Raw genomic sequence first — 219073 nt, forward strand, 5'->3', positions numbered from 1 at the left:
TGGTGCCACTTTGGGTTGTGATTCCCAAGAGGGCAGTGGCTTTATGTATTAGTGTGACTTATGGTGTCAAGGGTCTCAAGGGATCAGCTTAGCTGAAAAATTAGGGCTTTGGATGAGGCACCCCACCCCTGCTAAAAGGGGTTATCTGAATGAGGCAAATGGAACAAACTTAACCAAGCCAATCTGGTTAAGAGCTTACAGGTCTGCAAACCGAGGAGGTGGATGAGCTGATGTCACAGGACCCTTCCATCTCTGACCTCCTCAGAGGCTAGGGCATTAACCCTGGGGGAGGGGGGCTGCCCTGCCAAACCTGAGCTGGAGCCGGAGGAGGGAGGCGGGGTGAGTGGGAGGGGCAGAGAGAGCCTGGGGCGTCCGCAGTGACCTACATCTGCTCCCGGCACTGTCTGTCCACCAGCAGTCCATTCAGAGCCTTTAGCAGTGTGCAGCAGCTGGAAACAGGGAGGAGGGAGCAGACAGGAGGCTGGAGGTCGGCGGTGCGCCCAGGTAAGTGGGTACCTGGATGCCCACCCATGGCAGAGCAGGGCAGAGATGGGGATGCTGGAATGCTCTCTAACTTTTCTACTCAGGAAGGGGCAGGCAGTGGGCATGGGATCAGCCTGGGGCACGTTTGCTGGCTGGCTGATTCCACCCTGGGGTGCCTGGACAATCCCTTCTAGAGGACTCCAGGATATTTGGAAGAGAGAATCTCAGTGAGTCCTGTCTGAGCAGTTTCGTCCTGGCTCTGATTTTCCAGGCACTGTTTGGCTTAGAGTGTGAAATGATGATCAGGTTAAAAATCTGACTAGCTGTCTAGAATAAGGACTTCAGGTCTGGGGCTTGTTACATCTTGATTAATAACATGGTCAAAGCAGTTGAGACAAACCCCATTTGACTCTTCCTGCCTCAATTCTACCAGTTTGGAAGGTAGAGGCAGCAGCTACCTAGAGACGCAAGGTGACGGCAGGTAGGGGCAGGGGCGAGCAGTGTTGAGGGCTATTGTTCCGGGACAGACCAGGAGACACTGCCCTGGGCTCCAGGGCTGAGAGTCATGATGGGCTGGGCATGACACGGCTGCTCTTTGGTGCCGAGAAAAATTGGGATTTCTTCTCAAAAGGGCAAAGAGAATTCATGGGAAGAGAATTCATTTCCTTCCCCCTCCCCTCTGATTGAGACCATATCCCTCTAGTCTCCAACCAAGCAGATCTCTTGCCCGTTTATCACTAACCTTGTCCCAAATCTGGCTTTCTGGAGAGAATGGGGGTGCAGAAGGCAAGGTGGCCGAATCTCGGACCTGTAAGTTCCTGTAGGGGTTCTGATTCTCTCTCCCTTCTCAGCTGGGACCTGAAGGCAGGAGGCCAGAGGGAGAGAAGCGGTTAGCATTACACTTCATGTGTGACAAACAGCGGAGTAAGGGACTGAGAGCTGGTGGTGAGAGTGATGGGGGCGGGGGGTGATGAAAATGAAGATGACAACGAAGGTGTCCCTGTTGAACGCTGACTACTCCAGGGTGGGGGTCGTAGACAGGTGCCAGGGCATGGGACTGGGGAACGGGTGGGACACAGGCCCCTGCAGCTCCCGCCACACATGATCGGCTGCGTCCTTCTCCATTGGCGGCTGCTCTCCATCATCCCTCGCCCTCCCTCATGACTCCCTGCTGCGCAGCGGCTGTGGCCCTGTGACCGCTCCAGAACGCAGTTGGCGCGCCATGGCATTCCAGCGCGCTGGGGGGCAGCCGCTGGGCTGTAGAGGGGACACCTTGAGGCCAGAAGTGGACAGTTGTGAAATGGAAGTGTCAGTTGGAGGGAAGAATTTGCTCTGTCATGTGTGATTCTATCCTGAACACAAGGCTCTTTGGGAAGGGAACGGCATCTTCAAAATGGAACCCCTTGGCCACGGGCCAAGTGCACAAGGGGTGGAACTGTTGGAGAATTCTTTCAAGACATCCCCCCCCTCCCCCACTGCCCTTCAATTCATGGCTCTCATCAAGGCTCTCATCCCAGCCCAGGACCAAGCCCCCTCTCTCTCCTGGGTGGCACTCCCCATCAGCCATAATGGAAGGGGGCAATTTTGAAGAAATCAGGGGGAGATAGTGGTAATGGTGGTTGCGAAAGGCTGGAGAACATTTTGGTCACCTGACACTATAACTCACTGGCTTCAGAGGGGGGCCAGATGGATTTATGAGGATCCTGTCAGCCTGGGTCAAAAAGAGCTGAAGAACAGACAACTAAGGGATTCCCCCCTGCAGATCTGGTCATCAGTAGGATTCCAGATTGGTTGAGGGTGGGAGGCAGAAGGCTGCTGGGTCTTGCTAGAAAATCTCAGAGTTAGGGGAGGAGCCAGGAGTCCCAGAGAATATCCCTGGAAAACTGACATTCCAAAATCAAGAGGGGGCCGTCCACTAAATAGCTAAAGGAATCCCAAACGCCAGGAATTTGTTTTCCCTGAGCTTCGGGCAGGTTATGTCTCACCCTCTGAGTGGCCATCAGGCCTGGGGACGCACTCAAAGGCCAAGCCACCAGCTCAGGCTGTTACAAGCTCACCAGTTACAGGCTCAGCCCTGTGGTCTCCATTACCTGGGAAAGGTACAACCAAGCACCAACCTGCCCTCTCCCTGTCTCTGGGCAGGGAATTGCAGGACACAAATCGGTGTCATTAGGTGGGGTTAGAGAAGCTCTCAGGGACAACAACTCTACCCAGCTCCCATGCCAGAGAGCGACTGATGCCCCGATGGTGTGGGAGAGATGGGGTAAGACCAGCCTGCACCTCTCATAAACAATTCTGTCTTCTGTTCTCAGGAGATCAGCTGCCACCCTCGGTAACCAAAGAGGCACCCAAACTATGGCAGGTGAGAGAAAAGCTGACCTCCCCTCCCCTGCCCTGCCCCTCATCTGGGCTTCTCACTGGGTGGAGAGGAGGGAAGGATAGGGCTCAGAGGTCTTTGGGACTTCACCTGTCTCTTGGCTCTTTTTAGTCTCGGCTTTGGGTTTTAACTTGTTTTCCTGAATAAAGCCCCCCATGGGGAACCCCTTCGCATTCTCCCTTCTCCAACTTTACCCCCGTGATGCTCCCAGGGTCTTCCCTGGGTGCTCCCTGCCCGCTTCCCGGGGGCTCCATTCACACTGCTAGAGGACTGTCAGATTCCACTAGAAAATTCAAACGCCCTGCTCACAGGCAGGAGCTCTGGGAGATAGTCCTGCCCCCTGGTAGGATAGTGAGGAGGGGTTCATGGTCCTTGGTGCCTGGGTCGGTGCTCCATTGTGTCGAAGGGCCACCCACAAGGAAGAGTAGGAAGGGCTCATCTCCCTTTCCCCCACCTTTCCCAGGGAAGCCCCTCAAGAAATCCCGCCTTCATGGGGTGAACATCCGGCAGCTGGTGGAGGAGATCCCCGAAGGCTTCAGCACCCCAGACTTCCAGCAGAAGCCCGTCCCCATGGCGCTGCAGGAAGGTGAGACCTAGGAGGGGAGCTGCTGAGGGTGTCTGCAGTGGAGGGGGCTTGGGCGCTGTCCTTCCCAACCTGCCTCCCAGCCCCCAAGTCTAGCACCAGGCCACGCCGTGTTTCCTTATACTTGTGCGGTGCCTGCCTGCCTGGGTCCCCCGAAGGGCAAGGGACCTGAGGAGCCGAATGAAGAAAGGGAGTGAAGACATATTACGGTATGCTGAAACAAGAAATATTTGGGAATAAGATTGGGGGATGCTAACCGTGGAGCAGGAACGGTGGTGGTGTTTCTTAGCGCCCTCCCCTCTCCCTGCCTCCGAGCAGCTACTGTAGACACTATAAAAAGGAGTTAAGGGGCTCCTGGGTGGTTCAGTTGGTTAGCGCCCGGCTCTTGACTTCAGCTCAGGTTGTGATATGGTGGTGAAATCAAGCCCCACGTTGGGCTCTGAGCCAAGCACAGAGCCTGCTTGGGATTCTCTCTCTCCCTCTCTCCTGCCCGTCTCCCGCTTGCACTCTCTCTCTTAATAAAATAAAATAAAATAAAATAAAATAAAATAAAATAAAATAAGTTAATTTGAGCCGTGTGAGAAAAGTGCCCAGGAAAGTGATGGCAGCAAAGGCTTTAGGGGGAAGGGATGAGAATTGGTGTTCTTCTCCCAACACAGCTTCCTGCAATACCTTGAGTTTACAACATTCCGGTATAAGAAAAAGAATGGCACTTTATTTTTCTAAATCTGACTTTAAGTCACCACTCAACAAAGTCATGAGAAATTGTCTTTCATCACTGGGGAGGGCCCTTGGATCTTCACTCCTCACTGATCTCTACTGAGATGTTCCTGGCAGGAGCCCAAGGCATTCCTTGAGGGTACGCAGCGCCCAGCCTTCCAGGCCAAACATGGAGCTCGGGCGCTTTTCTGAGGCTGGAACCCTGTGTCTCGGGACCATCCCACCTCAAGAGTGGACATGGAACCTACAAAAGACTCATCCCCTTCCCAGTCTTGGGAGAATCCTTCAGACTCCTTTCCTTACCCACTTGCAAAGAAATACCCCCTTCCACCCCAAGCCTGCTTGCTTCCCCTTCCACATGGACAGTCTAGCCACACTCTGTGATACAGAAGCCAAGCAGGCATTGTCTGGAAATTCCTGCTCTCCGCCTGGCATCATAAGAGCCTTGGAGTCAAGGGCACCAAGGCCTGACACCCTTTTTGGATTGGGCAGTTGAAATGCCTAAAGCAATGAAAGTAACATAAATGAAAATCTCAATAAAGTACACTGTCACCCCTCCCCTAACCTGCCAATCTTTTGACCACTTTTCCTGCCCCAGGGAAAAATGCCATCTTTCGGGCCGTGGTCTGTGGGGAGCCCAGACCCAAAGTGCATTGGCAGTGCACCAAAGGTAACCTCAGTAACTCCAGCAAGTACGAGATCTCCTCTGCCCCTGGCAGCAAGGAGCACGTGCTACAGGTAAGATCTGAGTTCTCCCCCTGACCCAGGTCTACTCATTTCTTCCTGTCCCCTCGAAGGTCTCCCTGGTGGCCTCCAATCCCCAGAGGAGTAGGAGATGGTCCCAGTTGGGGATGAGTCCAATCAGCTCCATCCTGTGGCTCCAGGTCGCCTGAGCCAGATGTGGATCTGGCTGCCTTGCGGGTACCTCTGCTGATAACCTGGCAGGTGGCGGAGGCTGGAGCTTAAGAATTCCAGCTCTGGAGTGTGACAGCCTGGCTTCCGATCCCAGGCCCACCACCTTGGCCTTGGAAAGTTACTTACTTCTCTGTTTCTGTACCTCTGTTTCCTCTCCTGTAACATGGGGGTGATAACGGTACTTACTTTACGGTGTTGTTATGAATACAAAAGGTTGATGTAAAGTGTCTATTCAGTCCTGGCCTCCAGGGAGCGCTCTGTCAATGCCGGCCAATATGGGTAATAATTACAGCTACCAGTCATGGAACACCTACTATGCACTGGGCCTTGGGCTACACATTTGACATAGATTATATAACTCAATCCTGACCATTCACTACTTTTTGAGATGTTATCCTCACCTTCTAAGAAACAAAGGTTCAAAGGGGTGAAGTAATATACCCAAGGTGCCGTAGCCCATAACATATGACAGAGATGATATTCAGTCCCAGATCCATCCGATCCGAAAAAAACCACGCGAGCTTTTTCTGCTATGCCACGTTGCCTCTGATGGCAGAGAGCTGGTACATCTGCTCTCTGTCATGATCCAGCTCTTTGTTTTGGGGTCTGACTTTCTTGATGAAGGCTGGGTGCTCCGCAAGGAAAGGGCTGTGTCTTGTTCACCTTTATACACCTATAGCCATGTCCAGTAAGTGGAGGAAAGGGAGGTGCTAGCCCTGTTCCCCTGGCCTTGGGCTCTCTGCAGATCAACAAGCTGACGGGTGAGGACACAGACGTGTACCGGTGCACAGCAGTGAACATGTACGGAGAAGCCACATGCTCCACTAGGCTCATGGTCATCGAAGGTGGGCCCGTCCCCCTCCCCCTCTTCCTGTCTCGTCAGTGCTTGGATGTTGGCCCTGCTTTTCCCCTCAGAGACCTCAGAGGCTGTGCAGCTGGTGGGGTAAAAGGAGAGAGGGACACCAAGGCTGCTGCCCCATCTGGTGCCAGAGCCCTTGGCTTTACCCACTTCCGCGCTAACTCTGCATCTGGTTTAAAAGGCACACACTCAGCAGATGCCCCACGGCAGAGGCTCTGGATGATATTCTCTTAAACCCTTGGAATGAGGGCAGGAGCTGGAGGTTGGTGTCTGGTCCTGAACCTTCTGCTCACTCCTTCAATGGGCTTCATTTTCTTCTCTGGGCCTCAGTTCTCCACTGTACAAAGGATCCTTTGTACAGGCTTATGTCAGAGGTGACAGTCAGATATGTGGGGTCGGTTTGTTTGCTTTGGCTTGCACAGTGTTTCCAAATTTTAAGTTACTTGTCCACGGGTAATAACGGGAAGGTACATGTCTCTTGAGAAAGCAGATATAGTCTTTCAATTGGCTATACTGTATACAAGTAACAGAAAACCCTACTACGAATAGCCCAAGAAATAGACACTTGAGCATGTCACATGATAAGAAGTCCTGAGGTCAGAGTCCAGGGATCAAACCACAGCTCAGGGCTGTCACGGGACAGCCGGACTCTTCCTGTCTCACTGCTCTGCTACCCGAAGAGGCTGGTTTATCTCCTCAGAGTCATAAGACAACTGCTGCAGACCCACGCTGAATCCACAGACAGATGCACCGGGTACATCTGGCCCTCTTATCAAGAAAGCCAAAGCATTCTCAGAAAGTCCTTGGGGACTTCTGTTTATATCTCATTGGCCAGAAGCGTGTCACTCACACGGCCACTCCTAGTTGCAAGGGAAGCCAGTATTTAGCTTTTCCGGCCTCCTTCCTACTAGTGGGAGTGGATAGGTGATGAGGACGAGGATTGGGAATGGCTGCAGGGTCAGCCAAACGGCAGTGTCTGACTTCTTTGGCAACATTGGCTTATACTCCGAAACGGCAGCTCCCAGGTGCCGGAAGAGCCCCTCCACAGACAGTTCAGTGTGCCGTCACCCACGGTCACCTCACTCACTTCTGCCACCTCCCTGTCCCTGCAGCCATGTCAGTGGGCCTCCCCTGCATGCGATGATAATCAGGTGAGTTCCACCTCCATCATGCTAAGGCTCTGGGGTACCAAAGCTTATGACAGACAGACCATCTGCCCTATTGAGCCCTCTTGCTGAGCCCTTGCTGTGACTTGGAGGTCAGTGGAGAGGGCAGGGCCCTGGCACTCAGCTGGCTCTCAGGAAGACCACCAATGTGTCTTGTTTCTCTCCCCATCTGTCCACATTAACTCCCTCCTCTCCTCCTGATGGTCCAGTTGGCTTTCGGAAGAATCGGAAGAGGCACAAGGAACCCCAGGAGGGTAGGTGGAAGGGTGGCCAGAAATCTCCTTGGGATTGGGGGAATGGGCTACTCCTTGTCTGGTGCTCCCTACCTGGCCAAACCCTTACCTTATGGAGCATAACCAGTCCCCAGGAGAGCCTGTTCAAAAGCTTGGCTGTCAGCCATGGACCACAGGTCCTCAGACTGCCCACCCCACCCTACCCCCATTGCTACGGAATAGCCCCGTGTTAGCCCCTGGGCATCCCATCCTGGGCTTGGGGCCTCATTCCTGCTCCTTTTCTAGACCTCAGGAAGGAGTTGATGGACTACCGAAATCTCCTGAAAAAGAGGTGGGTCTGGGCCCGTCCAGGGGCAGGGGTGAAGGCTCCCTGCTACTTCCATGAGCAAGCCAGGCTCAGCTCTCCACTCCACCGGCTAGGAAGCTAGACTGCAGGTGGCCAATGGGAGGAGGTGGAGGACTGACCTGGGAGCTCCGCCGCCTTTAAGCTCTATGTCCTTAATCATCTCTCCTGTCTGGGTCCTGCTTTACTCCTTTGTAAAATGGGATGCTCCGCTAGAACAATGATATTTTTAAAAAAGTGTTAAAGTAACAGAATAATCTGCACTCTCCCCCTTTCCCCCGCCCTGCGCATCTTTCTCAGAAATACACAAAAAAAGTTGTTAGGAGTGGTGTTTCTCCTGCGAGCAAGTTTGCACTGTGGGGAGAAGGCGGACGCACCCATCTCTGGGTCCATTGTGTCCTGACAGTGGTCAGTCCCAGAGCCCAGCTTCCCTGTCCCTTTCTTCCAGGGCAGAGAGGGCAGCTCCCCACGGGCCCCTCGCGGGGGGGGGGGGGGGGGCGGCCCGGGAGACCAGCTCCTGGGGCTCCCCCAGGGCTCCTCTGGCCTCTGACCCGCCCACCCTGCTCCCCAGGGCCCCGCCTCCCACCAAGAAAAAGCCGGACCTGGAGCAGGTGTGGCAGCTGCTGATGACGGCCGACCGCAAGGACTACGAGCGGATCTGCCTGAAGTACGGCATCGTGGACTACCGCGGCATGCTGCGCAAGCTGCGGGAGATGCGCAAGGAACACGAGGACAAGATGGCCCAGGTACCCTCTCCTGGGCCGCAGCCCGGTGCCTCGCGGGCGCCCCCTCCTGGAGCTGGGCTTGGTGGAGGACCCGCCCTCGTCCGCACCGTCCCCGCCCAACCCCGGTGTCGGGCCAAGGACCCAGGCCTCAAAGTCCACGACTTGGCTTTAAAATCTGGCTCTGATACTTACTAAAATCTGGGGCTTCGGGAAAGTTAGGGCCTCCGTGTCTTGGTTTCCTTATTTGTAAAATGGGTGTTCTAGACATACCTGCCTCTTAGGCTTAGTGAGAGGATGAACGAGGGAAGGTCCTTAAGGCACCCAGCCCGGTGCTGCAAGGGCTCCCCGTCAGCTGTCAGCCTCCCCAGACCTTGGATACCTGTCTTATTTCTAAAAGCTTCCAGTGGAGGGAATTCCACAGTGTCCTATAAACTGTAGGAACTTCTGCCCTGGATTTAACCTAACTATAGCATCAGTCTGATTTTGTCTTCTGGAAATGCAAAACAACTAGTTTCCATCATCCTGAAAATAGTATTTTATCATTTTTGAAGGTGGTTCATCAAACATCCTGGGACTCAGTTTCTGTCCTCCAAGCTTTCTCACTGACCTTATCACAGGGCTTTGCACACAGTGGGAGCTCAACTAAATTTTTATTGGACGGAATAACAGATGAACAGAAAACCCCCCCCGGGTTCTCAGAGCACTTGGACACCTGGGGTCCTTTCTCGCTTTCCTTGCTGACCTGATGCCCTTGGAAAATTTCTTCCCACCTGTAAAATGGGCAAATGCATGCTCCAGTGGGGCCCTGGGGGGCTGGGGTCTGCGGGTTTGGAGTGCCCTGATTAGAGAGCTCAGACAGCTCCCCCGGCGGGTTTGTCTTCCCTAGTATGTCAACACCATCTCCAACCTGAGACACATCAAGGTCAGCAAGGAGGGGGTCGCAACGTTTGACCTGGAGCTGGACCTCAAGTATTCTGGGAGCAAGATTTACCTGTATAAGGTGAGGCCGAAGGAGCCATTGAAGGGGGAGGGATCTGGCAGGGATGCTGCAGGTCCTGGGCGGGGAGGAAATAGGGGCCCACGGGTTCTCCTCTGGGAGCAATTCAGGTCCACAGGTGGTGAGTCCTGCATCGTATGGAATTCCTGGTTCGGGTGAGGTCAAACTTCGGTGTGGACAGTTCGCAGAGTGCTCTTACCTCTCGTTACGCAGCCAGGTTCTCCAGCCAGGGCACGGGGACAGGCGGAGGCGGGGGTTAAAACAGGATTCTGAGAAGTCCCCCATCCAATTCTGCACCCCCATCCATCTAGCTCTCTCTCCAGAGATCTGACACATCCTTGCATGGGCTCCAATAGTAACCGCCTGTCAACAAAGTGGGAACTGGGGCAGAGGTGTGTGTTGGGGGAGGAAACAGAGCACAGCAATTCTAGTTCTATGGTCAGACTCATCCTGGCTCCCCCACTTACTGGCTGTGGGACCCCGGGCAAGATGCTTACCGTCCCTGTGCCTCGGGGTCCTCACATGTAAAGTGAGGGTCATGTAGGACCTATCTCATGGCACGATTAAAAGCTGAATGAGATTATATATGATTTACCCCTTCTCTTAGCTCTCTTCTCCTCCTGCCCCCTCCCCCCTCCCCAACGGCTTGCCTCGGTGTCCCTGCTCCAACTGGTCCTGCTGCCTGTCACGTCCACGGTGGTCTTCCCGGCAGCTGGGCTTCCCCTGGCCACCTTGTGTGACACTGCTGTGCCCCCCCAACCCCATCCTGCCTTCCTGAATCTGTACCCTCCTCTGTCTTTTCTTTTTTTCCCTAGTTCTATCTCTTTCTAATATACGTTATATTGCCTGCTTATGATATTGGTTGTTTGTCTGTGTCCCTCGTAGAATTTTAGCTCCCTGGGGGCAGGAATCTTTGTTGTATTCACTGATGCGCCCCAAGTACCTAAAACAGTGCCTGGCACACAGTAGACAACCGAAGATGAGCTATTATTAGTATCTGGCACATAGCAAATCTATCCAGGCTTTAGCTAAAGTGGGCGTGGGTATAGAGTACTAGGTTTTGTAGAGCCCTGAGGGTATCTGATAGAACTCTCTCGCGCCCCTCTGGGAATGAGTGTGCTGCATCCCCCCCCCCCCCCCCCCCCCCCCCCCGGGCTCCTGGTGGTGCCTCCCTGCCCCCTGCTAACCCCCTCAGGCTGCTTGGTAGTTGCTCTACTCAATCTCAGCTGAGATCTCCCACTCTCAGGTGCCTCTTGGGTAACACTTACAGATTATTTACTCCATGGTGAGAGTCAAGGACACTCCTAGGACATTTATTCCCCTTCACCTTGCATTCCCTGTTCTCAAGGCCTCTGAGCCCTGCTCTCCACCCCCTGCCCCTGTCCCCCTCCCATCCCCCGTGTGGTTCCAACAATATGTTGTCTGGTGCCTGGGCCAGTGGGAGAAAGCTGTCAGAGTGGGGTTGGGGCAGGAGGTCCTGGGGACCCGCTGAGGCCCTGAACCTTCCTCTTCCTTTCTCTGCCTCAGGATGGTGAGATGATCCCCTACGGCTTCGACAACCATTTCAAGCACTGTCTGCGGCAGCTGGGGAAACGCTACCACTTCCAGATCCGGGACCTGCATCCTGAGGATGCTGGCATTTACCAGGTCAAGGTGGAGGATGTGGAAGTCTTCTCCACGGAACTGGATGCTGGCGGTGGGTGCTCTTCCCCTCAGAAGTTCGAATGGGGGAGATCCGTAAGGAGGGGGGCTCATGCCATGGTTGGGGGGAAGAGAAATGTGATGTGCCCCCTACCCCTGCCTTGCAAAGACTGTTCAGAAGAGGAAGATACACCCAGATGTTAAATTGAAGTGATCTCTGCTTTCCAAAAGTCTTGGTCCAAGGTCTATGTTCTCTTGGTGCTGAGTTCCAGCCACAGACATACAACATCCATGCCATACCCCTGCTCACAGACCTTCTGCAGCAACCAATTATTTCCAGATTAGGTCCAAATTAATACCACTCCTCCTCATCACTCCTTTCTGATGCAGACTCTCACTTCCCAGACCCCCCCAGCAAGAAGCTCTACCCAAGTTAGGCACACTTGTGCCCCGTACAGACCTCTTCCTTCCCTGCCTCTAGTGCCCACACCTCACCTGGGAACTGTCCCTTCCTCCCTCATCAAACTCTGCCCCATCCCACACGTAGCTGTGTATGCAATCTCCACCACCACCACCACCCCCCGCCCCCCTCCACCGAAGCACTTGACAGCTCCAGAGGCTTCCTGGGAGGAGGAGAGACTGGAGAAGAAAGCTTTGGGCAGATAGAGTGTAAAGAACATGGTTCTAAATCAAGGTTGAGAAAAAAGAGGTCATGAGATCTCTGGTATGCCTGGGCATACGTCTGGTATAGGGGAGAGGCACAGGGGCTTTGGAATCAGCCAGACCTGGGTGTGAATTCTGACCGGGTTGCCTCTTGGTTGGGTAAAACTGGGGCAAATCGTTGAACTTCTGAAGCCTCTGTTTCCTTTCCTATAAAAAGGAAATAATAATACCTACCTTGGAAGTGGTCACAAGAATTCATAAGATAACATATATAAAGCACCGGCAGTCAGCATATAGGTTTTCTTCATGTACCCATCTTACCCCGAGATACAATTTCTGGATTTAGGATTATAGAATTCCAGAGCTGAAAACAGTCTTACTATTCATAACCTAATTATAATCCCTCATTTTATGGGGGGGGGGACTGTCACTTGGGGTAAGGAGGTGACCTGCCCAAGATGACACAGGGGGTTTGTGGCTGAGCTGGTCTGAACCTGGGCTTCTGACCAAGCAGCCCCACCGTGTCAGGTCACACTGCGTCATGTTGCCAAGCTGACACCCCCATTCCTACCTCCCGGACAGCCATCCCCGCCAAAGTGGTGGTCCCGCTGGCCGAGGCCCACTGTGAAGAGCAGGGTGATGCCGTCTTCGAGTGTGTTCTCTCCAATCCCTGCCCCAATGCCACCTGGAATTTCCGGCACCGGCCACTCCAACTCAGCAACAAATATGAAGTGTCTGTGTCTCCTGATGGGCTGACCCACCGTCTGGTGGTAAGGGGGGCCCATTTCTCAGACATGGGCCTCTACTCGCTAGGCACTGGGTTCCACAGCTCTAGCGCCTGGCTGGTGGTTGAAGGTGAGTGGTTCACACCTCTGTCTTTCCCTGCCTCTACCAAGGCAAGCCTCAGGGCTGAGGAGGGCATGGAGAAGGTCAGGAGTAGGGTCTCCCTTTGGTCAGTCATTTGCTTTTGAGGATTCCTTCCCTGTCAGAGAATGAGGAAGGCTCCCGAGATCTATTCCTGAGCTGTTGTGATGTAGGCCCTTCACTGCCAGCCGGGTCGACCTCAGCTGTATCTCCTCCACGAGGCCTCTGGAATTACTCTGGGGGTGCAGATCCAAGATGGCCTGAGGGTCCTGGCCAGCGCGTGGCCCAAGTTCAGTATGGGTGAGAAGTCCCTGGGTTAGGCCAAAGAACACCCTTAAATCCCCCTAGGGATGTGGGCCCAAGGTGATCTCAGGAAACTAAACTGGGCATTTGTAAGGCAGATGGTAAGGCAGATAGATCTTTTAAAAACCATGCGACTGCTCGTGGCAGTTTGATAAGGAGATGAGTTTGGGGTCATGTGTTTTCTCCAAATATCCTCATGAAGCACGTGGCAGCAGCGGGATGGTCTGTGGCTTGAGGGCTAGGGGAGGTGGTGATAGGATTCATCTATCAGTGAGCTGGCACACCCTGGCTTCTGAGATGGTCAGGTGTTTCTCTACTAGGGAACCTGTAGTTGACTCCTGAGTCAAAGCAGTTGGGGTCAGACAGGTGCCTTGGCCTGATGTAACGGGTCTTTTCTTTTGTCTCTCTGTGGGGCCATTGACCTCTCACCAAAGCTGGGAAGGATAAAGGCCTTATGACCACAAGTGATGACCACCAGCTGAAAGCACAAGGAGCCCAGACTTCAGAAGCAGAAGATTCCAGGAGCGTCGGTGGCAAGGGAGGGAAACCCAGAGAACAGGGCCCCCTGGAGGGCTCCCTTAATGGGGCCAGGCCTGCTTCTGAGCTACAGCTCACAGCTGGCTCGGAGACAGGTGGCCTTGGTGGGCATGGCTATTCCTTGATGGAGGGTGATGGGGCAGCTGGCTCAGCCTGGGGCCCTGGACGGGCAAGAAAGGGCTTTCTGGAAGCAGAGGGATACACAGTCACTCCCCCTGGGGAAAATCAGCTGCACAGGGAGGGAGGCTGGGACAGAAGCCTTCCAGGGAGCCCCTATCCACAGGGAGAAGGCCTGGAATCAGGTTTGGGCCTCATGGAAGGTCAACAGCAAGATCACGGCAGGGACAGTGATGGGCACAGATGTGGTAGGACAGCAGGAGGCTGGGAGGCTGAGTCCAGGCACTCTCAGGTTGGAGGCCTGGGAAGCGGTGGGGAAGGAAAGGAATACAGAGAAGATCATCAGAGTCCCCTGGACAGGCATAGCCAGGAACAACTCTGCAGTGCTCATCTGGGACCTGGGAGAGGAAAGACAGCTCTGAGGGGATCCCAGTCTGGTCCCGTGGGCTCTTGGTCAGAAGAGGAAATGATGGAGATTTTGCAGGAGGGAAGCCTGGGTGAGGTGGAGGGAGGGGGTGATCGGAGCAGGGAAAGGCAGAAAGGAGCAACAAGGGCAGTGTGGGGTAGTGGGACTGACCTGGGGGAAGCCAGAGACAGTCATAGGGCAGGTGGTCCTGGGGCCCAGGAGTACTCTGGAGAGAGAGCTTCTAGCTCCAAGGCAGGCATAGGCCCTGAGTCCTGGGGCTCTCAGGGAGGTAGAGATGCTCATAATGGGGAAGCAAGGGGTTTCTGGGGGCCAGAGGAATCTCTAGGAAAGAACTTCCAGGAATCATCAATATCTGGTAGCAGAAAATTCCTCCTGGGACGAGAGGGGCCTGAGGACAAAACTGAGGGTTCACTACAGGCAGATGATCGTGGCCCAGGGAAGTCTGTGGGTGGGGGAAAGGGCTACAAAACTAGCCCTGGGGGCCCAGGAGGTCCTGGGGGCTGGGAAAAGGGCCTACAGGGACTCCGGGGAAGGGAGGGCCAGGAGACAGCAGGGGGCTTGGGTGAGGCAGGGCATGACTCCGGAAGCCTCCAGTATTCACAAAGCTGGACAGCAGGGCAGTGGGGAGCAGAGGGTAGTGGCGGAATAGAGTCTGAGAGCACAGGTCCTTGGGATGACACAGGGTCCAGCCTCAGCAAAACTGGGGCTCACCATGGGCCTGGAATGTTGGGGTCTAGTGTAGGGGATGGTGGTGTGGGTGGTGCCCAAGGGGCTGGACTGATGAGATCTGGTCAGGGGGTGGATACCAGAAGCCACAGGCTAATTGGGTCTCCAAGCCTGGGTGCTCAGGGGTCTGGGAGGACACTAGGAGACCCTGATGGGTTAAGAGGTCCAGGGACAACAGGTTCTGAACCAGACTTCTGGAATGGGTCAGGGGCCTCCAGAGGACAAAGACCCAGAGGTGAGACAGGCTATGAGGATGGCTTAGGAGGTGCAAGGAGAATAGGATCTAGGTATGGTGGTGGCTTAGGGTATGCCAGGGAACTAGGTCTTGAAAATGCGGCTGGTTATAGTGATGGCTCAGCGACGTCAGGAGGAATGGGATCTGGTCATGGCACTGGTTGTAGAGTTGCCTCTGGGACACCCGGGGGAACAGAGTCTGAGGAAGGGGGTGGTTATAGGCATGGCTCAGGGGTACCTGGGGAAATGTGGTCTGGAAACAAAGATGGTTCTGGTCCTGCAATAAGGGGGTCTGGGAAACTTGTTAGTCTCAAGAGTGGCTCAGGTAGCCCTGAAAGAGGGCCCATGGATGAAGCCAGGATACATCCAGAGGCCAGGGATGCATCCAGAGGCCAAGGGGATACTGGCCCTGGGGGAAGGCATCATTCTCATGGTGGCCTAGGGAGTCCTGGGACAGTGGGGTCTGTAGGTAGAGGTGGCCACGGGGCCTCTACAACAGTGGAGACTGTTGGGGAGGGACATGCGGAAGCAGAACCAGGGGTCTCTGGAAGAATAAGACCCTGGGGTCAGACTGGAGACTATGGGGACTTCAGAGCCTCGGGGTCTCTGGGGGCCTTTGGAGAAGGAGGCCATGAAGATGGCTCTGGGGGAGCAGGAGCCATGGAGCCAGGGTATCTGAAGGCAGGAGGCAAAGTGAATGATGGGGATAGGACCAGGGACCTTGGTGCTAGGGCCTCTGGAGCTGGAGCTGGTCATTGGGATGATACCAGGTTCCCTGAGGCACTAGCTCCTCATGCTGGGGCCAGTTCCAAGAGCCAGGGGGATTATGGCTCTGGTGATGTGCCGGGTTATGGGGGTGGATCAGGAATTCGAGAGCCTCAGCAAATTGGAAGGAGAACAGCTTATGGAGAAAGGTCAGGGGGTCTTGGGCCTGGGGGGATCGGGCCAGGGGGTGAGGCAGGTTATAAGGATAGTATTGGGCCCTCTGGGGGAATAGGGCTTGTAGATGAGGTGGGCTATAGGAAAGATCTGGGAGCTCTTGAGGGAATGGGTTCAGTGGGTAAGGCAGATCATAAGGATGGTTTGGAGGGTTCTGGGAGAATTGGGTCAGGGGGTGAGATAGGTTATAGGGATGGTCTGGGGGGTTCTGGGAAAATGGGGTCAGGGGGTGAGGCAGGTTATGGGGATGGCTTAGGGGGTTCTGGGAGAATGGGGTCAGGGGGTGAGATAGGTTATAGGGATGGTCTGGGGGGTTCTGGGAAATTGGGGTCAGGGGGTGAGGCAGGTTATGGGGATGGCTTAGGGGGTTCTGGGAGAATGGGGTCAGGGGGTGAGATAGGTTATAGGGATGGTCTGGGGGGTTCTGGGAAAATGGGGTCAGGGGGTGAGGCAGGTTATGGGGATGGCTTAGGGGGTTCTGGGAGAATGGGGTCAGGGGGTGAGATAGGTTATAGGGATGGTCTGGGGGGTTCTGGGAAAATGGGGTCAGGGGGTGAGGCAGGTTATGGGGAAGGCTTCAGGGATCCTGGGAGAATGAGGATGGGGGGTGAGGCAGGTTATAAGGATGGTTTGGGGAGTTCTGGGAGAATGGGGTCACAGGGTGATACAGGTTATGGGGATGGCTTGGAGGGTTCTGGGAGAATGGGAATAGGGGGTGGGGAAGGTTATAAGGATGGTTTGGGGGGTTCTGGGAGAATTGGGTCAGAGGGTGAAATAGGTTATAGGGATGGTCTGGGGGGTTCTGGAAGAATGGGGTCAGAGGGTGAGGCAGGTTATGGGGATGACTTGGGGGGTTCTGGGGGAGTGGGGTCAAGGGGTAAGGCAGGCTATGGGAATGGCTTGGAGGGTTCTGGGAGAATGGGGTCAGGGGGTAAGGCAGGCTATGGGGATGGCTTGGAGGGTTCTGGGAGAATGGGAATGGGGGGTGGGGAAGGTTATAAGGATGGTTTGGGAGGTTCTGGGAGAATTGGGTCAGAGGGTGAAATAGGTTATAGGGATGGTCTGGGGGGTTCTGGAAGAATGGGGTCAGAGGGTGAGGCAGGTTATGGGGATGACTTGGGGGGTTCTGGGAGAATGAGGATGGGGGGTGGGGCAGGTTATAAGGGTGGCTTGGAGGGTTCTGGGAGAATCGGGTCAGGTTATGATGATGGTTTGGAGGATTCTGGGGGAATGGGGTCAAGAGGTAAGGCAGGCTATGGTGATGGCTTGGAGGGTTCTGGGAGAATGGGGTCAGGGGGTAAGGCAGGCTATGGGGATGGCTTGGGGGGTTCTGGGAGAATGGGGTCAGGGGGTAAGGCAGGCTATGGGGATGGCTTGGAGGGTTCTGGGAGAATGGGGTCAGGGGGTAAGGCCGGCTATGGGGATGGCTTGGAGGGTTCTGGGAGAATGGGGTCAGGGGGTAAGGCAGGCTATGGGGATGGCTTGGAGGGTTCTGGGAGAATGGGGTCAGGGGGTAAGGCAGGCTATGGGGATGGCTTGGAGGGTTCTGGGAGAATGGGGTCAGGGGGTAAGGCAGGCTATGGGGATGGCTTGGGGGGTTCTGGGAGAATGGGGTCAGGGGGTAAGGCAGGCTATGGGGATGGCTTGGGGGGTTCTGGGAGAATGGGGTCAGGGGGTAAGGCAGGCTATGGGGATGGCTTGGGGGGTTCTGGTAGAATGGGGTCAGGGGGTAAGGCAGGCTATGGGGATGGCTTGGAGGATTCTGGGAGAATGGGGTCAGGGGGTAAGGCAGGCTATGGGGATGGCTTGGAGGGTTCTGGTAGAATGGGGTCAGTGGGTAAGGCAGGCTATGGTGATGGCTTGGAAGGTTCTGGGAGAATGGAGTCAGGGGGTAAGGCAGGCTTAGGGGATGGCTTGGAGGGTTCTGGGAGAATGGGGTCAGGGGGTAAGGCCGGCTATGGGGATGGCTTGGAGGGTTCTGGGAGAATGGGGTCAGGGGGTAAGGCAGGCTTAGGGGATGGCTTGGAGGGTTCTGGGAGAATGGGGTCAGGGGGTAAGGCAGGCTATGGGGATGGCTTGGAGGGTTCTGGGAGAATGGGGTCAGGGGGTAAGGCAGGCTTAGGGGATGGCTTGGAGGGTTCTGGGAGAATGGGGTCAGGGGGTAAGGCAGGCTATGGGGATGGCTTGGAGGGTTCTGGGAGAATGGGGTCAGGGGGTAAGGCAGGCTATGGGGATGGCTTGGAGGGTTCTGGGAGAATGGGGTCAGGGGGTAAGGCAGGCTTAGGGGATGGCTTGGAGGGTTCTGGGAGAATGGGGTCAGGGGGTAAGGCCGGCTATGGTGATGGCTTGGAGGGTTCTGGGAGAATGGGTTCAGGGGGTAAGGCAGGCTATGGGGATGGCTTGGGAAATTCTGAAAGAATTCGGTCAAAGGGTGAAGCAGGTCATGGGGACGGCTTGGGGAGTTCTGGGAGAATGGAGTCAGGGGGTAAGGCAGGCTATGAGGATGGCTTGGGGGGTTCTGGGAGAATGGGGTCAGGAGATGAGCCCGGTTATAAGGATGGTTTGGGGGTTTCTGGGAGAATCAAATCAGGGGGTGAGGCAGATTATAGGGATGGTCTGGGGGGTTCTGGGAGAATCGGGTTAGGGGATGAGGCAGGTTATAAGGATGGTTTGGGAAGTTCTGGCAGAATCTGGTCAGGGGGTGAAGCAGGCTATAGGGGTGATTTGGGGGGTACTGAGGGACTGGGGTCAGGAAATGAGGCAGATTATAGGGGAGGCTCAGGGGTATCTGAAAAAATGGGGTCAGAAGGTGAGGTGGGATACAGAGATGGTTCAGGGAGTTTCAGAGTAACAGGCACACAGGCTGGAGTGGGGGATGAGGGTGTACCCAGAGACCAAGAAGCCATAGGGCAAGGGTCAAGATACTGGACAGCGTCAGAAGGGGCTGATGGTGGCACAAACTCCAAAGATGGCTCAGAGAGGGGCAGAGGAATGAGGCTTTTGAAAGGGGCACATCCAGGACTGGGCTCTAGGACGACGGGGATGCCAGCAACTACAGATGGTGCAGCATGCAGGGACGACCCTTCGGGCGCAGGGGTGTTGGGGATTCAAGGAGGGTCACAGAGTCTTTCAGATGGGCAGGACTCCAGGAAGGGTCTCGGGGGCTCTGGAACCTCAGGGGTCCCTGAGGCGCCGGGGGCTGTCGGCTCTATGGGAAAATCAGGTGTCAGAGAGTGGCAAGATGCTGCTGGAATCCCAGGGTCTCCTGGGGGCAGAGAGCCTCCCAGTAGGGAGGGTGGGTCTGCAGATCAAGCAGGGGGTATGGGGGCTTCTGGGTTTCCTGATGGTCAGGGCGCAATGGAGGGTGAGACCTGGGCAGATGTGGCTGCTCTGGAATGTGGACATGAGCAGGACTTCTGGAAAGCAGGCTCAGGAACATCAGACAGGGGTAGAGCAGCTGGCCTTGGGGGATTTGCACCTCGGGGAGGTGGGGACTCACAGGTGGAAGGCAGAAGGATGGGAGCTGCATGGAGGGGTTCAGTGGGTACAGGCCAGGTTCTGGACAGCAACCGGATGCCTGGGGAAAGGAATAAGTCAGCATCAGGTTCTGCTGATGGACAAGGTGTAAGCCACACTGGGGCCCTAGACAGGGAAGACCAGGGATTTGGCCAAGGTAGCACAGGTGCTGGGAATCAGTCCCCAGGTTCCAGAGCTTCCAGATCTCTGCAGGAGAAAGATCCCACTTTCAGTGGGACCCATGATGGCTCCAGGAGCAGGAAGGGTGCTCCGGGCCAAGAAGGAGCTGGTGGGCATCAAGGCCCATGGTTCCTGGATAGCAAAGGGTCAGGTCCTGGAAGGGGCAGGTCTATTGGCCCAGGGGACTCAGGTGTCCTGGAGGAAGAGAATTCCACTTATCGGGAGAATGGCTTCACCCAAAAACCTGGGGATTTAGGGCCTCAGGGAGCCTGGAATAGCCTAGATGGGCCCTTTGGCAAAAAAGACTCTGTAGACAGATCAGGGGGCATCCAGGGCATGGGCTTTCAGCTAGACAAAGGACATAGAGGAGAAAGAGGGTCCCTGGAGGCTGAGAATGACAAGGCCCAGGGTCCAGGTGCCCAAAAGGAATATGAGGGATGGGGAGCAGAAGAGTGTGGTGGGTCAGACAGAAGGCCTGGCCAGCTCAGAAGCAGGTCTCTGAGACAGTCAGGGGTGCAGGCTGGGACAGCAAAGAGAAGGGGAGCAGAGGAGGGCAGAGGCTTGGGGCAGCCACTGGGAGGAGACAGCAGAGGGAGCGGAGGGGTGACTCTGCACGAAGACTGGAGCCAAGAGCCCCCAAGTCATCTTGGCAGCAGGAGAGGTGGCAAGGACAGCAGGTCAGACATCTATGGCCAGGGGAGGGATGCCACCCTGAGTACCAGATCCAGATCCAAGCGTGGCACTGACGCTTTCTCCAAGGAGGCCCAAGGTAAGTATTTCTCAGGGGAATGGCTCCAGTGGGGTAGAGCCAAGGGCAACTGGAATGACTGGGTCGGTCTCAATTCTGTCTCCAGCCCCAGGAGTTTGTCCCTGCTGGCGCCCCTCCCCCCATTTTTAGGGATCTCTTCCCATCTAGGAAGCAGCCTCTTCTTCCTTGTGCAGGTGGGATCCAGGCTGCATGGGGCCCAGAGGTCTCTGGGTCTCTGTCTTAACATCCTATGTCCAAAGAACTAGAGCTGTTGAAATGCTCTGTGTGAGCCACTCAGACCTCAGACTTCCCACCCATGTGACTCAAGGGGCCCCTCATCTACTTTGCATCCCAGGTCTCCCATACAAGCCTAGGTCCTGCTGAGAAGAAATGGAAGGTTTGGCTTTGCTGAGCCCAGCTGGCAGGATGTGGTGGCCTCCCAGGGCACAGTGTAGGCCATGGTCTGGGAGGCTGGGCCTTAGGGGGAATCCTTGGGTGGCTAGCCCCCCCAGACTCCCTCTGTGTATCTCCAGGCCCCATGAGCTACTTCTCCAAGAGCCTGGCTGACCTGGAAGTACAGCAGGGAGAGGCCGCTGTCCTCTCCTGTACCCTCACCCGTGACCTGGGCCCCGGTGCCTGGTTTAAAGATGGAGTCAAGGTAGTGCCTGCCCCCGTGCTTTTCCAGCCAGTTTGTGGGAGGGGCCTCTGCTTACCCCGGGGGGTGCCTGGAGGAGCTGGGCAGGGGTGGGGATGACAGGCTCTTCTGTGGCCCTTGTTTCCAGCTCGGCGCCCAGGATGGAGTAACTTTTGAGCAAGATGGTCTCGTGCACAGGCTCCTCATTGCCCATGTGCAGGGGCCCCAGGCTGGGAGGTACACCTTTGTAGCCGGCAACCAGCGGAGCGAGGCCACCCTGAGTGTCCATGGTGAGGCTCTGCCCTGCCCTGCTCAGCAGCCCCTTTGCACCAGGTGGTATGCTCCCCCTTTAGACACCTGACTGTGTGCTTGTCTGCAGCCAGTGACGAATCTCATCCTCAGTCTGAGAAGGTGATTTTAAAAAGCCGACCCACACTCTCCCTACCCTCTGTCAGGAAGAGAGGTCTAATCCTAGTCCCTCCTGCAGCAGATGAAGCCCATTCATCCCCTTGTTAGTCCTCTTGGGGAGCGGTCTTTACTCTCGGTCACATTTCCTTCTCCGGGTCCTTGTGTCCCCACCCCCCAGGTGCGCGGTGCCCAGGCTGCCGTTTGACGCCCTTGCCCCGTTGTGTCTCTAGATCGCCCCGTCATCGCTCCAGATGTGACAGAGAAACTGAGAGAGCCCCTGGTGGTCAAGGCTGGGAAGCCGGTGACAGTGAAGATCCCCTTCCAGAGCCACCTCCCAGTTCAGGCTGCCTGGAAGAAGGACGGAGCTGAGCTGGTGGGCAGCGGCGGCAGCCGGGGGGTCCAGGTGGCCCTGGGGGACGGCTTCACTCGGCTGTGCCTCCCTAGCGCTGGCAGGAAGGACCGTGGCCAGTACAGCGTGACGCTGAGGAGCGAGGGAGGCTCCGTCCAGGCCGAGCTCACCCTGCAAGTTATAGGTGCCAGCCCCAGCCTTCTCCCCAGCCAAGGCCTGAGGGTCCCGGGCTTCTGGAACCTCCCTGCCAGGAGGAGCAGGCCCAGAGTGCGGTCCCCGGGCTCAGATCCTCATTTGCATGCTGTTTAAGATCCAGACCTTCTCCACCTTGTCCTTTCTCCCCCTCTCAGACTGGTCAGGAAGAAGCAGTTTAGATGAATACAGGGCTGGGCTCCCTCTGGTTGTGCTTCTCCGGGAGAATGCGCCCGGCCCCGGGAGCTAACGCACCCGGCCTTGAGTGGTGGCAGCAAGTTAGCGCGGAGCAGGGGCAGCCACGGTGGCACGTTCCACGTCACCCCTGTGGGTCTGTGTGTGTGTGTTGGGGGTGGAGACCGGGGACACCTCCAGGTAATGCCCAAGGCCCTCTGGACATTCTACCCCACTGCAGGCTTATCCGCTGATGAGGGGGGCAGTCTAGCGCCACTCCCCTCCAGCTCCTTTGACCCCCCCCTTCTCTTCCTGCTCCTCTCGGTGGGACCCCAGACAAGCCCCAGCCCCCACAAGGTCCCCTGGAGGCACAGGACTGCCAGGGGGCTGGTGTCTGCCTCCACTGGCGGCCTCCCCAGGACGACGGGGGCCGGGCCTTGGAGCACTACGTGGTGGAGAGGCGGCAGGCTGGCAGAAGCACTTGGCTGAAGGTGGGCGAGCCCCCCGCAGGCACCACCACCTTCACCGATACCCACGTGGAGCAGGGCAAGAAATACACCTTCCGAGTGCGGGCTGTGACCTCTGAGGGGCCCGGGGAGGCCCTGGAGTCCACAGAGGTGCTGGTGGCTCCCGAGGGTAAGAGGGCTCTAACACTCCCGGGCTCTCCGCTGTGCCCAGAGAGTAGGCGGGGCCGCCCCAGACACTGAGGGACACCGGGGGTCTTGGGGCCCTTCTAGAGCACTGTGGAGACTCCTTACGTCAGCTTCCTTGGGGATCTGGCGGGTGATCAGGAAGCAAGATTTATGGGGTCTTCTCGCGGCCCTGGCTCTCTGGGAGTAGGGGTGGACAAGCAGAGCCCGTGTTCTCAGGAGTGTGGGTGGGGCAAGCACCATTCCCCAGCAGATGCCCTCCATCTGGAGGGAACTTGAAGCTGAGGGGCCTCAGGGCAGCCTCTAGGCTCCCAGGCCACAGCCAGAACAGTGTCCTAGGGCAGGCTGGCTCAGCCCCCTGACGCTCCCTAGGAAAGAGCAGAGTGTGGCCCCCAGGACCTCACTGTGAGCTGGCACTGTGATCAGCCGCTGGGCTGATCTGCACCTTCTCTGCCCCCAGCTCTCCCCGGGCCCCCTTCCACCCCAGCCATCCAGTCGGCCTCCAGCCAGGGCATCACACTGACGTGGACGGCACCTCGGGGCCCCGGCAGTGCCCACATCCTGGGCTACCTGATCGAGAAGCGCAAGAAGGGGAGTAACACCTGGACAGCAGTAAATGCGCAGCCCGTGCCTGGTGAGTGGGCCAGAATGGGCGCTCTGAGTTATCCTGGCCCAAAGCTTCCCTACGTGACCTCCGGGCTCCAGGGTCCTGTGGCACCATCGCGCCCGATCCCGTTAGTACAGTGGGTCTCACTTGGGGTGGTCTCGCCCCCTGCGGGCATTTGGCAATTGTCTGGCAATTTGGGGTTGTCATAACTGAAGTGTGGGAAGGTGGGGGGTAGAGGCCAGAGACGCCGCTAAACATCCTACGATACACAGGGCCGCACCCCTCTCCCCATCCCCACGCCCCCAAAGAACTATTTGGCTACAAATGCCAATAGTGCCAAGGTTAGGAAACCCTGGAGAGGGTTCCAGAAGTCTCAGGATGGGAGCCAGAGATGGAGCTGCTAGCACTAACCCCTTTCCTTCGGGCCTGGACCTCAGGCAATGCGCTTTTCTCTAGATCTTACCTTCCTCATCCATAAGATGGGGAGAAGTGTCCCCTATCCCATTAACTTCCCTACGGTTAGAAACTGCTTTCTGAGATCGGAAAGAACTCAGAAAAGTCCAAGCCAAGTTTGCAGGAGAAAGACCAGGTTCGAGGCAGGTTGTCAGGAGACCAGGTTTCTAGCCAGGGCTGTGCCACTTAGGAGCAGAGGCCTCTCAGGGCCCCAGTTCCCTCATCTCTGGAAAAAGGGTTTGGAACTAAGAGCATTCTTCCAACTTCCCTATTTAGTCATTCTTATTTATAAATATATATATTTATAACAACTCTTATAACTCTGTAAAGCAGAGAGAACCAGAGAGATTAAGGCACTTGTCCAAGACCACCAGCAGGTTAGTGACAGAACCAGACAAGGATTAGGGCCTCTGACATCTTGAGCAGTGTTGTTTTCACCTTGGAGAGAACCGAGTCACCGGTAGCTGGCTGCCTGGAGAGGAGGAAGGTGTTAGTACCCTAGGTTTGGTCTTTTCCAGAGCTTGGTGGCACCATCTGTGTCCCCATCACCTGGTCCTGTCACGGTGGGACTAATGTGGGGTTGGCTTCTCACAGGCAGGAAGTGGACTGTGGTGGACATGCGGCAGGGCTGTCAATATCAGTTCCGGGTCACGGCTGTGGCTCCCTCTGGCCCCGGAGAGCCTGGACCCCCATCAGATGCTGTCTTTGCTCGGGACCCCATGAGTAAGTAGGGCACCAACCCAGGTTGGGGGTGGTGGTGGTGTGAGGCGCAGAGGACAGCTCTGAAGCCTGCGGGACAGGCCTGGGGCCGTAGGTCAGGGCCAGTCCTGAAGGAAACGGTCAGGAAGGCTGGAAGACAAAGGTCGGAAGGCCTCTGGGGTGAGGCATATTTTAGGGGCCTGGGGGAGACATAAGGCCCCAAGTTGAGATCAGACAGGCCCAGGGGCCAGGCAGTGGGGATTAGAAGAAGCCCTTCCTAAAATCACTTTGCTCCCTCTTCAGGTTCTGAGCAGGTCAGCTCTCAAGGACTCATTCCAGTCCTATAACTGTCCGCCCACCCCAGTGAAGGGTCGTCATCTCTGTGGGGCAGGGGGGAGGTCACAGTGGAACCTCACCATTGACTCTCCAAACAGCAGATATTTGCCCTTCAAGGTGGCTAACACTGTGCCCGCAACTAGGTAAATAAATCCTGGTCTCTGCCCTTGAGAAACATTCAGCCTCGAACAGCATTTCCCTGTCTGTGATTTCAGACCTCCATGCACAGAGAGATGTCAGAGCATCATGATGTTGAGAACAACACAGACAGCCAAAAAGTTCTGTGATCAAAGATGTTCATAACAACAACCACCACCACCACCACCACAACCACAGATATTTATAACATCTAGCCTCTGATATTTCCAAGTCCTACAGGAAAGGGTCCTGTTCTAGTTTGAGCCAGATTTCCAAAATTTGAGGAGAGAATACCTTTTCCACAAAACACCTATCCAAAACCTCACCCCAAGACATACAAGTTGGAAGACGCTCCTTTGTATACCTCTTATGAGCCTCTTATCCCCTTATGAGTCTGCTAATGACAAGCCATGGAGGGAGCGGCACATTTCTGGCACCTCCTGGGTTGGCCAGGTGGTCCACACCTTGAGAGTACTTTTGTATCCCCACAGGGCACACACGGTAGGTGTCAGGTCTGTTGAAATGAATCCAGCAGGAACAGAACTTTGTACAAGTTGAATGGACCCAGTGGCATCTAAGTTTTAGTCCTAGAAAGGGCAGAGTGTGGAGTGGAGGGGATGAGAGGGGGAAGATTTTATCCCTTGCAAGTGGACCAACCCCGTCCTAGTTTATCAATCTCTCTCCCTCTCTCATCGCTACTAGGGAATGGAGACAGCAAGCAGCGTAAGCAGCGCCCCACATTAGCCACCCCAGTCCCTACCTGTCCTAGACCCTTGCTACGAAGCATGGTCCATGGACCAGCAGCATTACCTGGGGACTTGCTAGGAATGCAGAATCTCAGCCCTCACCCAGGCTGCCGAATTAGGATCTGTAGTTTTAACCAAATCCCCAGGCAGTTTGTAAACAAATTCAAGTTTGAGAAGCACTGCCCTAGCCCAGATTTGGAAACACGTGGACAGCTCTTAAAAATCCTGCTGCCTGGGCTGCACCCCAGACTAATGAAATGCACGTTTCTGGGGGTGGGATCTAGGCATCAGTGTTTATAAGGCTCCCCCTACATGATTCCAGTGGGCAACCAGGTCTGAGAGAGACTGCTGTGCAATTCACAGAGCCCTTTCTTTACACACATCACAACCCCTGTGGGTGCATAGGGCCTGTTATTTTCCTTCCCATTTAACAGGTGAAAAGTAAGCATGGACTGAGTGCCCAAAAGGTGGTCTTGACTAACTTAGAGGTCAGAACCAAAAGATAGAATTCTAGCCTTCAGGGATCTTGGAGCCCAAGAGGCCATCAACGAAAATACCCCATTCCAGGAAATACAGAAGGGCAGTTAGGGGAAGTGGGTTGGCAGGTGGCTGAATGAGTGGACTGAGGTGGGGAAAGCTTTCTGGAGCAGGTGACCTGGGATCTGTGGTGCGTAGCTGAGGCAGAGTATAGGACAGAGTAAGAGTGTGGTTCCAGGTACCTGCTCTAGGGAAGTCTAGGGGCAGAATCCTTAAGTGAAAGAGATACCCAGCCTCCCGCATGAAAACTAATGAATATCCACACTGAGTGGCCTCCCTCAAGAGAGGGTGATGCCGTTCCTGACATTCCCGTGGTACCTGGCCAGGACCCCCAGGACCCGTGAGGGACCTCCAAGTCACAGATACGTCGAACACCAGCATCACCTTGAGCTGGGCCCAGCCGGATGCTCAGGATGGGGATGAAGCCCAGGGATATGTGGTGGAGCTGCGTGGCTCAGACAGTCTGCAATGGAGCCCATGCCATACGGGCACCGTGCCGGTCACCACCTTCACAGTCAAAGGGCTTCGGCCCCAAGAGGGCTACTTCATGAGGGTGACAGCAGTTAACAACGGGGGCCACGGCCAGCCCACTGCCCTGGATGCATTAGTGCAAGCCATGCCTGTTACCGGTGAGTGCCACCTCCTTGCTCTTCCTGTGCCCCCTTCCTGAGAGGGCCTCTGAGCAGCGTCCGTGCACTTGCTCAGCCAGGATCCCCTTCCCCAGTTTCATGAAGGGCCATTTATCAAGCACCTATTATGAGCCCGGCACTGGACCAGGCAGGCCCGTCCAGAAATGTTTTCTCATTACGAGTCATAAAAATCCTCCAGGGTTCGCATTTTTGCCCCCAATTTACAGATAGGGAACCTGAGGTCAGAGGCCCTTGGCCCTGGGTCATAACACTGGTAGGTGGCATGGCCAGGATTTAAACCAGGTGACTGACTCCAAAGTCCAGGCTCTCTCCAGGATTCTTTGCTGCTTCCCAAGCATGACCTAAGAAGGTGCTACATAAGTGCTACTCAAGTGGTACTAAGCACCCACAGTTCGTGCTCAGAGTAGAAGACACACAGCTCCCTGTTACCCAAATGTGGATCTTTTCCTTTGGATTTAACCCCTGGAAACAGCTGACTCGTCTTTGACCCAAGCTGACCTGGGCCATCCCAGCAGGCCCTACTTGTCATAGTAACCATAAGGAAGACAAGTACAATGAATAGCACGTGTACCCAGAGTCCAGAATCCTGGGACCTTGTCCTGGTTCCGCCTCCGGCTTGGTGTGGTCCCAAGCCTGTCACTTCCTAGCTCAGATCAGTGTTCATCTATCTCCTCTGCAAAATAAGAGTTGGATTACCTTTTCACTGTCCCCCTCTGTTCCGGCCTAACCCTCACCCTCTCCCCGATGGCTTCCCTTTCTCAGCTCCCCACCACCTCCTGCGGCTCCCCCCCAGCCCCCGGGATCCTCCTCCCAGCTCCCTATCCATTTCCTCCAGAGCCTCCCCTGCCACCATAGATCTCTGCACCAATTAGTCAGGCCCAGACTTCCCCCTCCAGCTCCGCCTTGTTGGAGACCTGGAGCTGGGGCCCAAGTGTGGAGGGAGGTGACGAGCCATATTGTGTGTTCCAGTCTGTCCCAAGTTCCTCATGGATTCCAGCACAGAGGACCTGCTGATGGTCAGAGCTGGGGACACCATTCGTGTGCCTGTTTCCTTTGAAGTGAGTATATCTAATGGGGAGTGGGGAAGAAGGGAGCCCAGAGCAGCCAAGAGAGCCGGATTCAGCCCTGTGGTTTTCTTCCCCACCGCCCTCCTTTTTGGTCCCCAGCCAGTGGTCAGGGCTTGTGCTGGAAATCAGGCCAGAAGTGAGGAAGGAAGAGGGTCCTCCCTGAAGGCACAGCCCCTCACCTGGCCACTGGGTGGCCACTCTGCTCTCGTCTACAAGTCCCTCTAGTGGTAGCTTCTGTCACTGCACCTCTAAGCTATGGTGCCCACTTTCCTCCACCTCTCCTTACTCAGCCTGGGAATTCAGGGGCCTGCAGGATGGATAATCCCTTTTGACCTTAGAATGAGTATTGTACAAGCACATGACCTGCATTTGACTCGGGATGATCCCCAACCAACACCACCTGTCTCTGTATGTGTAATGTAGCAGTAATGTGTGGTGGCTGGAAGCCCAGATTGCCTGGGGTCAGGTTCTAGCATCATTACTCACTAGCCGTTTGACTTTGGACAAATATCTTAACCTCTCTGTGTTCCAAATTCCTCATCTGTCAAATGGGGATAATAGTAACTTATCTCAAAGGATTTTTCTGAGGATTCAAGGAATTAATACATGGAAAGCATGTGCAGTACCTGGCATATAGCAAGTGCCCAGTGTGTGTTATCCATCAGTAATTACGATGATGATGATGATTACTATTAAGATCATCATTGTCGGGGCGCCTGGGTGGCTCAGTCGGTTAAGCATCCAATATTGACTCAGGTCATGATCAACTCTTGGTTCATGCGTTCTAGCCCCGCATTGGGCTCCACACTGTTCGTGTGGAGCCTACTTGGGATTCTCTCTCTCTCTCTCTCTCTCTCTCTCTCTCTCTCTCTCTCTCTCTTTCTCTGTGTCTCCCCTGGCCCCTCCCCCCTTCTCTCTCCCTCTCCCACTTGCACTCTCTCTCTCTCTCTCTAATTAAATTTTAAAAGCCTTTAGAAAGAATCATCATTGTCACCAACATCATCTGTGTGGGAACTCATAGGCGGCAGAGCCAGACTCAAACCCAGACATAACTCTAAAATTACATGTCCTTGGGGCACCTGGGTGGCTCAGTCGGTTAAGCGTCCGACTTCGGCTCAGGTCATGATCTCACGGTTTGTGAGCTCGAGCCCCACGTCAGGCTCTGTGCTGACAGCTCAGAGCCTGGAGCCTGCTTCGGATTCTGTGTCTCCCTCTCTCTCTGCCCCTCCCCTGCTCATGCTCTGTCTCTCTCTGTCTCAAAAATAAATAAAACGTTTAAAAAAATTTAAATTACATGTCCTTAACAATGAGACCATAATAAGGACAACGGTGGTGACAAAAATACCTAACACACACTGAGTGTTTAACACTGAGTGTTCCTTGGCCCTCTTCTCTATGCTTTCCACGTGTTACTAACTTCTCCAGTCCTCAGAACAATCCCACGAGGTTCATTACTGTTGGAATGCCCATTTGACTCTGATGCCCAGTGAGTACAGTACCAGAGGATCTCGCGGGGAGCTGGGGGCTTGCCTTACTCTCCCTGTCCTGCTTCCTCACTATCCCACCGCCCCCTACCATACCTTCCTGTATCACTCCCTCTCGACCAGCCCCTCCCTAAAGAGGCACTTCCCACCTCTGTGATTCTGCCCAGACATTTCCCCTCCGAGAATGCTCTTCTCCCCTTAGGCCCAGCTTAAATACCATCACCCCCACAAAACCTCCCCTGCTTACTTTTCTTTCTTCTCATTTCCCAGGCTGCCCCCATGCCTGAGGTGACCTGGCTGAAGGATGGCTTGCCCTTGCCTAAAAGAAATGTGACCTTCACCAAGGATGGCCTCACCCAGCTCCTGATTCCTGTGGCCAGCCTCTCAGACAGTGGCCTCTACACTGTGGTGCTGAGGAGCTTGGAGGGCAAGGAAGCTACCTACAGCTTCCCCCTCAGGGTGGCAGGTGAGGCAGGCCTAGGCAGGGTCAGCCGACACTGGTTTGCCACTCCCCAAGGCATGGAGCTCTCCATCTGGCCTAGTTACGGGTCTCAGCTCGTCTACCATGCCAGGGAATCCAAGGTGACCACACCACCAGCCATTCCTAAGAGCTTGAAGAAAGGAGAAAAGGCAGAAGGAGAGTCTGGAGTGGGGTGCGGGGTGCGGGTCCGTTGTCCTGCCCCAGGAACTTAGGGACAGTCAAGCCACAGCCCTTCACTGGACTTGTTATTCTTCATTTGGGGTCAGTGAGCAAAGACAGTCATCATCATTACCTCAACTGAATGAGCCTTGGAAGGATTGTCTGTGGTCCTTGTACACGATAAATGTTGCCCTCCCCACTGGGACTCCCACATAGCCCCCACCCACCCTGGAGAAGTTTCTAGAACACAGAAGTGACCTACAGCTAATGATGGGGGCTCTGCAACTTGGTCTTGTGGAAGCCCCTCCACTGTCCTGTGTCATTTGACTTATAAACCAGAGTGAATTCAAATAATTCTTGTTGGAAAGGTTTTCTACTCTCTAGGGATAGCTGCAGACCCCCAGCTGAGCTCTCTCTCTGGCTCTAGCTGCCTGCATGGCAAGACTGCACTCCCAGGACCTCGGAAGACTTGGAGGGCCATGCAGAAGCCCTGGGGACCCCTGCTCGGTAGCCCCGGAACTCAGCCCCCTTTGCTTTCTTGAGCAGCATGCCCGAAGTCTCCCGGGCCCATCCGCCTGCAGGAGAACGTGCCTGGGACAGTGACGGCTGAGTGGGAACCTTCTCCAGATGAGGCCGGGGATGTCCCCCTGCACTACGAGGTGCTGACACGCTCCTCGGCGCACGGGCCCTGGCGCCAGGTGGCCGACCACGTGCACACCAACCACTTCACCCTCCTGGGTGTGCTCCCCGGCCACGAGTACCACTTCCGGGTGGTGGCCAAGAACGAGCTGGGGGCCAGCCAGCCCTCAGACACCAGTCAGCCCTGGTGCATCCCCCGGCATCGAGGTGAGCTCTCAGGGATGCGGGCTGCCACTGGGGGGCAACCCAGGCAGTGGTGGCTGAGCCGGCTCAGTGTATCTCTGGCCACCCTGCCCTCATCCCCGCCTCCCTGCCTCCCCCACTCCCCGCCTCACCACCTCCAAACCTCGCTCAGCCTACGGGCCTCTGTGTCCTTGACTCAGAGTGGGTCCAGAGAGAACAGAGGGCTGTGGGTGTCCACGTGTCCAGGAAGCCTTTGGGCGGGGTCACAAATCAGCTGCAGGCAATACAGCAAAGAGAGGTTAATGTTTCTCTGAAAACCAAGTATGTTTTAGAGTTAACGAAATGTGGGCCTTCAAAGTAGTTACTAGAAAAAGCAGATTATGAAATCGAATGCATGATTCCATATTTCTAAAACACACACACAAAAAAAAATGTCTGGCAGATTCCACACCAAAATGTTAGCCCTGGTCGTTGATAGGCAGTGAAATTATGCATGGTTTTTATTCTTTCCCTTTTTGACTTTCTATACGTTCTAGTTTGTCCACAGTGAATGTGTATTAGCTTGTAGTTGAAAAAAAAAAAAAACCCAAAAGGTATTTTAAGAAAAAGATAAAAGAGTGAGTCAAGCCGTGGGGGCCAAATTTGCAGGTAAGATGTGGCAGAAGGACCGAGGAAATGCCTACATTCCATGTGACTCACGCCTCAGCCAGCCCTTCCTTGCTTGCTGACCTTTCTCTCTCTCTCTCTCTCTCTCTCTCTCTCTCTCTCTCTCGCCCTGGTTTCTGCCACAGACAGGTTCACGGTGAAGGCTCCCAGCTACCGGGAGCCTGACCTGAGCCAGAAGCCCCGGTTCCTGGTGGGCCTGCGGACCCACCTGCTGCCTGAGGGCTGTGAGTGCTGCATGAGCTGTGCCGTGCAGGGCTGGCCCCGGCCCAGCGTCACCTGGTTCAAGGACGACCAGAGCCTGGCAGGAAACCCGGAAGTATATAGCACTGATGTGCTGGGCGTGTGCTCCCTCATCATCCCCAGTGTCTCCTCCAAGGACAGCGGCCAGTACAAGGCAGTGGCTGAGAACACGCTGGGCCAGGCTGTCAGCACCGCCACCCTCATTGTCACAGGTAAACGTCCCGCCCTGGCAGAAGGCCAAGCTGGCAAGGGGGAAGGGAAAGAGAGTCAGAGCAGGGAGCCCACCCTGTCGCCTCAAGAGTGATTGGGCTGCAGGTCAGGATACCAGGTTCTTCCAACCGCCTTGGCTCTCCAGGATCTCTGTTACCTAAGCTGACCATCTCTTGCCATCCAGGGCCTCGATTTGCCCATCTGCAAAATGAGGTATTGACTTAGATCCTTGACAACCAACTCTTGGCTTAGGGGACTATGTGCCACCCACCCAAGCTTCCCAGTATGGCCTTGCAACACATCTCAAGCTGAGAGCTAAAAAGGCTTCTTCTGCCTTCCGTGTTGCACCTTCATAAATTTGCCCAGATACAGACGTTAAGTCCAAAAATCCCCACTGATTTCCTTATCAGTAGTCTCCTTTTCAGCAAAGCAAATACTGTATGTTAATAAGAAACCATTTTTTCCTTAATAGTACTTAAACATCTTCTATTTTGAAGAAGGGGGAGAAAAGTAACTCCTACACATTTTTCACTCTTCAGAATCAACCTTTGGGCAAAAATGGCCCTTTCAGCCCCAAACCAGCGTGTCTTTTGTTTCTGTGGCATTTATGCCAAGGCCCCCGGGAAGCGCCCCAGCGTGTGCACACACCTAGTCCTGAAAAGACTGTTTTCAAAAAGGCGTTTGGAGATGGTTGCCAGGGAGGGAGTTTGCCCAAGCTCGGAGAGCACGCGGTGTCTCTGCATTTGAACCCATGGCCCCTGACGGCAGAGCCCCTGGGCCTGACCCTGTTCTGTGTGACCTTCACCATGTAAGAGGGGTGGGAGGGGAAGTGGCAGCTGCTCCTTCGGGACCAGCCAGAATATTCTGGTGTGCTTTGTCTTGCAGAATCTAGCTCCTAGCCCCACCTCTCCCTGGGATGGCCCTGTCTGGCCCCACAGCCATCGGATGGTGACAGATTCCTGAAACTTCCCTCTTGACGCCCACACTGGCCCAGAGAGCCAGTCCTAAAGGATGGAGCACACTGGTAGTGCCCAGAGCCTGGGGATGTTCCACCAGAAGGGCATGGAGTCCTTGGGGAAGAAAGAGAAGAAGCGGGGGCATCCAGCCTCTCAACCCCAAGCCAAGTGCCTGAACAGATGACAGGGAACCTCCTCCACCCTCATTACGTGGGCTTCTTTCTTTTCTACTTTGTGGGAATCCAGAAAGAACCTGTCTGCAACATGGAGGCCAAGTCCTTGTTTTCCCGAGCTGGGTTCCTAGAGGGAGAGCAGGAAGAGCTGGGCCTGCTGTGGAACCAGAGGGAAGAATGAGGAGGTCAGAGGACCTGGGTGAGGGCCAGGGCGTCCAGGGCATGTGTGGAGGGAGTGCCTTCTGTGCCTTTCATCATTAAAACATTAAGCTAATACAAGCCTATCATTTGCAAGTTAACTTGGGGTTGGTGTGGTGGAGGAAAGGTTCCCAATACAGAGCCTTCATTCCAGGCTCCAGCTGGGAGGACGGGTGGGTTCTGGCTCAAGGGAAAAATTGGGTGAGGACTGGCCTCCTTCTGCAGCCCAGGCCTGTGAGCAGTGGCTTCCCAGGGCAGGAAAGCAGAGAAGACTTGTTGGGTCTGCATAGTAGAGAGACCTCCCACGCTCCTCTGTTTGGCAAAACTCCTGTGAGCGGCAGAGCAAGGGCTTTCCTGGGTGTTATAGTGTAGGGGTCACGGAGCCAGTGTTACCCAGGACTGCCCTTTGCCTGTCCCTCTCCAGCACCAGAAAGAGTCTGGGCTGAGGAAAATCCTACTCCAGGTTGTGACCTGTGGGCCCGGTGAGAAGGTGCTGAGAGAGACCGTCAAGTACATGGGGATTTGGCTCTCATCCAGGGCTGTGTGGGCCCCTCCTCGCCTTCTCCACAGTCCCTGTGTCACAGACAGGCTGGGACGCCTCCCTTTCCAGGGAAGGACCTCTATGTGACCTCCCACCAGAAGGTGCCCCTCCATCCCTAAGGCGTGGCCTCTGTGCCTCCTGGGCTTCCATGAAATACTCCAGGGTTCCCAGGGACGAGAAGGAAGGAGGGGGCCCCAGGAAGGCTGAGCCCCACTCTGTCCCAGGGTGCCAGCTCTGAGGCCCGGCCAGTGGCCTGACATAGTCTGCTCTTCGCTCCCTCTGCCCGGATCCAGGCTTCCGTCTTCCTGGCCTCCCCTCACACCCAACTGCAGTCAGATGCAGGAAGGAAGGCGCACAAGCCCCACGGAGGGATGAAGGAGGGCGGATGTCAAAAACTCCTTTCCGAGATGTGGGAATATGTGACCCGGGGAAAGCTTTCTGGATTCGAGAAATAATTGTCCACCCCAAATAGCCCAATAGCGTCCCCCAGAGGCAGGGGGACGGACTAGATGACTTTGCATAAGCCGTGGTTCACTCCTGCCCCCACCAGGGAAACCCACAAGAGCCGTTTTCCTTGGGTTTTCTCTTGCCGTCTTTGCCTTGCTACCACGGCAGGCCAACCTGGGGCCACGGGCAAAGAAACAAGTTCTTGGAAACTACGAGGCAGTGGCTGAACACTTCAGCCTGTATGAACTGTTCGCCTGAGTGCTTTTTAGGCTGCAGTGTGGGGAGGGCAGGGCTTCAGCTCAGACCGCAGTGTCAGCAATAGGGAGAAGAGGGGGGTTCCCACAGAGGGGATGACCCAGTGCCCGCGGCCTGCCTGGCTCTGAACAAAGGCCCACATAGCAAGGATGGAAGAAGAGCCCTTTCCGCATTCCTAAGGGTGGAGCTGGGGCCTGACCTTCCAAGGAGATACAAAAACAAAAGACCACCAACTTGTGATAGCTTCTCAAGATACATTCATCCATTTGACGGCCAGAGCAGGTGCTGTGCAGGGAGGTACAAAGGTGACTCAGACATGGGACCCTCCCTCAAGACACCTACCTTCTGGAAGGGAGAGAAGACTAACAAAGGCACCAAGAAAGTCCTGAGGAGCTCAGAGGAGGGGAGAGCTGCAGGCTGAGAGCATCAAGAAGGGCTTCCTAAAGGAGGTGGAAACCTTCTCGGCAGATAAGCAGGAAGTGGGCTTGCAGAGATGAGAACGTGATTAGCGCAGGCTTGGAGGTGGGAAAGCACAGGCTGGGTTCGAGGACTGCAGGCGGTTCAGTGTGAACAACTCAGCCCAGGACCGTGGAAAGCAGGGGTCTGTTTTGACAGTGGGGACACCAGTGCTCACGTCCGGGGCAAGTGACGTCACGTGTGCCTGGGAGGGAGTTGCACACTTCTATGACCAGGACAGAACGTGAAGGAGAAGGGAAAGATCATGGACATTTTCATTCATTTCCGCGCAAAGCCCCCAAGCCCTTGCCAGTCAAGTACATTCCATGTGAGCATGAATGTTAGGGTTTGAAGACTAGTTCTGCCTCCTAACTAGTTATGTGGCCTCAGCAGTTCCTTATCCTGTCTTTGCCCGCTTCCTCACTTGTAAATGAAGAACAATAATTCCTAACCCAAGGCCCCAAGGATTTTCTCCTGTTTTCTTCTCCAAGTTTTAGGGTTTTAATTCTCACTTTTAGATCTATCCCTTTTGAGTTAAGTTTTCTATGTGGTGTGAGGTAATAGCCAAAGCTTGCTTTCTTTCTTTTTTCATTATCCAGTTGGCCTAGAACCATTTTTAAAAAGAGATTATCCTTTCCCAATCCTATTGAATTACCCGGAACCTTCACTGAAAATCAATTGACCATGTATGTGTAGGTCTGTTTTTGGAATCTGTCTTACCTACTTCTTTTCTGTTTTCTGGGAAAGTTTATATAGAATTAATACAGTATCTTCTTTAAGTTTTTGGCAGAACTTACCAATAAAGCCACCGGACCTAGAGTTTTCTCTATGGGAAGGATTTAACCACAAATTTAATTTCTTTAATAGGCGTATAGGGCTATCCAGGCTATCAGTGTCATCTTGAATGTTTGGTAATTTATGACTTTCAAAGAACTTATCCGTTTCATCCAGATTATTGAATTTATCAGCATAAAGTTGTTTGTAATATTCACTTATTGTCCTTTCACTGCCTGTAAGATCTCTAGTGATATCTTCTCTTTCATTCTTCTTTTTTTAATTTTTAATGTTTTATTTATTTTTGAGAGACAGAGCATGAGTGGGGGAGGAGCAGAGAGAGACAGAGACACAGAATCCGAAGCAGGCTCCAGGCTCTGAGCTGTCAGCACAGAGCCTAATGTGAGGCTCGAACCCACGAACTGTGAGATCAGGACCTGAGCTGAAGTCAGACTCTCAACTGACTGAGCCACAGAGGCGCCCCCTCTTTCATTCTTAATATTGATAATTTGTGTCTTCTCCTTTTTGTTCCTAATCAGTTTGGCTGTAGGTTTATTCATTTTATTGATCCTTACAAAGAGCCAGTTTTTGGTTTCATTGATTTTCTGTTATTTTTCTGTTTTCAATTTCATTGATTTCTGCTCTTATCTTTGTTATTTCCTTTCTTTGGCTCACTTTGGATTTAACGTGCTCTTTTCTTTGAAATGCTATTTGAGCTATGTGGTTTATAAAACCACAAGTTTTGATATGCGTATTCATTTTCTTTCAGTTCAAGATATTTTCTAATTTACCTTATGACTTTTTTATTTATCTGTGGATTATTTACAAGTGTGTTGTTTGATTTTGAAATAGGTGAGATTTTCGACCTATCCCTTCTTGATTTCTATCTTAATTTCATTGCAATTAGATAGTACACTTTTATGATTCTACCTATTTATTTATTTATTTATTGTTTACTTCATTCTTTTTTTGAGAGAGAGAGAGAGTGTGTGCTCAGGGAAAGACCAGAGGGAGAGGGAGAGAGAGATACTCTTGAGCAGCCTCTATGCCCAGGGCAGAGACTGCCACGGGGCTCGATCCCATGACAGTGAGATTATGACCTGAGAAGAAATCAAGAAGTCGGATACTTAACCAACTGAGCCACCCAGGTACCCTGTCATTCAACCTTTTCAAAACCTAATGGGGGACACCTGAGTGGCTCAGTTGGTTAACTATCCAACTTCGGCTCAGGTCGTGGTCTCACGGTTCACGAACTTGAGCTCCACATAGGGCTCTCTGCTGTCAGCACAGAGCCTGCTTCAGATCCTCTGTCCCCTTTTCTCTCTGCCCCTCCCCTGCTCATGCTCTCTCTCAAAAATAAATAAACATTTTTAAAAAACCTAATGAAAATTGTTTCATGGCCCAAAGTATGGCCCATCCTGTTAAATATTCTCTGTGCACTTGAAAGGAGATGCATTCTGCCTTTGTTTCAGGGAGTGTTATGCAAATATCGATTAGGTGAAGTTGGTTGATGGTGTTATAAATCTGCCATATTCTTGTTGATTTTCTTGCCATTTTCTCTCTCAGTTCCTGAGAAAGGAGTGTTGACATAGCCAACAAAATTCTGGACTTGTCTAGGGTATCATATGTATCTTTAATTTATCACAGTTTACATTCAAAGAATATGCCTCTTCAAATACAGAGTAAAAACCTCACCATAGCCTGCTTACTCTCTTCTCCTCTTTCCATCTTCTGGGCTGTTTTTGTCATGGCTTTTTACGTCTACACAAGTTACAAACCCCAAATACATTATTTTTTTTTCAGTGAATTTTTATTTTTTAATTATTTTTTATATAATTTATTGTCAAATTGGCTTCCGTGCAACACCCAGTGCTCATCCCAACAAGTGCCCTCCTCCACGCCCATCACCCACTTTCCCCTCTCCCCCACCCCCCAATCAACCTTTGGTTTTTTCTCTGTATTTAAGAGTCTCTTATGGTTTGCCTCCCTCCCTCTCTGTCTGTAACTATTTTTCCCCCTTCCCTTCCCCCATGGTCTTCTGTTAAGTTTCTCAAGATCCACATATGAGTGAAAACATATGATATCTGCCTTTCTCTGACTGACTTATTTCACTTAGCATAATACCCTCCAGTTCCATCCATGTTGCTGCAAATGGCATGATTTCATTCTTTCTCATTGCCAAGTAGTGTTCCACTGAATATATAAACCACATCTTTGTCCATTCGTCAGTTGATGGACATTTAGGCTCTTTCCACAATTTGGCTATTGTTGAGAGTGCTGCTATAAACATTGGGGTACAAGTGCCCCTATGCATCAGCACTCCTGTATCCCTTGGGTCAATTCCTAGCAGTGCTATTGCTGGGTCATAGGGTAGGTCTACTTTTAATTTTTTGAGGAAGCTCCACACTGCTTTCCAGAGCAGCTGCACCAGTTTGCATTCCCACCAAATACATTATTATTTCTGCTTTAAAAACTCAATTGTCAGGGCACCTGGGTGGCTCAGTCAGTTAAGCACCCAAGTCGTGATTTTGGCTCAGGTCATCATCTCACTGTTCATGAGATCGAGACCCCCATTGGGCTCTGTGCTGACAGTGCGGAACCTGGTTGGGATTCTCTCTTCCTCTCTCTCTCTCTGCCTCTCCCCCCTCACAATAAATAAATAAACTTAAAAAAAAAAACCTTAATTGTCTTTTAAAGATATTTTTAATGAGGAAAAACAATCTATATTTACTATTTTCAGTGTTCTTCACTCCTTTGTGTAGTTCAGGTTTCCAGGTGGTATCATTTTGCTTCTGCCGAAAGAACTTGTTTGAACGTGTCTTGTATTGCAGGTCTCTTGCCAATGTAGTTTTTCAGCTACCAGTCATCCAAAAAAGTCCTTATTTATCCTTTATTTTTTCCAGAGCCTACCAAAGAGGCTTTTATTCAATATATTAGCATATAAATGTTCACAGAAAAGCTGAATTATACTGTGATCCATATGCCCATCACCTGGATTCTACAATTAGCGTTGCTGTATCTGCTGCTTCACGTACCTAACCATCTGTGCGTCTCTCTATTCATCCATTAATCCATCCTATTATTCTTTTACACATCTCAAAGCGAGTTTCAAACATGAGTACACTTCACATCTGAGCATCTCAGCAGAGCAAAAGATTTTTTTAGTTATAGTATTTGGCCACGAGGGGGCTGCCAAGTGCCATCAAAAGCATGAGAAGGTAACTAAATCTACAGTCCCAAAGGGTCCTGTTCCGGGGAATGTCTAGAGAAGTTTCACAAGGTGTAGATGGCATCATTTAGAAGGAGACTCCAGGGACGCCTGGGTGGCTCATTTGGTTAAGCATCTGACTCTTGATTTCCGCTCAGGCCATGATTTCACAGTTGATGGCATCGAGCCCTGCACCGAGCCCTTGCATCAAGCCCCGCGTTGAACCACACATCGGGCTATGTGCCGACAGTATGGACCTTGCTTGGGATTCTTTTTCTCCCTCTCTCTCTTCCTCTCTCTCTGCCCCTTCCCTGCTCATGCTCTCTCTCTCTTTCTCAAAACAAAGTTTAAAAAAAGAAAAGGGGAGACTCCATCTGCAATCTAGCAAGAAGGTTGGAACACCTGTTATCTTTACCCTCAGAACTGCCCTCCTCTTTTTTTAGTTATTTTAGCTATAAAAGAGAAAATACAGGGACACCTGGGTGGCTCAGTTGATTAAGCTTCCAACTCGTAGTCTCAGCTCAGGTCATGATCTCACAGTCTGTGAGTTCAAGCCCCACCCTGGGGATCCACACTGACATTAAGGGGGCTACTTGGGATTGTCTCTCTCTACTCTCTCTGCCCCTGCCCTGCGCGCACTCTCTCTCTCTCTCTCTCACACACACACACACACATACACACTCTCTCTCTCTCTCAAAATAAATAAAATTTAAAAAATTTTGTAAAAAGACAAAATACGTCACTGACCACTCTTTCTTTCAAATGATTTGTGCTATTTAGGATAGCAATTCTTTAGATCAGAATCTCAGAAAACTTGATGAAGTCAGGGTGTTATATTCAGGGAAATGAGCCGATAAAATGAATTAAATGTTAATTTGTTGATTATAACTCTCCATGAGAGCAGGAACTTAGTTTATTACTTATCCCCAGGATGTAGATAGAATTCAGGCACGTACTAAGGCTCAATAAGTACTTACTGAAGTAATGAGTAAATTCAAGTGCTTAATTCCAAATACAATATTCATACATTTAATGTTATTACTTATCAAAATTAAAACAATAATTCTAGTTTTGAATGTAATAAGACTCAAAATGACGATGTAATATAACAGCTCCCATTACATTTCAAAAAGGAAAAAAAATCTAAAATGTAACTATTTTACTTCAGAAATCTTGAAGATTCCACTGACTTTTTTTGTTGTTTCTTGTGTGTGCGTGTGTGTGTGTGTGTGTGTGTGTGTCAAAAATAAACCTTAATAAAAAATAAGAGTATAGGTTTCACCACAGAGCTGGGGTGCATCTAGAAATGACCCTGTTTTCCACACATGCCATAGGAGATTCAGCTTAAGCCAACATTGCATTATCCCAGTCCTTAGTTTTGGAAAAAAAAATTGGGGGGGGTATAGAATCCTAAGTCATTCTTTGTTTTCATTTCCATACTCCAAAGATGTCACTCCATTATCTTTTGACTTTCAGCTGTGTTGAGAAGTCTGCCATCATTCTTATATTTGTTCCTGCGCAGGTATGTGTCTGTTTCCTCTCCAACTAGAATATTGACTCCGTGCAAGTGGGACTGGCCCTTATTCATTCTTGGACCCTCCTCTTCTTGCTTAGTCCCGGGTATATAGTGAGCTCAAATATCTATTGATTATTCCTATTGATGATTGATATCTATTGATTATTCTTCAACATGTTAATGTCTCTTCCAATTTCTCAATAGACCCACATACAAAGACTCAACCACACACGTATCTTCTCCTCTCCTGACTCAACTGATAAAAATGAAAGAAGAGGGACAATGAGGCAAACGTACAAATATGGAAGTAAAGGCTTGATTTAAATGCAACCTCCAGTCATACTGGACTGAGGCCATGTACCTAATTCCATGGGGATGGGGAGAAAGACTTTATTTGAACAAATAAAAACTGGAATACTTAGCATTATTTACAAAGATAATTCTGAACTGGTATGCACCTAAACATAGAGCCCCCAGATGTATTTTGAATATAGTGTCAAAACTTCTAAAGCAGAAATTGATAGAACTACAAGAAAAAATAACTAATCATCATGCTATCGTACCACGCTTCTGTCAGCAGTTACTGTATCAAACAGACAAAAAAGGAATAAGGATATAGAAGATGTGAACAACTCTATTAATGAGCTTGTTATAATGGATACACATAGACCATTGTGACCAACAAATGGAGAATAGCATTCTTTTAAAGCACGCATAAAACGTTTATGAAAATTGCTACGTACTAGGTCATGAAGCTAGCTTGAACAAACTTTAAATGATTGGTATCATGTAGACCACATCGACCACAATGCAGTTAAGTTGGAAATCAATAATGAAAGACAGATAGAAAGGAATCTCACACAATTGGAAATTTAAAAATACACTTTAAACAATTAATGATTCAAACAACAACCACAAAGAGCACAATGGAAAAGAAAAAAATATTTAGAAATAAATAATAAAAATTAATAAAACTATGTGTAAAACCTTATAGACTTCAGTGAAAATCAAATGTAGAAGGAAATTTATAGCTTGTATGCTAACTCTAAGAAAGAAAAAAGGCTCAAAATCAATGAGAGAAGGATTCATATCAGAGACAGTCATCCAGCCTCCCACCATGGATATGATCACGTGTGCCCATATCAATGGGCCAATGGCGGATGCCCAGACATAATGTGAATAGCTCCCAGGTCTAACCCTTAAAACTTCCTTTGCAAGCATCCACTTTCTAGATGCAAAGAATCCTTTGTGGGACTCCCTAGCTCTACAATATGGTGAAGCCAACCGATGAAAGGAACTTAACCTCCTAAACGACTTCAGATAGAGCAAGTTCATCCATGCCTCTCCACTTAACTGTATCATATTAGGCTACCGAGGTTTGGAGTTTGTTATGGCAGCCCATCCTCCCTAATACAGCAAATAACTTTTTAAAACTGAAAAAAAGAAAAAAACACAGAATGGTACTTTAAAACTTAGAGGAAAATAATGAAGTGCACAAATTAATGAAATAAAACACTTCATAGAGGGGATAATTAAATTCAAAGATTATCTTTTTGCAATGGTTAATAAAATTGACAAACTTTTGTTATGATTAATCATGGGGAAAGGAAATGGCAAAAATAAACACTAAGAGTGAAAATGGATGCACTACAGGTTCAGCAGAAAAAAGGAATACTATTTAAAACTATATGCTAATACATTTGAAAATTTTAATGAAATGTGTGAATTTGTAGAAAAAGTCCATTCACCAAAACAGACTCAAAGAAGAGATGGAAAACCTAAATAGTCCTATATCATTGAAGAAATTCATTTGGTAGCTAAGCATTTTTCCCACAAAGAAAACATAGCCCAGTAGTCTGAGTGGGTGAAATGTTCTTCCAAGTGTTTGAAGAACATTTACAATTTTTAAACACTTCTCCAGAGAATAGAAAAAGACAGGGTACTCTCCAGCTTAGTAAATGAGATTAGCCTAACCCTGGTGCCAGACCCACAAGGAGAGCGCAAAGGAGGAACACGATTGGCCAATCTAACTCATTAACCTAGATGCAAAATCCTTCACAAATATTCACAAACTGAATCCAGTAAGGAGGAAAAATGTTTACATCCCATGAACAAGATAGATTTCTACCAGAGTTGCAGTGTTGGATTCATATTAGAAAAACGATTAACGTAATTCACCACATTGATGAAATAAAAGGGAAGCCATGCAAGCATTTCAACAGATGTACAAGAAACGTTCAGTGAAATTCCACATCTAATGACAGGTACTAGAGAGTGTTACAAACACGGACTCTGGAGCCAGGCTGCCTACTTTGGAATGCTGACTATATCATTAAGGAGCTTTGTGACCTTCGGCAAGTTATTTAATCTCTCCGAGCTTCCATTTCCTTGTTATCTATAAAGATAATAATAGTACTTTCCTCATAGGTTTGTTGTGAGGATTAAAATAATTTATATATGTAAAGCAGTTAGAACAATCCTTGCACGTGGTAATACACGTTTGCTACTGTTATGTTAGTGATTTTTAAAAACTCTTAGCAAACTGGGAAGAGAAGTAAACATCCATAATGTCCATAAAGGGCACCTACAAAAGCCTGCAGCAAATATCATAATTGCGGCTGAAATGTTGAAAGCATTCTCTTTAAAGCTGAAGAAAGACATAATGCCTACTGTCATTGTTTACACTTAACATTACACTGGGACTCCTAGCCAGTGCAAAACACACACACACACACACACAAATAAATATACAAGAATTGGAGAGGAAGAACCAAAGCTGGCATTTACTTATAGACAATAGGAATGCCTACATACAAAATGCAAAATGATCTACAAATTATACAGACCAAGAAGAGAATTTAACAAGAACTCTGGATAAAAGAAATAATATACAAAAATAATTTGTATTTTCATAAAACAGCTACACACAATTAGAAAATGTACCTTTAAAAAGATATCATTTTAGAATAGGAAATATGAAATACCCGGGAATAGATCCAAGAGAAGATGTGCAAAACACAGATGGAGAAATTATAAAACTTTATCGAAAAAATGTTAAAGGCATAGGTAGATGGACATACTACATTTCTGGATAAGAAGATAATATTACCCAGATGTCAGTTTTTCCCAGATTCATCGATAGATTCAACGCATTTTCAATAAAAAAATCCCAGCAGGGTTTTTTATACAAATTAATAAAGCAACTCTAAAATTTATGTGGATGAACAGAATAAAAAAAAAGTCAAAACATTCCTGAAGAAGAATAAAAAAAGAAAGAAAGACACTTGCCCTGTCAGTTATCAAGATTTATTACCTCTACAGACATTAAAACAGCGTGTTTTTTGTGTTATCAATAGACTTCTAGAAATAACAGAACAAGCAGACACATGCCTATTTGGAAACTTGATTTATGACACAGCGGACATTATAAATCAACAGGAAAGAGTCAACTCTTTAATACATTATTCCAGGACAATTGGTTATCCAAGTGAAATTAAATTGCTACTTTCTCCTACACATAAAAACGAATTCTGGGTGGTCAAACTATAAATGTTAGAAGATACGGTAGGAAAACGTCTATATTACTTTGAGGTAGGGAAGGGTTTCTTAAACAAGATGCCAAAAACAAAGCCGTAAAGGAAAAGAGTAAAAATTTTGACTACATTAAAATTAGAGCCGTGTTTTCACCCAAAGACAACAAAGTGTGTGAAAGAATAAGCCACAGAGCTGGAGAAAGATTTGCTGCACAAATATCTGTCAGAGAATTATTGCCTGTAATTAGTGTCAGTGTCTTGAAATCGATGAGAAAAAGACAAACATCTCAAGGGAAAAATGAGCAAAAGAAACTACTAGACCCTTCAAAAAAGAGGTGGCATGAATACTGGCTCATAAATACACAGGGAAAATGTTCAATTTCGTTTGTAACCCTAAACTCTTGGCCCTAATTTATGACATTTAAACACACAATTAAAGGGGCACCTGGGTGGCTCGGTCAGTTAAGCGTCCGACTTTGGCTCAGGTCATGATCTCACTGTTTGTGAGTTTGAGCCCCAAGTCGGGCTCTGTGCTGACAGCTCAGAGCCTGGAGCCTGCTTCGGATTCTGTGTCTCCCTCGCTCTCTGCCCCTTCACTGCTCATGCTCTGTCTCTGTCTCGCTCCCTTTCTCTCTTTCTCTCTCTCTCAAGAGTAAATAAACATTAAAAAAATTTTTTTAAGTTAAAAAATAAAAAAAAAACACAACACACAATTAAACACATAGTAACATCAAACACACAACTGTGTAACCCTTCACCTCCATCAGACTGGCAAAAGTCAGCGGTCTGTTCAGGTGTTGGTAAGACTGTGAAACATGGGGACTCTCACCCCCTGCTGGGAAGGCTGTAAATTAGGGAAAATCTGCCATTACCCGATCAAGTTGACCTTGGCAACTTGTGTTGGTGAGGGCTCTCCGGAGAAACAGAACCAGAGATTTATCATGAGGGATCATGGAGGCTGATACACCCCACAGTCTGCTGTCTGCAAGCTGGAGGCCCCGGAAAGCTGGTACTGAAGTTCTAGTCCAAAACTGAGGGCCCAAGAACTGAGGACTGGAGGAGACAGTGGTACAAGTCCTGGGCTGAGTCTGCAGGAGCATCAGTATCCACAAGCAGACGACGGACGGATGTCAAACTTTACGCTGAGTGCAAATCTGCCCGTCTCTGCCTCTCTGTTCTATTCAGGCTTTCAATGGATTATGTGGTACCCACCTGCATTGGTGAGGACCGCCTTCTGTACTCGGTCTACAGAGTCAAATGCTGATCACTTCTGGAAACCTCCCCACAGACACACCCAGAAACCGCGTTTTACCAGCTAGCTGAGCATCCCTTATCCCAGCCAAGCTGGCACATAAAATTAACCATTATAGGAGTTACACCTTTTGACCCAGCAATCCCACTCCTACATATATAGCATAGACGAGAAACTTTTATATACATGCCCCATGTAGAAGAACATTCATGGCAGGACTGTGGCTCCTACGATAGCCACACACTGGAAACAATCCAATATCCATCTGGAATCGGCAGAAAAAGAAAATGAAATGTAATAAAGCTTAGAAAAGAAATGAATAACTGCTGTGTTGGGTTATAGAGCCACAGCCTGAGGTTCCTGGAGCTAAGAGCTTACCAAGCTTTGGAGAGCACAGGCCAAGCTGGGGCTGAAGTTCCCAGAAGCCACAGGGCTGGCTGAGCAGGTACCGGCCAATGTCCCTCCAGAGAGACGGGGGAGGAGGCTGGGGGGGAGGAGAGGGCCGTGGGTCAGGTGGCCTGGCTCTCTCAGGCTCTGTAGCCGCAGCTGGACAGGAGCCGGTGGGAACTGGAGAAGGTGAAGGAGAGTGTGACAGAGCTAAGTGGCACCCCAGGGTCCAGCAGCTGGTAAGAGCAGGGTGGGCCAGACAAACTGCGCTGAGAGTCGGAAGGCTACCACTGCCTCCTTGGGGACTTTGGGGACCTCACTGAACCACCTTGGGTCTTAGACTTTCCTCAAAGGGGCTGATACTGCGGTCCTGCCTGCTTCCCACGGCCATGAGGAAGGACGCACTTTGAGCAGCACTGATAATGCCCAGTGATGTTCTGACTAGTTCCCCAGTGGGTGTCCTTCATCGCCCTGCCGATGACAGCTGATGGCTGCAGGCCCCTGGTGGCAGTACTATTGGGGCAGAGAAGACCGCGTGGTCTGGCTCACCTCTTCCCTTGTGGGTTTTTCCTCTAGATCCAAAGCCTCAGGGTTTCCCAAGCATTAGTCTCATTAAGTTATCAATTCCCTCATCCAATTGTTACCGACCGCTTATTATGTACCAGGCCCCAGCTGGATGCTAAGAGAACAAAACATGGTCTGTTCCCTACAGGGGCCCCTAGCCTAGGAATGCACTCGCCAGTGACCAGGCAGTTGCATTACTGTGGGGTTAGGGTGAGCTTACAGGTGAGCACGGGTGCCATGGGAGTGCCTAGCTGGGCACCTAACCTGGCTTAGGGAAATCGAGGAAGATTTCCTGGAGAGAGTGGTACCCGATCAGAGTCCCAAAGGACAAATTAGCAATGACCGAGTCATAAGGAGGAGTTTCCAGAGACAGGGGTGCCAGTGAACAGTGGGCACATTTGGGAGCAAAAGAAGTTAAGTTTGGGTCTTTACAGTGGAATCTTCAAGACTGGATCTCAGCTGTCAGCTGAGAGGGACAGTGGTGCCACTTCCTGAGAAGCCACACAACACGTTGAGTGGTGCATCCCAGTGGTGAGGCTGGCAGGGAGTCGGGTAAGGGATCGGAGTTGGAGATGTGCATTTGAGAGGTGTCTGTCCCTTTGGTTAGGAGGACGTGGGAGGGGATGCGGCAGCTCCGGGGTAGGGTGCCAGGGTGGACCCTGAGGTAGACCGAGGGCTCAGAAGTAGCCAAGGAGGTAGGAGGGAAGCCAGTAGATCTTAAGGAGAGAGGATCTGTGAGACTAGATGCTCTGGGAGGTCAAGTAGGGTCAAGCCTGAGAAGGCTCCTGGGGGCGTGGCTGGGTTCCAGAGAACAGGCCCTTCCAGGGCCGGCGTCTCCTTGTGGGGCCTGGGGGCTATAGATGGGCTGGGGGGGGGGGGCAGGGGGTTCTGGACTTTCCTCACAGAGCCCCTGTGGGGTGAGGGGCCCAGCAAGCACTGTCTGGTGAGCAGAAGGTGAGCAGGAAGGCATGAGGACAGCCGCCCCAAACCCACGGCAAGGTTTGGCCAAGAGCTTGTTGGTCACAGTGTTAAAGATGTTGGCAAGGATGACCTTGAGTAGGGGCATGGCCTGGACAGCAACTTGTGCTGGGGTGGCTTCATGGAGGAGGTGATATTTTAGCTGGAGCTCAATGGATGAGTGAGAGGTCAGAGGAGGAAGAACATGACTCAGCATCCTTGGGGCACTGGGGATATATCTGGGATGGCTTCATGGAGGAGGTGACATCTCAGCTGGAGCTCAATGGATGTGTGGAGGTCAGAGGAGGAAGAATGTGGACCAGGGCATGGAAGAGGATGACCCAGCTTCCTTGGAGCACTGGGGATGAATCTTGGGTGGCAGCAGGAGGAAGAGGCCTTGAGGGCCACCCTAAGGGATCGGCCATACGTCCTTTGGTCAGTTTGTCTTTTGGGTAGCCAGCCAAATGTTTTCACCCGAAGCGACCTGGTTCCTGTTCTGGCTTGGCCACTTGCTCTGTCGGAATCAGTAGAACAGCTCAGGATGCCCCCTCCTGGTGCACCCTTGGGAGGACGAATGAGATGACATAAGCAAAAGGGCCAGGAGGTTCAGACCAAGTCACGGTGGCCACGGGCAGTTGGCACTGTCTAGGGGACGGTCCTCCCCTGCCACTCTCCCCAAGCCGCACCCTAAGGGGGAACGTCAGCCTCTTAGAAGAGATACTTGGAGAGGAAGCAGAGAGAAGCCCCTCCCGGGCCCTCTCAGATCACACCAGGGGACCACACCTGCCCGGTGGGAAGGGGGTAGGACCCTTTGGGAGTGAGTCTGGCAGCCCCAGGCAGGATGAGGCAAGCGGTTCTGGAACAGGCACAGTGGAGCCCAGATGACCAACCCGAGGTCCCCAGTTTTCAGACTGACATCCAGCCAGAGGGGAGAGGCCCACTCACCGCCCACCCCCCGGCCTCCAGGCCCCTGTGGCAGCAGCTGTGGTCTGAGAAGCCAGCGGCCTGAGGATCACCAGCCCCAACAGGGCCAGGGCGACAGGGCGTGCAGACCTCTCTGCTCACTGTGGCTTCCTGGCCTGGGGAGGGGGCACTGCTTGGATGCCCAGGGGAGGGCGGCGGAAGCCAGGCCGGGAAAGAAGGCCTGAGAAGCACAGAGAAGGGTACAGCAGCCAGCATCTGACCTCCCGCCGCTTCATCTCCGCAAACCTCATGTTCCCCAGCTGCCAAATGCGGGTAATAATACCTGTGTTTTAGGGTCGTTAGAATGAAATGAGGAAATGTGTGCGGAAGGGCTCAGTTGATGTTAGAATACATCACAATGAATATTCATCGTGGCAATAATAAGAGGCTTCATTGCCGGGTTGCTGGGAATCTAAATCGCCCCGAGAGCAGGGAAAGGGGCTCTGCTCCTGTCTCCTCCTCCAGGAGCCCTCCGATTGCTCCTCTGGCCTCCCTGCCCCAACCATGCTGGGAAGGGGGTCAGGGACCCTCCCACTTCCCGGGAGATCCCTCTTGCAGCACCCAAGACCACAGACAGTGGAAGAGCCCTGGGCCAGGACACCTGGCCACTGACCAAGCTCTGAAAGACTTTGAGCAAGTCCCGTCCCCTATCTGTGCCCCCAGGGTTCCTTCCTGTTCTGTCTGCATTTCTGATAGTCTCGGGCCGGCCGGGGCCTGCTGGGGCTGCGCCTCCCTCCCTCCCACATTTCCGAGTACATCTCTCCAGGTGTGCGCTCTCCTGCCCGGGGAGGAGAACGTGCCTTAGGTGGCCAGGGGTGTGACAGCATTCCAGGCACCTTCCCCAGGATACCTGTGACAGGGACTCCTGGGAGCCAGCAGGTCAGGCTGGAGTCAGGACTCGAGGACACCCAACATCAGCCTCTCTTCAAGCCCTGTGTGAGGAGGGGAGGCATAGTCCCTGTCCTTAGGTGGACAGGAGGGGCTGGGGACAGGAAATGGGTAGAAGCAAATAGCCAGCCAGGTGCTGCGTTACTGAGTAAACATGAGTAGGGGGCAGTAGTCATGTCAGGCCATGTACAGACATTCTGAAGGTTTTCAAGAGTCTGCCGCATGCCTGCAAATACAGTTATGATCAGGCTCCCGCTCCCTAAGGCTTACTGGAGGTCCCACAGCCAAACAGTTCCATATTCCATGTGAGGTGCTGGGCGCTATGGGGCCACACGGCTCAGGGACCCGTGCTGGCCTGAGTGAGGACGGGAGGGCAGAATGTTCTAGGCAAAGATGTGAGGGAGAGCATTCTGGCGGGGAGAGGAGCCTGCGCATTCTTGAAGGCCAGGGAAAGTGCCTTCCGATCACCAGATAAAAGCCCACAGTGGCCGGAGCCCATGGTCTGTGGGAGTGAAAGAGGGGCTCTGAGGAGCACATTATGAGGGGAAGTTGAGGATTTTAAGAGACTTGCCACAAGTGCTTCGCAGAAGGGGGAGAGTGGGGGCCAGGAAGAAGGTTCAGTGATACTGAACACTCGACTTATGGTCTTTGAGGCCTGCTTCAAACACCACACGTCAGAACACAGAACCTTATTCAACACCTTTGGGTATCCGGTGACCTGTGAAAGCCAGGGGCACTGCAGCCCCCCCAGCCCAGCCCAGCCCCGGATGGGCAGCCCGGATTCCCCCAGCCCCTGGAGGATTGTCTGATCTGACTCCCTCAGGGGATGTATAAGACCCAGAGAGGGAAAGTGCCTCGCCCAGAGTAACACAGCAAGTTAGTGGCAGGGCTGGGATTAAGATCAAACTCCTGGTTGAGTGTTCTTTCTACACTCTCCCCCAGGGCTTGAGCTTGTCCTGGGACTGAGACTGCGGATTTCACAGGCTGTCTGCAAAGCAGAGAGGCTCTGGCTGTCCTGGCAGGGGTTTCAGTTCCAGCCCCATCACTTACTTGTTGTGTGGTCTCGGGCCGGTCATTTCATATTTCATACCCTTGAGCCCAGGTCCTCGTATGTACAATGGAGATCATCCCAGAACCTCCTCCAGCACGCCATTGTGAGAATCCAGTGTTACTCCATATTCCGTGCTGTTTTTCCTTTTTAAAAAATATTTATTTATTTGGGGAAGGGGAAGGTCAGAGAGAGAGAGGGAGAGAGAGAGAATCCCAAGCAGGCTGCACGTTGCCAGAGCAGAGCTCCATGCAGGGCTCTAACTCACATGAGATCATGACCTGAGCCACAATCAGAGTCGGACACTTCAGGACTGAGCCACCCAGATGACCCTCCCGCACCCTGGGTGCTGTTATTTCTAAATCTCTCACACCTCGGGTGCAGGCCCAGCTCTCCAACACCGAGTAGCTGGAGCAGACGGAAGGCAGCCAGAGCAGTGGGGTCCAGCAGCGGAAGGGTCTGGAGCTCTGGGAGACCACAGGTTGTGGGGAGGGGACCAGAGAGGTCTCAGCCATTTCCTCAGAGTCCTGGGTTTCACATGGCCTGCCATCCCAGATTTGACCACCAGGTGACACCACAGGCTTTGCAGCAGTACTGGAGAGGTAGCAGGTGGGGCCAAGAGAAAGGGCCCTTTGAGAAATCTGGAGACAGCCTTGAGGCAAGGGAGCAGGGGAGGAGGATGGAAGGGGAGCTGGAGCAGGGGTGGGGTAGTGGGCACCAGCAGGTTCTCCCTCCCCCTCTGTTCTCTCCCAGGTCCCTCTAGAACATGCTGGACCCGAGACCCCTGTAGAGAGCCTGGGTGAGAGATGTCTCCTTCCCCAGCCCCCTCCCCTAGCCACCCTCCATGGTCCTCAAACTGGCCAGACCTTCAGCTTGAGCAGACCCTCAGCCTGGGGTCTTCTAGGGGTCAGGGATAGGGCCCTGGGTGTCACTGAGAAGAGCTTCCGAGTTCAGGGCAGGAGGCAGGACCCTTGGAGGTCAGGATGTCCTGGAGGGCCTATAGGTGAGAAGAGGCTGCCCGGATCCTGGGTAGGGACCCAGCCTGCCACCATTCTCCCTCTCCCGCTGCTACCTGGGCCTGCTTGGCCTTCTTACCATTCCCCAGGTGCACTTCTCTTTAGCACTTTCCCTCCTGGATCCTGGGTAGGATTCTAGACTGCCTCCCCCCTCCCCCTGCAGGGCCCCGGAGAAGACAGGCTAGGCCCACATAGCAGACCCTCGTCTCTTCTTCCTGCATCCAAAGCTGGGGTCTACCTGAGGGTCAAAGACCGGTCCCGGGGGCAAGGCCAGAGTAGAGCTCTGCGGCCCAGGCTCAGATGGCCCAGATGGGACCGCAGAGTGTCCCGCCAAAGACAGGGCATGGCCACGGCCAAGAAAGGGTGGATGGGGCTGGTGGCAGAGGAAAGTGACGCCGGGCCTAACCAGGGGCTCACACCCAGAGCTGACACTTGATGCCTGGCAACATGTGCTCCCTGGACGATGGAGGGGGGCCCTTTCCCTCCACCCTTGCCCACTTCGGCTGGGAGGTGCCTGGCGGCCCAGGAGGGAGGCACCTCAAGGGTGCGGCCTTTGCTGCTGACAGCTCTGTTGCACTCCGAGGACTTGGTGTCCTGGGTGAGGTGCCTAGGATGTGGGGCATAGTCTGGGCACAGGCCCAGGGAGGGTGGGGTCCCCAAGGGTAAAGTGACAGGTGCTCATCCTCAGCCCTTTGCTGCAGTCGATGCTGTAGGAACAGCCTGGCTGGCCTGGCATTTAGCTGGGGCGCGGGGCGGGGGGTCTTCCCAGTGCAAAGTGAGCTTCCCGCCCACCTTGGGCGACGCTGCAGGCTCCAACCTCCCCCAGACCCCACAACCAGTTGGAAGCCCCGCCAGCCTGTCCATCACCCTTCACAGTTCTCTCTGGAGCTCTCCTCCCTGCATGGACCACCCCTTACCCCCCACCCCCTACCCCAGGAAACCCGGCCCTGTCCCTCTGTCTCCCTCACCTCCTCTCCCCAACCCCATGAACAGTGCCCACACCCAGAGGCCCATTCTCCAGGCTCGGGGGCTCATGGGCCCGCTCTCAGCTCATGGCTGGACCACGGAAGAGTTGCATCAGAGTCTGTTAAGGCAGGGGCCACCCCACCTCTAGCTGTGCCTCGCTCTGAGAGCCGACTGGGATCCTGGCCGAGAAGCTGTTCTCACATCCACAGGACAGTGGGCTCAGGGAGCCTCCAGCTGGCCCTCCATGCCCACCACCACTCTGCTGTCCTATCCCATCCCCACTGGCGACAGGACAGCCCATTCTGGGTCCAAAAGCTGGACTAAATGAGTGTGCTCAGCTTAGAAGCAGCACGCCCCGAGCAGAGGAGGCTTTGGCGGAACTGGATGAAGACCGGGCCGCCGCAGGTAAGGTGGCGGGGGCTACACTAACATGGCCCCTGGAGGCCCCGGCGAGCCCCTCCCTCTGCCTCTTAGCTTGCTGGGGAGAGGAAAGGCCCCCGGTTCTGCTGAGCTCACCGTTTTCAAACTCCTTCCTGAGAGGTGTTTTGTTTTTTAATGATCAGGGAGTTGGCCCGCACTGGCTCATCCTGGCAGCACCACAGGCACTGCCAAGCTCTCTAAGGAGCCCCTGGAGCTGGGGGCTGCCTGGGGCCCCTCCGTTCCTTCTCCGATGGGACCAAGCTGGTCTCCCTCCTTGAACTGGGGCCGCCGGCCTTGCTACATTACCAGATGGCAGGTGCTGGTCAGGCCACATAATGGCAGTTACAAGAGGTCAGAGAAGAGGGCAAGGGAGGGGCTTGGCCTGGGGAAGAGGTGGGGGGACTCCCACCTGCTGCAGGTGAGAGAGGCGTGACTTTGTTGTTTCCTGGGGGCTGCAGCTAGTAGACACCCCCTCCCCCCAGACCTGGCCTCGCCCAGGGAGCTGTCACTCAGGAGCCCGCCCTCCTACTCCAGAGCCAGGAAGGGCTACCCCTGCCCCGCTAGGAGGCCAGGCCCGGGTGTAGGCTCTGGAACGCCTGCTAACGTGCACTGGGTACATGAAAAGCTCACTGGGGGCCTTCCCCCGCCCCCAGGTCTGGGGAAGCTCGCCAGGGTGGGGGCTGGCCCAGGAGCCCTGGGGAAAGCCGGCTGCTCCCCTGGCAGCAGCACCTGCCCGCCCCCCCCCACCCCCACCCCTACCCGCCGCCTGCGTCAGGGGAGGTGTCCGCGCTTGCACCCGGCTTCCCAAGCGATGAGACATGGCTCCCAGCCTGCCTCCCCAAGCTGCTGGCAGCTAGCACCCTGTGGTCTGGGGAGGCCGCGGATCCCCGGAGTGCTCCCACAGCCCCTCTCCCTGGGCTGTAGACCTGGGACCTTGGCCCTCTGGGGGAGGGAGACCAGCCATGGACTATAGGGAAATGGAGCTGGATCCCCCTTTTATAGCTCCCACTAATTCCCCCAACCAAGCCTTGAGGGTTGGGCCGAGGACCGGAAAGGCACCACGAGTGAGTTAGGCTGGACCAGGCTGGGGTGTAGGCCTTGGTGTGGCCTCCGAACTAGAGTGGGGCCCGAGCAGAGCAGATTCTGGGAAAAATGTGCACACAGAGATGGGTGTGTCTGGCCTTGCCTTCTGGACAGAGACTCCTTCTCATCACTCCCAGGGCCTTTGCTCCAACAGGGAACCACACCCATCTTCCCATGCTGTCCTGTCTCAGAATCCCTAAATAAAGGAGGCATGTACCCGTCTGCTAGCCCCCATTCGTTACTTCCCTCCCTCTGAGTCTGTCTCTTTCCAAGCCTTTTTTTAGCCATGGAGATAATGTTTGATACAGTCAAATGCACGGGCCTCGAGTGTACATTTTGATGAGTTTTGACAAATGTATACATTCCGGATATAGCATATCTCCAGCCCCCCTGAGAGTTTCTCACTGAACAGTAGCCTGTGGGCAGAGCCTGTGTCGTGACCATCTTTCCTGTACCTGGCACCAGCTACTGGTTAGTACGTGGAAAGCTTTTTCTACACTGACTCCTCTCCCCTGGACACCGGGACCACTCACACTCTCTCCTTAGAAACGGAGGTCTCTGGGTCTCCTGGTTGTGTCCAGACCAGCTTGAGACAGCCCCACTGAGCTCACAGGGTCTAGGCTCAATCCACATACCGTGGTGTCTTTGCTCCCTGCCTCTGAGCTCTGTCCATAGCTCGAGGGGCCCCTCACTCCTGGTGTGGTGCCTGCCTGGGCTCACAGCAGATAGAAGCAGATAGAAGCAGATAGAAGTGGGGCTACTCAGAATTGGGCTTAAGGGGTTCAGAACCCCAGTCACCAAGAAAAGCCCTCTCTCCTTCCCACAGGAGCTCCAGGTGGCCCCAGTGAGATCCTTGGGTTCCCACCACACTTCGAAGTCCCTGGTGATAGGGCCTGCTCCAGACAGAGACACATGGACCCCGGGTCACCCTGAGAGACCCCCTTATTGTGAAGGGGGAGGTGATGGCAGCCGGGCTCTCGCTTGCAGAGTAAGCCACTGGCAGAAAAGAAGGGGAGGACGTGACCAACTATTGATGAAGCACTTACTGTGTGCCATAAGTCTTCATATCCATGACCTCATTTCTTTCTCATGACCTTCCCACAAAGGGGGTGTTATTACTCTGTTTTATAGATGAGAAGTGTGCTCAGAAAGTACAGAGGAATCTGCCTGGGATTACACAACCGGTTCCCTTCAGGAATGGCAAGTCATGATGAGGAGTCCAGCAGGGTGGAAGGATCCTGGTCCCGATGGTCATCTCCGTTGTGCTGGGAGATTGACATCACCTGACAGTCACTCAGCAAACATGCCAGGCATGTAGCAGAGACCCTGTCATCACAGGGATGGGAGACTTCTTTGCTCAGGGACTACTGTCACCAGGAAGTTTGACTCTTGTGTTTTCCCGTCCTGAGGGCAGCAGAAGGTGAGAATGTAGCTTCTTTCAGGTCTTCTGTGACCAGGCAGACCAGTTGCTGAGGGTGACTGATGGTGGCCATGGAGGCCAGTAGGGCCTCGAGTGCTGGACTGAGGACAGCGAGTGGCAGGCAGGAAGCACGGGGCTGGATTCCTGAGCCCAGCTGCTCACTGGGCAAGAAAGGCCAGGAGGAGAGGGCTCTTCAGCTCTTTCCAGACAAGCGTGAAGCCTCATGAGCACCAAGCAAGTCTGCTCTTCTCTGAAGAGGAAGCTCTGTTGGGGCAGGGGCTGCTCCAGCCCACCCCCCACCCTCCCTGAGGCCTATCATTGGGCTGCCCCATCGCCTGTGTTAAGTGAAATCATGGGGAGAAAGTTTGGGGCTGGATCCTGTTGTTCCAAGTCCCCTCAGGGACAGAGATCCAAAAGGACTTTTTCTCTGCCCCTTCTTCTCCCTTCCCTTCCCTCTCCCAGGTAGGGGACCTGCTGAGAGCTGAGTTGGCAGAATTGGGACCCACGGTTGGGCCGGAAGCCTCACCATTTATTTAGCCTAGAGTTGCCCCTGGGAGTGGGGAAGTATGGCCAGGGGGGCCGGGGGTGGGGAGGAATGTGACAGAATGGCTGATGGGTCAGGCAAGGGAATCACACCAGCCAGGGGCTTCCTACATAGAACCTGGCAGAGGTCAGTAGAAGGAACTCATGGTTGTTGAGCAAATGAATGGATGAATGAATGCATCATTTGTTGTTTCTTTTGTCCCCCCCCCCACCCCAGTCTCCTGGCTGTAATGTGTCTCTAGCTTGAAAATCTGTGCTGTCCAATACTATACCTGGCTGTACAGTGCAGATCCAACACTTCATATGAGAAAAAGGAAGGTAAAATATCTTAATAATTTTCAATATTGATCATATGCTGAAATACTATTTTGGATATATCGTGTCACGTGAGAAAATATTATTGAAATTGTTTTCACCTGTCTCCTTTTACTTTTTTAAATGCAATCCCTAGGAGAACTTAAATCACATCCGTGGCTTGCATTGCATTTGTGGGACAGCCATGATCTCGATGTGTCTCCTGGTGGTTCCCTGCCCCGTCTGGAATCCTAGGGCTCTGTGCAGCATCCAGCCCAGCTCTCCCCTGGTGACTGCTCACCTCCGGGCCTGGGAGGGAGGTCCAACGGTCAGAGGCCTAGTCGTTAGCTGTACTGGACTGGCAGCCAACCAGGGCTGGTGAAGAAACAGCCCAGGGAAGATGTCTGATGGCCCGAGGCCACCAGCTAGAATGCAGATCTGAGTAAGAATCAGGAGTGGCAAGGAAATCAGCAAGCACGACATGAAGAAAAGGGGCCAGCCGAAGGATAATGCATCTACCGTGCATCGGGCACATTAGTTGTGCCATTCCATTTAATCCTCATGACAGTTTTATGGGGGAAATAATACAATCTCCATGTTATGTCTGAGGAAATTGAGGCTCTGAGAAGTTAATGAACACAGCCTAGGTCACACGGTTAGTATGTGGCAGAGCCTTGATTCCAATAAAATTTATTGGACTTCAAAGCCTGTGCTCTCAACCTCTAGCTTGTCCCGTGAGGTGGTTTTAGAGTCCTGGAGGTGGGAGTGGGGTTTGGGAATTTCATCCACGGGGAGGGAAGGGATGGGCTTCAAAGGTCAAAGTAATGATGGGGGTGGGACAAATGTTCTCAGAGGAGCTTAGAACCAGCCCCTGCCATTTATTGGGAAAAGGCAGAACGGGCTGGCCCAAGTTTGCCAACGGTGAGTGGTGGAGCTGGACTTAGAGGCCAGGACTCCTAGGCCATGACTCCTTTGAGATCCAGGCGATGACCCGTTTCAACTGTCCTGCTAAAGCCCGGATACCGCAAGACGGCTGGCTCAAAACAGAGCCCTTGGGTTTCGGGTCCCAAGGCCCTGGGCTCTGGGGAAGATGAGGAAGCCCAAGACCATTTTATTGCCACTTGCTATGTAATTAATGACTTAACGACCTTTTGGGAGGCAAAAGCCACCATTTATGGCCTCTAAGAGCATGACCCCAGTTGAAAGCTGAGTCTCCATGCCCTGCAGGTTCGGGTGGGTGTAGTCACCATCCTGACCTTTGCCTGCATTGTGACTTCAGTCTTCCTGGCCCCCTCCTTTCCTGGGCCTGAGGAAGACCTCGGCCTAATACATCCACTGCTTCTGGGAGTTGGTCTCAGTGCTCAGGGCCCTGTTTGTGGTGACGCGGGACAACACCCGTCGTCGTCATTCCCTTCCCTGACCAGACTCATGGCCATTATGCTTTGCGGGCACTTCTTGTGTTCACACATACAGTCACAAGGTCCTTCCTCGGAGCCTTTGTATGGGATCTTCCTCGCTCTGCCTGGGACACACTGTCCCCCAGAGTTTTGCTCCACTCCTCCCCCAGGGAGGCCAGGTCCAAGCACTGCCGGCTGGCTTCGTGGCTGCGCTTGAATTCCCAGTCTACCCTGTGCTTTGTGCTCTATCTGCCATGCTCTCTCCTCGCTTGCTCTGTCTGGCCTCGGTTTCCTCTTCAAACACTGGAAATGATCCTATCTACTCCATAGACACATAATGGTTAAGTAAGATAATCCATGATGTGCCTGGAAAAACAGATGTTCTCCAAACCTGCCTTTCTTCAAGGTCCAGCTCAAAGCCCACCTCCTCCAAGAACTCCTGTCTCCTGTCCATCCTGTGAGCAGGGAGGTAGACCCAGCTCTTGGAAGGAGCCAACGCGGGCATCCCACTGCAGCCTGCAGGACCTACCCCAACTGCTTGAGGACTGATTTTTGGCTACAGTCATTTTCTGCTTTCCCTCAAAGTTCCTAAGTAATGCTTTTGATGGTTTCTGCCAAAATGGCACACGCTCGTTATGAAAATTCAAACAGCACAGACATCTGCAAAGAAGAAAGTGATAACTCACCCCGGATCCCACCACCCAGATTTAACCCACATAAACAGTTGCTGAACATCAGTCCTGACAGATCTGTGAGCATAGATACAAACAGAATGGTAGGTAGATGATAGATGGGCAGAAATAATTGTCTACGAATGAAGTCGTATATTACATGCTTTTAAAATATAGAAATGCTGGGGCGCCTGGGTGGCGCAGTCGGTTAAGCGTCCGACTTCAGCCAGGTCACGATCTCGCGGTCCGTGAGTTCGAGCCCCACGTCAGGCTCTGGGCTGATGGCTCGGAGCCTGGAGCCTGTTTCCAATTCTGTGTCTCCCTCTCTCTGCCCCTCCCCCGTTCATGCTCTGTCTCTCTCTGTCCCAAAAATAAAATTAAAAAAAAAAAAAACGTTAAAATATAGAAATGTTAAGTTTATTTGTACTTACATATAACAGGAAATAAAACGAAAAATAAAACTGAAGTCATTTGTACTTTGGATGAATGTTTCTTAACCACAAGGGACATTTGTACCTATAAACTCCCTCTGTATATAAGAAAATGAATTCTTTTTCAAGACCATTTGAAAAGGTTGCAGTCATTGATTTTTTTTAAGTTATGCTTCATTAGAGACAGTATGACTGATTCTGCTATGAAAGACGAGATGATAAACTCCCTGCACTTCATCCCTCCACGTCTCCCACATCCTGATTTTTGTTGCTTACACAATTTTCGTTTTGTCAGGATTATATTCTGCAACTCTATATTTAACTGGATATAATCCTCACCACCCGTCTTTTCTTCGGCTTCCCTGCTTTTGAGTTCTTTAGCTGAAATCTTTCATGATTTTCTGCTGCTTTATTGTCAGATTTTCAAGACAGGCTCTCCCATCTGAAGATCTCTGTTGTCTTTAGACTCACTTGGTATAGTGTCTGTGGGTCAGGCTTTCTGTCCCTCCAGATTTTGTGACCATTACTTTCTGATCTTCTGGCTTTTCCCTCTTGTAATCACTTGGGTTTTTTTTCTGCCTGAATACCTGAATAATTCTTTATGCTTTGAAGTTCAGGAACTTAAATAGGATGTGTCCGGTGTTGACCATTGTTTTCTGGTATGCTATGTGCCCTTTCTCTCGGAAAACTCAGTCCTTTCTTTATTTAAAGGAAAACTTTTCTGTAAATAGACCTAAATATTTTTCTCTTTCTTTTGTATAGTTCTCTCCTTCTGGGATATTAATTATTCTTACTTTAGCTGATCTTCATTTAGTTATTATTTTGTCTCCCAAACCTATTAGCTTCTCTCGAATCATTTTGATCTCTGCCTTTTCCTTTGCATTGATTACCACAGGCTCAAGCCTTTCCTTGGTGCCATTCTATTTTTAGCCTTCTGTGTTGTTGTTTCTAAATCATTCGTTTGACTAGTAATTGTATTCAGGTCTCAAGTTGTTTTCCTAACCCTACAACCTCTTCTTCTCCTTCAGTCTTCTTATTATCTCGTCTTTGAATGTTGGGTTAACGTGCTCCCGGAACATGAAACACCAGACAGGACCTTGTTTCTGTTTTTAGTTTCGATTTTCTTCCAGACTGGATTCTTCACCTATCTTTCTCATGCTGCGTTCCTTCCTTCCCATCTCCCTGCCCCCAAAGTAGATTTTCATAGTTGCTGTGCTATTTCTTTTACATATTGCTTATGCTAACATGAGCAGTTCTGTCCACACCCTCTATTAGCTTTGATATAAAACAGATGAATCACATTAGTCTTGTATTGCTCCCTGGGTTGCCTCATGCATGTAAATCTTGCCCTCATGCCTGCGGCGTCCCAGAGACAAGGACCGTGTTTCAGTCATTCCTCTCTGTTCCCGGCTACACTGCTGGACACAGGCACACACAACTGGATGTCTGAGCTCTGACTAGAATGATAAGAGGTTGGGGCCGTAGTAAGTTCTCAAGTCCTAGATGAGTTTTTGATAATGACAGATGATTCTCCACTGCAGTTCTGAAAGTTTACTGGGGACAAAACTAGAGAAAATGTGTTTCAATTATAAGAAAAATTGAAGTTACTTAGAAAATATTAACTGTCTAAATGCCGAGAGTTTGCCCACCATGAACTAATTTTATAGCAGCAGAAATCTTGGGTTCAGTGTGGGGAAAGGTTTTGCCTACCCCATCTTTTTTAGGCACAGAGTTTTCTTTGCGAAGTTCCTCCACCCAGATCCACCCTGCCGGGAAAAGCTTTCTTGAATAATTCCAACAAAAGCCACCACTTATTAAACACCTACTCTGTGCCAGGCACTTTACACTTATCTTTACACTTAATCCTCTCAAAACCATCCTGCAAGTTAGTGTGCATTAGTTTCCTTTTATAGGTGAGAAAATAGAAGTTCAGAGAAGTTAGGTTACTAGTCCAAGGACACAGCCTGGTGAACTTCTGAGATATGAACACAAAACCACCCCATCCAGCCCCAGAGTCTATGCTCTTCCCCTGCCTCCCACATTGGCTTTCAAGAAGTGTGAGTAGCGGGGAGTTTGGGTGGCTCAGTTGGTTGAGTGTCCAACTCTTAATTTCTTCTCAGGTCATGATCCCAGGGTTATGGGATTGAGCCCTGCATCAGGCTTCACACTGGTCATGGAAACTGCTTGGGATCTCTCTTGTTTCCCCTCTGCCCCTCTCCCCCACTTGCTCTCTCTCTCACTCAAATAAAAATAAAGAAGTATGAGTAGGTTTAGAAGAGATGAGAGAAATATGATGGGACTTGGAAGATGGAAATCAAACAGGTGGTCCAGGGAATGGGGACAAAAAGGATGTGACAGAGTCAGAGTGGGAGAAGGGTCTGGGTAGAGACCCAAGGGAACTGAAAGCAGGGACTTGAATGGATGTTTGCGCACCCATGCTCAAAGCAGCTTTATCCACAATCCACAATCTGAAAGGGGGAAGCAACTCATGCGTCCATCCACAGATGCATGGATAAACAAAAGGTAGTACACACATACAACACAATAGTGTTCAGCCTTAGTAAGGAAGGAAATTCCAACACCTGCTACAACATGCATGAAACTGGAAGACATTACACTCAGTGAAACAAGCCAGTCACAAAAGGACAAATATCGTATGATTCCACTTACGGGACCTGGAATAGTCAAATTAGTAGAGGCAGAAGGTAGAAAGATGCTTGCCAGGAATGAGGGGAGCGGGGAAGAAGGAGTTATTGTTTAATAGGGACAGAGTTTCTGCTTAGGATGCCGAAACTATTCGGAGATGGATGATGACGGTTGTCCAACAATGTGATGCACTTATTGCCATTAATCTGTGCATTCAAAAATGGTTCGAGTGGTAAATTTTATGTCTATTTAAAATTTTTTTAATGTTTATTCATTTTTGAGAGAAACAGAGAGACAGAGTGAGAATGGGGGGGGGGGGGGGACAGAGAGAGAGGGAAACACAGAATCTGAAGCAGGCTCCAGGCTCCCAGCTCTCAGCACAGAGCCCGACGCGGGGCTCGAACTCACGAACGGTGAGATCGTGACCTGACCCGAAGTCGGTCACATAACCGACCGAGCCACCTGGGTGCCCCATGTTATGTCTATTTTATTGCAGTTTTTTAAATGCACGCAAAATAGGAACTGGACCTGGAGTACTCTTTAAAATTCAGATTCCTAGGCTTCACTCCAGACGTGGGTGGGTTCCTAAAATGTGCCTTTTAAAAGAAGCACTTCCAGATGATTCTTACACTCTCTAGCTTAAGAACCATTGGCTGAATAGGATCAGAATAAAGAGACTTGATTAATGACAAGAAGCTGGGCTGGAGGAGTCTGTGGAATGACCAGAGTCTTCCCCAAAACAGGGGGCTTACTTGTCCAGAAGCCTTAGGAAACCCGCACCATTTCCCTCTTTCTGCCGGTGCAGGACCGTCTCCTCGGAAGCCTGCTGTCTCCGTTAGAAGCCCGTCTTCCCTGAGAAAGACCTGGTCCAGCAGCCTCATGAGCAGAAGCTTCAAGACAAGGTTGGGGAGGGGCGCCTGGGTGGCGCAGTCGGTTAAGCGTCCGACTTCAGCTCAGGTCACGATCTCACGGTCCGTGAGTTCGAGCCCCGCGTCGGGCTCTGGGCTGATGGCTCGGAGCCTGGAGCCTGCTTCCGATTCTGTGTCTCCCTCTCTCTCTGCCCCTCCCCCGTTCATGCTCTGTCTCTCTCTGTCCCAAATATAAAAAAATAAATAAATAAAAAAATAAAAATAAAATAAAAAAAAAAAAAGAATAGAAAAGTATCAATCTATTTAAAAAAAAAAAAAAAAAAAAGACAAAGTTGGGGAGAACTAACCCTCATTTGCTGTGACCTGACACCACCGGCAGAGCTGTTCCCTTAAAATGGAAGGTTCTGGACGAGAGGGGCCTAACAGGTCATCTGGTTCTTCTTCCCATCATCGTTAGATACCGTCTTGTATCCTGATCCCCCAAGTCTGGGTCCCAGGATGATTCGTTATTCACAGAGGTTTACCCCCAGGGAAGTGTCTGTAGGAAGCATCTGGGAGAAGGGTGGACATTGGCTGTGAGCCAGAGAGTGTGGCATCACCTGGTAAATGGGGGCCCTGTCGTCATTGTTTTTATTCTCCATGGATCAGGCCCCTCCCCTGCTCAAAGCAGTCCATTACTAGTAGTCATGGATCCCAACAAGGGGATGTTGCAAAGCCAACTGGGGGCCCAGGATCAGGGGCTAGGAGTGCACTGAGACTCTCACTTCTTCCGTCTTCTCTCTTCTGTGTGTCTCTCTATGCACTGGGCTTCTCTGCCTGCTGGTCAACATGGTGGACACATGGGTCCCCACCACTATTGCAGATGGGTCATGTAACCTCAGCTCCACGGTCAGCGTTACTATGTTTGGAGCAGTGGAGGTGACGCTGCACCTGTCAGTCACAGCCCGGACAGAGCCCGCATCACACCTTGTAAACAGGGGCCCTGGGAGCCCCCTGCTCCTGCTCCATCCATGTGAACCAGAGAAGGGAACTGGTCTCAAAAAAAAGGGCCAGAACTCCCATGGTTCCAGTACTGTTCCGTGGTTCCTGGGCACCTTTGCATGGCACGTGTAACCTTTCCCAGCTCTGCCCCAGCCCCCAATCTCCCCAAACTGTTCCCACATCCCTGTCTTTGCACGTGCTCTTTCTGCCTAGAAAACTCAGAGTAAGGAAGAAGCAGTGCTGGGTCCCAAACCAGTCCTCCTGGCTCCCAGTCTCAGCTCATTCCTCTATCCCTGGTGGCTGTGAGTTTCGTGGGTAATGTGGTCGCTGGGTTTCACATATCTCCTGATGTAATCCAGATTTTTTTTTCTTCCTTTCCCTGTGGTTCTTCTGTGATTAAGCAAATCCAGAAGGCTTATTGCCCAGGGAAGAATATAGAAAAGGGCATGATGTAAAGAAGCTTCTACCCAACAGGAGGAAACAGGAGAAAACCCTTCTGGGGCCTGGGAAAAGGAGCAGAAAGGGCAGGGTGACTTGGGAGTCCTGTCCTCCACACAATGGCTCCCTACAGGGGAGGGAAGAAGTGCAAGATAGGGCTGTGAACCCAGAGAGGTTTGGTGGGGATCCCCGTGCAGGAGTCTTGCTCTCAGCTTCTTAGTATATAGGCCTAGAAATTTGCAAGCCCATCAGGAAAGCCACTGTCCCCATAGGGCCACATCGGAAAAGGGATAGGGCAACAAATTATGCATGATCCAGGGAAGTGTCTAGAGAGATGGTCCTGTGCCCTTAGCCCCTAGCTCCCTACCACCTGTATGAGGCACGCGGGGCATCTAGAAGGTCCTGCAAAAGGGGGGTGAGAGTGCTGACTGGGTCACCAAGGAGTCACCGTTGGGGCAGGCCAAGCAACCAGAAAGCAGCAGGGTGATGCACCAGGCTCCGATGGAGTTTTCGTCATGACCAGGACTCAGGCCATCTTCCGGGGCAGTGGGAGCCATGTACGATGAGAACTGGCCAGCAAGGGAGAAGGCCACGCTCCTTGGGAGAAACCCCAGGGCTTGCCCTCAGACAGGGCAGAAGGATCTGCAAACCATAAACAGAGGGCATTGTGCAGACCCTCAGTCTCCAATATCACAAAGGTGCCTTTGGGGGTGCCCTTGAAATGGGCAGGAACAGCCCCGACCAGGAGTTTGGATTTTGAACGAATCACTCACCCAAATGACTCTGAATGAATGCAAAAGAGTTTGCTGTAAATGAGCACCCCTGTTACTTTAAAAGGGTAGTTCTGTTTGTTTTCTGCTATTGATTGCCCACCATTATCAGAATCAGAAAGGAGGTCTGTGCGTTCCATAGGATCAGGTATAAAACAATAAGGTAATTTACTTTTTTCCTTTCTCGCGCATTTAAGTATATTATGTGAACATTACACGTTTGCAAACCTGCACCTTCATACCTAAAAACTAAGAAATATCCTACTCAGCGTTGGAGACCCCCCCAGGCCCGGAGCCTGGTGCAGAGTGCGTCTGGCTTCATACAGAACGGGGCTGGGCATCAGGGGTCCGTTGGGGATCTCCAGGGGCCTGGGCTCTGGCCTGCAGCGGGCTGCTGTTCTGTGGCCAGTTGGGGTGAGTAATGCCTCTCCCATTGTCAGACCGATGATGACAGTATAATCAGCACAAACAGCAATTAGGGTAATTGTTCTGTTTAGACGTAACCCAACTTCACTGCCTGGGTCGGGAGAGAGTCTCTGAGGCTCTCTCTGAGGGCCGCGTGCTGCTGCTTCTGGCTTGTCACAGTGCCCACGCTACAAGGTGCTCGTGCTAGGGGAGAGGGTGGGATGCTGAGGTGGGTGAGGAGGGGAAAAGTCACTGCTGGGGGAAGTCCCACTATCTAGGCCTGGCGGGCAGGTGGCGGAGGGGGGGGCGGGGGGGGCGCTCTGAGCCGCTCCCAGCATCCAGCTGTGCCTCCTGCTGCCTGCTTACACCCACAAACCTCATCGCCATGGAGACTGACCTCCGCTCCCGCCAAACCCAAGCACCTTCAGGCAGCAGGCAGTTTCCCAAGGGAAATGAAGCTCAGATCCCCCTGATCTGAGCCAACTGGCCTCCCTCCCACCCAAACCCCCAAACTCCAGGCCTCACTCAGATTCCCCAGCAGCTCCAAGTGGAGACACGTGCACCGTCAGGGGGCCTGAAGAGGTGGTGACCCAACCTTCCAGGGCAGGAGGAAAGCAGAGGAGGGTGGGTAGGACACAAAATGGATGTTTTATCAGGACCTGGCAGGTTGGACTCCAGGATAGGAGGGGAAAGAACTGGTGAGTGAGGAAGCCCCAGAATCCCCCCCTCCCCGCCCCTGTCCCCATCCTGTAAGTGGGAGAAGGGTCGTGAGGAGGAGTGACGACCCAGTGGCTTTCTGCAGGCTGTTGCTTCTCTCAACAATCTTATTTTCTTTCATCTTTATAACGAGCCTGGGAGGCAGGCGCCTTCACTCCCATTTCACAGGCTCAGAGAAATGGAGTGTTTGCCTAAGAGGCCCTTAGCTGTGACAAGTGCTGGTCTTTCTTTCTTTCGCGAGCCCAGTACGGGCCCCAAACTCACGAGCTATGAGATCATGACCTGAGCCCGTCAGAGGCCCAACCGACTGAGCCACCCCGGCGCCCCTCCTCATATCAAGTCTTAATCATAGTTTTGGAGATCTTTTTAAAAACATTTATTTGTACATGACTTTAGAGCTTACTAAGTGCTCTTACACAAAACAGGGAGCCTTGTTCTTCAAACAGCACCGCAGGGAAGCGGGTGACAACGAGATGATGGCATTTGACAGATCGTGTTAGGTGACTTGTTACTCCGAGTGTGGTCTGAGGACCCACAGCATCAGCGTCCCCTCGTTGCTTGCTGGAAATGCAGACCCTTCGGCCCCACCCCAGACTTGCTGAATCAGAATCGGTATTTTAACAAGATTCCTAGGTGATTCCGTGCACATTACGATTTGAGAAGTACTGACTGTGAGCATCTACTCCAACCCCCTCATTTGACTAGCCGGGAAACTAAAACCCAGAGAGGGCAAAGGACTTGCCCAAAGTCACACAGCAAATTGGTGGCCAAGCCAGGCCCAGAACTCTGCTTTGCACTGGGTAGAGTGAGGTACGGAGGACTCACAGGGCTCTGTCTACCTCACCGTCCATCCTGTCATGCCCCACCCAGTTTGCCCTGCTCACTACATCGAGCAGGCCGGCTGCACCCCACTCTGACCATCTCCAAGAAGGTACAGTGATCCCTGAGGACTTTTCTGCAAACAACAACAAAAAGTAAGCTTCTTGTTAAAGCCCAGTAGATGTGACCAATGAAGGAGCCCGATGGACCTTCAGAAACAAGTTCTTGCCCAGTAGCCCCGTGCTGGCTCTCTTCCTCAACAGGACCTCAGTTTACCCATCTAAAAAAGGAGTATCAGGGGGCCTCCCAAGGCTCGTAAAACTGCCTGAGCTCTCAGAACGAAAGCCCCGTGGAAAAACAAGGTCCCATTATGTCTTCTTGTGTTTAATTGTGTCTGTGTGGCGTTGACTGTCTAAAGACACCCCATTAAGTGGGAAGTATGAAAATGATGGGCCGCCAGGGCTGAGCAGTTGGATGTTATTAGAGGCTGGGCCCTTCTGACTTCCTGGCAGAGGCGTAACTGGCTTCATAAATTCCTCCCGGGGGAGAGGTGACGTTGTCCGTGGCCGCTTCCCTTTTCCCAGACCCGTTGGTGCATCAGTCTGTCCTTGGCATGGAGTGAAACCAAACAAAAAGTTGGTGGCAAAGAGGGAGGGCCAGAGGGGGTGAGAGGCGGGCTGTCGGCCCTGACTGGGAGCCAACAGGTCCTTGCGTGGCACCATGGCTGAGGGACTGCGTCATGCACCCCCAACTCAGGGCCAGTCCTGGGTCTGACATACTGGCGAAGCCACGTGCTGAGGGAGTTTGCTGAGAGAGGTTGACAGCTCATGCCAGGTGACCGACAGAGTTCCGAATACATGTCTGTTTCCTAGGGCGGCCACACGAATGGCCACAAACAACAGAAATTTATTCTCTCACAGTTCTGGAAACCAGAAATCCAGAGCCAAGGTGGTTCCTTCTGGAGGCTCTGAGAATCCATACCACACTTATTCCAGCTTCTGGCGTTCCTTGGCTTATGACAACATCACTCCGGTCTCTGCCTTCACACAGCTTTCTCCTCTGGGCCTCAAATCTCCCCTGCCTTTCTCTTGGAAGGACACTTATTGGATTTAGGGCCTCTCCTAAATCTAGGATGATCTCATCTCAAGATTCTTTACCTAGTTACATCTGCAGGGACCCTTTTTCCAAATAAGGTCACATTCACGGGTTCTGGGAGTTAGAACACAGACATAGATTTTGGGGGGGAGGGAAGCCACCATTCAATCTACTACCGTGTCCCCCAAAGACTGTACTTCAGTGGCTTCCTCCACCCCAGAAGTCTTGTGGTATGTGGGGTGCCGTGTGGAGGAAAGGCACTGGCTTGGGGTCGTGGGAAGAACCTCCAAGACGAAGCTCTGAAACGACCCAGCAGCATGGGCAAGTCTCACAGCCTCTATGAGCCCCAGTCTTCTCGTCCTTACAATGGGGGCAATAAGAGGCGTGAACGCTTCTCTCAAGGGGCTGATGGGCAGGGACAGAAAACCACTTTGTAGACCGTAGAGAACCAGATAGATGTGAAGCATTCTCGTGATTCTACTTGCAAACAGACGAAAGCAGATGCAAAAACCAGCCAAGCCAGCGAGTAATCAAAAGTATTCACTCCCTTTGAGTTATCACATGATTTCCCTTTGCTGCACTAGGAGCAAAAACTCTTTGCCCTGCACTGCAAAAGTTGCCTTCCACAGTTCTGTGTTGTCCAGTATTGCCTGTTTTCCAAAAGGCCCCCAAATTCTGTCTCTGCTGTCACATTGCCCACCTTCCCTAACCCTGTCCTCATCCCCAGCCTGAGCACTGGAGCTTATGTGGGGGTTAGGAAGTCACCAGGGGAGTCCTGCGCTGACCCCCCTTGCCAATCCAACCCCAGTATTCCTGCTCAGCAGACCAATTTCCAAGACAATGGGGTGGAAGACAGAATCCTCTGTCATAGAGGCTATTCAGGGTGTTTCTTGGGGCAGTAGGGGCTCCCAGGGCAGATGGTCAAGGTCCAGGATGGATAGATGCAAAGCATGTCTACAGTCCCCTTTGGAAAGGAGTGAGTGGTACAGAACCCCCTGGCCTGGCCACTCTGCCCCTTCACCCCACTCCCTCGACGGAACCGTGGCAGCCAGTGGACAGTGAAGACCGGAGATGGTTGGAGGGTCAAGGTGTCAGGTGACCCCACAACTCCTCAAGAGCTCTTGGCCAGAATGGGCCCGCATCCAGCCCCAACTCCGGCAGGGCTTAAAGTCATGGCCTCTGGTATGATGATAGGACTGGGAAAGAGGGCAGGGGTAGGTGGGAGCAGAAAGGTGCCCAGAGGGGCATCTGGTCACAGGGATGTCATAACAGAGCACACAGAAGGAACGTAGGTCAACAGGACAAACGTTTCCTGAGCCACTGCGATGTTCAGGGCCCTGCAGTAGGCCAGCAGGTGGTGCAGAGCTTACAGAGTTCCAGGGGGCAAGCGTGCCATGCTAAAGTCACACAAGACAGGTACAAATTATACCAAAAGTTGGGGGAGAGATGGGAGGACTTCTGGCTCAGAGCAACTGAGGAGCCAGCGAAGAAAGGCAGGAGCATCTGAGATGGGCTGGGGGGGGGTGGGGGGCGGGACTCCCATGGGACCAGATGGGCAGAGGTGAAGCAGCAGCCTGTCCAGCCAGAGGGAGCGGCATTAGTGCCCCGTCGTGGCTCCTAACTCAGGTCCGGTTGGTGGCAGACTACAGACCTGGGAGCAGCCCGGAGCCCAGGGCCCTGCTGAGCACAGATCTGGGAGAAGCCTGGCCTGCGTCTTGTTATCGGTGTTCCTAGTAAGAAGGCACTGGGCTGGGCTGTCTGCAGGAGGCTGTAGCCACAGCAATGGGGCAATGCAGGCAGGAGGGCTCCGCCACTCGGCAGGTTCTGAGCCTGGCCCGAGGCCCTGGCGCATCATGGCTCCCGTCAGTGCCCGTCCACGGCCTGGCAGGCTGCTGGCCCAGCAGCTCAGAGCAGAAACACTGTCAGGGTGCCAGCTGCCCTAGGTGTGGCTGCCCTGTCTGCAGGCGCGGGCGGGTGACTCATCAAATTACCATCGAGGCTGTGCGGGGCTGGGGCTGGGCAGGTGACTGCGAGGCAGAGAGGGGGAGAGCAGGGCTCTCCAGCTCTTTGGGCACACACCCCACGCTGTTGCCAGCTTCGCGGCTCCCACAGCCTTTCCCTGGGCTGCTGCCTCACCTCCCAAGTGCTAGCGATTCTTCTGGCACAGGGCTGCAGGAGCAGGACCTCCAGGAACCGCAGCCTCCGAGGCTCCTCTCCTGCCTTGGTTTCCCTTCAAACCTCAGGCCCCAAAGGGAGGAGGGGACCGTGCCCCCATGGTGGAGGAGGGAGGACACAGACACCCCGGCCTTCACAGGGCCGTGTTACCATGCCTCTCTGCATTCGATTGACTCTTCTGACAAATCAAGGAGCTAGACCAGATGGTCTCTGAGGTCTCCTCCACCTCTGAAGTTCTCACGTTTCCAAGGGCGACCATGACAGAGCCACGTTGTAGACAGCAGTGCTGGGCCGGGAGGGAGGAGGGATGGGGTCGATGGGAGAGAGGCAGAGCAGAACCTGGAAGGAGGCACGGCTCAGCTCCCAGGGGAGGGAGGAATGCGTGAGGCTCTGAGGTTAAGGAGGAGAGGCACACGGTGGGACCTGGATAATAGTGTCAAACGGAAAGCAGAAGAGAGGGAAGTCAGATAAAAGGCCACAGGTGCTACTGGAGGGAGAAAGGAAATTCTGTTTATTATTAAGCACCTACAGTGTACCAAGCACTGTGTTAGGTATTTCATATATGTTTGTGGCCCTAAGAACTCTGTGAGGTAGGTGTGACTAACCTAATGTTACAAATGAGGAAACTGAGGTACAGGGAGAGGTTAAGCGGCTTGTTCACTGTCACACAGCTAGCCGTAGCAATGCTGGGGTGCAAAATTTGGTCTCTTCACTCCCAAGCCCCATTCTGGTTTTCCCAGGGTGCCTCCCAGGGAAGGCTCTGGAGTCTGGAACGCTGAGGGCCTCCCCCAGTCCTGAGGGTGGGGCTCAAGCCCAGAGCCCTAGTCCGGCCAAGGGTTCGCAGAACCGCACTGCTGGCCGGGGCAGGGTGGGGATGGCAGGTAGTGCACATGGAAAGACAGTCCAGGGGACGCTAGCCCCGGGAGCACAAAAGTGATATTCTGGGCTGGCAGAGGGGTGGGCTGCAGAGCCACTCCAGTGCTGACAGCAGGCAGTTGGGACACTGCTGTGTTAGTATTCATCACCTTCCCTCCTTCTCTGGCCTCGGCTCCACCCACCCCGCCCAGAGAGACCAGAATGGCAGCTATGAGAGCGTGAGTTCTGGCTGCTGGGGGCCCTGGGTGCACACCCTGGCCTCGCCCCTTAGCTGGCCGTCCAGGCCTTGCTCTCCCAGCCTCCGCACCAGGCCCCTGTTCTCTCTCTTCTCCCGCAGCCAGTGCTTCCTCCTCATCTTCCTCCGGGGCAGAGCAGCACTGGGCACAGGCCATCCCTCCTGTCCAGGCCTTCATGAATGGGGAAGATCCAGGGTCACAAGCTCCAATCTTCCAATCAAGGTGGGGAGCGGCCTCTGCCGTTCCCTTCCCCTCCAGTTTGCCTGTTTCCCTGTCCATGGCTGGGAGCCTTTCTGTGCACCCTCTGTACCCTCCGGGCACAACGGTGCTATACAACAGACCTGCTGCGGGCACCCACAACTAGGGGTCATAAGGTCACACCGGGAGTCAGGTGGAGAATCTGGTCCATTCCTGCCCCAGTACCCCGAGGGCAGCAAGGATCCAGGATTCTGAAAGAGTTCACTACCCAGTTTCATCCATTCCTATCCTTGGGAAGATGGCTTCCTGGCTTTGTTTCTCCCAAGATGACCAAGTCAGGTCAAAGGGGTGAGCAAACTCTGACTTCCTGATGTAAACTTCCCTCAGGAAGTGAGAAAGGCAGCTCATCTCTTCCCCCCACTCTTGAGACGGACGGCTCCTCTCATGCTTCAGAGCTCAACCTGCACTCTGTCCCAGCCTCTCGTTCACGTCCTTCACAGCACTTAATATAGTCTGTAATCATTTTGTCGGCGTATGTATTAGTTTACTCTTTGTCTACCCTCTTAGAATGTAAGCCCAGAGAGAGCAGGGCCCGGACTTTTTTCTGGGTCATGTTCCCAGGGACTGGCGTGGCACAGAGCCCATCTAGACATTCAGTGCATATGTACGTGACTGTCTGGGACTGCTCCACACAGAGGAAATAGTGTGTGTGCAAAGGCCCAGAGGCAGACATCTGCATGGGCTGAGGGCTGGTAGAGAAACCAAATAAATGATAAGGGAGATTATTTAAACATTGGGGAGGTGGCAGTGTGGCTCGCCAGGGAAGGTTATAAGGTGCCTGAGTTAGGTGGCCACTGAAGAGCCTGCTAGCTGACCAAAAGAACTCGCTAGAAAAGGCTGGAAAGTAGGGAGTTGGCCCCTTGGCCACTGTCGCTGTCCACGAAGTCTGAAGTTGCCTGGAACAGAAAAATAGAGCTAAGTAAGGTGAGGCTGTGCTGGCAAGCTTAGGGGGTCCACAAAAGAAGGTTACCCAACTCTCTAGGGGTATCTGCATCAGTTTGGGGTAGAGGGGAAAGCACTCCAGTCACCCGAGGGGCTGGAAACTAGGCAAGAAGAATCTTCAGCCCGATCAATCTTAGAAGCAGCAAGAGCCCCAGAGGCCTCCTCTCAGTCTTCTTCACCTGGGCCAGTCCTCCCACCTGGCCCAGCCCCCGCTCCTCCCATCTCTAGACTGTAAGTTCTATAAAGGTAGGACTTTGTCTTCTTTACCATTGTATCCCCAATGCCTAGGATAAGGCCTGTCCCATAGTAGAGGCTCAATAAATACTTGCCGACTAAATAAGTCCATATTCTACATGTTAATGAATGAAACTTGAGGTCACAGGACATTTCGCTTCTAAGAGCACACTGCAGGTGACGTGTGGGTCACAGGCAGCACTGTGGGGAAGGCAACAGAGAGAAGCAGAACCCCGTCCACACTCATTTATGCTAACTCCTATGAGGATGACAGTTGACTCACTTTGTTCCAGAATCAAATCAAAATTAACTTCTTTCGAGATGCTTTTCCCAAACCATCCCACACCCTCTAAACTCAAATTAACCCATATTTGTTAGCATTTTTTTTAACCATCTACAAATACATTCTAAAAGTCACCTGAAAGCATTTCAGAGCTCAGCTCGCATGACAGACTCTCACTGACATTTATCCTTCCCCTTAGGAGGGCTACCCTCTTCTCTGGCCTGTTTCTGAGGCAGGATCCCAGGAGGCAGAAGAGAGAGGTGATGGGAAAAACCCTGGTCCCCCCCACTCCAAACCATACACTTGAACCCCAAACCTACCTTTCTAGCCTGAATATACCTCGCTCACTTTGGGTCAGAATGTGTGACTGATCCCCTTTCTTTCCTTCTCCCAGGGAGAAGTCAGACCTTGTTTCAAATCAAGGCTTCACCATTGATGTGTTTCCGCTTCTTCAAAATAATACTTCCTCAAGCGCTATTGGAAAGATTATATCAAATAATATATACCAAGTGGACCTGTTATTGGTCCTGCAGATCCTAGCATTCCCTCTGTCCGCTGCCAGGCTTCCCTTCGCGCTCGTGTGGGGTAGGAGAGACAAAGAAAATATTGCCCAGGAGAGCTGGTTCAAGGTTCTCCTGCCCTACATATCCCCATGATTGACATCAGAATTCCATAGTGTTAGGGTGAGGGCAGATTTGGTGAGCTATCAAATCTACCTCCACTCTTTACAGATTTGGTTCCAGGACAGAGGAAGGGACTTGTCTGGCATCACAAAGCTGGTTAGTGACACAACTGGCCTGACTTTCATGCTACATGATGGAAATAGATGCTGATAAAAGATTGATCCATGGAAGGCTTTTGAGCCAGATGCTTGTCACAGGGAAATCAGGGGGCACTGCCGTGGGGCACCCAGACTCTGGATTCAGGGTGCCTGTGTGTGGCCTTGTCTCTGCCACTTGCCAGCTTGGTGACCTCACTGAGTCTCAGTTTCGTCATCTGAAAAGGAAAGATGATGGCACCGATCCTGATACTTTTAGGATCACTGTAAGGATTCAAACGAGATGATCCACGTAAAGGGCCCAGAACCATGTCCGTATCAAAATAATAGAGAAGTATCTAGAAAAACTGAACTTCGTATCTGGAAACAATTTTAAAGATGATCAGTTTCAGCTTCCAGAGGGATAAGTATGGCCTTTCCTAGCAATATAGGGTGCACCAATCACCTCCTCAGGGCCCTTCCACAACTTAGAGGGAGCAAAATTATCATTATTTAAAGACATAATTAACACTTGTCATAGCTAGCATGTTAGGTTTTAGATAGGCCAAATGCATGATACAATGGAGTTGTATTTTTATGTGCTGTCATGTGCACTTTATGACGCATTGGGGGCCCTTATATAATCAGTGAGCACTGTACTTTAATGCCCATTTTATAGGACTTTTATAAAGGAGGTTGGATAGTGTGGAGGGAAGAGCAGTGGCCCAAGAGTCACCAGGCCTGATAGGAACAAAAGCTTTGCCACATATTAACTGGGTGACTGAGGGCAAGCTACCCCTTCTCCTCATCAGAAAAATTTGGAGCCTGGGCTGGATGATGTCCAAGGATCAATCCAATCCTGACAGTCTGTGGCTCAAAGCAGAATCTAAAAATTTTAAGAGATGATAGAGGTCTATGAGTGTTGAACTTTCGTGTATCTATGACATATTGTTGGTCACACCTCTGGTTTTTTTGACGCTGAGTTCTTAGGAATACAACCTTCAATTATAAAACTATTTCTATTGGAAATTGTGATCTGCTTCACAATATTCTGCTCTGTACATAACTACCAGGAATGCATTATGGGGAATTGTAGGGGCATGTCACACCCACTTCTCAGGAAATGAGCAAATGACCCTCATGTGGTCCCTGAGATTGTCACTCAAGCTTTGCCATCCTTTCTCATATAATTCCCAACAAGCCTAGACTCTGATGGCCCCTTCCGTGGCAAATTAGAAGGGAAAACTAAAAATGAAGTATGTGAGCTGTGGGTGGCAAATACAGAGGACGGCTAAAGGGACAGCTGCGACAGCATAACACAGCTGAAGGACACCCCAAAACTAAGCAGCTGATGGGACTTCACACCTAGAGAGTTCAGAACCGGTGCCCACAATGAGAATCCTGAGTCATCAAGAAATGCATAAATTATGTGCCCATCTTTTACTTACAGAGAACAGGCAGGGTGTGATGCCTTTTAGAAAGATTTCTGTCAACGTAGTTTTTAAAATACTCGGCTTCTGTTACACACCAAATTCCCTGGTATGAGCTACCTTCATGCCTGGGACCAGGCTGCACGAAGGAAACATCACTCTGCGTGTGTCCCGGGGGGTTGGGTGTATAGGAGAATGTCACAGAAGTCCCAGAATAGTAAGTCCACAGTAGGGTAGTTTTATGAGACGGACAGCTTTCCAGGTTTCCAGGAAGGCTCTGGGTAGGATACAAGTAGACTTAATTTACCTTAAACTGGCTAGCTTTCATTCATGCATCCATTCAAAAATATTTTTATTGAGCCCCTAATATGTGCCAGCACCATTTTACGGGCCAAGTCTCAGTTTCAGAGAGAATCCACTGTTCACACGGCGTGTTCCTCTGGTGTGCCGCACATGACAGGTGTACTATTCTGTGGTTTTGTATCTCAAGTCTGTCTGGCCCTTGAGGCTTCATGCCCCCACCCCAGTGCCTTCAGGTCGACTGGCTTCCTTTCCAGTAGAGTGGGTTGTTCCCACAGGATTGAGCACTCCCTTTAGACATGGGCTGTGCTTCAGCCCTCAGCCTGGGAGCTGACCACCACCCAAGGGGCTGGTCTCTGCCATGACCTCAGGACAGAAGAAGGTGGATTTCAGGCTCTCTTGGGATTGGGGGGGGGGGGGGGCGGTGAACTTATCAAGAAAGACTCCTTTTTCCTCGAGAGAAGTCTCCCTGGGTTCCTGAGCTGAGCACATACTTTCTCCATGAGCGAGCAGGAACAGGACGGAGGGGCGTCTCCCTGGGGCCTCACCTCCCGCACGTCACGGGGGAGGGAAGCGAGAGCAGGGAGCAGAGAGCAAGAAGACGCCGAGGCCCCACACTCCGGGCTCGCGGCCCTGCCCCCCCCCCCCCCCAAGAGCGCTCGCTCCCGCAGCGGCAGCGCCCTGCAGCTCGGCACCTGGCGGGGGCGCGCAGCCAGTGGAGTGGGTGGTGCAGGGCAGGGGTGGTATATCCAGTCTGACCGAGGGCGGGCCCCGCCAGTGCCAGCAGAGGGACGAGCCGGGGTGGAGGCGCCAGGAGCTGCCGCCGGGAGCCTCACGCGGACCTCTCACTCTATGGCCCTCGGGAGCCGCTGAGCGCCAGCAGAGCCGCAGCCGCCCGCCCGCCCGCCCGCCCCGCCGCACCTCGCCGCCCCTCGCCGCCCCTCTCGGCTCTCGCACGCCCGGCCCGCGCCTCCCGCCGCCATGAACCACTCGCCGCTCAAGACCGCCTTGGCCTACGAATGCTTCCCCGACCAGGACAACTCGACGCTGGCTTTGCCGTCGGACCAAAAGATGAAGACCGGCACGTCGGGCAGGCAGCGCGTGCAGGAGCAGGTGATGATGACCGTCAAGCGGCAGAAGTCCAAGTCTTCCCAGTCGTCCACCCTGAGCCACTCCAACCGAGGTAAAGACTCGGCGCCCGGCGCGGCCCGTGCGCCCCTGCCCCGCGCCCCTCGGCAGGGCTGCGGGGACAGGAGGTGGCGCGCGCCCCGGGGCGGGGGGGGGGGGGGGGGGGCGGGGTCTGCGCGGCCCGTCCGACCGGGTGGAGCGGAGGCCGGCGACAGGCTGGCGAGCTCCCCAGAAGCTGGGGGGCGCGAAGGTGGGCTCCCGCGGCGGGGGACACCGCCACGGGCGTCTCGCCAGCTCGCGGAGGCCGAGGATCGCCCGCGGGCCCTTGTCCAGGCCCAGAGCGGGGAAGGCTTTCTTCCCCCAACTGCTCGGGAACAGTCCCCGCCTCTCTCTTGTTCTGCCTCGGCCCCCCAGGGCTCCCCAGGGCTGTGTGCCCCCCTCACTCCCCGTCCTGTCCTTGAGGCTTTGCTTTTCTCTGCGCCAGCGGCAGGTAGCCGGCGCCCAGGCCGGCAGGTTCCCAGTGTGTGGCTGCCGGCGGGCAAGGGAGTCACTGTGACCCCAGTAGGTGCTCAGGAGAGGCGCTGCGGGACGGGGAGGTGCCGCGGGGAACAGGGACAAGCCCGTGGTGTGCCGCAGCACGCTAGCGGGAGCCTCACACCTGGAAGAGGCAAGTCTGGTTGGAAGGTCAGCCCAGGACCAGCGCGCTCCCTGAGGCTCCCTGAGGACCGGGAAGGAGGTCTGGGGATGCCCTGTTTCCTCAGTAGCTAATGCAGAAACTCCCTTTCCCACCAGATTCTCCCTACCTCACTTGGCTTAAGTAGGAAGGAACAAGTGTCAGGAGGACGCTTGTGCAGGAATTGAGGTTGGCAAGGCTGGGAATCCCAGAAGGCCCCCAGGGCTGAGCCCTCAGGGTGAGCACTTGTTTAGTTTAGGTGCTGGGCCTGACCAGCCATCGACCCCACCCCTTCACCCTGTGCTGAGGTCCCCCAAGCCTGGGAGGCTAGGAAAAAGTGATCGGCCCCCTGCAACTCAAGAAGGAAGGTACGATATCTGGCAGGGCCATTTGTGGAGAATTTTTAGGCCAGATACTTTAATACAAAGCATTTGCAGTAAGAATTACACACCAACCAGCAATCATTCTGCTTATTTATTCATTTAGCTAAATTTCGCAAGTGCTGACAAAGATTCCACAGACTGCAAACCAGTACAGGTCAACCAAGACTTATTTATGCAGTCTGGCCCCTAAGAGAGTGTACAGGGTGTGGGGGTAGTAAAGAGGAAGGAGGCAAAGGAGACAGACCCCTGCCCACCTCCCACCACACACACACACGCACACACACACACGCACACACACGCACACAACAGCTCACGTTTCCTACCTCTGGCTTTTTCTCTCTGCCTGTCTCTCTCATTCCTGAGTGGCCCCCGTGTAGAGCTGAGGGAGAGAAAATGGCTGGCTGAGGACTTCCCTGTACCCCGAACCTAAAGGTCTTTGCTGCTCAGTGTGCCCTTTGCCCTGGCCTGGACTCCTGGTTCCTCTCCTGCCAGACTTCCACTCAAGGTCATGCAGACTCCAGAGCATTTGCCTCCGTCTCTTTTATTTATGGTTTGATAGCTGCATACCAGCCTTTTTTGGAAGTAGGTTCGAGATTAAAAAAACAAAAAAGTGTCCCCATTTCTGGCCACGGTCCAGTCACAGCTCAAGGCAACCTACTCTCTTCTCTGCATAAGAGTCACCTATCCCTTTCCACTCCCACGCCATCCCAAGAAAATCTCAAAAATGCCAGGTGCTCTAAACACCCGTTCTTCTTCCCACCTGCAGGGATGCCAGCGAGTGTCTGTCATCATGCAGTGCTCTGTTTCTGGCCTTGACCTTTGTGGGTAACATCTATCCAGTGGGATCTCATTCTCTCCATCCCAAGATCCTCCGGGGGCTTCAGCCAGGCGACAGTTGACTTCCTTGGCTAATGCGTATCTTTCCAGAAATAGGTCTCTCTAAGGACTGACCCAGAAGGTGTGTCCCCTCTACCCTCAGCTCTGGCGAAGTTCCCACAGGGGCTAGTTTCCCCAGCGGCATCCTAGGTGGAAGAGGCGGTTAGATCACTTGGAGCTGGTGTTTCTGGTTTATCTGGCTTTGTTTTCATCAGATTTCCCCCTTCTCGTCGTCAGAACCGCCCAAGCGTTCCCTATGTGCCCAGTGGCCATTCCTACTACCTTTGCTCCCTCCTTTTGTGTTGGTTTATATCCCATGCACCCGCTGTGACTGCTGGGAGGGGCAAGTTGGCAGTTGTAGAAGGACCATACCCCAGGGCCTTGCCTTCACCCTGCTGGACACACTGGACACTCTTCAAGAGAGAAGAGTTGAATTCTCTAGGGTGTTTGGTTCTGTTGGGACCCCTGAATCCCACCGGGGCTCCTCTGGTTAAGAACAGCCGCTCCAAAGAAGGCCAGCCACACCTTACAGGTTGCCTGGGGGGAAGCCGCCACCCCTTGTACGCCATGAGGGACAGCCAGGAATCGGCCAGTGGTGTTTCTGGTAATAGAGCCAGCTTTTCCCCAGAGTCCTCCCACTAGGGTTCTCTTCTGTCTTGCCGGTGAGGGGGAAATTGAGCCACCCATGAAAAAGGAGTCCTGTGGAAGGAGCCTGCCACACAATACCCATTTCCACCCATGCCGTCCCCCAAACACAGCAGATGAGACAGATGCCTCGTTGTGGTCCCCAGGGAGGGAGGCGAGGGCCCTGGTGTCATGAGACCCTGCAGAAGGAGACTGCTCTGAACCTGCCTGCCAGTGTGGGTCTTCTTGTGAACTGGCCACTAAGTATTACTCTACTTTGCTTCCAGAGCATGCTTGAATGCATCAGGGTGTCTTCTCAGACTGTGTGGGAAGTGGGAGGAAACCCAGGGGATGGGGCTGCTCAGCCAAGGATGTCTGCTAGGGAAACTTGACCTGCCTGAGGTGGGAAAGGCCCTGCAGGTGCTGATCATGAACTGCCCTGTCTGGGGGTCAAGGGCTATTGCACTGGTTAGGCAGCCTGGAGGGAAACTTTTCCACATTCAGGTTCTTTAAAAAAATTTTTTAATGTTTATTTATTTTTGAGAGAGAGACAGAGTGTGAGTGGGGAAGGAGCAGAGAGAGAGACACACACAGAATCAGAAGGAGGCTCCAGGCTCTGAGCTATCAGCCCAGAGCCCGATGCGGGGCTCGAACTCACGAACCATGAGATCATGACCTGAGCTGAAGTCAGACGCTTACCGACTAAGCCACTCAGGCGCCCCCCACATTCAGGTTCTTTAGAACTTCCCTTGGTATCTCTTCCTAAAACTTAACCCACATCTCATTTGATCCAACTTCAACACACACACACACACACACACACACACACACACACACACCACTGCCTCTGCCATGAATACTCATCACACACCAAGTTTAATGACACTACCTTTCTGTTCCACATCCCTTCTCCTTCCAGGCAAGTCCCAAGACTAGCCCGTCATTCTTGTGTGTCTCACTACCTGCTTAGACATCTGTGATTTTTACTTTCAATTTTCTCCCTTCTTCTCCCAAGTACCATTTCCTATTTAACATGGCCAAACCTGAATTTCTCCCTGATCAGAGATAGGGTTGGGGCGACCTTAGGCTAGGGGAGGTGTCTGTCCACCCTGCTCCTTCATCATCCTGCATCTACCCCTCACCGGGCAGTTGCTACTCGAGGAGCTCCTAGGGGGCAGGCTTGTGCTGGCTTGGTGGCCGTGGCGTGTACAGGTGGAGGTTTGTTGGCATTTCTGTATTTGCATTTGGCTGTGTCTCAGCATAAGCCTCTGCCTGTGTGAGGGTCTGCTCATTCTACCCTCTTGAAAGTTGTCTGTTCCTGACCGCAGACCATAAACAGGCATCACTTCTGGGGTTGTTTTCTTGGGACTGAAGCTGGCACGGGAGCGAGTGAAGGGTGTCTGGGCTTCAGCTTATTCCAGCCGCGAAACATCCTAATTAAACTTCCAATGGACCAATTCCTGTTTCTTTACAACGTATCTTGGCTTGAAGCTCAGGTTTTACCAGACTTTCCGTTTGCCTGTTACAACACATGCAAAAATGCCAAGTATTCCAGAATGTTTCGTGGCAAATGTGGTTTCCCTGGAGCCTGCTCCTTTGTGAAGCTCGTTGGCAGAGGTTAAAAAAAATATAGAAATCAATGTTTCTCCCCACACACCAAATTGTAAATATCAAGAAGCCAATTGTTCCAGACCTAAAAATCTGGCAACTACCCCTGCCATAAGGTATGACCGCTAGAAGGTGTGTGACGTTTGGACAAAGTAAGATGGCAGAATGTTAGATATCTTCATGTGAAGTTCTCTGTAGGCACACACCACACATGTGTGCATACACATATACACACGAATACCCACACCCATGCACATACACATGTGTGTACACACACACACACACACGCGCACACACTTACACACCACCTTGCAGTTCGTGCTAGGGCAAGAGTCCAGCCTGGTGTCAGGAGATCTGAGTTCTACCTGGATGGATTGCTGCTGTGTGATCTGGGGCAAGTCACTGCCTCTCTCTGGGTCTCTGCAACTGTAAGAGATTGGATTAGATCATTTCCAACATGTGCCATGATGGGTAACAGTCTTTGGAAATAGATGGTGTCACTCCCTACCTCTGCAGGCCATCCCCCCAAACCAGCTGCAGCTGTCCTGCAAAAAGGCTCCTCTCCTCACTGTGTGTCACTCACGGTTTCCCTCTTGTAAACACCCTGACATACCAAAAGCCATCCAGTCCGCTGCTCTCAAACCTGCCTCTGCATCAAAATCACCTGGGGATTTTAAAAAATGCAAATGTTTGAGTCCCACCCTCAGAGATTCTGATTTAGTGAGCATGGGGGACAGTGTGGGCATCAGGACTCTGAAAGGTTCCCAGGCAATTCTGATGTGCAACAAAGTTACGGAATGGTTGTTCCGGTCCCCATCTTTCACTCACACTTAGATTCAGCATGAAGATCAGCCCCGTGGGATGCACATACACACACACACACACACACACACACACACACACACACACACAAAAGGATGGACAGACATCTAACATGGTAATTGCTGAAGACAAGTTTTTAGTCTCAGCCAGGTGGCTGAGTCCTATTCTGACCTTTGCCCACACTAGACCACTGCTCTGCCCTCTGTGCCAGTCCTGTCCCTACAAGATGCTCCCACTCTCTGCCCTATCCTTGGGTTTAGTGGTGGCCAGGAACAGATGATCAGAAAGAGAAGCAGATGTGCTAGTGAGGGAGAGGAGCGGACACAGGCTGTAGCAGCATCTCTGCTCTGTACACATGCCCAGAAGGAGAGTAAGAACCATGCCAAAGTGCCTGGTGCGGTTGTGCTGAACTCTCTGCCCACCTCAGGCTCATGAAAGCATCCAGATAGGAGATGTATGTCCAGAGTGCTCCCAGCTGGCCCTGGCAGAAAGAAATGGGTGTCTGGCCATTCCCCTCCCTTGGGCACCTGAACGTTCACATGGGCACAGTCCAAACTGCCCAATCTTGAACATCTCTGAGGGAGATCGTGCTAGAAGTATCTTCTGGCAGTTCTTATTCTCTCATTTAAATTCCTCTTGCTATGGGCCTAGCCTGACGGAGCACCACAGGTGGAAGAGATTTCAGGGGGTGAGAGAAAGACGTTGTCAGGGCTGGAAGGTAAGGAGCTGCTTCCTTTCTCAAGGGTTCTGTGCTGAGGAACAGATGGACTTTACAGTGTAGAAGCCAGAAGAGACATCGACCGACCTTAAGGGATACAGATCAAACCGTAGATATACATCTAGGGCAGTGTGCTGTGGGACAAACCTTCCTGACTAGCAAGGGAGAGGCATCTGGGGCGGGGGGAGGGGTGGAGGAGAGAGGTTTCAGATGACCTCTGTCCCTAAGGGCAGCCTGTTGATCATGAGTGCCTTCTCCAGGTAGACCCTGGTCCTGGGGTCAGGAGTGGGGTGGCGATCTAGTACGAGCAGGAGATCTCTCACTTCAGGGAGTTCCCAGCCTAACTGGGGACATCTAGAGCCTGCTTTCTGGGAGAAGGGCCCATAGGTGCACACGCGTGCACACACACACACACACGCCCACGTACCCACATACCCACACAATGTACAGAAGCCACACTCCAAGGAACACACAAACCAGCGCGGAGTGAGTAGAGCAGTTGGACAGAAAGCTGGCATGGTTACGCTAGAGTGCCATGAGCTGGGTGCACTTTGGAGTGCCCAGAGCACTGGGTGGAGTCACCTGTAGGAGAAGCTGATTTTTGTGCAAGGTTTTGAATGCAGGGAGAGGGTTTGGCTGAGAAGAAGAGAAAGAATGTTTCAGGTGCGGTGGGTGTGACCTATTTGAAAGCTTGGAGGTGGAAAAGGATGAGTCATCCCTGCAAAGGTTTGCCTGTCCTCATTGGAGAGAGAAGTCCATATATCCTAACAAAGAAGCTGCCTCTCTTTTCAAAGCTTCGGTAGGCGAGAAAGCTTGGGTTGCCCCTATGACACAAGAGAGAATCAGATAATCATCTCAGGCACCAAAGGGAAGCAGCATCCAGGGACGCTGATGGTGTGAGTGGTAGATTTTCTGAGAGGGCTTTACGCCCTGAAACACTGACACAAGCTGAGACAAGCTGTGTGGACAGAGCCGCTGGAATGGCTTGTATGCTGAAGAAAGCGATACATTCTCTGAGACATCTGCTCTTTGACCTTGGGGTTCTGTGGGTGGATTGTCTCCTGGGGACAATGCACAAGTTGAGCCGGCAGCCGGCTTTACTGAGAAGCCACCAACTTTGTTTACGGCGTGTGTGCCCTTCTAGAGAAAACAGTGGGAATGCAAGCACTCAGATACAAGAGTAGGGGTGATTCTGTGGGGTGAGCTGGGTGCTGGGATCACCTCCCCTTACCACTCCTGACACCAAGAATCCTCCTCAAGGAGGTGGCTGTGCCTGTTCTAAAGCTGTTCTCAGACCCTCTGTCTTCCTGGATTACCCAGCAAACCTCCCCCCCCCCAACTGCCCCCAGGGACCTCTTTGGGTGGGAGGAGGGCCTGGTTGAGTAAGCCTTCAAGGACCCTGATCCCATGCTGCAATTTGGGGGATGTGGAGCCTCTAGGCACCAGAAATCTAAGCACCTCCACCATGAGGGGTGGGTAAGGAGAACTGGTTGACAAAAAGGGCCAGCTCAGTCCAGGTTCGGCCCAGCCACGCCCAGAGCCACGCCCTGTGCCCAAGATCCCAGGGAAAGAAGAGACACAATTCTTGCCTCAGTGAGTGCCCAAAGTACATGACGATGGACACTGGCACAGTCATGAGATGGAGAACTGATTACACCTTTCCGTGCCCTTATTCCAAGGAGGCAGTCAACCAGGGTCATGGGACCAGGTAGAGTTAATCAGGAAAGGCTTCTTAGAAATGAGTTCTGGAGAAGTCAGAGGACTAGATGGAGAAGTGAAAGCTTTCAGAGCTATTACTATTACTGTCATTGAGAACCCCCATGTTCTTGGTGTTGAGCCTGACTTTCCAAAGGCAGTGTGTACCAGCCAGACACCCTAGGGTCAGGAGAGGGGAGCAGCACTCTTACGAACAGAGCTCACCTCCTTCCTGCACCTCACTGGTCATCGGGCACAATACGGAGTGTGACTTCAGGTAGGTAAGTTCTCTGGACTCCTCCTTTAGCTCAGAACCTTGGCCCCCAAGTGCAGCTACCTTTCTGCCAGAGAAGCAGCACTGGCTGTTGTGATGGCAGCCTCGTTCTCACAAGGAAGCCAAGCAAAGCATCTTAAGGTGGGAGTCAAGTGATCTGACCCCCAATTGCAGACGGATCTTAGGGGGTGCCTTCAGGAGCCACCTGGAAGGACCTGGAGACCTTGGCCCCACCAGTAGGGAGTGCTATAGCCCACACCTGCCATCACTAAAGTCACCACTAGGACACAGGGACTGGCTTTGGAGTTATAGGACATTCCAGAGGTCCTATTCACCCCTGCCTCCTTGACAGAGAACTCCCTACCTCCCACATGGAGAAGATTATGTGAGAGGGAGGCAGGCAGGTGCAGGGCATAGAGGGAAACGATGCTTCATCTGATGACCGAGAGGGTGAGTGATGTCACTGCTGACAGATTCCCTTTTGAGAAAGAGTAGAGGCCCCATGGGAGCCTGCCCTCCACTGAGCCTCCCGGGGATGCCTCCCCTAGCAGAAGGCCTCCCTGGGGCTCCATAGAACTCTCCATCGCCACCCCAAATTTTCCATCTGACAGCAGCTGGCTGACCCACACCTGCCCTTGGATGAGAGATCCCTGCTCATGGGGCGACAGCCAAGTGAACGCCGGCCTGCCAAACCCTGGAAGGGATGATAGAAGTAGGCCAGATGGAGGAGAGTCAGACGAGACCTGCTGTCAGCTGCCCCGGGCCCTGACCATGCATGCCTAAGGTCCTGGCTGCAGCCCCTTCCCTGGTGTAAGCTGCTTCTGGGCGTCTGAGCCCATGAGATTGCTTCCAGACTCCTCCTAACAAAGGCAGCCTTTCGGGGGGCAGGGGGTGCAGCTTCCTGAGAAAGGGAGAGGAACAAGCTGTGTATGCTCAATAGAGGAGCTTACAGTAGGTCAGAGGCTCAGGGAGAGTCCCCGTCAGGAGTCAGGCCTGGGCCTGCAGGACACCTCTGGGAGGACCTGAGGCAGGCAGCAAAGGAGGTGCTGGTGTAGCCTTTGATGTCTCCCCGTCTTCCTTACAAGCTTCTCTGAATGCCATGGGGCATGGGTTACTATAATCATACAGTCATGGAACACTGGAGCTGTATGCGGCCTTTGGGGTGTATAGAAGCCAACCCCTTCTTTTTACAGAAGAAGCTGAGGTCCAGGGAGAGCAAGTGACTTGCCCAAATGTCAGAGCCAAGACCAAGGTCAACACCTGTAGGCTCCCAGGGCAAACTGTCTCTGCCACAGCCAGTAACCTTAATGGCCTATTGGTCCTCCATGATGGGGGAGTGGTAATCGGGGGCAGTGCCCCTTCTGTGTGCTATGGGGTGGTCATCTGGCTGGCTTTCGAGAGAGGAGGTGGCACCACGCAGAGATGCCTGCCACATTCCAAAGCTGCCCCTCTGCTATTCCATCTGCCCTCAGCCCAGATACTCCAGTCCCCCCACCATCCCCAAAAGATTTGGGAGTCTGAGTGGGTATGGTGGATGGGGAAGGAGCTAATCTGGCTGGGAAAGATCACTGTCAAACCCTTCCCCCTAGACAAGGTTTCAGATGCTGGAGTCTGACCATCACTTCAGAGAAAAGAAGTGGCCCTCCCCCTTAGGAGGCTGTCACTGGATCCCACCTTCCTTTTTTCCCAGAGGGCTCATCATCTAATAAGAGTGTGGGGCAAGCCTTGCTCTGGATGTCCAGATCATACAGCCATGACTTTTCCCTCATGCAGGTCCCAGTGTAGGGAATGGGACGGTAAGCAAGATGTGAGTCAGGGTACAGACAGCAGGGCACTGTGTGTTTAGAGATAGAAGAGATTGCCTCGGGCAGGGTTGGTCAGAAGAGGCTTCCGCAAAGGGGTGAGGTCGTGAGCTTGGCCTTGAAAAATAGGTGAGATCTGAATGTTGTGACTGATAGGGGAAGGCAGACTCCGCAAGGGACACGGTATGAGCAAAGTCATGGCCATGTCACGGTCAGCCGTGTTTCAAGGACAGTGAGACAGCGAACAGACTAGCTTTTGCAGTGTTGGGACGATCCTTTGGAGGCCACTTGCCATCTGGTGAAGGGGAGAAGGGAAGGTAGCCCTACCAGCAGCCCAAAACCCAGTTCCTATTTCTGTGATTCAAAGCCATTTTGCCGCTAATAACCCTAATGACACTCTATCCTCTTGCGGAGCCTATCATTTGTGGGTCTCCAAGCACTCCGAAAACATTAATTAATCCTCACTGGGGCCTTTGAGGTTGATGGCCACCCTCCCCACTTCACCATCTGGAGCACCTAGAGGATGAAGGAAAGGACAAAAGATCACCTCGTCACTCTTGGGGGCCGGGCTGACATTTGAAACAAGAGTCCTGCCCTGAACTGGCCTCTAATCAGCCCTCACGGCTCTGTGGCCCTGACCTTGGGACTCTGGACCTGGAATGCTGAGATCCTGCCAGGCTTCCCCCAGTGGGAAGCTTATCCTTGTGGAACACGGAGTTGTGATTCCCTTGAATGGAATGGCGGTGCTCCGAGGCCCTCCAGGCCAACTCCTGACCTGTAGATGTCAAGTCACCCCAAGCCCAGGGAGACAGTTAGTCAGCCCAGGAAGGGCTCAGCTGGTTTGCAGAGCTGTCCCCGCCACAGTCTGCCTGGGCCCTTCCTCGACCCTGGCTGTGGAGGAGGTAGAGTGGAGAGACGGAGAAGGCAAGTAGATGATACATTTCCTATCCTGCTCCTTCAAGAGCTCACACCTGGTCTCCTCCATGGGGTATGGTGTACCTGGATACAGAGGCGACGCTGTGGGGAGGAGAGGCGAGTGAAGAGCGTGGCCATCACTGTCCTAACGCCCTGCCTTTGTCCTCAAGGTTCCATGTATGATGGCTTGGCCGACAATTACAACAACTATGGGACCACCAGCCGGAGCAGCTACTATTCCAAGTTCCAGGCGGGGAATGGCTCATGGGGATATCCGGTAAGGAGCTGCGTGCATTCAAAAAGACCTGGGGTGTTGGGGAGTGGTTTAGGGGTTTATGGCGGAGCAAACCTGCATTGGTTGCTGAGAAGAGTGATACAGGGTGGAAGGGGGCTGCTTTGGTCCATGAGGTGAGGCCCGCCAACCAGGACCAGGTCCATTTGCTTGGCCATTATTTCATAGATGGCTGTTAGTGCAGGCTCCTGTTTGGGCTGATTGGATATTTCCAAATGTCCCACATGAGAACATTGTAGAAAAAGCATAAAGAAAACAGCATATTTTTAAGTCCATTTTCCAAAATGTCTGATATGATCATGGATTTGAGAGAAGTTTGAATTCTTGAAGTCCATTTGTGGATTAACTTAAATGTTGCTAGGAAACTCCTGAAGGGACCTCTCTGCTCAATATGTGCTGATGACCAAGGAGAATGCTCTAGAAGTTTCCTGGGGCTAGGAGAGCATGTCCCCTGCAGTGACTCTTGGATAAGAGGGCACATGCTGGAATGGAGCATTGCTTGAGTTTGTAAGTTGGACAGGGGCGCCTGGCTGGCTCAGTTGGTGGAGCATGCAACTCTTGATCTCAGGGTCATGAGTTCGAGCCCTAAGTTGGGTGTGGAGTGTCTGTAAGTTGGATACATCTGGATTCAAATCAGAGCTCTGCTACTCACCGAGCATGTGACCCTGGGCAAGATAATTCTACCTCTGGGCCTCAGTTTCTACACATATAAAATGGATATAACAAAGTCGTCCTCATGAGGTTATCATCAGGATTCAGTGAAATAATGTGCGTGGAAAAAAAACTGATGATAATTAGTCTTCATGTCAGTTTTAAAACGAACACAGGTAGAGATTATTCTAGATCCTTTAATCTTGGCCCTGTCACTGTCTTTCTTTGTGATTTCAAAGAAATCACTATGCCCATCCATCCATCACTGAACAAATATTTATTTAGCCCTACCTCTGCACCAAGGTCTGTGGTAAATGCTCTGGTTCAACCATACAAACCAGCGTTGGCGCTCTCTTCAACTCCAAAATCAGGGGTATTGGGCTAAGTGACACCCAAGTTTTCTCCCTGTTTCCAAATTCTATGACTTTCATTTATTTTTGCTAATTTTAACATTAGCCTGTATAGTTCTTGGGAATTCTTTTGTGAGGCATTATGCAGATGGGGCTAAAGACTGCCTTTCCATGGGAATCTGGGGCACTGTCTTCTTGAAGCTCCAGGTTTCAGTGCTATTTGCTTTGAGGTCACATTGCTTACAGATGTCACCCCTGAGTGTCAGGGTCCCGGGCAAGGAAGAGGGTTTACGAGTTGGGTGTTCTTTTTATTGTCAGTGTGATCCTCCCTTCCTAAGTTCTTGCTGGGGCTAATTGTGGAGTATTTGTCTTTCTTGCATGTTACAGGTTAGGGACTAAAGGGAGGCGTTAACTAGGTTTCCGGCAAATGTATTTCCCTCCCATTTTTTTCCTGATTTTTTGATGTCAATTGATACCCTCAGAGCAACATATGGACAGTTGACTGAGCCCATAAGCCGGCAGATCAAGGCTCAGATGTGAATCAAGTGCTCTGACACCAAGAGTGATGACCAGACAGAATCTGACTTAGAGAAAATGACTTAGTAATGCAGTATAAAGGATTATATGAGACCCAGGGAAGGCAGATCACTAGAGGAGACTAGTAGTCAGAATGAATAATCATGCTGACAGGATAGATGTTACACATCGTTACGTATATTTTGTTACACCTCAGAGCCTAGAAAGCTTAGCTTCTAGCCTGGCTTCTGCTACTCCCGTGGCTCTGTGACTTTGGATAAACCTCTTAACTTCTCTGAGTATCAGTTTTCTCATCTGTAAAGTGGGAACAAAGCTATCTGTGTGTGTGTACTTCACCCACAGGTTGGTGTTACAGTAACGGGGAAGTGTTATCAGATGGGCAGTGTGGGGTCATTACACATGGAAATTTGTCACCAAGAACCGCAAAGGAACTCTTTCAGAGGTGTTTCTTTAAAAAAAAAAAAAAAAAAAAAGAATTCTCCACACGGCCCATGTTGGGCATTTCTTCTGGCTAATCAACTCAATCTTCAGCAATCTCAGCAGCTCCTGATGCTCCCAAACCAGCCCCGCCCCTCCCCGCACCTATTTTCTGACAATCCATTAAAATTCCTTCCCTTTCCCGCACCCTAAGGCCCAACCCTTCTCGCTCCATCTTTGCTGGCGGTACTTCAGACATGACTCATGTCAGGGCAGCTGCTGAGGCACGTCCTGTCTCCTCTCAGTTCAGGAGGGGCTATGGGAACGGCGAAGAGCTGAGCACACATGAGGATTTGGCAGAAGGAGGGGGTGAGGAAGGGAGGAAATGGAATAATTGATATTGGAGCCAGGCATATAATCAGCCAAGGAGGACTGGGCAAAACCAAACAGGGCCAGGACTTAAGAAGGAGAGAGGGACAAAAGGTAATACAGGTCTGTGGCGGTGAGATAATCTCACCACGATTTCCTCTCCTCTCTTTTGGTGAAACCAACGTGGTGGCAGAAAGCAGGGAGTGAGGGGAGCAGGGTGAGGTGCGGTGGGTCTGTACAAGCCTCGTCAGCGGGTTTCGGCAGTTTCTGAAAGCTGCCGAAGGACTGTTTCCTGCATATACTTCACGTTCCCTCCGTCAGCCAACTCGTCTTGAGCAACTCCAGGGCGGGGCAGGGAGCTGGGCGCGCTGCGGACACACAGGCGAAGAGATTCAACTGCCTTCGGCCTCAGTGAACTTGCAGTCGAGCTGGGAGAAGCATGGAGGTCAAAAGACAAGTTGAATCCTGGAATATCCCGGAATGTTGCGGCAGTTCTGCCATTGTTCAAAAGATCCCCAGATACCTGTTTTAGATTTTTCTAGATTTAAAAAGAAAATACAACTGTCAGTGTCCTTTTAGGAGCCATATGAGAAAACCAGTGTCGTTTCTTTCTTGTCATGCATGGCCTGGGTTTGACCAGAAACAATATTAACCACTTTGAGCACCTCACTCCTCACTCCTTATGCAGAGAGGGCTGGAGGCTGCTTTTCCACGGGAATCTGGGGGCACCGTCTTCTTGGAGCTCCAGGTTTTGTGCCATTTGCTTTGAGGCTGCGCTGCTTACCCTGAGTATCAGGGCCCCAGGCAAGGGAGAGGGTTTATGAGTCGGGCGTTCCAATTACAAATACCACATGAACTTCAGTTAACAAAGATCTGTCCCCATGAAGCATATATTTTATTTAAACATGCAAAGGATCTGCAGGCCATTCCAAAATGAAAGTTCTAAAAATATTTAAAAAGCAGTGGTGTTACCCTCTGATTTTACCTTATATTCTATATCAGCCATAGCCTTCTTTATTTTTTATTTAAGAAAACTTGTTTTAATGTTTATTTATTTTTGAGAGAGAGAGAGAGAGGAGAGAGAGAGAGAGAGAGAGAGAGAGAGAGAGAGACAGAGCACGAGCAGGGGAGGGGCAGAGAGAGGGAGGCACAAAATCCGAAGCAGGCCCCAGGCTCCAAGCTGTCAGCACAGAGCCGGACACAGGGCTCGAACCCACTAACAGTGAGATCATGACCTGAGCAGAAGTCGGACGCTTTCACCGACTGAGCCACCCAGGCGCCCCTATATCAGCCATAGCCTTCTAATTTAAGTATATGTGTAAATTATAATTTATATATAATATATAATTGTACCACTTGGAATCTAGGGTCGCTGATATTGCAAATTAAGAACATTGAACAGAGGGAGTCTTATAATAAAATAGGACTTAAAACATTAAGTTAGTGAGACGCACAAAAAGCATCAAGGAAAAGAAAAGATTGATCCAAAGAAAGTCGTTGGTCCAGTCAACACTCTGCTGGCTACTCCAACCTCCTCCTCCTTCAGAGACATGTACCTTCTAGAGGACAGCAGGAGCCCCAGGGTCCCAACCTGAGGGAGAAGGAGGAGCTGGGTGAGATGGGCCAAAGGATGGGGCAGTTCTTATCCTTACTGCCCAGTTTCTCAGGTAAACAAGCTCTGCTATTCTGCTCCAGTTCTCAGAACCAGACTAGTGAAATATTAGGGCCCCAATGAGGTTTACGCTTTACAACTGAGGATACCCAGGCCCGGGGAGGATGTAAGACTCATCGAGGGTCACACAGCTGGTTAATGCAACAGCAGACTAGACCCCTGGCCTCCTAACTCCTAATCTAATGCCGTTTTGTTTTCATTACTCCAGACTTTGGATGGTCTTTTTATATGGGGTTTTTGTTTGGTTTCGTTTGGTTTTGCATCTCAATATTTTAACACCACGACCATGTTGTAGGGACCTGCAAGAGATCTGTGAGTTTGGATCCCTTCATTTCCTCCCTCCTCCTGTCCTCCAACCAAACCTGCTCTTTCCTTGAGGAGTCAGCCTAGCTCAAAAGAAGCAGGAGAGCGGCCATTTTTTCCCTTCTTAAACTCAAGCAGAATTCACTCAGCTGTAAGTGTTAATAGGGTCAGGGCAGGGATACCAAATAAAATGCAATGAAATACAATAGTTGGGACATATTTATACTAAAAGATTATTTGTTGTTTACCTGAAATTCAGATCTTGTACTTTTATTTGCCAAATCTGGCAACCCTGGGTCAGGGTATCTTCCCACACACTCCTTGTAATAAAAACAAGCCTCCCTTAAAGGGCTCCTCGACTAGGCCAGGGCCCAGACATAATTACGTCAGGCCATAGCCGCCTCTGGCGAGAACATGGAAGCTGTTTGACTCCGGTGAGGGGTCCTCAGAATGGGTCCCTTGAATACCTTCCTCTGGGTCAGCTGAGACCAGAATGAGGAGGGGCAGAGAGCTTGAGGCACTGGAAGGCCCAGCCCTTCCATTCCCAAGCTGTAAATGGGGTTTGTCCTAGATGAAGCTGAGGCAAGTGCACAATTTTGATATCCAGAGAATGTTTCTGGATTAAGACAATTATCTCCTTCTCTATCAGCTCCAACTTGAAAACGTTTTCCTGCTTATAAATCAGGAAGCGCATCTTTAGCTTCAAGTGTTCTGGGAGGCACATCAAGTGAAATGTTCTTTGGTTGTGGGTTGAACTAGACCATCCTGCCCAGGAGCTGATTCGCAGAAGAGAGAAGCCATGCCAAGCATCATCAGTCAGGAGGTCTGGGCTAGAGATACCTTGAGGACCGCCATATTGAATCACTCAACTGTGCTCAGTTAAATCGAGGCCAGTGCTCCTGAGAGTGAGAATCCCCCGGAGTACAACCAGGGAAAATTCTGCCTTTGTCCTGTTTATTGACCCCATTTCTCTACATTAATCCAATATTCACTAGCAAGTCTTTCTCAGCTGAACTTGCCTAACTGACATGTCAGTAGTTGATAATCTATCCATGACAGAGTTTTATGGGCAACGCGCTAGGGACCCTCACCCTGAGAAGAACTGACCCTGCCCACCTCAAGCCCGAAGCCCCCTGGATGGTCCTCTTTTATAGATGAGAGGGCTGGGGTTGTATGAAGTTTCCACAGGGCATGAGAAACTCAAACACAGTATTCCCCAGTTAGCCATGTGGCTGGGCCAAGGCAGGGCTCTGGGCCAGGTACTACAGAGGACCTGCCAGAAAGAAACAGGATAGGATCCTTGCCCTTGACGCAGAGAAAGGGATCATCTTTACCGATCCACAGTTAACGCAGTCCGTTCCCAAAAACAGCCAGGTATGGAGGAAAATCCTTACGCTCTGGCCATGAACTTTGGAAACAAATCCTGGCTCTGCCCCTTACCTGGCTGTGTGACCCAGGCAAGTTCTTAACCTGACTGAACCTCAGCTTGCCCATCTCTGAAGTGGGTGAGAATTCCTATCTCAAAAGGCAGTAAGGGTTGTGAATATGGCATGTCAGATTCATAGTGGGGAGGCCTGGATTCCAGTCTCAGCTGGGCTGTGACACGCTGAGGGATCTGGGGCGGTCTTCACCTCTCCAGGCCTTGGTTGTCCCACCCGTGGGTCAAGGCAGTTGGATTAGATCCTAGCCAAGCACCCATTGAGCTCCAACTTCTCAGGTTCTGTGTGATTTGAGAGCTGAGTCTGAGTAGCTGCAGGCCTCCATAACCAAAGCCTACATGATGGTTTTCCTGGAAGCAGGGGTGGGGGCAGGGGAAGATCTTCCGCTGAGACCCCCACTTCCACCAATGGCTGGATAATGGCTTCTGTACTTCCTCCCTGCTTTCATCTGACCATCTCCAAGCACCAGGAAAACAGCCGTTAATTAACCCTTGCAACAGGATGGAAAGGTGGTAGGACTTCATTTACTTGAGCTTTACAGAGAGGAAACGGGCACAGCAATGGCTCCACCTAGTAACTGCCCTGACTTACAAAGTCAGGCTCGACCCCCTCCCCTGCTCCCATTTCTCAACTACGAATGCCACTTTCCAGATACGCCAGCCGGGCTCCTCTGGCAGTGCCTGCTGGGCCTCTGTTCTTGAAAAGTCCAGGAGAAGGGAAGATAGAGGGGATATAGACTCCTTCTCCCAAGCAGGCCTGGCTCCTGCTCTAAGAGGGAGTGATTGATGTGTTTGCCAACTCAGTGTCCCTGCTGCCAGCCTGTGACTCACCCCCACTCAGCCCTGGGAGATAGGAGGGTCCCACAAGGGCCCCAGGCTCTCACCCAACAAGAAGAGACAATGATCCTACTTGCCGAGGGACAGAATGTGCCCGAGAGAATAAGGCGAGGGAGCGAGAGCTGGCAGGGCCGGCTCCCAGGGGACCCCTCCCTGTGGAGAGCAGTAGCTTGGCTTGTGGTATGTTTCCACAGACACCTTGCTGGGGCCAGAGACGCTCCTATATTTAAACCGTGGAGAAGAAGCATGTGGCAAACGCCTATATCTGGGGTGTCCCTGAGGGATGGGCCCTCCTTCGCAAGCTGCAGTCCCCTAGAGGGGCTCTGCTTTTCGTGTGAGAAGTTCCTGCTGCCTTTGAGTTGGGTGCTCAGTGAGGAGCTTGCTTTAGGGCTCCATTTCCCTGCGCAGCTGACTTCAGCCTCTTAGGGAAACCTGAGGCCCCTCCTCCTGGCCAAGGTTTGGGTGAGCCAGAGAGGACTCCCCAGAGGCCAAAGATAAGGTAGAGAAAAGGAGGAAGCACCGGCCTGGACGTGGGGTTCTCCATCACTGCCCATGAGGCCGTTGATGGGACCCCTCCCCCCCCCACCCCCCACCTCCTGACGGGGCCTCGGGTTTATCAGCAGCAGGACTAGACAGTGGCTCCATCTTGAAGCCATCCCTGAAGCTCTGATATTCCAGATCCTGGGCCTCCCTCAGGGGAGAGGAGTCAGGGAATGGCTCCCATGTCCACACCATGGACTTGCAAAGGGATAAGAACGTGGTTCCAGCGAGCACACGCCAAGTAGCTTCCGACGGCGGGCTTCAAGCAGAGAAAAGCAGGCCAGGCTGCCGGAGGAGCTGAGCTTGGAATGAGATATGAAAGGAGAGGAGGGCTGCCCTCAGCAGAGAGGATGTGGGCCGAGGAGAAACGCTCCTGGGCCTGGGGCTTGGTCTGACAGTAGCCCTTGGGCCCTTTTTCTGACTGATTACCCCCAAGGAGGTGGCTATTTGCATATTGCCAGCCCCAGAGTTCTCACGAACCTTCCCTGGCCTCCGGTAACCAATTCCTGGGGGCACAAGACCCATGGTGCCTGTCTGAGCTGAGCAAGCCTGCTGCCCACACCTTCCTTCTGCCCCTGAGGAGCACCAGCCCCAGGAGAAGGCAGTGAGGGCCCTCATGGGGGAGGGAAGGCCCGCAGTTTGGTCAGAACGCTCAGGGAGAGATGTCACTGCCCACTGCCGAGGGACTCCCTGGGGCAGCGATAGAGCGGCGGGCAGCAGCCCAGGACACCGTCAGCAGCTGGCGCTTCTCAGACAGTGCACTAGAGGGAATTCCCTCCCCTCATGAGAGACAGCAGCGCCATTTTGCATCTTCCTTCAGCTTAATCTCTGCTGGGTGCCTCTGGGGTTCCATTTCTTCCAGCCTGACAGATCGGGGGAGGCGGTTATCCCCTGACCACATAGAGTGGAATTATGCCTTCTTCCAAGGAGGAAGATGGCATGAGTTGGTCGCTATTCTCACCTTCCGTCTCACGCACAAATTCAAGGTAGAGCCTCTGAGACTCTAGAGGCAAGATTGGAAGAGTGAAGGATAATTATACACTTTTTTATTTTGCTCCAGAAGAAAATTAGTGGCGTTCGGGGCCTGGGTTTTGTTTTGTGGGGTTTCTGGGGGTTTTGTTTCTCTCGGTTTTGTTTTTTGGTTTTTTTGTTTTGTTTGTTTTGTTTTGTTCTTTGGTCCTCACAAGAACTACTCAACCACCAAGTCTTTAAAGTCCAAACACTGTAGTTAAAAACAACTAAAGGAGGAAACAACAGCATAAGAGAGGATGTAATTAAGTGCTATTGTGTACAGCACAAGCCAACTTAAACCTCTCCAGGCCTCAGTTTCCTCATCTGTAAGTGGCGGGGGGGACCAGGTGATCTATGAGCCTCCTTCCCCAGCTCCAGACCCAGTTCCCAGGAGGAGACAGAGGTTTGGGCACGGGCCTCCCATGGGGTTAGCAGGCAGGGGAGAGAGCTTGCGAGGCCGCCACTGCCCCGCCCCTTCACCCACAGTCCTCTCTTACGGGGGGGGGGGGGGGGGGGGGGGGGATAACTCGGTCCTCAGCACCCCTGCCATTTAACAATCCCTTGAATTAGTGCAGCATTTTGAATTTACACAAAAGGCTCATGTTTTTATTTCCCCACTTGATCCTTCAGTCTTTGTGAGATCAGTAGGTGAACCGGGTATTATTATTCTGATTTATGTGCAGGGAAATCAAGCTGCAGAAAAGTGCAGGGACTTGCCCGGTACCTCACAGGTAGACTTGGCAGAACCGAGTCCAGGGCCCAATGGGCCGGAGTGAGTCAAGATCTCTCCTGCTAGGCGAGCTCTGCAAATGCGCCCGAGCCAGGAAGCGGCAGGGACATGATGGAGGGCCATGAAAACAAAGCCCTGGGTAGATATTCTGATACCTCTTTTCTGATTTGAGAGTTTTCTTTTTGTCACAGAGCTCAGGAGACAAATGCAGCAGCATTTCCCAAGTGGGTGGAAGAGCCGTCCCCACCCTTCATGAGGGTGAGGCTCAGCATTCTCCCCCAGGGCCCTGGCAAGTCTCTACGGAGGCCTTCCTGCCCCAGGAGAGCAAACTCAGCTAAAAAACACAATCCAATCAGGTGGGGGGTGGAGGTGGGAGGTAGAGACACAGCCGGGGAGAGAAGCAGCTTTGGGGCCCTAGACCCCCAGCCCCTCCCCTCCTACTCATCGGCAGGGCACACAAAGGTGCGGCCTGAAGGGGGTGAAGGTGGGATTGGTGGGGTTTGTCCGTTCCCAAGCCCTGAGCAAGACTGGGAAGGAGGCCGCTTGTGACTTCAGTGAGGGCTAAATCATAGAATGCCAAAGTCCGAAGAAGCCTTATAGGGCACACCGTAGCTGGGGAAATAGGATCAGAGACGTGAGGTGACTCCCCAAGGCTGCACAGCTAAACAGAGAAGAACCAGGACCGGAGTCCCGATCTCCCAACTCCTTGCCCAGAGCACCTTGTCACACTGTTACATCTGGATACCCTTGTCACTGTGTGCAACAGTGTGTCCCAAACCTCAGTCACTTGCAGTCTGCTCTCACAATTTCTATGAAATTATCAACCAACTCTTATTTACTTATTTTTAATGTACTTACCTTTAATTTTCAAAAGGAATTTTGAAGGGAGAATTTATATCACTAACTCAAAAGTAAAAACAAACAAACAAACAAAAAAAAACACCCAGTATTCTTTTCCATAGATGAAGGCTAACCATAACTTATAACCAATAATAATAAAAAGAATTAAAACAAATCATCATTTAATTCTATCCAGATGAAGCTTTTGTTCTTTCTCTCTCTCTCTCTCTTTTTTTCTTTCTGCTCAGAAAGGGTGGCTGGCAAGTATTAAAGAAACATACTGGGGGCGCCTGGGTGGCTCAGTCGGTTGAGCATCCGACTTCCGCTCAGGTCATGATCTCGCGGTCCGTGAGTTCGAGCCCCGCGTCGGGCTCTGTGCTGATGGCTTGGAGCCTGGAGCCTGTTTCGGATTCTGTGTCTCCCTCTCTCTGACCCTCCCCTATTCATGCTCTGTCTCTCTCTGTCTCAAAAATAAATAAATGTTAAAAAAAAAAAAAAAAAAAGAAACATACTGGCACCAACCTAGACTTTCTCCTCATGGTAACCAAATGGAAAAAGGAAGAGCTTTCTATATGCTTCAGTGTTAGTTACTACTGTGCCTTATCACCAGTGGTGTGTGACCTACCCTAGGGGAGATTCTGGGTCACAAACTCATCATTCAGGATAATTTTCCTAAAGCTGGTTCAGCAGGTCAGGTAAAGCCAAAAGCCAAGAAGAAAAACAACAAAGTGGAGCCCCTCCCCAAGATGCATGACCGAATAGTTGTGTTTTTTTTATTTTTATTTTTTAACATTTATTCCAGAGAGAGACAGAGCATGAACGGGGGAAGGTCAGAGAGAGAGGGAGACACAGAATCCGAAACAGGCTCCAGGCTCTGAGCTGTCAGCACAGAGCCCGATGCGGGGCTCAAACTCATGGACCGTGAGATCATGACCTGAGCCGAAGTTGGACGCCCAACCGACTGAGCCACCCAGGCACCCTGTTTTTTTTTTTTTTTAACAGAGCATTTAAAGATAATTTTTTTTAACCTTTTGAACCCCCCCGCCACTCATCCATTTCTCCAGCCCCCACCCCCACCCCCTCTTCAGCCACTGGCCTGCTCTCTGTATCTAATAAGCCTGGTTTTTGTGTTTTTGTTTTTGGGTTTATGGGTTTGGCAGGGGAGGGGGGATTTAGATTCCACATAGAAGAGAGATCATGTGATACTTGTCTTTCTCTGACTTATTTATCTTAGCATAATGCCCCTAAGGTCCATCCATAGTGTCGCGAATGACAAGATTTGATTCTTTTTATGGTTTAATAATGTTCCAGGGTGGGGCGCCTGGGTGGCTCAGTCGGTTGGGCATCCAACTTCGGCTCAGGTCATGATCTCGTGGTCCGTGGGTTCGAGCCCCGCGTCGGGGTCTGTGCTGACAGCTCGGAGCCTGGAGCCTGTTTCGGATTCTGTGTCTCCCTCTCTTTCTGACCTTTCCCCATTCATGGTCTGTCTCTCTCTCTGTCTCAAAAATGAATAAACGTTCGTTCCAAGGTGTGCATATACACACCACTATTTCTTTATCCATTCATCCATTGGTGGACCCTTCGGTTGTTCCCATGTCTTGGCTGTCGTGAATAACTCGGCAGGGAACATAGGAGTGCAGGTATCTTTTCAAGTTAGTGTTTTCATTTTCTTTGGGAAAATGCCTCAAAGTAGATACACTAGTTCTGTTGTTAATTATTGAAGGAAACTCCATCTTGTTTTCCACGGTGGCTGCACCAGTTTGCATTCCCGCCAACAGGGCACGAGGGCCCCCTTTTTCTTTGGGCCCTCACCAACACTTGCTATTTCACGTTTTTCTAGCCATTCTGGCAGGTGGGAGGTGTTATCTCATTGTGGTTTTCATTTAAATTTCCCTGACAACTAATGATGTTGAGCACCTTTTCATGTACCTGTTCACCATTCGTATGTCTTCGTTTGGGAAGATGTCTATTCGGGTCTGCCCATCTTTAAATCAGATTGTTTTTTTTGTTGTTGTTTTATTATGTTGCTATTGAGTTGTATGACTTCTTTATATATTTTGGGTATTAACCCTTTATCAGATATATGATTTGCAAGTATTTTCTCCCATTTGGTGGGTTGCCTTTTTATTTTGCTGATGGTTTCCTGTGCTGTGCAGAAGGGCTTAGTATGATGTAGTCCCCTTCTTTGCTTCGTTTGCTTTGATGTCAGATTCAAAAAACCCTCACCAAGTCAAGGAGCTTACTGACAATGTTTTCTTCTAGGAGTTTTATGATTTCAGGGAAACATGATGTTTCTGGCTGTCTACAGCTCTCTGACCTAATTGGTGGCCTGCTGAGTGCTGAGTTCTGTGGGGTTGCTCTCTGGGGCCAACCTGGGAAGTGTCCACATGAAATCCTGGGCCTCTTCCACACCTGCCTGCAGCCCTCATCAGTTCTTAGAGGCCCCACGATGCTGGGGGCAAAGTGGAGATGCTGTGGGAGGAAGCCTGGGGAGAGTTGGGGAGCTCAGGGCTAGCTAGTGACCCAGCCCTCTCTTCTCTTCCCTCTTGACTGCCCCCGAGGCTTGGAGCATGGTGGCCCAATTCCCTGAGCATGAAGAAGTTCAGCAACCCTTGGCTAATTCCAGGAACTCCAGGCCCAGCCTCAGTCACCAGTCTTGACATGACTCCCTGCTTTCCCAGCCCAATTTGTGTGTACTCAGTGATGCATTTGGAGCAAGGTGTGGTTGCAAGGGTACCAAACAGTCACTGTTCTACACCTTCACACTTGTGTCCCGGTCAAGACAGACCAGTTGCCATGACCATGGGGTCTCCTTGCCCACAAGTGTCCCTTGGAACAGAAGGTCTTGTGGTCCAAGTCTTTGGGCAGTAAGGTTGTGTCACACAGCTGAGCAGCTACCCTCCCTAAATGTCTCTAAGCATCGCTCACAATGGGCCAAAAGCTGGGGGCAGGTATTTCCTATGTTTGCAACCCCTGGGGAAGGAGTTTTCTAGGAGCCAGCAACTAGCCAGAGAGGCAGGTAGAGTTTCTGCAGAGCACCCCCGAGCTGCAGGGGCTCCTTGCCATTTAGACTTCCTTTGTGTCACCAGACTCTGGTGGCAGAGTGGTTGGCGGACAAACACCAGAAGGGAGGTTGGAGACCTGAGTCTGGGTTCACAGCTTAGTTATGTGGTCTTAGCCAAGCCTCGAGTTCTGTGAGCTTCCTACATGCTCACAGAGAGCACAAGGATGCGGCCGTCTGCCCTGACATTCCACTGGCAAAGCAGGAGACCAGAACGCTGTCCAACAGGAGTCTCCAACAAGATGCTGAATGGGGAAGCTCTTTCCACACTGTAAAGCACCATGCCTGCTAAGGTGTTTTTACATTATGTTCAAGGAACTTCCAAAGACCCTCCCTCCCTGGGTCCCCTGCCAGCAAAGTGATGTGTGTCCCAGGTAGGCAGGTGTGCATATGGGAGTGTGTGTGCATACATGCACACGGGCTCCCCTTCCAAAGTGAGACACAAGCCCTGGGGGATCCAGCCCCCTTTCAGGTGAAATTCTTGACTATCTCATCAGTGGGAGTAGTTTCCTTCCACTGTTGGTATTTCCGAGGAGCTCTGCTCTGGGCAAAGTAAGCATCTGTCCCTGAGGATGTTCCCACCTCATGGCCTCTGGCCCTCTTCTTATGTCTGGAAGCACCTCCAGGCCCAGTGTATGTATGGGATCATTAAGGGGGCCACCGAGCCTCCCCCCAGACTTCCCAGCACAGTGTTGGGGGTGGGTGGCTTGGTAGGATCTTCCTGACCCTCAAGTATGCTCATCCAGGAACTGGTGTATCCTCTGAGATTCCAGGAGTTATTTCAAGTTCGAACTTTATAAGGCTCCTTCCCAGGATGAACAGTTACTGGGACAATGGAATCAGCCTCTGGGCTCAAAAGGCAGAAGCTGTGACCACAGAACATGGGACTCCTGGAGGGCAGACTAGTCATGCCTCAGACTTGTCCGAGCCCATGTAAGAGAGGTGGCAAGATTCAGGGGTCCCTGGCCCCCGGGCCTGTGAGACCTGTGTCTCAGGTGGTAATCACCTGCCAGGGATTTCCTTTCCCAAATTTAACATGTGAAACTTTAGGTCCTTGCTCCCCAAACCCATCCTGGGAGTTCCAGGAGCTAAAAAAACAAAAAACAAAAAACAAAAAACAAAAACCACTGCTCATACGTGAAGGGGGAGAGGTGCCAGAGAAGATTTTCAGAAAATCCGCTTTTTCCCACAGTCGAGCCGTTCAGCCAGGGGCAGGATGCGGAAACGGAGCTGGGCGCTAGAGCTGACACGGTTGTCTGTTCCGACAGCAGATGATACTGAGGGCCAGATCTCAGCGAGGTGCTGGGGTACACAAGCGTGTTTGGGCCTCCCGCTTCCCAGTAGCACCAGGAGCTGCGGTGGGCCTCCCCTCCCCCCAGCCCGAGACACAGACTTGGAGCATGGAGCCCAAGAGGGCAGGTGCTTTTTTCACCGGAGTGGTGAGCTCCCTGGAGAGAGAGAGCAGCACCATCTTGAAAGACCCACAAGCCACAGCCTGGAGTTTCATAGGATCTTTTCTAGCTGGGCTGCAGTTGTCCAGAAAACTTGTTCTGAATTACCCACATTTCCCACTACTGCCCAGATTGATGCGGGCTCAGAGTTTCCACCTGTTAAAGGTCACAAGGGACACTAACCGTTATTAGCCAGCTCTCTGATGAACTCTGTCCTCATGGGACAGGCGTCAAAACTTTCGTGGGTTGTTTTGTTTTGTTTTGTTTTTACACTTAAAAAATTCAGGCGATAGAAGATGGTTAACACGTGACATCAGGCCGTCTCAGATTCCTGTTGTGCCTCCCCTGACTGGGTAGACAGGGAGCTGGTCATCCGTCAGGCTCTGCCTTTCAGTGTGCAAACTGGGGTTCCCTCCTGAGTAGGCACTTCTGGTCTCAGGGTGCTGCAGATGGAATCGTGGAGCAGCTCTTCCCTGCCCTTGAGGACCCCACAACAGGGGCCCGCCCACCACAGCCTCCTCCAAACAGAATGAGTTTGCTCTTTGCCCAGACGTCAGGGCTGCTGAGTGAAAGGGGGTGGGGGGGCTGCTCTGCTCTCCACGTGCCACACAAAGTCACGTGCCCCAGAAAGGAAGGAAGACCAGCCCGGGGTGGGACTGTCTGCTTCTCACCAGAGAGGGAGCGGAGCCCACGGGGAGACAGGGACTGGCACTCCTCCTGCTGAAGTCCCACCTTTGGTGACTCAGGCCCAGTGGCTCTCAGTGACTCAAACTGCTGAATAAGCAGCCACCTCTACCCCCTGCACGGGGGGAACTCCCCATGCCCTGGGGCCCTGATTGTCCCCTCCTGGGCAGCCCATGATGGGAGAGGACCTGCGCCTTCCAGACCCCCAGAAAAGTAAAGCAGAGCTGCCACACAGCATGTGAAGGCCCCTCTGGCCACCCTGCGACAGGCCAGCCACGCCAGTACCGTTTTATCTCCCGGGAGGACGAAAGAGAGCTATGACATGTCTTCTACACCAGGGCCCTCAAACGGGCACTGACGGGGGGGTAGTAGGTACAAGGGAAGTGGCGAATGGGATCTGTCCTCAAGGCATTTCCAATGAAGGTCTTTCCCAGGAGGGCTTCGCCAAGCCCAAGAGGCACGGAGACCCCATGAAACCGTGTGCGTGCGCTCGCTCTCATGAGAAGGGCGTTGGAGATCACGTTGCTGAAGGTGGCCCTGCTGGGCACTCTGCTGGGTGCGTGACTGGGCAGAGAAGAGCAGGGTGCGTCCTGCTGGAGAGCCGGTTCGGCCGGTCCCACCTTGCTAGCAGAAGCGTGGTTTCAAAATGGGCTAATAGCTGGGGACACAGACACTCTTTTCATCTTGGTCTGCCCAGCACATGCCTGGCTCCCAAGGAGTCAGCAGCTTCTGTCTGATCAGCCTGAGCTGGAATAGAACTCTCTAGGCTCAACCCACCAGCTAATATCGCCCAGGTCACAAGGTAAAGGGAAGAATCCTGGACCCCTTCAGCCTGAACCCATGCGGGGCCACCCTCACAGACTGGCTTGCCTCATCTGGAACCTTCCTGCCTTCCTAGCAGCTCATTTAGTTGTTGAGGCTCTCCTGCACCCACGGGAATGTGGGAATTCCAGTACAACAGCCCAAATTTCCATCCCCAGCACAAAGTCCCATGGCAAGTCACAACTCCTCTGGGCACTTGCAGTGAGCCCAGCCCTGTTCTAGGCACAGTAATTTGGGGGAAATGACAGAGACCATTAGCAACTAGAGAAAACACAAGGTCACAGTCAACAGGGTGTGCAGATGACAGTTTGGAGACAAGGCCTTGGAGAAACATAGGATTTGGCTGGAGGGGCAAGGAAGCTATGCAGGATAGAGAAGAGGTTGAGCAGAAACAGGATGTGGTCAATGTCACCAGACAGTGTAAGGGGGTGTGTTGGGGAGGGGAAGAGGTGACCAAAGAGACAAGGGCCAGGCTGGTGATTTTGTCTTGCAAGAAGCAGAGAGACACTGTGGGCTTGTCAAGCAAGGAAAGCTTTGTCTGAGGAAGGTTAAGTGGATGGCACCACCAGGAAGGCACCAGAACCCCAGGGGCTGGGTTAGGGGCTGGCAGGAGGCACTAGAATTGTCCGTTTGTGAGCTGAAGGTTGTCAGGGCCACAGTCTGGGCAGTGGGAGTGGAAAGGGAGGAGTCAGAAATGATTCTCAGTTGGAAGGACAAAATGATGCCATCTCTTCCTGAATGGTTAGTCACTCTCATGTCCAATGATCTTGGGCCAACAGGAGCTCTTTCAGTTCAGGGGCCTCTTCAGACTGAATGGAACTCTCAAGGGAAAGCTGACTATATTCAGTTCTTTGAGACCTTGGATCTTGGGCTCTATTAGTCTAGTCATCTTCTAGGACTCAGTTTCATTGCCTGAAAAATGAAGGGGTTGGCTTCTGAGCACTTCCTGGTATAAGGGGGATCAGGAAGAGGGGCTGGGGAGCATTCGGCAGGACATAGAATTCCACTCTTCTCCAAGAAGGAAGGGGAGAAGAAAAGAAAGGTGGGTTAGTTACAAGACCTAAGTCATTAGCACAAGGGGGAGCAGAGCAGGGCCTGGCTAGGAGAGGCTCCTTGCTAAGAGCAGCTCTCTCTAGCCCACCTGGAAGGTGGTTCCACGAGTTGACCTCCCCAGAGCCCCATTGGTCTTCCAGGTGGAGAAGCTTATCTGTCTGGACACAGCCTGGTCTTCCCCCTGGCTGTCCAGCCCAGCCTGTTCTCTGGTTGAGGGTCAGCTCTGCCCCCAGAAAGTCGAGTTACTAGCCACTGGAATGTTCTGATGCATGGACCATCCCACCTGAGGCTGGAGTTTCCCAAGGAAGCATGAGATAACCAGACAAGGAGTGTGTGTGTGTGTGTGTGTGTGTGTGTGTGTGTCTCACTGTCCTTTGTATTCAAAGCAGAGGACGCTGCCAGAAGATCGCTATCTAAGTGTGGGGTGTGCCTGGGAGACCCGGCACTGGTAGGGAAGCTCTCCCACCTGCCGTGGGCACGTGAGTGCACACTGCCCTCGTATTCCATTCCGGCTGCAGGTGCTTGCTCAGGATCTGAAAGGGTGGGTTTGGAAACGTGTGGGGGCATTCTTGCTAGTCACAATGGCTGCAAGGCGTACTGACATTTAGGGCCTGGGGGCCAGAGGCAGCTAAACACCTGTAATACTTGGGACAACCTGCACAATGAAGAATTGTCCTGCCCCAAATGCCGACAGCACCCACGTAAAGAAACACCGCGTCATCCCTACATAAAGTCATACAGGCAGACCACACTCCTTTGTTTTTCTGAAACCTATTGAGGCCTATTCTGTGGCCATTGGGTGAGACTAGCATGGGTTCTAAATACTAGTGGGTACCCCTACCCGGGGCTGGAGCTGGCCTGGGTTCATCCCCCTCATGTGCCAACCTGGTCGCTCCTTTAGGTATGGCTTGGGTGATGTAAACCCTCAACCAGGTCCTACAGGCCACCAGTCTGTGTCTAGTCTGAGGATCAGAGGGATACAGATGGCCCTACTGAACAAACATTTATGTCATGCACTGTCCTAAGCACTTCAGAAACGCTCATTCACTGAGTTCTCCCAACACTGGGTACAATTATGATCCCAGTTTGACAGATGTAAAAAAAACTGAGGCATGGCGGGTTTAAGTAACTTGGCCGAGGCCACGCATTGAGCAATTGACATGGCCAGGACTCGGCCCAGGCCGTGTGGCTCCAGACTCTGTGTTCTTGACCACCGAGTCCCCCTCTGCCCGGTGAGCTAGAGGAATGCACCTGGAGTCCCAAGGTCTCATCCTGATAGGCAGAAAAGGGAAAGGTCACAGGCCATCTGTGCCCAAAAAACTGGTGATAGCCGGCCTTGTCTGAGCCCAGAGGGGTAAATGCAGACTCCCTGTGGCGCTAGGGCAGAAAAGGGCCTGGCTGAGAGGAAGCTCGGCTCCCACTTGTCAAAGTGATGATGACGGGAGAGTCACCCACAGCTCTTCTCAGCCACCAGCAGAAGCACAGCAGCCAGCAGCCATGATACAAGAGCTGGGGTGGGGCTCCCAGGAATGGGTGACGCCACTGGGATGTAGCTACAGGGGGCGGGGCAGGAAATTCGGTCCCACGGGGACAGCCCTGCCTTCTCCACCACGCCCGACCCCTGCGGGCACATCCAACCCCACTCCCCGTGGGCAGCCCACCCTCACCAAGACTTGGCAGGGCTGCCCCTCCTCCTTTTCCCAGCCCGGGAGAGCAAAGTCCAAAGCCTCTGTCAGGCTTCATCAGCGTGATCACATTTCTGCTGGGTTTGGTCCAGGATGAGTGTTTGGATTCCTCAGGTATCTGAGATGACGTCCAGGAGTGTCATTTACTGAGAACAAGAGAGTTCCTTGTTGCATTTCCATTTAAGGCTTAGCCTGCCTCCAAGGTGCCATCATCACCTCCCTGCATCCTGGGAGAATGAAGGTGAGAGGGGTGTGGCCGTTGGCCTAAAGCAGGGGAGGCCTAATTGCATATTTTGCAGGCAAAGTCTACAAGGTGCTACAAAATGCGAGTTCCGAGTTCCCGTCAAAAACGCTCATCACTTCTCTTCCCTCTGCCTGTTATTGTTCATTTATGCCTCCCCGGCACCTGTTCCCTTTGGGGTAGGTTGGTTTGACCCAGTTTGAGGAGGAAAATTGTGCCCACCGGAGTGCCCAGCTGAGCATGTGGGTGGAGCTGATGAGAGCACCGTTGTGAAGGTTAAAAGTTTGTGGCTTGTGACTTTTGTGTTTTTTAATTTAAATATACGAAATTTATTGTCAAATTGGTTTCCATACAACACCCAGTGCTCATCCGAAAAGATGCCCTCTTCAATACCCATCACCTCCCCTCCCCTCCCTCCCACCCCCCGTCTTGTGACTTTTGGATGCCACCCCTTACTGGGACCTCAACCCATGGGTGGCTTCCTGCTGAGAGTCTCCCTGCAGAGACGAAAGGGCACTGGCCAAGAGAAGTCCCCTCCCCAGCCTTGTGTGGCTGGACGTGGTGTGGAGGAGAGTAACCCAATTGCCCAACCACCTCTGCCACACACACACACAGACACACACACACTCATGGGGTGGGGCAAGCAGGCTCCGGGCTGCTAGACTTGGCCTTGGCTCATCCCAGCAAAGGTGAGATCCAAGTCAGCACCTGTGTGGAGACATTTTATCAGGCTCGGTGTTATCCTCTAGTCTGAGAACAAGTCAGAGCAGGCAGACCCACTGGCCTGTGAGCTCCTGGGAAAGTCCCCCTCGAACAGATCTGCTCCGAGCTCATTCCCACCAAACCTTCAGCTTTGCAGGCTCTTCCCAGGGAAGCTGCATCCCTGGGCAAGCTCACACAGAGCCCTGGGGGTCGCTTCATTACCATAAGTTTTCCTGTTGGATTGAGCCTCTGCCCAGCCTCTCCCCACTGCAAGCCGGACAACAAAGCCCAGAAGGTCCCCTTGCGCCCCACCCTAAGCCCCTGGCCTGCCTCCCTGTGCGCAGGCACTCTTGTAAAAGGTGGCGCAGGAGCAGAAGTATTTTCTCTCTTTGGCCTGTGAGGGGTTCCCCTGGAGGGCCCGTTACCATTTGCTTCTTGCCCTGGCAGAGGGGAGGCAACGTGAGGAGTTCAGCAGAGAAATAACAGTGGAAAACAGCCCTGGCCAGAATAGGAGAGATTTCCCCACCCTGAGTGCAAGTGGCCAAGCAAGGCTGGCTGTGTTGGAAGCTGCGGTGTCTGGGAATGGCACGAGGTGACAGGGCGAGGGTGTAGGGACTGGGCTTCAGTCCAGGGTTGCCCTTCCCTCACTGAGTTCTTCTGTGCCTCCGACTCCCCACCTGGACAAGGCCGTGGAGGGCTGGGTAGGTGGCTACAACCCACTGTAGGACGTACATCTTACATCGCAGCCCAGCACCCACGTGCTGTGTCACAACACGACGCGTGTCTCTACTCCCTGCATTGCACTCGGAGAGCTTACATTCCAGTATATACTAGTCTATTCCATTTTTTTTTAAATGATAGTCACAATCGGCTAAATTGATTTCCCAATCCATAATGGGTCGCAATCTGCCATTTGAAAAGTAATATATCAGATGATGGCTGAGATTCCTTCCACTCCAAACATTCTGGGATTCCACGAACATTATCACAGGGGCGGGGGGCGGACTCCGCCCCATGGCCAGCTGGATCCAGAATCCCCGGTCAGGAACCTTGACTGAGCCTTTCTCCCTTTCTCTGACCAGATCTACAACGGGACCCTCAAGCGGGAGAATGACAACAGACGCTTCAGCTCCTACAGCCAGATGGAGAACTGGGGCCGGCACTACCAACGGGGCAGCTGTAACGCAACGGGCGCCGGCAGCGACATCTGCTTCATGCAGAAAATCAAGGCGAGCCGCAGCGAGCCCGACCTCTACTGTGACCCTCGGGGCACCCTGCGCAAGGGCACACTGAGCAACAAGGGCCAAAAGACCACCCAGAACCGCTATAGCTTCTACAGCACCTGCAGTGGCCAGAAGGCGGTCAAGAAGTGCCCTGTGCGCCCGCCCTCCTGCACCTCCAAGCAGGACCCGGTGTACATCCCGCCCATCTCCTGCAACAAGGACCTGTCCTTCGGTCACTCGAGGGCCAGCTCCAAGTAAGTGCTGCCAGGCTGTGTTGGGGGCCAGGGTGGGGACCAGGTAGGAGAAGGAGTTCGCCTGGCTATACTACACAAGGTTGTTGCTGATGATAGGAAAGACGGCCTCTTGTCCCCAAGGGGCTCGTTGTCCCTGCGGGGGCAGCGGTGGGGAGGGGGGCGCTTCCTGGCCTCAGGAAGTGTGAAGGGGGAGACAGAACCCAGACATTCAAACAAATGCATTGAGTATATAGGTTCTAAAGGGTCACGGGTTATGAACAGAGGGAGGCTAATTAGAGAAGGTTAGCTAGGCTCATGGTTCTCAAAGTGTATGCCTCCCAACAGCAGCAGCAGCATCACCTGGAACTTGTGAGAAATGCTAATTTTCAGGTTGCACCCAGACCTACGGACTCAGGAACTCAGGGAGAGACCCAGCAGTGTGTGTTTTAACAAGCCCTCCAGGGGACGGGGAATCTGTGATCTTAGCCATGCACATCTCTATCCGTGTTCTGGAAGAGCCAACGAGTGTGCCCTGATGTAGACGATGGGAAAGGGGGCCCTGTTCCACCTTATAGGACAAAAGGCAGCCAGGACAAACAGACATAAAAGTTGAGGAACAGAGGGGCGCCTGGGTGGCGCAGTCGGTTAAGCGTCCGACTTCAGCCAGGTCACGATCTCGCGGTCCGCGAGTTCGAGCCCCGCGTCAGGCTCTGGGCTGATGGCTCGGAGCCTGGAGCCTGTTTCCGATTCTGTGTCTCCCTCTCTCTCTGCCCCTCCCCCGTTCATGCTCTGTCTCTCTCTGTCCCAAAAATAAATTAAAAATGTTGAAAAAAAAAAAAAAAAAAAAAGTTGAGGAACAGAGCACAACCCTTGTCCCTCAACACTGAAGGCCCGTCACCCAGTGAGAATGAAGGAAACGAAGGCGGGTGTCCCGTCAAGAGCCACGGGCACAGGGGGGCTTGCGGACGGCCACAGTGTCTCCGGGGACACTGAGCCTGCCCTCCAGGGCTCAGAGCCCCATGAGCCTCCAAACTGTTCCTTATCACCGCTTAATGATCGTTTATTCATTTATTTGACAAACATTCACTAAGCATCTCCTGTGCTGGGGAAGTGTGGTAAGTGTAGGGACACAGCTAGGAACAGAGGGGCCTAGAGCTGTCCCAGAGCTACACAATTAACTGATAAACTGCTTTTCCTAGAGCCCCAGGAGCTTGCATTATTCACCTCTAGTCCTCATAGCCCCTCTAGACAGGTGCTAGAATTCCCGAGGAGGAAACAAGGCACAGAGATGCTTGCCCAAGGCTATACAGCTGCTAAAGCATTCCCACACTCAACCCCACTCACCACTGTTTTAATACTAAGCTGAATCCCGTCGTAGAGCTGGACCTCTCCTAACTACTCAAAGGCCATAAGGTATATTTAGGATGATTCGGAGAAGGACTAAGAAACCCTCTCCCTTGGAGCAGGGAACAGGGCAGCGTCTAGCCCTAGCTTATTGCCCCAAACGAGAGGCCCTGAGAGGTCAAGGTCTAGGTAAGACATGGGAGGGGATGAATATCAAGCCATTTAGAGATGATGTCTGACTGGCAGATGTGACATTTTCTCAGTGCAGGGCCAGGGTGCTACTGATACAAGACAGGAGAGCTTCACCCCTTGGGCAATTTTTCCAGAAATGGAGTTAGGATGCCACACTAAAACTATGAATTCTTACTGAGCATTTACTGTGGCAAGACTGAGGCTAGTAAAAGTGGGAAGAGGGCTTCCTCTAGAAATGCTGGGGAGATTTCCAGGGGGGGTAGGACTGGGTGCCATAGAAGGGGCTGTCCCTGCCCTCAGGAACTTTCCATCTCTGTCGGCAACCAGGGCACAGACAGGTGGAAAGGCAGCCTGAGACTCAACATCACAGAAGCTGGAAGGATTCCTAGGAGAGAGGTTTCCTTGCCCTGGAATGTTCACAGCAGCAGGACCTCAGCAGGTCACATGCACCGTGAGGGGAAGGGAAAGGGGTACACCTGAGCCCTGATGAGGGGTCAGTGAAGAGAAGAGTCAGGTTGGAGCAGACCCTGTTAGGGGCTAGAGAGTGTGCAAGAGGGCTTAGCAGAGAGCCAAGCTATTAGGTTAAAACATGAAATTTTTAGTTTTATGGCTCAAAAAGGTTGACTATCAACCCTTTCACATGGTTCGACTTAACATGTGCCCTTGGATATTAGTCTAAGCAGTCTGCACTTGAACCTGCCGATGGGAACAGCACAGTGAACCACATTTTAGGACTGTGAGTATGGGAAAGGAGAGTCAAATTTTGGATGAGGGAGCTTGGAGAAGAGAGCCAGTTGTGAGGGTCTCTTGCTGTAGTCCCAGTGAGAGTGGTCATGGTCAGAAGGAAGGCAGTGACCGTGAGGTTGGGAAGAAGAAGCAGGTATGAAGATTTTTGTAAGAAGAATTAGCTGGACTTTGGAACAAAGGAAGTGAGGGCAGATGGCTGCATTGATGGATGGATGGATGGATGGATAGAGACAGGAGGGAAGGAAGATGGATGGATGGATGGATGGACAGTTGGACAGGCTCACAGCCATTCTCTTCCATTTTCCCAATACCAGGCACAAACAAGAAAGATGGCAGAGGGGTAGGGAGCTTTCTCTTGGGAATAGGGCAGAGTTTTGTCTTGGTGCAGAGGTAATTTACCTGTTTGGATATTGACCCATGACCTGGACTTCATCACAGTGAGTGTTCGCCATGGATGAGCCTTTTCCCTCCTCTGGAAGAGCTGTTCCACAGGAATGTTCTCCAAGTGGGCCTAGGGCTGCCTTGTTCTGGCTTTCCAGATTGCAGATGAGGCTGTGGCAGCTTGGGCATACAAGGGGAAATTCTCCCAGCCTACCCGGTAACCACCACCCCCCCCACCACTGCCCATTGCCCACAGGATCTGCAGTGAGGATATTGAGTGCAGTGGGCTGACCATCCCCAAGGCCGTGCAGTACCTGAGCTCCCAGGATGAGAAGTACCAGGCCATCGGGGCCTATTACATCCAGCACACCTGCTTCCAGGATGAATCGGCCAAGCAGCAGGTAACTGACTACACACCTTCCTCCCCTATAGACCTGGGCAGGGACTGGGTGTGTCAGCCTGACCCCATTTAGACATGGGTGGGGACATCTGCACTTGCTCCTTCTCACCCTGCCCAGCAGCCTTGGGTGAGCAGTGTGCTTGGCACTGCCTGAGATCACAGCTGGGCATCTTAACCCTCCAGGTGAGTGGACATTAGTCAGGTATTTCCTCCACTGATCATGAAAGAGACAGCTGTGAGTTCAACAGAAATCCCCTTTCTCAAATTCCACTAAAGAGTATGACTACTTTCCACCCTTCAACTCCCTCCCCCCGCTTCCCTCTATCTGTCTCTCTGTCTCTCCGTCTCTGTCTCTTTGCCTCTCTGTCTCCATCTCTCTCTCTCCCTTTCCAGAGCTTGATCCTCTCTCTCCCCAGGCATGTGTGCTGGAAACTGGGGCTTGGTCATGCCCCCCCCGAGCTTGGCTGGCAAGAAGGATGCTTATAGGGTTCCGCAGCTCAGCCCCAGGGAACAGTGCCTGAAATGTGTTTCCTAGAGATTCTGGATCCATCCGAATCAGAGTTCCTGTCACAGGAGAAAGTACCCATGGGAGGGTCTCCTTTATGTCTGTCCTGCTTTAGGACTTTTGAAGTATATTTATAACCATGTCCTCTTGTCCTCACCACCGTATTTCAGAGGAGAAAAGTGAGGCTCAGAATAGAGGACTGCCTTGCTGAGGGTCTCCTGCCGAGGATGTGAGGGCGCTGGCATTGGAATCCATCTTGGTTTCTGGTCTGATTACATCTTGGTTTTCTGAGTACTATTACTCCACACTGTTGTTTTGTTTTTTTTGGTTTTTTTTTGGTTTTTTTGGCTGGCTTGAATATTTCTGAGCTGACAGTAGACTTTGGGGTCTGAGAAAAATCACTTCGAGTAGTGTCATCAGATCAGCCTCACCTCCTTGACTGGCCCATGTGGCACCTGTATGTCAACAGGTCTATCAGTTGGGAGGCATCTGCAAGCTGGTGGACCTCCTCCGGAGCCCCAACCAGAACGTCCAGCAGGCTGCGGCTGGGGCTCTGCGTAACCTGGTGTTCCGGAGCATCACCAACAAGCTGGAGACCCGGAGGCAGAATGGGATCCGAGAGGCTGTCAACCTCTTGAGGAGAACCGGGAGCACTGAGATCCAGAAACAACTGACTGGTAGGGATCCCCAGCCATGGAGAGCTAGGGTTGGGGGTGGGTGGTGTATAGGGCATTCCCTCCAGTCTGGGCCCAAGCACAGGTGCACATTTGACCTCCGGCTAATGTCTTGGGAGCCCCATGGTACTGACTGTGGCCAGGTTAGTGGCGTCCACATGGTGCCTACCCACAAGGTGTCAACCTTGTTGAAGATAGAAGGCAAGGGGTAGAAGGCTGGTGTCCAGGCAGGATCCATATTCAACAGACCCTGGGATTTCCAGACGAAGAGGAGGACGTGAAGTTGGAACTTCAGGTCTTAAGCGCCCTCTTGTGTCCAAACAATATGCTAAGCACTCAGGCCTGGGGCGCAAGGGTTAGAAGGAACTAGGAAGCCCTCAGACTGGACTGGGAGATGAGACCACTTACAGAGTAACCGTGATAAGTGTTTCTGGAATGACCTTCAGGTGGAAAATAGAGAACATTAGAAGACTCTAGCGCTAACATTTATATTAGAAAGTACTGATCAATCAAAAGTTTCTGGATGACCTTGCACATTCATAATTTTGACCTCGATAAAGAACTCTAGATGCTCCCTGCCCTCAGAGAACCTGAAGTCTTGTTGAGACATTGGAAAATGAGCTCAGGAAATAATCAGACACTAGATTTGATAGACCAGGCCTACTTGGAAGACAATGTTTCAGTAGGGCTCCCTTGCCAGAGCAGGCTGGGGTGGCACCTCGGCAGCTGGGGTCTTCCTGAGCCTGCCATGTGTTGAGTTGACCATCCCCAACCTCCAGGGCTGCTCTGGAACCTGTCTTCCACTGATGAGCTGAAGGTGGAACTCATCGCCGACGCCCTGCCTGTGCTGGCTGACCGGGTCATCATTCCCTTCTCCGGCTGGTGTGATGGCAACAGCAACATGACCCGGGAAATAGTGGACCCTGAGGTCTTCTTCAATGCCACAGGCTGCTTAAGGTGAGAGAAGAGCGTGCCCCTGGGGTCCTTTTGCCCCAGCCCTGGGTCTTTCTCCAGGCAGCCCCATCTCAGCCAGCCTGGGGCAGGGGACATAAAATGCAGTCTGGCACTGGTCTTTATGGGCAGACTCCAAGAAATGGGACTCCAGCATCCCTAACTTCCCTGGATCTGGATAAGGCTCAGGACTCCATGACCTCCTGTAAAGGACCTCAGCAGACTTAGTTAGAAATCTAAGAGTAGAAATGCCACATCTGGATATCCAAACTGGCTCAACCATTCCCCCCTCTCCCGCCCCCCAAAAATGCATTTCTTGTACTCTCTTGAAGAGTGTTCTTTTAGACAAAAGTCTGCTGATTGGCTCCTAAATGAGTCACTTCCCAGCTGTGGTGCTAAGACCAACGGCCATATTCATTGGCATAAAGGTGGCACTGCTCTTTCCAGAGTCTCCTGAGTCTCACACCAGGGTGAGGCAAGGCCCCTGGGGGCTGTTGGAGGAGGGACCCTGGTGTGCTCATTCCAGAGGAGAGGTTTACAAGTGGGGTCATGGGTGCTAGGGTAGAGGTGGAACAGTGAAACAGATCCCCGTTAGGGTCACACCTTGCTCTGATGGGGTTCATCTTTCCCAACTCCTAGGAGCCCCGGAATGAGGGATGCAGTTGGGGGTGCTTCTGTGTTCTCAGCTTATGCTCCTCCCTGTCAGCCTCCATTAGTGGCCTCCAGTGAGCCAAGTCAGGGTATTAAGGACTTCAAGGGGCTGCAAGGCTATTAATAGCAACAGCAGCCACAGCCCGCCTGCAGAGGAAAATGGGCCCAGACCGCTTGGAAAGGAGCTCACTGCTGAGGCAGAACACAGCTTCCTTGTGGAGGGGGCATCTGGCCCCCAGCGAAGCACCCCTGGGCTTCTTTCCCAGATCCAGCCCTTGGCCCCAGCACCCTACAGAGCTTCTCCTCCTCCACAGAAATAAACTGGGCAGGTAGAAGCTTCCAGCCCCTGTTCAACAGGTGCCCAGTAGTGGTAGGGAGCGTGCCTCGACCTGCCAGCTGCACTAGAGCCATGGACAGTCATGAAAGTTACAGGCCTGGAGCCCAGGGGGCAGAAAGAAGGGTGAAAAGAACTGAGTTCAAGGAGACCCCATCCAACCTCAACCAGGACCGGGCAGAATCCGCTGAATGGTTTTTCTTTCTTTCCTTCGTCCTTGTTTTTTTTGTTTTTTTGCCCTGTTCTCCTCCTACCACACCTCCAAACTCATCCCCATCTCCTCTGCCCCTACTTCCCCCACCTGCTCTCTCCCCCGTGTGCCCCCCAACCACACTCTTCTCTACCCGCTTCCCTCCTCCCCTGCATCCTCACAGCCTCTGTTCTCTCCCTCAGGAACCTGAGCTCTGCCGATGCAGGTCGCCAGACCATGCGAAACTACACGGGGCTCATTGATTCCCTTATGGCCTATGTCCAGAACTGCGTGGCCGCCAGCCGCTGTGATGACAAGGTGAGCGTCCCACCCCGCTCTGGCCCCGGGCCCCAGTCCTCCTCTCTGTCTGGAGCTCCAAGGCCCAGGACCTCCCCAGGATCAGTGAGGGCAGCTCCTTGGCCTCCAGGTCCTGACATTTTTCTTTCCCAGGCTCCACGAGGCAGGTCTGCACTTGAGGGGGCCCTGAAGGCATGGTCTGGTGACAGGACAGAAGGCCAGTGAAGGGGATGGCTGGATGCAGAGAGCTCTGCTGGCCTGGGGCAGTGCTACAGGGGCAGAATCCCCTCTTCCTCGCTTACAGGCTTTGTGAATGCAGACGCTTCCACGATGTCTGTTTCCCGGTTTGCACTATGCTCATTCGGAGATAATCACAATCATATCTATGTCATGGGCTGGTTGAAAGGCTCAATTAGTTAATAAGCAAAGCATGAAGAGGGCCGGACACAGAGGGAGCTCTCCGTGAGCATTTGCCCCCGCTGGCATTGGCAGTGCTGAGCCCTGCCTGCAGCCCTAAGGATCCCCACTGATGCCCCCAGGGATCCTTCCTGCACCAAGGCTCCTTCTACCACAGTTTCGCACCACCTGCCAAAGAGACCATTGGCAAAGCCACCCTCTTGTCCCCTCTGGACGTTTGGACACACTAGCACAAACACACAGAAAGGAAAAATCACAGAAGAAAGAGAAACTGAAGGCTGAGATATTTCTACCACGGCAGGACAGACACTCAGGAGAATAGTGAGTTCCCAGAGTCCCTAGATGACCAGGGGACTGTCTGGGCATCACGGCCACTGGGTCTTGCACACAGTTTCCTTGTGGAGAGATTTTGTCTCCTGCTCATCCACTGGAAGTGACAACAGGGCCTCAGGAGAGAGAGAGAGAGAGAGAGAGAGAGAGAGAGAGAGAGAGAGAGGGAGAGAGACAGTCACTCGAATGCTCAGCCAGGTCCCAGTGGACATCATGTTTTTCAACTCTGGATGCAACATCCCCTCTACCTATGGAACCCAGACCATGCAAGTCTGATTCCCTCAAACCCTAGCAGGGCCGAACATCGTTAGGAAGGTAAGTCTGCTGGCTCAAAGCCTAGCCTGTCCTCTGAGGACAGATGGCAAAGACCTAGGAGCAGCTGCCATTGCAAAGTACTGGGTCCCAGGTCCCACTGCTCGTGTAGATTTGGGATGGGTCAGCACCTTTGGTATTGGAAGCTGAGGACTAGCCATGAAAGGAGGGAATAACAGGGACATGGGGACTCAATGGCTTTTGAACCTAAATATGTCAAGGCTGCTCCTGTCTGTGCCAGGACAGAGGGTATGTTCTTTAATAGCCCAATCTGACCATTGGCACAATGGCTGTAGCAAGAGAAACAGTAGCCACTGTCGGGGCACCTGGGTGGCTCAGTCCATTAAGCGTCTGACTCTTGATTTCGGCTCAGGTCATGATCTCACGGTTTATGAGATAGAGCCCCGCATCAAGCTCTGCGCTAACAGCATGGAGCCTGCTTGAGATTCTCTCTCTCCCTCTCTCTCTCTCTCTCTCTCTGCCCCAGTTGCTCTCTCTCTCTCTCTCAAAATAAATAAAGAAAAGAAATAGTAGCCACTGTCTGCTGGCCTGGGGTGCTAGACCCCATGATAGGCACTTCCATGTATAATCTTCCCAATAGCCCGATGAAGTAGGCGATGTCAGTCCCATTTTACCACTGAGGAAACCGGCCCAGAAGTTGAAGAAAGCCATGACGTTTCACACAGCTAGGAAAAGACAGGACTGGATTCAAATCCAGATTCTGGGGAGTGTTACTGGGAGCTTTTTTCGGACTGCGCTGGGTGGCTGTGTTCCTCTCTCCTGGGGCAGCCTAAGGTGCCTGCCTCTCTCCCATTAGTTGGGGCAGGGAGTGAGCCCAGGACGCCATCAGGGAAGGGCACAGGCTTAGGGGCTCTGCTTCTGCTTGGCCCCTAGTCTGTGGAGAACTGCATGTGTATCCTGCACAACCTCTCCTACCGCCTGGACGCCGAGGTGCCCACCCGCTACCGCCAGCTGGAGTACAACGCCCGCAATGCCTACACGGAGAAGTCCTCCACCGGCTGCTTCAGCAACAAGAGCGATAAGATGATGGTGAGCACAGTCGGTTCACAGAACCAGGGCCTGCTGCCCGCCAAGCACCCCACTGGGCTCAGCTGCCTGGCCCACCCCTTCCTCCCTGCCCCCCTCCCCCCGAAGCCTGAAACCAGCCGTAGGAGACAAGCCCACGCCAGAGCCTTGGCCTTAGGATTGTGCTGCACCCTGGGAGCTGAGTAGAGGGCATTCTGTCTTGCATGCAGATGGGATCTGTGTTCTTGACGGTGGGAGCTCAGACCACCCCGAGCTCTGAAGCTCCGGTCCTCTGTTTTCACAGCTCATTCTCACTTACCATGTAATTGGTAAACCCTGCCTCATCTTCTCCATTACTGTGGAAGGTTCGGGGGCAGCCAGGACTCTAAGCCCTCTCTGGCCTGGTTCCCACCAACCTCCAAGTCCCCCAGGTGCCACCAGAAGCAGAAGGATGCTCTGGAGGGAGGGTCAGGCTCCCCACACTGGGCACGACTGTGGCTGCTGGGCCCCCGGACCACCCCTGTTTGACCCAGGGTGGGTCAGCCTTGGAGTCTGACTCTGGGAGGAGAGGAAGCATCCTGGTGTGAGACCCCAAAGCAGCCCGACGCAGCTGGAAGGTTTGGGCAGAGGCTGGCCTGCAGCACACTTCCTGCGATCTGTAGATTGTTCTCTGCCTCCCTCAGAGCCAGCCCGCAGGACCATGGCCCCTTGCCTTACTCATTCTGCGGAGCTGCTGCCGCCGTGAGGAAAGGGGCACCAGGGCAGGTGCTTCCTAGGCCCCTTCCCTCAGGAACCAGGCCCCTAGAGTTGGGGGAGGGCACACAGAATGCTGGGCTCCCTCCTTTCACAAGGCTCCCTGCTGACCTGCCCTGTGTCCTCAGAACAACAACTACGACTGCCCCCTTCCGGAGGAAGAGACCAATCCCAAGGGCAGCAGCTGGTTGTACCACTCGGATGCTATCCGCACCTACCTGAACCTCATGGGCAAGAGCAAGAAAGACGCCACCTTGGAGGCCTGCGCTGGTGCCCTGCAGAACTTGACCGCCAGCAAGGGGCTGGTGAGGAGCGGTGTCCTCCCTTGCACCCACCCCCATCCCCAACCCCATTTCTCCAACTTCTGCCCCCTTCCCTGCTCTCCCACAGGCGTGTGCACTGAGTCGTGCCAAACACATATGGCCCTCAGAGCTTGACTCTACAGACGCAAACAGAGGGAATGTCATATGCTAGGCTCCAGCCAGGCCTCTGGGGAAACGATGAGGCAGTAGAAATGGCCCGGCCCTCTGGGAACTCCCAAGCGGTGCCCAGCAGGTGAATCCACTCCCGTTGGATTCTGTCTGTGCCCACAGAGTCCCCTTTGCCTCATGATTCCTGGCTCGGTGTTGGCCCCTGCCTGGGGTGGGGGACAGGGATGAAGGGTACGTTTGTGGTAGGAGGAGTATCCTGTGTGTTGAACTGACAGAGGGAAAAATAGACGGTTTGGGGGTGGGCAGATCTAAAGGAAGACGATGCAGAATCAGTAGAGATTTTGAGGCCACATAGAGTTAGGAGGACATGATGGAATGACATTGAGCCTTAGGAGGCCTGTAGCAGCCAACAAGTATTTAGATGGGGAGACAGTCAACAATCACTCATCTCTACTGAGGACAAAAGAGAATCAGGTGAAAGCAAGACCGGGGTGAATTGAGGTCTATGAGAAGATGGGGCTGGGGGTCTTCAAGAACTCCAAACCAGCCTGGGACCAGATTACAGACAGGCTGGCCTTGTGGCTAGAGGCACAGATGAGCTGACCCACCTCCAGGGGGCCCTGGATTGTACCTCCATGTGGGCACAGACCCTCTCTTCTCCCTTTTTGCCCTGGGAGAGTACTCGACAAATACGTATGGAATTCTACGGAGGTATGGAAGTTGGAAGGTGGTCAGCGCCTCGGTAATTGACAAATATCATTGACCGTGTGCTTTTGGGTGAGCAGATAATGCTGGGAAATGTGGGTGTGGTGGGGGGACAGAGCTGAGACAGTTTTGTTAGACTGGGAGTCGAGTCGGGGCCTCCATGAGCCAGGGGTCTGAGACTTGCCTCTCATCACCCATCCTGGCTCAGGCTGAGCTGGGAGAAGAGAGCAAGGTCAGGAAAGATGGGGGCACATTTTTGCCTGGGTGCTCTGTAGTTGCCAGTGTGTGAGCGAATTGGTGTCCCTCTTTGCCTGTGCTTCTAACAAGAGAGGGAAAGGTTCCAGGGTTTTTTTGTTTGGGATTACATGGCCCTCTTCCACCATGGTGCCCGGGAAACCAAAGGCTAGGTCCTCACCCCGTCCTTCTTTCTCAGATGTCCAGTGGTATGAGCCAGTTGATTGGGCTCAAGGAAAAGGGCTTGCCCCAGATTGCTCGCCTCCTGCAATCTGGCAACTCTGATGTGGTGCGGTCTGGAGCCTCCCTCCTGAGCAACATGTCCCGCCACCCTGTGCTGCACAGAGTGATGGGTAAGTGCCCACCACAGCGTCAGACCACCCCTCTCCCCCCACCCTCCAGCTAGGACTCGGCAGAGCCCTCACTTTCCAGAGCCTGCTGGAAGGTCACCCTCTGAACTTTCCCTAGAGTGAGTGTTCCAAGAGGGGAAGCTGGCCCAAGAGAGGCTTGGAGGTAGGAAAGGGCAGGGGTGCAGAGATCCCATCCGGGTCCTCAGCCCTGAGTTGGAGCTAGAATGGAGCCTTCAAGGGCCACCTTGCTAGAAACCTGGCTGAGGTCAGAGCAGGACTGTGGTCCCAGAGGGAGCCCCTCAGCCCCTCTCTCCTCCGGCCATCTGACCCCGTGCCCTCCACTCCTTTCTCTCTCAGGGAACCAAGTATTCCCAGAGGTGACCAGGCTCCTCACCAGTCACACTGGGAACACCAGCAACTCAGAAGACATCCTGTCTTCAGCCTGCTACACTGTGAGGAACCTGATGGCCTCCCAGCCGCAGATGGCCAAGCAGTACTTCTCCAGCAGCATGGTCAACAACATCATCAACCTGTGCCGCAGCAGGTGGGTGGGGAGGGCAATGGTCTCCACCCCCAACACACTGCAAAGCAGGCAGCCCCACAACCCTCTGAGAAGGCGCAGATGTGCAGCGAGAGCAGGACCCAGCGCAGGGCGGGAACCTGGGCAGGGGAGGCTTGAATGCAGAGAAGTTCCAGAAGCCAAGAGCGCTGTGGAGCTGAGCCCAGCTGCCAGGCCTCGGGGCTGCACAAAGGGGACAGAGGCAGCGCATTCTCAGCTGGGGGTCACCAGGGGACGCAGAGTCCTTAGAGGACCAACAGGAGGCATGGAGGCACAGACCCCGCCATGTGGGAACTGTATTCTGCCCCCATGGGGCTTTCTCCTCCCAGGACAAGGGCTGGGGAACCAGAATGGGAGAGAACTTCCCCCCACAGCCCCCAAGGAGAATCCCAGGCTACTTCTAAGTGGGCAGGGCTGCCAGGTTGTGCCCACTGTGCGGCGGGACCAGCCCAACAAGGCTCTTTTCTCATGCACCCCTGGGGCCTCCCCACATCACTAAGACCTGGAGGTGAGGGTGGGAGGGAGGAGGGTGATCATTCTCATGTCTCCCCGAGTCTCATCCCACAAATGAACTTCCTGCCTGCCCAGCACCTCGCCCAAGGCCGCAGAAGCTGCCCGCCTCCTCCTGTCTGACATGTGGTCCAGCAAGGAGCTGCAGGGTGTCCTCAGACAGGTAAGGGCCCGCCCTGTCACCCCCTGCCAGTGAGGCTGTCTTGCAGCTCCCCTTGCAGCGCTGAGGGCCAAGAAGAGAAGCAGAATGGCCCGCCCTGCCCAGTGGGCGTGACTGAGCCGCACTGCAGACAGACAGACGGACGGAGTAGAGACAAATGTGCATGACAGTGAAAGTGATCACACTCTGAACAAATCTCTAGGCTCGGACTCGGGGGAGGTGCTGAGTGCACGGAGGGGAGAGGAAATCAAGGAAATGTGTGAGACGCCTGGGGCAGGATCTTCTAGGAGCAAACTGAAAAGCAGGAATTCACTCGAGGGCGTGATGTGCACTGTGGCTGGAAAGGAAGGTTTGGGCTACAGCACAGACCCCTCTAATTTCTTTGAGAGTTTGCCCTTGGCAGAGGGGAGCCACTAGGGGTTTTGAGTGATTAAAGCAACACTTGGCAGCCTCCCTCCTCCCCAGGGGCGGGGCAGAGGGGACTGAGAGATGCTGGGGCGGCTGTATTTGTCCAGTGGTGACCCTGGCTCCTCCCTGTCCTCGACACCTCCCAACCTCATCAAACACAAAGTCCTACCTGGGGTCTTATTTTACCAAAATCTCTTCATACTGACCTTTCCCGCTCCTGCGGCTGCCATGCTTTAGACCCAGATGTAGACAGCGGTGAGGCCGGAAGAAGGACAGAGACGGAATGGTCAGGCTGACCACGCTCGAGTTGTAGCCTGGAGACACTGTGGCCGCGTTAACACAAACAGATCGGCTGGGGAGAGGCCAAGTAAGCTTTGCGGGGACAGCGAGGGCAGTCCTGATTTGAAGAGGTCGAGTGTGAAGGAATTGGATTCGGTTGCAGGTGGGGGACCCAAGGAGCGAGGCCAGGCTGCCACACAGATGGGAGCGTTGTGCAGGTGGAAGCCATGAGAGCAGGCAGGACCATCACGGGGCACAGGTGTGGGGAGGAGTCTTGGAAAATAAGGGCAGAAGCAAGGGGAAGGCGCTGACTTGGGGGCCGAGGAGTGCGAAGGGCCAGGGAGCCAGGAGGAGCTGCGCAAGGTGGCCAGGAGGGGCCAAAGCCCGAGTGGGAGGGGAGAGCACAGGAGAGGGTAGGCAGCGGTTCCCAGGGCCACAGAGGCGCCAGGGAGGACCCTGGATGTGGTGACCCAGGAGTCCCAGGGCACCTCTAAGAGCACTTCCGGCAAAGCCAGGGGAGATGGGCTAGGGAGGGACAGAGTGGGGCAAAGAGAACTGCTCCCCTCAGTTTGGCCCAGAAAGGAGGGAGACCAAGGGAGGGGTAAAAAGGTCTCTGTTTAATGACAGAGGGGACCCGAGCGTCTCTGTCATGAGATGAGGAGTTGGTGGCAGAGCAGGGGACAGTGAGGGGGTGGGAGGCTGAAGAAGACTGTGGAACAGGTGGGAGTGGAGGGTCAGGAGGGGCCTGACTGTGTAGAAGAGAAGCCGGGAAGACAACCGCCCTGGGGCAGGAGAAACAGTTCCTCCTCCAGCGCAGCAGGGAGACTGGAGGGAGGCCCATGAACTACTGTAGTCAGAGACGGCTGGGAAGCCTGAAGGCCATAGCCGGCAGTGGCCCCTGTCCTCTGCTGGACCATCCAGTGCTCTTTCCCAACAGCACTGCAATGTGGGCAGGCTTGGCCACATGGCAGCTGCCGGGGAGACCCAGTGGAAGGGAGGTGGGTGAGGACGGGGTGAGACCTTCCTCAAGCTGTTCGATCGTGGTCCAGAGGGTTCAACTCACCCAGAAATACTGAGGCCACGCCCAGCCTGAGGCACACAGCGACTCTTCTTGTTAACATTCTTCTGTACAGTACTGATGGGAACCAGCTTCGCCATTCGGTCCCCACTGCTCCCTCTAGCTGTGCTTGTCAACAGCTTTGACGTGACTAGCTCGGTGCTTCTGTCCCCCAAAGCATCTGCACATCCCCCATTCATTAGGTTGTTACCACCACAGAGAGGCAGGCCGTGTGGCTTATGTCCATCCTGCAGAATAGGAGTTTGTCTTGATTCAGTGAGTCATGGCAGGGGCAGGGCTGAGACCCAGGAATTCTCACTCCTGGGCTCCTTCCACCAAATCCAGCCAGGTTCAACAGGAGCAAGCAAGCAAATCCACGGGGGAAAACCCAGCATCGTGTGATTCGTGCCCAGACCAGGTAGGCCTGGGGCTTTGAACCACCTGGTGTCTGGATCCCTCATTCCCACAGGCCAGTGAGAGCTGACAAGGTTCTCAGAGCTCAGGGCTGGCACCAGGGGCCCCTTCTGCCATTCTCATTCACTCCAGAGCATTTATTGACCACCTGCTGTATGTGTGAGAAACACTGGATGTGTCCCCCCTGCAGAGAGCTCATGCCAAAATTTAAAAAAAAAAAAAGAGCAGAAAGAAAGAAAAAGACAGGGACAGTCAGAAGGAAGAACAACAAACAGCTTTTCTAATCTGATGTTGGTTGTTGTTTTATTTAAAGAGTAATGAATATGAGCGTAAGTCCTTGTGCCTTAATACAGATTTCTGCAAATCCACGTAGGAAATGCACAAGCGCTGGTGGAAGTCCAGACACGTTTTACTAACTTGTGGATATTAATGGCCTTATGTTTGGTTGCACTAATGAGGTCAGCTTTGGGGCACCTGGGTGGCTCAGTCTGTTAAGCATCTGACTCTTGGTTCTGGCTCAGGTCGTGATCTCACGGTTCATAAGTTCGAGCCCCACATTGGGCTCTGTGCTGACAACACAGAGCCTGCTTGGGATTCTCTCTCTCCCTCTCTCTCTGTCCCTCCCCTGCTTGTTGTCTGTCTGTCTCTCTCTCTCTCTCTCTCTCTCTCTCTCAAAATAAATAAATAAACTTAAAAAAAAATGAGGCCAGCTTTAGCCGTGACACACATATATAATGAGCCCAGAGGGCTATGGTTCAAGCCCAAGGACACTCTGGGAGGGTAGTTTCTGACCCCGTGGGAAGTCCCACTCTGTTTCAGCCTAGGGTGTTTCATACGGTTTCATGTTGTTTCTCCCCCCTTTACAGCAAGGTTTGGATAGGAACATGCTGGGATCCTTAACTGGGCCAAACAGCTTCAGGAACTTCACCTCCCGATTCTAAGAAGGGGCTGCTCAAGCAAGTACAGATTGCAGGTAAGAATTGGCTCCCCCCTGGGCAGAGTTATCTCTAGGACCCCTGCAGCAACTTTAGCCAGTCTCAGAGGGAAAGTCCAGGCCTGTGTTCCCCAGGGACACAGAAGCATCCTTTGATCTGGCAGACAGCATAACTGTAGCTGACACAAGGGCTATGAGGACAGTTGTATAGGTTGTTTGGGCAGGGTGCCATGGGCTCTCCCACCACAAGACATTAGGGATGTGCAATGTCTGAGCAGAGCTTCTAGATACAGCTGTGTAGGCTGTGCACTGCACAACCTAGGTGATGCCATTTACATGGGCTATGGTGTGAATGCAGCTGTACAATATGTCATCTGGGTTTGTACACCTACAGCTCACTTTCTTATCCTTTTTATAATTCACTTCCCAGTCTGCACATGCCTAATGTGGATAAGGTTATTTCCAGCTGATGACTCCAGAGACCAAAAACTCAGAACCGGTATCTATCACAAAGGCATACAAGCCTTAGCTTTCATTAGAACCACTTAAGATGCTTCCTAAAACACACGCTCCTGGCCTCAACCCCAGCACTTCTGACTCAGTAACTCTGGAGTGGAAAATGCATCATTAAACAAGCATCCGAGGCGTTTCTGACGCAAATGACATCATCAGCTTTCTCTAGAAGGTCACTAGAGATGGCCTTGGTACAGAGCCATCTGCAAAGAGCCAGGGATGAGGACGGGGTCTCCTGAACTGAAGGGGACTTCTTAGCAGCCTGGCTATCTGCCAGCACCCCAACACCTCAGGAGGGTCCTGGTGTGGGAGACGGCTATAAGTTTGGTCCAGATGAAAATAAATAAGACATCAAATACCTTCTCCTGGCAGGTGAGCGTCCACAACATGAGGATGGAAAAAAGAGAGAAGACAAAATTCACTAGATTCTTAATGAGTGAAGTCTGGGCACTCAGCACGCGCTGAGTCTGGGCAGAACGGGGTGGGCGTGGCAGTGGAGGCACAAATCTCACAAGCTTCTCACTCAACAAGAACAACCTATCAATGTGTCAGGGCGACTCTGAGTACCCCCTCGGGCCAGGGGACATGTCCGTGCCGACGTGGGTAGAAAGGGGTGGCAGTATCGGCCAGACCTATGACGTGGGTCTGTCTCCCTATAAATGCTAACTGGACGACTTCTCCTTTTCCAGAAATGATGTGACCCAGCTGAGAAGAACTCAGGCCTTGCTGGAGGGGTGACTCTGTCCACCCTGTGCATTGTTTAGAAAGGTTCAAATGCAATTGAAAGCAAACCTGAAGGCTGTGGATGATGGAAATATTTTTAGATTTTTTTTTCCTTGGGGGAACTGGCAGGCAGGGAGGGTTGGGAAGGGTGGGGGGGGGGCTTTTCTTGAGTTAAAGGGGCTTATGTTTCATGTCAATACTTCTTTTTCTGAGAAATGGTGTATATATAGGTCTATATCTATATATACACATATACATATGTATGTATAATGTAAGTGTGTGTGTGTGTGTGCAAGTATGACCGCAAAGTGCAAACAGCGAAGCTGTTACTGCAGCTCGTGAGGGGTGAAAAGGACACTCCCATGTTTCTTACTCGTAGGCAGGGACTTCCGTGCTTTTTGTTTAGCTCCCCATAGTTCCCAAACTGTGCCGCACCAGGACAGGGGGCCCGCACCAGGGTCACGTCCATGAGAAGTCTTGCGAGGGAACCGTGGAGTGGGGGGAGGTAAGGGGGAAGGGGGGGAGAGTACCTGGGCGTGGGGGCAACCTCCCTCCTTAAGAGGCAGCTTTGCAGGAAGGGAGGCTGGCCGGGCTGTGAAGTTCAGTGTATCTCATGGGAAAATCTAGTTGGCTGATAATGCTGCCCTTCCTGCAAGGCCACAGGGACTGGCCACGGGGCCTGGGGCTGGACAGGGTTGGGGCTCTAGAGGACAGGCGAGGACAGCCACACTTGCTTTGCTGCCTGAAGTCTGTTCTGGGGGAGTAGGAGCCAGAGAGATGGGGCTGGCCATTCTCCTGGGCTGTGTACCGGTCAAAGGAGGCTCAGCCTATAAAGTTCCTGCCTTCAGAGGCTTGTCATCTACCTGTTTCAGGAGAAAGAAGGCAAAATGGTGCCCAAAGCCGAAGAACTGTTCAGGACATGGCTGTTTGGTCTTCGTATTCCCAACAGTGAGGGGGACAGGCTGGGGTTGGACAGGGACCTGCTCCGGGCTCCGGTGGGACAGCGGCTATTTAGAAACTAACCAGGGGGACGCTTCCCTGCGTGCCTGATAAGACTCAAGTGAGAGAGTGTTTTGGGTCCCAGAAGACTTGGAAGACAGGAATTTGGGTTGACCAGGAAGGGGAACTGTCGAATCAGGGCACCAGCCAGCCCAAGACCCAGCAGCGGCCGTCCCCACCTTCCCCTGAACCCCAGGCATCCTGGTCCTCACTCTGTCTTTGGGAAAACCACAGAGGATGTGATAAAAGGGGCTTGTCAGGGCACTGGCCACACCCAAGACCCCAGACTCTTGAGCATTTCAGATGAGAAGTAGTAGAAGGACCCCCTGAGGGCCCCATGGAAAAGCTTCCTGTAAATAACCCTTAGTATATACTGTAAGATAGAGAGAACATAGGGTTCCCAAGGCTTCCCTGATTTCTGCCTTCACCACCCATAGTAACTGTTGGTATCAGACAGGAATTAACCGCCTGGTTCATATCCTTCTCTAGAAGAATAGAAGGTGCTCCTCACCTTTCATTCCTCCTCCTCCTCCTCCTCCTCCTCCTCCTCCTCCTCCTCCCAGGTCCCCTGCCTGACCCCCCACCCTGAACTACACCCCAATCCAACCCCACTTCTTACCCCAGCAGTCAGAGTTGAAAAGTACCTTTCCGAACTAAGGATGTGCCTATTAAGAGGTGTGACAACTGAGACTGGGGCCAGACATGTGATGACAGGCCATTTAACCAGGTCCGTGATGCCCTCCTTCTTTTTTCCTCATGATGGAAGGCCTCCTCCAGGCTCACCCCTCTCTCTCAGGAGCCACGAGGGAGCCCGGTCCCACCAGACAGTCCTGGGTGTAGGTTCCAGGATGACTCCTCTGCCAGTCATCAGGGCTCAGAGGAATTCATTTCTTAAAAAAAATATGGATGGTGCACCAATATGTGCCAGGCAGTGTTCTGAGCACTCGGGATGCATCGGCGAACAAAACAGACCAAGCCCTGTCCTCATGTACCTTACATTCTCCGGGAGGAAGGAGGAGACACGGTGCTCTTGGCTTGGGGGATCCCCCAGTGTGAGAGGACTGTCCAGAACAGTCAGGACAAGGAGGAAATAGCCCACTACCAGGGAGTCTGTGACAGCCCTCTAGGAGATGGCCCTTCCCTTAGCGGTGTCCTGACCTCCTGCCATTCCTCTGCTGGTTTTCTGTCACCAGCTGTGCTGTAGATCCAGGTGGGCCCAGCCCTCTGCCTTGGGGAATGGTGGGCTGAGGTGGACAGTTAGGCCAGGCCTGATTTGGTAACCTCTCTAGGGCTTTCTCAGGCCGACCAGCTGGCCCTGTGACTTGGGCCTCTGACCCATGCCTGTCACTTTGGAAGAGGCAAAACCGAGAGGGTCCTGAGGATGCATTTCCTAAAGACAGGAGTAAGGGGTTGGCCCAGGTATGGCTCAGTATCTCAACCCCACGTTGGCCTCATGCTATCAGGGTTGACGCCCCAAACAAGACATTCCAATTTGAGGGCAATGAGGGAGGACATAGGCCACCCAGTCTCTCCCTGTCCCTGTCCCTGTTCTGATCCCAGGATCTCTTGTGCTTAAGATCCAGTCATTGGCCACCAGCAGCCTGTCCAGTGGGGGCCAGACCAGCAACGCAGACCCCCGTGCTTCCTCTAGTGAGGCCATGGAGGGTTTTCTCCAGCCATGTGGTGACAGTGACGTTCTCTCTCATCCACCGCAGAGCCTGACTGGGAGGGAGGGATGGCTAAGATGAGGAGCTTGGGACAAGGGGACGGGCAGGGGTTAACGAGCAGAGGGAAGCCCAGGGGACGTTCTGGGAGGTATCATGGAACCCCTCTGGAGCCTGTGTCTCCCTTTGCTCCATGTTTGTATAAGAACCTTGTGCTGGCCAAGCCCAGTGTCTCTGTGTGTGCACTATGTGTTTGCTTTTTTGGAAATATAGGAAATCAATAAATTGCTGGCATTTCTTTGAACTTCTTTGAACAGTGGATCATTTGGAGGTGCCGTTGAGGCAGGTAGAGGCACGCCCTCCCTTCCAGGGTCTCCTCTTAACTGACCCTGTGCCAGGCTAGGACTGAGAGCACCACGGGAGGGGTGATGGGTGCCACCACGCGTGGGCACCTGCTCCAGGTCGGTGCATTTGAGCCTCACAGGAGCTCCGTGACGCCAGTATGGCTACAGTAATCTGGCGAATAAGTAAAGTGAGGCTTCAGGGAGGGAGCGAATATGCCCAATGTCACAGAGCTGACAGAGGGGAAAGGCACCCCACCCGTGAACACCCCCAGACAGAGCACCTGTAGGAAAACAAACTTCAAGGATGTAAGAGAAACTCGTGTTTACTGAACGTGTATTCCACCTGCGTCCTATATAAGGAGGTGCTCGGAGCATCACAAAAGTAGAGGATGTGGTGGGCCCCAGCCACAAGAGGGTCATAAGGGACAAGATGAGCACCGGGGACGTTCACAGGTGGTAAATTCCAAGTGGTGGTCTGGACATAATCGCTGTGGCCCATCACTGAGAGTCAGGGCCGTCTGGGTGGAGAAGGTTGGGAAAGCTGAGGGAAAGTGCTGGAGAGGACCTCTTTCCCACCTCAGGAGGGTGGTGACTGGCGTGGCCTCTCTGTAGAGCCACGGCCCTGACTTTCCGGGTCATCTTTCAGTTTGGAAATGGTCAGGGCAGCCAGGGAGGAGACGCTGTGCCTCAGCCCAGGGGGAGGAAGGTGGCCTGTCTGTGGTCCAGGGTGTTAATATACTAGGTCTGGGGCCTCTGCAAATGTCTTGAATCCTGAAAAACATGTGTTGGCTCCAAAATGTGAACTCAGATGATAAATTCAAAGTCAAGAAATGTCTGATTGTTCAGCTTTCACTACGATAGAGCAAACATGCAGAAAGGCACACAACGGGGGCGCCTGGGTGGCTCAGTCAGTTAAGCCTCTGACTTTGGCTCAGGTCATGATCTCACAGCTCGTGAGTTCAAGCCCCACATCAGGCCTGAACACCCCATGCAACCAGCACCCAGCTCAAGAACTGACAGTTACCAGCACCCCAAGTGCCCCTCAGGCCCCTGCCTGTAACTATCCCACTCCCCAAGGGTAATCACTCCCTTAACTTTTATTTATTTTTTTTTATTTTTTGAGAAAGAGAGGGCACAAGTGAGGGAGGGGCAGCGGGAAGGGGCAGAGAGAGAGAGGGGAGGGTTAGAGAGAGAAAAGCAGGGCTCACCCGAAGCGGGGCTCATGCTTACTCGAAGCGGGGCTCAAACTCACCAACCGTGAGATCACGACCTGAGCCAAGGTCGGATGCTTAACCAACCGAGCCACCCAGGCGCCCCCATCCCGACTTTTACCACCATACAGTAATTTTGCCTGTCTTGCAGTTGGTGTAAATGGAGTCAGGATGCCCCTCGTTGTGTCCGGCTTCTCTAGCTCGTGCACAGGAGGTTCATGCATTACTACTGTGCGACGCGTTCCCTGCTGTGTGGTAGGCCAGCGCGGGACAGTGCTGCCGCGCAAAATGGAGTATGACATCACCATCATGGTTGCATCTAGGAGTTATCAACATTTGGAAGCAATGTGTGGATTAGCCTTCACACTTCCCGAAAGTTCCCACATGTGGTGTGATCACTGGGAAATCACAGCTAACGGTGAAGAGGGGTGCCTGGGGGCTCCGTCAGGCCTCTGACTTCGGCTCAAGTCATGATCCCGCGGTTCGTGGGTTCGAGCCCCACGTCGGGCTCTGTGCTGACAGCTCAGAGCCTGGAGCCTGCTTCGGATCCCGTGTCTCCCTCTCTCCCTGCCCCTCCCCTGCTTGCACTCTGTTTCTCTCTTTCTCAAAAATAAAATAAACATTTAAAAAATAACAGCAAAGAAAATTGACTTGATGTGGGATGTGGGTGCATCTAACGTGTGGGAGTGGCAAAGGGCTACAAAGGTCTTCGGTCAGCGATCCCTGGACAAGAGGGTGACAGGCCTTTCTGGCCCCTCAGAGGACTAGCCTGTGAGAATGGGAAGTCCTTGGGGGTCCAGGAGCAGAGGGCAGGACCACCCTGGGAGACACCAGGAGAAGCTGGAAGCCCAGCTGGTGCCGAGGGAAACGCCCGAGGGTCCTGGGGGCGGAGCCAGGCTGCGCCATCTATCTGTCCCTGAGCCTTGAAGTCATTTCCTCCTGTCCCTTTGCAGTTGGCCTGGCCCAGGGCCCGGATCCCCCCAGTAGCCCAAGTTACTCCAGGGACAAAGCAGTCTCTGCGCATCACGTCTGACAATGCAGTGCTATGCATTGTCCAGCACAGTTGGAGAAAGGGTGAACAGAAGTTGTGAGTACTAACAATAGTCTTTTTACTTGAGGAGTTCGAAAATAACCTCGTTACCTTTCAAAGCCTTAGAGTATCCATCTTCTGTGCTGAGCTTTACCTCGATCTAGTGAGACAAGCAGAACTCAGGGTATTACATTCCAATGTGTAGATTGAGAGAGAAAGTGTCTGTCGCGGAGTCACTCAACGAGTGTGTGCAGAACCACAGCTGAGACCCTAGTGTCTGTCCCCGCCCACATGTATACTCTGGTCGACTCAGGTGAACCTTCTCAGCTGTCCGGGCCTTAGAATGTGATAAGACAGCCCTGATACAAAGGTGATACTGTGCACAATTCAACCCAGTGACACAGAAACTGATGCTGCCTTGAGGCATGCCAAGATGGCACCTCTCACGAGCAGGGGTGGCTGTGTAGATAGGCTGATAAATAGAAGGTCCCGATTTGTGGACTATCAGATACCGGGAACCATTGTGAGGATCATCTAGTCTGGGGCTAGCTGGTTTGGTGGGTTAGAATATGAGGCTAATGACCCCCCAAATGGCTCAATGACCCCAACAGGCATGCCCCACCCCTATTGGGCATCCTGCAGGCACCTGCCACTCCTTCAGCAGAGTACAAGTCACTGGGAAGCATGTCAGCCCTCTTGGGGGAGTGTGTCAAAGCTGATGAGCCTCCCTAGTGGCAGATCAGCAGAGACATTCCATATAAGAAAGGACTTCATGTTCTAGAACCATTAGTCAACCATTAAGAAGTGTCATGACTGATGAATTAATTCAAACAATTTCCATATTTAGCAAGTGGTTCTAAATCTCTGGGCTGCATTTACACCCCCTCTACACAAAGCCATTAAATCCTGCTCTCTACACCTCACTCAGAAAGGAGGCTTCAAGGGACGCCTGGGTGGCTCCGTTGATTAAGCGTCTGACTCTTGATCTCGGCTCGGGTCATGATTTCACAATTCCTGGGATCAAGCCCTACATCTGGCTCTGTGCTGACAGTACAGAGCCTGCCGAGGATTTTCTCTCTTCCTCTCTGCCCCCCCCACCCCACGCGCAAGCACTCTCTCTGTCTCTTTCAAAATAAATGTATTTTTAAAAAATAAAAAATAAAATACAAAAGTTAAAAAAAAAGAGTGAGAGAGAGAAAGGAGGCTTCAATCAGACATTCAAGGCCGATGGGGCCCACACTTGAACCCATGTGTGTAGTTCTGGATCCTCCCAGGCTCACATTCCTGCATTCTGGGGCCCCAAGTTTTCTTGGAGGACAGCTGGGCTATAGGGCACAGGTACAGACCTAGAGAGAAGTGACCACGTGTTAATTACGTTTAATCATATCGATGCCACAAAGCGTGTTTAACCATTTGCACTTAACAGATCATGAAACTATGGTTCGGAGAGGCTCGGTTATGCATTCAAGGTCATACAGCTAGTAAGCGATGAATTCGGAATTTGAACCAAGTCTGAGGCGGGGACTCCTGCTCTTCCCCCTTCGCTATAACTGCATATAGACCCCCATTCCGACAGTTAGGTTGACTTCTCAACTGCCCTCTAGTAACCATCCTTTGACCATAGTGCCCCCTCTGAACCTTCTGTAACCCGGGTCTGCGTCTGGAACAAGCACCTGTGCCCTGGACACATACTGCTCACCAACCCCCCCCCCCTTTTTTTTTAATTCGAGCAACATCTAGGTTAAAAAAAAATTCTTGCCTTCCAAAAAGGTTCTCAAGACAAAACTAGGAGACAACCGCCCCCTCCCTGCCAGTTCCTTCAAGCTGATAAAAGCCATTTCCCAGACAACTGACCCGTTCTGAATCTGATTCTTGCCCAGACTCTCCTTCTGTTTTTCTTTTGCCAGCCCACGGCCGGCCCTGCCTGCCCCCGTGCCTGCCTGAGTTGGGGCCCTCCTGGGGGCAGAGACTTGATTCTTGACCTCAACAAACCAGAGCTCATTGGTGGCTAGACAACCTGGCAGGACCGGAGAGGGGAAGCCGTGGCCCCCTGGGAGGCAGGTTGTCAGGGAGCAGGACTGGGGTGGCACCCTGGACTCACCATCCAGCATCCGGAACCCACCCTTTAGAACTGGCCGCTACCAGAGACTCAGGCTGTCAGAGCTGGAAGGGTCTTCAGGGTTTCCCTGAAGTGATTTTCACACAGTTTTCAGCCACAGAATCCTTTAGGTGAAAGACATCTAACGTGGGAGGTCGAAACACCAAACAGGTAAGATCAACGCAGCCCGGGTGAAGGAGGTTGAGGGCAGGACTTCCAACCGCCCATCCCCTTTATTCCTGGGGGGAGAGGGGGTCCTTGGAACCCCAGGCTCCGAGGAGCTGTTGGACAATCTCTGGTCTAGTCCAGCCCCCTTGCTTTGCAGCTGAGGAAACTGAGACCCAGGCAGGGTCACAAAGCAGCTCCAGTACAGAACTAGGTCTAGAGCTCGGCTCTCTTGAACTGCAGTCCAGGCCTGCACGGCCCTCACCTCCCCCCTGGACCAGGTCTGCCTTCTGGTGATCCCACAGTGCTCTGCTGGAGTCTAGCATAACCCTCACCGCCCTGGGTAATTGTTGTAGTCCGTCATCTCTTCCCCCACTAGACTGTGAGCTCCTGGAGGGCAGGGTCCCCTCCGTACCCGGCACAGAGCAGAGGCTCGATACCCTACACACGCGTTCACGAGCACACACGGCCACATGGCTGACCGAAGGATCTGTGACCACACCTGGCACCATGTGGGCACAAAGCAGAGTCTTTGGTAAGTGTTAGCGCGACGGTGTGATTAAGTAGGACCTTTCTCATAGCCCCAGCGTTGGTGGCCAGGACTCGGCAGGGGACGAATTGATGCCCAGTGCCCCACATCCTAAAGAGGGTCTAGAATAACTGGAGCCAGACACCAGACGTCTTTGAGCAAAGATGTGCGAGCTTTTAAACCGTCAGGCTAGATGAGATGACCAAGGGAGTGAGTGCACACAGAAAAGAGGAGGGTGTAAGGACCGTGGAAAATCAGCCAAAGAGAAAGAACGGCCAGGGAGGTGGGAGGCAAACCAGGGGACTGGGGTGTCTGGAAGCCAAGCGAAGGGAGTGTGACTGGATGCAGGGAGGGACCAGCTGTGTGAAAAGATGCTGACAAGCCACAAGAGATGAGGAATGTTCTTTTATTTCCTTCTTTTCCTTCTTCTCTTTCACCTTTTTCTCCTCCTCTTCCTCCAGCTCCTCCACATCCTCCCCTCCCCTTCCTCTCTTTTCTCCTCCTCCCACCTTTAGGTGAAATTCAGATACAGTGCAATGCACAGATCTTAAGTGTATCATTCCACCCATTGGGACAAATACACCCACCTGTGCAGCCGCAACCACTACCAAATATGGAACATGACCATCTCCTCAGAAAGTTCCTTACGCATTTTCCCTGGCAATCCCCCTTCCTCTGAAGAGGCAGCCACTGTTGAGACTTTTTTTTTTTAATTTGAGAGAGAGAGACGAGAGAGAGAAAGAGAGAGAGAGAGAGAGAGAATCTCTCTCACAGAGCAGCACAGAGCCCGATGTGGGGCTCAATCCCACAACCCAAGAATCACAACCTGAGCCAAAATCAAGAGCTGGATGTTCAACCAACTGAACCACCCAGGTGACCCCAAGACTTTTTTTTATGGTAGTTTTCTTTTGCCTGTTTAGAAAAATTTAATGTCTGTAGGATCAATCGTTTTGTCCTCTTTCATTTCTGATATTGGTAATCTGCTTTTGTATTCTCGAACCGTCTGGCCAGGAGTTCAGCTTGTCAGAAAACCAACATGTGACTTTCTCAACTTTCTTTAACATTTTTCTATTTCATCCGTTGCTGTTCTTTGTTGTTTCCTTTCTTCCACTTACTTTGAATTTAGTTTGCTTTACTTTTCTAGATTCATAGAGTGGAACCTTAGGTCATTGATGTTAGACATTTCAAGCATTTAAAATGCCCTCTAAGAACTTCTTCGCCCGTATCCTGTAAATTCTGACGTTCCATAGATTCATTATCCATTAATTAAAAATATTTTCCAAACTCTCTTGCAAATTTCTTTGACCCATGTGTTCCTTAATTTCAAATATTTGGGTGTTTCTAGCTATTTTCTTTTTATTTTCTAATTTTCTACTCTTGCTTATTTCATTGATCTAAAGGATAGTGATCCTGGGCACCTGGGTGGCCCAGTGGGTTGAGCATCCGACTCTCTGTTTTGGCTCAGGTCATGGGATTGAGCCCCGCGTCAGGTTCCGTGCTGAGTATGGAGCCTGCTTAAGAGTCTGTCTCTCTCTCCCTCTCCCCCTCTCCCTTGCTCTCTCTCTAAGTAAAAATATATACACACAGCTTTAAAAAAAAAAAAAAAACACAGAACTCATATTGAGGAAGTGATGGCGGACTGGAGCCAGAGTCTTCAGGGAAATGAGAGGAATGGCCTGGGGGTCTCTAGGTGACTGCAACATTGCACGGCAGTCGTTGCACGATATGGCAGGTTTAACTAAACTGAAATAAAGGCTATAAAGCGGGGACATTGTGTCTGCCTCTGCTGCTCATTCAGAGGAAACTGAGGCACCAAGAGGGGAGAGCCCACATAGCAAACCTCGGACCTCTTGTGGCTGCCCTGAGAGCTTCCCAGCACCTCCCTGGGCCTTGCCGTCTCTGCTCCGAGCTCCACAAAGTTTAAAACCAACCTGAGCCACACATATTTTGGGTTGCTTGCTTTGGACAAAGGTTAATGAAATCACCACCTACCTAGCCACCCAGGCAAGAAACCCTGGCCACGTGTCTAATACTTCCTTTCTCATTCAGGCACCAAGTCCTGACAGCTCCGAGGTGTCACCTCATCTCCATACCCACTACCTGTGCCTTAAACGGGGCCACCTTCAAGCCTGGCCTTGAGCATTTCGAGATGCCAGTGCCTCCAACTGGCCTCTCCGCCTCTCGCTCCCCCCACCTGCCTCCCAGCCACCAGAGTGTGCCGTCACCAGCGCAACCACTGAAGTGATGCTGACGAAATCCTTCCCCTGTGTCAAAACGTCTGCCGGCTCCCAATTTTCTGCAGCTAGAAGTCTTAGGCTGTCACCCAAGGCTTTCTCCACCTGGCCCCAATCCACCCTGTGTGTCTCTGGCTCCTTCCCATTCACTTACTCCCTGTACTCCACCCAAGCGAGGCATCTCCCCAAACATGACGTGCCTGTTTAATCCCACCGTCTTTGTGCTATTTCTTCTGCCCAGTGTGCCCTGCCCCTAGCTCTGCCCGTCAAAACCCTGTTTATCCTTTGAGGCCCAACTCACATGGCCTTTTCTCCATGGGACCTGCATGTTTGCACCTGCGTGGAGGCCCCGATCAGGTCTTGACTTCTGCGCGGCTCTATTTTCGCCCTCTGTGGAACGTGGAGTTCCTTGTGGGCAAGGACAGCGACTTACTCGGTTTTGTGCCCTTTCTCAAGACTGAGCACAGCTCCCAGCAGAAAGCATTTGCTCCAGCATCCGTGGACATGGGTTCCTCTTGTGTTGCACTGATCTTAGTAGCCTCCCAGGACTCCCTCCCCACTATCTGATCTTAAAGTCCATAACCTCAGCCTCCAAATTGACCAAGCACCCCCTGAGCACCTCCAGGGAAAGACCACTGGAAGCTGTCCTGGCTGTTAGATGCACCTCTCCCTTGGCTTCTGCTCACCGGCCCTTGTCTTCACCCACTGGGGCCATGGAGAAGGGATCCCATCTCTCTTCCTCGAGACAGTCCTCTCAATATCTGAATGCAGTCATCTTGTGCCTCCGAGTTGTCTCATATCCAGGCTAACCCTTCTCGGATTCTTCAGATTTTCCTTCTAGGGCGTGATTTAGCATCCCCCTCGCTGTCTCGTTCACCCTTCTGTGAACACATCGCAGGTTGTCATCATCCCACTTAAGAACTGGGGCTCTGAATGGGACCTAGGACATCAAATGTGGCCTGAGTGGGATCGAGGCCAGTGGATCGGGACGTCTCCAATTTGGGGCATACGTGTCTAGTCCACTCTGCCATCCAGCCCGGAAATCACTGGGTTCCTGGCCTCTCTGATCCCCCATTCCTTGAAAACTCATGCAGAGGTCTTTTTTGCCTTCGGGGAACCCAGGCTGGTGGTGGATCCTACTCTGAGCTTCCCCAGGGATCTAGATCTCGTAAGGAGCAAGAAAACTGGGCGTGCGCCTGTTGGTATTTGGAAATGGAATTCTCCAGTGTGGGTAGATCCAGCTTTGGTGTCAATGTATTCCCAATCAATTTATTTGGTATCAAATTTGGTCATTTAGTTCTAGGTGGGGAAGTGGTCAGAAGCCACAGAAAGTGATGTCTCAGTATAACTGTCAGGAAATCTCAGCTCCGACACGGAGCCAATGGATGGCTTTGGGAAAGCCTCCTCGCCCGTTTCCCTTCTGCTAAAATGAGGCGTCCAGGGCCCCATGCAGTTCTGCCACCCTGTGCTGATATGTGGCGACTCCCAGAGCATCAGTGCTCTCCAAGACTCCTTTCCCCTTGTCCCCTGTTCCCCAGGGTCTCCATGAACTCCAGACCATGGCCCCAGCCTTCCCCAGCTCCCTGGTGGGAGCACGGGAGCCCACACTCTGGCATTCCTACACGGATTCCCACACCCTCCCCGCCCCAGCCTCCTCAGCCACACCGTGCCAGTGGCAGGAGGCAGGAGGCCCACGAAGCTGGTGAGTCAGGCTGTCAGAACTGGCCCTGCCTGTTCTATGTTCCAGCGAATCACAGTGTCAGCAAAAGCCCAGGCCAGGGTTTGGCTAGAAACCTCTTCCAGCTGCTGTCACACATTCTCCAGGTGGGAAAGGCGTAGAGCTTTCTTGCAGAAGCCCAGGCCAGCTGCTGGATTTGCAAAAGCCCTTCCAGCCCCTTCTCTCCCTCAGGTGGCAGTCACGCCTTCTTTTATAATGGCAGGTCCGTGGGAACAGCCTTCTCCCTGCTGGCGGGGACAGGACACCAGCTCCAGACTAGGCTGGTGGACTGGGGAGAATACTAACATTTGAGACTCAAAACAAAAGCTGGTGGGAACAACTTGTCCGCATAGACTCTGGGTGAGGTGACACCCACTTGGCCATTGCCCAGAGGGCCATTAAGAGAGGAGCCCCACCCAACCTCCCTGCAGGAAGCTCCACGGGACCACCAGACTCAGTTTCTCACCTCAGAAAATGGGGGCAAAGGACTCCTTAGCACCAGAGAGCCTCACGTTAAAACTTCAGTCAGGGGTGGGGGGGGAGAGGTGTGTGGAAGGGAATTAGGTTAGCACTTCCCAAAGGGATTCCTTTCCCACAGGATGTTCGTAGGTGCCAAAAGAAGTCTAAGTTTCGGAAACTCTGGGCTACATGAAGCTAAACAGATTTCCCCAAAGCTTCAATGTGTGTCACAGCAGAGAGGACAAAGAGAGGACAAAGAGAGGAAGTGGGGGTGACATGAAGCCCCTCCCAAACTTGTTTCATGGAAGAAACACTTCTGGACAGAACACCTGTGTTCCGGACAGCCAGTCTGAGTGACACCCCAGACTGACGAAGCTCACTTTGGAAGGGAGATTCTGGAGTCCCAGACAGAGGCCCGTCTTGAGCGTGGTAAATGGCAAATCAGATGGACATGGCCTGGGAGAGACCTCTGTGTCAGCCGGCCAAGGGCCAGGGGTAACTCTGCCATGGCGGGCCTTCAGCCAGTGGAGAGGCTGGTGGGAAGATCATGAGAAAAATAGGATTCAGGGGCGCCTGGGTGGCTCAGTGGGTTAAGCGTCCAGCTTCAGCTCAGGTCACGATCTCACAGTTCACGGGTTCAAGCCCCGCATCGGGCTCTGTGCTGGCAGCTCAGAGCCTGGAACCTGCTTCGGATTCTGTGTCTCCCTCTCTCTCTACCCCTCCTCTGCTCATTCTCTGGCTCTCTCTGGCTCTCAAAAATAAATAATCATTAAAAAAATTTTTTTTAAAGAAAAATAGGTTTCAGGATGGAAGAGGAGAGCAGGGCCTGTGTCATCATTTACAGAATGAAATGCTCTCTCCTGTCGCCAACCAGCCTGATACCAGCTGACCCAGATTCCCAGAGTCTCCATATTTCCAGGGATTGGAAGGGCACCTAGCTCAGTAACTCTCAAACAGTAATGTGCATGCAGATCCCTAAGGATCCTGTTAAAACGCAGATTCTGAAATTCTGGTGGATGCTGTTGTTTCTGGTCTGTGGACCACACTTTGAGTAAGTAGCAAGGTCCTAGCCAGTGCAGGAAGGCTTTCTGGAAGGGTAGACCCTCCAAGAGAGGGGAGACTCAAGGGAACAGTTACCAGAGAGCAGAGCTGGGGCTGAAGAGCACTAAGAAAGTGGGAAGAAGCTGAAAGCAGAACAGGATGGTGGGAAAAGGAAGCCAGTGGAGTCTGGGGCTCAGGTTTTAACGTTCGGTGTGGGGCAAGAGGCACCGTCAGGGCCGGAGGGTAGACACCAAGGTTGAGCAGCTAACGAGTTCCCCCCATCCCCCACCCCTGGGGCCACACAAGGGGGGTTGACAGTAATTCTGGTGCAGGGCCTAGGGACCACAGTGTGAGCATGATAATTTGTCAGAAGAGGAGCGTGACCACATGGGTTGCGTGTCTCCCCACTATACAGAAGAGACCTCTGAGGTCCTGGCAGGAGACGGTAGTGTTATCAGCACCTTCCCTTGGCCTCCTGTCACTGGTGGCTGCAGGCGAGGCAGGATGGGCTGACTCACCCAGCCAGGCCCATCTTCCCATGACCCGTGGGTCCCAGACTCGGCTTAAGGAAGGAGAAGGCAGGAAAGAGGGGTTGGCCAAGGCCTGTCCTAACCCTCGGGACCAGGGACCTAAAGTCGGGGAACCTGAGGGGAAGGAGTAGGGGGAGTGGACACCACAGAGACAGAAAAGACCAGGGAGATGCACTGGGGGAAAAGAGAGCCTTTCGGTCTCCACAATATCCCGGAGACAACAGCAAACACTCACAGGCTTGTGATAAGCCGAAGTGATAAGCACTATTCTGAGCTCTTATATTTATATAAGCCCATTTCATCCTCCAAAATCCAATGAGACAGTTGCCAATATCATCCCCATTTTACAGGTAAAAAAACTGAGAGAGTGACTTGGCCAGGGTCACTCAGTGAGTCCATGGTAGAATGGGGATGCAATCCAGGGAGTCTGGCTTCAGAGTTTGTGCCCTTTACACACCTTCCAGAAGACAACAGGTTCTAGGGCACCTGTGACCTCTCCCTCCCTCTCCCTGCTCTCCACCATCCCCCACCCCACCCTCTGGCCAAGAAAGATGCAGAACGGGTTGTTGATGGCCAGGACACCGGTACCACTCAGGCGTGGAAGGCAGCCTAAGATCTTTCTCAGGAACACTCCTTTCCAGCTGGTGGTTTCCCCACTCATTCATTCAGGGCGCTACAGTCCTGGACTCTTCATCTCCAGCGGCTGAAACTTCTGTGACTTTTCAGAGTGTCAATTTCTTCAGGGTCAAATATCCAAATGTCCCTGCCCCAGAGCCCCCAAATCTCTCTGTTGACCTTTCCAATCAGCGAGATTATCTCTGGCCTTTTTAGGACACCGTGTGTATGTTACCTGGCCTTTGTGAGTCAGTCTTGACTCCTTGGGGATAAATGGTCATGCATTCACTCTTTCAGCAGTTACGGAGTGTCCCCGCATTCCAGTCATACCCTTGGCGGTGAGGATTCAGCAGTGAACCAAAAACAGACAAACTGCAGGTCTTCCCAGAGCTTACAGGAAAGAGACAGACCAAAAACAAGATAAGGGGAAAAGGGGCCAGAAGCGCAGGGTGGAAGGGAGGTTGCGACAAAGTTTGCTCTAATGGCCAGGGATGGCCCCTCTGCAGAGGCCGAGTAAAGACCTACAGGAAGGGAGTTTTGATTATGAAATATCATTTTTCTTTCAATAACTGCTACCACCTGTGCTCTAGGGAAGTCCCTTTCCACTGGAGGGTGGGTTCCAGTAAAGATTCCAAAACTTGGGGCGCCTGGGTGGCTCAGTCGGTTGAGCGTCCGACTTCGGCTCAGGTCATGATCTCATGGTCTGTGGGTTCGAGCCCCGCGTCGGGCTCTGTGCCGACAGCTCAGAGCCTGGAGCCTGCTTCCGATCCTGTGTCTCCCTCTCTCTCTGCCCCTCCCCCACTCTCACTTTGTCTCACTCTGTCTCTCAAAAATAAGTAAGTATTTAAACAAATTTTTTTTAATTAAAAAAAAAGATTCCAAAACTTAACAGCCACTTTTGTTTCTTTCAACAGCCCTTTGTAGTTACTAAGCCTTCATCCCCATCCACTTCAAATCCCAACCTCACATCCAGTTCACATCCTCATCCCCATCCCCACCCATCCCCCACCTGCCCAGCACAGACCAGATGTGGGGGAGCAGGGCTGTGCTCTCTCACACGCCCCTTTCCACACGGATCCCTGTCACTCTGGGGTGGTGCCAAGGAAAGGGAAGGAGCCTATTCATATTGGGTTCCCATAGGCGTCACACCATCGCCCCGTGTCGAGGCTTCAGCTCTTCTGCCCCGTTGTCTGTTAACTCAGAAGGACCCAGAAGGGGGACTAACAGAACCATCCAGGAGGGTCTCTCCCAGGCCACGCCCATCTGGTTTGCCACTTACCATGTTCCAGGAGGGCGCCTGCCAGGATGTGTACTCAATAAATTTGTGTTGGATTTATGGAATGACTGAACGAATGAATGAATGAACCCTATCAAGCAGACTCAGTCAGTGCTAACATTGATAGCACATGAGTGAGGTAGACGTCTGAACCTTTCAAGATCAGACTTTTTTCCCAGGTTCCATTGTTTTTGTTTTGATCCACAGTGTTTTGACAACTATAAAAGGCAACGCAATGATAATGTAACTATTTTACCGTCTTTTCCCTTTCTGTCAATATTTAACCATCAAATGATCAAATCCTGTGCAAAATCTGCTGAGTGAGAATGATTTCCTCCTGCATTCATTCAACCCGTATGAAGGGGCACAGGGATCTATGGAAAACAAGCCAGGCCTCATGAAGCTCCCAGTCTAGACGGGGAGAGGTGAGGAAATCAACAGTGAAACTGACTGGGATGAGGCCAGTGTTCATTGGCAAGTCATTTTTTCTGAGCAATGTGGAAGAGTGGTATGATCGTACACTCATCATCCCAGACTGCCCGAGCCAGTGACCAAAAAAACTACAATAGACAGATCTCAACAGTATTTCACACAAATTTTCTTATAAGGATTGATGCATACATACTTTGCATTATATAGTCAGAATTGTTCAAATATTCCTTAGCTAAAATACAGAAGTGATTTCTTTAAAATATGCTTTTCTTTGTTTCCATCAGATATTCAATTTTATTTGGTAAAAAGTATACCATGCAGGGGCGCCCGGGGGGGGGGGGGAGGCATATGACCTTGGGTGGGTCACCCAACTTCTTTGAGCCTCAGTTTCCTCACGTATAAAATGGAACTATTTATATCCTTACTTTGCACATCACTGTAATCAGAGTGCACATAAATTACATTGCACGTTGACTGGCACACAGTAGGTGCCTAATATGTGGAGGCTAATATCGTTCATTAGTATGATCATGTAGCCAGCTTATAAATTATGTCCAGTCTCTCCCAGTAGAGTCCGCCATTCACCACCTCCCCTGGGCCCCAGTAGGTGAGACAGGTGGGGTCAGAGGGGTCTCCGTGTCAAGATCAGAGGGGAAAACTCTGCTTGTCCCTACCCCCAAGCAGCCACGAAGTGACCTCCCCACTCCTTCATCCTCACCAACCTGCACCCCAGGTGGCTGGCTTCTTTGGAGAATTGGCAAGGCAGGGGTGGGTGGGGACCAGGGAGGGGTGAGGCAGCTCATGCTCAACAGGTCTCCCTGACCCGCCTTCCGCAAGCCCAGCACAATCTCAGCCCTGGAGCCAGCCTGGGAATCTCACCACCTCTCCAGCCCCGCCCTCCACGTTCCTGAAGAGCAGCTCCAACCCCATGGCCTCTTTCAGATTTGCGTCGCCCAGGCCTGACTTTACAGGGGAAACTGCTTCGGGTGTGCTGAAGGTGTGGCCCGTGTGGCCAACGCAGCGCTGAGTGCAGGGCCACGGGGCAGGGCTACCCCCTGGGGGCTGGGTGCTTTGCACAAGGTGGAAACATTTTCTCCTGAGTCTTCAGTTGAGAGCAATTGAAATCCCTGTAGCTGTTGGGGTGGGGGCTGAGAACCGGGATGAACAGGCTCCCGCTGGGGAGAGAGGGCGGGGCTGGGTACCCAGACCTGGTTTCTATGAATCACAAGCCCAGGATGAATGGGCCTTAGTGTGGGGTTCTCAAGGCAGCCTGGGGTGGGGGAGGGGCATTGTCCAAGGAAACCGTGGGGGCTCAGGACTTCTTGGAGAAACAGCCACTTGAGCCAGATCCTGAGGGGTGGGGAAAAGTCGGGTAGGCAGAGAGGGAACGAGGGCATTCTAGTGGTAAGACAGAGCATTGCAGAGGTGGGAGAACGTGGGATATTTGAGGGTCACAAAACAGCTAGTTCCCTCTGGCTGCATCGTAAGATTGCACGTAGACTAAGGTGGGGGGAGCTGCGGGGTTCCCTGGATCAGCCCTGCCACCCCAACAGCAGCTGGACCAGCCCCACTGCTGATATTTTTAGGCCAGGCCTCTGTCCACCCTCTCGGCATGGTTGAGAAGTGACCCACTGGCAAAGCAATGACAGGTGCTTTCTAAGTCCCCCTAAGCACCTGTGGACAGGGCATGGGCGGTAATCACCCACCGGGAGAAGGAGGCTGCCTGTGTTCTTCCAACTCTGAGCAAAGCCCCCTCCCATGTTGGAGAAGGCATCTCTCCTCCTATCAGGTCCCGGGGCTTCCCGTGGGGCAGAACAGCCCGACTTGCAGTCTGACAGACACAGCACAGAGACGTTGCCATGAGCAGCTGCGGGGGGGGGGGGCAAGGGCAGAGGGTGCTGAACCCCTGCACTCATGCCCTGTGCCCTGGCCCCTGGGCCCACCTCCAGCCGGCTCATGGGAAGCCCCAGCTGTGGCTCAGGCCCTGCCCTCTGGGAGATCTGAGATGGTCCTCAGCCTGCAGCGTCCTTGTGCTGGGAAGAGCCTTGGCCCTGAAGCCATAAGCTTGGGTTCAAATCCCAGCTTTGCCACTTACTAACTGAATGGCCCTTGGCATGTTGCTCAACGCTTCGAAGCTGTTTCCTCATCTGGACACAAGGATGGGACCTCAGGGCCGTGGATGATGGGTAGGTTGGCCCAAGAGAACATGTGTCACGTAGCCAGCACAGTGCCTGGCACGTAGGACAGGGTGAGAAACACACGAGGGGATGTTATGTAGGAGAAAGGGTAGGTTTACCCCCAATCAGCAGCATTCTCCCCCCAGTTCCCAATCTTCCTCCCCATAGGGCCAACAGGGTGGGTTGGACTTTTCAGCCCAGAAGAATGAGTACCCACAGCCATCCTGTGGGGACATGGATGCCAGCCTGGTCTAGCCTGCGCTTCTGGCCAGCCCCCAGCCCCCAACTCAGGCCCGTTGAAGAGCCCGCCACCCCTCCCCTGGGAGGCCGGTCCTTGAGCCCAGCACAGACAAGAGGCAGCCCCCGACTCCAGGAGGGGTGCTGCCTCACCTTTTCCAGAAACCAGGGTGCACGGTCAGGGGTGGATCCACCGGGAGCAAGCTGGCCACGTCCATCCAGCAGTGGCACAGACCTGGGAGGGACAGTCGGCCCCAGCAGGCTCTCGCCGTCCCGGGCCCCCAGTGATCTGCTCAGGGAGAAGGCCTGACCCTGGAACCCAGAGGGAAGACGGGCTTGCAGGGGCTCCTTGTAACCCCACAGAAGGGAGGAGCTGGCTAGGACCCAGCCTTGGTGAATCAGCTTCCTGAGCCCCCGAAAGGGGCTGGTAAGGTGTTGCAACCAAAATAACAGTATCAACGGCTGACATTTACTACCCACTTAACTCACACAGGCACTGCACACGTGATCGCATTCAACCTTCCTAACAATCCCCGTTTTTCAACAGAAGGGAACTCAGGCATAGAGAGGGGAAGTCACTGGCCCAAAGCCGCAGAGCTGGGAAGTGGCCGGGCCAGAATTTGATGGGAGAAAATGAGGATCTTGATTCAGAGCACGGAGTCTCCGGCAGGAAGAGCTGGATTCCAAGGCAAGTGGCCCCTGGGCGTCCATCCTCCTCTCTTAGCTCTTCCTCCTCAACAGTGGGTTTATCATGTGAATGCATGACACGACACGAGCTTGTTTGGACAGAAAATCTGGTGATAGGAGGATGGCAGGGGGGAGGGAGGGTCTCCACCCCTCTGACGGAGGGCCGAGCTGAGCTTAGAGGTCATTTTCCCTGACCTATGGGTGTACACAGGGTGCGAGAGATCCGTGAGGTGAGGGGTGTGCCCAAAGCAGGGGGAGATGGGACCCTCGTGGAGAGGGTAGTGCCTGGGGGTTGCAGGGGACGGTGGGCACAGGGGGAACCTGGGTGTCTGGGGTCACAGGCCACCCTGCTGCAGCCTCACCGAGCTCCTGAGTGGTCAGGAGGCCCAGGCCAGCTCCTGGCATACTCGTGCCCTCAGTGTTTGGCGTGGCTTCCGCTGCCCAGTAAGCACAAGAGTGACAGAAGTAATGAATAAACCGAGGGCAAGGTGTGCGTGCCTGTCTGACGCACCTTCCCACTCACTCGTGAGCCCATCACAGTGTGCTTCTTCTGTGCATACGTCCGTGGTCCCTCCGTTCCCGAGCTGTGTCATGCGGAAAGCACGGGACGACTAGGCTGGAAGCCCACGCCCCTGCCTTGGGCTGATGACCCAGGTATGCCCCTGCACCCTGGCACTCGCTTGCTCTCTCCTTGGTGAACAGGACAGAACCGGGCCACCTGCCCAGACTCTTCGGTTATGGACGAACACTCCAGGCCCCGTGCACACCAGGTGTCTTCAGGGCTCCCATTTAGAGGCAGCTCTCTGGATCAACCTGCGCTGTTGCTGTTAAGGTGACCGATGGGGACCTGGACCGGGTGCCACAGAGTCGGAGCATGGTACGCCCTGCCTGGGGACAGCGTCTAGGGCACTCACAGGGTCTTCCCTCACACCAGGTGACTTCAGGATAAAAGGGATAAGTGGAACCTGACCTCAGGGAGACTCAGAGTAAGACGGCAAGGCCGCCTCGATGTCCCTGTCGGTGCATGGCCTTTAAAGGAGAGACCACGCCTGCAAGGTCAGAGGCATGATCACGAGGACCCCGTTGGGAGAGGGGGGTGCAGGAAGCAGGACCCAGGCCTGCACCATCATTCCCTCTTGTGGCTCAAGAAGAGGCTGAGACATAGGAGGTGGAGCCCGCATGGAGATTTGGCAGTTGGAAAATTCTAGCCTTTCAGTTCTAGATTCAGTGCCCCTGTCTCTGGTAGCAGGGAGGGCGGAGCCACAGTGGATCTCCCAGAGACGATGATGGGAGCCCTCTGTGGGCCTAAGGCCCTGCCTCCTGCCCTTTGGGCACTTACAGAGGTCCTTCTTGTTCCCCACCAGAAGACCTTGGATTCTGTGATAACCGGGGCTCTTCAAACACACTAAGCCAGCTCTTGCTTCTAGGGCTTTGTATATGCTGTTCCGTCTTCCCATCCCTGGCCCCTGTCCTTGACTTTCTTCTCATCCGCTGAGACTCCATGTAGAAACCCTCTCCTTCAGAAAGCCCTCCTGCTCACCAATGCCAGGTGGGGTGGCTCTTGTCTGGGCTTCCCCAGCACCCACTGTCCTGCCTACGGTGACACTGAGCTGGAATCTTCTGTTTGCGGCCTCTCTCCCACGGGGCTAGGCCTAACACAGTGCCTAGCACATATCTGGTTCTCAGGAGACATTTATTGGATGGATGGACGGACGGATGGATGGATGCATGGATGGATGAGTGAGTGAATGAATAAGAAATGAGGCCAAGACTCCAGGCTAACTAAGGTCCTTGTTTGCCCAGGAACCATATCCTTCTCATCTCTACATCTTGGCATCTATCGCAGTGCTTGGCACATGGCACAGGATAAGTGGGTCTAGATTGTTTCTTGAGAGTCCGAGTGTGATGCTACGGGCACACAGGGAACACGGTGTAGTATGGGAGGTGTCACTGTGGTGGCAGTTACATCAGGGTCCGAGGTGCTCAGAGCAAGGAGTAATGAATCACTCTGCCTGGAAAGTATGGGAAGCCTTCCCAGGGACAGTGGGGCTGGGCTCCCTTGGGTGGATGACATGTGGAGAATTGGGGGAAGGCCTTCCAGGCAAAGAGAGCAGCCGAAGCAGAGGTGTGGGGGTGCCCCAGGCAAGGGGGTGCCCTAGGGAGCTGTTGAGTCAGGTGGCTCTCATCCCACATCGTTTCCCTTCAGCCAACTGGGCTCAAGGCCGCCATGCTGTCTTTTCCGATTCAGGGACCCTGGGGTCCCCGGTTTGCACAGGAAGGAAGCAAGCCAAGTGCCCAGACCAGCCCACGCCTCCCAGAGGCTCATCGCTGCCTGAAAAGCTACCTGACAAAACCGGCCCTCTTTCCTTCCTCAAGGGCTCCCTGCCCCTCAGACAGACGCCTGCTTCCTAGTCCCTGGCCAGGAAGAGAAAGAAAACAGGCCCATCCAAAGAGGCTTCCATTGTTCCCAAGGAGTGACTCACACACACGGGAAGGTTGTCCCCCGGCTCCGCGCTTTCCCCCAGTGTGCCTTGCGGTGACTCAGAGCAGCTCGCGCCACAAGCCCTTCTGCTGTCTGTGAGGCCCAGGCCCTGAGAGGGCCCTGCATTCCCCAGGGCGAGCCGCCCTCTCCCCTCCGGAAGCAGGGGGGAGGCGGCTCCTTTCACGGTGGCAGTTATGAGGGGCCGTGTCCCCTAGGGTCTCCCTGTGAGACAGGCTCTCGCCTCAGTTTCCCTCCCTCTGAAAGGGAGCTGACAGGAAAGCCATGCAATGTGTGTTGGCTTTTATTACTGGCACGCGTGGGCATGTGGGGGTACAGGCACCAACAGCAGCTTCCAGCCGGGCCAGCTCCTGGTTTCCAGACTTGAATCGGCCTCCAGCGCCCGGGGGGTGGGGGGGGGGGCCCAGAAGCTGGGGGGCAAGCAGGGCGGGGACACGGCGAGGATCTCTGGTGAAGGACACTGCTGCCCCTACTTCCAGCGCCCGGTCACTTTGGCCTTCCCGCGGGTCTTGGAGCTGCAGAAGGAGCAGGGCCCAGTCAGAAGGGGGACACAGGGCTGGGCAGGAGGCCTCCACAGGGAGGGGGTGGAGGTGAGCGATGCTAAGGGTGGAGAGAAGCAGCCCGGAGCCGCTTCCAGAGATAGAGCAGGGCAGCAGCCTCGGGCTGGAGTGAGACCTCCCGGCCCTGTACAAATCCCCCACTGGGCAGTGACCAAGCAGGAGTCCGTGCCCTGAAGGGGAGGAGGAAGGGGTGGGAGCCCGAGCCCTCAGAGGAGGAGTGGGATGGCGGGGACACACGGATGGAGGGGGCAGGGCCGGGTAAGGAAAGAAGGACCTAGAAACTTACACTTTCTGGTTATCGTTGATCCTGTTTCGGAGAACATTGATCTGTAAGTGAGAAAGAGTAACTTTGGAGCTGATTTGGCTCAGGTCTCAGGTGGCTGGGGGTGAAGGGGAAGCCAGCTGATCACAGCGGTAGAGGGTGGGGGGAGGGGGAGCAGAGCAGTGATACCGTGAAAGTCAGAACAGGCAGGCATCCGGAGGGGCCCAGGTCCTACAGGCAGAAGCCAAGGAGAGAGGCTTCCTGGCCGCCCCACTGGTCTCTCACTGAGGGGTCCCCGAGGCACAGAGGGCTCAGGACGAGAGGCCTAAGGAGGCTTTCTGAGAATCGGGTGCCAGGCTGGGCCTCAGGAAGCCCTCTGAACAGCCCCAGCCCGGCCTGAGGCCCCCTGTCAGGCACTCTTGCCCAGTTGTTCATGAGGTACGGCACCCCCGTGTGCTAGGCCTGCAGTTCACCACCCTGTACTTGGGCCAGATCTGAGCCCGGTAGGCCAGGTGCAGAGTTAAATGTGGAACCAGAGGCAAAGTGGAAGGCCCAGGTCTATAGGGGCTGTAACAGCAGCTAATACCTACTGAGCACTTAGTGGGTACCCACCACTTTCTGTTCCGCTATGAGCACTTTCCCGAGTATTAACCCCCAGGATGACTGTGAGGTATAACTTAACACATGGCAAGTGCTCAGAACAATTCCCGGAAGACTTTACTACTATTTTTATTACTGCGATGATCTCTATAAGCCTCACAATAACCCTGTGAAATAGGTCCTGGGGTCATCCTTGTCACTTAGACGAGAAATGGAAAGAGGGAAGCGGGAGTAACTTGCCCAAGGTCACACAGCTAGTGAGGGGCAGGGCTAGAAATAGGACCCAGGCAGTGTGGCTCCAAAGTCCACGCTCAGTGCCACCACACAAAATTGCCTCTCTCAGCACTGGGGGGTGGGAGGGGACCCTGTAGCCATCCGGGCCTGAGCTGTGCTCAGAAGAGGGGCCCGTGCACAAAAGAAAAGCAGCAAAGTGGGCCCGGAAAGGGAAGCTGAACTCCTCTAGGCAGAGAGGCCGCGCTGGGGAAGTGTGCGGGCCCAGCGTTCACTAAGCCAGTTCTTGCCGCTGTACGTGCACCTGGGACCCCTCAAAGCTGTGAGTTTGAGGCTCAGCCGGCTGTGCCCACACCAGGGCCTCTAGGGTACATGGGGAGAGAGAAAGTGGCTGCATCTCTGGCGAGGCCTCCCTCTCTCCACCCAGAGGCCTGGCTTTGTGCATCCTGGTCCTCCCACCTGACCCAGGGCATCCGAGCTGCTGCCTCAAGGCCTTCGGGGACAGAAGGGAGGGAGACCCCCAGGGCTGGCACGCCAGGAACGTGCCTTTGCTCAGCCCCAGCGAGTGAACCATCAGACTTCTCCAGCAAGCAAACAGCCCAGTGGTGGACGCTGAACACTGCCAGAGACAAGACCCCCAGGGCAGGTGTGTGTGAGTTGGCAAGGGTAGGAGGTGACAGGGATAGGGGAAAGGGGCCTGACGGACAGCAACCATGTGGGACCCAATCCAAAACAGGAGTGTGGGATGGGGGAGGGGCCAGTGAGCAGGCTCACTTCATATTTCTGCTGCTTGAACTTCTCCTGCAGGTCGAACTTCTCTGCCTCCAGGTTATAGATGCTCTGCCATAGTTCCTTGGCCTTCTCCCTGCAGAGGCCAGAGTGGGGATGCAGGGCGGGATAGGAACAATAAGGAATGGCCCTCATCTACCTTCATCCCGGATCTGACCCAGCCTCCAAGGGCACCAGCCCTCCTTCCCACCTCCAGGCCTGCTAAGGGGACCCCCCCCCCCCCCCCCCCCCCGCCCACCTGACTCAGCAGGAGGCAGAGACAGCAGCACCTGGTGCTTAGGACCGGATGTGGGGTGGGGGGTGGCGCGGCGCGGGTAGGGCATCATTCAATCCCCCTTCCCGCCACCTGGGTGCAGGTGGGTAAGAAGCTCAGAGGGGCTAGACGCCTGCTCAGTTCTCTTTCTCTATTGGCAAAGCACAAAGATGGCTTGACTGGCTCACACCCAACTCCAGTGGCACCAAAACATTCTTGGCGGGGGCGGGGGGCGGAATATGTGAGGCAACAGCGCCCCCTGGTGGTGCGCGATGAGAGTTGCCCTATGCCCCGACCCCCGTGCTGGCGCAGGTGCAGGCAGTCGGCTGAGCACCACCAGTCCCCACCTCAGCTGATCTTCATTCAGGTGGTCAATGGCCAGCACCTTCCTCCTCTCGGCCAGAATCTTCTTCTTCTTTTCCCGCTCCGTCTGCCTCTTCCCGCTTTTCCGCTCCGTCTGGAGAGAGTGACAAGCAGGGGGAGTTAACTAGGGAACACCCCCTCCTTTCCCCTAACCCTCCCAAAACTCAATGGGGAGCAAGGCAAAGCCTGCAGAAGGACCAGGTTCTTATCCTCTTCTTCCTGAAACACCCACGCTATCAGCTGCCTGGATGTCCTCCCCGCCCCCCCCCCCGGAGAAACTGAGGCAGGGGCAAGGAGACCTCTTCAGTCCATTATTTCTTTGCCTTTCCAAATTCTTCCATCTCTCTCCCGGCTCCCTCCTCCCGCCCAACCCATTCTCCACACTCAGCATCCCCCTCCCAGCGAGCCCCCAAAAACGATGAGGAGGACAAGGGTTAAAGGTTTTGGTACCCACCTGGGCCTGCAAAGCCAGGACACCATGAGAGAAAGACCCAGAGAGAAAGACCGAGACCAGGGCAGAGATAGAGAGAGAGGGCAGGGCACGGCAAAGGCAGAGAGACACACAAGGGGGAGAAGGAGAAGGTGATTCAGACGCTCATTGCAGGCAACCTTGTTCACTAGGACTATTCTGAGAGCAGGGCCATGCCATAAGTCTGGCTGGTGTGGTCACTGTGGCGACAGAGGCAGGCAGGCCGGGCTAGCTCTGAGCTGGGGGACTCTGGAAATCTAAGAAAATGTTCTGATCCCTCCACTGCACAGAGAAAATCAGTTTCATATTTCCTCTTCTCCCTTGAGAATGGAGTGTCGAGCAGGAGTGGGACACAAAAATGAGGAATGGAGGAGGTTTGCAGGAATAAACCATCTCACATCTGCGGGATACACAGATGCTCGCCATGTTAGCCCATCTGATCTCAGAGCAGGCAGGGCAGACGATATTAAGCCCATTTTACAGATGAGGAAACAGGCTCTGAGGTTGCCTGAGGCCACACAACTGTAAGTGGCAGGTCTGAGTCTCCAACCAGAGCTCTGACTCTGGGCACAAGGCTCTTCCAGACACACCATCAACCTTGGGGGCTCCCGGGGCACTGCTGACACTCGAGGCCGCTGCCTGCAGCCCCCCCTCCAGCAAGCCCCTCCTAGGGGAAGCCACAGCAGGCAGAGCGCCAGCTCAGGGCGTGGGCAGGAGGCGGCCTTGGCCTTTCACTTACAGGTAGGAATTTCTTCCTGGGATCCAGCTTGAAGTCTGTGGACACCCCCTTCCTCCCCATATACCAGGACTCCCTGAAGACCACTGCTGCTGCCCGACCTACCTTCTGGATGTAACCCCCAAAGTGCATCATGTTGGACAAAGCCTTCTTCTTCCGGGCCTCGTCCTCAGCCTTTCTCCTGTTCTCCTCCTCCTCCCGTCGGGCTCTCTCTTCCTGATTTTCAGCGGGGAGTAAGAGAGAAAATCAGGGGTGAGGGTATGAACCCCTGAGGCTGGGCTGAGGTCTGGGGTCTTTATGGGTCATGTGAGTAGAACTTTTCTCTCCATCACGCAAGGAGCTTCCTGAGGGGCCCCCCAGCACGGGGCCTGACACACAGGAGCTGCGAAGACTTTTGTTTATGAATGAGTGAAGAATGATCTCACCATCCCCTCAGGCAAGGAGCCCCCCACCCCCACCCCAGGAGGCCTGCTGTTCTGGAAGAACCTCCAGCAGCAGCACAGGAAAAGGGCCAAGGGACCCTCTGTTCCCAGGGAGCCTGCACCAGGGAAGGGACGCAGCAGAAGAGGACTTCGCTGCCTTATAATGGAAGTTTGTACCTTCTGACCCCTTCCTACCCCCCCCCCCCCCCCGCCGCCTCTGGCAACCACCAATCTGTTCTCTGCATCTATGAGCTTGACGTTTTGGTTTTGCTTTGGTTTGGCTGTGTTTCAGATTCCACATATAAGTGAAACTAGACAGTATTTTTCTTTCTCTGAATTGTTTCACTTAGCATAATGCTCTCTCCAGGTCCATCCATGTTTTCACAAATGGCAAGATTCCCTTCCTTTTTTATGGCTAATATTCCAGTGCGGGGGGGGGGGGGGGGCGCTGCGTGTGCATGAGCATGCACACACACATATTTTTATGCCTTCCTTCATCGGCAGACACATGTTGCCTCCGTGTCTTAGCTCCTGTAAATAATGCCACAGTGAATGGAGTGCAGATGCCTTTTTGAATCAGTGTTTGCATCTTCTTCTGGTAAATACCCAGAAGTGGAACTGCTGGACGGAGAGTCTTGTAAAATATTAAGTTCATGAAAACCCAGACATTTCGGTCTCAGTTACTGCTTATTATGAGATTCCAAACAGTGCCCAGCACTCACCAGGGGCTCGTTGACTGAATCAATGTGAATGACTAGGGAGGGGCCTGGGGGCCTGGAAGGAGCTGGGGGCCCGCTGGGGGCTTCTGTGGGCCGTGGACTAGGGGTCACTCACTGCCAGGCGAGTCTGACGTTCCTTCTCCCGCTCATTCCGGATGCGCTGCTGCTCGGCCCGCTCAGCCCGTCGCTTCTCCTATGGGGAGAGGGGCACAGCCTGCCCAGCGCGTGCATATGGAGGAGGTGTCCCCAAAGGTGCAGGGACCAACCAGGGAAAGAGGTGGCAAGAAAACGCACAGGGGATTTTCCCCTCGGGAGCTCAGGGCAGTGAGTGCCCTTCCTCCAAGGGCTTCTACTCTGCCAGTTCCCTGGACACAGAGCGCCTCGACAGGTGCACCAGCTCAGAATGCCCTGGCTGAATAAAGATAGCCCACAGCAGGCGTGTGCGGATGCCCCACGCGGAGCATTACTCATCGTGGGGTTGTCCTCAACGATTTGAAAAATGTCAGGCGGACTTTTCCTGTCTCCCACGAGTGCTGTGCCCCTGGCCCCGCCCCGGCCCCAGCCCCAGCAGCTGCTCTTGTGTTCGCGGACAGATGGCCAGACCCTCAGCTGCCAGCCAGGGCCGCACAGCGGTGCCACAAACACAGCAGCGAGTCTGGTGGAGCGAAAAACAAACGAGTCAAAATAACCCCCCCTGGTTATGATTTGGGACTGTAGAGGCCACACTCATCTTCCCTGCATTCGTGAGGGGAGCTCCCAGTGGGAGGGAGTGGGGGGGCAGAGGTGGGACAACAGGGATTTGACTCATCGCCCCCCAACCAAGGCCTGGGGCACCCGGAGACCATCAGCAGCTCTGGCTGCCAAGAATGGTCCGGTCTGGTGGGGACGGAAGGCAGGGACCCAAGAAACCACAGTGCAGGGCCTCAAGAGTGGCTCCTGGCCGCTGGGATCCTGATGGAGAGCCCATGTGCAGCAGGGTAAGGGCCCCCCCCACCCCCGAAGGCGGTCCAGAGGAGGTGGGGCCTAACAAAGAGGGTGGACGGAGCGGGGTCTCTGGGGGCATTGCCACGGGAGGCTGGACACGCACAATCCTGTCTTTGAGGGAAATGAGCTCCTCTTCCTCTTTCTTCCTGTTCTCAAAGTGAGCCTCGATCAGCGTCTGTAGCTCATTCAGATCCTTCTCCATGCGCTTCCGGTGGATATCCTGCAAAGGCACAGCCGGGCTCAGAGGCTGCCAGGCCCATGGGTCCAGGGAAGAAGTGGTTGGGTAGATGCCACCCTCCGCAATGCAGGAGGGATGGGCAGGGCGGGGGCCTGGCCGGGGAAGGGGCCACCGTGGCCCGAACCCAGGATGAGGCCCTGCCGGGCCTGTGCCAGGCACCATCCTGCCTGCGCCCTCCGCCTGCTGGCCCCCCAGCTCACACGGCCTCTCTCTCCCAGCCCAGGCCCGTTCCCCCCACAGGCACACTCACGTCAAAGTCTACTCTCTCCCCATCGGGGATCTTGGGTGGCACCAGGTTGGGCATGAATGGCCTGTTGGGAGAGAAGAGGAGGGAATCCATGAATGTCAACCCCATCCCGGACCCAAGGGGCTCTGGGTGGCCAGCACAGGAGGGGCCCTTCTCCTTCCTGCAGACACTCGGCCGGGCGGCAACAATGACAGCTCCCCGCCAACGACAGCACCTCTCGGCACGTGGGCACACCGCAGCCCTTTCACGTGCGCCCTCTCGTTTTATCCCCCTGATACACCCCTAACGCAGAGACCCCCCAATCTCACTGAAGAAAACGGAGGCTCAGGGAATGACTCGCTCCGGACCACGCAACGAGGACGTCACAGAAGCTATGGCGCGTGAGTCCGACTCCGAATTCCCACGGCTGGCCCGTGAACCCCTGGCATCCTGGGGTTTGGTCCCCGCCCCAACACATACTTGCTGTGTGACACCAGGTCCAGTGGGCTCCTCAGTTTCCCCGTTTGCCCTCAGTGAGGGGCCGAAATGAGATACTGCCATCCGTACAAGTGGCCAGGAAAGGGAAAGGTGCAGGACAAATGAACGGGGCTGGGATTGTGTCTGGGGCTGGTGTTGGGGGGGTCCCGACTTGGGGAGCAGCCTGCGACTGTGCTGAGGCGGCATCTGCGACAGGTTTGGTGTCACCGAAAGGGAGAGCCTCCCTGGCCCCCTCTCCACCTGACACCCACCCCGGCAGCTTCCAGGTGGTTTCATTTTGCGGCACCAGGCCGTCCTGCCCCGCCCCTTTGTGACACTTTGAAGCCAGCCAGGCTGGCACGCTGTCACTGCTTGGCTCCCCCAGATTTCCGTCCCTCTTCCTTCAGGTCCCACTTCAGCCGTGCCATGAGACAGGAGAGGCTATCCATCCAGGGCCACAACTAGTCCACCCCTTCACCTCTGGGTGAACACAGTGCTTTCCATGCCGGGGTACGCAATTGGTAATGGAGCGTGAGGTGGACTGCAGCCCCCCCTCTCCCTCGGGCCGACTCTTGTGCAGTACACAACCTGTACAACCATACAGGTGCCTGCTGCACCCCCCGGCCCATGCCCACTGTATCACACTGCACTCCTGTCCTTCCTCACTGGCCTTCTCCTCCCAGGGCTTCACCACAAGTGTGTCCCGCTCACCTGGGCTTTGGTTTGGACTCCTCCACTGGGCCATCTGGGGAGGAGAGAAGCACACAGCCACAGGGTCAGAAGGCCCCAGATCTGGTCCCAGCTCTGCCCCTGATAAGTTGGGCACCCATGCGCCTCTGTTTCTCCATCTGCACAATGAGTTCCTCCCAGCCCTGGGGATCCCCGGTTCCAGGAGCATCGCGAATAATTAAAGCAGCAGAGCCACAGACCCCACACTCCTTCTCCTATAGTGGCTCCCAGGGGGTCATCTCAGGGGACAGCTGGGTCCTGACAGGAAGAACACCCTCCCAGAGTGAAACTCCAAAGCCTTCTCTCATTCACCGGTTCTGGGCACTGTCCCCGGGGGATCCTGGCCCGAGAGTCCCCTCTGGGCCTACTTGGTTGCTCCCTGGACTTCCTGGCCTCCAGGGGACCATGCCAGGGGGCATGATTTCAAGACCCAGCTGGCTGCCCCTCCCTTCCAGAGCCAATGTACCCTTGGTAAAGGCTGCAACATGACAATGACCACTGCAGTGACCCCCCCACATGGGCCATCTAAATCTTGGGATTTCATCCTATAGACACCACACCTTACGAGTGGTTTTGCCTGAGCTCCAGGAGCCTTGTATGTGTAGGCGACTTCTGGGGCCCTGTCCAGATTGGGGACTGGACACTGGTCCCCTCTCCCACAGGCACCACCCAGACAGCTTCTCTGGAACGAGGGGGACAGAGGTTTGAAGGCCAAGACCCCAAACCTGCATGGTCATCAACTCTGTCCTCTCCTCCCCTGAACCCCTCCTCGCCCACCTCCCTGGAGGGAGCCCTGTGGTCAGTCTCCCCTAAAGCTGCTTGGAGGGGCTCCCTCGATGCCCCAATACCTCTCTCTTGATGTCCAACAGTCCTCACCTTCAGTTTCTTTAGCCTCCTCTTCTTGTCCATCTCCTAAACAGAACGGGAGAAATTAGCAAAGATCCTTGTTCTAGACCCAAGCCTCCCCCTTCCAGAGTCTCCCCCACAGACAGGTCCTAACCAAAGTGCACCCTGCTGGCTCCTGGGCTCAGGGGATGTCTATTCGCACACATGCCCCTGGGCCCAAGGCTCTGCCTGACACGAAAGGAGCTCACAGTCAAGGTTCGTTGATCGAACAACTGGGGGCTGAATCCCAGCCCAGGCAGGATGTACTATTGCATAGGTTGGAAAGCAGGTTCCAGGTGGATTTCTCACGGTCATAGGAGTGCCTCTGGGGGCTCCTGCCACCCCCCCTCAACACCATGAGCAAGCCCCCCCTCACCCCAGACAGGGCCCTACCTTCTACATTGGTCTCCTCAGTCTCAGCCTCACCTTCAGCCTCTTCTTCTGCTGCCTCTTCCTGCTCTGGAGAAGTGAGCCAGAAACAGTGAACACCCAGGCCCTTACTTAGGCTAGCAGGAAGAACCCAGATGAGAGAGGGGTGGGGATGGAGGTCAGCAACATCCAGGATCCAGAGGAATGTTGGAGTCACCGATATGAATGACAAGAGGCTGCTCCGTTCTTGGTTTAAACCAGAAGTTGGCAAACTATGACCCAAGGGCCAAATCTGGCCCCCAGACTGCTTCTGTAAATAAAGTTTTATTGGAACACAGCCACATCCACTCATTTATATACTGCCTATGGCTGCCTTTGCCATATTCTAGCAAAGTTCAGTAGTGACAACAGACCCTGGTAAACCATGACAGAAGGGCATGATCAAGCTGGTGGAGAGTGCTTTTGTTCTAGACCTGTCTCTCTGGGAGTTTGGGAATTGCAAGCAGGCCTTTCTGAGCATGGAGACCTGTTCTGTATGTGAAGGCCACTGGGAGGGCCAGAAGTCTGGGGTAGGAGCGTGTTAGGGTGCGGGGGGGGGGGGCTGCTGTTGGTACCAGCAGAGAAGGGCTTGCAGGCCCAGAAACACTCATTGCTGGGGGGGGGGAAGGTCTGGTGGCTAGCTATTTCTGCCTCAGCACCTTTGCCCAACAGCCTCCCTGGCAATACAACTCCACCCTGTTCCCCAACTTTCCACCCCCAATGTTCCACCCAGTGATCTGACACCACAGGATGTATCCTGCTTAAGATGAGGTGTTGGGGAAGCTCCTGTCCTTGACTCGGTAACTCTAGGGACCCTTCATCTGTATCCCAAAGAAACCCAAACAGCAAGACAGCGGGAGGGTAGATGAGGTGCCCACTGTGTAGACATTTGTACTGCCCAGAGAGTTGGTAGGATTCTTCTATTTTCATCCCTTTGCTTGGCAGGGTATGGACCCCACCCAAGTCAGGCACTTGGAGTAGACAGATCAGACAGGATGACGCCAGGCTCATGGCTCTGCCCGTAGGAGGCATCTGATCATGTTCACTGGCTGATGGGCTGACAAGTGGTGGCCTCCTGGCAGAGGGAGAGGAGAAAGCCTCAGGAAGGGACAGAGAGAGGCCATCACGAAAGAAATGTTGGCCCCCAGTCACTCTGTTCTCTGTCTTCTTTTCCTAGTCTGGGCCCGGGGATGCCTCTTCTTTGATCCCCACAGGAGCCTTACCTCAAAGAAGATCCTTCCAGAAGGGGCAAGAATAGAAGGCTGGCCAGCAAGAGTATGACCAGGTGTGGGGTCCTCTTCAGGCCATCTTGTTAACCCCTGTCCCCACCCCATCTAATGTGTCAATTCTCTGTAGAATACCCCCTGCCCATGCAACACGCTCAATGAGTCGCTCCCGGCCTCCTCACTACATCTTGAGACATCACTATTAGAAAGTTCTTTCTCAACTTCAGCCCAAGTCTGTCTCCCTTGCCCTAGTCCCACCCCTAGGGGCTGGAAACAAGTCCCGGACCCCCACCCCCACCCCCACCCCACAGCAGCGCACATTTGAAGGCTGACGTCATGTCCTTTCTGCCCTGGCTATTTCCAGTTCCCCCAGCTGCTCTTCAGATCGCTCTGTCGCCAGGTCCCTCACACCCTGGCCACCCTGCCTGGGTCCTGTCCACTTCAGAGGGAGGGCCCAGCATCAGCAGCGGGGGCAGAGAAAGGCCACTCATTCCAGACACTGGTCGCCTTCTGTGGCCACATTCGGAGCAGGCCAGGGGACAAGCCAGCCTGGGTTCTTCCCACCGCCCAGCCCAGGAGAAAGATCAGAAACCAGGGGAAAGGACCAGCGGCCTGGCCCTTGTGAGGCTGAGAGGAGGTGACTGACCCACTCCACACCTGTCCCTCCCCCCCGCCCGACCCACCCCGCTCTGCCACAGAACAGGGCCCGTCCACTGCAGCCAGGCTCAGGGCAGCAGGGAGCAGAAAGCACAGGAAAGTAAAAGCTGTACTACCGTTTTTGTCCTCTCTCCAGTCCTCCTCTTCTGAGGGTCAGGGAGTGGCCGCGGCAAAGGGGAGAAGCGAGACAGGTTAGTCTGGGAGCGGAAGGACAGGGACAGGAGCAGGGAGACAGCGCACGGTTCTGGGCACGGGCTTTGGAATTAAGCTCCGGTTCCAAGTCCTGAATCACTACTTCCAGCAACTGAGGCAAATCGCTTCCCAGGCGCCTTGTCAGTATAATGGAAAGAATGATCCTCGGGTCTCCGCCATGATCTAGCAGGCATAGAGCACCCACCAGCTGCCCGGCAGTGGGAAGCACTCAGTAAATGACGGTATCGGGCCATCTCCTCCCTCTCTAGACACGAGGACAGAGGCCCCGAAGAGCAGAGAGTGGGAACAATTCCCGGCTGTCAAACTTCTCCCGTGTTCCTACCCTGAATGAGCCCCTCAGGTATCCCACAAAACATCTCCAATTTCCAGGACTCACAGTTCTGAGAGCCCCAGTGGAGAGCCTGGCACAGGGCAGTTTTGTTGGTGTCTTTCAAGGAAGCAGCCCCATCTAAGGAAGGCACAGCATTATCACGCTGAGGAAACAGACCAGCCCATGGTATGCAACCACCTGCCCAAAGAAACAGCTCACAGCAGAATGCACCCTTTCTCTACTGGAAGAAGAGACAGGGCATCGTCCATTCTGCAGGCTGAGTGGTCATCCATGTAGACCTTGCTCTTTCTTGGTCATGTATAGCCAGGGACTTAGCTATGAGGGAGGCGGGTAGAGTCCCTTCGAGCAAGGTGATACATGGAGCTCAGTCCACCATCACAGTGCAGAACCGTTTTGCTAATTCACAGCCAAATCCCACTGTGTATAGCAGGCAGATGAGCCCCAGATCCAAAGGTCTGTATCTCAAATATCGCCCCCTAAAATTCACAAGCTGGCCAAGCCTCCAAAGCGAAGGAAAACCTACCACATCGAGAGTTTATGTGGGTCACGCAGCAGAAAAGTGGAGCCAGCTAGATTTTTTAAATTCACAACATAGTTCAAATAGCTTCTAAAGTATCTGGTGTTCCTGGAAAACCAAAGCGACTCCCATGGCCCCTCTCGGTTTCCCCTGTGAGTTTCTCATGTGTCTACTCTTTGGCCAGGCACCCTGGAGCAGCCTTAAATGAGAGTTGTGAGAATTTGCTGAGCCTCTAAGGGGCAGGATGCAAGCTGCCAGGCCTGCAGAAGCCTGAGGGGTCTGAGGGCTCCTCTGGGCCACTTGGGGCCTGGGTGGGGACTGGAGTGAGGCCTCGTAATCACGTCGGTGTGTCAAGCACTCAGGAAGGCAGAAAGGTTAGGGTGTTCTCGCGTGAGATATGAGGCACAAAGCTGAGGAGAAATGTGAGAACAGATCAGAGTAGGAACGGGTCTATGGGTCAGAAGGGACTTTCCAAGGTGTAATGATGTCTTCGTGTTTAAATAAAATGTTTCAGATAACTGAACAGTTCTATAATCTCATTTTGAAAAATTATTAAATTGAATGCATTTAGGTGTGATAATGGTGCAATGGTTACGTCTTCTCTTTTTAAGTAGCGCTTATCTTTTAGGGCTTAAGTACCTACTGAACTATTTAAGCATGAAATATATGATGTCTGGGGATGATTTGTGATGTCTGCTCTAAAATAACTGAGGGAAAGGGTGCCTGCGCGGCTCCCTGGGTTAAGCGGTTAATTGACTTTTGATTTCGGCTCAGGTCATGATCTCATGGTTCATGAGTTCGAGCCCCGTGTCAGGCTCTGTGCTGACAACTCTGAGCCTGGAGTCTGCTTCGGATTCTGTGTCTCCCTGTCTCTCTGCCCCTCCCCGACTCACGCTCTGTCTCTCTCTCTCTCTCTCTCTCTCTCTCAAAAATAAACATTAAAAAATAATAATAATAAAATAAAACAAACTTTTATAAAAATAACTGAGGGGAGATGAAGCATAGGTGAAAAAAGATTGGCCATAGCTGAGGACTGCTGAAGCCGGGTGATGGGTGCATGGTGAGGGAGGGGAGGGCGTTATTCTATTTTGCTACTGTTACATGCATTTAAAACTTTTCATGGTAAAACAAATAGAGAAAAAAAAAATCACACGTAATTAATTAGAAAAAGGGGTGATTCTGTTTGAAAAAAATGACAAAGGAGACAGGTTTAAACCTTTTGCCTGAGACCTGAGCAACCGAGGCTGGAACGATTCCCATCCAGGGGCCATGGCTGCTGAAGGGTCTTTGCTCAGCTGGGAGTGAGGGGCGGGCACAGACAAGCTGTTTTCCCAGGGCCCCCAGAATATTGGATTCCTGGGATCTCCCCTTCCCAGCCCTCCCTCTGCCCGAGCTCCATACCTTCTGCGGCTTCTTCTGCTCAGGAGAGAAGACCACGGCCGTAAGAGAGGAGACAAGAGGCGGGTCAGTTTCCAACCACGCTGCCCTCCATCCACATGAGTACACAGGCGTGTGCTTACCTTCCTGCTCCCTGCCGGGCAGAAGGACACGTTGTCAATAGCACATCGCACACACACCACACGCACACACTGGCCTTTTCCCGAAGATGACTCCGCTCTTTATTTCCCTCATTGCCTAATGAGGCTCACCCCCTCTCTGCCCACCTATAAAGGCACCCCCTAACCTGACTCAGCCTTCTCCTCCAGGGTTACCCACCATTGTCCCCAGCAAACCTCTGCCTGGGCCAGCTTGCTCTCTCCAGCGTCTGCCCGCTTACCACTCTCTCCCCGCTCTGAGCGTTGCCAAGCTATCCCCTAGAATGCCCTTCCCCTGCCCTTGCCCTTCCCTATCCAAATCCTACCCAGGTAACCCCTCTTGGCTAATTGTTTCCAACATGTAACATCTTAACATCCACAGGAGAGCACACTCTGTGAGGGCAGGCATTCTGCATCCTGATGCCTCTGCAGGCTCCCTGGTGAGCACCACCCCCAGGAGATCATTGTGAGACCGGCTGCCAGTGTCCCACCCCCAGGGTCTCCCAGGCAGGGCGGTGGGCGGGGCACTCCAGGAGGAGTATGGTTCCAAGATGAAGTGCTAACAGTGAGCTCTGATTTGGGTTTCATGGGGCATGAGCAGCTCTGCAGCCTCGAGACAGTCACTGAACGGCTCTGGATCTGTTTTCAGGAGACACAGCTTCGAAGCTCCTCTGCCTCTTAGTCTCTGAGCCAGACAGGACCCCCAGCTGACCCTGAGACCCGGGCATCTCTATTTCCAGAAGTCTCCCAGCCTGTGGCCAACCCAGGGTCCGCAGCAGAGCACTTCCCCAGAACCGGCACAGCCACTCCCCTCCCTATCCCAGGTGGCTCATGGGGGGGGGGGGGGGGGGTAGGGCAGGGTAGGGAGGGGTCAGCACCCCAGACAGGATGCTCCAGATACTCACTCCTCGTACTCTTCCCCCACCTCTTCCACGTCAGACATGGTCTCCGCTCTCCCTCCGGAAAGAGAAAAATGTCAGTATGGGCAGAAGGGGAATCCGAGCCCTCCTCAGCTCTGAGAAGAGCTTAGCCTCAGGCTACTGCCTGAGACATGGGGAGGTGATGCTAGCCCTGCCCCTCATCAGCCTGTGACCTGCAGCCAGGAGCCTGCTTCTCCTTCTGTCAAGGGGGGATAACAATCCCACATCACCTCAAGGGCAACCGGTCCAATGTCCATTTCACCCATTCACCTCAAGGGCAACTGACGATGTCCATTTCACTCATTGTTCTGCAACAGATAAACTGTTTGGAACTTCCCTGCTCTGGTGCAAATCATTGTAACTCTCAAAACAATGTTTCTATAGTTGCTCAACCTTTCCTGCCCACGACTTTGCCAAGCATTCAGGGCAGCAAAGCTGTGCAACGCGTACCCCGTGTAGTTTGCTCGTCACTGCAGAACGTTCCCCTGGGAGAGTGGGTACATGGACTGTGGCACATCCATAGCGTGGAGTACTTCTTGGTGATGGAAAGGAACAAGGCATGATACCCAGGACACCTTGGATGAATCTCTAGGGAATTACTCTCACCGAGGGGGAAAAGGCCAAGCGATATGATATCATTTATATGACGTTCTTGAAATGGCAAAGTTACAGAAATGGAGAACAGATCGGTGGTTGTAGGGGGTGGAAGGGGAGGACAGGTGGGCGTGCTGACCCAAGGCACACAGGAGGGGCACCTGGCTGGCTCAGTTGGAGGAGCATGTGACTCTTACCTTGGGATCATGAGTTCAAGCCCCACATTGGGTGTAGAGGTGACTTAACAATTTTTAAAAAGGTGCACAGGATTTTTGTGGTTTTAGAACATTTTAGTGTCTGGAGTGTGGTGATGAACACATGAACCGACACAGATTAAAGCCATACTGAATTTCACACACACACACACACACACACACACACACACACACCTGGTCCGAGTAGAGCCGGGGAAATCTGCGTCAGATTATGGCTTCTAGCAAATGCCCATATCCTAGTTTTGACCTGTACCATAGGTGTGCAAATATACCATTGAGGGGAACTGGGCAAAGTGTGCAAGGGAACTGTATCACTTCTTGGGACTGCATGTTAATCTACTACCGATCAATAAAAATTCCAATTAAATAATGTCTGCCTGGAGAGCTCGTTTTGAGATGCACCCTTAACTGGGATAGGAACGGACAATCGATATTCCAACCCTCTTCCATCACCTTGCTGAGTGCGTTTGGGCAAGTCTTTGTTTAACGTCTCTGAAGGGCAGTTCTTTCTCTGTACCCTGGAGATAGACCCTACACATCCTGGCTACACAAGGATCTTTATGAGGAGTAAATCGACATTAAGGAAATTGGAAGGCATTAGGAAGTGTGAGGTTTTGTTTCCGTGCAATTGCAGGGAGAAGCCACAGGGAGAGGGGAGACAAATCTGGTTTTGAATCCTGGCTCCACCTCACGTTTGCCTGTGACCTTGGAAAGGTCACTTAACCTCCCTACACCTCAGCTCTTCTGTGAAATGGCTCCTCCTCTGGGAGGCTCAGAGCTCGTATAAAGTGCCTGGCCCAGAGCAGACCTCTGACTAATAACTGTTATAACCCAACCCTCCCGGGCCACATGCGTGTACAGCCCCGGGGGCACCATTCACATTGGCCGAAGTGTGAACGGCGGCCCCGCAGAGTTGTGCAGCATGAGAGCTCTCAATCTTCCTGAGCGAGAAAAGGGATAAGGTGATGTGAGGATGAGCCTACAGTGAGGCAGGAGTAGAATCAGAACAAAGGACACGGCCACCCTCAGTGAGGCTTCTCCTGGGCCCCTGTCTGCTGTCCCGCCTGCATCCAGCCACCAACTTCTGACTCAAGCCACAGGTGACAGGGGCAGAGGGAGGGCACCGCTCACTGCCCTCTCCGCCTCTCCCTGCACATCCTACTGGAGTGGCGCCCCAGGCACCCACCTGATGACATCCAGTGAGTCCCTGTTCTGATGGGTGGGGTGACATCAGCTGCTTTCGGGCTGAGGGATTTGAAGGATTCTCTGCACCCAACTCCCCCTCTGAGTAGAGAACTCTTCAGACCCAATGCCCGCTTCAGCCGCCGGCTGGCTGGCTCCTTATCTGAACCTGCTCCCAATATCCCGGGGTCCTGCTGGGTTCAGGACAAGCATGGCTGTAGCGAGGCAGGCCCCTCTCTAGCTCCCTCTGCTGGCGCAGGATGGGGGCAAGTGAGGGAGGGTTTACACAGAAGCTTTAGACAGAAACTCTGAGCCACTTTTTGGCTCCATTTGGATGGAGGCGGGTGGGAAGAGATGTCAGATGCATACAGTATCATGCCGGGGATGGAACCTCATTCTGCTAAAGAAAGACCCAAACGCCAGAGCATCTCCAAAATGGGTCTTCAGATGAGAGTGGCCAAAGAGAATAGCCCCCTCACCCCAGATGTGCACTGCCCCAAGCCCCAGGACAGTAGGCAGGAAGAGAATCCTGGGAGGAATCTGTCACCTCAGGGAGGACAGAGAAGTTTCTCACAGGGGCTACGCATGCCAGCCTGGGGCATGTGGCCTCTAGCTTTCTCCCCTCTCTTGCCCTCCCTCTTGCTGACAGGGCTCTGGGCTCAGAGGAAGAAAGAGCAGCTTGGAGCCCTCTCCCTGCTCCTGGGAGCACCATCCAACTCCCAAAAATAGCAAACTGACCATGGAGAGTAGGGGAGGGCTTTCAACCAAGAGGACAGCAGGCAAGCCAATTGCCTGAAGGCAAGACTGATGAAGGGGAAGGCGATAGGCCGAGGCCGGGGCTCTGGAATGAGACATAATCAGGAACCTGGCAGGGCCAGGGGTGAGAATGTCCTGGAGCAGCTGTGTCCTCACACCCAAACCCTCACCTGCTTCCACAGACAGCTTTCTAGCCAAACTCCCTTACAGCCAAGAGATCAGGGTCACCTTTCTTAGGGAGTAAAGCAAAAACAATACAGGGCAGAAAGAACACTGGCCGTGAGGTCAAAAGGTCTGGGTTCAGGGGCACCTGGCTGGCTCAGTCTGTAGAGCCTGAGACTCTTGATCTCAGGGTCATGAGTTCAAGCCCCGCACTGGGCATAAAGATTACTTAAAAAAAGACAACCTGGGTTTAACCCCAGTTCTTGCGGTGTGACCGTAGCTAACTCATTTCATCTCTCTAGGCTTCTCCTAACCTATCTATAAAATAGATGAGCTTCAAGTTCTAGTCTCACACAAACAAGTCTCTGAGTTTCTGAGGAATGTGGGCCCCATCCCTCAGCCCTTGTCCCCAACATCCAGCTGGAATCCTCCCAAGCCTGCAGCTGTCAGCCCACCAGGAAAGCTAAGGGACAGGGTTGAGGGGGGCCAGCAGGCAACCCGATCCTCTCAGATTCCTCTTCTGCCCGGAAAGGGCTTGCCCTACGAGACATGGGTCAGAGGAGGAATTCTGGAGGTCAGATGGCTTCCCAGCTGCAGTAGGCCTGGAATGTGCATTGACACTCCTTACACGCTAGGCCACCCCTTCCCTAGATGTTTCCTCATTCGGCCCAGGAGAAGCTGGAAGTCAAAGGAATATCCTTTCTCTGCCACTCGCAGACCCTGAGCAAGGTCTGTCCCTACAGGGCATGTTGGGATGGGGTGGGACAAGGGTCCACGGGGGGCCAGGGGGCAGCTGGACTCTAACCCCTGGAGCTGGGTTCACACCCCATAGAAGGATCCCTCACTGGGGTCTCTCCCCCATCAGCCCCCCCAAATGCTACTTCGCGGGGCTTTCTCTCTGGGGAGGAAGGTGGTCCTGGTGGAAGGCAGATGAACGTCACATGTCTGCTCACAGAGGTGCTCCCCCGGTCCCTGCCTACCTCCGGACGTGGGCTCCTCCTCAGCGCTTACATGACAGTTTCTGAATTCCTGGAGATGTGAATTTCACCACCGGGACTATTCTGATTGACATGACTGCAGTCTTGCTTTGCTCTCTGGGAGTCAAGAAGGACCTGCCTGGAAAGGTTTAGGGGGCCCTGGGCCTGGAGGTGAGGGGAGGGACTGAGCAATCTGGGGGAGTTCCTGTTGCTTAGAGCTTCACTGTCTGTAGAGCAGACAGAGACCTAGCAATTGTCTCCCCCACTCTACAGATGAGGAAATTGAGGCCCAGGGAGGGAAAGGCACTTACCCAAGACCTGCCAGCGATACAGTATCTTTAGTGGCAGATCTGGGACTCAAATCCAAGTCTAACATTTCTAACATACTGCCCTACTGTGCTAGTGTTGGAACCTGATCCCTGTGACACCCCTGTAAAGCGTGGCCTCTTCTCAGAGGGAACGTGGGCCACTAGGGACTCTGACGTCCACTCCCCGAGGACGCAGGCAGACTCTGGATACAAGTGCCAGGCTGCAGGACATCTTTCCTCTCCTCTCTGCTCTCCCCATCTCGAGCCGCACCCGGGTCTTACCTCAAACCAGGAGCTGCCGACAGATCCCGAGGTATCTGCTCTGCCTCAGCAGGGACTGGGTGAGGGCAGGGGATGGAGAGGGCTTTAAGCAGGCCTGTGGGCTGGGGCCTTGTAAGCCAAGCCCTGCGGTGGGAGGAATGTGCAGCAGGAGACACAGCGGGGGCGCGGGGGGTGTTGGCTGCTATTTTGGCAGGTGCCAGGGACAGGACTAAAGGAACATGCACCCCACGCCATATAAGCCCATGTGGTTGTCCAGCTGCTCAGATAAGCTATTTAAAACCAGAACAGATATGCAGGGAACAGAGGAGGGAGCAGGCATGTAACATAAACCAGCTGTCCCTCTTAAGAATCCTGATAAAGCAGGTGCCAGAGGCCCAGGCCTGGGAAGGCAGGCTGGGAGCAGTACTGGGGGGCAGATGGCAACCTCTAAGACACTTCATGAGTCTCTGGGCCAGGGGTCTGGCGGGCAGGGGGAAGGGCTTATCTGCAGCTGCATGTAAAGTGATGCTGTGGGTAAAGACGTCTTCCAAGCTACTGGCTACTTCTAATGGGCTGAGTGGCCTTGTACAGGATGCAGGCTCAGCAGGCCTCAGTAAGGACATCTGCGAAGTGGGTCTTTTCCATGACCCCCAGAGCCAGGTGGCAAGTCCTCCTCACTGGGAAAGGACTAAAACTGATACAGAATGTCAGACACAAGGTAGAACCTCCAGTCAAGAATGATGATTGTCCTCAGACAGGCAGCTGGGTTGTTCGAGGGGGCTGTGAGGACCGCTGAAGCGCGTTCCCCCGCCCCCCCACGCCCAGGGCTTTAAGATAAAGCAGTACAGGACTATGATTGGCTAAACCTACTAGACTGTGAGATACATAGATCAGGGCCCTGGGTTTTTTGTGGTTTGCTTGCATGGATATGCCCACAGCCCCTAGCACAGTGCCCAGGGCATCTTGCAGCCCAGTACGTGATGGAAATGAAATGGAGGGGGAAGGCAAGTCTGGCAGCAGCTGGGCTGACTCCCCCCTCAGTGTCTCTGGGTCAAGTCCTGTGTCCTACCTCTGAAGAAGGAACGCCCCTCCTCTGGGCCAGGCCCACTCCTCCCGTGTGCCCCCCGGCCCTTCCAGCCCCTGCCCATCAGGGATGTACACTCTTGTCTGTTTCTCTGTGGGTGAAGAAAGCCAGTCTCCCCTTCCTTCCTCCACCCCTGCCTGACCACACACCCATGCTTCCCAGTCCTTGACTCTCCTCTCAGTCCTGCTGCCCTGGGAGCCACTATGCGGCACCAACAGCCATCATTTCTGCATCCCCTGCGTGCAGGACTTCCACTCGCTTCTCATCCACTCTATCACACTCCTGCCCCATCAACTCAGCTGAGACTGTCCCTCCATGGTCCCCAGTGGCCTCTGAGCCCAAGGGCCTGATTCCCCCACCTCCAGGCTGATCCCTGCCATGTGGTCCTCCATGCTGCTGGGAGATCCGTGGCACGGCAAGCTGGGGCCAGGTGCCTGCCGGTCAGCATCCTGGGGGAGAAGGACCCCAGGGAGGCAGAGAAGAGGCAGGTGGTGGGAGAAGACTGACAGAGGAACGGTGAGCAACCAGGCTGTCCGGAGAGAGATGGAAGAAAAGTATTATCATCCTCTTTCCTGTCTAGCCCACAACGGCCCAGCCTTGCTTTGTGCCCTGGCCTGGAACCTTTTAGAATTTAAGAATTGTTGGTCTTAAATTTTCCCTTAACTCGAGCCACTTTAAGTGGTTTACTGTTCCTCGTAAGCCCAACAGTCCTTCAAATGGGCCATAATTTGCACAGATGCCTGGGAGAAGGACCTGGGCACCTCAATTGCCACAGATCCCCATGGGAAAAATCCAGTAGGTTCTCACTGTTCATGGACTATGTGAGGTTCTCACAAACCGTTCTAAAGCAGGCATTTAATTCGGAGAACGGGGAGGCAGTGAGTCAGTGAGAAAGTCTAGCCACTTTCCAGCAGCCATATCTTGATACGACAGGGCTGTTCCCTACCTGTCGTGGATGTCCCTGTCCCTGCAGGTAGATATAAAGTGCTAGTGGTAGCAAGGAAGGGGAGACAAAGGCTGGTCCCCACCCAGAATTGCACTGGAAGAAGCGTATACTGAAACACTGCTTGCAGATTCAAGGGCCCACGAGAGAGCGGGCCATGTGTGAGGTCCCAAGGCCATGAGGGCAGGCAAGCAGACAGGGCAAGGAGTGGTGGGGGGATGCGTGGGGGGACCTGCTCTGTCTGCAGAGGGTGCTCGATGTCACCTCCTCCAAGAGGCCTCCCCTGTCCACTCAGCCAGCCAGTCACCGCCGTGCTGCATTTCGTCCTCACACCCGTCCCCAGCTGAAATTATCTTGTGCATAGATTTGTCTCCTTGTTGGGGGGCTGGCCCCCTGACAGGAATGAGGTCAGGGCCTTTGTGGGGGGGGGTATCCATGAATGTTAGGGACAAAGAGTCACGAGGTCGTGTCCCTCAACACTCTGTCCTGCGGCCTGTCCTTGATGGTCACCCCCAGAGAGGGTGTGCAGCTGCCAGGACACCCCAGACACCCAGGACCAAGCCATCCCCCTCAGGCCCCACTCAGGCCTCTACTCTAGAAGGTTTCTGGGAGCCTCTCCCAAGAAAAGTCCATGCGAGGACAGTTCTTGTCTGCTGGACAAATTCGCCCGCCAGGGGACTTTCCAAAGTTTAGAATAGACCATCATAAGTCTTTAGGTCCCTGTTTGAACCCTGAGTTCCCAGCAGGTCCTTTGAGTCTCTGGGCAAAGCTCATCACACTCCTCCCCCTGCCCCTGGTTTCGTCCAGCAGTGAAGACCATGGGGAGTGAGGAGGGCTAAGCCTCTGGGCCGGGAGACAGAAGAGAGGAGTGGGGCTGGGGTCTTCCCTCCCAGGAAGTGAAGGGGCCTGGGGGTCCTAAGCCCCTCCACAGTCTGCCTTCGTCCCCCAACCTCGGGGGGAGGCAGTGGGGTGCAGGGCAGTGCCTCCACGTCCCACTGTCCCTAGCTCAGTGCAGGCACAGGACCAGCCACAGGAGACCCAGCAGCTGAAAATGGGCCAATCTGGGGTCACTGGGAGGTCTGAACAGATGGGGCCCTGAGGGCCTTCTGTCCCCCAGTCCACAGGACCCAAGATAGGAGCCCTCACTCACAATCACAAAGGCTGGGACAAGACTGGTGGTCCCTGGATGGCTGCTTCTGTCCCACAAGCTTTGGGAACTGGGGCCTGATGATGGCCTTAAGGGCGGTGTCCTGAGAAACCCTGGAGTTTTCCAGGTATGTCTGCAGGCAAAGGACAAAGGGGAAGCGGGCAGGGCTCTGCACTTATTCTCCCCTACCTCCCCAGCTGGTTCTGGGTAAAACCAGAGCAGTCTGGAAGAAGAGTTCTAATGAAGTTCAAATGAAAAACTAAGTAAATGTGTGGGTGTGTGTATATGTGTGTGTATGTGTGCGTGTATAGTATATAAGTATATATGTATGTGCATATGTGGGTGTGTATATAGTACATAGTGTATACATGTGAGATATGTGTGTGTACACATGCATGTGTGTATACACACACACACACACACACACACAAACACACATATATATTTTTCAATTACAGCATTAAAGGGTTGGATAGGGCACCGGACTGACCAAGTTGGGTTTGTCCTAGATTCTCAGAAAGCTCAGCAGTCTCCAGGCCCACATGGGCCATGATGCTGGGGAGGACTGGCTTTGGGGAGAATGTGTTTGGGGAAGTGTGGCAGCAGGCCTGGTATTGTAGGTGGCAGTTCTGCCCTCCACCAAGTTCCTATGCTAGGATAGGGCAGCAGCCCGCCTGAATGTGAGGAAAAGAGGGGCTGCAGGGAGAATGGCAACTGACCCCTCCCCTCAGTCCAGTCACAACAATGATGAACCTGGTTAAAAAGCACATCTTCCAGGAAGGAATCCATTTTTAAGGTATTATTAGTCACTTACACCTGAGAGTGAGCAAGTGTATCAGATCTTTCCTGAGAACAGCTTTTTCAGAAAGAGGGTGAAGGGGCGCACAAAAAGGCACTGAGCTCCCGGCCAGAGCTGCAGGCCAAGGAAATGAGAGGAAAACAAAGCGGGGAGGGGGGCACATGGAAGACAGTGCAACTCCTTTACAACCCAGCCGATGGGTCTCAGCAAGCTGGAAGCAGGCCCGGGGGCTAAGGTGCGTAAATCCAGGCCTCAGCGAGGGATACCACAGGCACGTGGAGGCACCTGCTGGGAGCAGATCACAGAGGTGACCCTGAGGTTCTTCAGAGACAGTACCGCCCTGACCCTGGACGTGAGCGGGAACTATCTCCGGACGGGGTGTGGAGGTCACACGGTGCTGACGAGAACCAACGCTGTGCTGACACTGGGTCCCGGGATCTGCTGCGCCCTCAGTGGGGTGAGAAGGTGCCGGGGGACACCTGCCCCCGGACGCTGGGCTGGGCAGGAGCTGGTTGAGTCTCCCCGACACTCCCGGCCCCAGGTCCAGAGCCAGAAAGGGGGCAGGGGCAATGAGAGACAGGAATGCTGCTGGAGACAGGGCCCGGCCTGAGGGAGGGCCCATGAGATGCAGACCTTGTAGGTCTGTCCCGGCAGAGGGCTCGTCACACCTGTGGGGGCAAAGGTCTGTCAGAAAAGACAAAGAGGTTCCTAGAGCTGGGAGGGAAAGGGGGCCTCCGGACAGGAAGGCATCCCTTTGCCCAAGGCCCACTCATACCAGAGACCCCAAACCTGCTGGTTGATGTTGGGGGCAGGGAGGGGCTTTGCAAAGCTGCAGGGAAAGCAAAGCCAGATCGGGGTTCAATCAGCATTCTCAAGTTTGGGTCAAACAAGCTTGAGAGCAGAACCAGGGTATCCCGGGTACTAGACTGTGCAGCTGGAGGCCAATTAGTGTGTACGTGGGGGTGAGGGGTGGAGTCTCCCCAGGCCCGGCCCCTCTCTGCTCCTCTCACCTCTGCCTCCAGGAAGGAATCTGCTTTCTTTCCCAACTGGGTCCTCCTGGTGGCTGCCGGCTGTTTCCGCACCTCCTGGTTTGGGACATCAGGGTTTGGGGCGGGGAGGAACCAAGGCTGACTGCAGAGGGACTCGGGAACCCCAGGTTCCTCCCCTTCCTGAGAGGGAAGACCCCAGACCCACTCCTTCTCTCTTCTGCCTCCTGGCCCACAGGCTTACCCTCCTCACTCCCCATGGTCTCCACTGCTGGAGCTCTGTTTCTCTCAGGGCTGTCCCTTCTCTCACCCGGGTCATTCTACCACAAAGGCCTGTAGCACGAGATCTCGGGGAGGGACGAGGTACCTGGGGGTTCTGATCTCCAGATTCCTGGGTCCTGCTGATCCACAGGTTGAGCCTTGATGTCACAGCCCCTGAGAGCCTCATGTTCTCCTGAAAAGAAAGCCTTGCATCTCAGGGCTTGGGGCAGCTGGCAACCGGATGGCATTTTCAGAGGTCCTGGCACAGGGACATGACTCTGCCTCACTCCCGTATCCACCTAGCACGTGCCACACACACCCCGGAAGGCCCCCGACGGTCCCCCAGGGAATGCTGCACACAGCTTGGGAGACGGGCTTATGAACAGCAACTCGAGTCAACAGCAGGTTCTGCCAAAATGGACATGAGAAAACGTGGAGCTTTCTTTTTGAGAGAGCGCAAGTGGGGGAGGGGCAGAGAGAGGGGGACCGTGGACCTGACGCGGGCTCTGTGCTGAGAGCAGCGAGCCCGACGTGGGGCCCGAGCTCATGAATCGTGAGATCACGACCTGAGCCAAAGTCGGACGCTCAACCGACTGAGCCACCCAGGCGCCCCGGAAAACACGGAGCTTTCTAGTATTGCCAGGGTCAAGTTCTGCATTTGGAGGTCTCAGGCCTAATCAGCCTGAAGACACCCAGCTGGGCCTGAGCCCCTCACCTTCCGGCTGGAGGCTGGGTCTGCTCGGCTCTGGCCCACCAGCTCCTTCTCGAAGAGCTGGCGCTTGCTGGCTACGCCCACGGGAGCCACAAAGAACTCGGTGCGGGAGGAGCCTGGAGACTTGACCGATTCCGACCTCTGGAAAGAGAACACCGATGGCTGGCCCACGAGGGTGACGTGCACAGACCACACTTACCACGCTCATCAGGTGCCCCGGCCCCTCCACAAGAGCCCTGCCCACCTGAACAGCGGTGTGGTATCTCTCCAACTTCTCGCCTAACTTGACTGTGCTGGCCGGGAGCCTCACGCTGGCGCTGCGGGACGGGAGGACGGGACAAAACAGGTGAGACGGCTGCGCCGGGCCCGCCTGGGCCCCGAGCCGTACCCACCTACCCTTTTGGCAAGGAGAAGATGGCCTCCATCACTGAATGAGGCGAGAATGACTTGGCCAAAGTGAAAAACTACAGGAAAGTCCAGGGACTTTCGTCACCTCCCCAGAAACATCCCCACTCAGCAGGACACCCCCAGGGTCAGAAATATCTGCCATTCTCCCCCCCCCCCCATTCTTGTCACTGGACCTCACACACATCTCCTGAATCTCCTTCCCCTCTACCTTCCGCAGCGCTGCAGTCCCCTTCCCCGACCCCCTCTGCCGGCCACCCTGAGCTCTCCCCCACTGCCACCAGACCACTCCTACCCCAGACAAAGCCCAACCTGTCCTCAACAGCTCAAACCTCGCAGGCCACAGGGCAGGGACCAAACTCCCCGACACAGCATACAAGGCTCTCACGGTCTGGTCCCTGACTCCTCCCCGACACCAGCATCCACCCCACCCCCCGACCCCTTTCTCCGCGGGCTTATGTGCCAGTTAACTAGATACCTCACGCTTTTCATACTCTGTGCTTTTACTTGTGCTGTTCCCTCCATCTCAAGTCCCAGTCAGGAGTCGAGTGCTCCGTGATGTGCTCTCCAGCTCCCGCAGGCGGGGCGGCTGCAGCCACTTTGGGGTTCGATTCCTGTCCCTGCACCTCCCTGCCGGGGCGGGGGAGGCGGCTCTCGCAAGTTTAATAGTCTGATGTGAGGTGCCGAACAGAAGGAGCCGTGCCTCATTCATACATGCACCCCGTGCCACCACCGTCACCCCACGCCTCGCCTGGGATAGTTGGCCTCTACGAATGTTTAGGGGCAGATGGACACAGCACGAGTGCACAGGATTCCTCGTGCTCAAGCACAGCTGCTTTCCAGACCCCATTTCAGCTTCCTTCTTTCAAAACACAGTCCTCAAACTACTCGCATCAAAATTATGGGGCACGGCGATGCTTATGGCGCATGGAGACTTGCGGGCCCCCCCTGCGTTGGGTCTGCTGAAAGTCGTGGCTTCCCCTTCCCTGCGCTGTTCATGGTCCTCCTCCTGGAAGGCCCTCCTCCCCCTCCCCACCCCAACCTCCTCCACCTTCAGAGCCCCACCCAAGCCCCGCCTCCTCTAAGAAGCCTTCCCCGTTCCCCGCCCCCCCATCCCTGTTCCATCTCGCTGGGCCTCGGTCCCTCATGTTGGTCCAGTCTCCCCGCAGGGTCTGGAGCCCTGGCCGAGGACTGCACTTTCCCCTCGGGTGCTCTATGGCACAGCCTGGCACAAGGAATACGGGTGGCAGTCGCGCAGCAAACACAGACTGAACATGACCAGATCAGACAAAGCCAGAGCCTCCAGGCCCCTGACCTGCGTGTTAAGGTTGTTTCTGAGTTGTCTTTCCTGGAGTTCATCTGAAACAAGAAGGATAGTCTCTGATGAGTGACAGTCCCCAGGAGGCCATGGCCCTCCTCGAGGGAAAGGCTCAGCTCTCTGAACACTTCCCTCTTCCTCCAACCCCCAACCAAACCTCCGTGAAAGATCCTCCTCTTGTCTGGGAGACACCTGCCTCCACCCACCAGGCCGGGTCAGAAGCCTTCCCCATTCCCCGCCCCCCCATCCCTGTTCCATCTCGCTGGGCCTCGGTCCCTCATGTTGGTCCAGTCTCCCCGCAGGGTCTGGAGCCCTGGCCCCACCACCACCACCAGCTCAACCATCTGTTTTCCTGTCTGCCTCCCTACTGCCCATGAGCCCTGCCAGGCAGGGACCAGCCCTGATCAGTATCGGGCATCCAGCTTCCTCCCCAGAGCCTGGCACACATCAGGGGCACAAAGCACAGTCAGTCAAAAATAAGTGAACCACCCAGTGAACCAAGGAACTAAGAGTAAATTATCAGAAATTGAGAAGAGAGTCCCCAGTCCATACCACTTGTACCACTGGGGCAGAGGCAGAGTAGGGAGCGCTTGGAGAGCCCCACTGCTCTTGGCTCCTACCCTTCCCCGCTGCTCAAGCCTCCTGGGTGGGATCAGGAACTGCTGAAGGCAGGGGTGGGGCCCCTGCCACGGAACCTGCCCTGTGCCCTCTTCCTGCAGCTCTGGCCTTGTCCACTAGGTGGAGCTGCTCAGTCTCATCCACACCAACCCCCTGGGTCATTAACTGGCTCTCCATCACTTAACCCAAGTCATCTGCTCTTGGCTACCCATGGGAATCCAAAACCCCTCTCTATCCAAAGAATCTGCTTGATATCTAACCTAAGGCCCCAATGCTGGGATAGATGCTGGTTTCCCCAGGTTGCCCTCCAGGGGACTGGAGACAAAGGTACCCTGGGCTCTCACCCGAAAGGAGATGGTCCTGGGGCTGGAGCGTTTGAGGGAGCTGCTGTAGGTGGCCTGAGTGGGTGAGGGTGTGTCCACCTCTTCCTCCTTGCTGGGGACTTTCACCTGGATGGAGTGGGGGAGTGTCATACGGGAGGTCGGGGGAGCCCGAAGCCCAAGCTGCCATGGGGACCCCATGTGGCCTGGCTCATCCCAAGAGCTGCAGGAGGAAGAGGAGAAGAAAACAGTCCTGCCCCTCTGCCTCTGCTGTGGGGACGGTGGACACAGTTCCGTGGGGCCAGGCCACCAGGCAGAACTTTCCAGCAGAACTTCTGGAAGGACGTGAGGTTTCCCCAGAGTCTGCTGGTGTCCTGAAATCCAGGCCCTGGATCATGAGGGGGTTCAGGGTGGCAGGTGCTCCCTGGCAACACAGCTGAAGCCCTTTTCGGCTGCCAACTGCCTGCCCTTGCCTCAAGCGTCCCCTATTCTGACAGTGATTAGAAGCAGGTAGGGAGAGAGGAAATTGCCAAATCCAGCCCCACGGTGAGAGGACAGGAGACAGCAAGGGAGCCAGAGACCACCCAGGGCAGGATGAGAGGGGCACGTGCAGGGATGGGAGGGGCGGGGGCACTGCCAACCTGGAGTGTGATGGGCGGGAGGCGGGAAGTCACAGTCGGAGAGTCTGGCACGCCCTGTTCTCCCAGCTCCGCCAAGGACGGGGGGCTCTTCTCAGAGAGGGCACTTCCCCTCTGCTCTGTGGTGGTGGGCTGGCCTCCCCCAGAAGCCAGCCGCCCCCCTGCCTGGGGCTGTCCCAAGGCTGCCAGCCTCTTTGGAGCCAGCTTTGTCTCTGCTGCTGAGGTCTTCTCGGATACCAGAGACTTCTCAAAGAGCAATGCTTTCTCAGAAACCAGTCTCCTTTCTGAGTCTGATGTCTTCCCTGGGGCCGGCAACTTCTCAGAGCCACTTGTTTTTTCTAGAATGGCCTTCTTCTCTGAGATGGCTCTTTTCTCTGACACAGAAGTTTTCTCAGGTCCCGGGGCCTTCTCCGAGATGGAGAACTCCTCTGAGACCAGTCTCTTTCCAGGGGCTAATGTCTTCTCTGGGACGGAGGACTTCTCTGAGATAGGGGGCTTCTCTGAGACCCCCTTCTTCCCGCCTTCTTCCTCTTGGCCCGCCAAGCTCTCCTCCTCCCTGGCCCAAGGGCCCCGCTGCTCCCGGCTCAGTCTCCGGCGAGGAGGCAGCTCCGCCTCCTTCTTGGGCATGAGGGGCTGCGGCTTGGCCTGCTCTGGGCCGGAGCTGTCCCTTCCCTCCTCTGCCTCCCGCCGGACAGGGGCCTGTGCAGCCTCCACTGCCTGCCGCCTCTGCCTCCGCTCCTGCCGTGTCCTGAGGGTGGCCTGGCTGTCCTCATCTTTAGAGGCTGAGGTCTGCGGCTTGGGCACCTCGGCTTCCTCCATGCCGGGCAGTCTAGGCCAGAAGATGGAGAAGGGGTGGGAGATAAGTATCAGAGACGGGAGACACCCTGGGGTGTACCTGACCCAATGGGGATGCTTCCAGGGCCACCGGGGAGGCACCCCACCCCCCATCGCTTAAAGAAAGATCACTTTTAACCGCCTTTACATATTGGGTTTCCACTAAGTCATTTGAACAATGTGCACCACGTTTTTAAAAAGTTTATATACCCCTATAAGGTCCAACTCTGCATGTTGAGACCCAGTCAACAAACACTGACTGAACAAGTTTGTCTGCGCTGGGCCCCGTGCCGGGTGGCGGAAGTCAAAAGGAATAAATGCAGTGCTCGCCCCTGAGAGCTTAGATCAAGACCAGAGACGTTCGGGGACTTGTCAAAGGTTGCACAGATGATCAGTGGTGGAGCTGAGGGGACAGCGCTAAGCTCTGACATGCCATCCTGCACTCCCGTTAGCCACGGTGGCGGCCACGGGCACTGGAGCAGCTCGGGGCGCACACCCAGTCCCCCTTCTCTTGGGGACCCAAGGGAACACGAGCAACATGAGAGGACTGTCCTAAACCCGTAGCACTTGGCCTCCAGCAAAAGGAGATTCTTTTCCTTCCTCACCACCCTGCTTTCCATGTGAATTGGGGCAAGTGAATTCACTGTCTAGGCCTCAGCGTCCAAATCTGCAAACCAGGCCTGTTGGGTGAAACGAGACTCATTCCACGTGATTGCCCAGCACAGTCCTGGCCCACAGGGGACTTCCATTCCCTCATAACCCTAAAATCCAGGCGGCAAGAGTAGCCACTGCATCCCTCCCCTCAGAAGTGAATTATGGAGGTTCCGGTTACAGGGGAGACAGCCTGGGTTGTGGAAGGAGTTGAGCCCACAGAGCCTGACCGATCCGGATGGCGAGTCCGGCTCTGCCAACCTTAGGTGCACAATCTCAGCAAGTCACCTGTGTGTGCTCTTTGACCCAGTTTCTCCATCTGTAAAATGGGTTAATGATACCTCTCTCCCGGGGATACTATAAGGATTAAATGACTTCTATCCACCAAATGTGCAGCAAAGTATCGGCTCACGGATAGCATCAGCGTATAGTGATTCTGGTTCCGAAGAGGGTGGAGGCGGGCAGCGTGGAGGAGGGTCTAGGGAAGGTGAGGAGCTTGAAGGACATCTGCGGACCCTTCATCTCATTCCCCGGGCACCCCCAGTACTTGGTCTGTCTGGGGCAGCTAAGTCCATCCGGGTCACCTGGGACAGGGAAATGGTGCCTCGTCCCCCACCCTGACCCGAGCACCTCTGGGCAGCCGGTGTGTGTCCATTCTGGGCAAGCTTGGGAGCTTCCTCGTCCGTGGCCGAGCTCAGATTGCGGTGTCGCCGCCGGCGCTCTCGCTCCTGCTCCTCCTCATCTTCTAGAGTCCACTGCCTGGCCAGGCTGGGGGAGGGGGGGTGGAGAGGATCAGTGCAGCCCAGGCAAGACTCCTGGGTCCCCGGATACCTGTTCCCAGGGCAGACCCCTACAGGGCTGGGAGAAGAGAACAAATACCCTCTAGGCCTGGGCCGTCTGTAGGTGGTTATGGTGCACTTGAAAGATGGCTGGGCTGGGGCACCTGGTGGCTCAGTCGGTCAAGTGTCCGACTTCAGCTCAGGTCATGATCCCCGGGTCCGTGAGTTCAGCCCCGCGTCGAGCTCTGTGCTGACAGCCCAGAACCTGGAGCCTGTTTCGGATTCTGTGTCTCCCTCTCTCTGACCCTCCCCCATTCATGCTCTGTGTCTGTCTCAAAAATAAATAAACATTTAAAAAAATAATAATAAAATTAAATTAAATTAAAAAAGAAAGAAACATGGCTGGGCTGAACTGAGACGTGCCGGAATTGTAACACACACAGGTAGTCCCAAGACGTAATATGACAAACAGAATGTAGAGTATCTTGTTAATAATTCTGCTTATTGGGGCACCTGGGTGGGTCAGTCGGTTAAGCATCTGACTTCAGCTCAGGTATTGATCTCTCGGTTCATGAGTTCGAGCCCTGCATCAGTGCAGACCCTGCTTCGGATCCTCTGTCTCCCTCACTCCCTGCCCATCCCCTGTACTCTCTCTTTCTCTCTCTCTCTCTCAGAAATAAACACTTAAAAAATAAAAATAATTCCATACATTGATTACACGTTGAAATAATATTTTGGATACCCTGGGATAAATGAGACCTATTATGAAAACTAATCATCTGTTTCTTTTCACTTTTTTAGTGTGCCTCATAGAAAATTTACAATTTTAACATGGTTCATATTTGTGGCTCACATTACATGTCAATTAAATTTCAAATAAAGGTACTACAAGGATTTGGATCAGACCAGAGTTTCCTATCCCGGGTACCACTGAGATTTCAGCTGGGTAACTTCATGTGCAGGGGCTGTGCTGAATTTAGGATGTTGAACAGCATCCCTAACCTCTACCCACTAGAGATACCTTAGCACCACCCCCCACTTGTGACAACCAAAAATGTCTCCTGTCTTTGCCATGTCCCCTGGGGGACAAAACCACCCAGGATGACAAACACTGGGTTGGACTTGACTCTGGAATCCAGAGTGGGAAGGTGGGGCCTCCCTCTCTAGGGGTGACTAGGAACATGGGAGGGTGGGCACGGTTCTGCCTGAAGGAGGGAGATAAACTTGACAAGTTCCTTTTTCTTTTGGGTCCTGGATTCTTAGATAATATTCATCAATGGACAATGGCAGAAAAACTTTCTCAGAGGTTCCCAACAACCCGCGGGATTTCTCAGCCGTTCAGAATGGGGAGACTCACAAATAAGGCCAATTACACCTGGAAAAGGTTCCAGTATCCACTTCCCTTCTCAGGAGCTCTTTGGCCTCTCTCACCTTCTAGACCCAGCTTTCACTTGTCGGGGAGCAAGGGGACTCCATACACTCTACTTTGGGTTCCTGCCCCCAGTCACCCTGCATTCACAGGACCAATCAGGCACTCCCACAGCCAGTCACCCACCCACCCACCCACCTCCTTCCGCGCTCACCACCTGCCCATCTAGCCACCTGTCAATCCAAACAGCCATCCACCCAGTCACCCCCCACTTCCCTGCCCAATCCCACCCACCCACCAATCATCTTTAGCCACCTGCCCTACCATCCCCCACACCTCACTGCCAGCCCACCCCATCTTCCAGCCAACCACCCTTCCATCCCAAGCGAAGAGCAAATATGTCTCTAAGCAACTGCAGTGAACCAGCAAGTCAGCAACGGGGGGGGGGGGGGGGGGGTCACAGAACAAGGCAATGTCCCTGCCCTAAACGTACCCACTATCGAGTGAGAAAGAAAAGCATGTCCACCAATAACTCCCCCAACCAAAGCAAAGAAATTGCTCTGCAGGGGAGAGAATGATTAGTGCAGGCCAAGATTACCAAGAAAGGCTCACAGACAAGACTGAACGAACCTGGGCTGGACCTAGGGGGGTGAACAGGATTTTAATAGAGGTGACAGGGGGCTGGAGAGAATCTGGCAGTCCAGGCAGAAAGGAGGGCCTGAGCAAGCCTAGAGGTTAGAGGTAGGGGGGTTGGCGGAGCAAGATGTGCTTCACCCAGAGCCCTGGGAGAAAGTTTGGGCTGAGAGTAGCATGCCCTGAGAGTCAGCAGAGCAAGCCCTCTCTGGAGCCTTCCTATGACTCCCCCAATGCTATCTGGGGCCCTACAGATAGGAAGAGTCTGGAAAAGGCCTTCTTCTTCCCTCCCAGAGTTACTGTAAGGCCTTCCTTTTGCCACTATCAGGTGTCTCTCCCAGCCTATCCCTCTGCCCAGCCCTATACCTTCTAGACCTTTTCCCCTCTTGCAGAGTATTGCCATGCAACCAAGACTCAACTGAAGGAACAGACGTGTTTTCTGGGGAAAAAAATATCATGCAAACCCACAAATTTTGCAAACAGAATCACATATGAAAAGCACCTATGGAGCCTCCAAGGAAAGATTCCTCAAGGCCGCCTCTTGTAAGGCTGAGTCTACTCCTCCTCCCCTGGTGCACATCCCCCTCTTTCCTCTTCCTCGGTTTTCTTTACTAAAATGAGGAGAAGGAGCCACACGATGGCTCCGATCTGGTTTTCTAAGTCCAACATCGTGCTGATCCAACATTCACCAAGTAATTTTTGAGCACTGACAACGTGCCAGGCATACTTCCAGGGATCGGCGTGCAGCAGAGAAGAAGACGGACAGAGTTCTTCCGGCCACGGAGCACATAGTGCAGGGGGCCGGGGTGCGGTCAGTGAGCAAGGAAATGAGCACATGGACAAAGCAACGTCAGCAAGGGACACAGGACAAGAGAACCAGGTAAGGGGTAAGTGAGAGACGATGACTGGGAGGAGAGGGCCCTCTGAGAAGAAGCCAGAGGAGCCGGATCTGGAGGCAAGGTGGCCCAGGAGGAGGGCACAGCAAGTGCCAAGCCCTGGGTGTGACAGCTGGCTGTTTGGGGGAAGGGAGACCCAGAGCGAGAGTGTGGCCCGCAGGGACCTTGGACAGGGAGGAGAGGCCAGAGAAAAGGCCTTCATAGACCAGGGAAAGAATGTGGGTTGTACTCAAGTGTGCTGGAGAGCCACTGGAGAGTTTTACATAGAGGAATGACATGACAGAATTTATTATTATTATTATTATTATTATTATTATTATTATTATCTCTGGCTGCTGAAGGAAAAAGAATTGAGGGTGGCAGAGGGAGAAGGGAAACAGGGGCACCCATCAGGAGGCTCCTGCAATCGCCCAGGTGAGAGCTATGCTGGCGGTGGTGAACTTGGTAGCGACAGAGAGAAGGAAAAAGGGATGGACTGGGAACACATTTTGAAGACAGAGCCAAAGGGGGATTGTGGATGGAGAGGAGAAAAAAAGAAGAAACAAGGAAAGCTAGATTTCTGGCCTGAGCAATTCCTGATGCTGTTAGTACGATGGGAAAGATCAGGGGAGGAAGGAGTTTAGGGAGCTGGTGGGGGGAGGAAAATTCCATTTCCGGCTTGTTTGGGGTGAGGAGAAGAAAAGGAGACCAAGGAGACCAGAGGGCGGAGTGTGAACCTGAAGGGAGGAATGAGGTCCTGTCCAAGACCACAGGGGCAGGGGGTGGTGGGGACAAGAAGACCAGCACAGAGTAGAGAGAACAGAAGTGTCTGGTCCACAGGAAGGCAGCTCGACGGATTGGGCCGGAGCCAGGCTGGACCAGCAAGGGAAGAATGGGAGTCAAAACCGAGGGAGCGGTGAGAGCCAGCAACACTTTAGAGAAACTTTCCTCAGAGAAAAGCAAATAAAATGGGACAGTGCTAGAGCAGAATGTGGACTCAAGGAATGACTTTTTTTTTTTTTTTTTTTACATTTATTTATTTTTGAGAGAGAGAGAGACAGAGCATGAGAGGGGCAGAGAAAGAGGGAGACACAGAATCCAAAGCAGGCTCCAGGCTCTGAGCTGTCAGCACAGAGCCGAGGAGGGACTTGAACTCATGAACAGCAAGATCATGACTTGAGCTGAAGTTGGATGCTCAACTGACTGAGCCACCCAGGTGCCCCCAGGAGTGGTTTTTTAATTGAGGTGTAATTTATATACAATAGACACACATCAAGTTTTATTTTCTTTTTAAAGCCAGGCAAATAAAGGGGAGTGGAGAAGGTATGAGAAGTTAGGAAGGAAAGTATGAGGCTGTTGTCCTGCAGGGAGAGGAGAGACCACAGGCCAGGGTACCTCTCATCTCCAGCATGCATCACGGCTCCTGGCACACAAGCGCCAGTGAATGTGGAATGAACAAGTGTGACCGTTGACTCTCAGATGTGCAGGCCTCTCCTCCTCCCTGAGAACCGAAAGCCTCTGTCTTGACAAGGAAAAGAACAAAGCAGGGACAAATCCTCAGCTCCCCCAAAGGCAACCTGCCCATCTCTTACGAGCCAGGCTCTGATGCCCTCCCATTCCTCAGCTGAAGTTGGTTCACGAGAGATCATCAATTCGTGTGTGGTAAATGAATGATCAATCTTCAGATACACATAGCCTACAGGGGTCATGTGAAGGCCTATGGGAATCTTGTTTAAGTTCTGAGGTCAAGGCCATAAGGCTTTGATTGCAGCCCTTCTCCATCAGACGTGGAAATGCCAACTTCATCGGGCTCTCATCTGAGGCCATGTTTTCAGCTCTCTCCTTCTCGGGACTTATTCCCTCCCCCCATGAACACTTTGGGACCAGCTCTCGTCCTCCAAAGCTGAAGGATCCATCCACGGGAAAGTGCCCCACAAAGCCGGAAGCTCTTCTCCCCTGACCACACCCAGCTGGGCTGGGCTGGAGCCTCCAGGATTCCTTGGTCCTGAGCAACCCCGTTCCCACACGCTCCTCTCAGCCCTGGGGGAAGCAGCTTATTTGTTTATTCTCCAGTGGGGCCATATATGGAGTGTGATCTGCCAGAGCCTGGTCTCCTCAGAAATGACTCACCCACCCCCCCACCCCTCCCCAGTCCAGCCCTAACCCTAAGGGGTCTCCAGGGCTGGAACTGCAGGAGGTGGGGCCCAGGTGTCCTTGAATGTACACCAGTTTTAGGCCATGACCCCACAGTGCACCCAAGGTGGCTTGGTCACTCCCCTGCTGCTCACGAATCATGGGGCTGCCTTCAACCCCTGGCAAAACAAGAATCACTTCACCTTCACCACCTTCACCACCACCCCACCCCGGGGGAGAAATGCTATTGCCAATAACTTGCTAGCAGATGAGGAAATGGATAGAACTGGGGGGAAGGACGGGCAGGTGTCAGTATCCAGGAGGGGCCTCAGCAGGTATAGTTGTCGAAACCCCCGTAATAAATAATTGGTAACGAAGGGCCTTAGAACGTTTAGCAGCGCACAACTATTTGTGGAATATGGTAAATAGCTCAATAAATGAAGGAACCAAGAAGTAAAGGCAGTAACATAGAGGTGCTTACTATAATGCCAGGCACTGTTCTAAGTATTTTACAAATAACATTGACATTGAACCTCACAACAGCCCTGTGACGAAAGGCGGTGTTATCTCCATTTCACAGACGAGGAAATGGAAAGTCACTGGGGCTAGTAAATTTCCCAAGATGCCACAACTAATAATATAATAATAATAATAATAATAAGAAGAAGAAGAAGAAGAAGAAGAAGAAGAAGAAGAAGAAGAAGAAGAAGATGATGATGATTCCATCCTAGGTCAGCCTCTCACAAGCTCGTACCCTTAACCACAATACCAAATGCTGGTAAAGGATGTCCTGGGAGGGCTGTCCCTCAGCCAGAGTGAGGCCCCACCTTCTTAAGAGCCCAACAGGGTATATATTCAGAGGAAGGAGCAGGAGAGGCTGGGAGGGCCTCTGACCTTGTGCGCTTCCCCACCCCAGGACAGGCCAGAGGTCATGGGAGAGCAAAGGTTTGGGAAAGCCCGGTGGCCAACACATTGACCAGAGCCAGGCCCAGGATGGAACCTGGGCCCCACCATCCAGGAGTCCCAGTCACTCTCACCAGCTGATGCCACAGCCCTAGGAGGCTGCCCCACCACACCCACCTTTGCCACAATCCTTTCCTCTGCCTCCTGGCCTTCATTCGGAGACAACACCCCTGTCTTTGCCTCCATGTAGGGCTGCTACCCTTCCCAATACAGCACTCACACCGCTATCAGCTGCTGCAGACCAGACAGAAGTTAGATCTAAGGAAGAAACCCCTTCGCCCCTGCCCTGCAGGGGACCTCAAAACAAGCTTGAAAAACAGATCAAGGCTCAGCGGCTCTGGTTAAAGTAGAGGAAGGGAGGGGGGGGGGAAGGCTGCCCCAGAAGCATCTGTAGAACCCCGGACCTCAAGGAGCAGGATTTGCAAACCTCTGAAGGAAAGAGGAGCTGGGAGGCCCAGCTCTGACTGGCTGTGGGACTTTGGGCCAGTCTCCAACCCCTGAGGGAGACAGGTCTCTGGTTCCCCTTCTGCACAATGAGGGGTCACCACAGGTGGTCACTGAAGTCCCCTCTAGCCCTGATGGCCTAGGGAGAGGTGTCAGGGGAGGGCAGTGCTGGGAGGTGGGAGGTCTGCTCAAGGCCCAGGTAGGGAAATGATTAACCGCTGGCTACTCAGTCCCAGGCACTCTCAGACCCACCCCTCACCCCCTGCAGACAGGCCCCGCCCAGCCTCTACCGTCACCCAGCCAGCCAAGGGAGGAAAGGACGAGGCCACTAACCAGGGCGCCCTGCCAGCCAGCTCACCGCTGCCCCCAGCCCAGGGCTGGAGCATCTGAAATCCTACTTCACACCAAGGCTAGGCTGCAGGCCGGCCCTCAGCTCCCCACCTGGGCCCTGGCTGGAGCCACACGGGTCACACCCTCACCATAGTCCTCCCCAGCCTGGGAGACTCGGTTGACAGTGACTCACAGCCCTTTCCCTCCTGCCCGCTGAGGCTTGTTGTTCACGAAGGGAGCAGGGAAGGAGCGGTCCTCTGTTCCAGGTGCCTCATCAGGGTGACTGTTGGCAGCAGCTGTGTCTGCCCACGGGGCTCTGTGAGGGCTGGGGCCAGCAGGGAGGGCCGGCCAGGGGCTCCTGTGGCAGGACTGGTTCTCCAGGGCGTGCCTGGCACTGACCCTGGACATCCCGTGGGAACTCGGTCCTACCCCAGCAGCCACAAGTCCATCTGAGCAGTGGACAAGCTAAGACCAGACCCTGCTCCCATTTGTAAAGTTCTCATGCCCCAGCTGCCCACCCACCACACACGCACACCCCATACAGATCCAGGCATGCTCTCAGACACAAAATCACATACATCCCACCGTCTGTGAGCTCCTGAGCAAGTTGTGTGTGGTTTGCATTTTTAACCCAATGCCCTATACTGAGGTCTCCCATAAACATTCACACCAAACAGACTCAGACTCAGACTCCTAAGGCCCAAACTCAGCCACATAAGAACCTACTACCCACACAGATGCCTCCACACCACACAGGCCATAAACATGCTCGCCCACACATATACCTGCATGTACACATACAGGCACACATCCATAGGCACAGATATGCCCACACCTAGGAGAAAAGACACTCCCACATCAACCCCCATGTACACTGACCCACACACAGAGTCCAAGGTCTGGACCCCCAAGCTCCACCCTCAGCACAGACCTTCCCTGGGGTGTGTCCAACCTCCCTGGCAGCCTAGGTTCCTGTTTTCCAGGGCACTGAGTTCCTTCCATTCTCGGGGCTTACTTTATCCCCTTTCTAGATCCCTTGGGCCCCTTCACCTGGGGGGTTACCTGGCCACTGTGCTTCAGAGCAGTGTGAGGTCTTGAGGGTCTGAGGAGGTGGGCTCCCAGCCCTGGGGAGATGAGACTGAGATGCTGGAGAAGCTCTGGGACCCTTCTGGAGGGAGGGGAAGGAGACTCTAGAGCACTAGAGAATGCCTGAAAGCAGCCTTAATGGGGAAAGCCTGGGGAGGGTGCTGGTCTGCCCCTGCAGAGACTGCCTTGGCCTCAGGATCCAAATGCCCACCTGGGAGGGTCAAAAAGGCCAATTTCTCCTTGGCTGAAGCCTACGGGATCAAAGGAGTAGGAATCCAGCTCAGAGCGACTACGTGGGCCTCAGTTTCCTCAAGGGCAAAATGGGTGTATGTGACAGATGCTGCTGGGGATAAGGAGGTGAACATGCTCATGTGGACACTTCTGAGCAGAGGTGCAGGGTAGCTCCGAGAGGAGTCACCGGGGGTCACCAGCCACAGTGAGGGGCGCTGTCTCCAGGACAACCCCCCAACACCCCAGTCTTATCTAACCGTCACAGGATGCCCAGCAGGCAGAGATTAGATACCCAGTTTCCTGACCCTTTGAGGGACTTCCCTACAAATAAGGAACGAGGCACAAAGGGGAACAGCAACTATCCTAGGTGATCCAGCCCAGACACCACCCGAAAATGCCAAACTCAGAATCTGAGCTTCATTGGGGCGGAGGGGGGGGGGGGGGGGGGGGGGGGGAGGGGCGGTGTCTGTTGCGCCGTGGTCTCTCAATCCACTGATCCTTCTACTTCCGACCCTCCGAGGAAGTGGTGCCCCCACTCCTCCTCGGCAAGAGGGGCTGAGGGACCCCTCCCCAGGGCCCCCCTCTCCCAGTCTCTACCAGAGAAACGTGGCAGCAAGGGAGGCTTGTCTGGAAATGAGGCTCGGCGGCGGTAACTCTTAAACGCCTCCCCAAACCCCCAACGCGTCCCCGCAGGGGGTCGTGTTTGAAGGGGGCTCTCCAGGTCGGGCCCAGCCTCCCCCAAGCACCCCGTGTGCGGCCACAGTCCCCAAGAGGAGGAAAGGAAACCGTCGGGGAGCGAGAACACCGCCCTGTCACTTAAGAGTTCCCCAGTGTGCCCCCGGGGCCGTCCCCCCTTACGGAGCAGCAGGGCCAGCAGGATCAAGGCTCAGAGCCCGCCTCCCGGGCGGGAAGGGGTGGGGGGTGAGGGGCCGGCGCGCGGAGGAGACCCCGGTGCGGCTCCCCGGGGCCCGCCGCGGCGCTCACCTGGACAGCGCGGACCAGTCCTTCCTGCTGACAGCCATGCCGCTGAGCCCGCGGGCCGCCGTGTGCGCGTGCAGGGCCCGGCGGCCGCCGCCTCACCTGCGCGCCCCTCCCCCGCCGCCCGGCCCAGGTAGGGTCACATGGCCGCTTATCTCGGCCCGCCCGGCCCGCCGCCGCGAGCCGCCTCTCCGGGGTGTGGGCGGCCCCGACAAAGCCGCATTGATCTCCGCCCCGGCCGGCCCGACCGCGCGCCTGCCAGCGCCGGCCAGCTGTCGGACAGGCCGCCGGACGGACCCACGGACGCACAGGCCGGCCCGGGGTCGATCGGCCGCCCGCGGCGAGGGCGGGGGACTTCCTGCTCAGAACCAGTCGGACCAGCTCGGCGCTGGGCCGCCTCCTCTCTCTCAGGGGCCTCGCGGGGCCCGGGGTGGCGGGGAGTGGGGCGGCTGGAGGGGACCCGAAGATCAGGGTCAGGCCGAGCACACGGGCGGTAAACCGACTTAGCCCCGTGAAATTTACGAGCAGGCGCCGAGCGGGAAAGTTAGAGCAGGCACCGTAACCTCGGGTCTGCAGCCCTGGGTGCCTCCCGGGCCCTCGGCACCCACCCCGCCCCTAATAGCACCCCCCCACCCCCACCTCGAGATGAGCTGGGTCGTGCTTTCGCTATGCCGCATCCAAAACTGCCAAACGCGCCCCCTGTAAAGCCAGCATCTCCACAAAATGAGATTTAAGAAGATTCAATTCAGCAAACATTTGAGCGCCCACAGCTCTGAAAACACAATGATGTCAAAGGTACTGTCCTTGCTTTGCTGATACTGGACTTTGGGCTGGAGGGGCAGGGTGTGGAACAGGGCAGAGGAAGATCACCTTCCCCCCCCCCCCCCCGGAAGGAGTGAACCCGATAACCAGGACTGGAATTTTGGAGCCACTTGAAGGCAACTCAGGCACCACCAGCACCCCCTGGGTCCCTTAAAGGGCCCATCTGGGCTGGTGGGTGTCGGTGCTTTCTAGCCAGGAACCAGCAGCAGGTGGGCAGAGAGAGGGCCAGTCACTGAGCACCGAGAGTCTTATCACCCCTGATGGATCAGAACTGCAAGGTCAGCAGCAGCTGTTCCTGGTCTGAGAGGGACGAGAAGCAGCCCCAGGTGCCAGGAAAAGAAGATGGAGGAGAGTCAACTGCCAGCACTCCGACCTTGCTCCCCAGCCTGGCCTCCCTTTGGCGCTGACCCAGGACTGATTGTCTCTACGGTGCCCTCCAGCTCTGAGATCTCACAGTGACCAGCAAGCCAGCTGCTGAGCAGAAACCTGGAAACAGAGACATAGCTAAGCATCTCCTTCCCCCCAAACACCCCCTCCTCTGGGGAGCCTTCCTTCCTGGCATAGGAGGTGAGGAGTGAAGTTTAAGGAGTGAGTGCTGAACTGGGAGCCTGGAGACTTGGCTTTGAGCTCTGATTCTGCCATTTATGAGCCATGCGACTTGGGCCAAATCACTTCTATGTCGTGGAAATAATGACACTTTGCTTCCTTCCAGATTGCGGGGATCAAATGAGTCCATCACGGAGTGTTGGGGAGCAGCGTTAAGGTTGACAAGGCCCCAGAGAGTTCTGAACAGAAGCCAAGGAAGGACCCAGAGCTGTTTGCTCGGCCAAGGAAAGACAGGGAGGGGATGGTCGTAAGCTGTGTCCCTGGATACTCCGATACAAGGTCTGACACATCTGTCTGTCAGCCTGCTGTCTCCCTGGGGGCCTAGGGAAGGGAACTTTCCTTCCAGGGTTTGCCAGTGGTCCTCAACTTAGGAAGAAAAATACTCCTAGTCATTTGATGCCTGGCCCTTCCAGGGACACTTCATGAAGCCAGGGGACAGTCAGGTATCTGTCAGTCCAAAATCCAAAACCCTCTCTATGGATGTAAAAAAAAAAAAAAAAAAAACCCAAAGACACGGAAGGTCGGTACGCAGATGACTCTAGAAGTAAGGAAAAGTGAATTAGGTACATCTTAAAGTCCAGAGAGTTCTTTGGGGGCAGGTATTGTATATTTTACTAGGCACTTTCTATGTGCCAGGCACTCTGCTTGGTGCTGTGCCAGCATAGTGGTTTCCTCGAGCTGCTTGGGACAAAGTGCCACAAATTCAGGGGCTTCGAACAACAGAAATTTATTTCCTCACAGTTCTGGAGGGTAGAAGTCCAAGATGAAGCCGTTGGCAGACAAACTGCCTCCTCAGGCCCTGAGGGGAGAATCACTCCTTGCTTCTTCCTGGCTTCTGGCGGTGGCTGGCCATCCTGGGAGTTCCTTGGCTTACAGTTGTGTCATTCCAAACTCTGCCTTTATGGTCACGTGGAATTCTCCCTATGTCTAGGTGTCTGTGTCCACAGTGCCCTCTTCTAATAAAGGCACCAGTCATGGGGCGCCTGGGTGTCTCCAGTGGTTGAGCATCTGACTCTTGATTTTGACACAGGTCGTGATCTCCCCGGTCATGGGATCGAGCTGTGCATTGGACTCAGTGCTCAGCCCAGAACGTGGAACCTGCTTGGGATTCTTTCTCTCTCTCTGTTTCTCTCCCTCCCTCTCTCTCTGCTCCTCCCCTGTGCACACTCAAGTTCTCTCTCTCTCAAAATAACTAAATAAAACTTAAATAAATAAGGCATCAGCCATTATACGAGGGCCCACCTCATGCAGTATGACCTCATGTTGACTTAATTACATCCACAAAGACCCCATTTCCCAATAAGGTCACATTCTTAGGCACCAGGGGATAGGAATTAAACGTATCTTGCGGGGAGACGTAAGTCTACCCACTACAATCAACAAGTGGCTTTGATTTCAGTGACACAAAGATGATAAGGATTCAGTTCCTGACCTCCAGACATTCTCACTCTAGCAATGGGGACGCACACACATTTCCACAAACATCCGCACACCCAGGCCTCTTGCCAGAGAGACCTTCGTAAAAAATGGAAATTATGTCATCAGGAGAGATTAATAGAGGGATTGGGAAGTCCTAAAGAGGAAAGAACATCTGGTCGGGCCTTGAAAGTTAAGTGGAACTCAACTTCCAGAAAAGGCAGTCGAGCATCCAACTACCAGACACAGTGGAAGACGTAGGGGCAAAAGTGGAAGGTGCTTATGGAACAGAGAGACGACTCATATGCCTGAAGCTTCGAATGCCTTCCAAGGCTGACGGGAAAGATGGGGGGCAGCTGGCGAGGTCCCAGTGTGTGGTGCTCAGGAGTTACCTTTTCGTGTGGAATATAAGCAAAAGGGTTCATGGCCTCTGAATGGGAAAGGTCATGAGGTCAGATTGGAAGGAGGAGGCCATTCTTTACAGTCCACAAAAGAAATGAAAGGGGCTTGAGCAAGGGCAGCCAGGGAGAGGGAGAGGAGAGGTGTTGGAGAGCAAGAGCCTTGGAAAGTTGAATTGTCAAGACTGAGTTGGCTGATGGCAGGTGGTGAAGTAGGAGAAATCCAGGAGAAATCCAGAACTCTCACCTCCCTAGCCTGAGGGGCTGGGTGAATGCAGGTGCCATAGATGAGACTGGGACGCAGGGGGAGGAGGAGGCTTAGGGAGGAGGGTGACTTTAGACCACTAGGGGTTTTTCAGCCTCCGCATTATTGACATTTTGGACCTGATAATTCTCTGTGGTGGGGACTGTCCCTGCATTATAAGATGGTCAACAGCATCCCTGGCCTCTACTCCTTAGAATTTCAGGTCCCTGGAGAAAGCCAGGGGGAGCTGTCCAAAGATGGCTGGCTACGGGAGTGTGGGTGCTCAGAAGACAGCTTCGCCTGTTTTCTATGGCGGGGCAGGCGGGAGAATGGAGGGATCCCTGAGGACAGGCGGGGGAGGGACGTGTTAATGTTCAAGATATCTGTGCCCATGTGCTGACAACCTGAGTGTCTTGTGAGTGTCTTGAGAAGAGAGCAAATGCCTTCTTCACCTCAGTTTCCCCTCAACTCTATGCCTAGTGTAGTAGGTGCTTGGTAAAGGATTGGAGAGTTGCACTCACTGGCTTTGGGAAGAAGAACAGGAAAACCCAAATAGTCTGAAAACCCTGCCGAGCGTAACTTTGGGAGCTGGGTCGGGGAGAAGCTGAGATCGGGGTGGAGGTAGGGGGACTCTAAGTATCCGTTGGCCTCCAGGATGGGGCAAAACCAGGATATCACGGCATCAGCAATTACCACAGTTGCCGGTGAGGGTGCATGTGGTACAGACTAGCAAAAGCGAAGATATCATTCTTGGCGGCCCAGCAATTGCACACCTGGGGAGAGAAACTCTCGAGCAGGAGCGGCAGAAGAGAGGCTCGTGAGTATTCCAGGCAGCACCGTTTATAGTAGCAAAAATCTGGAAACCACCTCAGTGTCATCAACGGGACCACGGATGAGTAAGCGATGGCATTTTGGTCATTTCACAGCATTGGAGATGAGCTACAGCTAAGTGTATCCACAGGAGTGAATTTTACAACCCTCACCTCGCAGTGGAAAAAGGAAGAAGCGTGCATTTCTGTCGGGTTTACACGCCCCACCCCCCGCAAATGCAAAAGTAAACGATGTCTTGTGTAGCAATTCCGAAATGCTGCGGAGCAGCACTGTAAAGAGAACCAAGAGAATAGTAAACACAGAGTTGAGGATAGTGTTTATCTTTGTGGAGAGGAAGGGCCTTTGAAAGTATTTGCAATCCCCTCCATCTTAACGTGAGTGGTTGGCATAGGGGTGTTCATTTCATAGCTCTTCAATGTACAGACATTAAAAACCGCAGGCATGTGCCGGTCACTTCCTCTGGGGAGAATCCGCGAAGGTAGGGCATGTCACATGGGGAATTCCGAGGTCAAAGGCAAGGGGTTCTCAAGACTTCCCAGCCAGCAGTGGGGGAAGGGGTCATCTCTCTCCTCCCCTGCCAGAACTGATGTCTGGAATCCCCACCCTCAACCCCTATCGACAAAGCTCCTAGGGCAGCTTCCCCTTCTCTAAAGAGGCCAGAGTGGAGATTTAGGGGGATCCCCTGGCCCCAAACCATCAGATTTGTAAGTCACACCCTGACATTTCAGTTTTATTCTCATTCATATATACCCGCTAAACAACTGCCAGACCACTCTCCGGGAAGGCAGAAAACAAATAAGTGAAGTAATCACACACACACACACACACACACACACACACACACACAGCAGTGGTTCCCCGGCTTTGGGTTTTTACAAATTCATAACACTTTTTAAATACGAATCCCCAAATGGTGTTGCTACCATTTTATTTTGCAAAGAAAGAACATTAAAAGACAATTACCACCCACCATCCTCTGCTCCATAAGTAAAGAATATTTTAATACTAAAATAGTAAGACGAAGGCATGCATACATCCGTCCTTGTCACTGAGTACAGTTAGCTTTGTGGAAACTTCACCCCAGGGGCCCTGGCTTCCTCAGCAGCACAGTGGGGCAGTGGAAATTTGGGTCACAAAGAGCTCATGAGGAGAGTTGCATCCGCGAAGCACCAGTACGAGGGACACGCGGGTGTCCACCCCACTCTGTGACAGGCAAGCCACTGCATGCTGTGTGCACACGTACCTGGCTCACCTTCAGATGAACAGCTGGGAATGTTCACACACACACTCCTCCCCCAGGGGCTCCCAGTTTGGAACACGCAGATGAGGCCACGCTTCTCTCCAAAACCTAGAGGGTCGGGCTCACCCAGCCCGTGCCGGCCGGTGACAGGGGTAGTTGTTGGCACTGGAGCCAGACGGGTGCTGAGCCAGGCCAGAGGTGGGCCACCCACTCAGGTCACCAGGCCTCTGCCTCTGGCTGGGATAGCAAACCTCCACCCACATCCAGTTTTCTCAGTAGACTGGGGGTCCAAGGACCTGTGTTTTCATCCCCAATTATGTCTGTGACCTTGAACAAGTCACTTTCCTTCTCTGGGCCTCCAGATGTTGACTGCAGTTCTCTGTGCTGGTGCCAGGGGGTTATAGAGACTCACACTGCTCCGCCAAAGGGACTCACTGGCCAGCTTAGGAGTGTGTCTGGGGAGTAAGAGAATACCCTTGTTCCTCAGCTCCAGTGAAGGAGCCTCAGGCTGGCAAGCTTTGGGGAGTTTTGAGGAGAGAGCACTGATGCAGTCATGAGAGGAGGCTGCCGCCTGCACTGGTCCCAGCAACCTGTCCCAGCCTTCAGTAGTTTGGTCACCCAGCTGGAACGGAACCGCCCCCCTGGCTGCCCAGCCCAGATCCCTGCGGGGAGTCTGACTTACTTCGTGGGGGGCCTCTGGGGCTAATGTTTAACTCAGCTCCCTCCTTCAGCAGGGCACTTTAGCCCCGGCAGCCCTGGACATTGGGCCTGCCCTGATCAACCTGCTGGAGGTGGGCTCCAGACAGACAGGGGGCCTGGCCTCCTGCCCCCATGGAGATAGGGCACTCGTGGGGAGGGAGAGGCAGCCGCTGGCCTCCCAAGGACTCTGGGGCAGGCAAGGGCGTTCGCAGGTGGCATTCTGCCCTGGCCCTTCCTACCAAGGAGAGAGAGGCGCAGCAGGTCCATCTCGTGCTGCAGGGGAGACGTTTACCCAGCTTAACAACAGGCCTCCCCCAAGAAATCGCCCCTCCCTGCGCCCCCAGTTCTGGCGCCAGTGTTGGAGGAAGACCTCGCCTTGGCTCAGTTGGGGGACATTTGTATCTCATTTGAATGCCTTCCCTTTTGGTAGGGATTTTGGGATTCCTCAGGTGCATAGGGTGGGCCCCTGACCCCCCTGCCGTGTCCCTTCCGGAAGGTGGCTGCTTGGGCTCTTTGTGGTAAGTCAGGCCCCAGGAAGCACTACCCCAAAGGCAGGTTGACCGAGGCTCCAGTTGCCGGTGTGCAGCTACCAAACCCTGTGACTTGGGGTGAATTACCTCACCTCTCCAAGCCTCCAAGTCCTCACCCACCAATCCAAGACGAGAGGATCTATTTGTTAGCATTTTGGGAGAATGTAATGATATAATTCTGATAAAGCATTGAACATCATATTTATTCTTATTAAAATAGTGACTAAGCATACGGGCTCTAACAGACTGCCTGGGTTGAATCCTGGCTCCTACCTGTGCGACCACGGGAAGACGCTAGCCTCTCTATGCCCCAGGAATAGCACCTTTCTCATAGAGCTGTTGTGAAGGTCAAGTGTGAAGGTGTACAGTGTGGTCCCTGGCACTTAGTAAATGGGCTGCATGTGGGATCTGTTTTCAGTGGGAGGCCCAGGTCCCAGCTCAGCTCCCCCTGTATCTGGTCCGGGTCGTGCTGGCCCTCCGTGGGGAAAGGGGCGGAATCGTGGCTCTCTGGATACCATGCCTCCCACCCAGGCCCTGTTCACAGCTACAACGAAATGAGCAGCCCCCTCCCAAGGTTGCTGTCCCACCCAAAGCAGCCCTGTGACGGCGCCTGCCTCTTCCCTCACCCACTCAGTTCCCGTGGTTTTGGCTCTCTGGAAGCGTTTTGCCTCTTTGCCCTTGGTCCACCCTCACGGGAGGTGGATTAGGTTCAGCCGTGCAGGGAAGCAGAAAAAACCAAATGATGACCTCCGGAAAGCCTTTGGATGTCCGTGGCCCTTTCCCAGAGGGCACCCACCTTGGGTGTGTTGAGTTGGCCCCAAGGGCTCTCTGCACCGAGGTGTTTGTTTTGAGTCAGACCTGGGGCTGGTCTCCTGCCTCTGTAGGGCAGGGTGGAGACCCCAGTCTGCCAGGGCCCCAGGTTAACAGTCGACTGGTGGAACTGATGTTTGGCTTTGGAACTTGGGGCCAGGCTCTCTCAAAGGGCTGAGAAGAGGCAAAGCAAGGAGACCATGCTCTGGACCCAGGCCAGCCGGGAGGAGCCCTCTGAGGCAGGGAAGGGTGGGTTTCTGTGGCTGCCCGGGCACGAAGCCCAACCCCATCCTCTGTGTACAGACCGGCCCCATCAGGTTCTCCAGCTTCGTGTGTTCGTATGAGAGAGACTGGGTGTGTCCACGCCTAAGGCTTTCTGAGTATGGTAGGAGCTGTGCTCTTTGCACACATCTGCCTTTCTGCCTACTGAGCTGGCTGTCGCAAGAACCCCAAGCAGAGTGTTGCCTTCCCTAAACGCATCCCAAGCTGCTGGTCCTTCAAGGGGCTGGCAGGCTGAGCAGATCTGGGTCCGAGGGCCTGCCCCAGGAAGTAGCTGGCCCTGCACTTTGTACTCAGCTTCTGGCATTTGTGGCAGATAATACCCTGGGAGCAGAGGGCAGAACAGGGACTCACAGGGTGGGAGGAAGGGGGACTCCTCAGACAGCTCAGCCTCTCTGGGACCAGGGCTGAATTGATCAAAAAGTCAAAGGGCCCCGGTCGGGGACAGCCACTTTCTTTGTAGGCTTAATTCAGGAGTCACCAGGACAACGCCCTGAAAAGCCAGGCTCTGCTCTACCCAGAACTTTGGTCTCTGTTCCATAGGAGCCACTCTCCTTGGTATGTGGGAGGGCAGCGGGGGAGGCTGTCCCCTCCCCTGATTCCACCCCAGCAGGCTCACACCCCTCATCAGGCTTTGGGTCCAGATATCAGTGGAATGGAGAAAGGACCTCACCTAGAGGGCAGACCACTGGTCGGCCCACCCCGAGGCAACTGGATATGGAGGATATGACCAGTCCAGGAGTGTGAAGAGAAACTGGGAGGAAAGTGGATGAAGGTGGAGGGAGCAGGGATCAGATGTAAAGGGCAGCCCCAGGGATGGCGATGGGGAAGGAGCCACCTAGTGGCCAGACTTAGAACTGTGAGTTGTCCCTCCTGCCTGGGCCAGGGCGCTGAGTAACTCTTGCCCAGGCCTGTAGGACCAGGTAAGGGGTTGAAAGCACCCTGACCTCTCAGCCCAGAATACTCAGGAATATCCAGCAGCTTCCAGGGAGAGATAATGCAGGTTTTCAGAGAAAGGGAACTGTGAAATCAAGCAGGGCAAGGGGCTTTGAATGCAGAAGCCCATTCTGCTGGCTGGAGTCATTAGGCGGGGCTGGGGCTATTCCAGAGGCTAGGGCCTGGGTAATCGGAGTGTCCTGGATGGTGACGGGGTGCTGTTTGATGTCACTGGGGCTGCGCAGAAGGGGTCCCAGAGGGACCTTAGCAGGCAGCCGCCAACTCCTTAGACCTCCATTCGGACCCTGAGCTCATGCCTCGAGCCCAGAACAGCCATCTCTTCAGACTCCCTGTCTTTCCTTTTCTTCTGAGCACTCACAGCCAGAGCTACAGAAATGACCAGAACCCTGGTTTTTAATGGAGAAGCTGTGATGCCTGGGGGCACCCTACATGTCATAGAAGTAGTGGTGGGATGCAGCACGGGGCCAGAGGGAAGATGCTCTCACACCTCTTCCTCCTCAGCTTGGCTGTACCACGGCTGGCCAGGGTCTATACCCTGCTAGGGTGAACTCTTCAGACACTGGTGTGTTTGTCCTCTTGGGTGTCTGTTTAATCCCACTTCCAGAGGAGGGCACTCAGGCTGGAGGGGAGAGGTGGGAGCAGGATGGGATGTTCCGAAATGCAGGGTGGGATGCAGAGAGGCGGGTGAGGCAGGCTGGAGGTAGGAGGGAGAAGCGGAAGCTCAGAGCACAGTGCAGCAAGCCGGCCTGTAGGGACAAAGAGGCAGAAGCCATTTTACAGATTTACCCGCAGGAGATACAGTTCTGGAACTTCTCACCCCTAGCACACCCGGGGCTGGACCACCATCCAGAGGGGCGCCTATGAAGCCTCAGCTTGGCAGCCCAGGGCCCAAGCTCCCTCCCCTCTCCTTTCTGAAGCCCAATCACTGCTCCTCCCCACCTCCTCCTCCACCACTGGTTAATTTCTGCTTCTGGGCTCTTACTTGCACATCAGCCTTCTGACACGCCCTTCTCCTGTATCTACTAACCCTTGCCCATCACTTCCTCAGGGAGCTCAGAGCTCTGGAAAGCCTGCCCTGCCAGGGCTATTTAGCAGACCTCTGCCCTACTGCACATCCCCTTGGCATTCCCATGGGGATTTTATGAGGCCTAACTTTGCTGCTTTCTCCAGCAACTTCCTCAGAGAAGGGGGGGGGGGGGGGGCTCGTCTTCTCTGAATAGAATCCCCCCTGGAACCAGAGACTGTGATTTGGGGTACTTTGCCAGGAGGTATTTTAAAAAGCTTAGATGTTCAGCAAGTCAGAGCTGGGGGCCCCCAGGGATCGTCTCACCCAGTGGCTCTCAAGGTCTTGCAGGAGAATACCCACAGGGCTGGCCCACCCCAGAGTTGCTGATTCAATGGCTCAGGGGTGGGGCCAGATCATTAGCAGGTGGTACTGATACCACTGGTCTGAGGACAACGCTTGGAGAACACTGATCTGCTACAGCCTCCAGTTTTATAGATGAGGGTAACAAACAACGCCCCAAAGCAGAAATGATGTGCCCAAGACCTTAGGTTGCTAGAGCCAGGGCTGATTTGAGCAGAGCTGACTCTCCTCGATGTACCACACTGGGCCCAACCCACCAGCCATCGTTCTGGAGCCCCTGTTATCTGTTAGATTCTGGTGGGCCCAAGAAGAAGGGAGCTGGTCTCTAGGTACCTCTACTGTGAGGTGGGAGACTTGGCGGCATCAAACATCTTCTTCCGGCCTTCCATCCCAGACATGGCTTCCACGTTCTTCCTCCAGTCGCCCACCTCCACGGGCCTCTCCTGTGGGCAGGCCACACACACATCAGAGACTTAGCAGGCCAGAGGGCAGCCAGGCCCTCCAGACATAAAAGAAACTAGGTGCTAGAAAGTCAGACTCCAGGGGCGCTTGGCTGGCTCAGTGGGTTAAGTGTCCAACTTCGGCTCAGGTCATGTTCTCGCAGTCTGTGAGTTCGAGCCCGGTGTCGGGCTCTGTGCCGACAGCTGGAGCCTGTTTCGGATTCTGTGTCTCCCTCTCTCTCTGGCCCCGCCCTGATTGCTCTCTGTCTCTGTCTCTCTCAAAAATAAATAAACATTTAAAAAAAAAAAAAAGAAAAGGAAAGAAAGTCAGACTCCTCGGGGCCCCTGGGTGACTCAGTTGGTTAAGCGCCTGATTCTTGATTTCGGCTCAGGTCATGTCACGGTTCATGGGATCGAGCCCCATGTGGGAGCCCCCGTGTGGAGCCTGCTTGGGATTCTCTCCCTCTCTCTCTGCCCCTCCCCTGCTCACACATGTGCATGCATGCTCTGTCTCCCAAAATAAATAAACACATTGAAACATTAAAAAAAAGAAGGAAAGAAAGTCAGTCTCTTCAAGAAGAGGAAATGCTGACGGCCCTACCCAGCTGGTGAGGTCCAAGGACACATTCAGAGACAGACACATATCAAGCTCCACAGGAAGGAGGAGGCTGTGTCAGCTGGAAGTTCTGGATGATTGGGGCTAGTTCCCACCCCAGTGAACTCACGGCCCAACATTGCCTCCAGACCTACACCAACTTCCTGGTCTGGCGCTCAAGGCAGCTCAAGGCCACCCCTTCTAACCTACCTTCTCATAAATTGGCTCATGTCCCATTTTATCAGCATATTGCCTGGCCATCTCTTCTCTTTATGAAGCTTCTAGGGCCAGAGACCATGTCTTTCATCCGTGTTCCTTCTAGAGCCCATTGATTCTGGGCACATATATTGAGCTCAATCAGCTTTGAGTGATTTGTTCCTGAATGAGTGATTGAACTCAGTTTTCTAATTTCTGTGCTCATGGGTCCTATGACCACAATGATCTGCTGTCTTTTTCCCCAGTAGCGACAGAGGTCACTGTCTCCCTTGTCATCCTAACTCCACATTCTCTTCACACTGGGTAGAGTTTTTACTTTATTGCTTGGTCTGGCTTTCTTCATGTCCCAGTTTCCTCTTCAGATTGAGAGCAGCCTGAGGGAAGGGAGCAAGTCTTCTTTCTTCCAAAACAGAATAAGACTTCATCACTGGTCTCCCAGAGGGTTCTAGAATGTTCTAACAGGCTGCCTGGCCTCCAACAGGAGCTCCTGCCTGAGTCTATGTGATGGAGTGACTGGTAAAGGCTGATGGCACAGGGAGTGAAAGGTTCTGAGAAGAGGGCTCCTCACCTTCTCTGTGTCTTCCTTCTTCACTGACTTCAGGTTGGCCCGCAGATCCATAGACACCTTGTGCTTGGAGCCCAGTAGGGCCCGGAGCATGGCATCAGCTGAGACCCGGACCCGACGCAGTGGTGGACGCTTGAATTTCCCACGGAGGTCCAGTACCTTCAGCTTCAGGTCCTTAATCTGCAGGTGAGAAGAAGCGAGGGTTCACTGGAGAGACTGCGTGCACCCCCAGGGCACCCTTCCTGAGGACCTCAGGAAGGTCCTGAACTTCGACAGTTCCAGCCAAAACCACCCCCCAAATTCTCCAGCTTCCAGGCCAGACCCTCTGGGACACTCAGACCCACTCATCACTTTGCAAATAGCCACAATGTGTTTGTTGACGAATGAATGAAAGAGTAAATGGACAGATAAAGCGCATTAGCCCTCTCTGTCAGGGTAGGGTGAATAGATAGGGCAGTCCCACCAAACTCAGCACAAGTCTGGTTTGGAAGCCCTGTTTCGGGGAGGGGGGGGGCTGCTGCCTCCTATTCCTGTGGCCCCATTTCTGCTTCTAAGTAGCCCCTCCCAGTGAGCCTTCAAAGCAGTTCATTGAGGGCACAGCCTTGGTCCAGTGGGGTGGATGAACTCCACTCCAGGGTGCTATCTCTAGAGGGAATTCTGGGAAGATTAGTGATGCCACAAACCATCATTCCTGATGGGAGAAGTAGGAAGAAACAAAGTGGTGTCCCATCCCACTACGTCCCCTCCTCCCTGTTTGAACAAGCACCCGGGAGCAGCTCACTACAGCATCAGGAGTCCTGCCCTTCTGAGTTCTGCCCCATCACACTGGAGCAGGGTCTGGACTGAGCTAATGCTCCCACGCCCCACACCGAGGGAGCACAGGGCACTGCAGTGGGTGGGCGTGGGGGCGGGGGAGCAGCGACCAGACCTGGTCCCACAATCACCACTGTGTGACCTGGACCAAATTTCTCAGCCTCTCTGAACCTCAGCGTCCCTCTTTGTAACGTGCAGATAATAGCACCTACTTCATCCACGGGGGGGGGGGGGCGTAGGGAGGATCAAAGGGTGCAATGCACATGAAAGCTATTCACAAAGGGAAGATGTTATTAACAAGCATATGATTGTTTGTGTGGGTGAACAAAGAGGGCAGCTCCTCTTAGGCTGAGGAGCCCGTGTGGCCGGTTGGGAGGAAGTTTGTGCTTTTCATCTGTGTGATTATCCTCTCTGCCCATCTCCAGTCCTAGGGGCTGGAGTGGAGAGACCAGAGCTTCCCAAGTGGCCACTTCCCAGACCCTGCAGGAGAAGGGGGACCTACCTAGTCCACGGCTGCAGCACCATTGCTCCCCCACCTGCCCCGGACATTGGACATCGCCCCACCACGCACCCAGCCTGCCCTCTCCTCCTACAGGCTCACCTCCCTGGTGTTGTGGAGGCATTTGGCCTCAATGTCATATCTCTCCTCATCCACCACCTCCACCTTGGCGTGCAGGTCCCGGCAGAGGTCCTGGAGGAAGAAAGGTTAATCAAGCACAAAGAGAAAAGAGGGGACAGGAGCTTTGGGGACCCCAGCCTTTCTTTTCTGCCTCCATGCCCAGCGCCTTTGCAAGATTTACATTCTGGAAAGGACCTGACCATCCCCTTTTCTCTGAGGTTCATGGCTTCTGATAGCTCAGTGTGTAAGCCCTTTGTTTTCCTTTCTGAATGTAACTGTTTTCTTTAAAAAGTTTTCTTATAAAAATCAGTTAATACAATTAAGAAAATTTGAAAACTATGTGTTAAACAAAAAGAACATAATAAAAATAACGAGTGGGGTGCCTGGGTGGCTCAGTCGATTAAATGTCTGATTTTGGCCCAGGTCATGATCTTGTGGTTTGTGGGTTCGAGCCCCGTGTTGGACTCTGCACTGACAGGTCAGAGCCTGGGGCCTGCTTCAGATTCTGTGTCTCTCTCTCTCTCTCTCTGCCCTTCCCCTGCTCTCTCGCTCTCTCTCTCTCTCTCCCCACCCCCTCAAAAACAAACATTTAAAAAATTTTTAAAAATAACGAGTGACGTCACCAGTAGAAGATGACCATTGGTGACATTTTGGTATATTTCCTTCCAGTCTCTTTTCTCTGCAGCCACCGGCATGTAAACAGGTATCAGTGTTTTACAAGCATTAAAAACCTGTTTGCAGGAGAAGGGGAGAAATGGGGCCTCCCAAGATCCCCCCCACTCCCACCCCACTGCACACCTTCCAGGCCCTGGCACTGGTCTGATGTGGGGCCCCAGCCCTGGCCTGGCCCCACCCAAAAAGCTGCTCCTCCCCGCTCTGAGTCTCCCTTCCTGCACTTGTGACATGGGATCTACCAGCACCACCTCCCAGGGGTCTATGAGATGACATGAGACCTTGTAAGGGAAGAGCCACTTGTAAATGAACCGAGCTTGGAGCCAGTGTTAGCTCAGGCTCCTGCCAGCTGGGCCCTGGGGTCAGCCGTGCAGACTCACCTGCAGAGCACTGAGGGACAGGCCACGGGTCTGCAGCGTGGGGATGCGCTCGGCCAGGTAGCGTGCCTTCTCAGCCTCCCGCTCCTCGTGCTCCTGCTCCCAGCACTCCTTGGCCTTGGCCAGCATCAGGCTCTAGATGGGACAGAGCCTCCTGACCCCAGGGCCTGGGGCCGTCGGATTCCCCACATCCTCTCCCTCCGCCCCCCCCCCCCCCCAGCCCCCAGCATCAGGGCCAGAGGGGAAGGCTCTGCTCTTGCCTCTGACTCTACAAGCAACGTGTTCTCATACTGGTCAGGGCGCAGCCCAGGCAGCCCTGGGAGAGTATGAACAAGATAGTCCCACGGGGTGTGCAGGTGTGTGGGCTGGCTGCAGTCAGGACCATGTGAGAGCAAGCACTGAGAGACTGCACGCAGCATTTCTTGGACCCCAGAACTTGTTTTTCCCTCAGTCTCCCTCTTACCCACTTCTGGTCTGTTCTGGGCCACAGAGCTCCAAAGACAGAAACTCTTGCCAAAATAAAGCAAGGCCCTCTGCCTGCCACCAGGGGATTGCCACCCTGAAGCTGGTCACTGCCTCCTCTCAGGAATCTGGGCAGGTGCCAGGACTCCATAGATTCAGGTTCCCTCTCACTGACCACCAGTCTCAGGCAGTGGCTGAGTCCCCTCTGCCCCCTCATCACCCTCACTTTGGCCTCCTTCCTCTTCACTCCCCACGACCCTCCACACCCCCACAGAGTCTGCACCACATGCCTTCCTCCGTCTCCCACTGGATGTCCCCCAGAGCCAGCACGAAGCCTCACCTTCAGCAACAGTTTGCGGGAGGCAGTGATCTTGGGCTTTCTCTGAGGGTGAGAAGGGGAGAGACAGGTGGTGAGGTAGAGGCTGCAAAACCGGAAATGTGGTCTAGGCCAGGATGCGTGCGTGCCAGCCAGGTTCACCATCATTACCCAGAATCCTCGCCATAGGGTCCCTTAACAGGTCCCTCACCTCTGTGACTGAGCCCCTCAAATTCAGAGAATGCTGTAGTCAGCTACCTTGACTTAGAGGCTGAAGCCCCCGCTTTCAATCCTGGTTCTAACGCTGGTGGGAGCCTACGTGGGTCACATGACCTCTGTGGGCACCTCCTTCCTCGTCTGTAAATAAGGATGCTGACACCCACCTTCCTCGGTCCACAGAGTTATTACAGACAGAATGACATTGTGGACGTGCAAATCCTTTGGAAGTTACGAAAGAGAGGCACCTGTTAGTGCTCTACATAATAATGTACCAACACCTTGATGATCTGTTATGTCAGAGGAACAAGCTGTGAATTTCATACGTGAAGAAGTATATCTTTTTAGCCATCACAGCTTTTTTAATGTCAACATCAGCCGTATTCATCTTCCTCAGGTAAAAAACCTCGTTTTCTTGGGGCGCCCGGGTGGCTCAGTCGGTTAAGCGTCCGACTTTGGCTCAAGTCATGATCTCACGGTCCATGAATTCGAGCCCCACGTCAGGCTCTGTGCAGACAGCTCAGAGCCTGGAGCCTGTTTCAGATTCTGTGTCTCCCTCTCTCTCTGCCCCTCCCCCGTTCATGCTCTGTCTCTCTGTCTCAAAAATAAATAAACGTTAAAACAATTTTTTTTTTAAAACCTTATTTTCTTATTAAAAAAATCCTTGATATATTCCTGCCAACTGGACATGTTCTCACAAGTCTTAGCTCTACGGCAGCGTTCCCCTCGGGGGAGGCGAAGGTGAGGCGGGCTGTGCAGTTCCTAACTGATGAGGCTTGAGGCCTCCTGAGCATTTGTATCTCTTCTTGACCACAGGTTGTCGATTCTCCTCATTGTTACCAGCGAGCAGCGTAGACTATACTGCGCTGTGGGCCGGGAGAGCGTAGCTCTGGTTTGTTAGGCTAGCGTGTAAAGTAGAAGTGAGCAGGATTTGCGGGAGAAAATGGGAGAAAAATGACCTTGCATTTTGTGCGTGGAATGTGTGACTTCTAATCCGACTGTCGAGAGCAGTTCTGTTTGTCCCTTCACCTTCTCAAGCGAGGTTTGGGCTGCGTCTCACATTGGTGTGCTCGTGGGAGAAACGGCCCGTGGCTATAGTCACTACCACTCACGGTTTAGACACTGTAATGTACTCGTGGAAACGTTTTGTGGCAATATCGTTCCCCCGCTGTTTGGTGAGCTTATGGGACACCTCGTTGCATCATCAGTCAGTGGTGAGTCACTTTAATACGAGCCTCAGCAAAACTTAGACATGCATATGGTGGGGCGCCGGGGTGGCTCAGTCAGTTAAGTGTCTGATGCTTGATTACAGCTCAAGTCATGCTCTCGCTGTTCGGGAGATGGAACCCCGTATCAGGCTCTGCCCTCACAACGCAGAGCCTGCTTGGGATTCTCTCTCTCTCCCTCTTTCTCTGCCCTTCCCCTGCTCTTGCTCTCTCTCTCTTAAAATAAATAAATAAACATTAAAAAGAAAAAAAGAAATTCATATGGCTATTGAAAAATGGTGTACTGAGAATCTCATTGAGAATCTCTGTGCCAAATGCCCCCTCCATCGGTGCTGCTAATTCCCACCCTTGCCAGTTCAGAGTCCACAGCCCTATCCCTGAAGTTCCTAACCCAGGGCTGAATACACAGGCTGTGTTCTCAGCAGCCTGATAAATCCGGATTGTTCCAGAGTTACCTAAGACCTGAGGGGAGTGGAAGGACATCTCTGTGCTCCTCCCTCAATGTTTGGTCACCGGGCAGGGGTAGAATAGCCCAATGATGATGCCTTGTTACTCTTCAAATATGGCTTTGCATAGGACCAGCTCTGCAAAAAACAAGATGGTCCCCCAGGGCTGGACAAGTGAGCAGAACAAGTGAGGAAGAACTTGCTCCGTGCTCGGCGAGGGTGCACAGCAAGGAATGGGTGCGGAATCACCCCCAGCTGTGCCGTGGCCCTAGCTAGCCCCAGGACGACCTTCCAGGGAGATTGTGCACCGGGGCACCACCCTGGGCCCAAAGAAGCCGCTGCCCAGAATCTTCACCCAAGATTTCTATTCTCCGGGGACTTTCTTAGCCACTGGCCACCCGCCCCGCCCCCCGCCCCCTGCCACACACACTGCTTATGCCACCTTTACCAGTCTCAAGACCTAACCAAAACAAAGATACCCCAAATCTCACTTACCTCACTTCAGGCATCCACCACAGGAAGGACAGGAGAGAACAGAAGACAGAGCGTGAACCATTCATATTACATATGCAACAGCAGAGCCATGTAGACAAGCTTGGACAGGGGTGGTGTGGTGACAATCACACACCGGAAGGAAATCAGGCATCAGGCAAGGGGACCAGCAGAACGGAATAAAAATCCAATGGCTCCCTGGGCTACTGGAGGTTCTCGCGGGGAGATACTAGTCATTGTAAGCCAGGGAGGAGGGGTGGAAGTTCAGGGAAGCCTCAACACAGGGTTCCAGCAACGTGAAACCTTCTGTCTCTGGCTTTGTGGGCAAATTTCCAATGCTTTGTTCATCTGTTGGGCCAACGTCAAATCATGGCCTGGCACATGCAATTCATCTGATCGGTGCAGAGACAAACTCTGAAACAGGCCTCAAAGCTCTCCCCTAAGCAACCTGGAGCATGAGTTCTGCTCAAAGGCTAGGACGATGCACAGTAACACTGGGGACCCAGGCACTCAGGACTGGTTCTGCTTTAGAATCTGATCTCCTGGGGAACTGCTTCAGGGGTTGGACAGATGGCGCCTCAACTATGGGGCTGAAATCTGTAGCAATGGGCCTTGCTTTCCCGGAGTCTCAGTGGGGGCGGGGCTACTTACACTTCAGGCATGGTGGTGGCGGTGGGGGGGCAGCACCTACGGGCACAAAGCAATCATCAGTGTGGGAAAGTTACGACTGCTGCCTCCCAACCCAGCTGAGCCTTGGGGCTGTGTCAGCAGCCCAGCCTGGGAGTGTCCGACAACAGGAAGAAGAAACCAGACATAATGGATTCCAACAGGTCAGAATAGGATGAATACTTGTCCATTTATTCTTTATTTCATTCATTCATTCATTCATTCGTTCATTCATTCACTCGTCCACTTACTCATTCACTCACAAGAGAGAGAAGTCTTAGAAGAGCAAAGAAGCGATATCAGAACCCAAAGTGGCTCTGTTGGCCGGTCATGTAGGGCGGGGATCGGCAAATTACAGTCCACAGGCCAAATCTGGCCCCCAAACTCTTTTTGCTTAAAGGGTTGGAAAATAAAGAATATGCAACAGAAAGTTTTGTGACCTGCAGAGCCTAACATACTTATTATCAAGCCCTTTCCAGAAAAAGTTTACCAACCCCTGTGGGGAACAGAATGGAATCCATGGAACTCTGTTTGAAGAGTGAGGTCACGGGGCCCTAAACAACGTGCTGAGTTGAGAGTCTGTCCTGTGGATGAGCGTGGGCATGAAGTTCTCAGAGAGGGGAAGAGTCTGAAAGATGAGTGGCACCGAGTGAAGACGGAATACAGGTAGCCGCCATAGAGCACAACTCCAGAGGGCGCTGTTGCCATTGTGCAATGTAATTGGGCCCGGGCATGCTACTCCCATAGAGGGCAGTGCAACCTGCACCCCTGGGGTAGGGCGGCGAGGGGGCCCTGGAGGGGGTCAAGCCAGGAGGCAGGGCAGATCCTGTGTTCTACTCTGTTCTTTATCCTGACCCTCTCCAGGCCAGTTTTCCCCTCTGCAGAAATCGAGGTTAGATAAATTGTCCACTTAAAAAAGCCTTTAAAGCCTTCGTTCAAACCAAATTTTACTTGGAAGGGACACAAATGTAATCAATAAGAGTAAACGGCCCAGGTTGAAGCGGGTTACGTAGGAGCCCCAAGGCCTTCTTGAGGACCTCTGACTGTGCAGCACAGTTTGAAGCTCCTTGACTGGGCTATCCTGGGGCTCCCTTCAGTCCCAACAGTTGGGGGACCCAGGCCAAGAAGGGGGTCCTCAAGGCTACACGAGGGGGATACTCCAAAGCCAGACCTGACTCACCATCTTGCCTGGGCCTGGACAAAGAGCATTCCAGTAGAGGGTGGGGATTGTGCAAAACATCGGGGAAAGAAGGGCAACTTGGGTGGGAGCAGGTGTGCAAGGCAGGACAGGAATCCCGAGCTGGGTTGTGAAGTGAGGAGGAAACCGGCGTGTGTGCATCGGGGGCCGTGGAGCACAGGATCGGGAGTTCGAATCTGGTCCAAGAACCTGGTTTGGTAGGGGGCAGGGCAAAATCTAAAGGACACTTGGAAAGTAGCTACCAGTAACTTCATTCCAGAGCCACCTTCTGGCTCTGCCTTAATTCTCTCCTTTCCCTTTGTGCCCACGAAGCCCCCTCCCCCACCCCACGAGTGGGACTTGGCCACCTGTCCTGAAACTCCCCACCCTGTCAGAAAGCCCTCTGGGCCCCCCACCTCTGCCCCTGCTGCCTGGGGAGGGTGAGGCCTAGGGTGGAGGAGGGGGAAAGGGAGTGTGACCCCAGAGTCTCAGCTGTCACCCTGGGGCACAGAGGGAGAGGTAGGAGCCAATCCATAAATTCCAGAGATATTTGGCTGAAATTAGATTTTATCACCAGCTGTTTATTCTGAGGGCTCCTCTCCTCTGAAGACTCCCGAGGAAGTCCAAAAAGAAACACTAGCTGGTAAAGAAACACCTCCAGGTCTGTCCATCCATCATCATTGCCTCCCATAATGCCAGTCTGCAGAGGGCACCAGGTCTCAGCTGAGTAGGGATGTGGCTCACCCTTGGTGGGCATCTGGCCATGTTCACACCTCCCTCAGACAGCCCCACTGTCACCAGCATGGGGCCTTACTTGCCCAGGCCAGTCCGGGCCCCCTGCCAAGCTCCAGGGTCTGCCCCCTCTCCCCCCCTGCTGCCCAGCTTGCCCCATTGACGAATGCCAGGCCAAGGGGTCCCCAGCCTGTGCTCTGATACCCACCAGACGGGACCCCTTGACAGGTCCTACGGGAGACAAGCAGAAACCTGATAAGCAGAGTCAGGATGCAGATAGCAGCAGCAAATGTGAGGCTGGAGAGCCAGCATTCCTTCACCCCCACAAGTAGCAAGCAAGGAGATAATTAGAAAATCCACCGCTGGAAGGAGGGAGGGAGCAAAAGATGGCCAGGGGTTGACTCGGAGCTGAGCTTCCCTTTCCCTGAGGCCCCGTGGGGTGGGACAGGAATATCAACTAGACTATGAGGCTGAGTGTGTGAGCGTCTGTGTAAGTCTAAGCGTATAAGTGATTGTGTGTGTCTTTAGGGACGGGACCGATCCCTTTGCACGCCTGATCATCAGGGACACAAGTTTCTGGTTAGGCTCATGTGCTTCCCTCTGCTCCCCATTCCCTGACCTTGGACCCCAGTTCAAGGGCACCCCAGTCCTCTTTGACTATTAGCAAGCATCGTTACTCCCACACCCCCATCTTGAGCTCTTAACAGGAAAGCCTAATCTCAAGACAGCTGTGGGACAGTCTCCCAAACCCGGTGGCTGGTGGTGCCTTTAGCCCTCACCCCACCCCCAGCCACGGATCCAAATAGAAGGAGCCCTCTGTTATGCGTTCAGACTCTCATGCCCCAATCCCAAATGCTGTCACCATTGGCCTTCCCTTCTAGAGCCCCCCTACCCCCAACTACTTCCACTCCTCAGAGCCAGGAGCAGTGGACAGGGGTGGGGCCCTCGCCAAGCAGTGTTGGCAGTCTGCCCTCACCTCTTCTTGCCCTACTCTACAGACAGGTGGGCAAAGGGAACTGAGCATGTCCCTCAAAGACAAAGAACAAAGAGACAAGATGGTTTCCTCAGTCAGCAGAGGCTGGGGTCCCGTGTTCCAGGCTCGCCCAGAGCTCCACACACCGGAGTACCTTCTTTCTTTTCTGCTGCAGGCATTGCCTACTTGTATTGCTCACCAGGCTCCTCCTAAACCTCCAAATGCAGCTTTGCCACCCCTGTTCCCTGATTCCCAATGCCACCCCCTTCCCCTCGGTGCCCTCTCCCTCCTGGGGCCCGCTGGACGGCCTGGTGTGAAACAGAATCCGCTAGGCTCTGCCCTGGGACCCCTTGAGCAACCTTGTGGGAAATTCTGCTCTTGGCTCTAGCCTTAAAATGGGCAGGGGGGATTTTACCTCCAATCACAGTTTTACAGGAGAGATGTCATTGCACAGGATGAAACCCTGTGGGAGCATTTGGGGGCCGTTCCACCAGCCAACCCAGTTGCACAAGCAAGACATGTCTCCCTCCATCCCCAGGCCCTGGGTGTCTCCTGAAATTCAAGCCCCAGTTTTTCTCTCTGGGCTCGACGTCGATCCAAAGTTCAGGGCTGCAGACACTTACCTCGTTCGGTCTCTGTGAGCTGGGCTGGCCCGTGTCTCGCTGTGGACCGCAGACTGTGAGGGGCAGAGCAGAGGGGAGGCTATGAAAACTATGAGCGACAGCAACTGGCCAGTAAAAATAGAACAGACACGCTGCCCCTCCTCCCACCCCCTCCCACCACACACACACCCCTCACAGAGCAGACACACGCCGCAGCGCACACATCAGGCACACGCTGAAGACACGCATGTACAGGCTCAGGAGTGCACCCAGATCCTGCGCACACAGAGGTGACCAGCTGAGTAAAACCAGCACCCACCTAGGGGGACGCAAGCCGAAGAAGGGAGAGAATGAGTGGCCAGACTAGATGAGGCACTGAGCAGCGAGGAGACTATAGCAGAGCAAGGGGCTCTGGTGGGGGGCAGGGTGCCAGGAGGCCTGGGGGGGGGGGGGGGATGAGCAGGGGTGGGGGAGGGGAACTGTCTCGCTGACCTACATCTCTCACAGGGAAATGTGGAGATCACACTTCTGGAGCCCATGCTCCAAAAGCCTAAGAGGGCTAAAGACTGGATTTGGGGGCTCTTGTGTGGCTCTGGTACACGTGCCCGAGGAGGATGCCTGGGCTTGGGGGTGATGTAAGGGGTGACGTAAACAGCGTGGCAGGCGGAATCCAATGAGCGTTCCTGGGACTGAGCTGAGGTGGCAGGAGCAGCGGGGCCCGCGCTTCCAGCATATGGAAGTCTGAGGGTCCGCAGATGCTCTGCACCCCTCTCCAAGCGGGTTTCCAGGAATCCAGTTTTCCTGGGTTCCAAATGGCTCCCCTCAACCCATGCCTGGAACTCAGACTCACTCACCTTCTCCCCTGCCTTACCCTCTGTCTCCAGAGTCCAGGGGGCTGGTGCCATAGAGGTTGCACCTGTTTACTGGGTATTTTTAGGACAGTTGATGAACACATAATACCCACCCTATAGTCAGAGAAAGACAATGCCTACTATGTTAATCCTGTGGCTATTATTGTCGGTCATCTCCTGGGCTAGGATCCCAGGCCGGGACAGGACAAGCAGGATACTGACCCCTCTTGCAGGCCAGCGAGAGCCTCACACGTGGCAGGAAGTTAGGGAGCTCTACCATGCTCCATGTTTGGTGGGGGAGAGAGCTGGTGAACAGGAGTATCCTAAGGAGACACACCCACAGAGTCTACAGAGGGGTGAAAGGCTCCGCCCTCTGGACATTGCCATTCTGGTGCCCAACAGAGGCTGCTCTAATTCAGCTCTGGTCAGGTCAATTGGGAAAGTCCCCATGCTGGAATGCTACCAAGAGAGAAGGGACAGGGTCTAGAAAGTCATAGGGGTTGGGGGCATGGGACTCTGAGTGGAGGGGCTAGAATGGAAAATAAGGGCAGGTATCAGCCAAGGAGCAGCTGGAGGTCAGAGAAGTGATTTGAAGGCTGGGATGAGTCTACTGGAGTTTATTGCATTGGCTTATTATGTTTGTAAATTATCCAAGAACTTTCTCTTTCTTTTTTTTTTTTTTGTACATTAAAAAAAAATGTTTATTTTTGAGAAAGAGACAGACAGACAGAATGTGAGCAGGGGAGGGACAGAGAGCGAGGGAGACACAGAATCTGAAGCAGGCTCCAGGTTCTGAACTGTCAGCACAGAGCCCGACGTGCGGATCGAACTCACAAACTGTGAGATCATGACCTTAGCCGAAGTTGGTCGCTTAACCGACTGAGCTACCCAGGCACGCCCCTATCCAAGAACTTTCTTACAAGAACTTAAGACACACCCCCAAAAATGAATTATCTGCATGGATTATTCTGCTTTTTGGGAAGGAAAAACAAAGAAAACAGATTGACGAATGGAAGAACAAAAGAGGGTCTTCAGGGACCACGATGAATCATGGACTCTGGGGTGTTATCATCCTCAGTCCCTGTGAGACAGAGTGGGGCCGGGATACCACATCCCGGACCCCAGCATCCTGAATGCTTCGACACCATTCCTCCACGCCATGTGGTCCAGCTCTCCGCCCTCAGGTCCACCCCAACCTGTCAGCTTCTCTAGGGCCTCTTTCCTGCTGTGTGTTCACAGGTGGCCTTCAAAAATGGGACTGTTATGCTCTATTGTCCTGGCACCTGTCCCAGTCTTCCTTTGTGTGTGGACCACTCCGGAGGCCTCTGCCTCCAGAGCCCGCCTGCAAGGCTGGCGATCTCTGGCTAGGAGCTGCCCACACCCAGCTGAGGGGCCAGTGCTGGATGGCATAGGCCCTGGGTCCCACCTTCTGCCCCTGCCAATGTGCCTCTGCAGCCTTTCTCCTGCCCTCCTTGCTTATTGTCACCCTCATGAACGGTCACCCCCTTCTCAGTGTATATCTGCCCAGGGGCCAGGTCGCCCACCTGCCATTCTGCCTGTGGAGCAGAAGCAGCCATCCTAGGAGCTCTGAGGCCATGTCTGACACAGACACTCACCTGGTAGGGAGGACCTTCCTCAAACACAGAGAAAGAAACAGTCCTCCTGGCCCCACGGGAGCCCCAGGCAGAACTCCCCATGGTAGGCTGAATGGTGGCCCCTCAAAGTTGCCCATGTACTAATGAAAAAGATGTGAATCTTTCACCTTATATGGCAAAAAGTACTTTGCAAATCTGGTAAAATTAAAGAGTTGAAGATGGAGAATTATCCTGGATTATCCACGTGGGCCCAATCTAATCACATGGGTCCTTATTAGACTGAGGCATTAGGATCAGGCTCAGTAGTAGGACACCTGAAGAAGGAAGAAAGATCAAAAAAGAAGAGACTATGCTGCTGGCTTTGAAGACGAAAGACATGACCATGAGTCAAGGAATGCAGGCAGCCTCTAACCGCTGGAAAAGTCAAGGAAACAGATTCTCACCTCCAAGCCTCAAGAGGGAAGCAGGCTGGCTGACACCTTCTCTGTTAGATCAGCGAGACTGATTTTGAACTTCTGCCCTCCAGAAGTATAAGACAATAAACTTGTGTTATTTTGAATCACTAAAGCTGTGGCAATTTGTGATAGCAACAATAAGAAACTAATATACTCTGTAATGCCTTCCTGGGCCCCAGGACTTCATGGTTCAGGGCATGTGCTTGGGGCATGCCAGAAAAGCCGTGGGCTTGGGGGGATGAGGGGCTCCGTGAGAAGAATAAGCCCAGGTCCAGTGTCATCTGGGCATGACAGCCTGGAACAGACCCTCACACATTCCTGGCCAGCCCATAAGGGCCTGGTCTTCTCAGAGGTCAGCTCTGAACTTGCTCAGAAGTTCACAGGATGTCAGAGCAGGAAGATTGTCCAGTGCAATCACTGTGCCCTTGAGGAAACAGAGGCCCAGAGAGAAGGGGTCACATGGTGAGCGGGCCAGGTCTCCTAACGGCCAGCCCAGTGCTCCTGTCACGTTGCACTTAAAGCATGTCTGTCCCCTTGAGTATACCCCAGTCCTCATCCCACCATCCCTCCTTTTAACTCTAATATAACCCTGGCCCCACCCTTGACCCTAACATTCGCCAGAGGCCCGTAAGTGCCCTCAACTCACATTGGGCAGGTATGTGGCTTCTACAGCCAGGCCTGGCCTTCATTTCAGGCCTTCTCCTGGCCGCTCGGAGGTCCATGTGAGCTGAAGAACCCACCATCTGGCCGCACCTGGAGGCCCCAGCCCTAACCTGCCAGGACCTTCATCTTCTTGCTCTCTGTTCTCTCATTTGGTCTCCAGAGGTAGCCCTTGCCCTCCTGTGATCCATTCTGTGACCAGTTTTTTTTTTTTTTTTTTTTTAATTTTTTTTTTTCAACGTTTTTATTTATTTTTGGGACAGAGAGAGACAGAGCATGAACGGGGGAGGGGCAGAGAGAGAGGGAGACACAGAATCGGAAATAGGCTCCAGGCTCCGAGCCATCAGCCCAGAGCCCGACGCGGGGCTCGAACTCACGGACCGCGAGATCGTGACCTGGCTGAAGTCGGACGCTTAACCGACTGCGCCACCCAGGCGCCCCTGTGACCAGTTTTGTGAGACATGCTCAGCCTGATCTTGTTCACGTACTTTGTCCAGCTTCTATACTGAGCCGGTGAGTCTAGCCTTGGCCCTCCCACCCCGACATTCACATAATGCCGCTGCAGGCCTTTTAGACTGGAACCCCCTGTAGGGTCACTGCGACAGACCCAGCTGCAGTGTCCTCTCTGAACCTCGGCTTCCTCATTCGGAAACTGACTTTACGGTGCACAGTGACCTAAGGGTGAGCTTGGCTTCCACGGGGACTCCGCTTCCCTAGGGTGAAGCTGATGGCCTTCGCTTAGCCTCTTTTTAAAGTTCAGGGACAGGGGCGCCTGGGTGGCTCAGTCGGTTGAGCGACCGACTTCGGCTCAGGTCATGATCTCACGGTTTGTGAGTTCAAGCCCCAGGTCGGGCTCTGTGCTGACAGCTCAGAGCCTGGAGCCTGCTTCTGATTCTGTGTCCCCCTCTCTCTCTGTCCCTCCCCTGCTCATGCTCTGTCTCTGTCTCAGAAATAAATAAATATTAAAAAATAAAATAAATAAATAAAGTTCAGGGACAGTCTGAGGTAGCCTTGACCAGAAGCTGGGCCCATGTGGTCCGTGCCCTCTCAGATCTCCCAAGAGGTCCAAGTTCAATGGAAAAGAAAACAGTTGCTGGAGGAGAGGGAATGGGAGTCAGGACTCGCCAGATCTAGGGAGAAAGGGGCCAACCCAAGAAGAGGGAGCAGTTGGGGGTAGGTGAGGTGACAGGAGAAGACCAGGAGGGGATTCCAGCCTCTGGTCCCATGGGCTCCCAACGTCCCAGGGCTTGGGAGGACACAGGGCGAGGAAGGAAGTGTCTGGCCAGCGGAGCTAAGCCTTGTAAGGCCGTGGGTTGTGGAGTCAGGGCCCCATCCCCTCAGTGGCGACACCTGTCAGCCCGACTGCCCTGGCATTGTCTGGGAAGCTAGGAGCCCAAATTAGCAAGTGACAAGGCTCAGCGCCTCTGCCTTCCAGGCAGCCCTGCCCCCGCATGCCCTCCCCCACACTGCTCAACCGTCACTGAGGTGACAGCTAGCCCCCTCCCCGCCTCCTCCACCCACCCCATCTTAAGCCAGGGCTGGGTTTCCGGTGGCTGAGTTCTTAGAGAATGCAAGGCTGGGGGCTGAGAAGGCGCCAGAGCAGAAGGAACAAAGAATCATAAGAGTAATCACCCCTCAATTTTCTGCCACACATTAACCTCACCATCAAGGCCTGTGGCATTAGAGACATAGCCTAGTACAGGGAACCCACACACAACTCCCTAGTAACGCTCATTAGTATGACTTAAGCCATTTTGCCCTTCCCAGCCTCTATGTCATTATCTGTAAAATGGGATAATAATAGCGCCTACCGCAGAGGGTTGCTGGGAGGCCTCAATGAGGTAACGGGTCTGGAGGGCTTTGCAAATGTCTGGCACAAAGCAAATGCCCCACAAATGTTAGCTCTCAGTATATTCTCATTGAAGGTTCAAGGTAACATTCGGAGGTAGGTACTATTATTAACTCCGTTTTAGCCATGAGGAAACTGGGGACTCAGAATGGTTAAGCAAATCACCCAAGGTCCCACAGCAAGGAAGAGGCAGAGCTGAGACCTCTCTTTGCTCCTTACCCAGGCCTAACCCTGCCATCTGGCAGGGTAAGTGCTTAATAAGTTAGGAGCCATGCTTATACTCAGCCAGCGTGATGGCTTCTACCAGGAATTTGGAATGAACCAGGCTTGGGGCCCCCAAAGCCCCATAGAATTCATCGTAACGTTCAAAACCGTTAAATGAAGCTTTGATTCCCTCTTCTCTCTCTACCTAATTGTAAGCGGTCTGGCTGTGCAGCAACAGATGGCATTAGCCACTATTTCCAGTGCTGTGAAACCGTAAGGAGGAGGCTCTTTCCTTCCCTCCGCTCCAGGAAGGCCTGCCTGGGGCCAGGCATGGGAGCAGCACAGTTGGGCGAGCGGAAGCTGGGGAGAGGCCTCGCTGGGAGAGGCCCAGCAGCCTCCAGCACTGAGCAGAGAGGGGGCTGACCTCCAGCTCAACGACTGGTGTTCCTCTCGCCCTCTCCTCCACAGCTCTGCACCTACCCCACCACCTTCCCACACCTCTGACTGCCTCCCACACCCCTGCCCAAACCTACTGTGTCCTCCCTTCAGCACCCTTCTCTTCCAGCTCAGCATTGCCACCCTGAGTCCTCCTCAGCCCCTCTGCTCAGTTCTCCTATCAGCCCAGGGCTGCGATGGAGGAGGGGGACAAAAGGCCACGCCCATTCCCACCCCAGACCTCGGGTATGTTGCCAGCTAAGCCTTCCACCCAAGAGCCTGGGGCCGGCCCTGGCCTTGACAGGTCCCTGAAAAACGGGCTGCTGCTCCAGAAATCCCATAATAGGCAGGTGGAGTTTGGGGCTGACTCTGTGGGGTTGGGAGGGGAAGTGGGGGACAGAGGCGGAGAGCGAGCTAGCAAAGCAGGGGTGGACCCCACTCGAGAAACAAATTCTTTTCACACTGGCATGTGAGCAGTCAGCGAGGCTGGAACCGGGAAGCCAGCTCACTGTGTCTCTCTCCCAATTCTGCCTCCCCCTCCCCCTGTCCACCCCCCCCCCCATTAGCCCTCAGCACCGTCTCCAGCTGGGCCTGTCCTGCCCCCCGATTCCCAGCTTGCCCGCACCTCCATCCTGGCCACGTGAGTCCATTCCTGCCTCCGAGCCCGCATTCCATGGGTTTCCGCCTCTGCACCTTTGGGCTCGCAGCCTTCCAAAGCAGAAACCTTGCTCCCTTCTGCTTTCACTCAGTTGGTGGAGTCCCTGCTGGGAGCCACCTCCTCCCGGAGGCCTTCCCAGGTTCTAGGTACCTCTCCCGCACGGGACTTCCTGTTAGTGCAGCTGCCTTGGTTCTAGGCATTGCTTCACTTCTCTTCCAGGTGTATCGTTTCCCTCCCTGCTGAGAAAGTTGTCTGGGGACGGGGGCAGGTGATGGGGCTCCGACTAAGCGGGTGTCAGCGGGCCTCTGCTAGCCCCGTGGTTTTCAACTTTTACAGTGCATCAGATTCCCCTGCAGGCTTGGTAAGACGCAGATTCCGGGCCCCACCCCCAGAGTTTCTGAGTCAGCGGGTCTTGGGTAGAGCCTGGAAATTAGCATTTCTAACAAGTTCTTGGGTGATGCTGATACTGCTGGTCTAGAGACCATACTTTTAAGAACTACTATAGTTATACGGATTAGCAAAGGCACCCACTCTGGGCAGACACAACCCTCTGGGTCAATGGCTCGACTCCAACCTGTGCCACCCCTCAGCAGAGCCCTTCACACAAGGCATGGCCCAGAATTGCCCTGCCCTGCCTCCTGCCTTTGCCCTAGTCCCCACCATGCTCCAGACCCAGAGGACTCTAGAGGTCCCACACAGCTGCCGTCTATTCATCATTCGTCTATTCATGATGGAGGCCCCTGGGTCCCAGGCACTGGGGATACCGTAATAAGCCTCGGATCCTACCCCCACCACGGCCTGGGCCTGGCAGAGCCAGTCTTGGGCTCCTGGACACAAGTTTCCTGTGTGCTGGTCCTCTCTCACTGCTTTCCCTCTATTCCTTCTTCCCATGCTGCAGAAGACATTATTTTCTTCTTTGTCAGAGGGCTGAACTTAGTCCTAGGGCTAAGAGGGGACGGTGAGTCAGTGGGGACAGAATCTCATCCTGCTGTCCTTTCCTGGTGCCAAATCTGTGTCTTGTGCCAGGGCCACCCCAGCATCAGACCGGGGTGCACAACTGCCTGTTCACCATGCTCGCTCGGCCGTCTGCAAGCCCCTCCTCGCACCCGGGTCCCAACCTGAACCCCACGTCCCACCCCTCCTTCTGTTCTTCACGTCACAGAAAATGGCACAGCCACCACCACTCAGCCCAACCCCAAATCCCAGGGTCACCCACTGCTCCTCTTCTCCCCCCAGTTCCACCATCGGTTGAGCACCGAGTTCTGTCCTGCTCGCTGCTCAGGGTCTCCGACCTGCCTCTGCCATCTTGGGCCATTGCCTTTGTGCAGCTTGAGGCAGCCTCTCCGGGCTCCCCGCACTGCCCGAACCATCTTCTTGAAACAAGGCTACACTCATGGCCCTTCCCGTTTCCCCCATCAGTGGCCTCAGGATGAAATGCAAACCCTGTGGTCAAGTTACATGCCATCTAGGATCTCACTCTTGAAGCTTCCCTGGCTTCCACACTCCCTTAGCTCCGGCCACACGGAGCTGCTCAAAACTCTTGGAGCAGCAGAGGCCTCTCCGAAAGAAGGCCTTTCTCTCCCACCCCACCGCAGACCTACTGCACCTACCCTCCTCCAAATCTCAGCAGCACGCTGACTCCTCCAGGCAGTCTACCCTGACCACCCCTAACTGCATTAGGAGCCCTCGTCCAGGCTCCATAGACCCTGGGCGTCCCTCGTTCCCTGCACCTAACCCATGATGTTGAAGTCACATATTACACATATTCTGGACAAACTTGAATGCTGATACTATGTCTTACTCATTTTTGTATCCTCAGCGCCCAGCACAGTGCCTGGCACATAATAGGTGTTCGATAAATGAACACTGAATAAATGAATGGACAAATGGACAACACAGAGAGAAGCCTTCTGCCCAAAGACAGTCCTTCGTGGCTCTGGAGAATCCTCGCTTGTTCCCTGGTTGGGAACACTCCAATAAGGTTGGAGTGCTCGTGGCTAAGGGAGCAGGTTAAGAGCTGGCTGGGAAGCCATCTTGTTCAAGTTCTTGGCACCCCAAAGTGTCTGGACACCCTTCCCCTGGGAGAAGCAGCCACAGCCACTTACTGACCTTGACATAGGTGATAAACTGCTCTCCCCTCCAACAATGTGCTCGGACATACATAGAAACAACAGCTGGACAGCTGGGCCTTTGTTGATGGTAAACTTAGCCTCTCAGAGGTCACCCTGAACTATGACCACCTCCTCACCCCATGTCCAGTCTGGGGCCAGGAACGTCAGGGGAAGAGGCGCCAACACAGACAAAGGCCCCGCCTCGATGCCTGGTGAACACCTAGGTGCCTGCCAGCTTCGCCCTCCCTTCTCCATTCGGCTCCAAACCCCCTTCTGCAGACTCCAGCCCTGCCCCCACACCATCACTGTGTCGCGGGAATCTTGGGGAGGACTTGACCAGGAAGGGGCCTTTCCTGATCAGAGGTTCCAGTGAAGTTCCTTTAAGACCCCAGGCAGGGGGCGCCTGGGTGGCTCAGTCAGTTAAGCATCTGACTTCAGCTCAGGTCATGATTTTGCGGTTTGTGAGTCTGAGCCCCGCGTGGGGCTCTGTGCTGACAGTTCAGAGCCTGGAGCCCCCTTCGAGTTCTGTGTCTCCCTCTCTCCCTGCCCCTCCCCTGCTCACTCTCCATCTTTCTCTCAAAAATAAACATTAAAAAAATAAGAATAAAAGACCCCAGCCAGGATGAAATAACCTCTCTAAAACCCCAAGGCTGGGTTTCCATGGGTGCCCACCACACCCCTTTCACACTGGGGCAGAGGTAGGAAACCAAACTGGGGGTAGCAGTGGGGGTGGGAGTGAAGTTCATTCTCACCATCAAAGCAAGAGGGGGAGGTGATGCCGGGCCCTATAAGACATCTCTTTCCCCATCACAGGCCACCCTGTGCTTGACCATGGTAGTGCTTCTCAAAGTGTGGTCTGCTGACTCTTGGGGGTACATCCCTTGCCTTTGTCATCACATTGGCCATTTGTGCTAATGGTGCAAAGGCAAAGGTGGGGAAAACTGCTGATGCCAAAGCAGGAATTGGGCAGTGGCACCGAACTGTACCAGTGGTCATTGTGTTCTCCCCCACCATACGTTCACTGGGGGGAGAGTCAGAGGAAACAAGAGAAAGTGTTCATTGTATTGTATTAAACCTGGTGAGCATACAGCGGGCTCATCAGCTGTATGCCAAAGTGGAATGGAATGTGCTAACTGCTTTTTCCCTGGCGAGTCATTTTCACTCGAGAGAACAACTAACTGAAAACCTATGGTGAGTTGAACTGGAATATTGGTAGATATTGTCTCAAAAAAAAAAAAAAAAAAGAGCCTGTCGCTTCAAAGAAAACAGCTCAGGGGCGCCTGGGTGGCGCAGTCGGTTAAGCGTCCGACTTCGGCCAGATCACGATCTCGCAGTCCGTGAGTTCGAGCCCCGCGTCCGGCTCTGGGCTGATGGCTCGGAGCCTGGAGCCTGTTTCCGACTCTGTGTCTCCCTCTCTCTCTACCCCTCCCCCGTTCATGCTCTGTCTCTCTCTGTCCCAAAAATAAATTAAAAACGTTGGAAAAAAAAATTAAAAAAAAAAAGAAAACAGCTCAGTGTATTTGTTGTCAATTATAAAATTCAAGCTTTCAGATGAAAGTTCAAATCTTACAAAATTTGCGTCTGCCTTTGTGAGTGCGAGAGCTTCCCAAACAGGTAGATTTTTCTGGTGAGCTCGGCAGTGATATTAAAGAAAGTGATTTTTAAAAATCATTGTATAGGGGGCGTTTGGGTAGCTCAGTCAGTTAAGCGTCTGACTTCGGCTCAGGTCATGATCTCATGGTTCGTAAGTTCGAGCTCCGCATCCGGCTGGCTGCTGTCAGCACAGAGCCTGCTTCAGATCCTCTGTTCCCCCCTCCACCCCGTTTCTTTGACCCTCCCCTGCTCATGCTCTCTCTCTGTCTCTCTCTCAAAAATAAATAAACCTTTAAAAAATACAATAAAATAAAAAATAAAAATCACTGTATTTGTGAAGTGTGTTAACATTTGGAAGATCTGCATAAATCAGAATTCCAATATTTTCCAAATGCCCAATACGTAGTGCTACAAAATCATGCATGGGCAAAAGATCCATTCAAAGTGGGACATAAGCCATTGGATTTCAATGTAACAGGCTATGGAAACTTCATTATATGGTTTCAAATTCCACATGGTAGCTAACCTTAAAAAACTCTCTTTCGGTCAGTTTTAATATAGTGCCCAAGAAGAATATCCACAATTTGCGGCGCCTGGGTGGCTCAGTCGGTTGAGCAGCCCACTTTGGCTCAGGTCATGATCTCAAGGTTCGTGGGTTCGAGCCCCGCATCAGGCTCTGTGCTGACAGCTCAGAGCCTGGAGCCTGCTTTGGGTTCTGTGTCTCCCTCTCTCTCTGCCCCTCCCCTGCCTACTCTCTCTCTCTCTCTCTCTCTCTCTCTCTCTCTCTCTCAAAAATAAATAAACACTAAAAAAAAAAAGAAGAATATCCACAATTCTCTGAAAAGGCTATTAAAATACCTCTCTCTTCTAACTACATATCTGTGTCGGGGTGGATATTTTGTAAATGCTTCAACCAAAATATTATAGTAGATGGACTACAGAAGCAGCTATGAGAATAAAGCTGTCTCCTGTCAAGCCAAACATTGAAAGGATTTGTAAAAATGTAAAATAATAATGTCACTCTTTTTATTAGGTACTTTCATCTTAGAATTTTATTATAAGACATTTTATTGAAAACAAATAATGATAATTTATTTTATTTATATTTATTCTTGTTTATATGATTATAGCATTATATTTATTAA

General features: G+C 53.5%; 4 protein-coding genes across 10 annotated transcripts; 2 read left to right on the top strand and 2 right to left on the bottom strand.

The window, feature by feature from the left end:
• Positions 1–410: 410 nt before the first annotated feature.
• On the top strand, positions 411–33409 carry IGFN1 (immunoglobulin like and fibronectin type III domain containing 1). Of its 2 annotated transcripts, XM_058700344.1 has the most exons (25): positions 411–504; positions 2796–2845; positions 3324–3446; positions 4762–4901; positions 5824–5923; positions 7313–7357; positions 7622–7667; positions 8251–8425; positions 9291–9404; positions 10929–11097; positions 12288–12560; positions 13307–13356; positions 20200–20317; positions 20830–20954; positions 21079–21220; positions 21569–21871; positions 22390–22689; positions 23164–23337; positions 24358–24486; positions 26546–26848; positions 27839–27927; positions 29691–29886; positions 30607–30906; positions 31674–32000; positions 32884–33409. In XM_058700344.1, the coding sequence occupies exons 2-25, from the start codon at positions 2839–2841 to the stop codon at positions 32895–32897; spliced, it is 3762 nt and encodes a 1253-aa protein (XP_058556327.1). In that variant the 5' UTR covers positions 411–504; positions 2796–2838; the 3' UTR covers positions 32898–33409. The 2 variants fall into 2 exon arrangements, with proteins under 2 accessions (XP_058556327.1, XP_058556326.1); XM_058700343.1 differs by lacking the exons at positions 411–504; positions 2796–2845; positions 3324–3446; ... (13 more) ...; positions 31674–32000; positions 32884–33409 and adding an exon at positions 24766–26537 and having other exon boundaries at positions 17880–20317.
• Positions 33410–75496: 42087 nt separating this feature from the next.
• Positions 75497–126994, top strand: PKP1 (plakophilin 1). The gene is made up of 14 exons (XM_058700293.1): positions 75497–75769; positions 86275–86381; positions 106873–107267; positions 110167–110311; positions 111285–111492; positions 112269–112446; positions 113819–113933; positions 115866–116021; positions 116879–117055; positions 118320–118473; positions 118828–119014; positions 119618–119702; positions 122724–122830; positions 123994–126994. The coding sequence occupies exons 1-13, from the start codon at positions 75568–75570 to the stop codon at positions 122796–122798; spliced, it is 2184 nt and encodes a 727-aa protein (XP_058556276.1). The 5' UTR covers positions 75497–75567; the 3' UTR covers positions 122799–122830; positions 123994–126994.
• A 19247-nt stretch (positions 126995–146241) lies between these two features.
• Positions 146242–185850, bottom strand: TNNT2 (troponin T2, cardiac type). 6 transcript variants are annotated; one of them, XM_058700080.1, is made up of 16 exons: positions 165199–165325; positions 160708–160759; positions 159788–159798; positions 159669–159683; positions 157323–157352; positions 155309–155374; positions 154907–154942; positions 154013–154046; positions 152849–152909; positions 152464–152580; positions 151492–151569; positions 150341–150451; positions 149015–149124; positions 148400–148490; positions 146819–146859; positions 146242–146487 (listed from the first exon to the last, which is right to left on the bottom strand). In XM_058700080.1, exons 2-16 carry the CDS (start codon positions 160743–160745, stop codon positions 146442–146444), a joined length of 885 nt encoding a protein of 294 aa, XP_058556063.1. In that variant the 5' UTR covers positions 160746–160759; positions 165199–165325; the 3' UTR covers positions 146242–146441. The 6 variants fall into 6 exon arrangements, with proteins under 6 accessions (XP_058556063.1, XP_058556061.1, XP_058556062.1 ...); XM_058700078.1 differs by lacking the exons at positions 159788–159798; positions 160708–160759; positions 165199–165325 and adding exons at positions 176620–176661; positions 185721–185773 and having other exon boundaries at positions 159669–159685; XM_058700079.1 differs by lacking the exons at positions 157323–157352; positions 159788–159798; positions 160708–160759; positions 165199–165325 and adding exons at positions 176620–176661; positions 185721–185773 and having other exon boundaries at positions 159669–159685.
• Positions 185851–194913: 9063 nt separating this feature from the next.
• TNNI1 (troponin I1, slow skeletal type) lies at positions 194914–207597 on the bottom strand. Its single transcript, XM_058700490.1, has 8 exons — positions 207539–207597; positions 204015–204054; positions 201012–201053; positions 200213–200344; positions 199143–199232; positions 197732–197908; positions 196246–196355; positions 194914–195292 (listed from the first exon to the last, which is right to left on the bottom strand). Exons 4-7 carry the CDS (start codon positions 200336–200338, stop codon positions 196248–196250), a joined length of 501 nt encoding a protein of 166 aa, XP_058556473.1. The 5' UTR covers positions 200339–200344; positions 201012–201053; positions 204015–204054; positions 207539–207597; the 3' UTR covers positions 194914–195292; positions 196246–196247.
• Between the last annotated feature and the right edge of the window lie 11476 nt (positions 207598–219073).

This window comes from Neofelis nebulosa, chromosome 15 (assembly GCF_028018385.1).
Source record: "Neofelis nebulosa isolate mNeoNeb1 chromosome 15, mNeoNeb1.pri, whole genome shotgun sequence".
Taxonomy (NCBI): Eukaryota; Metazoa; Chordata; class Mammalia; order Carnivora; family Felidae; genus Neofelis; species Neofelis nebulosa.

Excerpts from the sequence above, each read along its gene's own strand:
- IGFN1 (XM_058700344.1), top strand. Across the intron at positions 8,426-9,290 it reads ACGAGGACAAGATGGCCCAG|TATGTCAACACCATCTCCAA; the intron begins GTACCCTCTCCT and ends TGTCTTCCCTAG. Across the intron at positions 22,690-23,163 it reads GGTGCTGGTGGCTCCCGAGG|CTCTCCCCGGGCCCCCTTCC; the intron begins GTAAGAGGGCTC and ends CTCTGCCCCCAG.
- PKP1 (XM_058700293.1), top strand. The coding sequence starts at position 75,568 with ATGAACCACTCGCCGCTCAAGACCGCCTTGGCCTACGAATGCTTCCCC. Across the intron at positions 117,056-118,319 it reads TGACCGCCAGCAAGGGGCTG|ATGTCCAGTGGTATGAGCCA; the intron begins GTGAGGAGCGGT and ends CTTCTTTCTCAG. Across the intron at positions 119,703-122,723 it reads TGCAGGGTGTCCTCAGACAG|CAAGGTTTGGATAGGAACAT; the intron begins GTAAGGGCCCGC and ends CCCCCTTTACAG.
- TNNT2 (XM_058700075.1), bottom strand. The coding sequence starts at position 185,758 with ATGGCTGTCAGCAGGAAGGACTGGTCCGCGCTGTCCAG. Across the intron at positions 172,874-173,794 it reads CCAGGACCATCTCCTTTCGG|ATGAACTCCAGGAAAGACAA; the intron begins GTGAGAGCCCAG and ends TTCTTGTTTCAG. Across the intron at positions 171,427-172,829 it reads GAAACAACCTTAACACGCAG|CGCCAGCGTGAGGCTCCCGG; the intron begins GTCAGGGGCCTG and ends CCCGTCCCGCAG.
- TNNI1 (XM_058700490.1), bottom strand. The coding sequence starts at position 200,338 with ATGCTGGCCAAGGCCAAGGAGTGCTGGGAGCAGGAGCACGAGGAGCGG. Across the intron at positions 199,233-200,212 it reads TGTCCCTCAGTGCTCTGCAG|GACCTCTGCCGGGACCTGCA; the intron begins GTGAGTCTGCAC and ends TTCTTCCTCCAG. Across the intron at positions 197,909-199,142 it reads GCCTCCACAACACCAGGGAG|ATTAAGGACCTGAAGCTGAA; the intron begins GTGAGCCTGTAG and ends TCTCACCTGCAG.